Source organism: Drosophila sechellia, chromosome X (genome assembly GCF_004382195.2).
Source record: "Drosophila sechellia strain sech25 chromosome X, ASM438219v1, whole genome shotgun sequence".
NCBI classification, from domain to species: Eukaryota; Metazoa; Arthropoda; class Insecta; order Diptera; family Drosophilidae; genus Drosophila; species Drosophila sechellia.
Window position 1 is genome coordinate 6619390 of NC_045954.1, and position 286889 is coordinate 6906278.

The 286889-nt window shown below is 41.8% G+C and overlaps 22 protein-coding genes and 1 long non-coding RNA gene across 28 annotated transcripts; 11 read left to right on the top strand and 12 right to left on the bottom strand.

Annotated features, from left to right (window-relative positions):
* The first annotated feature begins 1713 nt into the window (after positions 1-1713).
* LOC6618941 (uncharacterized protein DDB_G0284459) lies at positions 1714-72954 on the top strand. The gene is made up of 4 exons (XM_032724884.1): positions 1714-2234; positions 10985-11493; positions 68094-70143; positions 70615-72954. Exons 2-4 carry the CDS (start codon positions 11179-11181, stop codon positions 71670-71672), a joined length of 3423 nt encoding a protein of 1140 aa, XP_032580775.1. The 5' UTR covers positions 1714-2234; positions 10985-11178; the 3' UTR covers positions 71673-72954.
* Positions 64285-74595, bottom strand: LOC6618946 (actin-histidine N-methyltransferase). Its single transcript, XM_002043153.2, has 3 exons — positions 73573-74595; positions 65197-65454; positions 64285-65130 (listed from the first exon to the last, which is right to left on the bottom strand). The coding sequence occupies exons 1-3, from the start codon at positions 74439-74441 to the stop codon at positions 64644-64646; spliced, it is 1614 nt and encodes a 537-aa protein (XP_002043189.1). The 5' UTR covers positions 74442-74595; the 3' UTR covers positions 64285-64643.
* A 691-nt stretch (positions 74596-75286) lies between these two features.
* LOC6618942 (probable peroxisomal acyl-coenzyme A oxidase 1) lies at positions 75287-78028 on the top strand. The gene is made up of 2 exons (XM_002043155.2): positions 75287-76660; positions 76803-78028. The coding sequence occupies exons 1-2, from the start codon at positions 75459-75461 to the stop codon at positions 77875-77877; spliced, it is 2277 nt and encodes a 758-aa protein (XP_002043191.2). The 5' UTR covers positions 75287-75458; the 3' UTR covers positions 77878-78028.
* A 17-nt stretch (positions 78029-78045) lies between these two features.
* LOC6618943 (leucine-rich repeat-containing protein 57) lies at positions 78046-79109 on the bottom strand. Its single transcript, XM_002043156.2, has one exon. The coding sequence runs from the start codon at positions 78884-78886 to the stop codon at positions 78170-78172; it is 717 nt and encodes a 238-aa protein (XP_002043192.1). The 5' UTR covers positions 78887-79109; the 3' UTR covers positions 78046-78169.
* Positions 79110-79297: 188 nt separating this feature from the next.
* On the bottom strand, positions 79298-87256 carry LOC6618948 (innexin inx1). The gene is made up of 6 exons (XM_002043157.2): positions 86760-87256; positions 82778-83207; positions 81758-81865; positions 80823-80978; positions 80404-80756; positions 79298-80324 (listed from the first exon to the last, which is right to left on the bottom strand). The coding sequence occupies exons 2-6, from the start codon at positions 83024-83026 to the stop codon at positions 80102-80104; spliced, it is 1089 nt and encodes a 362-aa protein (XP_002043193.1). The 5' UTR covers positions 83027-83207; positions 86760-87256; the 3' UTR covers positions 79298-80101.
* Positions 87257-92070: 4814 nt separating this feature from the next.
* Positions 92071-92780, top strand: LOC6618949 (U-scoloptoxin(05)-Er1a). The gene has a single exon (XM_002043158.2). The coding sequence runs from the start codon at positions 92156-92158 to the stop codon at positions 92603-92605; it is 450 nt and encodes a 149-aa protein (XP_002043194.1). The 5' UTR covers positions 92071-92155; the 3' UTR covers positions 92606-92780.
* Positions 92781-97053: 4273 nt separating this feature from the next.
* On the bottom strand, positions 97054-99005 carry LOC6618950 (innexin inx7). The gene is made up of 3 exons (XM_002043159.2): positions 98579-99005; positions 97609-98318; positions 97054-97542 (listed from the first exon to the last, which is right to left on the bottom strand). The coding sequence occupies exons 1-3, from the start codon at positions 98810-98812 to the stop codon at positions 97182-97184; spliced, it is 1305 nt and encodes a 434-aa protein (XP_002043195.1). The 5' UTR covers positions 98813-99005; the 3' UTR covers positions 97054-97181.
* A 4983-nt stretch (positions 99006-103988) lies between these two features.
* Positions 103989-109450, top strand: LOC6618951 (innexin inx2). The gene is made up of 2 exons (XM_002043160.2): positions 103989-105576; positions 108070-109450. The coding sequence occupies exon 1, from the start codon at positions 104442-104444 to the stop codon at positions 105543-105545; it is 1104 nt and encodes a 367-aa protein (XP_002043196.1). The 5' UTR covers positions 103989-104441; the 3' UTR covers positions 105546-105576; positions 108070-109450.
* Positions 109451-114619: 5169 nt separating this feature from the next.
* On the bottom strand, positions 114620-116479 carry LOC6618952 (AP-3 complex subunit mu-2). Its single transcript, XM_002043161.2, has 6 exons — positions 116350-116479; positions 116201-116288; positions 115820-116145; positions 115584-115743; positions 115078-115530; positions 114620-114967 (listed from the first exon to the last, which is right to left on the bottom strand). The coding sequence occupies exons 1-6, from the start codon at positions 116382-116384 to the stop codon at positions 114782-114784; spliced, it is 1248 nt and encodes a 415-aa protein (XP_002043197.1). The 5' UTR covers positions 116385-116479; the 3' UTR covers positions 114620-114781.
* Positions 116480-116819: 340 nt separating this feature from the next.
* On the top strand, positions 116820-117246 carry LOC6618953 (small integral membrane protein 4). The gene is made up of 2 exons (XM_002043162.2): positions 116820-117080; positions 117142-117246. The coding sequence occupies exons 1-2, from the start codon at positions 116927-116929 to the stop codon at positions 117225-117227; spliced, it is 240 nt and encodes a 79-aa protein (XP_002043198.1). The 5' UTR covers positions 116820-116926; the 3' UTR covers positions 117228-117246.
* Positions 117213-117465, top strand: LOC6618954 (uncharacterized protein C12orf73 homolog). The gene has a single exon (XM_002043163.2). The coding sequence runs from the start codon at positions 117233-117235 to the stop codon at positions 117416-117418; it is 186 nt and encodes a 61-aa protein (XP_002043199.1). The 5' UTR covers positions 117213-117232; the 3' UTR covers positions 117419-117465.
* A 94-nt stretch (positions 117466-117559) lies between these two features.
* On the bottom strand, positions 117560-119151 carry LOC6618955 (gastrula zinc finger protein XlCGF26.1). Its single transcript, XM_002043164.2, has one exon. It carries the CDS (start codon positions 118905-118907, stop codon positions 117612-117614), a length of 1296 nt encoding a protein of 431 aa, XP_002043200.1. The 5' UTR covers positions 118908-119151; the 3' UTR covers positions 117560-117611.
* Positions 119152-119204: 53 nt separating this feature from the next.
* LOC6618956 (coiled-coil domain-containing protein 25) lies at positions 119205-120134 on the top strand. The gene has a single exon (XM_002043165.2). It carries the CDS (start codon positions 119302-119304, stop codon positions 119929-119931), a length of 630 nt encoding a protein of 209 aa, XP_002043201.1. The 5' UTR covers positions 119205-119301; the 3' UTR covers positions 119932-120134.
* Positions 120135-127701: 7567 nt separating this feature from the next.
* Positions 127702-164328, bottom strand: LOC6618957. Of its 2 annotated transcripts, none has more exons than XM_032725721.1 (6): positions 163840-164328; positions 131863-131919; positions 131599-131796; positions 130626-130819; positions 130396-130492; positions 127702-129035 (listed from the first exon to the last, which is right to left on the bottom strand). In XM_032725721.1, the coding sequence occupies exons 1-6, from the start codon at positions 163925-163927 to the stop codon at positions 128878-128880; spliced, it is 792 nt and encodes a 263-aa protein (XP_032581612.1). In that variant the 5' UTR covers positions 163928-164328; the 3' UTR covers positions 127702-128877. The 2 variants fall into 2 exon arrangements, with proteins under 2 accessions (XP_032581612.1, XP_032581611.1); XM_032725720.1 differs by lacking the exon at positions 163840-164328 and adding an exon at positions 158069-158147.
* On the top strand, positions 139047-139876 carry LOC6618958. The gene has a single exon (XM_002043167.2). It carries the CDS (start codon positions 139112-139114, stop codon positions 139853-139855), a length of 744 nt encoding a protein of 247 aa, XP_002043203.1. The 5' UTR covers positions 139047-139111; the 3' UTR covers positions 139856-139876.
* LOC6618959 (protein nullo) lies at positions 148012-148653 on the top strand. Its single transcript, XM_002043168.1, has one exon. The coding sequence runs from the start codon at positions 148012-148014 to the stop codon at positions 148651-148653; it is 642 nt and encodes a 213-aa protein (XP_002043204.1).
* A 974-nt stretch (positions 164329-165302) lies between the features above and the next one.
* Positions 165303-168722, bottom strand: LOC116802139. Of its 2 annotated transcripts, none has more exons than XR_004362508.1 (3): positions 168636-168722; positions 165692-166711; positions 165303-165558 (listed from the first exon to the last, which is right to left on the bottom strand). It is a non-coding gene; the product is annotated as an uncharacterized LOC116802139 (long non-coding RNA). The 2 variants fall into 2 exon arrangements; XR_004362509.1 differs by lacking the exon at positions 168636-168722 and having other exon boundaries at positions 165692-165811; positions 165861-167004.
* LOC6618960 (facilitated trehalose transporter Tret1) lies at positions 167695-170861 on the top strand. Of its 2 annotated transcripts, none has more exons than XM_002043169.2 (3): positions 167695-168465; positions 168660-169163; positions 169655-170861. In XM_002043169.2, the coding sequence occupies exons 1-3, from the start codon at positions 168198-168200 to the stop codon at positions 170455-170457; spliced, it is 1575 nt and encodes a 524-aa protein (XP_002043205.2). In that variant the 5' UTR covers positions 167695-168197; the 3' UTR covers positions 170458-170861. The 2 variants fall into 2 exon arrangements, with proteins under 2 accessions (XP_002043205.2, XP_032581303.1); XM_032725412.1 differs by lacking the exon at positions 167695-168465 and having other exon boundaries at positions 168702-168784; positions 168853-169163.
* Positions 170862-172790: 1929 nt separating this feature from the next.
* Positions 172791-196185, bottom strand: LOC6618963. Its single transcript, XM_002043172.2, is given in 9 exon segments — positions 172791-177573; positions 179193-179258; positions 182791-183011; positions 183365-183546; positions 183617-183724; positions 183822-184157; positions 185823-185868; positions 189836-190347; positions 196109-196185. Coding segments are annotated over 8 exon segments (2166 nt in total). The 5' UTR covers positions 189913-190347; positions 196109-196185; the 3' UTR covers positions 172791-176443.
* Positions 196186-196658: 473 nt separating this feature from the next.
* On the bottom strand, positions 196659-200378 carry LOC6618964 (monocyte to macrophage differentiation factor). Of its 3 annotated transcripts, none has more exons than XM_032724372.1 (5): positions 200097-200378; positions 198348-198606; positions 198086-198276; positions 197793-198012; positions 196659-197723 (listed from the first exon to the last, which is right to left on the bottom strand). In XM_032724372.1, exons 1-5 carry the CDS (start codon positions 200216-200218, stop codon positions 197442-197444), a joined length of 1074 nt encoding a protein of 357 aa, XP_032580263.1. In that variant the 5' UTR covers positions 200219-200378; the 3' UTR covers positions 196659-197441. The 3 variants fall into 3 exon arrangements, with proteins under 3 accessions (XP_032580263.1, XP_032580265.1, XP_032580264.1); XM_032724374.1 differs by lacking the exon at positions 200097-200378 and adding an exon at positions 199324-199422; XM_032724373.1 differs by lacking the exon at positions 200097-200378 and adding an exon at positions 198691-198819.
* Positions 200379-200628: 250 nt separating this feature from the next.
* Positions 200629-202459, bottom strand: LOC6618965 (FACT complex subunit SSRP1). Its single transcript, XM_002043174.2, has 3 exons — positions 202340-202459; positions 201771-202283; positions 200629-201695 (listed from the first exon to the last, which is right to left on the bottom strand). Exons 1-3 carry the CDS (start codon positions 202371-202373, stop codon positions 200998-201000), a joined length of 1245 nt encoding a protein of 414 aa, XP_002043210.1. The 5' UTR covers positions 202374-202459; the 3' UTR covers positions 200629-200997.
* Positions 202460-202888: 429 nt separating this feature from the next.
* Positions 202889-204309, top strand: LOC6618966. The gene is made up of 2 exons (XM_002043175.2): positions 202889-203382; positions 203792-204309. The coding sequence occupies exons 1-2, from the start codon at positions 203146-203148 to the stop codon at positions 204083-204085; spliced, it is 531 nt and encodes a 176-aa protein (XP_002043211.2). The 5' UTR covers positions 202889-203145; the 3' UTR covers positions 204086-204309.
* LOC6618967 (frizzled-4) lies at positions 204235-208253 on the bottom strand. Its single transcript, XM_032724371.1, has 3 exons — positions 206550-208253; positions 206246-206484; positions 204235-206183 (listed from the first exon to the last, which is right to left on the bottom strand). The coding sequence occupies exons 1-3, from the start codon at positions 207557-207559 to the stop codon at positions 205318-205320; spliced, it is 2115 nt and encodes a 704-aa protein (XP_032580262.1). The 5' UTR covers positions 207560-208253; the 3' UTR covers positions 204235-205317.
* Positions 208254-286889: the final 78636 nt, after the last annotated feature.

The following is a 286889-nucleotide window of genomic DNA, read 5'->3' on the forward strand; positions in this document are numbered from 1 at the left end:
TTAACACCACCTGCCAGTTGACCCATCCTGCGAAATCCTTTGACGAACGAAAACATAGCACCTAATAGTCAAACTGACACGGTAAGCTGATTAACTCTAATCTAAAGTTGCAACCGGGGGAAAATAAAACACCGACCGAACACAATCAAGGAAAAGCGAGTGTGAGCCAAAGGGAAAATAGCAGGGAAAAGCACAGCACGCATAGCCTGCGAAAAAGCACTGATCGAAATTGGGTATGCAAATGAAAAAGTAGCTTGCTCGTAAAACTTTAAAACGGAACTAACAAAAATATTTTATAATTTTTCATTATTAAATATTTATCTAAAAGAAAACAAAATCATTTTCACAGTTCTTTAAGTGATATATTACTTGATAATCATTGCATCTGCCTATGTAGCCTGTTTTTTTTTCAGTGCACTGCCTGAAGCAGCGGCTACACGACGACGACTGTTTACATTTGTCAAAGATTTGGGGCTGGGCAAAAAGAGGTGAAAAGCAGGGGTTTCCCACCGAAGAGCTGGCTGCAATGAAGACGGGCGGAACAAGTGCACGAAATTGAGAGCGACATGGAAGCCGAGGAAAATAAAGAGGATCCAGCGGCAGGACGGATAAAAGTGCACCCAACATGGTACCAAAGTGACCCCTAAAAATCCGGCTACCGAATGCCGTCGGATACTCTTATCTGTCCCCGGATTTGTGACTCCTTTCCACCAGTCTCTGGATTCACGTTTTCCTTGTGTGTTTAGAGGGTGTCTGGCCTCATCTGGCTTGGTTGTATGGCTGTTTGGCTGTTTTGGCTTTTTGGCCGCTTGTCCTCTGTCCGCGTGTCCTTGAATTGGCTTAGAGTTCTCGGGGGTGTCGGGATTTGTGGCGTCTCGGGTCTCCCAGTCTCCGCAGTCTCGGTCTCAATCTCCACCTGACCCCAAAACAGACACAGCAAAGTGAAGAGCAAAACACCGAAATCCCGAAAAAGGTGCGCGTCCTAAGCTGACCGTGAATGGATGAGGATCAAGTTGTCGAAATTGCCAGCGGAACCCAGCTTACTTACCGATAATAACTTGCCCTCTTGTTGGCTAGCTGTCAGCACTTTGCGGGCAAGAGCAGGTTGGCAGCCCTGTCAGCGATTGGGGCGTCTATCGGACAGGTTGCCAGCTCCTCGCAGCAATCTTAAAAAAAGTTACCACACTTTGGGCGGCTTTCAGCAAAGTGTCGTCATGTCTACATTGTTTTTCATTTTACAATTACAAGCGAAATAACTTAAAGTGCTGCTTTCACTGATAAATGTATATAGTACATCATTTCAAGAGTTTATTCTCGGGCTTTGGCAATATTTCGCATATAGTTCATTTGCAATGCCCTCAAACTTTCCGACCAAAAGGATGCGGAACGGGCAATGGCGGCAATCATTTGAGCCGCTTCGAAAACATCACTTTGCCCCAAGGCTGTTTGACGGTGGGTGGGTGATTTGGTATGGAAAAGTAGGCAGTGGTGAGGAGTGGGATGGCGGTACCGGCTTGGTCATATTTTTGGCGCAAGTTTTCACCACACGCCCAAAAGTGGAAAATGCAGACGCTGCACTCGCCGCTGCCGAAGAAGACGAAAGGCGAGGAAAAGTGGCAAGACGACTGTGCCGCCTCGTGCGGCAGCTCGGCGCTTCGGCATCGGAGCTCGGCTTCGGGAAATGGCGCTCGGCAAGTCGGGAAACACAGGCGGCATTATCAGACAGCAACTTCAGTTGCAAGCGAGCGCTCAGCGTGTGTGTCTCGTGTCTCTCGGGCGGCAAACAGCAACAGCAATAGCAACTTGCAACTTGCAACAGCAGCAACGTGCCACAGCAGCAACTAGCAACATAAATTGCGTGTTTCTTGACTTTGACTTTGGGCCACACAACGGTTTCGAGTTTGAGTTTCCCGCGCGCGCTTTTCTCAAATCATTTGGTCGACGGGCGACTGTTGAGTGTTTTGTTTTGGTTTTCGATTGTGTTGCCTTGTCACGTGCCCATTTGTTTATTTGTTTTTTGTTGCTGTGTGTTGTGTGGTGTCGAGCATTAAATCAGCGTCCAAAAGAACAGCCAAGCCACCGTGCAGCATTTGCTGGACTTCTTTTGAAATTGAAAACCGAAATTCGTTTTCAAAGCGCCAGCATTAGATGGACTTCCCAAAAAGCGCTAGTTGCAACTGAATCCAGTTCCAACATTCATTGCAACCGAAGGAAAGTGCAACTGCATACGTTTGGTATGTTTCTAAATATTACTTATTTTTAAGCCCGCAAGTTTTTATGTTCTACTTTATCCTTTTTGTACTTCTGTAAAATATTTTCTTCAGCCTAAATTATTAACTGATCTACTGATTTGCCAGCAAGCAAGCTGCAATAGATTTGCTAATATTTCTTTTCCCGCACATCTTTCAATAACAACCTGCTTCATATGTTGCAACCGATGGGAAATCCGCCACTTTTGCAGAATTATAGTAAGCAGAGAGAATCGCAATATTTCTTCAGTATTAATTCTTCGAAAAATCATAAGCAACATACACGGAACATCTTGTGGCAAGCAAAGTGTTTCGTTATTGTTGGTCTTCCAATAACGAGCTGCGATATTTATTGCAACCGTTGGAAACTTGCAACATTTGTTCAACTGAACGGCGTGTGTGACTGGTGCGTGTTGCCTTACTATTTTTTTTTTCAACATTTCTTACCATTTTTTTTTTCGTTGTATTTATTTTTAGCGAAAGTTTCTGTTGGTGTTTTGTTTGATTTTCTTGTGATTTTCTTGTGCCGGCGTGACGAGTTTGCCAGTTTGCTGTTTGGTTATTGCTGTTGTTGTTAGGGGAAAAATGAAAACAATTTGCAGTGGATGCTCGGCCTCCGCTTTTCTTCATCTCCAGTTTGGGCGCCCCTAATTAAACCGGTTAAGCGTTTCGTTTTTGTTTAGTAATTTTTGCTGTTGCTTTTTTTTTTTTTTGTGCGGTTTTCGGTTTTCTGCTAATTGCCAGTGAAATTTGTGACAGCAGCAGCAGCACGACAACAATCAGCTGCCATTGTGTGTCCTTGTTAATGAAATCGTTAAGCTTTCCGAAGGACCCGTAGCCATGGCGCTCACAGGACGATTACGTTGACGAGGGAAGGGAGAAACATACAAAAAAAAAAAGGAAGAAGGAGGTGCTGCTGGCTAGGCCAATATCAAAAGGATTTCGTTTGAATGCGAACATGAAAATGTGGGCGAAATATGCGAAAAATGTTTGCCCGAGGAATCTGGCAATCGGAGCGATATGCCGATGGCGAACCTGATGGCTGCCTTTGGGGGGATCTCGTCAACAAGCTGTTGAAACGGCCAAAAATCTGGTAAAACTAAAAAAAAAACCTATCGAAATAATGGCCCACAGGCTGTTTACATGGAAAATCGCAAACGAAATGGGCAGCTTGCAGTTCAAAGGTTGTGGAAAGTGCGGTAGTTAAATTAACATTGAATATAATATATAAGTAGCGAACTTGCTCTTCTCTAAAGTAATTATCGGAAATCACTGATAGCCTTGTTTGTTTGCGCCTAATCGAATTAATATGCAAATTCTTAATTAAAACTCCATCTAAATGTAAAAACAAAAATCAAAACTAAGCGAGTGAAAATGCTGAAACAGACTGAAAAGATAAACAAAAAGAATTGGGCAACTGAATGAATATGAAGCCATCAGCAGAGCGCCATGTGCAACAACAACAACAACTTGCAGGGTGTGGGTGGAAAAGCGGCGGAAAATGGGTGGTGGTGGCTGGAGGGGGCAAATGTGAAAACGCGCCAAAGAGACGGACAACAGCGGAAAAATGCCGCCAAACGCAAATACTGCGGCACAATTTCATTTTTTGTTATCTCACTTTTTTTGCTTTATTTTTTATTAATTTGCATCGTTTTTTGCCTGCTTTTCCGGAGGACACCAACACGCACACACACACCCACACACTCAAAGCTTCGTCGCCTGCGGCCCAAACATTTTAGATTTTCACTTTTCCCAGCCGCGACTGCTGTTTTATTATTATTTTTTTTTTTGTGTGTTGACAAAATATCCCACAGCAGCAGCAAGGAAAAAATGAATAAAAAAGCGACTCTGACTCACATTATGAAATTTTTAATCAAATGAAATGACAATAAAATTTTGCCGTTGCCAAATTAAATGAAATGTCAATTTCAAATTCGAAAATCACTTAAAAGTCGCAAAAGAAGTGAAAAGTCGGTGGGATGGGCGAAGCAATTCAAATTACAATTTAATATCTTTTTTAGTTGTTTCCTGGTACTTGAAAGTTGATTGCCCAATATAAACACTTGATTTACTCAGTTGCAATTTCAATTATCATTCTTGCAACTTAATATATTTAATCATTCAATATTCAATCTACCAGATTTTCCATCATTCTGTCTAATTAGTCCGATTTTATTAACACTGTCGGCCAGTTTCAAATTCGCAATCCCAAGAAACTGGATTATAACGACTGCAAATGGTTTATCCAATTAATGACTTAATTTGCTGGCAAAAATCAAACAATTCCTTTCAAAGGGTGAAATGTGAAGCAAATGCACTACCAATTCAACTAGAACTTGGCCACATAGTTGGCCATTTATGCAAAATAGATTTACAGATTTGCATCGAAGCGCCAGGTGGCATAATTGATATTAATTTTGTAATTAAAATGTAAACGGATTGAAGGAAGAAGAGCTGGAGATTATGCATTATTTCGCAGTTGAAACATTTCAATTGAACAATAAACAAATACCAAATCGCAGAGAGAACAAGCAAAATTGTCAAACATTCCGACGTTTCTGACACTTGACATGGACTGGCAGATATGTACATCTGCATGTATAAACGCCATTCGTATGGCCTAATTTATGCATATTTGATGAAGCGCATTTTGTAATGAATATTACAATAATCGATGATCGCCAATATTAGGTTTTGTTTAATTAAATTACCTTCTTGTTGCAAAAGTCGACGGCCAAATTGTTGGAAAATTGCAATCCGAAAATCGAAAGTCTCACTCATTTTCCATCCAGCGAATGCAGCGGAGCATTAAAATTGGCTTTTAATTATCACGAACTAAAAATACACAAGCAGAAAATAGAAAAACAAAAACATACTCTGCATAAATCCATAAATTGCCTAAACATGAACAAGAGCACAAAAATGATATAGCTTTTATCCCCTTTCATGTCCGTAAATATGATTAAAAAGTTGCGATTTTAATAGATTACACGTTGATTAAAATTTCGTTGCGGACTTAAATTAAAGATCTCCATTTTGGGGGAAAAGTTGTATGAAAAGAAAACGAGGTAATTAAATCGTTGTGAAAATGGATCGTTTTCAAGCTGAAAATCAGAGTATATAGCAAGGCAACTCAATCTCTCATGCCCCTTGGGCTTTCACCAAAATTGGCGACATATGTATTTATTGGGATTACTTAGATCGAGCTCAGCTCTTTAAGTCCTCCAAATATGTATTGGCTGGCTCACTTGACAGCTGTCAGCTTCAACTTTTGGCCCCATAATCCCCCTTTTTTTTACCTGTCTCACCTGTGTTTTTTCCTTATTATTTTCTTCTTTTTTTTGCACTTCATCAAGTTGCGTTGAGCCAGCGGAGAAGGAAACTAAATGCGCAAACATATGTTCCCCATTTACTTGCGAGACACGACAACTCTGTGAGAGTTTGAGTGTGCACTGGAAAAAAAAACGAGTTACAACACTATGATTGCAAGAGTATGTAAAGACAAAGAATATAAGGAATGTAAAATGATAAGACATGTTGTAAAATTGTAAATGAGCTTGAGTGCTGGTAAGTTATCTTTGCTCTACCAGAATCTACACCGATTTCTCTCAGTGCACTTGTGTGCTTGTCGATGTCCTAATGTATGTATTTGCATCTATTAGTGTGCGTGCCATGATGGCCAGGCGACTACAACAGCAACAAATAGCCAAACAAAAAGTTTTGGCTTTAGTTTTTGCATTCGGCTTCGGATTTGGCCTATGGCCATAACGAGATGGCCGATTGGGCTGGGAGGGTTGAGGGGATGGGGATCGTGTGATTTGGGAATGTCGAGATAAAAGTTAAAGCCAGCACACAAGTGTGAAGTATAACTTGGGGCCACAAGAGAAGGCATTCACATAATTGCACTTAAAACACTGTGTTGCTTATTAATATGAGTATAAAAAAGCAGTTAACATTCTTGTTACTATACCATAGAAATTACGTGAAAGTTAGGCAAATATTTGACCAGCTGTTTTCGACTTTCCTTCTTCGGCTGCCTTTCATTACTCCTCACGTTTTGCCTCTATACACATTCTCTCCTCCTTTCCAAATTCCAAATTCCATTTTCCCTCCCTCTCCTGTTCGAGATTCCCATAATTCTGTGCTGCCTCCCAGGAGGTTAAGGGTATCCAGTGCTTCGTCAGGAACTTTCGTTCGCTTGACAACCGTACAGACAAAATGGCTTAGTGTAACACTTCCGTTTCCTGCCTCACACACACACACACAAAGAGAGGGTCTCATTTGATTAATGGTTTTTTGTGCACTTTCCGGCTCCATTCTGGCCCCCCTCGTTTATGGGACAAGTTTACAACAGCACGGATCCATTGGAAATGCGTGTTATTATTTGATGCCCCAAAGCTGACGAGCGACGAACCCAAGTCCACAGTCCTCTAACAATCTATGATTCCTTTCGAGCTGAAAAAATAATGTAACCCGCTTATTCCGAGGCAGAAGGCGAGCTGGCCACGTTTTTCCCGCTGATTAGTTTTGGGAATTCCCATCGCCTTGGCTGTCAAACATTTTGAATGGTTATGGGCCTGCTTTTGGCCTCGTTTTGGCCAGCATCTGCCATAACTCACATATTTCCCCAACCGAACCGACTGCAGTCGCATTCATGCATAAATTATGCCACGCTGCGTATACGCAGCGCCTGACACCATAAAAATAGCAGCCCGACTAGACGACAAAAGCGAAGATGACACAATTCGGGCACTTGGCCAAAAGGTTAAATTCACGCCGATTGGGGTGAGCTCCGACTACCTAGCAGCTCATCCATATCCGGGCCAGGCAAATCCTAAAGATGATAGTGAACAGCGAGCATTCCACTGAGAGGAAACTGTAAGACATTATAGAAGACACATTATTTTTTTAGTAAGCCAATTGAATTGTAAATGGAGTCATAATTTCCGTGAATTAAAATACAAGCTAGATATCTATAATCATGCGCCAAGTCTGCATAATTTCCATAGCCTATCTTTCAAATAGTTTTTCCCAGTGCAGCCACGTGCTCGGCAGGACATCATTTGAGCTTGGCGCTCTTTGCGCCAAATGGCCAATGCCCTGAAACGGTGTGAGATCGAAATTTGTTGGAATGCAAATCAAATTAGACACACATACATACACAGCAGGAGCGGGAGGAGGAGGAGGAGGTGCTGGGGAGTCCTGCGACTCCTTCTGCTGGCGGAGCTCAAAGGCCGGATGCTTTTAATCAAAACAGCAATGCAGCTAGCCGCCGGCCATCGGCTCTTCGCCCTCCGTTCACCTGAAATCGGCAAGTGGAAAATATGCTGCAGCTGGCCTAAGGCCCATGGAATCGACACACGGTTGCAACGGCAACAGCAACAGTAGTATCACCAGCAGCAGCAGCAGCATTTTCCGCAAGCCACCCACTTTTCATCCGCTTTTCCCTCTGCCTTTCTGCGGCATTCTCTTTTCAGCTCTCATCGAGCCTGATTGCATTGACCGAAGGATAAGACCAATTGGCGCCACCTGACGCTCACAAGTCGCGAATTCCTTGTCTTGACTGCGTCCTTCACTCTTCATCCTTGGTCCTTTATCTCTCTGCTAACGTCTCTTTCGCACTTTCGAGGCGCTTAATTGCCCGGAAGAACCGGAAACATTTGTGATCCGCCAAGGGATTTATTGCTCACTCCTTCTTGCAAGTAGAACAGCTTATAGTTATATTAATGAAATAAAAATAGTAAATACTGTAGGGTATTTAAATGGCTGTGTTAGAAGGCATCTCTTGTTGCCTTTCCTGTATCATAGGCGTAAATCCAAAAGGGGGGAGGGATGCTAACGGAAAGGGCAGACAAGGAATTTGCTAATATTTCACTAACGAGCAACAAGGTGCCACGCCCCCGTTTTCCTGGCTTTGAGAACCGTTCATTTGCCTACTTCCCCCATGCCCACTTCCGGCCCCATCCACCCATATCCGGTTTGATCCTGCAGCAACTTCCGCTTTTCCAGGACATTCTTATCAGCGTCGCACGTTTTTATCATAAATGTTACACTTCGCTTGCAATTTTTCGCTCGATTTTTGTGGGCAGCAGCGGCGAAATCTTTACTTGTTTTCTGTTTTTTTTTTTTTTTTGGCAGGAGCATAAAACGCCAGACGACCCCATCGGATTTTGAGTTCTCGAACGGATCTTGTTGAGTTCTGGGCCCCATTAAAATACTTTATGGGGGGCAGGTTATGGGGACATTACGTAATACTGGCGTGGCCAATGTGGAAACAAGTGTTGGTCCTCCCGCCATTTATTGTTTATCAATTTTACGAGGGTGGCTATAAACGCGGCACGGTTTGTTGTGATTTAAAGCGAAGCATCGGAACCAATTTTCTCCAACAATATTTAATGGCAATACTTTATTTTACCGCCCTTCTATTTTTAGTCTGCAAACATTTTAACTTTAAAGTTAGATAGTCAATAGAATCATAAATATTCATATGCTGTTGTGTTCTTTAGTTTTCTTTTCACACAAAACCGTTTTCGTTTTGTTTTCGAATTTGTAATCTTTTTTTTTCTGTAAATAATTGTTAATCCTTTCAGACTTTTGTATCCACAATTTAAGACTTTTAAAGGCCGACTGAATTGTAGACTGTTTTGTGAAAACACTCCATGTCTGAATGAACACACTGGGCTTTCGGCAGCCATTGGCAACATTGCTGTCGCCAATTTATGGATTTTATTCATTGTACGGCTTACTGGTGGTCCTTTTGTATTGGCAATATTTTTTATGATTGCCCACCTTGGTTCGACCTCAACCCACTCGCTGATTGGCGTAATGACGATGATTATTGGGCCACTTTACAGGGTGGGCGTGCCAAAGGGGCTGTGCGTGCGTTGCGTATAAGCCATGTCTGCCATTCAACTCGAATGATCATTGCTCTGCGGCCAACGGACACTTGTGCAAATGAAGTGTGTACACAAAGTATCATTCACGCTATCATTGACACCAAACAAGAGGGGAAATGCCATTGAAGGGGGGGCTTCACTGTAGCTTCACAGGAGCAGCAGTAAAAACAAGTTTGTTAACGCAGTCAAAAGTTGTTGGCCATCGAAATGTTCAGATTCCCTTTTATTTTTGCATCCTGGCCAGTAAAATAAATTTCATTTTACGCAGCCAGTGCATTTTTGTATGCCAATGCAGTTTGCATACATTCATATCATATCCAGCATTAAATTGTTTTTATTTTTTCAACAGCATTTTGTTTGCCTGCTTGTCTTTTGCGGATGTGCAAATATTGTGGCGAAAAAGTCAATACAATAATGACCAAAATATGGCATTCGATTCGAGCATGTAAAGCTCTTGTAATAAACAATGGAATTCTTGTGTAGTTTGCAGCATTTTGTTGCAATTAAGGTTCCACTATTTGATAATCTTATTTTTTTTTTTCAACAGAAAAATAAGGGAAATCTGAATTCTTAACTTACATGATTATTCATTTGCTGCGATGAAATATATCTGCACTTGGGCTTCGTTTTCTGTGTGTAAAATTTATGATTATGCAGCTGAAGAGGCGCCAGAGCGAGAAGGGGCGATAGGGAGCGAGCGAGAGGACGCACGATGGCATGTAATTGCTGGCGGCTCTTTTGCAGCCATTATTGCCACGCCCCCTTTGGCATCAGCCACAGCAAAGTGCAATTTTCGCAGCAACTTTTATTGCATAGATATTAAAAAATGCAATCCCCCCCTCCCCTCCCCTTCGACGGAGCAAAACGGCTCATCTTCATCATCTGCTTTTACCCCGCATTTAATTGAAAAGTGAAATTGATTTCTTCATCGCCTTTCTTCTGCGCGAAAGAAAATGGTTTTGTTTTTCGTTTCGACTTGTGCATTCATTATGGAAAAATCATATTTTTGATTTTTGCACGCAGACATTTTGCCAATTGCACTCATTATTTGCCGTTTTCTTTTGTTTTAATTGCCGCGTTTCCTTTCGTTTTTTCCTGTCCTTTTCTTTCTTTGCTTCTCATATTCGCTGTGCGTTTGCGTTTGCTGCGGCCATTTCCATTGGTGGCCACAATTATTGCCATGGAATATTAAAATGATACATGCCTCAACTACTCGAAATGTTCCCGTTTTCTCTTGTTTTATTTTGCCGACAATTTCAGTGCTTAAAAATTCCATTAACTTGCACTAGCAACAAATTCGTAGGCCAAAGTGGAGAAAAGTCTTGAAGACTGTGAAATAAGAAGCTGAAGCATTTCTTTAAGAGAGTATTGCGATTATGGATGAAAAGCAGGCTGCGATTAAGAGCGCGGCAGGAGAAGCAGTAAACACAGATCAGCAAGAGAAACGACAGCAGATTAAGAGCAGAGGGGAAAGAGAGAACAGAAAAGGCGACAGCCGCAAGCTGTAAAAGGAAAACCTAAATGACTTTCAATTGTTAACTATAATATCAATAATTTACTATTTGAGTATATCTCATTTATCTTATATTTTTTAAACCCCGTTTTATTTAGTTATTGTTAAATGTTTTCTCTTTGCCTATGCATAATACTACTCTATTTTGGGTACTCACCCGTTTAAAAGTTTGGCGGAATAGCAAACGATTTGGGGACAAGCAATAAAGCAGCTGTTTGCCAAATTCCCCTATATTCGAAACGCATACAGATATATGTCTGACACTTAAGAACAAGCTGTATTTATTTGCGCTCTACTCACTCGTTGAACAAATGTTTTTCTTCCAGTGGGGCTGGAGCAAAACACTTGCAACTGGTGGAGGCGAGAAACCGAAAGCAGAAACCAGAGACAGGAAAACACAGCGGCAACCAAAGTGTTGCATACTTGGCACAAATAGAATAGCGTGAGCGAGGATACGGATACGAATATACGTAGATACAGATACATATCCGCCACTCCATAGACGCAGAGGAGCGGCAACATGCCGTCGTCAGCAATAAATAAAGCAGCACGCAGTGTTGCCAATGCGATCCAATTGCTGGCAATCGTTCTCTATTGCTGCTGCATGGTGCATGGACAACAGCAGCAGCAGCAGCTACAACCACAACAGCAGCAACACTTGAAGTACCAGCAATTGCAATACCAAATGCAGCAGCAATATGAATACCAGCAGCAGCAGCACTACCAGCAGCAGTTTCAGCAGCAGCAGCAGCAACATCTGACACCCACGGCAGCACTTGCCCAGCAGCAGCAGCATGAGGAGCAAATCGACTTGCTGTCCACTCAGCCAACTCAGGTGAGTGATAATCTGGCCATCACATTTTATAACAATTATTGTGGGGTGAAATGTGCAGAGGGTTGGTGGGTAGTTGCTGGTTTGCACCGAAAAGTAAAGCCGACTCCAGCTCATTTTGCAATTAATTGAACTTCGAGAGCCAGGCAGAGTTGCCACAGCTGCCGCACATCTGACTGTCTCTCTCTCTCTCTATCGCTAGCTTCCATTGGTGGCAAATTGAATTTGATTTCAGTTCTTCTTCCAAAGCAGCAGCTGCAACTGCTTAAAAACCAAATCCCCAATTGCCAACTTTTCGTTTTGCCAGCCCGGCTTTTCCAGGAGATTGGCCCACAGCCAGGCAGTGAACCTCAAGTTCAATAAGCTGATTAACTGAATGAAATCAGCAATGAAAATGAAATAGAAAGTGCCTCCAGCTTTTTGGCTTGGCTTCTTTTGTTGCGTTGAACCACCAAGGCAACCGCCGCCATCCAACTGATGCCCTCTCAGTCCCAGGCGCCCATTTGCCAAAGTTGCCACCCAGAAGTAACCACTTCTGGCAGCCGCACTTCTGGCAATTTGCGGCTGTTAAATGATTAATTTGTTTTTGATAGACTTTAAGTTATATTTAATTAGCAGAGCAAGAAAGAAAGGAAATCGGAAAGGAAAGAAACTTTTACCCCGAGGAAGCTTGCATTTGAAATGAGTTGGCAGCTCAATTGGAAGGCTGTGGAACAGTCTGACCAGATTAAGTTTGGCAATGGATGTGGGATAATTGACAGGCACACAATGCATAAGCAAAATGAACAAGACTAGCTCTTTGACTATATTTGTTACTTAAAAGAATCTAAGATCAGGTTATAAGCCCATCATAAGCCAGTCTGGCAGCCCAGTTAGTGCGGAGGCATTCGGAGGGATTTCAATTGGTGTCTGTCGTAGTTTTTTTTCAAAGACCACTTCTTGTGGGGTTGACAGCCCTGGCTGCGGCAAGCCTGTTAATTTCACACACGATTTGCTGCTTAGTTTTTGCACTTTCTACACTCCTGTCAACTGACTTCTCACAGTCTTGACTCCTCTTTCTCCTCCTCCCAAACCACCAAACACCCCCTCTTTGGACAAAAGGCGCGCCAAGCTTTTGTCAGGGGCACGACCACCGACTTTCCATCCCAACGCAACCGCGAAACACCACCCCTCCCCACCAGACACTCTTTTTTTCGTCATTCCGCTGAAACTGAAACCCAGAGCTCTAAACCAACTTTGCAGGACAAAACGTGGCAGCGTTTTGTAGATTTTTAAGTCCCACAAATTTTAAGTGTCAATATATAAAACCGCATATGTGCGGGGCAAACAATGGATGCACCACATGGCGGGGTGGGGGCGTGGCAAAGGATGGGAAGTGGAGGGGCAACGAATGGCTACGAGTCGAAATTCATAAATTCAAGCGTGGACGAAACGAAATGGTAAAATAAAATGCAACCAGCAGAAGTAAAAGCAGGAGCAGTTTTGGCTTGGATTGCGAATGGACTAGAGATGGAACACTCGTTGGGATTATCAAAAATAACTATCGAAGTTTGGTTATCGATGCAGCGTTTTTAGAAGGGAGACCCTGTTGAAGCTAAATAAATGCCCGTACGACTTTGTAATACTTCCACTTTATTCGACAAACTCATCCAGAATGCCTCTTTCAGAGCAAACCGCTAACATTCTCTCAATCCTAATATTAGTTTACATAGGTTTAACATAGTCATAGTGTTAAGAGTATCGATATGTCTGAGTGACCCTCAACCAGCCTACTGATCCTGGTTTCTTATGTCAACATAGTTTGCCTGTCTTACACAGGAGGAAAACGTTGTGCAGATGTTCTTCGCCCTGCTCACACACAGCTGAGAGATTTCGAACTCCTCGCGCTGCGTCAGCGGCGGCCCAGTTGGTTGCTTACCAGATGCAGATTCTTTCCTTTTGGTGCAACTGTTGCAAAAGATATGTTGATGTGATGTTGAATCTCATCCTTAAGATCCATATTGTAACGCTGGTACAGTTTCGACGTTTTAATCCATCCATCTTCCCTTATTCGACCTTTCTGTTGGGCTCGCCACCGAAGGCCTCGTCTGGCGTATTCTCATTTTTTTATGCTCTGTATGCTCCACAAAATACTGTTTTTTAAGATTTCAGCGTTCTCTTTACCAACGCGCTGCAACTTCTGCTCCTTGGCTTTGTTGAAATGCGCCTCCAGCGAAAAAGGACGAGAGTAGTGACTCATCAAAACTGCAACTAGCAGACCAACAATGTGATCTACGGCTGTATTGGAATGAGCACAAATTTAGATTTTGCGGTCCAGCGTTTTGGCAACATTGCCGTACAAAGTCTGCAGTCATAGTTCCGGTATAACCTTTGTCTTTCCGGTCCCCTGAATCAGAGTGAGGCTCGGTTGTAAGTCGTCAATTAAACGTTGATATGTGCGCAATAGGATTTTTTTGCACACGATTTCGCACACAGTCGAATTTCCAACATTACAGATGTGTTTCACAGAGGACTGAAAACATCGGAACGCATAATATCATTTATAAATTTAGGCAGGCGCACGAAAGTCCCTCTTCCGCAAAAAGCCATTGAACTTTTTTTGTGCGAATTTGAACATGAATTAAGAAAAAAAAAAATTACAGGTTAAATTCCTTGCTACTTCTGCTAGCTGCACCGTCGCCGATCGCCGGCTAGACTGAAGTGCCTTTCCGTAGGCTGTGGTCCGCTTTATATAGCAGTGAATTGTAGTGTGCCCGCATATCCCGACACATTTCAGCCACATAAAAGTGTGCCCGACTCACTTTTGGTCTGTGTGACCATCCTTTGCCGTACGAGGCGCGTGCGCGGCTTGTTTAAATTCAGTTGTCTGATGATACTGAAAAGTTTATCTTGATCTGGAATATTCTCTGGCACGCCTTCCTGTGACGATTATGTTGATATTTCAGGATCGGTGCCGGGGTGAAGCCAGCATTCTGGCTTGCTCTTCTTCTGGTGCTTGGCCTCTTTGTTTTGGCGGTATTTGCCCTAAACGAGCCATTAATTCAGCTTTAAAAGCTGAAGCCAAAAAACCGCTATCATTCTCTCAATCCTAATGTTAGTTCACATAGGTTTAACTAGTCATAGTGTTAAGAAGTATCGATATGTCTGAATGACCCTGAACCAGCCTATTATAACAGGAAGCTTAGCCACATAAACACAGATAAAGATTATCTGTTTTAAGTATCATTGCCTGCCTTTTACTTCACACAATATAGCAGCTGCAGATTTTATTATATAGGGATAGGAACTAAAATTAATAATAATATGTTTGGGGCTGAACTCCAAAACTATCGGTCATGCTACACGTGGCACGTTGCCATCCCTGGGGAGCCACACATAAATTATATGAATGAGGTTTTTTGCTTTATAGTTGCGCGTTCCGTGTCTGTGGCCGAGGGCCATTCGGGCCAAGCTCTCTGCTCCTGCCTCTGACCGTACCCCCTTTCCGACCCACTAATCCCCCAGCTCCATGTGGCTTTTATTTTATTGCAAACTTCAAATAAAAACAGCAGCAAAAAGTTGTTAAAAGAAAACGGGCGAGCGAGCCAAAAAGAAAAAAAAAAAACAAAAAAATGGAAACCGACGCGGGAAGCAGCACGAGAGCAAAGTGGATATATTGTATGAAATAAAAAACAGCATCAACAATGCAAGTTCTCGGGGAGGCAGTATACTGATCCTGGACCCCCGAATCTCACCGAATCCCCCCGAATCCTCCCCAAACTAAGTGAACTGCGGTCGCCGCATTGGAAACCAAGACGTGGGGAGGCAATCAAATCAATTTCGTCCCGCACTCCAGTCCATCGAGCCATGACCGCATCAAAATCGCCAGCGAGGAGTTCAATGTGTGGCATTTAATAATCGATGGGTTCATCAATCAAGGTCCTCTGCCTAGGCTTCATTTTTCATTCGGTTCGAGTGAGTTGACACAAATAGCAAACAGCTTAAAATTCAATAAAATTGCCACATTCTTAAGCGATTGATTTATCGAAAGTGGCAATTGCATGTTGTGGGGGTAATTTCTTAAAATTCAATACAATTTCCGTGCTTTGTAACAACTGATTTATGGGGCATGCAGTATATGGGTTATTTCGAGCAGACTTCCGTGAACAAATAGTTTATGCATTCACATTTAAAATGAAATGTTACAAATACTTAAAAATAGTTTTGCTCTGTTGATACAGCTCGATTAAATCTCTTAAGCTCATGCACATATTTTGGAGAGGAAAACGAGTATCCAACCCATAAACTCCATTATGGTAGAATTATTAAGATTTTCGCAGCACTCGTGGCAAATTATCTTAAAATTGTAATTACAAATTTTGTAGCGTACTTATTAGGGCAAGCAGCTGAGACATCCACTAAAAGGAGGCGGCGGGTGGTGGGAAATGGGTGTGAAAAATGGAAAATGGGCAAGTGGCAGGAAAACCCCGTTGAGACGCCGTGTCAGTCAGTGGCAAAGCTGAAAATCGCTAAAGATTAATGATGCAAAAAATTGAGCATCATTAAAGAAAGTGAAAATGGAATTAAGTGCAGCTGAAAGAGGATGGGAAAATGGGTCGGCGGGGGGTGGTGCAGGCAACAGGGAAGTGGAAATGTTGATAAAAAAAAAAACACTCTCACACACACATGAAAGAGATGGGGCCGAAGTACGTGCAACACGCAAGGCGGAAGAAAATGGCGGCATAAAACTTAACTACAATAAGCGCCGGGCCAAAAACGAGCTGACAACAACAACGACAACAAATACTACACCATCTACAACAACAAGCGCACATCTGAGCTGTGTTGTTGCATCCACAAACAAAAAATGCATACATAAATGCTATCAATCATTTGCTTGCTTGTTTTCATTTCCAATTTATAGTAATTAAAGAATCACTTTATAAAAATCAGCTATTATCTTGTGCATAATTAATTCACATAAATAACTTTAGCAGTTTTTGTTTATTTGATTTATTACAAGCTTGTCCTACAGCAAGATATTTTTCCATGCAATAATTATTATTTAAGAGATGGTAAATATTTACGAATTTCCTACACGCACCCAATTTTTTTCGCTGTGTGTGTGGGCGTGACCTCGAAGGTCTATCTGTGTAGCAAGTAGTTAGGGCAAGTGCCACGTACGTGCAGCGGAAGCGGAAATGGCAAGTGCCGTCACAGAAACGCCCTCTGTTGGTGGGAAAGTAGCATTAGAGGAGGCGCTCGCCAGGGGAATCCCCGCTAATGTCTTGAGCACGTTGTCTCCGTTGAGCCCGTGAAACCGCCAAAAAGCCCCTAAAACCTCCTAATCCCCCCGCGCGGACCTAGACCAGCCAGCAGAACGGGGACAACAAGTTTGCCAGTTATGGCTCATGGCCCGAATAAAACACTTCATAAACTATGGACAAGCTCGGAATTTTCACACATCCCAGTGGGAATCTCCCCTATCGATTTGGCTTACACATATTTTAGCACCAAGTTGAACTTTCAAATTTATTAACTTGATGGAGTTAAATTTAAAGCTTATCATTTTAGCTGTTTAGCTGGCATGATTTTTCTTATATAATTAGACTTCTTACTACCCGCTTACCATTTTACCTGTCGAACTTACAGCCTTGAATTTGATATTTTCCCCACCATTTCAAACGTCGAGCAAAGGAGAGAAAATTGGGAAATTCTGAAGCCAAAATGAAAATGTCTGTCTGGAGGCATTAGACAACAACTTAGTGGGTTGCGGTGGGCGGATAAGTTTTCCCCTATACTTGCAACCGCAACGCGAATATTTTGTTACGCAACCCGCAGAAGGAGATGGCAATAAGCCGCAGAAAGAGATGGCAGCATAGAACGAGCATGCCGAAAAATAATTAGCGCGTTGTGTTTATAAGTTTCCGTTTAAAAGCGTTTTACGTGCTAACCGGAGGGGAAAAACTGGTGGAAATGGCTGGGGGAAAATGTGTGCGAAATGGGGTTCACTGCTGGATGAGATTACAGCTTTGATATATTAATGAACTGCCACAGGGGGCGGGGCGTGGCGGTGCGACGGGGCAAAAGGGCAGCATCCGGAACACGCCCATTTCCATTGATGTTTTCCACTTTGAGGAAGGTTAATCTATTTACAAACGCACCGGCTAAGCGATTCAATTATTAATGAATTTAAATTGATTTGTGACCACTTTGTGGCAAATTCGGTGCTACATTTGTGCATTCTCTGTTCTTTGGATTTAATCAATATCTAAAATAAGTACTGCTAGTCCAATAAACCACAAATTTTTATTCAATTAGGGCAACTTTGCACACAATGCCTTAAAAATAAAATTCGAAAAAAACCATACCAATTTGCGGTTTTCGCTATAAACTTGCCGCGAAATAGTTGCAAAAAAATATGTTGGAAACAAAAAAAAAAAAAAAAACGCCAAACCAAACAAAAATCCTTTGACTTTGTTTGGACAAAGTTGGTGGATTAAAAAGGGTGGGCGTGGCCGGGGGCCTGGTGTTTTTGGGCAAACAACAGCATCAAAAGCCAGCACGAATATGCAAAAATAAAAAGTTGATTTTGTTGTTTTATAGTTTCGCATATGAAAACATTGGGCCGGGCCAAAAAGCAGCGGCTGCCGGTGGCATGTGATAAGCGCCACTAAAGCCCTATAAGCTTACGGCATTACAGCAACATCAGCAGCCGGCAACTGGCAACCAGCAACTTGCAACATCGGCAATGGGGCAACCAGCAGCCAGCTGCCGACAGCCGGCAACTTGCTGCAAACGGCTGCTTCCAAAAAATAGGCAACAAACACAAGAAGCGGCAGCAGGATTAAGTGCAACTCGGCGGAGCGGAGAACGATGAAGGGGCTGCTGGGAAAAGCTGCGATGAAATGCCAAAATATGTTAGTCCTAGTGCGCCAAAGAGAAGAATCCAAAATGCGGCTGTCTGACGTACATTAAATAATGCTGTTTAAAACTAATTATCCTTCAGGATTGAAAAGCATCAAGAAACTAATCAATTAGTACGAAAATATATATAGAAAGGTACCTATTATGGTAATTAAGATAGCCGGCAGGTTCTTTACAGCAATAATATCTTCAGTTAAAAATGTCATAATTAGGTTTATATACTAAATATGTACTATTTTAGTTGTAGTACTCACTTAGTCAAATGGGAATTCGATTGCCCAACGACCTTTGCCCTCTGTCAATCGTCAATCGCCCCCAGTTTGCTGATTTTTTGCTGGTGTGTTTGCCTTTCGATGCGATCCCCGCATAATTAGCTCATTTCGAATGCATTTGAATGGATTCCCCCCGATTTGGTTACAAAATGTGATGGTGTGTATTTGCAAAGTGCCGGCAGGGGAAGGGAGGTAGATGCATTGTTGTTACTGACACAATCACGTACACGAGAATGTGTGTGTGTGTGTGTGGGCATCCTTGGAAAAATGGTCGCCAATTGAGCGGTTTGTTTGTCCACTCAATCCACTCGGAAAAATCACAGCCCCTGTGCATTCCGCTGACATTACCCTAAACTCTGGAAAAAAAAGTACTAAACAAATAAAGTTGCTTGCAAATGATTGCAAAAAATTTGCATAAAATGTAACAAATACCAGTTTCGAAATTCCACACACCCATCGTTGGGCAAAAGTGCTTCATTAGCACAAAATTAGAGGTGAATCCTTGTGAATTATTACTATCCTGGCTGTCGGAATTGGTTTGAATATTTGCGTGCTGGCGAGTCCAACATTATTGTAACTAATTAAAGTGAAATGCAAATATTTGATCAAATGAAAATTTGCTCGACTGAAATTGATTAAATTTTTGGTCGCGTCAAAAAAATAAATAAAAGAAAATGTCAAACGAGGCGAGCGCATTCGAATAAAATGAAATTACAAATTAATGGTTGGCGAACAATGGTAAGCCAAAAAGAGTTTGGTTACACAAAATGTGCAATGTTAGGGTCTATAGGCGGAATTTTTGGCCAGTTTATACCAATTTACATGGAACATTTTGCCACTCTCTTTTGTGTGCAGTCACTTGCAAATCGGTATAAAACCAAATGCAGCTTTGTTTAAACAGACACCATACAACATAAAATGGGCTATAGAACATGGAACTTTTCGAAAAAGTCTATGTTTTTTTAACAAAAGTGATCATAGCTTCAATATTAATTTAATTTAAATCGAAATATTCATATTATTATTTTATTTATGAAACAGCAGGCTGCACCCCAGCCGATTTTAATGGTATCTATGGGATGCGCCGCTCTTACGATTTCCCGGCATGTTTTCCCCTCGTAGACCCCATTTCCCCTTGAAACCACTCTCACCCCACCCCCTCCCCCTCCCCCTTCCCTGCCAACTACCAACGAGCTAAGCGTCCATTTAAATGTTGGTCAAACCCCCGCTGCTGCTTTCCTCTTGGCTGGAAAATGGGGTGGCAAAGCGGAAGGATATCTTGTTCGCACGCCATTACACACTCACAGACAAAGTCTGCTACAGATCTGTGTGGGTGTGTGTGTGTGTCTGTGTGAGAGGTTGAGTGAGTGTGTGTGCGAATGCAATTCGATTGCACACGCTCGAGTGGGCGACAAGCGTAAAAATGCAAATATTTACAAATATGAGAACGAGACCAGAAATTGCCATTGCAAAAAGCGTGGAGCTGCGGTGCGCGAGGGAAAGTGCCTCTCAACCAATTTCCCCCCATTCGGCTCCACTTTTGTTATCATTGCGGCTGCCAGTTTGAATTTCGGTTTTGTCAACTGGCAACACCATTGTAGCAATTTGCAATTTAAACACAATTTACCGACATACTATTTGGCATATGAAACATAGAATATTCCCGCTCTAAAGTGGCCAAGTGCAAGCGGAAAACCGAGCTCAAGTCGAGAGTCAGCTCATTCGATTTTCCACCCCCCACCCCTTTCCGGAAAATCCTTTACATGTTAATCGTAGTTTTCTGCCAATATCGGAAAATCCCCACTTGATAAAAGGCCAAATTTATTCCAGCCTCAGGTACTTAAATATAAATGCGTAACATTATAGTTTGATAGAATGATAATTCTAAATGTATCTTCGTGCCTGAAAGCCATCCTTTTTTCTGTCTGTGCATCTGTTCAATGTGCGTTTGAATCTCTCGTATTTATATTGTGACATCGTCGTCGTTTTGCCTTGTAATTAAATTTCCTGTCACTACGCCCATGAGAGAACGAAGTGGCCATCCCCCACCATGACCTACGACCTCGGCGTCAGTAGAAAGGAGGGGAAAAGCACACAAGCTGCGTCTGTAACGGGGTGAGAAATAACGCCTGAGCGTAAACTGTTTAAAACTGCATGACAGTTGATTTCACTTGATTTAAGGTGTTGAGGCACCGAAGAAAAATAAAATGGGGGAAAAAATGGAGCGCCGAAAGAAGGTCAACAAGCTGCGGCTAAAGTTCAAGCTTGTGGGTTAAGCCAAGATTTATAAAGCCAACAGAAACACGAGACGGCAACGGCAACTATTTGAGTTAGGGCCACGCACTGAATTATTGAATGGATTGGCCCATTGACAGGGAAAATGACTTTGTGTTCGCCGTGCATGTGTGTGTGTATGCGTGTATGAGTTGTGTATGTGTGGGCGATTTGAGGTGTAATGAAGCGATTGCCCGATGTAGTTACCGTCAGCATTTAGGGCCATCAATACGTAATTCCCATTCCCGATTCTCAACTTGGAATCACCCTGCCCCATCCCATCGCTTTTGTCTCCGCCCGCAATTTGTCAATAATTGCTCAAGTCATGGCTGCCGGTGGATTCGATTCGATTCCATTCGAATTGAATTGAACAGGGGTGCGGCCAATGTGTCTGCATGATTCATGAGTGCCACATGATCGCCCTGACCCGAATCGCTTATTACTTAATAATTGTTCGCTGTTTTAAACTGCAGTTTAACTTTTGTTATTGCACTTGCCCGCTTTTGATAACCTAACAGCCAATTGGCAGAATATCCGATTTCAAATTTCAGTCGACTAGAAACCAAAATAATCAAAAAATATTAACCCAGATTTTTAGTAAGAAAAATATTAGAATTTTACTTACAACTTTTGTAATTGAAGTTCAAATGTGGAATGCCATACCTTGTTGAATTCGTTGCTTAATTTCCTATCGCGTGGCATCCCCAGCTAAAAATGTTTAAATTTTACCGTTTTTCGAAAAAAAACGTGATGTAACCCCTTACAAAAAAGTGAAAATTTCGAAAAAAAATTGGTTTTACCAAATCCTCTAAAATGGGTAATGGGTCGTTAGGTTAGGTTGTCAGCTACAAAAATCAGTATTTTTCGTATCCGTGAGTCTTAATTCTGCGAAGTTACAACCAAAAACCCATTAAAAAAATCGATAATATTGGCACTAAATGTATCTTGATTTTTAGTAAGAAAAATATTAGAATTTTACTTACAACTTTTGTAATTGAAGTTCAAATGTGGAATGCCATACCTTGTTGAATTCGTTGCTTAATTTCCTATCGCGTGGCATCCCCAGCTAAAAATGTTTAAATTTTACCGTTTTTCGAAAAAAAACGTGATGTAACCCCTTACAAAAAAGTGAAAATTTTGAAAAAAATTCACTTTACCAAATCCTCTAAAATGGGTAATGGGTCGTTAGGTTAGGTTGTCAGCTACAAAAATCAGTATTTTTCGTATCCGTGAGTCTTAATTCTGCGAAGTTACAACTAAAAACCCCTTCAAAAAAATCGATAATATTGGCACTAAATGTATCTTGATTTTTAGTAAGAAAAATATTAGAATTTTACTTACAACTTTTGTAATTGAAGTTCAAATGTGGAATGCCATACCTTGTTGAATTCCTATCGCGTGGCATCCCCAGCTAAAAATGTTTAAATTTTACCGTTTTTCGAAAAAAAAACGTGATGTAACCCCTTACAAAAAAGTGAAAATTTTGAAAAAAATTCACTTTACCAAATCCTCTAAAATGGGTAATGGGTCGTTAGGTTAGGTTGTCAGCTACAAAAATCAGTATTTTTCGTATCCGTGAGTCTTAATTCTGCGAAGTTACAACCAAAAACCCATTAAAAAAATCGATAATATTGGCACTAAATGTATCTTGATTTTTAGTAAGAAAAATATTAGAATTTTACTTACAACTTTTGTAATTGAAGTTCAAATGTGGAATGCCATACCTTGTTGAATTCGTTGCTTAATTTCCTATCGCGTGGCATCCCCAGCTAAAAATGTTTAAATTTTACCGTTTTTCGAAAAAAAACGTGATGTAACCCCTTACAAAAAAGTGAAAATTTCGAAAAAAAATTGGTTTTACCAAATCCTCTAAAATGGGTAATGGGTCGTTAGGTTAGGTTGTCAGCTACAAAAATCAGTATTTTTCGTATCCGTGAGTCTTAATTCTGCGAAGTTACAACCAAAAACCCATTAAAAAAATCGATAATATTGGCACTAAGTGTATCTTGATTTTTAGTAAGAAAAATATTAGAATTTTACTTACAACTTTTGTAATTGAAGTTCAAATGTGGAATGCCATACCTTGTTGAATTCGTTGCTTAATTTCCTATCGCGTGGCATCCCCAGCTAAAAATGTTTAAATTTTACCGTTTTTCGAAAAAAAACGTGATGTAACACCCCTTACAAAAAAGTGAAAATTTTGAAAAAAATTCACTTTACCAAATCCTCTAAAATGGGTAATGGGTCGTTAGGTTAGGTTGTCAGCTACAAAAATCAGTATTTTTCGTATCCGTGAGTCTTAATTCTGCGAAGTTACAACTAAAAACCCCTTCAAAAAAATCGATAATATTGGCACTAAATGTATCTTGATTTTTAGTAAGAAAAATATTAGAATTTTACTTACAACTTTTGTAATTGAAGTTCAAATGTGGAATGCCATACCTTGTTGAATTCGTTGCTTAATTTCCTATCGCGTGGCATCCCCAGCTAAAAATGTTTAAATTTTACCGTTTTTCGAAAAAAAAACGTGATGTAACCCCTTACAAAAAAGTGAAAATTTCGAAAAAAAATTGGTTTTACCAAATCCTCTAAAATGGGTAATGGGTCGTTAGGTTAGGTTGTCAGCTACAAAAATCAGTATTTTTCGTATCCGTGAGTCTTAATTCTGCGAAGTTACAACCAAAAACCCATTAAAAAAATCGATAATATTGGCACTAAATGTATCTTGATTTTTAGTAAGAAAAATATTAGAATTTTACTTACAACTTTTGTAATTGAAGTTCAAATGTGGAATGCCATACCTTGTTGAATTCGTTGCTTAATTTCCTATCGCGTGGCATCCCCAGCTAAAAATGTTTAAATTTTACCGTTTTTCGAAAAAAAAACGTGATGTAACCCCTTACAAAAAAGTGAAAATTTCGAAAAAAAATTGGTTTTACCAAATCCTCTAAAATGGGTAATGGGTCGTTAGGTTAGGTTGTCAGCAACAAAAATCAGTATTTTTCGTATCCGTGAGTCTTAATTCTGCGAAGTTACAACCAAAAACCCATTAAAAAAATCGATAATATTGGCACTAAATGTATCTTGATTTTAGTAAGAAAAATATTAGAATTTTACTTACAACTTTTGTAATTGAAGTTCAAATGTGGAATGCCATACCTTGTTGAATTCGTTGCTTAATTTCCTATCGCGTGGCATCCCCAGCTAAAAATGTTTAAATTTTACCGTTTTTCGAAAAAAAACGTGATGTAACCCCTTACAAAAAAGTGAAAATTTCGAAAAAAAATTGGTTTTACCAAATCCTCTAAAATGGGTAATGGGTCGTTAGGTTAGGTTGTCAGCTACAAAAATCAGTATTTTTCGTATCCGTGAGTCTTAATTCTGCGAAGTTACAACCAAAAACCCATTAAAAAAATCGATAATATTGGCACTAAATGTATCTTGATTTTTAGTAAGAAAAATATTAGAATTTTACTTACAACTTTTGTAATTGAAGTTCAAATGTGGAATGCCATACCTTGTTGAATTCGTTGCTTAATTTCCTATCGCGTGGCATCCCCAGCTAAAAATGTTTAAATTTTACCGTTTTTCGAAAAAAAACGTGATGTAACCCCTTACAAAAAAGTGAAAATTTTGAAAAAAATTCACTTTACCAAATCCTCTAAAATGGGTAATGGGTCGTTAGGTTAGGTTGTCAGCTACAAAAATCAGTATTTTTCGTATCCGTGAGTCTTAATTCTGCGAAGTTACAACTAAAAACCCCTTCAAAAAAATCGATAATATTGGCACTAAATGTATCTTGATTTTTAGTAAGAAAAATATTAGAATTTTACTTACAACTTTTGTAATTGAAGTTCAAATGTGGAATGCCATACCTTGTTGAATTCCTATCGCGTGGCATCCCCAGCTAAAAATGTTTAAATTTTACCGTTTTTCGAAAAAAAAACGTGATGTAACCCCTTACAAAAAAGTGAAAATTTTGAAAAAAATTCACTTTACCAAATCCTCTAAAATGGGTAATGGGTCGTTAGGTTAGGTTGTCAGCTACAAAAATCAGTATTTTTCGTATCCGTGAGTCTTAATTCTGCGAAGTTACAACCAAAAACCCATTAAAAAAATCGATAATATTGGCACTAAATGTATCTTGATTTTTAGTAAGAAAAATATTAGAATTTTACTTACAACTTTTGTAATTGAAGTTCAAATGTGGAATGCCATACCTTGTTGAATTCGTTGCTTAATTTCCTATCGCGTGGCATCCCCAGCTAAAAATGTTTAAATTTTACCGTTTTTCGAAAAAAAACGTGATGTAACCCCTTACAAAAAAGTGAAAATTTCGAAAAAAAATTGGTTTTACCAAATCCTCTAAAATGGGTAATGGGTCGTTAGGTTAGGTTGTCAGCTACAAAAATCAGTATTTTTCGTATCCGTGAGTCTTAATTCTGCGAAGTTACAACCAAAAACCCATTAAAAAAATCGATAATATTGGCACTAAGTGTATCTTGATTTTTAGTAAGAAAAATATTAGAATTTTACTTACAACTTTTGTAATTGAAGTTCAAATGTGGAATGCCATACCTTGTTGAATTCGTTGCTTAATTTCCTATCGCGTGGCATCCCCAGCTAAAAATGTTTAAATTTTACCGTTTTTTCGAAAAAAAACGTGATGTAACACCCCTTACAAAAAAGTGAAAATTTTGAAAAAAATTCACTTTACCAAATCCTCTAAAATGGGTAATGGGTCGTTAGGTTAGGTTGTCAGCTACAAAAATCAGTATTTTTCGTATCCGTGAGTCTTAATTCTGCGAAGTTACAACTAAAAACCCCTTCAAAAAAATCGATAATATTGGCACTAAATGTATCTTGATTTTTAGTAAGAAAAATATTAGAATTTTACTTACAACTTTTGTAATTGAAGTTCAAATGTGGAATGCCATACCTTGTTGAATTCGTTGCTTAATTTCTTATCGCGTGGCATCCCCAGCTAAAAATGTTTAAATTTTACCGTTTTTCGAAAAAAAACGTGATGTAACCCCTTACAAAAAAGTGAAAATTTCGAAAAAAATTGGTTTTACCAAATCCTCTAAAATGGGTAATGGGTCGTTAGGTTAGGTTGTCAGCTACAAAAATCAGTATTTTTCGTATCCGTGAGTCTTAATTCTGCGAAGTTACAACCAAAAACCCATTAAAAAAATCGATAATATTGGCACTAAATGTATCTTGATTTTTAGTAAGAAAAATATTAGAATTTTACTTACAACTTTTGTAATTGAAGTTCAAATGTGGAATGCCATACCTTGTTGAATTCGTTGCTTAATTTCTTATCGCGTGGCATCCCCAGCTAAAAATGTTTAAATTTTACCGTTTTTCGAAAAAAAAACGTGATGTAACCCCTTACAAAAAAGTGAAAATTTCGAAAAAAATTGGTTTTACCAAATCCTCTAAAATGGGTAATGGGTCGTTAGGTTAGGTTGTCAGCTACAAAAATCAGTATTTTTCGTATCCGTGAGTCTTAATTCTGCGAAGTTACAACCAAAAACCCATTAAAAAAATCGATAATATTGGCACTAAATGTATCTTGATTTTTAGTAAGAAAAATATTAGAATTTTACTTACAACTTTTGTAATTGAAGTTCAAATGTGGAATGCCATACCTTGTTGAATTCGTTGCTTAATTTCCTATCGCGTGGCATCCCCAGCTAAAAATGTTTAAATTTTACCGTTTTTCGAAAAAAAACGTGATGTAACCCCTTACAAAAAAGTGAAAATTTCGAAAAAAAATTGGTTTTACCAAATCCTCTAAAATGGGTAATGGGTCGTTAGGTTAGGTTGTCAGCTACAAAAATCAGTATTTTTCGTATCCGTGAGTCTTAATTCTGCGAAGTTACAACCAAAAACCCATTAAAAAAATCGATAATATTGGCACTAAATGTATCTTGATTTTTAGTAAGAAAAATATTAGAATTTTACTTACAACTTTTGTAATTGAAGTTCAAATGTGGAATGCCATACCTTGTTGAATTCGTTGCTTAATTTCCTATCGCGTGGCATCCCCAGCTAAAAATGTTTAAATTTTACCGTTTTTCGAAAAAAAAACGTGATGTAACCCCTTACAAAAAAGTGAAAATTTCGAAAAAAAATTGGTTTTACCAAATCCTCTAAAATGGGTAATGGGTCGTTAGGTTAGGTTGTCAGCTACAAAAATCAGTATTTTTCGTATCCGTGAGTCTTAATTCTGCGAAGTTACAACCAAAAACCCATTAAAAAAATCGATAATATTGGCACTAAATGTATCTTGATTTTTAGTAAGAAAAATATTAGAATTTTACTTACAACTTTTGTAATTGAAGTTCAAATGTGGAATGCCATACCTTGTTGAATTCGTTGCTTAATTTCTTATCGCGTGGCATCCCCAGCTAAAAATGTTTAAATTTTACCGTTTTTCGAAAAAAAAACGTGATGTAACCCCTTACAAAAAAGTGAAAATTTCGAAAAAAATTGGTTTTACCAAATCCTCTAAAATGGGTAATGGGTCGTTAGGTTAGGTTGTCAGCTACAAAAATCAGTATTTTTCGTATCCGTGAGTCTTAATTCTGCGAAGTTACAACTAAAAACCCCTTTAAAAAAATCGATAATATTGGCACTAAATGTATCTTGATTTTTAGTAAGAAAAATATTAGAATTTTACTTACAACTTTTGTAATTGAAGTTCAAATGTGGAATGCCATACCTTGTTGAATTCGTTGCTTAATTTCCTATCGCGTGGCATCCCCAGCTAAAAATGTTTAAATTTTACCGTTTTTCGAAAAAAAAACGTGATGTAACCCCTTACAAAAAAGTGAAAATTTTGAAAAAAATTCACTTTACCAAATCCTCTAAAATGGGTAATGGGTCGTTAGGTTAGGTTGTCAGCTACAAAAATCAGTATTTTTCGTATCCGTGAGTCTTAATTCTGCGAAGTTACAACCAAAAACCCATTAAAAAAATCGATAATATTGGCACTAAATGTATCTTGATTTTTAGTAAGAAAAATATTAGAATTTTACTTACAACTTTTGTAATTGAAGTTCAAATGTGGAATGCCATACCTTGTTGAATTCGTTGCTTAATTTCCTATCGCGTGGCATCCCCAGCTAAAAATGTTTAAATTTTACCGTTTTTCGAAAAAAAAACGTGATGTAACCCCTTACAAAAAAGTGAAAATTTCGAAAAAAATTGGTTTTACCAAATCCTCTAAAATGGGTAATGGGTCGTTAGGTTAGGTTGTCAGCTACAAAAATCAGTATTTTTCGTATCCGTGAGTCTTAATTCTGCGAAGTTACAACCAAAAACCCATTAAAAAAATCGATAATATTGGCACTAAATGTATCTTGATTTTTAGTAAGAAAAATATTAGAATTTTACTTACAACTTTTGTAATTGAAGTTCAAATGTGGAATGCCATACCTTGTTGAATTCGTTGCTTAATTTCCTATCGCGTGGCATCCCCAGCTAAAAATGTTTAAATTTTACCGTTTTTCGAAAAAAAAACGTGATGTAACCCCTTACAAAAAAGTGAAAATTTTGAAAAAAATTCACTTTACCAAATCCTCTAAAATGGGTAATGGGTCGTTAGGTTAGGTTGTCAGCTACAAAAATCAGTATTTTTCGTATCCGTGAGTCTTAATTCTGCGAAGTTACAACCAAAAACCCATTAAAAAAATCGATAATATTGGCACTAAATGTATCTTGATTTTAGTAAGAAAAATATTAGAATTTTACTTACAACTTTTGTAATTGAAGTTCAAATGTGGAATGCCATACCTTGTTGAATTCGTTGCTTAATTTCCTATCGCGTGGCATCCCCAGCTAAAAATGTTTAAATTTTACCGTTTTTCGAAAAAAACGTGATGTAACCCCTTACAAAAAAGTGAAAATTTCGAAAAAAATTGGTTTTACCAAATCCTCTAAAATGGGTAATGGGTCGTTAGGTTAGGTTGTCAGCTACAAAAATCAGTATTTTTCGTATCCGTGAGTCTTAATTCTGCGAAGTTACAACCAAAAACCCATTAAAAAAATCGATAATATTGGCACTAAATGTATCTTGGTTTTTAGTAAGAAAAATATTAGAATTTTACTTACAACTTTTGTAATTGAAGTTCAAATGTGGAATGCCATACCTTGTTGAATTCGTTGCTTAATTTCCTATCGCGTGGCATCCCCAGCTAAAAATGTTTAAATTTTACCGTTTTTCGAAAAAAAACGTGATGTAACCCCTTACAAAAAAGTGAAAATTTCGAAAAAAATTGGTTTTACCAAATCCTCTAAAATGGGTAATGGGTCGTTAGGTTAGGTTGTCAGCTACAAAAATCAGTATTTTTCGTATCCGTGAGTCTTAATTCTGCGAAGTTACAACTAAAAACCCCTTCAAAAAAATCGATAATATTGGCACTAAATGTATCTTGATTTTTAGTAAGAAAAATATTAGAATTTTACTTACAACTTTTGTAATTGAAGTTCAAATGTGGAATGCCATACCTTGTTGAATTCGTTGCTTAATTTCCTATCGCGTGGCATCCCCAGCTAAAAATGTTTAAATTTTACCGTTTTTCGAAAATAAACGTGATGTAACCCCTTACAAAAAAGTGAAAATTTCGAAAAAAATTGGTTTTATCAAATCCTCTAAAATGGGTAATGGGTCGTTAGGTTAGGTTGTCAGCTACAAAAATCAGTATTTTTCGTATCCGTGAGTCTTAATTCTGCGAAGTTACAACCAAAAACCCATTAAAAAAATCGATAATATTGGCACTAAATGTATCTTGATTTTTAGTAAGAAAAATATTAGAATTTTACTTACAACTTTTGTAATTGAAGTTCAAATGTGGAATGCCATACCTTGTTGAATTCGTTGCTTAATTTCCTATCGCGTGGCATCCCCAGCTAAAAATGTTTAAATTTTACCGTTTTTCGAAAAAAACGTGATGTAACCCCTTACAAAAAAGTGAAAATTTCGAAAAAAATTTATTTTACCAAATCCTCTAAAATGGGTAATGGGTCGTTAGGTTAGGTTGTCAGCTACAAAAATCAGTATTTTTCGTATCCGTGAGTCTTAATTCTGCGAAGTTACAACTAAAAACCCTTCAAAAAAATCGATAATATTGGCACTAAATGTATCTTGATTTTTAGTAAGAAAAATATTAGAATTTTACTTACAACTTTTGTAATTGAAGTTCAAATGTGGAATGCCATACCTTGTTGAATTCGTTGCTTAATTTCCTATCGCGTGGCATCCCCAGCTAAAAATGTTTAAATTTTACCGTTTTTCGAAAAAAAACGTGATGTAACCCCTTACAAAAAAGTGAAAATTTTGAAAAAAATTCACTTTACCAAATCCTCTAAAATGGGTAATGGGTCGTTAGGTTAGGTTGTCAGCTACAAAAATCAGTATTTTTCGTATCCGTGAGTCTTAATTCTGCGAAGTTACAACCAAAAACCCATTAAAAAAATCGATAATATTGGCACTAAATGTATCTTGATTTTTAGTAAGAAAAATATTAGAATTTTACTTACAACTTTTGTAATTGAAGTTCAAATGTGGAATGCCATACCTTGTTGAATTCGTTGCTTAATTTCCTATCGCGTGGCATCCCCAGCTAAAAATGTTTAAATTTTACCGTTTTTCGAAAAAAACGTGATGTAACCCCTTACAAAAAAGTGAAAATTTCGAAAAAAATTGGTTTTACCAAATCCTCTAAAATGGGTAATGGGTCGTTAGGTTAGGTTGTCAGCTACAAAAATCCGTATTTTTCGTATCCGTGAGTCTTAATTCTGCGAAGTTACAACCAAAAACCCATTAAAAAAATCGATAATATTGGCACTAAATGTATCTTGGTTTTTAGTAAGAAAAATATTAGAATTTTACTTACAACTTTTGTAATTGAAGTTCAAATGTGGAATGCCATACCTTGTTGAATTCGTTGCTTAATTTCCTATCGCGTGGCATCCCCAGCTAAAAATGTTTAAATTTTACCGTTTTTCGAAAAAAACGTGATGTAACCCCTTACAAAAAAGTGAAAATTTCGAAAAAAATTGGTTTTACCAAATCCTCTAAAATGGGTAATGGGTCGTTAGGTTAGGTTGTCAGCTACAAAAATCAGTATTTTTCGTATCCGTGAGTCTTAATTCTGCGAAGTTACAACCAAAAACCCATTAAAAAAATCGATAATATTGGCACTAAATGTATCTTGATTTTTAGTAAGAAAAATATTAGAATTTTACTTACAACTTTTGTAATTGAAGTTCAAATGTGGAATGCCATACCTTGTTGAATTCGTTGCTTAATTTCCTATCGCGTGGCATCCCCAGCTAAAAATGTTTAAATTTTACCGTTTTTCGAAAAAAAACGTGATGTAACCCCTTACAAAAAAGTGAAAATTTTGAAAAAAATTTATTTTACCAAATCCTCTAAAATGGGTAATGGGTCGTTAGGTTAGGTTGTCAGCTACAAAAATCAGTATTTTTCGTATCCGTGAGTCTTAATTCTGCGAAGTTACAACCAAAAACCCATTAAAAAAATCGATAATATTGGCACTAAATGTATCTTGATTTTTAGTAAGAAAAATATTAGAATTTTACTTACAACTTTTGTAATTGAAGTTCAAATGTGGAATGCCATACCTTGTTGAATTCGTTGCTTAATTTCCTATCGCGTGGCATCCCCAGCTAAAAATGTTTAAATTTTACCGTTTTTCGAAAAAAACGTGATGTAACCCCTTACAAAAAAGTGAAAATTTCGAAAAAAATTTTTTACCAAATCCTCTAAAATGGGTAATGGGTCGTTAGGTTAGGTTGTCAGCTACAAAAATCGTATTTTTCGTATCCGTGAGTCTTAATTCTGCGAAGTTACAACTAAAAACCCTTAAAAAAATCGATAATATTGGCACTAAATGTATCTTGATTTTTAGTAAGAAAAATATTAGAATTTTACTTACAACTTTTGTAATTGAAGTTCAAATGTGGAATGCCATACCTTGTTGAATTCGTTGCTTAATTTCCTATCGCGTGGCATCCCCAGCTAAAAATGTTTAAATTTTACCGTTTTTCGAAAAAAAACGTGATGTAACCCCTTACAAAAAAGTGAAAATTTTGAAAAAAATTATTTACCAAATCCTCTAAAATGGGTAATGGGTCGTTAGGTTAGGTTGTCAGCTACAAAAATCAGTATTTTTCGTATCCGTGAGTCTTAATTCTGCGAAGTTACAACCAAAAACCCATTAAAAAAATCGATAATATTGGCACTAAATGTATCTTGATTTTTAGTAAGAAAAATATTAGAATTTTACTTACAACTTTTGTAATTGAAGTTCAAATGTGGAATGCCATACCTTGTTGAATTCGTTGCTTAATTTCCTATCGCGTGGCATCCCCAGCTAAAAATGTTTAAATTTTACCGTTTTTCGAAAAAAAACGTGATGTAACCCCTTACAAAAAAGTGAAAATTTTGAAAAAAATTTATTTTACCAAATCCTCTAAAATGGGTAATGGGTCGTTAGGTTAGGTTGTCAGCTACAAAAATCAGTATTTTTCGTATCCGTGAGTCTTAATTCTGCGAAGTTACAACTAAAAACCCCTTCAAAAAAATCGATAATATTGGCACTAAATGTATCTTGATTTTTAGTAAGAAAAATATTAGAATTTTACTTACAACTTTTGTAATTGAAGTTCAAATGTGGAATGCCATACCTTGTTGAATTCGTTGCTTAATTTCCTATCGCGTGGCATCCCCAGCTAAAAATGTTTAAATTTTACCGTTTTTCGAAAAAAAACGTGATGTAACCCCTTACAAAAAGTGAAAATTTGAAAAAAATTCACTTTACCAAATCCTCTAAAATGGGTAATGGGTCGTTAGGTTAGGTTGTCAGCTACAAAAATCAGTATTTTTCGTATCCGTGAGTCTTAATTCTGCGAAGTTACAACTAAAAACCCCTTCAAAAAAATCGATAATATTGGCACTAAATGTATCTTGATTTTTAGTAAGAAAAATATTAGAATTTTACTTACAACTTTTGTAATTGAAGTTCAAATGTGGAATGCCATACCTTGTTGAATTCGTTGCTTAATTTCCTATCGCGTGGCATCCCCAGCTAAAAATGTTTAAATTTTACCGTTTTTCGAAAAAAAAACGTGATGTAACCCCTTACAAAAAAGTGAAAATTTTGAAAAAAATTCACTTTACCAAATCCTCTAAAATGGGTAATGGGTCGTTAGGTTAGGTTGTCAGCTACAAAAATCAGTATTTTTCGTATCCGTGAGTCTTAATTCTGCGAAGTTACAACCAAAAACCCATTAAAAAAATCGATAATATTGGCACTAAATGTATCTTGATTTTTAGTAAGAAAAATATTAGAATTTTACTTACAACTTTTGTAATTGAAGTTCAAATGTGGAATGCCATACCTTGTTGAATTCGTTGCTTAATTTCCTATCGCGTGGCATCCCCAGCTAAAAATGTTTAAATTTTACCGTTTTTCGAAAAAAAACGTGATGTAACCCCTTACAAAAAAGTGAAAATTTGAAAAAAATTCACTTTACCAAATCCTCTAAAATGGGTAATGGGTCGTTAGGTTAGGTTGTCAGCTACAAAAATCAGTATTTTTCGTATCCGTGAGTCTTAATTCTGCGAAGTTACAACCAAAAACCCATTAAAAAAATCGATAATATTGGCACTAAATGTATCTTGATTTTTAGTAAGAAAAATATTAGAATTTTACTTACAACTTTTGTAATTGAAGTTCAAATGTGGAATGCCATACCTTGTTGAATTCGTTGCTTAATTTCCTATCGCGTGGCATCCCCAGCTAAAAATGTTTAAATTTTACCGTTTTTCGAAAAAAACGTGATGTAACCCCTTACAAAAAAGTGAAAACTTCGAAAAAAATTTATTTTACCAAATCCTCTAAAATGGGTAATGGGTCGTTAGGTTAGGTTGTCAGCTACAAAAATCAGTATTTTTCGTATCCGTGAGTCTTAATTCTGCGAAGTTACAACTAAAAACCCCTTCAAAAAAATCGATAATATTGGCACTAAATGTATCTTGATTTTTAGTAAGAAAAATATTAGAATTTTACTTACAACTTTTGTAATTGAAGTTCAAATGTGGAATGCCATACCTTGTTGAATTCGTTGCTTAATTTCCTATCGCGTGGCATCCCCAGCTAAAAATGTTTAAATTTTACCGTTTTTCGAAAAAAACGTGATGTAACCCCTTACAAAAAAGTGAAAACTTCGAAAAAAATTTATTTTACCAAATCCTCTAAAATGGGTAATGGGTCGTTAGGTTAGGTTGTCAGCTACAAAAATCAGTATTTTTCGTATCCGTGAGTCTTAATTCTGCGAAGTTACAACTAAAAACCCCTTCAAAAAAATCGATAATATTGGCACTAAATGTATCTTGATTTTTAGTAAGAAAAATATTAGAATTTTACTTACAACTTTTGTAATTGAAGTTCAAATGTGGAATGCCATACCTTGTTGAATTCGTTGCTTAATTTCCTATCGCGTGGCATCCCCAGCTAAAAATGTTTAAATTTTACCGTTTTTCGAAAAAAAAACGTGATGTAACCCCTTACAAAAAAGTGAAAATTTTGAAAAAAATTCACTTTACCAAATCCTCTAAAATGGGTAATGGGTCGTTAGGTTAGGTTGTCAGCTACAAAAATCAGTATTTTTCGTATCCGTGAGTCTTAATTCTGCGAAGTTACAACTAAAAACCCCTTTAAAAAAATCGATAATATTGGCACTAAATGTATCTTGATTTTTAGTAAGAAAAATATTAGAATTTTACTTACAACTTTTGTAATTGAAGTTCAAATGTGGAATGCCATACCTTGTTGAATTCGTTGCTTAATTTCCTATCGCGTGGCATCCCCAGCTAAAAATGTTTAAATTTTACCGTTTTTCGAAAAAAAACGTGATGTAACCCCTTACAAAAAAGTGAAAATTTCGAAAAAAATTGGTTTTACCAAATCCTCTAAAATGGGTAATGGGTCGTTAGGTTAGGTTGTCAGCTACAAAAATCAGTATTTTTCGTATCCGTGAGTCTTAATTCTGCGAAGTTACAACCAAAAACCCATTAAAAAAATCGATAATATTGGCACTAAATGTATCTTGATTTTTAGTAAGAAAAATATTAGAATTTTACTTACAACTTTTGTAATTGAAGTTCAAATGTGGAATGCCATACCTTGTTGAATTCGTTGCTTAATTTCCTATCGCGTGGCATCCCCAGCTAAAAATGTTTAAATTTTACCGTTTTTCGAAAAAAACGTGATGTAACTAACCCCTTACAAAAAAGTGAAAATTTCGAAAAAAATTTATTTTACCAAATCCTCTAAAATGGGTAATGGGTCGTTAGGTTAGGTTGTCAGCTACAAAAATCAGTATTTTTCGTATCCGTGAGTCTTAATTCTGCGAAGTTACAACTAAAAACCCCTTCAAAAAAATCGATAATATTGGCACTAAATGTATCTTGATTTTTAGTAAGAAAAATATTAGAATTTTACTTACAACTTTTGTAATTGAAGTTCAAATGTGGAATGCCATACCTTGTTGAATTCGTTGCTTAATTTCCTATCGCGTGGCATCCCCAGATAAAAATGTTTAAATTTTACCGTTTTTCGAAAAAAAAACGTGATGTAACCCCTTACAAAAAAGTGAAAATTTTGAAAAAAATTCACTTTACCAAATCCTCTAAAATGGGTAATGGGTCGTTAGGTTAGGTTGTCAGCTACAAAAATCAGTATTTTTCGTATCCGTGAGTCTTAATTCTGCGAAGTTACAACTAAAAACCCCTTTAAAAAAATCGATAATATTGGCACTAAATGTATCTTGATTTTTAGTAAGAAAAATATTAGAATTTTACTTACAACTTTTGTAATTGAAGTTCAAATGTGGAATGCCATACCTTGTTGAATTCGTTGCTTAATTTCCTATCGCGTGGCATCCCCAGCTAAAAATGTTTAAATTTTACCGTTTTTCGAAAATAAACGTGATGTAACCCCTTACAAAAAAGTGAAAATTTCGAAAAAAATTGGTTTTACCAAATCCTCTAAAATGGGTAATGGGTCGTTAGGTTAGGTTGTCAGCTACAAAAATCAGTATTTTTCGTATCCGTGAGTCTTAATTCTGCGAAGTTACAACCAAAAACCCATTAAAAAAATCGATAATATTGGCACTAAATGTATCTTGATTTTTAGTAAGAAAAATATTAGAATTTTACTTACAACTTTTGTAATTGAAGTTCAAATGTGGAATGCCATACCTTGTTGAATTCGTTGCTTAATTTCCTATCGCGTGGCATCCCCAGCTAAAAATGTTTAAATTTTACCGTTTTTCGAAAATAAACGTGATGTAACCCCTTACAAAAAAGTGAAAATTTCGAAAAAAATTGGTTTTACCAAATCCTCTAAAATGGGTAATGGGTCGTTAGGTTAGGTTGTCAGCTACAAAAATCAGTATTTTTCGTATCCGTGAGTCTTAATTCTGCGAAGTTACAACTAAAAACCCCTTTAAAAAAATCGATAATATTGGCACTAAATGTATCTTGATTTTTAGTAAGAAAAATATTAGAATTTTACTTACAACTTTTGTAATTGAAGTTCAAATGTGGAATGCCATACCTTGTTGAATTCGTTGCTTAATTTCCTATCGCGTGGCATCCCCAGCTAAAAATGTTTAAATTTTACCGTTTTTCGAAAAAAAACGTGATGTAACCCCTTACAAAAAAGTGAAAATTTCGAAAAAAATTGGTTTTACCAAATCCTCTAAAATGGGTAATGGGTCGTTAGGTTAGGTTGTCAGCTACAAAAATCAGTATTTTTCGTATCCGTGAGTCTTAATTCTGCGAAGTTACAACCAAAAACCCATTAAAAAAATCGATAATATTGGCACTAAATGTATCTTGGTTTTTAGTAAGAAAAATATTAGAATTTTACTTACAACTTTTGTAATTGAAGTTCAAATGTGGAATGCCATACCTTGTTGAATTCGTTGCTTAATTTCCTATTGCGTGGCATCCCCAGCTAAAAATGTTTAAATTTTACCGTTTTTCGAAAAAAAACGTGATTAACCCCTTACAAAAAAGTGAAAATTTCGAAAAAAATTGGTTTTACCAAATCCTCTAAAAAATCAGTATTTTTCGTATCCGTGAGTCTTAATTCTGCGAAGTTACAACCAAAAACCCATTAAAAAAATCGATAATATTGGCACTAAATGTATCTTGGTTTTTAGTAAGAAAAATATTAGAATTTTACTAACAACTTTTGTAATTGAAGTTCAAATGTGGAATGCCATACCTTGTTGAATTCGTTGCTTAATTTCCTATCGCGTGGCATCCCCAGCTAAAAATGTTTAAATTTTACCGTTTTTCGAAAAAAAACGTGATGTAACCCCTTACAAAAAAGTGAAAATTTCGAATAAAATTAATTTTACCAAATCCTCTAAAATGGGTAATGGGTCGTTAGGTTAGGTTGTCAGCTACAAAAATCAGTATTTTTCGTATCCGTGAGTCTTAATTCTGCGAAGTTACAACTAAAAACCCCTTTAAAAAAATCGATAATATTGGCACTAAATGTATCTTGATTTTTAGTAAGAAAAATATTAGAATTTTACTTACAACTTTTGTAATTGAAGTTCAAATGTGGAATGCCATACCTTGTTGAATTCGTTGCTTAATTTCCTATCGCGTGGCATCCCCAGCTAAAAATGTTTAAATTTTACCGTTTTTCGAAAATAAACGTGATGTAACCCCTTACAAAAAAGTGAAAATTTCGAAAAAAATTGGTTTTACCAAATCCTCTAAAATGGGTAATGGGTCGTTAGGTTAGGTTGTCAGCTACAAAAATCAGTATTTTTCGTATCCGTGAGTCTTAATTCTGCGAAGTTACAACCAAAAACCCATTAAAAAAATCGATAATATTGGCACTAAATGTATCTTGATTTTTAGTAAGAAAAATATTAGAATTTTACTTACAACTTTTGTAATTGAAGTTCAAATGTGGAATGCCATACCTTGTTGAATTCGTTGCTTAATTTCCTATCGCGTGGCATCCCCAGCTAAAAATGTTTAAATTTTACCGTTTTTCGAAAATAAACGTGATGTAACCCCTTACAAAAAAGTGAAAATTTCGAAAAAAATTGGTTTTACCAAATCCTCTAAAATGGGTAATGGGTCGTTAGGTTAGGTTGTCAGCTACAAAAATCAGTATTTTTCGTATCCGTGAGTCTTAATTCTGCGAAGTTACAACTAAAAACCCCTTTAAAAAAATCGATAATATTGGCACTAAATGTATCTTGATTTTTAGTAAGAAAAATATTAGAATTTTACTTACAACTTTTGTAATTGAAGTTCAAATGTGGAATGCCATACCTTGTTGAATTCGTTGCTTAATTTCCTATCGCGTGGCATCCCCAGCTAAAAATGTTTAAATTTTACCGTTTTTCGAAAAAAAACGTGATGTAACCCCTTACAAAAAAGTGAAAATTTCGAAAAAAATTGGTTTTACCAAATCCTCTAAAATGGGTAATGGGTCGTTAGGTTAGGTTGTCAGCTACAAAAATCAGTATTTTTCGTATCCGTGAGTCTTAATTCTGCGAAGTTACAACCAAAAACCCATTAAAAAAATCGATAATATTGGCACTAAATGTATCTTGGTTTTTAGTAAGAAAAATATTAGAATTTTACTTACAACTTTTGTAATTGAAGTTCAAATGTGGAATGCCATACCTTGTTGAATTCGTTGCTTAATTTCCTATTGCGTGGCATCCCCAGCTAAAAATGTTTAAATTTTACCGTTTTTCGAAAAAAAACGTGATTAACCCCTTACAAAAAAGTGAAAATTTCGAAAAAAATTGGTTTTACCAAATCCTCTAAAAAATCAGTATTTTTCGTATCCGTGAGTCTTAATTCTGCGAAGTTACAACCAAAAACCCATTAAAAAAATCGATAATATTGGCACTAAATGTATCTTGGTTTTTAGTAAGAAAAATATTAGAATTTTACTAACAACTTTTGTAATTGAAGTTCAAATGTGGAATGCCATACCTTGTTGAATTCGTTGCTTAATTTCCTATCGCGTGGCATCCCCAGCTAAAAATGTTTAAATTTTACCGTTTTTCGAAAAAAAACGTGATGTAACCCCTTACAAAAAAGTGAAAATTTCGAATAAAATTAATTTTACCAAATCCTCTAAAATGGGTAATGGGTCGTTAGGTTAGGTTGTCAGCTACAAAAATCAGTATTTTTCGTATCCGTGAGTCTTAATTCTGCGAAGTTACAACCAAAAACCCATTAAAAAAATCGATAATATTGGCACTAAATGTATCTTGATTTTTAGTAAGAAAAATATTAGAATTTTACTTACAACTTTTGTAATTGAAGTTCAAATGTGGAATGCCATACCTTGTTGAATTCGTTGCTTAATTTCCTATCGCGTGGCATCCCCAGCTAAAAATGTTTAAATTTTACCGTTTTTCGAAAAAAAACGTGATGTAACCCCTTACAAAAAAGTGAAAATTTCGAATAAAATTAATTTTACCAAATCCTCTAAAATGGGTAATGGGTCGTTAGGTTAGGTTGTCAGCTACAAAAAACAGTATTTTTCGTATCCGTGAGTCTCAATTCTGCGAAGTTACAACTAAAAACCCAGTAAAGAGATCGATAATATTGGCAAAAAATGTATCTTGATTTTTAGTAAGAAAAATATCAGAATTTTTCGTACAACTTTTGTAATTGAAAAATGTGGAATGCCATACCTTGTTGAATTTGTAGCTTGGTGCATTTTTTATTGGATCTATTATCCATTGTGGGCACTCGAAACATTTTTTCATGGCTCAATCGAGATAGAAGAACAACGTTGGCGGTTCCATTAATAAACGCGACAATTGCTCACACAGACAGAATTCGATGCACTAGAAACATAGAGGGAGACAGGTGGATGTCGGATGAGAGGGATGGAGACAGTGCATTGTTTTTATCTGCCGAAGGGAAAGAAGGATGCAAGAAACGCTTTAACCCACTGCCTGAATCAAAACCACAAAAACCAAAAACCACTCAAAAAGAGTGAGTGCGATGGCGATAGCCATCAGAGAGTGAGACAACTGATGAGGGGGCCGAAAGAGATAGCAAGGGCAAAGCTATGCAAAGTTCATAGCATAATTTTCATCGCCGAACGGAAGTTTAAGCCAAGCAACAACACATATGTACATATACCCAAAATACACAGCCTCACATACACACACACACACATTGACTGATCGATTTTCAATTGAAATTCAGTGGTTTCCTTTATACAGGGCACAGTTGTTGGTGTTTTCCTCGATGGTCGCACCGAAAACAAGATAAAAAGCCTTTAAACAGAACCAATTTCAAGAGTGGGGTGCCATTAATTAAAGCAATTAAATGGATTTTTCATTTAAATTCAATTGCAGCACCGGTGTTCGTTATCCTTCTTGTATCTCGGCCTTATGGCCATCATCGGCTTGTGAACTCTTGCTGTTTTGGCCTGGCCGTAAAAACTTCCTCTTCCCGGAGGACACGTGCTTTGAGGGGAAAACTTTTTTATTGCCCATGCAAACGATCTGGCCGAGGAGCACTAACGAAACCAGAGCCAAACAAACGGCAAGGACAATAACGGAAGTAGTAAACAGGACTCGCATTGACATTTAAATGCCGCATTAAATTGCAATGGCAAATGGTCGAAAAGTTTTCAAAATGCCCTAACGAACGGCAGGAAAATTTGTACTTGGATTCCTAAACCATTAATAGTAATTTGTTCTGCGTTTTCTTTTTTTTTACATTAACACATTCCATTGAGACTAAGTCTTTTAAAAGTGAAATGTATTTCACTTTTACTAGCACGGAATGGAGAACTTTTCGCTTAAAAATGTTTAAATTGTATTAATTAAAACAGTCTGAAGTTATTCCAACATTATTTTATGCTCATACTTATGTGAAATTATGTTCGTACAGTCCAATTTTATGGAAGGAAATCAAATCTGCAGGAGCAAGCATATGTCTTCAAAGCGAAGACGTAAAATACTAGTTTTCAGTCACGTTCAGATGATTCCATTCAATATAGTTGAAATTGCTAGCGCAGCTCCTTGGCTGCCCATCCAAAAATAAGCCCTGAGATCCTTCAATAAGGCAGTAGACACACACACACACGCTCTCATTTGGACGTTATCCTGGCATTATCCTGGCCATTTGGTTGGCAATAAAATTGCGAATGCTTTAAATGCATTATGGCGAGTGTCATTAAGTACAGTTGTCCCCAAAAGTTGGCCCGGCAAGAAATTGCGGGGCGTGTGCGATTGTAAAACATGCATTAATGTGGCCTACGTGTGCACTCACACAGACAACCGCACTGGCGCACACGAATGGCACACGCACACAACTGCACGTAGGAAAATTTTCAATTAATTTGCAGACCAAGATGCAGAGGCGAAACGAAACGAAAAATGGGGAAAATGTGGAGTGGAGTATCTTGCACTGACACCAGCAGACAATGCTAAAGATACGCTCATGTCGGATGTTGTCCTCTTGCCAACGCACACGCGCACACACACACACACACACGCACATGAGCTGTCAGAAATCTGCACTTCCGTCTTTTTGTCGATGGTCCGCCATTGCGGCGGAAGTTGTGTGGTAAATGCATTTGCATCGATGCATCGCCCACTTTTGCAACACCGCCCTGCATTAAGCCCCTCTCCATCCAAACCATCTACGAAAATCGCCCGCTCCCCGCCAGCCAACACACTATATGTGCACGCTTGGCCAGCCATAATGAATATTCATATGATTAAGGGATTTACCCCGCCCGTAATTGAATTACCCCGAAAGAATTTAAAAATAAAAAACCAAATTTAAAATGACGAACAAAGTATTGGCCGTTGTAATGGGTTAATGAGAAAATTGGCGGCCCATTGGTTGTTTATTACGCTGAAGGGATTCCCAAAAAACAAAGCGAGTTGAAAGGTGAGGTGTGAATAAAAATATAATGTTCGCCATTTCCATCACAAGCATTCGCTGGTCACGTTAAATTAATAATCTGAAATGCAAGCAAGTGAATACAAAATATTTGAAATTATTCACATTTAGTTAGCTGTGAAATCGTAATATCATAAACATAAACTTTGAGTACAAACTTTGCAATAATTTAATAGATTTGATTGCATGACCAAAGTTGCCAACTGAACACAACCGAAAATGGATGATCAGTGCAGTCGCATTTGGGGATTCGCAATGGATTTTTCCTGGAAATTGGACAACGTTTGTTGCCACCACACACAAGTCCGATTGCGATGCCTGCCATCTGTGTGCAATCAGCATTAGCCACGCCCCCGAAGGGCTTTTTCCGACCCCGCATTTCCCTTGACAGCAAGGGGGCTGATGGTGGAAAAGGGGGGCGGGGGCTGGTGTTTGGACAAAAGGATTCATAATTCGCATAGATACAGAAACAAAGGGGCAAGGACATTAGCCGATGACCTCCTCAACAGCCTCCGATTACTTAACGGCCTGGCCCATATTGTGTTGGCCCACATAGCTGGTGACAAATGTAAATTTGGATTTCGGATTTGGCCAACTCTATGCCAATGCCATCCCGTTCTCTCGCGCTCTATCGGCCACATTCCATTCCGGAAAGTTTGCCTCTGTTCGATTTGCGGGGCGGTAATTGAAAAGCGTCCGTTGCTAATTGACTGGTCGAGTGACTGGCTGACATGCACACATGGAAACACATTCACACGCCCCTTTCCACGCTCTATCCTCCCCCTCGCCATTCCGCGCTCCACTAAACTCTGGTATTCTGGTGACCGCCAGCTGAGTGGTGACCCCGTAAGAAATTGTCTTTTCATGCCACGTTTAAAATGAGCGATAAATACAGCGGAGGAGAAGTGCAGTTGCCAAGGGAAAGATCTGAAGCCGGCTATTGTATGCAGAACTTAAGCCAAACGCAAAACTACAAGAAATTAACCAATTATATTGGGTATATTGAATTTGCATAGGTTTCTAAAAAAGACTAGGGTTGTGTAATTCTTGAAAGAGATATAAAAAATCAGCTTAGAATTATTGAGCTACCCTGTAGTGCAAGAATCCACTCCATTCCTCAACTTCTGCCGCCGGGCAAAACATTTGTTCAACTCTCGGTTGCCTTCGAGGGCATATATTTCCCTCGAGTCCTGCCAAAGCGATGAAAACTCTTAACTTTTCACACACACAGCAGCGGTGGTTGATATAGTTCTAAAACAAAAACAGAACACTTAATTACATATTTGAAAATCAATAGAAAATTTGGCAGCTTTTCAGTTGTAGTTGCATGTTGAATAAGAATTAAATTATTATATAAATGATTGTATATATGCAGATGGACGTCGAGGTATGCAATACATTTCACCAAAAGATCGCTTTAAACGCTTGATATATATTTAAATTAAGTATATCATTATATTGCGCTTTATAGTGCTGCTGGAACATGTTAGCTTTTTGCTCTTGTTCTTGGCCTTTTCTGTTTTGGCTTTTGTGTCTGGACGGGTTTTTTCTTTTTATTTTTTACTTCAGGGCTTCAGCTGCAAGCAATATTGAGTGGATTTTTTCCCTATTGTTTTCTTTTTTTCGGTTCGGCATTTTTTCATTTCCTCTCGTTTTTTCGTCCGGTCTGTTTCGCTTTCAGCGGAATGTCAGAAGTGGACGGACGCTGGCCAGAGGGCCAGAGGGCCAGGGGTCAAGGGTTAAGGGGTATCTGTTGGCATCTGCCAGAAGGCGTTAAGTGTTTGAATTTAGTTAGTGCAAAGGGGATTCAGCAGCTGGCTTCCTCAGCTCCTTCTCGACTCCTCTCCATCAATTGAATCAACTGCGATTTATTGTTATGGCATTCGGCACTCATCCAGACAGTTATGCGGCTGTTTATGCCCTTTGCTCCGAATTCGAACTATACTTCTATCTCCTCGACGGGCAGACGTGGCGTATGCGTTATATTTGAACTCGGGCGTGCAATGAATTGCAGCTGCTCGATGGGCCAAGATTACTTTGATGACGGACTTTTCTTCTCTAACACGCTCGCCCCGAGGAGGGCTCCTTACACAGAAAGAAATAGTTATGAACTCAAACATTGAGTTAAAGTTTCTAAGTACGATGCATAAATATTCTCAAGCTAAATTTGTTATTTTCTCATTGCTTATTAGTTGTTGGATGGTGAAAGAAATCAATTTCGGTGACTTCTTCTCGCTGTGCATGGCTTCGTCGGATTTATTTTGGGAAATCAACTCATGCCAAGTCAGTGGGAATCATTGCGCAATTTAGCAGCTCGATGCACTTTGCCGAGGCAAAATGCCTGCATCCATCATAAATACACGCTTGATGCGAGTTGTGGCAAAACTTGGAATCACCGAAGCCAAGTGCCCAAACTGGATAAGCTAATGGCAGCCAAGGAAACTGTGCGGCGAACTGCCGAAACTGGGAAAGGTTATACCGAATCAGTGCGGTCGAGGGCATAACGCACGCAAATGGAGACACAAACCGGGCCTAAAGGAGAAAGGCGGCTAGAACGAGTGCAAAAACTATGCCGGAAATACGTGCTTAGCATGAAAACGCACAGCAACAACAACGGGAGACGGATGAACAGACACAGACATACACACACGCACACAGACGCAGTCATGGCAACAGACACACACACACACACGAACTAACACTAACACAGACGGAGGCTGGGCACCACTACCAATACCAGCACACTCACACAGACGCAGGCAGACGCACATGTGGCACATAAACCGCTTAACAATGCCACTTCCGCTTTTGGCATGCGGTTTACCCGCTCGTTGCTCCACTGTACAGTGGGTCAGAACGGCTGCCAGCATTGGCAAATTCATCGAGGTTTTGCATATTAAATACTCGCCCAGTCTTATAATTCTTTAAGTTTAAGTAGTGGCAAATCAAGAAACTGCAATCAGTTTTATGCGAGATCTCAAAACACTAGTGATATCTGTGCTATCAGAATAAGCACTGCATTCGTACTCATTAAGTTATTAACTTTTGAAATAATGCATTTTGCATCCACAGTATCGTATTTTCTGTTCGGTTAGAGACGTCAGTTGTTTATGCCGCTGTCTTTCTTGTTGCTGCTATTGTTGTTGTTTATGTTGCTCACGGTTTTTGTGCACACACACATGCACACACAGGGGAACCCCCAAAATGGAAGCGGGATTTTTGGGACAGAAAGAGCAGAGCAGAGCAGAGCATTTTCCACATTTTCACAAGTTGAGCCAGCCAGTTGAACCGCCTACAAAAGCAGAGCGATGTCAGTGGAAAATCGCCTCGGCTTATGCAATCGTTGTTGGCATTGTTTTCTGCAGTCTGAGTTTTGGCTCATAAATAAGCATATCTCGTTTTTCGGTTCGTCTCGATGTCAGAAATATTTCCATTACATTAGTAACCGGAACGACAACATCTGGTCAAGATTGTTAGCCCCAAAATAGCACTTGATTATATTTGGTGCTAGTATGTATGTACCTTTAAGCAAAGGTAATAAAATGCAAAAAGAAATATATCAAATTTTATAAAAAAAAACACCGCTGAAGGTGAAAGTGTAGTGCATTCTTGGCGGCATTAGTTGACCGATTTTAAAGCCATAAATCTTGAATGCAATTTCCTTATTGTTAGGCCGCTCCATTTGGGCCCCTTTCCCTGATTTCCCCGATTTCCCTGATTTTGCAGCTGTCAGGAGCAAAACTTTTGCCCGACAGGCCACTGAATGTTTAATGAGCAAATATTTGAGCCAAACATTGAACCGAAGAGGAAGCCGTGCGGCCCACCTCGTCCCTCGATCCCGTAAACAATAAGCAGATTGAAGCATTTGTGGCATAACTTATTCATAAGACACACCCCCCTCTGGCACAATTTCTTAAATTCCCGAACCCCACTTGAACTAATTCCCAAATATTAGCTAAACAAACTTCTTTGAAAAGTTTCAAACGGTGTGTGTGTGTGTTTGTGTGTGTTGGTTGGGGCTCTGTGCGGTTGCCCCAAAAGTGACCGGCAAAAATCAAAGTCAAGCGCCCTCTGTCGGCGGAAAGAGGAGCCAACAACGTGCCACACCAATGTCACCTCAACCGCAATGCCACATATGTGATTTTTAGCAATTAAGAAAACTGAAAATACGAATCTCATGCGGGGTGCTAGATGGCCTACTAAATTATTAATCATTTGCTGTGGGCGGGATTGAAAGTCACCCCCGGAGCAAATATTTGCATGCAACACTTGCTTACATTAAACAAAGTTGAACACAGGTTGCAGCCACGCCCCCATTTGACCCCCACGCTGCTGCGCCCCCTTCATGGTCAGTGATATAAATGGACGTGTTTGTGTGTGTGAGTGGGTGGAATATATATCTCTGCGATAATTAAGCACACATTATGAACGCTCATCTGGGCTCCTCGTTCACGTATATTCGCCAGTATAACCGCTTCCATGTGTGGTATATATATATTCACATATATATATATATATGTATACAGAATTGCCCAGTTGCTCGGATTTTCCCCACTGACCGTGACTCGTTATTCACTTTCCCCAATTAACGCTAGAGAGGCCCAGAAAATCACTTTTTATAATCTGAAATATGTATACACATAATGGTACAGTAGAGACTCCTTTAAAGCGGATCTATGAAATGGAGTAACATATCTGGATGCCATGCTGCTGTTTTTCGTCTCGTCTGCCATCCAAGATGTCAATAAACTTTGGGGGTTTCCTCGGAACGTTTGTTCTCCTTGTTTTTAGCTCTGATTTCAGTGACACCGAAAGCAGTTGCGGGAAAACTTCGCGGCCGAGGGTGGTGGAAAATTCAGAGGGGCTGTGCTGCATGCACACATGCACTTAAAAGTGTATTCGTGTAACACGTAAAAGGACTTAAAATGAAGGTGTGCATAACTAAATAAATTCTATCAACAGCAGCAGAAGCAGAGGCAGCAGCGACATCCTCGTGTCGCCTCCTTTTTCGTCCTTAGCCAACATGTGGAACAGGCCTCCCAAGTGGGACAAACACTATTTCTGGCGGTGACACCAAAAGGGGAAATAACAACCCAGAACACCAAAGAAAATGGAAAAATGGAAGGCTCGGAAAACTCAGAGACCCAGAGACTCAAAAGCGTGGGAATGGGTGGGCAAAAATTGTGTTAAGCGTTGATTCTTTTGTTCTTGACTCTGTGTCTTCGCCCCCGAAACCCTTTCATTCGGCTCCATTCTACTTGCAGCCTAGTGGCATGCATGTCTAAGATGCAGCCGCCACCCACTGGGCACCTCCCGCCCACCGAAAAGGACGATCCCCTGGCAGCACTAACCACCCAATCCCCTGGCTGGAAATTTGTGCTGCTTTGTCTTTTGTGTTAACAACAGCAGAACAAATAACAAGAAAGAAGGATATAGTAGGTGTGTCGATCTGAAAGTACCCATTTCAATGGACAATAAAGTGTTCTATAACTTAACAAATGGTTTATTCAACTCTACCCATCACTAATTTACTTGTGCATACCTATATCTTAAAATAGTTGATTGAAAGAGGCGTGTGAGCACGATATACCCCAAAAGTGCAACGATTACTGGGTACTAAAAACGAGAGGAGTGCAAGAAATTGCTGCCGCCTAAAATATTTCAACAAAACACAAAGTTTGCTTCTTGGCAACGTTGTCGTTGTTGCTTTTGTGGAGGAGCGGCAAAAGGGAAAAATAATAGAACTACTTAATAAAACAAAGACACGACGTGGGCGGCGTCATCATCATCCTTGTAGTTGTAGTTCCACTTCTTTTTTTTTCTTTTTTTTTTTTGTTACCAGCTCTTCCGGTTGCTGTTGCTGCACTTTTTGCATATGCATGGCCGCCCGCCCACTTTGCCTGCCGCGCCCCCTTATATCTTATGTATATTTTTTCGGTTCGTTTTTTGCCGACCAGTGTTGGGCAACGCGACAAAATTGTCGTGAGTTGCTTTGCTTTCGTTTCACTTTCCTCAGCCTCGATTTGCCCTGTGTTTTTTCGCTGCAGTTTCTGTTGCTGGCTGCAAAAATATGCAAATTGCATGAAAATCTGGCGTTTTATTTGCCCACCCCCCTGCTCACCTCTCCTTCACCCCCACGATTTCCCTTACGTTACGCTGGCCATGATCCCTTACGTGAGGGCATGCCGTTAACGAAATGGGTTCCGAAAATGAGCATGCGAAATTTTTAAGCTGTGCATTTGCCCAGCATTAAAATTGCAACACCTTTGTACATACATACACCTGTATGTTTCCCACCTTTTATTCATACAAACAAGTTTCCCTCTTCTGCAAGCTAAATTTATGAAAACACAATTGTCAAATCTACTATGCATATGCACACTATATTGAGAAAGTAGTAATATGTAGTAGCTGTGCTTTTCAAATCAAGTGGAAATAGTAATTGGCCTAACTCCATTTGCAACTTAATGCCACGCACTTTACGCGCTCATCTTCGCGTTGGCAATTGCAGACTATGGTACTTGGGTTCTTTATTAACTCCCCTGGAACTCCGGTGGCTCCACTCACTACTCACTGCTCGTAACTACTCATAACTTGCAGTCCCATTAAGAGACGGAGCAGCAGGAGTATCGCCTTACGTGACGTAAGCCAGCCTTAAGTTGTGCCTTATGACGATGGCTGCAACTTCGTTTACACTTTCAGCCCTCTGGCCCAAACCCACTTGACCTGCCATTACGAGCAGAGCCCTACACTGCAAGTTTGGGGGAGAACTTACACTTCGAAGTACAGAAGGTCATCAAAGTGGTTTTATCCATATACACATCAAATTTTAAAATGGTTTAAAAACTGATAATATTTTGTGGCGCTTGCAACACTTTAATTCAATATTTTAAGTCTTTACAGCTACATATGATAAATATTAGCATAGATACCATTTTAATTCGTATTTCCCCGATTTTTCCCTATTTTGTGGCTGTGCACACTCCTAACCTCAGTGAAGTTAACTCCGCCCACAGATAAGGCGAAAAGCAGGACAGAAATGGAGGAGGAAGTTCTTCAGCCATTAGCACAGTACTTTTGCACTTTTTTGCACTGTGTTGCTGTCGACAGTTGCCCCTTGTTCTGCATCTTCGTGAAGGGGGGGGATGGGTAGAGAGGAGAAGGGGAAAGGACCCGCGGGGATTCCTTGGAATGGCTCCTGCTCCTTGCCAAATTGTTATGCAAAATCTGCATAATACATTATGTAATTATGAACGTGACAAAAGTATATTTCCATTCTGCCTTTCGCATTGCCTTGCCTTCCAACGATCTCGCCTTCCCCTCGACTTGACTCGGTCCCACCGGGCGTATGCGCAATGTTCGTTTTCGCATTTAATTTTGCATAAACAACATTTAATTAGTTTTTGCTTATCATCAACTGCCGGATATCCAGCAGCTCCTTGCCATCGGGTTGCAGGAAATTATTTCGCACCATTTCACTTGTTTGACTTGGTTCGCTTCGACTCGGCTCACTGAAATGTACTCAATTAATTGTAATTTATATAAACGCATATTTGTGTGTGCTATGGGTTGTATATTGTGCGCACACACACACACACACAGACAGGTGATGTGTACATTAGCCGGTGTTTGCCTTAACCAACACCCATTCACACACACGCACACAGGTGAAGAAGACCACACATGGACACAGTCATCAGCATATGTCAACAATTGTTTCGGCTTAACCCAGTCAACAAATTGTTGGGCAAACTAAGAAGTACAAATTGAAGTTTGGCCAGCACACAATGTGTGCTCATAAGGTGTCGTAGAAAATTTCTTATAGAATGTTTAGATTTTGGGGAGTTCCTCGACTAAAAAAAGTATAATAAATTTATAAAAGTGGCTTTTCAGCTGGGACTTCATTGGTTAAATAAATGACTTTTTGTGACTAATAGTTCCAACACATTATTTATGCTCCTACAGTAAGTTTTTCCCTTTGATTAACTAAAACATGAAATCCTTTTCCTGCTCAACTAAGTTCTTTGGGTTACGCTTGTAGATCGCAGTAAAGTGAGCATTGAATAACAAGTTTAAAATATATTATTGCTGCATTTTTAATTAATGGCATTAGTAATTTATGCATTTTAATTGCTAATTAATGCAAAATTTACACAAGAAACGTATAAGCGCGAAAGCGAGAAGGATGAAACAAGGCTGGATTTGTAATTAGCGGTTACGTTGTCTGCCGTTTAAGTGTGTATGTATGTGTGAGAGAGAGTGTATGTGTGTGTGTGCTTAATGCACAACAATTTGCATAGACAAATAAGCGATTGGCCAGTGGGCGTGGCTGTCCGGGGGCGTGGCGGCGAAAAAGTTTCGCCGGCGGAAGTTCATTTTATGGCCATCTCTCTGGCGCTGTCACTTCCGGTTTGTTTAAGTCCGCCTATGTGTGTGTGTGTGTGTTTAATGAGCCCCTATTTATTACCTTGCCCTTTTAATTTATGTGCGAAACAAATTAGAGAGCCAAGAGTTCTGGCCTAATGCTGTTTAACTGTCCTCCCAACTGTTTGTGACTTGCAACCTGCAGAAACAATTGCCAAGATAATCGCAGAATGGGATTGAAAATGAAAACAAAAGTGAATGGAAAGAGAAAAGGATTTAAATAAGAAAAGTTTCCATTGTTCGAAATGGGATAAATATAAAAACTAAGCAGCTACTTCAGAAATCTCTATACTTCCTGTGCGAGTTCATTAACTAAGCATAAAAGGATAACAAGATAAACGACACATCCATTTAAAAGCGCTTGGAATCAATATTAGAAACTGGCTAAAAAACGTAGAAAAGTTATGAACTTACCAGTGAACTTCGCTGACTTTCTGGAGCAGCGAACTTTTTCAATAAGTCACTTATCAACTTTCCACTGCCAATGGCAACACAACATGGCCAACAAATTCTTATTAGAGTTGAGCGATTTGCCTTCTTTATTCCCACAAAAAAAAAAAACTGATGCAACTGGCATTTACTTCACATGCGGGAAAAAATTGTATAAACTTTAAGTGCCGAAGAAGAAATGCAAACCAAGAAAAAAGAATATATTTTAGCTAACAATAAATAGCAAGTTATTTCAATGGCTTCCCCGATTTATTAGTTCCACTTTTCGTTTGAAAATGAAAAGGAAAAATAATAGAGTCGGAAAGCATTATAAGACAAGAATGGCATAGGGAAATATGAGCCAGCTAAAAGCCAAAGCTGAAAACCCAAGGAAATCCCAAAAAGAAAAGCAGCAATACAAGCACTCAACCACACACATACACACACACACACACACAGAGACACGATTATATATGTATGTGTGTTCTCAGAGATGTATATGTTTATGCTCGTATGAATGACGGCGTTTATCTTCGCGTAATGAAGACATTCCCCAACTTTCGGCGCTAAAACTAATTTCGAGAACTGAACAGCAAGGCATCGTCCGCCCCTCTTTTGTGCGAATGGGGGCGTGGCAAGTAGAACATAAATTAAAATGTTAGCTAAAAGTTTTTGCCGCTAAAATGGCGCTGCAAAGGAGCAAAACTTCGGCTGGGAGGGGAAAGAAAAACGAGTGTAAATGACACTTAACACAATTAAATAAGCATTTAAAGTTGCATGCCCACACTCACACACACTCGCACACTCATGTGTGTATATGTGAGTATGTGTGGGTAGGCATGCATTACTGCGCTGCATATTAAATTAATGGTGTGCCAAGAAGTGTGCAATGGCAAAAAGTAAATAGGATGTGGACTGAAGCCAAGTAGTCGACTTGGAAATACTCAAAAGTATTTTTGAAATATATCAATTTATTCCGTTCTATTGGAATTTCTCCTTAAGATGATAATAAAAACATCCTGCTTAGGGACAGGTTGGGATTCTTCTTCGCTTGCTAGTAAAATTGTTTAAACAATAGTTTATATTTGTTGAGGAGGTAATATGATTTTAGTTAATGTACCTAAGATCCTTTGCTCCACCTTAGCCATCTAGTTTCTCCATTAAGTCCTAGTTTTGCTGGCATTAGAATACAAATAAAGCAAAGTTCTTGTTGAGCTCGCAGGAGCAAAATTCCAGTGGCACCACCCACTAAACACCACCCACCGCCCAACCGAAACACTGGCCCACCAACAACAGCAAACTGCACAAGACAAACAAACAAGCACATGCACTCGTGTGTGTGTGTGTGGGTTTGTGGGCGGATAATGGTGGGTGGGGCAGTTAAAGATTTATGCGCTCGTTAAGGGCAGTTCCATGCTGCTTTTTATGTGTCATGTGTGCTGCTCCAGCCACCCTTAACCCGCCGACGCGTCGTGGAACCCCCCCTTAACCCCACTGTGGCTGCAGTTTAGTGCTCTAATCATACAAGATTCAGTGGGTCCGGCTATCCGCACAAAATGCGTGGCAAGTGGAAGCTGCCGTTAGTGTCGCACTTGAAATTAAACAATAAACCGAACAAGCAAAAGCAACAGTTTGCCCCAAAGGGGCCCCCTCCTTTTCGTCATCCAATGAATTATCGCCATGTCGGTTTGAATTACACTTTAAGCTTTTTCTCAGCGTAGAAGCACTGAGTTATTTGACTTTAAATCAGCGCTAATAACTCGGGGGTTTTCGTATGTTCCACAATGCTGAGTGGCATAATATATGGTTTCCGATTGCTCAAGTTTTCGTGTTTCCTTTGCTGGCAAGTAAGGTACATATGTTTTAAAACATTTCTCGTGATGAAGTTAATTCAAATACGCGTTATTACCATTCAATTAGGATTTAATTTCGTTTTAAGCAGCGATTTGTGTGTGTATCGTTATGATTTAAATCCAATTTAAACAGTTAACATTTTGATGTTGTACGTAGGATTTTACCTGTTTTTTCCCCGCAATTTGTGGTTATTTATATTTTTAATGAATTTTGCTGTCATGTTTTTGGGATGTGCTCTCAATTTAATATTACCAATTTAATTTAAAGCTCCATTTTTAATGCGCATTGTAACGGGTTGGCTTTCAGCAGACTATTTTCCGAATCAACGCCACAAATCTTGTCAAAGTTATATGTTCATTTCGAACCCTATTGAGTTTTCTTTTTGTGGCTTTTCCCCAATATTTGTGGCACCCTTTAGACTCTTGAATTGCATTCTCTCTCTTGGCAAGGAAAACAAAGTCGGCAAAAAGTCAACAGGACGACGAAAAGATGAAGAAAAATTACGGTTTAGCTTGGTTTTTGGACGCGCCAAGAACCAAATAAAAGACGTGTATAAAAACGGTAAAAACGTAAATAAGCAGGGCGCAGGGCATATAGGAAAAGCGGAGAAGCTGGGGGGAAATCTGGAAGAGGAATGAAAAAACCAACTCCACTCCCGGAAAAGTCTGTGCAAACATTTTATGGCACTTTTGGCTTATTTTCAGCTGCCAGTGCTTGCTGCTGCACACACGAAGACATTGTTGTAGGACCCCGCTTTTCAGGGAGCTAACAGCACCCCTCCAACCCCCTCCCCCTGTATTAACCCCACTCCCAACCCCACCTACTTTTGTAGCCCCCAACTAGCAATAACTGTTGACAATCTTTGGCAACTTTCGTTAGCCTCAGATTCTTCTCTTGGAAACTTTAGGGGGGACCTTCGGTGCCCCCCCTTTTTCATGGGGTTTTCCTCCTTATAAAGCTCTGCTTCTTCGCCATCACGCACATCAACGGAAATCGATCTCATCACTTATGCAAAATGTGACGCAGTTAGTTCGGAAAATTTATACACGAACTGAGACGCACACGCACACAATCATACCACCACCAGCACACCACCAAAATAAGAAGAGTTGTTTACCCATGACGAGGGATTACCCCGAAATATTCTTTATTGAGATTTCAACCTTAAAAAATTGCATAAAATTTCAAATATTTATGTTTGCGCTGATGAGTGCAAGCGGAGAATATTCGGCGGACGGGGGGAAAAGTCACGACTGAAAATACCCAAGATACAGTTCAACATTTACGAGATGTTGCCAAGGTGAGCGATACGCAAACACACATGACCGGGGGCTTATATACACATGCACTGCGCGAAAATATTGTGCCTGTCTGTGCATTTGGGAAAATGCTTTTTAGATGATTTATTAAACATTGTCTATGGTATATTTGTTACATCGGGTTACAATTTAAAGTAGATTAGAATTAAGCGGAGTTTTTCGCTCAGTGTGCCAGCAAACAATCCCAATCCGAGCTGTGACAGTACGAGAATGCAACCGCGATGTCTTTGAGTCGCCTGCTATTTTTGGGCCACGGCACGGAGGACTGTCGGAAGGATCCCCATCCTCACGGTGTCGTGTCAACTTCAGCTGCCATGGCAGTTGCCAAAAAGAATGCCTGCAAAGCGGAAACGCACACACACCGGCACACACAGGCACACAGATACACGGGTACACGGATACAGATGCAGACACAAGGAGTCCCCCATGAAAAGTTCTACCTCGACTGTTGCTTTATTTCCTTTGGCTTTCGTTTTTATTTGGTGTTTTGTAAATTGTATGCAAGATTTATTAAGATTTAAAAGCTTTTATGTGTGTTGCTGTCAATTGTTGTTGCCCTCGCTCACTCACTCACACATGACAGTATGGGTATGTGTCGGGCACACGTGTTTGTCCTTTAATTTCCTTTGCCACAAAACTGTTGTTATTGCAACACTTTAATTGAAATTTGTCTCTGTCGTTTCTATTTTCCACCTGCTCTCAGTTTTGCAGCCCTTCCTTTAGCTTGGCCCATCGCATTGCTCATACTGTGCACTGTGGCCCGGCCCACGTACGTTGCTCATACGCACTGTGGTGTCCCGAACCGGAGAATTAATATTATTATCATGGCCCATAAGTGTCCATCCGTTTCTGTTTGCACTCGTCTCCTTGTCCTTGTCCTGCTCCTTGTTCTTGTCATTGCTCTTGTTTTTGCATTTGTTTACTTTGTTTTGTCTACTAATTGGATTCTGACTTGGGCATGGAACCTGGACAAAAAACTGGGTGAAATCCAACTGATTTTTCTTTGGGCTGTGAAAAATGCATGGCACATATATGGGCATATATACTCGTTCATATATACGGATAGGTAAATCTGTTGACTTCAGATTGTTTGGCCATCAGAAGTGGTTCAATCCCCTCCATGGTTTTCTCATTCTATGCATGTGTGTGCCAGTCAAACGAAATTAGTTTTTATTGTCCATTACAAATGTTTCAAATTGTAATCCTGTTAAATGGCAAATAGCTATCGATAAACGACAAACGATAATTGCCTGGGAGCTGTGGGAATCATAATCGAGTACCTGCCGGCCATGAAAACGTGAAAAGGGTTTGTAGTTCCCGTTGGACGTTGGAGATTGGCTGACAATTTCCTTGATTGCCTTGCCAACTTGATGCTCTTTTCAACTGGCGTTCTAAAAGCTTATGCTGTTCCAAATTAAATGAAATTTGTTTGCCAATGATTATCCCTTGTATTACGTAGCTTTTTCGTTTCTTGATAACAAGTATCTTATGGCTTTCCTAATGGATTCTATAACTGCTGCGCTTAAATACCAGGAAACATATTCCCTGCCACCAGAAATGAGAGCAGTTATCTCATTTCACTTGGGAGCATAGTAGTTACACATACAGACACATATCCTCAGCCAACAGACTTGGGGATGCATACTTAGCTTAACCAACTGAAATGCACACAACATTAACTGGCAAGAGATGCAGCGGCATTATCATATCTTATTACAGACATTCGCCAGCTATCCGGGTGATGAGTGCAGAGTCCTGAAAGTGGGGAATCCAGTTGAAAGGATGTGCAATGGCAGGGACTCCTGCCAACACTTAACTCCATAAAGCGAGTCAAGTATAAATTGAAATTTAAATGAATGTGCGCTGACTGGCGGCTGGCTGGCAAAGGGGAACAAAAAGAAGCGGGGACCATGGGCTTCCATATTTTTTTCGTGAGAACGCCATAACAGCAACAGCTGGCAATCATTTGATTATGTGTTTTGTGCGCGTGGCTTGGCTCCATGTCCTATGTCGTGTCGCCCCAAAGGATACGAGGGCCAGAGGAGACAATTAACACCCCCCTTTGGTCACCCCGCATACGCGTAAAGTGTGGCCCTGGGCAAATGATTTGCATTAAAAATGCTCATTAACTCGGCCCCAGTTGTTATGCAATTTATATTTGCGCACGGGCCATGCAGCAGCTCACAAAGCAAACTTGAATTTGTTTCAATATGTAAGTAACTATCTAATGATAGTTTTTCTAGTTATTTATTTAATTGCAAAGTATTCTCTTTATATTTAGATTGGTTATAAGCTTAAATAATTTTAATTTACAAACTTTCTAATTGCACTTGCGTACAAGATTATAAAATCATTCTTTAGTCATTGAATTTACATTATTTAATATTCTTTAACGATCAGGAAGTTGCATATACCCTTCGCATTGCAGGGCACTATAATAACATGGTTGTGGCAACAATTTGCTCTATGGCACGTTTTTTATGGCTTTTACTTTGCCTTTTGCTTTAACACGATTTTAAATTGTGCTCGCAATTAAATATTTAAATTGTATTTTATGTACCCCAGTAAACCAGTACGTAAATGTGTGTGTTCGTTTTGAGTGGCAGTAGTGTTAGTGCGCAGCCCGCTTTAAGTGCGGTCAATTTTCAGTTTTTATGTTGCCCCATTGAGTTTAAATTATTCAGGGCCAGCTGAAAACGTCAACAACTCAAGCAGCTTGAGACATATTCGTGTGACCCACATTGTACGCACTTCCAACGCCCTTAGTGTGGGTGCCTGTGCGTGTGTGTGAGCGGATGTTGGGGTCGCTGCAGCGGAAACGGAAACGGGGGTGGAATATATTTGAAATTTATCATTTGCGGCTGCATAATTAAAATATAAAATATTTATAATGTGACATTTACTTGGGGTCAGGCCAATGCGACTTTCAAAATTCAGACAGGCGATAAAGCAGTTCTAAATTACAATTTATGATTCAAGCATTTTTTCTGTAGCTTGCGCCGTTCTTGATGTGAATTTATTGGATTTATACTTTGGAAAAGTTCTATACAAGGAATCGCACTTGGCAGCTTTAGATTATATGTATTAAAAAGTACTCTTTTTTTTAAATGATTTTCCTTTCCTTTAAATTCCTTTAAATGATGTCACCACCGCAAGAAAAGTAGAGATCCTTGGACCTGCTTATGAATATGAATTATGTAGCTTGACCTCCCCGCCGGATTCATATGCAATTCAAATGCGAAGCGCCGAAAAGTAGGCCAACGTTTCATTTATTTTTATTTCCGAGGAAACTTTAAGCCCCGCAACTTTTGTGTGGTGGCAGAAAAAGGAGGGAAAAAAGGATTCCCTCGAGATGGAACACAGTAAGCCCACCGTATCAATTTCAATCCATCGGATGTGCGACACTCGCTCATTTTAATAGTGACCATAAATTGCCGCAGTGCGGATATATTTGGAAAATTGAAAGATATTTCAACGTTGGCGGAAAATGCAATTAATCAATTATGCATTTTGTTTAAGCACTTAATCGTATTTAATAGAATCTATCAAGTTATGCACATAAATTTATTGATTTAATGTGCGGCAAGCGAATTAAAATACCGCAAACACACAGACATCCATGGATGCAAGTGTAAGTGCATCTGTATGTGTGTGTGTAACACACACTGGCTACATGTGGTGGCTTTTTGCATTCGTTTCGTCTGGCAGCAGTTAATCAAAGGTCCTTTTTGCCTTCGGTTTTTCGACGCCAGCGAGTGAGAGTGCCGCCATATTGGTTTTTCTGCTTTGACAAGCGGAAATGACAGTTGACGCCATTTTGCTGCAGCTGCCCATTCAACAGTTATTCACGATTATTTACGATTATTTGCAATGGCCGTTCCGTCCGCCAATTGTCGGCCATCCATCTGAGATTCGCGCGACAGAGATGAAATCGTGAGCCGGAAATGAAATAATATATTTACCGAAACACATCCCCATGCACACAATTTGGCGAGTGAGTAACTAATCAATTAGTTACATAATTATGGGCTAATTAAATCCGCAAGCGGAACTTGGAAAATACGCTTTGAAATCAAGTGCTTAGTGTGCTCGTGCGTGATTCATGCGATAGCGAAAAGCTAACTCCATAATGGCATTCAATTAATTAAAATTTCATATTTATAGCCCTGTCGCATGGCGTAAAAAGCATGTGGCAATTTCGTTCATTTATCAGCGTGAGTGGCACTGCAGGGCGGGCAGATGAAGTTGAGTTGCCAGCGAAGTTCCCAAAAGGCTGGCCCATAGATCTGTCAATTTGCTGCCTCCTTGGAACCGTTGGATCCCAACGGATCCCAAAGGATGTAGCCGCTTTGCCGCTTGATTGCGTAATGTGCCCATTATAGATTTAACAGCAAATGAAACACAAGTCTCCTCAGGGGCCGGCGGCAAAAAGCCCAGAAACGTAATTGCGCTGAACAATTTATGGATGTGTTTATGCACACGGCCATCTGGCCTTTAAGACATTATTAATTGAGGCCCAAATGAGGGCAAATATTTGGCCGGGTCTAGGGCCGCCTATGCGTATACGCATTCTTTCGCCACCCATGGCAAAAGTTTATTATGCATGACGTTAAGTCCTGCACTTAAGTGCCTGTTATCGATATGTCGAACGGAGCATGAATGCGTAATGCCAAGCCGCAGGATATCCTTTGCTCCTTTAAAGTCCTGGCATGGTTAACAATGATGGCAGCCACCGCTTGCCAAACTAAATCGACTGAGTGACGGCGCAAAGTGTTGATAAATATGGAAGTTTTGACAGGCTGCTGGCAAGCATAATTGGCCTGCGGAGAGGATTGAAAACTTGGAGTTGATGGCAATAAATCAGTCTCGACTTTGACTTGAATTCCGATAATACTAGTTGCTGGGCAATTTTGCTGCAATTAATTCATTTGAAATTTAATTTTAAGCCGTCAAATGCGATAACCATTTGCCTGGCGATCTATAAGCCAAAAGTTTGATCTGTAAGCCAATGCTTACAATATTCTTGAGCAGTAAACTTAATTTTTCCTCGCGAAAATACAAAAATAATAAGCACCGCAATGAGTTTTCCCTTGCCTTTCTTGGCTGCACTTAAGCCGCGCGGCTTTGCCTCGCCTCGCAATTTTCGCAACTCAACTCGAGGGTCCTGGGAAAACAAACGTCGTCAGCTTTGCTGGCTTTTTGGGTTAATGCCACGCCCACGGCGACCTCTTGTTTTCAGCTTATGCAGCTGGATCCCCAATGATGCCGATGTGGATGCCACTGCAATGGCAGTGCACTGCAGCTAGTGAAAAGTGTAAAAAACGCTGAGAGGCACAAAGTAAGTGAGTAAGTGAGCAAGTGCGCTGGAAAGTGTGGAAAATTAACTACCCTTTACAGCAAAGATGGGATTGTTTTTAAGTTTTTTTATGAACTTGTTTCTCAGCAATCATAAATTGTATATTTTAGAGATTTTATATATTTCACTTAGATACCTTTTCTTAATCGGTTGCAGTGAATAACATTTCAACAGAGAGTCGAAAACGCTTCCCTATTCTTCTAAGATATTTCAACAGAATGTTTATTACAAAACATTCACGGCAAAATAATTTAAATATTTTTCTTGTATTCTCCCTCGATTATGACGATTAGCTCTGCTGCTCGGAAATTCAGGTGCATCAGAGGAATACGTCCCAGAATTACTGGGCAGCGGAGAAAATAAAACCAAGAAAGGACTTGAGTGCAGAAGAAGTGGGGAAAATGCGTCACTTTTAATTTGTTTGCCGTTCTGCTGGCAGCTCGGCCTTCTATTTTTCCCTATGTATATCTGTGTATATAAATAGTAACAGGTATATACATATATATTTGTGAATCGCAGCCGTTGTCTGTTCAACAAACTTAAACTTGTCAAGCACTTTTGTCTTGTCGTCCTGAGTGTTGCAATTAGCAAATAAAATAAGTAGCGCTCGCTGCGTGTGTATTGCAACAATGTTGACAACAATGGCCGAGTTAATTGCAAACAAACACGACGCTGCCAACTCTGGGGTACAGTCACGCGCCATGCAAATTAGTTTCCATTCAACTTAACCTTGTTAGGACAGACTGACAGGCTACCACTCCCTCGACTCCGGGAATATACATGAGGAAAGTGAAAAGCTGCAATACTACTGCTAATATTAGCCACTCTTAAGAAAGTTAAAGCGTTGCTTGCTGCAAAATATTTCACTCGGTTCTAAGAGAAAGATACTAAGAATAATTTTATAAATTAAAGATTTTCGAATGTGCAGTCCTAGGCGGAAAATTATTTAGCGTAAATGCAGAAACACTTACGCAACATTTTAAGATTTTCCATTTCCTCGTTTTGATTTCCGTGGCCAAGGTGCAGCACCTGCTTGCACTTCCACTTACGCAGATTACCATCTGTTTTTATGGCCCCTTCCACTGCTTGCCTTTGCCTCGCCCTCAAGGCAATAATATGCAACAACTGCAACTGCAAATGCAACAGCAACATATGCAACACATGCAACAACTCAGACGAAGCAGCAGCTGCGGAACAATTTTCGCTCCATTGCCGACAGTTAATCATATTGCTGGCCGCTCCAGCCCCGCCCCCTTTTTAAGCGAGAATGCGTAGGGTCGTTTAGAACAGTGTAGAGCATTCCCTTTTAAGAGAACGAATATATAACTTTAGCTATGCACAATACCTTTTCAATGCAAGGCCCTATACATATGTAATTGATGCAGATGTGAGTAACACACCTATGTCATTACATTTTTAGTAAGCAGCTTGTCCTTTTTATGAAAGTCACAAATTAAATCAACCTGGCGAACTTACTTGGTTCGCATTTCCGGTTGGCGTTTTGACTTGCGCAAATGTCAAATTGCTAACTAAGCCAATTGCGAAGCGTTTAAGTTGAGCAAATAAACGCAATCAATTGACAAGCGGCAACAAAGAGCATAACTTAATAATACCACCATGTATTTATGCATGTTTGAATGGGCAACAACAGGCTAAGCAGCACTATATACAATGATAAAATGATACAATGCCAATTGGTCGCTATGCAAATGGGCGTTGAAAATGAAATCGCCTTAAAATCTATGGAAATGTACTTAACTGCTTAAGCGTCATGCACACACACACAAAGGGGCATTTAAACACCCACACACACACGCACCAAGTGGGGGTAATGGAGGTTTGAAACAAAGCATGGATTAAAACAAACATGGCTCTAACCACGTGTCTGTGTGGCCGCGTATCCTTGTTTTTCCCTGTCTGTGTGACTGTCTGCACCGGTGTGCGTGTGTTTGCTTGTTTGTGTGTGCGTGTGTGTGACAACATGCGTAGATTTATTTCAGGACTATAGGCCAACAAAAAATGGCTACAAAATGCAAAAAAAAAACATTTTCCACAGTTGGCAACCGTTTCCGGGCAAATAAAGCGGACACATGGCAGACAAAGCCACACTCTGGAATTTATTTATTCAGCAACAGGGTGTTCTAGCTAAATGGAAATTTGAATTTGGATATAAATTCAGAAATCTTTTAGGTGCCATTAAATTAGAAAAACAAAATACTTTTGTTAAACTTTTTAATTTTTGATGAAACACTGCCATTTACCATTTAATATCAGACAATTTTAAGATACTCCTTTTCATGTTGTCCTGTATTTTATGTGTTCTTGCCACATGCAAGGTAAACAATTCGGTTCGCTTTTTTGGTCGGTGGGCGGTCATAATTTTTATGACCCATGTTGCATACATTTTAAGCAGCTTAAGTTTGAATTGCAGGCGACCGAAAGTGGGATTTTGGAGGCTGGGGCATTTGTCATTTGCTAATTGCTTGGCTGACAAAACAAAATTGTTGGAAAGCAATTAGCAAGAGCACCGAACGAAAAACAAAAAGAGGAGAATGGCTCAGAAAAGCGGCGCAAATCGATAACGATAAACGGCGTCGATGCGACCCAGTTTCCGGTGTCGTCTCATTCGAATATTTCATATATTTCAATCAACTGGCCAAACATCGTTTACTCCCCCGTCAGCCCCCTTCTGCAATCACATTTCCATTGAAAATTGAGTTCCAACTCTGTGGGAAATGTGGGTGGTAAAATAGGACGGGGTTGGGGGCGCGTCGCGAAATGTGAGTACGGAAAACAGCTATTCGAGTGTCAAATCAAATGTCAATGGTAAGTGGGCGTCGAAGTGGGCGCGATCCGGAAGAATATGGAGGCCTTTGTGGGTAGTCGAGCCATTTTAATGACATCTTTCAAAGTGTTTGCCATTGAAATTTGGCGACAAGGCCCCAGCCCAAAGCCCAACGTTCCCCCAATTTCCACTCCGAATATATGCCACAACATCACTGCCCCCCATAATCATCGCCATCGGCAGACGGATTGGGGCTTCATCCTCATTGGTGTCATAATTAACACCACTAGGAACTGCAATTTTGAGTGCATTGTTGTCGTTTCCCGGGTTTTCAGTGAACACGTCAATTCCCAAACCCCATAACACAGGTCAATCCGATTCTGTGATGACGGCGTGATCAGTCAGAAATTAATCTACGAATAAACGAAAACTGACATAATATTGCAGTTTTGGTTTGTGAGATCAACTAACAAGTTTATTCTTAAAATATTTTTTTACTGAAATTTTTTTAGTTGTAACTTCGCAGAATTAAGACTCACGGATACGAAAAATACTGATTTTTGTAGCTGACAACCTAACCTAACGACCCATTACCCATTTTAGAGGATTTGGTAAAACCAATTTTTTTCGAAATTTTCACTTTTTTGTAAGGGGTTACATCACGTTTTTTTTCGAAAAACGGTAAAATTTAAACATTTTTAGCTGGGGATGCCACGCGATAGGAAATTAAGCAACGAATTCAACAAGGTATGGCATTCCACATTTGAACTTCAATTACAAAAGTTGTAAGTAAAATTCTAATATTTTTCTTACTAAAAATCAAGATACATTTAGCGCCAATATTATCGATTTTTTTAATGGGTTTTTGGTTGTAACTTCGCAGAATTAAGACTCACGGATACGAAAAATACTGTTTTTTGTAGCTGACAACCTAACCTAACGACCCATTACCCATTTTAGAGGATTTGGTAAAATGAATTTTTTTCGAAATTTTCACTTTTTTGTAAGGGGTTACATCACGTTTTTTTCGAAAAACGGTAAAATTTAAAAATTTTTAGCTGGTGATGCCACGCGATAGGAAATTAAGCAACGAATTCAACAAGGTATGGCATTCCACATTTGAACTTCAATTACAAAAGTTGTACGTAAAATTCTAATATTTTTCTTACTAAAAATCAAGATACATTTTGTGCCAATATAATCGTTTTTTTTAAGGGGTTTTTAGTTGTAACTTCGCAGAATTAAGACTCACGGATACGAAAAATACTGATAGAGAAATAGAGGATTTGCTAATATTAATTTTATTCGAAATTTTCACTTTTTTGTAAGGGGTTACATCACGTTTTTTTCGAAAAACGGTAAAATTTAAAAATTTTTACATGGGGATGCCACGCGATAGGAAATTAAGCAACGAATTCAACAAGGTATGGCATTCCACATTTGAACTACTGTTATAAGTTGTGATAAAAATTCGAATATTTTTTTACTAAAAGTTAAGACTAGTTTTTTTTGGTGAATAATTGGCGAGACCAAGAAAAAAAACAATTTGCTCACCTTTTGGAACACGCCTGGTAATTTAAACTGAAAAATCTCTAAATTTTCCTTACCAACTGCGCGTTTTTGTGGTTTTTTTTTTTAGATTTTTGGTACCAGGCAATTATAATCAGTAGCAGGTGCTTCTCGAAACCAACTGATCGTTAGAATTCCAAAGAACAAAATTTTATGTGTAAAAAAAGAATTTCGTTTAATCATTTTCACGTTGTCACATTTAAATGTACAATTTCATTTCCGTTCCTCCGCGTTCTAAAAGTGACCTATGACCTCCGAAAAGACACATTGGGCGCAATCAAATACTTTGCTTCTATAGACAAGGCATCCGCATCCACATACATCAATATAGCCAGTGTGGGTGGGCGTGATGGTTTGGCGGCAAGCGGGGGATTGATTTTGCAAATTGATTGGTTTTTGAAGCTGTCACAGCTGGACGTCTGGCAGTCAATTAGTTATGGGCAATTAAATGAATCGAAGTGGAATTTTACTCAACCCTCGTGACCTGGAAGAGATGCAACCGCAACATAGTGTTTTTTTTTTATACTTAACTTATATTTAGGCATAAAAACTCCTTCACAAAATTATAAAATGCTACATTGTGCTGTTTGACTTCATTTTTAATTCCAAAATACTAAAACTGTCATGATTGTAATTAATAAAATAAACAAACATAAAACAATAAAACGCTATATTCTAGAATGCGCGTAGGACACTAGACGAACACGAGTTTAAAATCTAGCAGATTATTCCGTGACTCAATGTACAACAAATCCATCGTTGTAGAATTAAAAGTTATTTTGGTATCCAACTTCAAAAACTGTCGACTAAAACTTTCAGTTAAAATAAGTTAAGTAATGGTAAAAAAAAAAAAATAGATAGCTAATTGCTAATGCTAGACTGAGTTATTGATGTCGCTTTCGATGGCCACTCGAATATTGTTGGTTGTCTGCTTAAATCCCTAGACCTTGCGATGCTCCTGGGCGTATTGTAAAGCTCCGGCGAGAATGCTTCGCTCTAAACGGCGATACAGGAAGAGCATGAGTTCGATCTCCTGGCCATCCTTGAGTTCCAGCTCCTTCACTTCATTGGCCTCCTGCATTTCCTTATTAAAGACGGCCAGGAGCAGCTTCAACCTGTCCTCCAGGAACTGCCACGTTCGTGTCTCGTGATCCGTCTCCAGGGCGCAGTCAATGTGCAGCAGGTCCCCGGCCCGCTCCAAGTCGCTGCACCAGTGATCCAACTGCTCGGCGCTCATCTTGAAAACCCGGACGAATGCCAGCAATTCCTTGGAAATGAAATCCGGTGCGGGCAGCACACGCAGCTCCGCGGTGTGGCGGATGTTCAGCTTGTCCAGAATGCTAGCCCTCTTCGCAGCAAGAGCGTCCGTGAGACTCAGGCCTACTCGAATATTAACATAGTCCTTGAGGTTGTAATCGTCTACAAAACTAAAAATAAAATGATGATAATAAACATAAGATAATAGCAATATTCCCTTTTTGAAAGATGCTTACCCATTGTGCACTAAAAGATCGGTATTCGACCGATCGCCATAGTAGATGAAAAACTGCTCTCCAGCATCAACAGCTTCCTGAGCGGTGCATTCCAGTTGCCTGGGCACGGCGGCATAGAAGGAGGTAATCTTGCCCTGCCTATGGTTCGCCATATCCCAGTACGGAATCAAAGCCGAGATTAATTTTGGAGTGTCCTCTGATTCTTGTTTTTCGCTGGGCACTAAATTCTGCCGGGTCATCACTGTGGAAACGGCCCATCTGAAAGACACAATGTAAAAAACTGTTAGGTAATGGCCTTAAATATTATAATTTTGTTGTCCCCCAAACTAAAAAGAGTACCATATTGTCGACTTGGTTCCCAGCATTTCTTTACTCTCGTTTTTTGGCTATGTTTGGCTTTTTTTTGCTTTGCTGCGGTTTCTGCTGCTGCGGCCACAAAGAAAAGTTTTTCATTTAATTGTGCATAAATTTTTCAATTTAATTATGAAAAGCAGCAACTTGTTTGAAGTGGTTTGGGGTGGGAGTCGCCACTCACTTTGTTAGAAATCACCATGGACAAGAGCTAGAAAAGCCATTGCAGTAAGTTTTCACCCTTTTTCCCTCTCTTGGTCAGCAGTGGAAAGAAGCAGAGAAGTTGTAAACTTTTTCTCGAAGCCTTTGTATTGGCTGTTATGTCTTACCAGCCAGCCTTCACAGAAGCGGCAGGGTATTTTTATTAAAGTAATAAGTTATTAGGTGGCAGTGCTGCCAGTGAGTGCGGCCCATTGTGGCGACTGTACCTAGGAAAAAGTTAATCAGCATTCAAGGGTCTGCTGCTTTCCTACCTTTCTACTTTCCTACTTCCCTATTTAATCGGATAACTTAACTTGAATGCGCCATTAAGTTATTTAGTATATCAAGCTTTTCCTTTGTCGACTTATATGTATACATTTTCAGCGATGGGGCAATTGTACAGTTTTAATACATTGTACATTGTACAGTTTAATTTATATTGCGTGCTAGTTTTGATTGACTTTTGCGATAATTTCGTAACTATATATTCTTTGTCGGGAAAACGGTGTTTTATGTTAACGTATCCTGACATTTATCGATGAAAATCGACTGGCTTTAGGGTCTCACAAGGACGGCATCTTTTTTTCTCCCCCCTCATCGACAAAGTTGTCTGGAGGCAACAACCAAGGATGAAGGATGCCCGGCTCGAGGAGCCAGGTGCGCTTCTCACCTGTCATTTACAAAGGGAAGTGAGTCAGCCATCCAGTCAGGCATCCAGGCATCCTGCCATCCGGATTTAATAAACTCTCCGAGCTGACATTTTCAAGTGACTCGAATTGTCGACGTCTTTTGTGGCTTTCTGCGTCTCTGTTGCCCTTCGATCTTTGGCTTGCCATTACGCCTCAAAATAATATGTGTCAAAAACAAGCCTTTGAATGCTGCTCTCCAATTGTAAATGCAAAATGCTCAATGCAACTTGCTTGCCGCAGACAAGATGCAAATTCTTATGCTGTAATTAGGATTCGTGTGAAACTCATCTCTTAATTCACTGGAATCCAATACCTAATTTCCTATATGATCCACCTATCTGCTGGCAACAAAAAATGTTGATTTATGATTCTGGCAGACGGTTTCACCTGGCTTTGCCCTATTGGTTCGCCGGACAAGTTGAGACTCTTACGATACAAACCGATTGGCGACGTGAGGTCTCCTTACTTCCCCCAGCCTTTGTCTGTCTTCATTATGCATGCATATTCCGGTAGTTCCCCAACCCCTTTTACGGCTGTTCCTTTTTCATGGGGAAATGCCAGAAACTTAGACCAAATTGAAAATGGTGCAGGATGGAACAAAAAAAGGTAAAGAAAGCTGACTCGAAAGAGATGTCACAGCAAATGACGTGAGAGAAATGCGTGTAATGGTCGGAGGCTGCAGTCTGGGATTCCATTCCATACCATACCACACTATTCGGAACGACTCGATTCGGTTTTCCGGGGCTTACGCAACGATTGCCCCCTGTTCTCCATTATTTGTGCATTGTTTGCATGTTTTTGCCAGCAGGATTTCTTGTATTTCCTTTGGCATTGTAATGAGTTGTTTCCGTACAAGTTTTCCATAAATAGTTTGCCTCCTGGCTTTTGGGTCAATTATTTCGGCATCTGTCTGGCCAATCGATGGGGTTAAAAAGGTGAAACCGCAAAGGGGATGCCATAATGCATTAGTCTGATTAAATGACAAGGATGTCCATCGCCATCGCCTTTGCCGGCAGTTAATCAAAGGCAGACATACCAAGCTCACGAATACATATGTATATTATTCATGGCCTAATATATATGCATGCATTCCGGCTGTTCATAATCAATCCTGTATCTGGTTTTCCTTTCGCTTCTGTTGCCAGTCGAAAATTGAAAATTAATTACATAAGCACAAGGCACCTGCAGAGACACAACCCTTTACACATAAAAATTGGGACGTCAGAAGGTATTAAGAATCATTTAGTCTTCTAAACCAATAACATCCAACTATCCCCTTAATGTCGATGACTTTCGTTTCCAAAGTTTTTCTTTGTTTTCCAAAGGAAATGCCAACGGAGTGCAGCAGATCGCTTTTTCTCCATAAACAACAGACATTTGATTAAATGTCAATAATTCGAAATGAGCGGAGGTTTTCATAAGCATGTTCGGGAAAGTTATTATGGAGGAAAGTCAATGAAGAGCGATCCAAATATGTATTGATTCCATCAATCAAATAGCACGGGCTCATCCATCACACCTTTATTTATGTGGTTTAACTTGAGAAAGTGTTCTTGTACACTTAGAGAACTAATATGAGGACTTCTAATAGCAAAATACTTAATACATTCATTTACAAAAACAATCGTTTGATTAATAAATTGTCTTTTCTTACAGCTGCTGCAGACAGGTGTTTCCCTGATTGTGCAGGATTCAAAGGGTTCGGGCGATGGTAGCGGAATTGGAATTGGTGCCACATCCAACCGTCGTCGTACCGCCCAGTTGGCAACTCGTAAGCGGAAACGACGCCCCCAACTTCCGCTGGCCACAATTGGTACCACCGAGGAGGATTCTGGCCCAGACCCGACATCTGCTTACTGGCGCGGTCATGTGGAGGATGATGCAGACGCTCTGCGAAGAAGGAATCAACCCTTGGTGAGGGAACCTATGGCTGCCCTCGAAAGGGATCGCGAACGGGAGAAACAGCGCAAGCGAGTGGAGCCCACAGATTCCAGTCCGCAGGGAAGTAGTCCCAGCAAGGCCTATCGTCGCCCATATGGCCAGGCCAAAAAGGAGCCCATTGTCGATGCTGGCGCTGCGACACCTACCAAAACTTCTGTGGATTTGAAGAACATCCTGAAGAATTCCGGAGGCCTGAGTCTCAGTGAAATCCTACAGCAAAAGAATCTTTCGTTGGACGATCTGCTCAAGGGTAAACAGAATGCTCTGTTGGCACTGCAAACCACAGCCGTTGCCCCACCAGCCTCCACGTATTCCTCTACAGGCTCCCGAACGGATCCCCCGAAAAAGTCGTCTAACCAACAGAACAAACAGGGTGTGCGGCGATTGCCTGCTGCGTATACCACAACTAGCACCACTGGCAACAATGACGATGAATCCGTGATAGCCAAAAACAAGGCCAAATTCCCCAACGCCTTGCAGCGCCTGAAGCTCTTTGGCAGCTCTTCGCGGGAGAGCAGCACGACAAGACGCATTTTGGGTGGAGTCAATGGTCACAGTAGCACCACCATGGCCACCAGCACCAGTGCAAGTGCAAGCACCACCAGCACCACCACCCGGGTGCCACTGTACAAGAAGCGACAGCATCTCCGGTCCACCCTAAAGCCACCAGGACTCTTCAAGCCGATCACTAGCAGCACCACTAGCACCACCACAGCAACGGCAGTGACCACCACTCAGGAAGCGGAGACTAGCACCGCTTACTCCACTAGCAGCACGGTGATTAACAACGTGGAGGAAAGCCATGAAGGGGAGAGGAAAAACTCGGAGGAAAGGGAACGGGATGATGAGCAGGATCAGGAACAGAGTCAGGAGAATCAGGAGAACCAGGAGGTGGTGGAACCAGATTCCAGTGAGGCAGAGTCTGGAGAAGGCATTCCGCCCACCGAGACACCAGAACCACAAGCTGCTCCTTCCTTCGCGCCCGGAAGTCCGCGCTATCGTCTGCGAAACTCCAGTGTCAAAGAGAATCAAAAGCGATTAAAGGACAACTTTATAGGGGGCAATAACGGAGAGAGTAGTGAAGAGGTGGATCTGGTTGAGGCTGCACCTAGTTCTACCACATCAGCTACACCCTCCAACAAAAACAGCGAGGAGCTTAATTACGGAGAGGACGAGCTGGAGAACTTTTTCGACGAAGTGGAGAGTCACACGCATCACACTCGCGTGCCAGCACCACCAGCACTTGCGCCTGCACCACCAGCAAGGTCGCCTACTCCTGCAGCAGCAGCACCACCTCCCTCTCCCTCCTATGAACCACCACCGCCGTCCTATGCACCACCACCCTCTTTATCGGCGGCGAAGCCACCGCAATTGAATGTCATAGACGATGTGGACGACCGCACCGATCTGCTGGAACTCATTGAGGATCGGCGGTCGGGTAACCGACTATTTAAGGTTCTGGAGCAGCGCAACATGACCCTGGAGGAGCTGATCGAGCACCGCAAACGCGGCTCCAGCCAACTGCATCTGTCCACCATCGTGAATGGCGGCGATGAGCACTCGCGTCTTTATCCCGGCCAGAAGGTCCTGCTGCAGGACAACATGGACATTGTCACGGCCTTCGAGAACTTTCCGCACTTCAATCTAATGGATCTGAAGAGCGTCAAGCCCGATGAGATCAAGACCGACTCGCAGGGCTCCAGCTACTTCACCTCCATCATCGATATCGAGCCGAATGACGAGGGCAAACCGATGGGAAGTCGAGGTATTACGGCTTTAAGGTTGCGCCAGCAACGCCAGCGATTGGCGGAGGCCAGGGGCGTGGAAAGAAGAGGGGGAGGGGCCGGGAAGGGGGGCAGTGGCAGGAGGGGTGAAAGGTCGGGATGAGGTCTTTTGCTCCTTCGCGGGCTTCCACATATAGAAACACCAGCTAATAAGAACTAAATATTGAAAGTACGCGTAGTTGGCATAAGCCCCTCATAACAATAAAATCTAATCAAATAGTTTGCGTAAGTTCAACTAGAAAGTAGAATTGTATTGTATGGCATAATTGTTGGTTAAATGGATTTAAATAGCCTTTAAGATCCCTGCCTGCCAGCTGCCCTGTGATTCTTCCTAACTTCACCCTTTGCTTTTTGAAATGCCTTGAAAGACTGAATATCTTTCTCCGTTTCTCGCCCCGCTGCTCTGTCTTAATCTCGTTCAGCTTCCTGTCGCTCAAATACTTTCCTTTCAGGTCCCGCCTACGCACAGACATCTTCCTCATCGGCGACCATTGGAGCCGGAACTGGAACTATTTCGATCAATTCGCGCGGCGAGAAGTCGCTGGGATTCTTCCCGTCGTGGAAGACCCTGGCACTCGCCTCCTTGGCCACGGCCACCGAGGAGAGGAATCCTTATTTCCTGCCACCGCCTCGACTGCTGCTCGACGGAAGTTCCCAGGAGGCGGACTCCAACGCTGATTCGGAGCCCACCAGCATTGACATTGATCTAAGCGTGAGTCCTTATGGCGGCAACTCCTCCTCGATAGCGGACAACAGCCAGCTGCCGCCGAATAACGATGTCATCGATGAGATCGAGAACGAGGTGGCGCGGGCACACGATCTCCTGGATCTGGAGCTCTCCGGTCCCGGATTTCATCGCAGTCCTGCTGCAGCGGCGGCCACATCCGCCGTATCGCAGCAGCATTTGAGCAGCTTGTACGCCAGCATGCCATCCGGGATCAAGTCGGCGATTGTGGCCAGCACGGCGATAGTGGTCACCGCCTTGGCCACCTTCCTGGTCATCTTCGTCGTGTGCCGATGGAAACAGCAGCGCAGGAGGAAGAGCAGCTACCTGCGCACCTACAATGCGATGAAGAGCAAGCTGCCGCAGATGGCGCAGCCATCGCGTCGTTCCTCGATGCGCCAGCACATGGAAGAGCTGGTCATTGGATCCAGTTCGGGATCAGGGGCTGGATCAGGATCAGGATCGGGCTCAAAGACGGGCATAGCCAGCATCTCCACTTCGGTGGCCTGTTGCACGCCCGTCCATCAGCTGCAGCGGCAGAGTTCCCTGCTTTTTGCCCGCGATGGATCCGCCACCTTGAGCACCGCCACCTCGCTGACCACGAATAGTACCACGAATACCATTACAACGGGGGCGCAACCACCTGCTCCACCGGAGGCGCTGAGTGGTCGTGGCCTGGACATTTCGCTGAGAAGTGCCCAACAGAAGCTAAACACCATGGATCCCAGTTCGCCGGAGGTGCAGGAATATCTATTCGACACGCTGCGCAAATCCTTCGACAATTAGGCGATAGGCAGTAGGCTCCTCTAGTAACAATAGACCGTTGTTTAGGCCAAGTTTTATATAAATGTACACTTAACACAAACACACACACAAGGACATCCCCCCAACACACACACTCTAACGCGAAGGAGCAAAAGTTAGTCGATTAATTAGTTTAAGCAGGTAGGATGTGGAATTTTTTTGAACTCGATTAGAGTAACATTCTGTGAGAGAAAGTAAAACTAACAAAACCCAACCTAGAAAACACATTTAGACAGTGCGTGGCATGGCCATAAGGCGCTTTGTAAGGAAAGGTTTAAAAAGATTGTGCAGACATACAGTTTAAAAAAACAGTGTTCATTTTCAAATATTTCAATATTTTATAAATTTGTCTACGTGATTTTTATGACAGATTGGAATGTAAACTGTATAGTCCATTTTAAGCTATTTATTTTTACTTTATTTATTTTCTACTTCATTTGTATCGTTGTAGACCGCAAAGCCTAATTCAATTCGCCCTACGTTTATGGCGCGCACTGTTGCTAGTCTCTAAGCTCGGCAAACTATCGTTTCCAACTATCTAGACCTAGTATACGAGTATGATCCATCAACTAACGCGACTCTATCAACTAAATCATAGGACACTGCATTCAAATGGGTTTCTTAGCACGAGATAAAGACGAAAACTAACTTAAATACAGAACAGCAGAACCGGATCTTAGCCAAACAAAGTACAGTTGTGTTCAGACACTTTCCCGAAAAAAGCGCAAATCGAATAAATATTGAAATTCGAGAAAGCAAAATAAAACCATTTATGAGGACAATAAATATTAACGAGGAAATTACGAAAAAAAAAACCAAGGAAAATGACGAGGAATACTGTGTTCGATACGATTTAACCGAAGCAAACTTCTTTCTGGCACTGACTAAAATACCAAAATTAAATTGAAATTAGATCCAGGCAAGGCATAAATGGGCGCTATGTGGGCGTGATCATTAGCACAACAATACCAACAGCAACAGCAAGAACAACACTAATAGTTTAAATGCGCAAAATGTACTGCAAAAACCAAGAAGTGAAAATAGAAGAAACACCTGTATTTATTTTGTAGTGCAGGCACTTTATTTTTGATTTGATTTTCCCCCGCCCCTCTCACTAGGCAGTAGAACATCTGGCGACACTATATATATATATATTTATATATATAAATATAATTATACATTTAAGCACGCTCAAATATGTATGTAAATAAGTTTCAATTTGATTTTTTTGAGAAATAAAATGTAGAACAAATTGTGGCAAAGATTTCAAGCATTTCGAAAGCACTTGACTGCCTGACTCGCTGGGGTTTTCGACCACAACCGAAGATTTGTGTCGAAATCGCGGCACTATAAATACAGAAGCGAGTGGAGAACCAGAACCAGACCCATCCCAGTGCACCATGACCCAGCCGTCGCAAGTAGAAGAGGATCCGTAAATAGATCGTAGATCTTCGGCAAAACAATGCGATCACAATGCCAGACGGGAAGGTCAACAATGGTCGGGCAATCTGACCATATGCATCTACTACAAACAGAACCAGCTGTGTGTGTACATGTAATTTATGGCCAGTGGGACAACTGGCAGATTCAGAGGTCTCTCTGCAGCAGAAACAAGACCAATCTAAACCAAAAACACACTTAGGGAAAGATCAACACACGGGCAGGATTTAAAAATGGAATTCCGGAAAGGTATACAATCTATTTCTGAACAGAACTGAAGAGATCTTTAGAGCGGAAAACTTGGCCTTAAGCCATCTTTTCAGCACAGAATCATATTTCTTCTTTCTATTGTGGAAACGTAGTAGAACATACTTTAAAAAAAAGCGATATTTTTTTAAGGCACCTTTAGCTATTCCAATCCCAAATTTCAATCGAAACTCACCTGTAGAGCTCGTAGCATAGTCCGTGCTGCGTGAAGAAGAGGCCTCTTTCGCCCGGATGGCTCCTGTTCCCGGTGCTCGGCTCGGTCATGGTGTGGGCGTACCTGTAGAGGAAGGCGTACTGCTTGGCGATGACGCGACACTGACGCAGTGCCAGAGAGGCGGCAGCGGTGCCCCGGAGGAGCTCCATCTGCTTGGTGGTGAAGTATAGCACGGTGCTGTATTTGGCGGGCAAAACATCAATATAGGTCCGCCACTCGCTGAACTCGCCACGGATCTTCTCGATGACCAGATCATAGGCCAGGTTCAAGTGGGTGGCCTGCGTCATTTTGCCAAATAGGCGGCAATCGGAGTTGCTTTCCTCGGAGAAGATGAGCTTTCGGGGCACGCTGAGCACCAGCTCATCCTTGGCCAACGGTCGGGTGGACCGCAGACCCAATTGGTAGCCGGGAAAGATGGCTATCTCCAGTCCCTCACTGTGGACTCCGCCATCTTTGGCCCACGCACTGAAAGCCTCCACTTTCGCCAGACGGGTCTGATCGTCGGGGGAATCGCTGATCTGCGGACACACTGTTTGGCTGAGTGGCTCCTCCAGGATCATGATTTGTTGGAGCAGTCGCTGCAGCTGTTCGTACTGCTTCCATTCCTCGTTGGGATTCGCCGGTTGCTTTTCCACCAAGTTAAGCAGTTCCTCGACGAGCTTGTTCAGTTGGCTCCTTTTTTTGCCGTTTAAGCGGGGCAACAAACTGGCCGCCTGTTGGTCCTCAAAATCCTCGACTGCTGTGCCGGATGCGGATGCAGTTACTCCGTTTTGTTGTGGCGGCTGCTGTGGCTGTTTTGTCTTCTTGTTGCGCTTCGTGTTCTTGCCCATGGCGGTGCCGTTGGTGGGAGCGAGAGAGAAAGACAGAGAAAGAAGGAGACAGAAAGCTAAGCGGTACCGGCGGCCCAAAACAACAACAGCCAAATAAGGAAAATAAAGTCTAGAAATCTGCACGCGGGCGATCAGCTGGCCAGCAGTGTGACCATTCGTCGGGCGCCACAAAATTACTCCTCCTGCTGGTCACACAGTCGGCGAGCTTTTATGCTAAAAGCTTTTTAATAGGGGTACTAATAAGCTATTTTTTATTACAAAACTTATGTTTTCTTGTAAAATAAATTTAAGTTCACATTGCATTTTTTGCACATCAATAATATTATAATAATTATTTTTTATAATTATTAAAATGGCCAGTGTTTTTCTATTTTATGTTTCATTCTTGAAGAGCGGGAAATTTAAATTGAGAATTAGTCCTAAGATCCACGTTTCAGAAACTTTGTTTTTATATACTTGGATGTATAATAATATATATATTTATACATATAAATAAAATCGCTTTTTCCATGTCTTATAGTTTCTATTTATAAACAAATTTGACAATGGCCCATAGGGTTATCTTAGATTTTTTAAACGTCATCCAACTGAGAAACATTATGTTGATAACAAGAAATCCACAAAATAAAAATTTTATTGTACGAAAGAGGAATAATTGTTTGTTGAGCTTTGTGGTTTTTGAAAACGAAAACAACAAGAAATATTTACGATTTCCTTATCTACGGTAAAAAAAAAATCGAAGTAAAAAACTAGTAGTTTTTGAGCAACTTTCGACGAGTACGGAATATGGTCCACCTCAGGCACTTTGAGAGTGGCTCAGTTCTCAGTTCAGTGACTCCACTGCAGCAACAAAGGCGGTTGGTGCACCAGCGGGCAGAGCGCGAAAGAGAGGCAGTGGTGGGGCTCCACAGGCGTAGGCAGGATGGACCATCCAAAGGGGTTCCAGATCTCCTCTCCTGTAAAAGTATGTGTATATGCTGCATATGCACTGCATCCTTTATGAGTATAAGTTGGTAAATGCATAAAGAATCCCGGTATATTAATTGGCAACTGATCTTTAATTTCGGCTCACTGATAACCATATTCCTCTGCTATCTCCGCCCTTGGCGACCTGGCTGCCATGTTTCGAGCTGCAGAAGTGTTTCTTGCAGCCACCAACTGCTCAGTGCAATCGAGTCGTTCGACCGGAGAAGTTCCGAAATCCCGCAGAAAAGTAAAACTCTGAGGAAAGAGAGATCGGGAAGGAGAGATAGAGCGATCATGTCTGTGAATGCGGATCTGCAGAGGGAGCGGGCGGCGGCCACCTTGGACAGCGAGGACTTTGCCCGCTGGTGGGCGGGGGGCTCTTGGCAGCTGGAGGAGCGCCGCGCCCTGGAAAGGCGTTTCTATGAGGATCCCGACTTCGCGGAGCCAGTGCATCCGAGCTGTCTGTCGTACAAGGAGCGCTACCAGCAGACCGTAGCCCGATCCACCCGTTTTCTGGCCAAACTGCGTCAATGGCAGCAGGAGAAGCAGCCACAACTCCAGCTTAGTGTAAATATGCTGAGAGACTTTCGGCTGCTACTCTCCGGTTCCCTGGGCACAGGGCTCTTCCAGCAGAGCTTCCCCCTTCGGGTGCACTTCTCCATGTTCATGACCACCTTGCTGAGCCAGGGAACCGAGGAGCAGCAGGCCCAGTGGCTCAATCGATCTTGGCACATGGACGGCGTCCTGGGCACCTATGCCCAAACGGAGCTGGGCCACGGCACCTTTGTCCGTGGCCTGGAAACCCGAGCCGACTACGATCCCATCACGCAGGAATTCATCCTGAACACGCCAACGCAAAGTTCTTACAAGTGGTGGCCCGGCGGACTTGGTAATACCGCCAATGTGGCCATTGTGCTGGCCCAGCTATATGTGAAGGGCAAACATTATGGCTTGCAATCATTTGTGGTGAGGATCAGGGACGAGAGGACACACGAACCGCTGACTGGAGTCGATGTGGGCGATATAGGACCTCGCTTGGGGGGCAATGGCGTTAACAACGGCTTCCTGGGACTCCGCGACGTGCGGATACCGCGCAATCAAATGCTGATGAAGAACGCCCAAGTCCTGAACGACGGCACCTTCGTCCAGGGCAGACCCCCGCTGCTGCTCTACGGCACAATGGTCTATGTGCGGGTCATTACCCTGAAGGATGTGCTCTTTGGACTGCTCCAGGCTGCCACCATTGCCACCAGGTGATTTTATAGTTTCTGGGGATTATGTTTATCATAGATGTTTTTAAGCCCATAAAACACATTCAGTTCATCCAGGGTTCTTTAGATAACAATTATCATCATCTTTACGTTGACACACATATTGCTTTAACTGCCCCATTAGGTATTCCGTGGTGCGTCGCCAGAGCCGGATTAACAGCGACCAGCCGGAGGTCTCTGTTTTGGATCACATCACACAGCAAGCAAAGATTCTACCGCAAATTGCTCGAGGGGTTTCCTATCGCCTGGTGTCCGATTGGCTGTGGCGCTTTTACGAGGACGTACTCCGCCAACTGGAGGATGAAAGCACGGCAGGACGCAACTCCCTGCCGGAGCTGCACGCCCTGAGCTGCTGCCTCAAGGCGGTGGCCAGCGACGAGGCCAGCGAGGGCGTTGATCTGCTGCGCAAGAGTTGCGGTGGCCACGGATTTCTCTCCTCGGCGAATTTCGATAGCATCTATGGTCTGACCGCAGCCGCATACACCTACGAGGGGGAGTACACGGTACTCCTGCTGCAGACAGCTCGTTTCCTCGTCCGCCAATATGTGGATAGCTTGAAACGCAAGGTGCTGCCCTCCAGTGTCTCCTATTTAAGGGATACATCCCGTTTGGTTTGGGGCAAGAATCTGGCTGCTAATTGTGTGCGAGCTCTGGAAATTTCAGCCATGGAGCAGGTGCGTCAGGCCTGGCAAACCCAGAAGACGCATCAGTCCAGCAAGGTGAGTGCCGAGATGGCCAGCAATCTGGCTGGAAGGCAACTAACCTCGGCTGCCATAGCCCATGCTCACGCATTCTTCACACGCAATGCGCTAGAGCAAGTTGAAGCACTTCGAAAGAAGGGCGATCTTAGCCCGAATGTCTCCCTCGTCTTGAGCCAACTGGTGGAGCTTTTCGTCATCGATACATTCCTGCGACAGTCGGGATGCGTGCTGCGTTGGAACAACGGCATCACTGGCACCCAACTGCGCTTCGTGGAGCGTCGCTTTGAGGAGCTGCTGGCCAAGCTGCGACCAAATGCGGTGGCTCTGGTGGACGGATTCGATTTCCACGATCGTGTCCTTGGCTCCACGCTGGGCTGTCACGATGGCCGGGTGTACGAGCGACTCATGGAGGAGGCACGCCGGAATCCGGTCAACCAGGAGCCGGTCAACTCGTCTTTCCACAACCACTTGTTGCCCATGATGCGGGGAAAGCTGTGATGCGGGGCTGGTCTTTTGTTTTCTACATACGTATATGTAATTCACTAATGTTTATATTGAAGCTGAGTTATACCATTAATCGTAACATTTTTTTTTTTTTGAATAAAGGAAATAGGATTTCGCACTTTTCCACTTACCATTTTCAAACTGACTTGCTTGCCCTTGTTGTAGTTGTCTTTTTCCGATTTATTCGTAACGTTTTACACATTACACATATTGAATTAAGCTATTAAATTAGTTTACTCTGATAAATAAAGTACACACAAAAAAAAGGAATTGATCTGAATCGAGTCTAGAACATCTTCTTCCTGACCGCCGTATAGCGCTCCATGTAGACCTCGTAGCCATCGAGATCGGTGAACTGTTTCGAGTTGAAAAGGTTGCCGTCGACGGCCAGGTTGCAGATCTTCGAGTCCTTGAGGATCTTGGGTGTAAAGGCCGCTGCCTGAAGGCAGTTCTCCTCGAGCCGCAGTGTCTTCAGCTTGGGACAATCGGCAACGTCCTCCGCCAGCGAGGATATTTGGTTCTGGTTGAGGTTCAGTTCGGTCACAAACAGTCCGCCCACATCAGCCGGCACATCGGTGATCTTGTTCCTGGACAGGTCCAGGACATCCAGCTGCTTCAGACCGCACAGCATGGAGGGGAACTCCTTCAGCTGATTGTTGCTCAGGTTTACGGTCTTCAGGTGCGTGCAGTTGGCCAGGGTTTTGGGCAGCCTTGTCAGCATATTGTCCATCAGCAACAGCACCTCCAGCTTGGCCAGTTCGCCCACCACCTCGTTGAGTTCCACCAGTCGATTCCCGCTTAGATTGAGGTGCTTGATTAGCGTCAGCTTGCCCAGTTCGTCGGGTACACGTTCGAAGCGATTCTCGGAGAGATCCAGGGTTTTGAGGACATTCGGGTAGGCCCTAAGCTGCGGTGGGAATTCTTGCAGCCGCTGCAAGGATATCTTCAGGATGCCCGTCTTCTGGGCCGTCTCCAAATGTTGTTTTATCTGTTTATTGCCCATTGTTGCAGGTGTCTCCAGGGAATTCAAGGTTTTTCAGCTGATTGAAAGATGGGCGGGTCGACTGATGACAAATCCAGATCCCACACTATTCCTGCGCGGTAACTCGTTGGGCTTGCGTTTTACAGCAAGCAAAGCACTTTAACTAGCCAATTTAATTTTTATTTATTTATTTCTCTCCTGAGAAATATATCAGATCTGCAGAAAATGTGCCTAAAAATGCCACTGCTTCGATGACGAAATGGATTGGAACTCAGATAAATATTTAGTGTTGACGCAACCCTACAGGCTTAGCCGAGACAACTACTTTAAACACTGAAAACATTTCCGTACTCTTTGTTCAATTAGTCAAGATAAGTTTTTTTATGTGGAAGCAAAAAAAAATATTGGACAATCGAACATAAACATGTCATATTTTTGCCAGTTGTAAAAAGTTTTTTATTTCATATTATATTTTAGTTTCATATAAAACCTTAGCAATTCTCGCCTAAAACTACACAATAAACTTAACATAGCGCATTTAATTCTCAGTTGTATCCCCAAAAAAACTGTATGTGTAATGCAAGCAATATTATGTTATGAAAGACTCAAAGCAATATTTATTTGTTATTATATTTTCGGTTGGTTCCGAAGCGTTCAAACATTACTCCATATTATGCAAAAATAGTATCTCTTCATATTTTTCTGGGGTCTACTATCTTTTTAGCGATGTTTCCTATTTTTACATAAGAACTAAGTATTAAATTAGATTTTATAATTAGGAAAAAAAAGATTTTGTCTGTAGAAAAAAACGCAAGGAAAATCTCATCATTTTTTTTTTTTGTTTGTTTTGTTTGTCTTGTTATCATTGATGGAAAATTAAAAATAAAAAAAAATTAAAATAAAAGGATTGTCTTTTCTGCCAAGCGATTCGAGTTGTGATCATTGATTAATCCATGTTTATGATAGCTTTTGGCGTGGGCAGGGGATGGGAAGTGGGTTCGTTTGGGGAGGGGTTCAAAGGTCAGGGCTTAATCACAGAACTACCAACGGGGCGTTGGGGCGTGGCCCTGTCCTGGTCTCGAGTTTCAACTAAGTAGTATGATTTGTGCTAAATAAAAATAAAAATCCAAAACAGAATTCGGAATTTCGGGTTTCGGACAAAATGATGGGGACTAATAGGCAGGGTGATTGATATATCGAACGGCATATCGGGGGGCATCATCTCGTACATCTGGTCTACTTGGCACGGTCATGCTTGGAGGGCTCCACCTGCTTGGCAAACTCGCTCATCACATCCTTGTAGATGACCGGGTCAAGATTGCGACCCAGCATATAGATGAGCCACCAGTCACCGATGTCCAGTTGGCGGGACAGCGAGCGACAGATCTCCATCGGAATCATGCGATTACTGGCGTTCAGGAGGCGGGGCCGGAATTTCGGCATGAAGATAATGCAGCCACTGCAACAAATAAATAAAAGATTCGAGTATACAAAACTATTTCTTCGCTCTTAGAAATTTGGAAACTTTCGAAACTAACCGGAACACTATCAGTCCGATGAGCAGGACGAGCAGGATCCAGAACCAGAACCAGATGAAAACGTACGTCTTCTCGTTCACGATGTTTAGCGGCAGGATGCAGAGGGAGTCGTGCTTCTGCAGCGAACCGGAGGGGCCATACTTGTGGAAGGTGCACTTGGTCACCCGGGGGAACACATAGACCATGGGATCCACCCTTTGCTCCTGCGGCACATCCGAAAGCTTCATGATATTGGTGCCGTACGAGAGGAACTCGCCGTCGAAGAAGCGATTCATCAGATACATCTGCACGATAATGTTGATGCAGCAGAGAAATTCGCAGGCCCAGTACCGAATGGCGTACAGCTTGTGGCGCTATTAGAGAGTATAGAAGTTCGATCGGTCGGGGTATAAAAGTTGTTAGCTCCGGTTATCACCCACCTTCACGTGCTTGATCAGATAGTCCAGCAGGGCATCGCGTTTGGCCTCCTTCTCCTCGAGGGTGCAGATGGTGATGTTCAGACCCATCACAATCATGCGCATCAGGCCGCCCTCGAATTTATTCCACAGGAATTTGGGCGTATAGCAGGCCATGGCCTAAAAGCATTAGGAAATAGTATTAGAACAATTAGTAAAATACAATAAACACTTGTTTCATTTGATGTAGGGAGGAATAACATATGGCAATAGTTCAAGACAAACATTTTTTATTGAAATTTGTCGAAGCAATTGACACGTTCCAGCTGAATTTGTTGCCTTTCATGTTTTCCAAACTATTTAGCAAGTTATTAATCATATTTGGTATTTCGCAAGTTCGGAGCACATTTGTTGGGCCTTATGTTTATATCGCTTGAGCAATACATTGACCCATAGCCCATTCCGAACCCAAGCCCATCGCAAGTGCACGACAAGAAATGTGAAGCCATCAAAGGGTGCTTTAAAAGCAAAACATATGCTCAAGGAAATCTTTTATTGAAGCAATCCTATGGTAAGACCCCTGCATTTCAAGCAGCTACACACATTTTTATCAGTGCATATAGCACTCCCCTATATCTCCATATATATCCACACATGCCACGCACTCAATTGAACTTAATTCGAGCGATTGCGTCTGCGTCGAAGAATCGAGACCACGAGAATACAATAGTGCACAGAGAAAAAAAAGCAGAGGATTACTTAGAATCTTCCCATGCAACATCTTGATACCTCAATCTTGGAGAATAAACGAGATAGGTGTAAATTTGAGATTTACTCACACCACAGAGATATGATAATTGTATGTGCAATTGATATGTGTGATTACCAAGTTTCAGATCAACATCTTTCTGTCTTTATAACACAGAATCTAGAGTGAAAACTTATGCTACGAAACTCACCTGGAAGAAAAGCACGAAGCACACCCACTGGTAGTAGGTGTAGTACTTCTTGGCATCCTCGTCGCCGAAATCATTGGCCACACCGGGATGAGCCACCTCGCGGCCAACCTGAAAGGGTAAAAATGTTCTATAAATAAGTGATTTAAGAAAATATATGTATATAATGTACCAACATGAAGCTGGCAATCTACACCCAATCAATGTCACCTCCACCAGATAGCCACAATTGAGCACACCAAGCGGGCACTTGAGTTCTCCTCGTGGTTTCCCTGATTTAATTCGCCCACATACTGCAAAGCACGCTCTGTGTGCACTTAGTTAGTGCGACTTGGCTGGTAATTTGATCGGCTAAACTGCCAAAATCAAAAAATATTTCCACGAAATCGTGGCTTAGGGAGCTATCAAACTGTTTCCTGCCTTGCATGAAATATGAGCCCAATCCCCAGAGGAGCTGTGCTTCCAGTTCTCTATTGGATCATTCCAAGCGACCTGCTAGGGGGACACTGGAGTTCCAATCTTGAGGGAATTCAATTTCGGTTTTTTTTTGGTGTTCTCGATTTGGCTCTTTTACCCACTACAACCGATTGTAGAAATCGCGGCCCGCAGCAGAAAGGAGGCAGCAGCAGACAACGCCCAGTTTATAATTGCTTTATAGGCCGGGCATGAATTATGAGTGTTGTACTACACATATCGTATATGTGCATATGGATACCTTGGATGAAGTACAAAGGGTCGGGTCGGACGTGTCCCGCGTACAGAAAACTTGACAGGCGGGCAAAAAAAAATAAAATAAAATAAAACTAAGCAAGACAAGCGAATGGCATTGAAAGCGATCTGCAGGAGGATGGGAACACATTTTTAATTGTGCTGGATCTGGAATGAAGCGGAAGTGCCACAAAGGCTCTCAACGAACGGATGCAGTTCAAAGGGTTAAGATAGGCACTCCAAAAGAGCTGTCCGAAAGTATGCTACGATATAATTACATGAAACATTCGATTTCCATCCAAATCCCCAACTCACCTGTCTGCGAAAGGCGTCCGGCATGGTGAAGGTGCTGTGGATCCAGCAGAACGTGTTGACCACGTGCGGCGGTACGCCATTGACGATGCAGCTGATCGGCTGGCCCACGTACTGGGTGGCGGTGATGATCAGGCTGCAGGTGAGCAGGAGCACCGTGGTGAAGGAGTTGTGCAGCCGGAAGACGGCGTTGTCCGTCTGGATGTCCTGCCACTTGAGGTAGCTCTTCAGGCTACCCAGCAACTTATACATCTTGGCACAGCTCGGGTCTCAGTGGGCAAGGATCAGGATCTGTCGGGAGCTTCTCCTCCGGGCAGTGTGCTTGGTCTTCCCGAACGGAAACGGTGTTACGCTAGTCGCGATTTTAACTTTCTCTTGCCGGTTCTTGTCTTGTTTCGAATTCTCTTCGCCTTCAGCTTTCGATGCATATCAACTGTAAGGATATAATGGATACAAATCTATAAAATGTCTTGAAGAGGCGTCTACAAGTTACAATCAAATTGATCCAATTAGACTTAATTTAATTTCTGTGTAGGTGAACTCAGCAAATAGAATGCTGCTATCTAGCTATCTGTGAAGTACATATCGCTGATTGGAAGACCACGAGATACACCTAGCACTTGAAGTTCGCCGAAATGTGTACAATTTCGTGGTGAACTGTGAGCTTCTGATTGATAAATACGCAGAGCGTGAGTATTTTGGCATAAATCAACATCAACTAATAGAATCTTGAGACGGTTTCAATTTCAATTAAAGATACATCTCGCAGCCACGACGTCGAGCAGCCACAGAGATCCCTTGTCGGCTGGGAAAATTGATGCGCCATTTAAGTAACCAATTGCCATTTGCTCCACTTGCCTGTGTGGCCCGCTGCCAACTGAGACGGATTTCTGCTCCCGCTCTGGCTTTGGTTTCTCCTCTCTTCTTGTCCGCCCGAGAAGACACCCAACTGGGGGCAATGCACCTCCAGTGGCTCTGGTTCCTCTCGCGATCTTTGCGCAACGCATTTGACCCAAGCGCCACTGGAAGACCCGTCTCAATTATGTTAAATCGTTTCGGTTTCTTTGTCATCGTATTTTGTATTTTGCTCTTTGGGAGTCAGCTCGATCAGCCCTACATTACTTTTCTACATCATTGGTATATTACTGTACTGTACTTTCAATATATATCCCTATTTCTTGTACAGCTAAGATGCAGTCAGTAAATCCTTATCATTTGCAACCACAGAAGGAACTCCATGGCATGTAGGCTCCGAAAACCAACTGCACTCAGCCATTTCGCACATAAATTGCCTCCTTGCTGGCCCAAAAGCCTTATATCCGCAGCCCCCTCAACGCTTCGCTGACTTTGCCATTTAGCTTTTGAAGTTGCAGCCACATGAACAATGGCCAACATCCTCCCACCTTCCACCTCCCGTTTGCACACTCGCACACACATGCAACTGCCACTTGTTGTTGATTTTTCTTTGCTCTTCCAGGCATTTTCATTGCCAAGGCCGTGAGGCCCATGGACTGCAGCAAGTGTTGCCAGTTGATAGACGCGTATATGGTGGAATTTTCGCTGTGCAAATTGCAATTTGTTTCGGTTTCTAAATGGGGGGAAAATAAGGAAAAGTGGGCGCTAGTTTTAGGTGTCAGCGCTGCCAATTGTTTTGCGAAAAGGTCGTCGCAACTGCATTAATGTTATTTACGTGCTGTCGCTGCACAATCATCTGCTTTGAAATTCCCTAAAATACCCATTGAAATGGAGGGAATGCTGGCTAAGTCATTTGATCCCAAATTGGAGAACTACTCGCACATCTATACCAAGTAAATATTAATAAACAACTTTTTGTTAATTAAAAAAAGGTACAACATGTACATACTTCCCTTTTTCGTAAAACATCGTTTCACTTTTCTAATTTTTAGTGACTGATTTTACTGTGCAAATTTATTTAGTGATTGTCATTGTTCATTTTCCTAGCGTCCGTACACTTTGTTGTCGGGTCTTTTGAAAGCTTTAACATGCTTAACCTTAACATGAATACAAACACGAGAACTGCAATGGCAATTGCATTTGGAATCTGGGTTTTTTTCTAGTCTCTTTGTTTTGTTTCAATTTGTTGCGGGAGTCTGTCTCTTGAAGTTGTGACGTCAACTCAAATGCATTCGACTGTACAGCGAGTTGCTTTTGAGCCGAGCGGAGTTGAATCATTTTCATTAGGGTTTGGTTGCTGTTTTACTGGGTTTCGGTTGTTTGGTTTTGGTTAGCAGCTGCTCCCCAGAGCGGAAGTTGCCCTTCGGCTGTGCGTGTGTGAGAAATACTAGGGGTGGCATCGATAAACACATATGTACTACTCACGCACATATCTACATATAGGTTAACCTTATGATACTTCTAAAGTAAGATACCTAAATGCAACCCTGTAGCCAAAACCAAGTAAAGTATTGCAAACAGCTAATACATTTTGCGCTGCAAGACTTCAAAATGACAGCCAGTCAAATACGATATTCAATACTCTGTAGAAAGTGGCAAAAACTAAACTTATCCAGATATTAAACAACCTGTTTCACAAGACCCAATATTTGTTGCCCAATCAATTTGGTTTTAAGGGTAACCAGTTTTTCAGCTTACGTACATGGAATTCGATGATAAATGAATGGTTTTACAAATATATATAACAAATAGCTATCGGCTCACGCTGCCATCCTTTTTGGTCATCCACTTCTGCGGCTAGTAACTTGCATGCAGCTCTTGTGGGATCGTATCGGATCGGTTTAGATGGGATGCGATAGCATGGTATGGTATCGTTTCGGATCGTTAGAATGCAGAAACCGCAACGTAGCGTGCTCATAATAGGGATACAAAGAAAGGGAGTGAGCGAAGGTGGCTAGCTAGGTATAGTAGTGCCCACTACGTGCTCCTCCCCCTATTTGATTCCCTGATTGGAGACACATGCTCGGAAACAATGAGTCGCCACTGTTCTGCGTCACTTAAATTGACCATTTCCGTTTGGTGGGGGCAAGAATTTGTTGCTTAGGGGAAGGGGGCGATGTCGCTAGGGAGCATCTTCGGGATGACAGAGATGCCATAGATGTCGCCGAACCCGTCAGACGGCTAACTTCTAAAGCGGACATCTAATGTCGGGAAGATTCATGGGAAATTATAAGGAAACGAAAGAAGAGTGGAGACTCTGGTGAGGGGCAGATTGAAGCATGGGACGCTAATAGAAAGAGAAACCTCAAAAAAGGAAATGAGAAGAATGGTGGAAAAAAAGATTCATGAGACTTTGGAAAAACTTAGAGTCAAGACCAACGTTGAAGTGATAAAACACTGTAAACACAATCGTAAATCATGACAATAAAAAAACATATTTAAAATATCATAATAAAATCTGGTAAACTTCGAGTTGAGCTAAATTACATTTGCAAACAAATCTTTGTATCATAGCAAGATGAATTATTGCTAACTATAACTGAAGTAGTGACCCAAAACAACGCCTACGATTGTTGGCCCATCGTAAAGAGTAGTTTCAGTTTTTAGTAAAGCGGTCATATAACAATACTTGCTATTATTACGAAGAGTGGCATAATAGTTTAGGTTTTAGAGTTCTGGTAGAACTGACAATATCATCAAGAACCCTTCATGAATTTGCTCGGTAGAGCCTCAAAACGTCCTTGATATCACCTGACTTCCGACGACTGTCGATCAGATCCAATTGGCTCCAATAGGCTTTAATCAAAATCATGCCTCGAGGCTGACATCCCGCTTAATCTCGGGGGATCGTATTATAGTTATACAACTAATCCCAATGTCTCTATCTCTGTCCCTGTCGCCCAGCTGGGCTTTCTCGTTCTTCAGTCATCGGTGTTATTCGAAAGCTCGGCTCGAAAGCTTCTTCTCTCGATTAGGCAGCTTTCGTTGGCAAGATGAAGAATGCATTCCCCCGTTTTAACCCCACATTTGTTTTAGGATATTTTTGATTACGTTTTTGTGATAGACTTACGCAGAATTCCGTTGTCTTGTCAGGCTCTTCTTCTGGCTTTTTGTTTTGCTGCTCTTCTTTATATTTTCGATTTTTTGTCACAGCATGGCGCGTGTGTGTGTTTGTTTTGGGACTGCTTCCTCTTCTTTAAATATTTTTATTTTATTTCTTGAATCAGCTGCCAGGTGGCCGTAGAATTTGCATGAAACAGGTTCTCGAATGCAGCCCACAGGGCCTTAAACAATATATGTTCGAAATATGACTGTCAAAAGAAAAAACCGCGCACACACACTCACTGCAAAAAATACCAACGCAAAATGGAAATTTCCAAAAAAAAAATGTGTACTTTAGTTCCTGTAAGCAATCCGGTCGAATTCCGTGTGTCGTGTACAAGGGGTTTTCACGATTTTCGCTGTGTTTCGAATTTTTCTTGTAATTTTCCTGTGTTTCGAGCGCCGCGTAGACGCTCGCAATGGCTTTTGTAGCACGCTGTCGCCGTCGCCGTCGACTGCCGCTTGGTTTTCAAATTTCACAGCAAAACTCAAAACCCATTCCATTCTCATTCCATTTCCCATTCCGCGCCATTCCGCTCTCCGTTCCAAGCTGTGCTCTCTCGCTGCGCTTGCAGCGAAACAGCTGGCTATGAAACCTCAATTACTAGCATGCGTAAGCATTTTTGATTTTACGTTTTTAATGAAGCTGAGAGTTTCTGTTGAGAGCTGAGAGTTTCTGTTGTTTAATTCGCTCTTTTTTCAACTCTCTCTTGTGCTCTCGCTCTCACTCTCTCTCCCGCTCTCCACATTTGTTTATTTAAACGAATTAAGCCTTAAATTAAACTGATCGCTAGCAATGAACTAAAATTGGAGCAGCAATTGCCCAGGAGATATGTTTTTTCCAACCCCTCTTGATAAGTCTTTGAGCCACCGTACCTATTTTACAGATAGCTCGGCTTCTTTTCCAGCTTGGCTAACTCCAATTTCGTTTTTTGTTCACTTATTTTCGGGTATCTCTTGTTTTGGCTTACGAAAAGGTACGGAATAACTTGAAATTCTTAATATCTGCACTGCAAGAAATTTTACCTTGCATAAGAAAACGATTAAGCGATTCTGGTTTTGAAAATTATCAAATCAGTTGAGCTCACCAAAAATTATACATGCATTACTATATTCCCAATAAACCTGATTTTGGCTACAAATTATGGATATACAAAGCATTTTAGAATAAAAGAGAAATCTTCGTTAACAATGGGTGGTAAAAACATTCCAAAACGTCAAAGACTAGAGCCCATGAGTTATTATTAAACAATTATATCTGATTGATGGATAGGAATTCATATACAGTATTTCATACTTTCGGTAATGATTTCGAAAGCACAATATAAGCCCAGCTTCTATTTGGTTGTCAATAATGTTAGGGGCACTGTCTGTACATAACATGGCAAGATACTGCCTCAACATACCATGTACTTGTTTTACTTCATTGATATTCGCCGATCCTCCGCCTTTTTAATGTTTTGTTTATATAATCTTGGAATGGTCTATGCATTTTCCCTGCCGACGGATGGATCCCGATAAGAACATGTTTCGCTTCGAAAACCAAGTGATATCGGATCCGATTTTTTGCTAAATCTTTCGGCGTGTGCGCACACTTTCGGTCTGTCTGTCAGTCAGTCAGTTAGTCATTGAGTCAGTTAGTCAATTGGCCTGCCCCACCATTATGCCCCTCGATATATGGCCCGATCTCAAGTTACAGTTATGTCTATATGCGATTTATGCGGCTGTGTGTGGTTGGGGAGTGCTTTTGGCATTGCAACCGCATTTCAGCCGGGATTCTCCCGCCCTTTTAATGGTTTTGTCTTACGTTTCGGCCCTAAAGAAATCGGTCGTGTTCCCATCTCCCCGATTCCCATCTCCATGGTATCATGCGGCGAGTTCGTGTTGCTTTTAATTTTAAATTAAGGTTTTTTTTCGGGCTCGCTCGTTTTGAAATGGCCTTTTTATGGGGCCACAATAAACTGCGCACTTTCGGGCATACAAAAACGAAATCAAACCTTACCTTAAAGCCCCCTACCACAAAGGAAAAAAAAAAACTGTAGAGGTTGGAAAAAATGTTAAGTGCGCTGTCATTGCCACGGACATGAGAAGCGAGTAAATTGAACTCGAATTGAAGTTTGAAATTTTGGGTCTACGTATTTGTAACACAAACCGCAGAATAAATACTCGACAAAACCGTTGTCCGCTCAAGAGAGATGCCCGTGTAGAGACAGATGTCACATAACTTAACCATTTAATTAAATGTCTCGATTATTTCCATTTGATATTTACCTTTTAAATCGACTCGCACATGTGCAATCAACTGTCAGCAAACAGATACATTCTCTTAACACATACTGTACCCACACGAAATGCCGAAAACATGCGGACACAGGTATCAATGGTGGTACCTTTCACTTGGCCAAGTGTCACGTCTGTCGCAATCGGTCCATTAACCACACACTCCCCACCACTCCCTCCTCTTCTGACCATAAGCCGCAAAGGTACTGGAACCAGGTATCGGAGGTATCGATATCGGCGGACTCATGTACGTGAGCAGGAGCACGAACGTGGTATTGTATTTATTTTTATCTCAGTGTGTTTGCGCTTCTTGGTAAGAAGCGCTCCTCTCAGAGAAATTCGCTCACTCAAATGTGCAAATCTCATTTGTTGCAGCAGCTGCTCCTGTTTTTGCAACTTCCTTTTTGGTCTGCTTCCTTAAAAGGGATGGGAAAGAGAGAGAAAGAAAAGAGAGAAAAAGGGGGTTGATAAAGGGGGACTGCAGCTTCCTTTTATGTCTGGCTTTTACTACACAGAGAAAAATATGAATGAAGATACTGAAAGTGACATATATTTATGCCCACGTAGAAATTAAAAATGCGTACTTAAACATCATATTTATAAATATTGTTAATTTTTATATAAAAAAACAGATCCATAGTTAGAATTAAATATACTTATTTTTCAGTTGTGTATGTACTATGTTCGTGTGCAAGTAAAAAACAATTTGCAGAACATTCGACGATCAAAAGGAATCGTATGGAAAATACCAGATTCCGTGGACCATCGCAAGGGTTCTATAAATAGAGTGAGTCCGCGCATATGTTTTCAAGTAAGCGAAGATCGTCAATATCCGTGGTACTGGAAATTCATCAGGCAGGCTGGAGAACAATCATGTAGAGGTGCTCAAAATAGAGTTCCTTTCGGTGGAAAATTAGCACGAAGCACAAGGCCTTCAAAGAACTCCAGAAAGATCGTTAAATCTTTTTAAGGTCTTACAGTATAAGCAGACATTCTAAGAAGCACGCAGTCAAGGAAACTATACTCAAAACTAGAAGATTTTGCAATTATTGTTATTTCACAACCAGCGAATACAATTATAAAAAAATTTCTTTAAATTCCTTAATTGATATGTAGATTCATTAAATGATCAATTTGACAAACATAAAACGATCATTGACTTGCTTATAAGTGATCTTCCATCGCATTCTAGCCAAAACCTGAAGATAATGATATTAAAACGACAAAAAAAAAAACGATCTAAGAAACATTCAAGTGTCTAAGCGATCTTCCAGACTATTCATGTAGCACTTGAGTCTTCCCCTCCTCCGTTTCCCTACAGATCTCTACGAACGAACATTTTTCTGGTCGTTAATGCCCTATGAAGATAATGTTCGGAGACTTGAATAGAGAGTACTTATAATGAGGTGGAAACATGGGTACAAGTGCGGATCGGAAAGACTTAATGTCGAATGGTCGGCTATATTGTGAAATTGCTTCCCTTCTGGCAGCATTCCAATCTTGGCTTCTTCGACGAAGTTACGGGTGTAGCCGTATATCAGTCCAAAATGAGAAACCCGCTTGGCTTTCAATTACCAAGTCGTGGGCTTGGCTTGGCTTGTCTTGGACTTTTTTTGTGCTGGCCAATTGGTTGATGGTACTGGTATTCTTGATCGGTTGACAATGCTCCCCGCACTCTCTTTTTTCCCGAAGATTCTCGAGTCGAAGAATCAGTAGAAGAAACGCAGAAAAAAGTTGAATGCCCTCGTTTTGGTTTGAAGTTGCCCACTCCACAAAAAAGAAACAAGTATACAGAGGAAGTCAGGGAACTCGAAGCTTGAAACACCCTAGGGTGCCTGATAAAAAAAATTTGGCCCCAGTATAGAAATTCTTCTCTAGGGCTTATTATGATTCAGTCAAACTAATGTTTGAGTATCTTGAGTAAAAAACTTTTTAATAACTTTTTTAGAACTGTAGGCTCAATACAAAAAACTCAGTATCCGTCTAGGTGAGCGTATGGTAAAACCACCTAAGAAAGCATACCAAAAATGCCAACACAAGCCATCAACTTGGGAGACGGAGCAGAGGAACAAAGGCAAAGTAGCTTTGTATCTGTATCTGTGCACTGGGACTCTGTGTGAGCCCGTTTGTTTGTTTTTTATGCTCTACGCGTCACGTACTAAGTGCCTTTTACCTGTTGCTGGCTGCACAGCAAGTTTCAGGTGGGTTCAATGCCGATAACCGATGGGCCCGGCGATAGCGATTGCCGATTAGCGATTGCCAAGGCGCCAGAAAAGGATATATGGATATACCATATCTAGCCCTAGAGGCTCTAGCCCTGTTACCTGGCAACCCGTTTAGCCAACAACAAACAAACGATTTGAGAGAGCGGAGTCAGCGTCAGTGATGGCAAAAGTATTTGAATGAGGTTTAAAATAGACAAAACTGTAAGCCATGTGCTTATTATATTAAGTCGTATCTGAATTGGTTCTTTCTTTATCAACCGTGTTGTGAAAATCCCAATAATATACATAGACTTACTTGGCGCCCGACCTAGAGTCCAGAACTTTGGTGTTTATTAGCCGTACACTCTGTTAGAGGCTAACATATTTGGAATTCGGAAATTAAGTCTTAACAAAAATACTTTCAAAATAACTAACAAATAATTAACGATCATCTGACACGCCGTTTTTGAATTCAGTGACTTTAATTGACCTCTGGATATACCAAACTCTGGATGAAATGCAAATTGTGTTGATGATTTTAAGTTTTAATATACTGATAGTATTTCATAGTTAAGCTTTATTGTTTGGGTCAGCCCTACGTCTTAAAATAACCACAAATTGATTGGCTGACCTATGCTGACCTCTGAAACTGGCTAGATCTTGCTAAAGCTAAACTTGGCTTGAAAATAGCCGAAAATATTTCGCCGCTCAAGCCTCCTCTCTCGCTCTCCTCGCTCTTTTTTTTTTGGCCAGCGAAACGAACGGGAACGGAGTCGCAGCGGCGTTTCAGTTCCAGTATAAACTTGGCATTTGCTGACGACGCTGACTGTTTGATTTACCTAGAGTATATAAGCATAAAACGTACTGCTGTGACGTAATCATGTGGCCGCCCAAGCACGCCCACATTGGCTGGCTTTCAAGCCTTGCTCTCGTCGTTCTCCTGATGAGCCTGCAAATGGCAACGGTATCGGGGATCGAGTGCTACGTGTGCGACACGAGCGATACGGAGCATCCGTTCCAATGCGGCGAGTGGTTCGAGCGATACGACATACCGGACATCCAGCCCCAAAATTGTTCCAGTGTCCACGGCGCCCAGTTCTGTGTGAAGCACGTTGGTCGTTTTGAGGGTGGAATCGGGGCGAAGAGGTTCTGCAGTTCGAAGGACATGGGCAACTATTGTGACTATGTGCGAAACAAGGGCGATCGCATGGACTATCGCAGCTGCATCTATACTTGTGATACGGACGGTTGCAATGCCGCTGGAAGGCTGGAACTGGAATGGGGCGTGGCGGCGGCGCTCCTCACTCTCACATGGCTCTTACGGCACTGACAGCATCGGGCGCATAGAGATATGTGCCGAAAGAGCTGCATCACTACATTAATTTTTTTTGTCGTTAATTATAAGTTGTAACAAAGTAACTGACACACGAAACAGACACTCTAGTATAGGTAAAATCGAAAACCAAAAACAAAAATATATAAACAAATACCGAGAAAAAAAACAATATTTTGTTTTTCTATTTGCGGGATCCGAAACCAGGTGGAAACGGATCGACAACTGAGCGGGGAACGGTTGGCAGTGGAACAGCAGGTAAATCAAATGCCGATGAAATTTTCTCTCACGAATTTCCTCTCTTTGAGCCACGCTTGCGCAATTCAAGAGAGTAAACCTAAAAGGTTTTTATTTTATAGAAGAAAACCATGCATACCCTACAAAAGAGCTGATTTAATTTTATTTTTAGAAACATTTAATGTAAAGGTTTCATTTTGAATGTGTCTCAAATTTTCAATATATTGACGTTAATTTTCTGGGCGAAAGAGATGTGTCATCAAAGTATTTGAATGCCACGAATCTCCGTAAAATTTTTTAATTGGTCAGACCCATAAAGAACACCTTGAGTCGTGCGACGGTGACACAGTTTGGTTTTAGCAGAATTCCCAGGGCGATGCGAAGATCGCCTTTTTAAAAGCCGACGACGATCTGGTGACCTCCGATCGAACGGCGAACGCAATCAATCGGAATTGGATTTGACATTCCTCCATTTGGCAATTGAACGAGATCATTTAAGCCAGCTCAATTTGCGGCTGATTGATTAAGCTCAAAGAGAGCGCAACCTGAGGCAGAAAAAACATCTACTCCCGCTAAAAGACGGACGGACAGCTCAACGGACAGACAGACGGACGGACAGTTGCGTAATTGCTTAAATTGAAATCGCCTTGAGGCGCTATCATTGGGCATCCGACACTAATTCGAGCTGGACACCACGATCTCGGTGCCAAAATAGATAAGTTGTGCAAAAAAAAAAAGATTGAAAAATCGTGGTTAATTTTATTAAAACTTGTCGGAAGAAAGAACTGCCTACTTTAAATAATTTTTACTTTACAAAGCGAGACAGAGAGAGTCTAAGGCCTGAATCTATCGAATTTAATCGCATCGTGTCGATTCTTTATCAGCATTTCAACTGTCACATTTGGCCTGTCCCCCTATCACTTGTTCGTCCCTCTCATTACGTCGATGCCGTCTTTATTTAAAGATTGAAAAAAAAGAACATAGAAATTATAATTTTTTCAAACATAGATAGGAACGAAGGTTGACTGAGAGGTGTTATGGTGTTAAAGGGGATAGAATAGTAAGAGTGACATTGAAAGCCTATTCAAAGTGATGGGTGATTTAAGTCATCAACCTGGACTTTATGTTTTTCTTGTTTTGGTCTTCAAAAACTCTTATCTTTCGATTACGGTTGCGCAATGTAAAGTGTTTTATATATTTCCTATTAAAAATTGGTACTATTTAGTCTTGAACTGATGGAAAATTATTTTAAAACAATTTAAGGGGTTTTTTCAGATGTGATTTGAAAATATATATAGATTAAGATCTTAAATAGCTCTGCATACCAGATGCTCAAGGTCATTGCCAAGACCAAAACCCGAGTTGATTGTAAACAAAGCAGACGCATTTGGAAAATATTCTCGTAAATTCCCAACAATTTCGAAACGTGTGCCACATGCTGCACGCAAAACGCGGAAGGGAGGGAGGATGAAGAAATGGCAGAGGAACAGACAGAAAAGAAGGGACGAAGAATGAGAGAATAATGTGGATAATGTAGAACAACCCCCGAAACAAAAACAATCTGGTCAACCCTGAAATTTTAAAATGCTTCCTGGGAAATCCGCTCTCGCCAGGCTGCTGCGTCATTATCCTTTGGGGGTGGATCTCTCCCACCCAAAGAGAGAAAGCCGAGCGAGAGAGCGCTGAGTACGGAGAGTCTGAGGGAGAGAGCGAGGTCCTTTGTTCCTTCTTCCTGTTCCTGATTCCCAACAAAGGAACTTCGACTCAGATTCCGTTCTCAAAATCCCAACTCAACTAGAACTGACCTACGTTTGAAGTTTTTTGCGTCATTCGCGGAAGCCAAAGGATTCCAAAAGATGACGACACAAAGGACACAAAGGGCGGAAGTTTTCTTTTAGCGGAAAGCGAATTTTCCAACGACGAAGGTCGTTCACTTGTGAACTTCATTTTCGGGGGTGGATTCCATCAGCCAAACAGGATTTCGTATTGAGGTTTTGCGTGTTATTGAAAGGAGTTTGTCTTTTGTTTCGTATGGCGTAAGGATAAATAGTATAGATTAAAGCCTATTATGACTGCGGCACGGCTTAACTTCTGTAAATTGCCAATAAGTCGCTATAAATTGTGTCTTTTCTGATATAATTGGGGATGCTTAAACATCCCCCCAAAAATGGGACCCCTTTCCGTGACGGCTTACGGTGGTGTGTGCTAATCCGCACAAATTAAATGCAATTGAAATAAATTTGCATGCCAAGAGATTGGCAAATAAATGTATGCAACAAGTGTCCCAATTGCATATAATTTATTGGCAACAAATTCCAGGCTAGCCAATGGGCATACATTATAAAGCATCCAAAGGCAGCCGATTCGCAACCACTTTGGCAGGTCAGAAACTTGCAGGCAGCTGCAAAAGTTCAAACGTGTTAATTGTCGCATCAATTTGGGTAATTGAAGGTATTCGCAGCGCAGTCTAGACTGAAATTGTTTAGAATTAGGTGTGTAAATGCTTAATGCACTTATCACTTACAGAATCCCATCTCTCATTGGGGGCGTATGAGTCTAGGTTAACATAACTTATGAGTCTCAGTATGAAGATTCAGATTATTTATCGCCCCATACCAAATTTCACCTCATTTCGATGCAGACCTTTTGAATTGTGTCCAAAAGAATTGAACCCCGAATCTTTCGAGCATGGACAACTCAATAGAACAAGTAAGTCACAAGAAAAACGAATACTTGACAACCCCAACCGAGAAACGGGCATGACCAAAAGTCCGTTTCGATCTCATAAAACAACAATGGCAACACCAACAATCACTGGAAAACAAAAACAAAGCCCAAAATGGGGGAGATATGATATGGTCTTGGTGATCAAGTCGAATGCTTAAATATACTGACTCCGAGGGTAAGAAGAATGCTTGTAGATTTCATTGGTAACTCCAACAAGCGCAACCACAAAATATATTGGTGTATCAAACGACTCCAAAAAGTATAGAGCATTGACGGAGCTAGCTTAGCACATTTTTTATTATTTGGTATCTTCGAGTGTTGGCTTTTTCATCTTTGTTGGGGCTTTTACGCCAGCCAAACGAAAGAAATCGCTTGATATGCAGGCGGCGATCGATCGAATCGAAAAGAACACAGCCAAAGAAAATAAAACAGAACAATCCCAAATCGGGTTTGTCGCACAAAAAACTAGAATAAAAGTGGAGATCTCAGGCAAAAAAAAAAAAAAACCTGATCGCGACGAAGACCCCTTCTTCTGCCGGCAAATATACATATGTATCTCGCCGAAGTGCTTTGAAAGTTGAACTTTTGTCAGGCGCTGTTCGTGCGATCCAAGCCGGTTGGCATTGACCGCAAACTATCAAAGCGAAATCTTGTCAGCTAATCAATGGGGACTCGGATTTGCTTTTGGATTCCCATTCGAATGGCGGCTACCGCTTTTGGTGGCACACAGGTGTCATAACTAGCTTGCCATTACACCTCGCTGCGAAGTGGCGCAATATTGCGGCTCCGATTTGGCGACTGCTGCCAAAAGTAAGTGCAAAAACTTCTCGTACTAATTGATTGCTAAAGACAGTCGAAACCCCGAGCATCTGTGAAGGAAGGGGGCAAGTCAAATGGAAATCGGTCCAAATATGGACTTGGTTATGACAGAGCGGCATGTGTAAATGTCTTAATGCGGTGCGAAGGCTGGAAGCGTCAGAAGTTCAGAAGTTATGTTGCTCTTATCTCAGGATCTTTTCTATGAAAACCACTAAAACTTCCCAAAACTATAGGAAATATAATAAACTTTCGGTAGCAATAGCTCACCTAGTGGGGTTCGGCATACGCTGCTGGAAAACCGCCCGTAACTCGGGATCCCGACATGCACACCTATTGAAACTTCACAGTCAGAGAGGTCGCAAACTGTGACCCATCCGCGCAGCCAAATGGATTTGCTGGGTTCGGGCTGGCAGCTCAGAAACAAACACTTTCGAAACCACAACGGATCACTCGAACTGGGTCACCCAACCGCAGTCGCCACTCGACACAAACTGTCGGCCACGCCCACGCCCCACGCCCCTCCGAAAGGTATCTGGTCGGTTTTGGTTTTGTAGTGCTTTTTAACCACTTTTTTTTCAAAATACCACACACAAAATAACTGCTTTTCTGTCGGCCATTTTGAGAGGTTTTGCTTTATGTGTGCCCCGAAAAAACCTGTTGGATTCAGCTGAAAGCCGCGTCTCTTAATAATAAATATATTTAAAATGAAATGATCATATATAAAAAAAACAGGTGTAAACAAGACAAAGCTGCAATAATTAATTGCCTAGCGTTAATTGAAATGCATAAATTATACAGGTAGCTTTGCCATATCCGAAGTCGATGGCCCTTGGGCGGGCGGGCCATTGTGTTGAAGGTGCAAGAGCGGCGAGTCAATCGTATCCAGGCTACTAATGTCCGGATAACGGTTCTTAGCGGGCGTGGGCGGTGCCTCTCGATAGGCGTTGATATCGTTATCGTGATCGGGATTGGGGAACTCACTGGCCAAATGATAGATGACCTTCTTGAACAGGAACTCCGAAAGGTTGGAGCGCAGGAAGAACAGGAACATCCAGTTGGAGAAATTGCACTTATCAATTACCGCCGATAATTCCTTTTCGTCCAGTTGGCCAGGCTTGGCCCAGTAGAGAGACCAGCGGGTAAAGGTGACACTGATTAAAGTGGGTTAGAAGGATTATCACATCATCGAAATATGTTTCGCAAGTATATCCACTCACTTTCTGTAGAAGCACAGGGTGAAAATTCTCCAAAGCAGTCCCAGAACAGTAACAACCAAAAGGAAGGCGTACCAGAACCACAGAATGGTGTAGATCTTCTCGTTCATGATGTTCAGCGCCATCACGCAGAGGGCATCGTGCACCTGAATGGAGCCAGAGTCACCAAATTTGTGGAACTTGCACTTGGTAATCTTCGGGAATACTAGATCCAGAACGCTCAGATCGTCGGACCACCGATTTTTCAGGGCATGTGGTCCCAGGGTGAGGAATTGACCGCCCAAAAATCGGTTGGTCCATGTGATCTGCACCAGAAGATTCACCAGATTGAGCACCTCCGCGAAGACCAAGTGGGCACCCCACGATTGATTCAGCCGCATCCGGTCGATCATCGTGCGACGAATGTCCTTGACGCGCTCCTCCGCCTCCGCCATCGAGGGAATGTTCAGCTTGCCGATGCGCAGACTGTCGTTCTTCAGGTACCTCGTTAAACCCACCATTCGAAGGCCAAAGACCAGGGCCTTGATCCGGCCGCCCTCCCAACTCTTCCACAGGAAGTGGGGAATGTAGAAGCAGAGCGCCTGGAAGAACAGGACGAAGGGCACCCACTGGTAGTATGCATGCCGCTTGATCTTGTCCTTTTCGGGATCGAACGCCCCTATTCCAGGTGGCTCACTCCCCGGCTTGTAGGATGTTTGGTTCTGGTCACGTACCTATTTGGAGTGCAAGTTATGTTAATAAATAATCTAGTATCTACTTTAAATCTGTTCTGTCAGTTGATCATGTCAGGAATGGGTATGTGGCAACGAATAGCAATAAAACGACTCTAAATCGATTAACCTAATTTAAGTTAGAAAAAATAGAGTATTAATAACAGTTGCCCTCAATAGATACTTATATGTACCCAGTGCATAGCTATTATTATTCCCTGGTGACCTCTTCTAATTTCCCCTTGGTGACCCCGCTGACTTACCACTGTGAAGGTGGGCGTGAAGAAGCAGAAGGTGTTGATGACCGGAGACACAACGCCGTCGGACAGGCATTGGATGTGCTCCCCGATGTACTGGCGCGACGTAATCAGGAGGGTGGCCACTAGGAGTATTACGAAGGTCCATCTATAGTGCAGCTTGAACACTATGTTGTCGATGACCACGCGCGTGAGATCGAACTTGAGGTACTGCCTCACCGAACTGAAGGTGTTCAGCATTGTAACGCCTCCGTTATCTCCGAAGAGCAGATTTTGGGTTAGGTTCTGGCCCCGATCCGATCCGAATCCACTTCTACTTCGTTGGCTTTCTTACGATGATTACGACAACTGTGGCTGGGTGGCGATTACAAACGGGCTGGCTTCTGGAGTCGGATGGATTTGTGCGCTCCGCTTGCCGCGGCTAGCTCCTCGTAACTGCAAGGCTCGAGACTCTGCTCATGGTCTCCGGGTCTCGGAACCTTCGGTCTCCGGTCTCCGGTCTCCGGTCCCCGTTCGCCGATCTTCATCACCATTCCACGTTCGTCGGAGAGGGCTTTCTGGCGCCTTATCGACCGCTCATTTTTGGCCAGGAGAGCCGTCCGGACCCGATAAGATAACTTCGTCGGGCATAAATACACGGAAATGCCGAATCAGCAATGGAATTGTGTTTAGTTCAGAGTTGTCCAAGAAAAGAGTAAGGGAAATATGAGAACCTACTGAAGTGCGCTACACTGAGCAGGACTTACTTAGACTATTGCACTATGTGAAAAATAAACCATATGCCAGCTTACATATTTCTCAGCTTGTGATTAGCAGTGTATACATATGTTTAAGCTGGAAGGGCCCAATCTCTGCCAGTTTGGTTTCAGTTTAAGAAGTTAGCAATTTAATTCTTCCAGTGTACAAGCTCTCTTGGTACCCAAGAAAACTCCCAAGTTTTTCGGTCATATTTCAATTTTCGCCCAAACATGAGAGCTTCGGCATGTATTCGGCTCGTGGCTTCATAAGAACCCGAATAGATCGAACCCCTAAGGTTCTCTAAGGGTTCTCACAGAGACGAAAGTCGCAGAGAGTACCCATTTTCTCAGGGTTTACCTCATCGATAAGCTAGCTGGCCAATCTCGCATCGAAATTAAAGATCCAAGAGCAAAGAGACCCAAGATAACCAAGCAAACAATCATAGGAAATATGAATCAGTGCGGGAAAATATATATATGACTCAAGAGATTCAGGATATCAGCAAATTAGTATCACTTCTAGAAACATAGCAAATAGCCCTCAGTTGTGCAAGAAATGGCTTCACTTGGTTCTAGGAATAACCATAGACTTGCATTGAAATCATTCAAGTGTGTAATTGCTAATTCCGCCGTAATCTGTAACTCCCCGGCTCTTAAAGCGTGCCGCTATCGCATCCCATGTAGATTCAATACTGCCTATTCTGATGGATGTGACAGACTTTGGACAAGCGGACATATTCATATTTACGGCTTGGTATCTTATTGACCCAGATCAGTGCTAGACAGAGAGCTTATACATATATACATAGACTCTTCTTCTAGAGATGGATTACCATATTGTGCGGCTGTTTGCTTTTCGGCGATATCGTTGCAAGGTTCCACGCAAGGCAATCAGGTGGATATTCACCCTGCCACATTATATTTCATTCTTTGGCCCCGACAGTCTTATCTTCCAGTCAATCCCAAAGTAAGTCTCCACTTATTTCTGGAATGGAACGGAATTCCAGCAGAGATCCGCACTATCAGCTCATAAGTATCTATATCTGTTGCTTATCTAAATAGCTCACCTAGGCATTGTATTCGGTGCTTATTACTTAAGCGTCCAAGTGGCCGCTCCAAAACTTTGCCGGATAAGATAGTCAAAGGCCCCCTTACATATATGGTATGTTTTGTAGAAGTCGTGCGTAACTAGAGACTATATTAGTAATTGCAACATTTTTAGCCGGTTGACTGCTCGTATTTAGCTCTGCTTGGGTTTCCCTGGAAATTGCTCTGATTACGGCTATTACTATTTCTTTTGCTTTTGCCTCCCAGTTGACGAAAGTTCATTGATTCATGTTCGAATATCAGTCGCATTGCTTTATTGGCGTAGCCCAGATTTTGATAAAACTGATAGGCCGGCCATGCACGTTCTTTTGTCTTTGGCCATTTTGCATTGAAATTTAAATAAAGCAAACCACAATGAAAACGAAATTCGAACCATTCAAGCAAGGCGCTCCACACGTATTACCCTCGGCCACAGATTCAATTACCAGGCATAAGCAATACCAGTCGGTATATCTGCTCATATTCACATACATATGTGCAATGCAGACATCGATATATATTGATATATTCGCATTCGTTGCAACAAAATTCTGCTGAAAAGTGAAAGTGTTTTCGGTACAAATTTTGTTTGCGCAATGCAAATGAAATCGTTGTTGCAAAAATCTGAAATCTGAAAAAGTGATATTCCGTACGGCGAATGATGCAATCTTAGGTATCGCCCGCTCTTAAATTTCTATATTTATTTGCAAAGTATACGCACTTTGAATATATTGGCAAAACCAGTTAGTATCACATAAGCCGACCCCACTGATCTCCTAATCATTAAAAGTCCGAGCTTAATGTTCAATTGGTAAAAAGTTGTTCTCCTCCAAAAATGGAAATATATATTTTTGGGTCAAGTCTTTCCAAATTCAAATCTTAATTACTGTCTGACAAGTGTTTTCAAATCTACAGAAGTTTCTCAGTTTCTTTAATTAACCCGATTGCAATACGATATTTATGTATGTAAATGCTGTCTGTCTGTTGACAGTGAAAAGTTGCTGTCTACAATAATTATAATTCCAAACACATCGGGCTCAACGCACGTGATTTAGAAGACTTCATCGTTGAACATTAGAGATCCAGCAGTTGACATCTCTGGTCACAGGATACTGGACAAAGCCAGATGGTTTGATCACGAGTAAGACGAGTAATCAATCGAGAGATGTATAAATGTATCTGCTTTTCACCAGATCGTTTTTTAGGTGACGCAGACGACTTTCGGGGAATTTCCAGATATGTTGATGTTCGATTTCGCATGAAGACGATGACTAAGACGAATGCACAGAAAACAATCAATGGTGTAGTTACTTAAGAAATATAGACTCCTTGCAATATTGTTTCCAGTGTGGCTGAAATATGACTGAAAAATAGCTGCAAACTATCAACAAACGTCTTCCAAATGTTTATTAACTAAGGAGTCTTACCGTGTCCCAAGATTTAATTTCGTTTCACACTGGCCACGCTTGTGAAATTTAATATATATGACGGGGGAATGGCAATCGATCCGAACTGATCCTATCCGATTTATTGGACTCGGCGTTTCTTGGCGGTTTTCTATAGGTATTTATAGCCCAGACAGTAGTCGTCTCATTTAGGGATATATATGTACATACAGTATACATACATATGTGCGTACATTCGTGTAGATCGGTTTATTGACATATGGGCTTAATGGGGTTTTATAACTGATTTTTATAGCCATTCACCCGCTTCCCAGTCATTGCCGATTGAGAGGTTCCATTGGTGCAATTTTTACGAGTTTTTGCGAAAATAATTTATTGACATCCCACCTGGGGCTGTACTTTGAGTGTCTCACATAATCGATCAACTTGGCAGGTGGCGATTGATTGGTCGTTCTAAATATCTACATTTCTGCAAAATTTATGTCTTCACAGTAATTTAATATGTTATGGGAGCCACATTTGGCCTCGAAATGTGATGTCTGCCAAGTGGGACCTTCAGACATCCCCAATGACCGATCATATCAGGGCCAAGATCTACGATCTGGTGTTATAACACCAACGGCAAGCATTTCGGTTCCATGACAAATGCTCTAGCTCTTATCGGGCTACTGGAACTAGCCGCGTATTGCCACATCTAGCCCGCTTTAATTATTTTGTACAATCGAGTACACGCACTTCAGAACTATAGCAGTATAAGGTGGTATGTTACATAGGCTAGCTGTTATGTATTGCTTTATATGTCTATATAGCCCAGATGAGCCAGCGTGTGTCCGGATTGAAACGAATAATTTACAATTGAGATAGTTTTGAGGGAATTGACGGAAGGAGAACAGGTAGAAGAAGAATGTCGAACCTGAAGAAGGGCCAAAAAAACGAAGAGTGCCGGAGAGGGAGAGCGCTTCAAAGAAGAAGAGCGGTGTAACAGGTAGTCGCGTTTTGTTTCCATTTCCAGGGATCTCTGTTCTCTCCACGATGGAGGGCATGAAAAATCCCGATGTACATTATTTTGCTATACCTGGAACGCAGGTATATGTGTGTACGCCGGCGATTGTTGGAAGTAGGCAGGTATGCATGGAGGTCTGCAGGTATAAAAATGCAGTGAAAGCAGAGAGTTCCAGTGTGTTTTCACACATCTCCAACTCCTTCGTGTTCTCTCTTTCACTCAACGCTTTGTGCCTGGCTTTGCTTGTTTTTGTTCGGCTGGTGGTGAGGCAGCTCCCATCTCGAAAATGAAATCCACTCCAGCAGCCAAATGTACACAAGCGAGAACACAACGGGTTCCAAGAACTTGTCACCTCCACACACACAAATACCAACGCAAATGCAGCTCCAATATGGCAGAGTCCGAGTTGAAAGTTGGCGGAGAGTGCGTGGTAGGAGGGGAATGGTGTCCCAACGGGGGGTTAAATGCAGCGGCAGACTCGTGAGCGTCGGCGTTGCCAGATGAAATTAAATCATAAATCTTGGTTGTGTCGCCGAAAAAAACAGGCTTAACCCCAGAAGGTATGCAACACTGCGTGCTAGGTTTAAAAATTCGAAAATAATTTGAAATTGCCTTAAATACAATTAAAGTAAAATAGGTCCCGGATTTAAAATGAAGTCAAGTTAGTTCTTGGTTTGTAATATTAATTAATAATACAATTTTATAGACTTTAAATAACTTTACAAACCATGCAGGCCGTAATGAAACTAATCTAGGGTTAATGACGGATAAGGCTGCCGATGAAACCGCACTTTTTTCACTTTAGGAGTAAAATGCAACGGGACACGAAGCATGTTTTAAGCATATTCAAAATTAAGGTTAATAATTAAAGCGGTCTTTGTGTTTTAATTCAGTTACGAGCAGCATCACTGAGTCACTCTCGCCCCTCTGCATCACTCCGGGATTGAGAAATGTTACCCTTTTGGTCCATGCCATTCCAGTCCAGTCCAGATTCAGCCATTCCAAGTCGAAAGAGCACGGGAGAGGATTGAAAAACGAAACAAAAATAAAAGTAAAGTAAGCGCACTCCATTGTTTAACAAGATCCACCCCAAAAAAAATGCGCTCTCCCGCTCTCTGAATCTCTCCGCTTCGGCGACGGCGTTTAGCGCAGCCAAGCGACTTCGCCCAGCGGAAAGCCAAACAGTTTGAATTTTCTATCCGAAGAGTGCGCTTAGTGCCGCTGCTGCGACGGCGTTTAGACTTCCACCTGGGTAACCGTCGCCCCCGCCGCCCTCTTGAAACTCAAGTTGTTTTGTTTTTGTTGTCGCGTTGGTGTTGAGAGCGCGAAACGAACTCGAACCGAACAGAAACGAAGCTCTCTGGGGGATCCAAGCCGAAGATCCAGTGCCAAGCCAAATCCCACGTATCGCTGCTCTCCCCGATAGTTACTACTATCTTTTTTTTTCGTGTGCATTCTTTGAACAGAAACTGAAGAGTAATGGTGGCCAACGTGTGAGGAACCCGAAAGTCCCGTAGCAAAGTCACCAGGCAGCCGATACGATCCGCAACAGTCAGCGTTAGTGTCAAGGAGTAGAAATATCCTCCGTAACAAAGAATCCTCGCATATCGCATAATATAGAGTAGCAGACCGACAAGATGTTTGATGTCTTTGGGTCCGTCAAGGGCCTGCTGAAGATCGACCAGGTGTGCATCGACAACAATGTCTTTCGCATGCACTACAAGGCCACGGTGATCATACTGATCGCCTTCTCCCTGCTGGTGACCTCGCGCCAATACATCGGTGACCCGATCGATTGTATTGTGGACGAGATCCCACTGGGCGTGATGGATACCTACTGCTGGATCTACTCGACGTTCACCGTGCCGGAAAGGCTAACGGGCATCACCGGACGCGATGTGGTGCAGCCCGGCGTGGGCTCCCATGTGGAGGGCGAGGACGAAGTGAAGTACCACAAGTACTACCAGTGGGTGTGCTTCGTCCTCTTCTTCCAGGCCATCCTGTTCTACGTGCCGCGCTATCTGTGGAAGTCCTGGGAGGGCGGACGCCTCAAGATGCTGGTCATGGACCTCAACAGCCCCATTGTGAACGATGAGTGCAAGAACGATCGCAAGAAGATCCTGGTCGACTACTTCATCGGCAACCTGAACCGCCACAACTTCTACGCTTTCCGATTCTTCGTGTGCGAAGCCCTGAACTTTGTGAATGTGATTGGACAAATCTACTTTGTGGACTTCTTCCTCGACGGCGAGTTCAGCACCTACGGCAGTGATGTCTTGAAGTTCACGGAGCTGGAGCCCGATGAGCGCATTGATCCCATGGCGCGGGTCTTTCCGAAGGTCACCAAATGCACGTTCCACAAATACGGTCCATCCGGCAGTGTGCAGACCCACGACGGTCTGTGCGTGCTTCCCCTGAACATTGTCAACGAAAAGATCTACGTGTTCCTGTGGTTCTGGTTCATCATCCTGAGCATCATGTCGGGAATATCGCTTATCTACAGAATCGCCGTGGTGTCGGGTCCCAAGCTGCGCCATCTCCTGCTCCGAGCCCGTTCCCGTCTGGCCGAAAGCGAGGAGGTCGAACTGGTGGCCAACAAATGCAACATCGGCGATTGGTTCCTGCTCTACCAGCTGGGCAAGAACATCGATCCGCTCATCTACAAGGAGGTGATCTCGGACTTGTCGCGCGAAATGGGCGGCGATGAGCAGAGCGCCCACAAGCGACCCTTCGACGCCTAATCAGTGGGCGTGGCCGTGTGCCAGAGTGCCAGTAAGTCTCGTATATACCATCCCACACTGTCCCAAACACTTCCCCATCATCATCCAGACACTAGTTTTAGTTAGCTTCTAGCCCAAGCCACACTTCCACTCGATGTAAACCTCGATTAGATCTTAAGATTATACATACGATATACCATTTTTGTTTTGGTAGTTTACTTACTTTTTTTCGACGCTACTTTATTAGAGAAGACCTAACTAATGACAATAAAAATTATGTTTTTCCAACACAACAAAGAAACACTTTTCACAGAGTGAGAGAGAAGAGAGTTCTTCTGGTCTTACGCTCATTTAAGCGGCTTCGGTGCAAGCAAGACAGCAGCTGCGCATGCGCAACAGCCAGCCATAGCTCGCTCACACACACAGTCAACTAGGGAGGGAAGAGAACGAGAGAGGACGAGAGTAGTAGGGGGCAAACCAGTTTGACCACCAGTTAGTTAAAGATTGCCAGCAGGGCAAAAGATTCTTTCTGTCTTCTTATGGCTTGGCATTTCTCTGCTCGATGCCCTCTAAATTCCAAAAGAAAGGGTAGTTTTACCTCCATAACCACTTTGCGTAGACCAGTTTTTATGAAGTGATTATTGTCTTTTGGAGCACACTGATTTCGTCTCTTTGCAACACTGGTTTCGTTTTGAATTAGGTCTACACATTTAAAAACACAATTCAATTCGATAAAATATAAATCTTAAGAGCATAAGTTAGTCATATTACCAGGAAGTCCCAGTAAATACCTGAAATTATCTATAAAAATATTGGTTTTTTTTTTTTAAATTTTGAAATATATGTCTTCATACAGGGTATCGCATAGTTTAAGCTCTATCACTAGTGATGGTCGAACCGTCGAGCCAACAAGCTCATTATTTATTAGTCGTTTCCATGGCCTCAGATTTTCTTTGATTGCCTGGGCCCCAAGATTTTGACTCTCTGGCGACCCAAGTTGCCATCTCCACACCGAGACAAACTAAAACTAATGATGTCTTGGGATTCTTTCACTTTTTTATATTACCGATCCGGCATGATCCTAATGATTCCTTTCAGAATTTCTTATAGATTAATAGTTTTGGTGTTTCATCCTATAATTTTTTGGCAGTGTGGAAATTTTTTGGGGACAGAGACCTCGGGTGGCGGAGATAAGAGAAGAGCTCTCGACATTCGGGTCTCTGCTCGTCGGACTCGACTCGTAATCAGCGCGAAGTTGAGTTTTACTCGGGTCGACTTGGACTGCGTTGCCCAATGTGCAGACATTTCTCGTTTGGGGACTCGACTTGACTTGGGACATGCTATGCCAATTAGAAGTTGGGAAACCACATATGTACGTGACAGTTAGAGTTTCGGGCATAGGCACTTATCTAATCGAAGGCGGGAAACTCGGCGAACAAAAAGAACCATTTGATAAGGTGCGGTGCGAGATACAGATACTATACAGTTACAGATACAGATACAGATGCTGTTGCCGCTGATTGGTGACAAAGTGTTGCAATTAACACACGTTTTCATTTCCATTTTTCTGCCCCACCTCAAGATCAGAGATCACAAGATCCAGGCCCCCGTAGATCCGTAGCTTCAATTAATGGCTGGCACACAATTTAAGCGGCCTCCACAGCTTTTGATGATGATCATAATCAACAAATAAGCGCTGGAAATGCTCCTGCTGCTCGCAGTTCGCAGTTCTCTATACTCGGCTCTATATCCATGTGTATTTGGGCTTGTATGTGGTTTTCGTCTGACCGCCAATTTGAGGTATCAATGAATTAATGAATGGACCGCTCTGTCACACCCAAAACCACCCACCCATCAGCCCACCAACCCACTTGGCCGCCAAGTTGAATGAAACGAGAAACAGACACGCGAAAACTTTTGCTCTCTATTGAATGTGCCTTTCTGTATGGTTTTGTGTTTTGTTTGTTTGTCTTTTTTTTACTATACACGCACTTAATTTGTTAAGTCAGCAACTCATTTCCCAGGCTTTTAATTGCATTAATCGCTTTCAATTAGCGCAGAGCGAGCGAGAGTGTCAAACTCGAATCGGGCGAAAACTAAAACTCGGAATCAGAGAGCACACTTATTTCCGATTGAAATTGAAATGGAAATGCATCGTTTGAAGTTAGACAATGGAGATGATGGGATGATTTATTGTTTCCTCGGCGATTGGAAATTCTAAGGTGATTAGTCTTGAATGTCTGACAGGTGCGGGAATGGGTTTTCGTGGTCAAAAACTAGTGTAGCGACGGGAAATTAATTTAGTTACACGTTACACGTTACACGTGTACAGGTTACACGTGTAAAATTCAAAGTTATTAAATGATAAATTCGGCACATTGAATGGTGTGATTCATAAGCTGTAATATGTTATTTAAAGTCACCAATTTCCCCGAAATCTTATCGCGTCTAAAGCGCACCTTAATCTTAAGCAATATAAACTCATTCCTGTAGTATAAAACACAAAAGTATTATTAGATAAAATGATTTCATTATTTCTTTGCAGTTTCACGCAGCCGAAATTGGGTTAAGACGATGATAAGACGTAGTCGGAAAATGGGGAAATCAATAATTGGAAAGCGGAGGGAGGATAAAGGATTAAAGGATAAAGGATTAAGGAAGCCGACAATGTAGATGAGGCCTTTCGAGCTAATGACGAGCTAATGAACACATATCAACGAATTCCATGGTAAAGGACAAGATCGCAAGCAATAGCCGATTTTACAGTTTACTGTTTTGCATCAACAACAAGACACGTACAATTGCAATTACAATTACAATAAAGTAACAAACAACAATAATATAACAAATAACAGATACTAGCCGCAGCCAGAAACGTAAGCTAAAAGAGTGGATTGGTTTTTGGATTGGATTGGTTCAACGGTCCCAAGACAATCAAATTTTCCATTTGCCAAAATCAAGAATTTCCCAACTGGACCGAAAATCCCATGGCCAATCCATTTTAAGACATTCCTGGTAATCTTGAAAGACAGAAGAAAAGACATTTACAAACTATATATTTTTTTGTGCAGCAGCTAACAAATTGAGATATGATAGATCTATATACATCCATATATATTTTTAATAAGCAATTACATATATATTTATACATAAATATACAGACGGACCGAAACAAATCTATATATTTATGAATGCCACATGCGAGTAACATTTATGCTAAGAGTTGTGATCATTGATTAAGACATCTAAAAAAATGCGAAAATACAAAAAAAAAGAAGACAAAATAAACAAAACAATAATTTACACTTAGTAAAGAAAAAACGCCAGCATAATAATACACATTTTATTTCAATTTTTACTCTTTTAATTTAGCAATTTTCGCCAGCAAATAATAATTAGAATTATATAATTCCTTTTTTTTTTTTGCATATCTTTGGTAGCATTTATTTAGTTTAGCGCAATTTTTTTTAACACACACCCGAACTCATCATAAAAGAAGAGCAATTAAATTTATACATATATATATTTATATATACATATATATATAAATATATATTTATAGACGTATATATTTTTGTAAATGAAACTGCAAGAAGTATACATTTAGCTTTTAAGCGTAAAAATGGAAAAGACCAACAAAAATGAAAGACTCAAAAGCAATATTTAATATTTAAAAGCAATCGAAAATCAGATAAATGTGTTTGCAAACTGTGTGTTTATCATCGACGCGATAAACGAGCCAAGCCTAAAATAAGTTTCAATTTCAATTCCATATACTTATAAATACTTACATTAAACGAGAATAAAAACACCCAAAACATTATGATCTTTAATATGATTTATTGTTTGTACTCGAGCCGAACAACTTCATTTCATGCGAAAATAAACAATAAACAAGAAAATAAAACAAGGAAAATCGAAGCAAACATGGAAAATCTATCTTATCGTTGGGTTGTGGTGGAGTTTCAGTTGGATCGTACTCTATATGTGTGTACGTGTGTGTTTGTTTGCCCAGAACAATTACAAACCAAATTCTGTGGACACTTTAAAGGTTCTGCCTGTGTTTACCCGCCTTGTAAAATAGGCTTTTTTTATGACTAGTTTTCCCAAAACGTGTTTGCGCGACGCAAACTTTGGAGCGAACCAGCCGGCTTGAGTTCGGATGGTCTTTGACCCCAAACCTTGCCCCCCCCCCCCACAACTTTTCGGAATGTTTTTTCTCGAGAAAACCAGCTTAACACTGTTATATGCTAGAATTTTCCCTTTCACAAATACATGCGTGTGTACAAATCTCATTTTGGGCACTAAAATCAACATTTGGATCCAGTGGGGGGGTTTTTGATGACAACTGCTTGCATAATATTTACTCAATCTGCCTACTCGTAAATTTAAATTATTTTAGGAGAGATAAATAGTCGATTTGATAACGATATCAGACAGGGCTCTATAAGTGTTTTTGTTTTTCCAACAAACTTATAAATACAGCTGACTCAAAGCTTTCCCAGACTGTCAAAAGGTGTCTCACCATATCCTGCTCATATGAAATTTCACCTATCGCATTTCCGCACGTGCCCAAGCGACTTTACCCACGTCATATGTTTGGAATCATGGCAAATTCATTGGTTCTCTACGCTTTTGAACACACGTACTTCTCCTCTTACTCAAACATCCTATTGCTATTAGTGACTTCAAGTGTAGTTCCTGTCAAATGAGCTGTTTGCTCTACTTTGCACACATCATAACATACAATATACCCTGTAAATAATTGTAATAAGTCATGGTTATAACTGCTCAACTTGCTTTCTACAACGGATTACACTTAGTGGGTGACCAACTCTATAGTGCTGCAATCGTGGGGAATCTGGTAATCGGGAACTCGAGTAGCAACTCACTAAGTTTACATGTCTCTTGAGCAATTTACGTGGCAAGTGTGGCAATAGAAGGCTGGGGAGATGTTGAGCAAATTAGCATATCAAATTGAGTTAAACGCTGCAATTGGCCTCAATAAATACATACGTAAATAAATATTACGACATGGAGCCGAGGAAAGCGAAATCGTTATGGGAATGCGAATGCTAATGAAAATGGAATCTGGGTTCAAGGAACTCCAACTTTCGCAAATGTCAAAGATTCGCTACTAGGAATACATTTCATAGCTGAAATATCTAAATGCATATTTAGTTGGACAAATGAGAAAACATTACATTTAGCACTAGAATCTATTGTGATAATCCAGCATTTCCTGGTCAAAGCTCGTGCTGCATTTCCCCCAGGTATCTGGTTGCATTTCCCTGGCGGGCCACAGATGGTGTGGCCTACACACACACTCACACCTTCATCATGACCTTGCACTTGCAATTGTCAAATTAATTTCGCACTGTTTGGCATACAAGATTTACAACACCAAATGCACCCATGTACACCCCATGCTATCAATTTTAGTGGCGGCCTCTGGCGGCGGTTGCGACAACTGCTTACGTAAGCTCCATTTCGCACAAACCCCTAAATTTCGCTTCAGACACAATTTATTTATTTAAAAAAAAGACCGCTTTTCGCTGCGAGTCCGTGAATCGTTGACGGTTTTGTCGTCTCTGATTTATTGTAATGCCTGTTTTTTTTTTTTGTTGTTGTGCTGTTTATTTGCCTTTATTTTGTCGCAATTGTGTCTGGTTTTTGTTTAAATTCTTTGTGCTCCCTACTTAATGCGATAAATTAACTTCAACAGGCCGAAAACAGACTTCCAGTTTGGCCTGTTTTAAAATTTTCTCCATTGTGTAGATGATATACTTAATATCTGGATTTATCCAAATACCATAAGCCAAGATGCCTGTGAGCTAGGAATAGTTTCCCCTTCGCCAAAGTAATATCTTCCATTATCTAAGCGACCTCTAACCTCTTATAAATCGATTAATTAAAAACAATTTGTGACACTGGGTAATTAGTCGCCGCACATGAGACAAAATACAAAAATGAATGAAATGTTAGGGCCAAGACTTTTGGCATTAGCATATCACAGATATCGGTGGAATAAGAAAATACCCCTGTTTCGGTATGCGTAAGCAGTTTATAAATTCGTTTATTTTGTTTATCGCAAGTTGGGGTCTTTGCATGGACAGGGGATCGAAATGTTGTTAGTCATTTGTGATTTTGTTTATCTGCAAATGCTGAGAGAGAAGTGAGCAAAACTGGGCATATATGATTGGGATTCATTTTTTGATTGTGAAATGGATAGTGGTGTTGTGGCGCTGTTTCTGGATTTTAGTTTTACTTGGCCATCGAATGGCGGAAGTTTCAATCGTTTTTAATGAACCCCATCGCACTGACACAGAAAGTCCAGTTTGTGGAGGCGTCTTTATGTCGCAATGCCCTCTGATCCAACGGCTATGCTGGCTTTTTAGATGAAATCCATATCCTATGTCCAATTTCAACGATAAGCATTTTAAATAAAAGTAAAGGAAAGAACATGCACTTGTTGCCATGAGTAAATCTGTTTCATATCTACTGATGGGTAGCTCATATTCCAATACCCATTGGTGTGTGGATCGCCCGGTGGATCTGTTTATCATTCACCCCCTATTTTCCACCCACTTGCCCCGCATTTTCTTGCGGAGACAATCAGCGCTTCTAATTAGCCGACCAGACGGGCGAGTGCCTATTAGACAATCTGTCGGGGGTTCGTGCTCTGGTTTCAAAACATATACTATGTATATAAACCATAGTTTTGAAACCATGTGGGACGATCCAATTGGCACGGCCCGGCATTCGACACCTTTCGCAAAGTTGGGCAAACAGCAATCAAAGCAGACAAACAAACAAACAAAGGCGAAAAGCACAGAGCAAGGCAAACACTGCGAACAAGCAGAGTTTAAACATTTGCTTAGTGCACCGGCGACAAGTTGCATAAATTATTATCGAATGGCGAATGCAATTGCACGACCTGCTACAGTAACCCCCTTCCCCACCCGCCACTGACTCTTTTCGAGGGGCGGAGGGGGTTCGTTGGGGTGCAACCTTGTTGCGCTAATGACAAATGCTTGTTGCTTGGCTCCATTAGCTCTACTGAACTTTTCGAGGCTTCGTAGTGCGCATAGATAATATAACTTACATACATTGATGATCTGCTGCTCAAGATATTTTACTGAATAACATTTATGAAATAAATAATCTTAAAATTCAAGTGCTTTTCCATTTTTCCTTGGAAATCTCATTAAATAGTTGGCCAAAAGAGAAATCGGTCTGTGATTTATCTAAATGCCATTGCAAGTATACATAATTTTATAGCAAACTCACGATGTACAAACACACTACCGAAAAAGTAAAGAGCATTTTCAAAATTACTTAAAAATTAAACCTCAAGCTGTTCAAACACCTCCATTCGAAAGTAGATCAAATGCAGTTCTGCATTTACATCCAGTTTTTGAAATCACTTAGCAAGATGCTAATGGTTGAGCATAACTGGAGCAAAGACGTTTGCCAAACAGAAGCTGAAAAACATCTAATGCTTTTTGGTTGCACAGGACTTCGAATCAAATGCACGATATCACGAGCATTCTCGATTAAATGGGAAACTTATGAGGCTTCATCGACACCTCAAACGACTCATTAGAAATCACAATCAGATGCCATAAATCCGTTCATGAACTGCAACAATTCCAAGCGCAATTAACATTTTGAACACGAAATCTTAAGTGCTACCTATGATACCCTGGCTGATTTGTTCTGCTTAAGATCTAATTACTTATTTATATGAAATGCATTTATAATATACGAGTCTCAAACGGATTAATTTTATTCTAGTGAAAATCACACAGTTCGCAACTTATGAGATATACTTTTTTTTAGCAGGCATCCCATTAAGTTTTTTATATCCCTGGGTATTTATGTATTCGACTCCCTGACGATGCCCTTAAATTCTTGATTTTAAATTGTTCTCCCCCGTGCGGTGGAAAATGCAAATGAGATGGGAAACATTTACAATCGAACCGTATGAAATGCACTATCAATTACGGCGGCTAAATGCCAGCGGATTTTCATTCTGAAGCGAGGAAGACAGAGATGGCGATAGGGAAGCCCTAGGTGGGCAGAACGAAAGACTGAGGCAACGAACTCGTGTCGCCCGCTGCAAATAAGGTATAGAGCTGTTGGTCCCTGAATTTTGGGGCATGCCGCCATGCTGTGTGGCGAATTGTGCTTCCCCCCTCTACCGTTTCATTCTGTGTTTAAGGAACTTGCTTGGCTCTTAACGATTGTTTCCCACGCTTGAAAAATGACTCGCGAACTGGAATCGAAATCTGAGTTATTTTCTCAACCCGTTTGGCGTCCGATCCCCAAACATTTTGTGCCCGTTCAAGAGCTGGCTCTCTCTGTGTGTGTGTATAACATGTCTAGCCATGGTCGACGTCGCCTTTCGGTGGCGCTTGTTGGCTACCGTTGGACGCCGCGCCCAAAAGCCTAGAAGCTGTTGCTGCTCGCGGCTGCCATGGGTCAAGGGGGGCGGTCCAAGGCATCGGGGGTGTGGCAGGGAAAACCGGTTACCGGTCTCGACCAGAGGCAAAAATGCAGCTAAGCTTGTGTAAGGAGATAACGAGGCAACACAGTGAAGCCTCGTGTGCTTGTTAACTGCATTAAAAAATGCTTCTAATAGGGATTTAAAGAAAAACTGATTGAAGAGTAAAATTGAAATTAAATTTGGTTTTTTTTAACAAAATGCTTGGGGTATGTTACAGCTCGACAATTTGACCAATCTTTCACTTTTTAGCACTCTTGCCTAGAAATGTTCGTTAGCGAGTGTCTACTTCTTAGCATTGTTCACACACATTGATAAACATGATGTATACACACTATTCGTATGCTAAATGCGTTGGCCTGGCTGCACAATCAAGTTTTGCATTTTCATTTGAATTTATTGGTTTCCTCGCTGGCTGTTGCCAGGCGCACTGCGATCGAGTGGAGTGACTTGACTTGGAGTGCAGTGGAGTCGACAGAGCCATTGCTATGCCACGCCACTCGAAGACTTGCAACTCCATTCCCAATCAATTCTCGCATTCTTACTCTTCGAATATGGCGACGGCGTCCAAGAACAACGACAAGGCGACTACACTTGAAGTTAATATTTTATGGGTAGATATAGATACATAATTGAGATACACAGGGAGAGAGACGAGGGCTAGAACATCGAATGACAAAAATAAAAGCGGAGTAGACTTAACGTTAGCAATTGATTAAAGCTGGAATTGGAATCCGGATGATGAATTCGACTACATCCGCACCTGGAACTTGCCCGCCTTGGTCAGGTATTTGACGCCCTTGAAAGGCTTGTACTTCTCGCCGTACATGTCCAGGCGATTCACCTTTAGCCCAGAGACGGCCAGCTGCGAGATCTGGAACTGGACATTCACGGATGGATTGGCATCGATGTTGGTCGTTCCGGGCGTAATGGAAACCTAGGAGTGCAAGGACAGCATATAGTTATTGGGATAGAAATATAAATAATTTAAGATGTTTGATACATGACTCGTGTAAAAGTGTAAAGGGACTCAATGGTTATTCTTACCGATCCCCTAATATTTGGCAGCTTGGATACATCGATCCGTCCCACATCCCAGGACAGCGTCTTGGTCACCGAATCGAAGGTGTACTTTCCCTGATTCGGCGTCAATAGGCAATTGAGCACACACCGCGGCATGGTCAGCTCCAGCTTCACTTTGTCGACGGTGCGGCCCAGGGTGTTTCTCGGGCCAATCGTCAGGTCCAGACGCCCCTGCTCGCCCGTTTTGATCGAGAAGTTGTGCCTAATGTAGATGGGTATGGCCACCACGGACTGGGAGCTAATGTGATACGACATCAGGCGGAAGTTGCCGTCGGGCGGGATGAAGGAGAGCAGGCGCTCCGCCTCCCAGCGCTTGTAGCGCACGCAAGGATGGAAGGAAACGTCGTCGAAGAGGCGAGGATTCATGAAAGATAACGTCAGATCTGGCATGCCGGATAACTTGATGCAGCAGTCGATCTGATCGAAAATAATAGATAGAAAATATTTTTATAGAGTCAAGTTAAACTTACGTGTCCCTGGATCTCAGCAAAGACGGTGGATCCTGATTTATCAATGATAGCGTCCACCTCCTCGATGACATCGAAGTACGCCTCGTTGTTGGTGTACCTCACGCCGCTTCTGCGCCAGCGAACTGCTGACAGCTGACCCGAGGGCAAAGTAGTGCTTACACTTTGGAAATTGGATTATTAATAGGATTATCAACATAATTGAAAGGCAAATTCGGAGGGAGCATCATTCAACTTACTTGCTCTTGCCCGTCACCGTGTTGGCAATGGTGCGCAGGATATTGGGCGGCTTGATCAGCTCCTTGAGAATGTTGCTCTCGGTGGCCAGCGGGAAGCCATTATCGAGCATCTCGTCCAGCAGCTCGTAAACGACCACATAGTTGTCCTTGATCACGGACTCGGAGCAGTCGCCGAAATAGTCCTGGAAGGTGTCCACCACGCGATGCAGGAACTCGATAACAAAGAGCGGCGGCACCTCCTGCTTACAGGCGGCGACCAAGGACACCGCGTCCCTTTGCACCGTGATCAGGTAGTAGTGGGGCGTTGCTATCACCGGCGGCACATCCTGCAACAGAGAGATATGGTCAGCATACAGCCCATACGTGGCATGGGCGACTCACATATGGAGCGGCGCGCTGGGCGTCAAGGAAGTATTCGCACACAGATCTCGACACAACCGAGCGCCAATGCTTTTCCAGGAAGACCTCGCTGAAATGCCGATATGTGGGTATTACAGCGTCTTCACATTTCATTTAAACGTATGGCTTACCCGCCGCTGTTTACAATAAACAGACTGTGTATCATAATTCGACCTAAATTGCTTCCTATTTAAAGCTCTGTTTTCTTTTTCAGGGATGAATCATTAGCGATGACAGCGTAAAGGTGTTCTACTACCATGCTCACGAAGCGCCTCAGTAACTGTTAAATAATTTCATGAATAGACTGAAGTAAACGAACAGTGATTTAAGGGGCCATATACATAGTTAATCTTTTAGCTACAAAATCGCATGACACAGCCAATTATGAATTTATTTACTTACTTTGTTTTGTTTTAGTAATTGTCATCACGTAAACTCATCACTAGCTGACTTCCACATCTCTAATCGAACAGCTGATTGCTGCGAACCGGAACGAATGGAAATTGTATCGTGAGGCAAGTGGAGTTTCCCTTTATTTTTGACAAATAATAAATAAACAAAGGAACAAGCTTAAACATTTTCAATTAAACCATACACAGAACTAACGCACACATGTGAAGGAGGCAATACACACACACGGCACCTTTGAATCTCGCCTTAAAATTGGCGAAAACAACACGAAATTATATAATCGCCGGCTGAAAACACATGAGTCCGTACAGCGGATCAGTGCGTCGTCTGCTGGACAGTTGGCCAGGAAAGAAGCGCTTCGGTGTCTACCGCTTCTTGCCGCTCTTCTTTTTGCTGGGCGCCGGCCTGGAATTCTCCATGATCAATTGGACAGTGGGCGAGACCAATTTCTGTGAGACTGCTCCGCTTAAAGCCTTACTTTTATTTACTAATACGGAATCTTTCCCTTGCAGACCGCACTTTTAAGCGCCGCCAGGCGAAGAACTACGTGGAAGAGCAGCAGCATCTGCAGGCGCGAGCCGCGAAAAACACTGTCTAAGCAAAATGCCCGCCGGAGTTTCCTGGGGCCAGTACATGAAGTTCCTCGGCTGTGCCCTGGCATCCATGATGGCCGGATCGCAGGCTGTCCACCTTTACTATAAGCCTCTGGAGGACTTGCGCACCTACATCGAACAGGAGCAGCACAGCACACAGGTGGATCCCACCGCTAAGCCAACGGAATCTGCCTAACACTGTGTACTAGACAAGTTATTGGTGACTAAAGCTATTTAAGTGAATGTCTGCTGTTTGTTGAGAAGAGGGTTGTTGGCATAGCACCATCATGTCCCATGAAGAGCGTTATCTGTCCCAGAAACTTCAAAAGACACCACGTTTCCACTTAATCAGTCTATTTAAAAATCTATTCAACTAAGGCTAGCTAAAACTATTTCTCGTGCACCTTCCGGTGGTTTTTAAGACACGTCTGCTGCCGGAAGGCCTGTCCGCAGGTGTCGCAAATGTAGGGCTTCTCACCCGTGTGTATGTACTCATGGTGCCGCAGGGTTTTCCTCGAAGCAAAGCTCTCCGGACAGTGGTGACAGGGAAAGGGTTTCAGCTTTAAGTGGACCGCTCTCACGTGGGCTTCGAGCTCGAATCGCCTGGCAAATCTTCTGCCGCAGTGCTCGCAGGGCAACTTGTCGCTCGAGTGCATCAGCATGTGCTGCAGCAGCATGAACTTCTTGGCCATTCGGCGGCCACAGACCTGGCATTCGTGGGGCAACTCTTCCTGCACCTCGTGCTGCTGCAAAGTGTGGTACTTGAGGGTGTATCGGGAATGGAACTCCTTTTGACAAATGTCACAGAAATGGCGTTCTCCGGCGCCGCCCTCCCTGGCAGCCACCTCGTCCTCCGTGGGATGCTTTGTCTTAAGATGGTACTTAAGATTCGCCGACTGGTTAAAGCTGGCTCCGCACTGCTCGCAAATGAATTTCTTCAAGGCATCGCGGTCGCGCGGACTGTGCTTCAGCCTTTTGTGCTTCTGCATGGCTATGCGGCTGGTGTAGATCCTCTCGCAGCCTGGCTGGTCGCAGGGATGGCGTCGCTCCTTGGGGGCATGCACCTCTCGAATGTGGGTATACAGACCGCCCATGAAACTGTAGGCCTTCTCGCACTGATCGCATTGGAAGGGCCTTTTGCTGCCCTCGTGCACCTTGCGGATGTGTGCTGCTAGGGTGATCTGGTGGGCAAAGCTGTGCCGGCACACTGAACACTTCAGAGTGTTCCTTGATCCCCTGAAGGACTTTCGGGGGGACTTATTCCTCTTTATAGCCGGCTCATTGATGGGATCTGGGTCGGGAGCAGGTTCAGGTGGTTCCAGACTATGCAGAGATTCTTGGTCCTCCTCCCTGCCGTCGTAGACCACTTCGAAAGTGGGTTCCCGTGCGTCTTTCTTCAGCATTTCCAGCAGCTGCTTTCTGCACTCCTCGGCTTTCCTGCGGAACTTTTCGAAATTTTGCACTGCTCTGCGGCATTCCAAGCACAGTTCGTTGGGCAGCCACTGCTGGTCGGCGTCCTGGTTCTCCACATCCTGCGATAGATTTATGTTGAGCAGCTGCTGCAGCTCCTGGCTGATTGGAATCTCGTCTGATTGGAGTTCTGTCTTCAAGGGTTCCTTTTCCAATTGGAGCAGGCATGTGCAACAGAGTTCTCGTGCGGATTCACGGGTGAGATTTAAAGGCATTTTGTGGCTCTTTGAAAAAATTCAATTCAAAACGCTTTTTGTTAGGCGTTCCAACAGATTGTGGCTTTGTGAAAGAAGAAGAACATCAACTACAGTGCTCTTTCCAAAAATCAAACAATTACTGATTGAAAACTATGATTTCATATGAATATGAATTTGTAAAATCGGTGCCCTAACGAAATTAGAGTTTTTAAAGGCAAATTAAACGCGGAAGATATATATATGTATATACTAAGTAATACAGAAATCAGCACTATGCAAATTTCACTGTATTTCATTTGTATTTCAGACAAGGCGTCGTCTGGTCACACTGAACCAGAGGTGGACCTGAACCAAGCCTCCTAAGAAATCATATTTTATTCCATTTGCAGTTCATCCTCTGGAATCTGTCGCAATGGTGTTCTACTTCAAGAGCAATGTGGTCCAGCCGCCGGCGATGCTTTACATGGGTCGCGACAAGCACGAAAACGAGGAGCTCATCAGATGGGGCTGGCCGGAGGACGTGTGGTTCCATGTCCACGACCTGTCCTCGGCTCACGTGTATTTGCGGCTACGAAAGGGCCAGACAATCGACGACATACCCACCGATGTGCTGGTGGACGCCGCTCAGTTGTGCAAGGCGAACAGCATTCAGGGTAACAAGGTGAACAACCTGGAGGTGGTGTACACCATGTGGGAGAACCTGAAGAAGACCCCGGACATGGAGCCCGGCCAGGTGTCCTACCACAACGAGAAGGCGGTGCGTCGCATCCGACTGGAAAAGCGCATCAATGAGATTATCAATCGCCTGAACAGGACCAAGACGGAGGAGGAGCACCCCGATTTCCGGGCACTGCGCGAGGCGCGGGATGCGGCCGAGCGGCAGGATCAAAAGAAGCTGCAGCGAGAGCGGCGCGAGCAGGAGAAGGAGGCTGCCAAGCAACGGGAGCTGGAGGCGGAGCTGCGAAGCTATGCGTCCCTCCAGAAGTCGGAGAACATGCGCACCAACTACGATGCGGGCAACGAGTCGGATGACTTCATGTAGTCGCCGGGGCGGCAGGACCAAGTCCTGGTGCACCCTCGCATTTACCCAAAACATCCTTCGCCTTCCTCTACTTTTCCTACTCTATCAATCGCACATCGTTTAGTAAATGCCACATTTTTGGTTCTTTAGAACCTGTCCGGCAGGCATTGCCAAAGAATTGAATTGTGAGAAAAAATAAATATAGATTGTAAATATCAACAAGAGAGAATGCTATAGTCGAGTTCCCCGGTTATAAGATACCCGTTTCTCAGCTAGTGTGAAAGCGAACGCGAAATTTTGGCAAATCTATAGATATTCAAGCGACTAATAAAATTATGAAAAACCATCCAAACATTTTTTACTCATTACAAAATTTTACAAATTTAAATGTGAGCAACTGCACTGCTTGCCAGTGTGTAGTTAGTTTACATTATCACAGGTGGCGCGTTAAGCACAATCCAAAATTTGAGTTATCGATATATATATATTCGTGTTATTTACATGTCTGTAAACTTAGCAGCAGAGGCTGGTTAACATTAGGAGAAACGCACAGTCTGGCAGCTCTACAAGTATATTTCAAAAATGCCCGCATTAAAATTTAAAAACTCATTCCGAATCGGATGATTTCCATATCCATTTGATTGTGCCGAAGACAATTCGCGCTATCATCTGGCATATTTCCCACAATTTGATGGGCTCTGACAGCATCTGCAGCTTAAGCCTTTGTTTTCTTGGGATTTCAGTTCATATTTTTTTTGTCCATCTTTATGATTGTTTATAGTTGAGCGCCGTTTGGGGTTCTGCCGTTTGCTGACCGTTTTATGGCTTCAACGGCTTGTTGCCTTTTTGAGTTTCTGGACAATTTGCTGTCAGCAGCATGGAATGGTTGCACGGCTGGCAAATCTTGGGTCAGCAAGAGCCACACTCTTTTCGGCTCGGTAACGCACTCATTATCGGACATTTTATTTTTACGCATTGTTCGCAACAACAATGGCGGCCAAACAACAATGGGGAAGCCCCCGAAAATGCGCCATGCGAAGAACTTGATGAGGCTGGGTGTCCTTTTGATTATGCCATGCCAATCTCCTCCTTTTCGCTGTGTTCCGTCATTATGGCCAGTCGTAAACATTGATGACAGTGGGGCTGCACTCGGGTTACGCCCCCTTATCCGCCTCCCCTGATTGATTCCCGGCGCCTGTGGCATTGTTTTCTCTGATTTAAAATGACTCTGCGAAGATGGTTTATGGCCGCCTGGGCAGACAGCTATGTATGTAAGTTTGCCTGGCAATAATAAAGTGGCATGGCCATGAAAGTGGCCAAACGGGGGGTCACTGTCAAAGGAATCCCTTGGATATATCCCCCTCTCGGCCATCAGTAAGCGGCAATCGTCGTCATTAATCAAACTGGCAACAGTAAGCCCCCGCATTCCCCAATCCTCGTCAGCGAAAGCTTCTTGCTTTCGCTCTTTATTGCATTTGTCACCACAGCATGAACAGTGCACTGTTCGAAAAATTGTACGTTTTCACTTCTTTCACGCAGTTTAATGTGTGAATACCCATAACATAGGTCTACCATTTTCTCGCTGTGCAAGCAAACCTCTCGGACTGGTGAGAAAGCACACACATTGTGCTGGCGATGTGGGGGATGTCCATTTCCAGACACAACATAATTAGAAGCCGCAGCCTGGTGCTTTCTTGTATCTAAGAAAAGGCACGAAACTGATTAACTAGTGGCTTTCGTACCTAATGCAGCTGCATATGCAGCTACGATTAATCAAATTGTCCTACAGAATGAATGGCAGCAGGAAATTGGCTGGCTAAAAGCTAACGTTCGTGTTTTGGTAATCAAGTTTCGTATTTACTTGCACTCGATGTACGCCGGCCACTTGGTGGGCAGCTAGTTGGTGTCCTAGTCCCGAACATTCTGGACCATCATCACTCATCCTGGCATCCTACTAACTAATGGCACTCTACAATTAATGGTCCAAAAAAGAAGTGCTGCGCCTAATAAGAATTATTTATATATAGTATGGTGCATAGAATTTGTTTTTCTAAAGTTTTCGTAAAATCTAGTCTGCGTGGACGTGAGAAAATATTCGATTAATCATTTAGCACAATACGCATTTCTACATTTGTTGTTTTTGTTTTGACCGGTTCATAGTTCGAAATAAGCTCACGCACATGGGATATTCGCTCGCAGCCTCGTTAATGCCAAAAAACGCATTGTCCACTTGCCACGTTTCTTTTGAGCGAGTCGACTTGAATTCGGAAAACAATGCTATTTTGATAGAATTCCACGAATTTAGACCTCCCTCGCTTAACACAAACTACTTTGCAATTCCTTTTAGCGCCTTTTTTGCAAACAGAAACTTCTGGAAGTGTTACCTCATGTAATAGTGTTGGTGCCATCATAACTGCGCATGCCCACGAAAACTGATCGACATAATGGCGTTTTCTGTAAATACGTTGCGCCTCGAATTCATCTCGTCTGCTCCTTGTTTATTTCCGTCTCCTTCACACTCGAACACAAACTTATACAGAGCAGCATTGTTCTCTTTCTTGCTTGACCGTGTAAGCTAGCACTTATGAAATTATTTAAACACGCCATGCCATTATAGTAAACAATTTTCGACTGCATTTTATTGCATGTTTTACACGAAAAACTTTTGTTTAATGTCATCGATTTTGTTCTCATTTGCTAAATCCCGTTCGCATTTGTCCAATTCAGTTCACATTTGTCCAATCCCGTTCACATTTGCACAATCTCGGACCAACCCTCAAAATGTAGGGGTTTTATTATAATATTATTAAGTTTATTCGTTTTCGTATACATCGTAGTTGTCTCGCGGATAGGTCTTCTTATTGTTGTCGCTCTCGTAGCCACACAGGCAGAACGCACAACTTACTTCTTCCACGCGCCGGCAAAAACTCCTTAGCCGACATCGTTCAGCACTTCGCTCTCGTAGCTCTGCGCTCCTCGTTGATCGTCGTGTTTGCGAAATCGCCACCTCGTTAATTCGTCACTTTCCTCTTTTGCTCTTCTTTCTTCGTTGCTCTTCTTGCTATCGTCGTTGTAGTTGTCTAGCTGTTTCACACTAGTGGGATATCGGTAAACAGCCAAAAACCAATCCCACTACATATATACTACATGTATATGTACAGGGTATTATTGATTTTTAGTGAGCAAAATATCAGAATTTTACGTGCAACTTTTGTAATTGAAGTTCAAATGTGGAATGCCATACCTTGTTGAATTCGTTGCTTAATTTCCTATCGAGTGGCATTCCCAGCTAAAATTTCGAAAAAAATTAATTTTACCAAATCCTCTAAAATGGGTAATAGGTCGTTAGGTTAGGTTGTCAGCTACAAAAAACAGTATTTTTCGTATCCGTGAGTCTTAATTCTGCGAAGTTACAACTAAAAAACCATTAAAAAAATCGATAATATTGGCACTAAATGTATCTTGATTTTTAGTAAGAAAAATATTAGAATTTTACTTACAACTTTTGTAATTGAAGTTCAAATGTGGAATGCCATACCTTGTTGAATTCGTTGCTTAATTTCCCATCTATCTATCTATCTATCTATCTATCTATCTATCTATCTATCTATCTATCTATCTATCTATCTATCTATCTATCTATCTATCTATCTATCTATCTATCTATCTATCTATCTATCTATCTATCTATCTATCTATCTATCTATCTATCTATCTATCTATCTATCTATCTATCTATCTATCTATCTATCTATCTATCTATCTATCTATCTATCTATCTATCTATCTATCTATCTATCTATCTATCTATCTATCTATCTATCTATCTATCTATCTATCTATCTTATTTTCTATCGCGTGGCATTCCCAGCTAAAAATTTTTTAATTTTACCATTTTTCGAAAAAAAAACGTGATGTAACTATTTTGGCAAAAAATGTATCTTGATTTTTTGTAAGAAAAATATCACAATTTTACGTACAACTTTTGTAATTGAAGTTCAAATGTGGAATGCCATACCTTGTTGAATTCGTAGCTTAATTTCCTATCGAGTGGCATTCCCAGATAAAAATTTTTTAATTTTACCATTTTTCGAAAAAAAACGTGATGTAACCCCTTACAAAAAAGTGAAAATTTCGAAAATAATTAATTTTACCAAATCCTCTAAAATGGGTAATGGGTCGTTAGGTTAGGTTGTCAGCTACAAAAAACAGTATTTTTCGTATCCGTGAGTCTCAATTCTGCGAAGTTACAACTAAAAAACCATTAAAAAAATCGATAATATTGGCAAAAAATGTATCTTGATTTTTAGTAAGAAAAATATCACAATTTTACGTACAACTTTTGTAATTGAACTTCAAATGTGGAATGCCATACCTTGTTGAATTCGTTGCTTAATTTTCCATCTATCTATATATCTATCTATCTATCTATCTATCTATCTATCTATCTATCTATCTATCTATCTATCTATCTATCTATCTATCTATCTATCTATCTATCTATCTATCTATCTATCTATCTATCTATCTATCTATCTATCTATCTATCTATCTATCTATCTATCTATCTATCTATCTATCTATCTATCTATCTATCTATCTATCTATCTATCTATCTATCTATCTATCTATCTATCTATCTATCTATCTATCTATCTATCTATCTATCTAGCTATCTATCTATCTATCTATCTATCTATCTATCTATCTATCTATCTATCTATCTATCTTATTTTCTATCGCGTGGCATTCCCAGCTAAAAATTTTTTAATTTTACCATTTTTCGAAAAAAAAACGTGATGTAACTATTTTGGCAAAAAATGTATCTTGATTTTTTGTAAGAAAAATATCACAATTTTACGTACAACTTTTGTAATTGAAGTTCAAATGTGGAATGCCATACCTTGTTGAATTCGTAGCTTAATTTCCTATCGAGTGGCATTCCCAGATAAAAATTTTTAAATTTTACCATTTTTCGAAAAAAAACGTGATGTAACCCCTTACTAAAAAGTGAAAATTTCGAAAATAATTAATTTTACCAAATCCTCTAAAATGGGTAATGGGTCGTTAGGTTAGGTTGTCAGCTACAAAAAACAGTATTTTTCGTATTCGTGAGTCCTAATTCTGCGAAGTTACAACTAAAAACCCATTAAAAAGATCTATATTATTGGCAAAAAATGTATCTTGATTTTTAGTAAGAAAAATATCACAATTTTACGTACAACTTTTGTAATTGAAGTTCAAATGTGGAATGCCATACCTTGTTGAATTCGGTGCTTAAGCTTTGCGACCTAATCTAACCAAATGTTTGGTAAGGAAAGATGCAACATGAACGCCAAAACATTATAATTTCCTATGCTATACGTTCAAGAAATATTCAGCTCGACATCCATCACTTTTTCGGGGCATCTAAAATTCCTATTTACGTTTATGACCGCCGGCAGGCAGCACAATAATGCTGCAGCAATTAAAGTGATCGCTCATGTGGGAGTCGCAGGGAAAGCTGGGAATGTCGGAAAAGCGAGTGCTGCATTGAAAATTTTATGCGTCTGCCGGGGGAAAAAGAGGAAAAATGAGGAAATGGCAGTGGCAGTGGCACTGGAAACGGAGAAAGGAATTGCAAGTGCGCAATAGCTGTTTGGTATGTGTGTGCGTTTGTATGTGTCCTTGCAACAAAAACGAAGACATTGCCAAGAGTTGGGGGCGTTGATGGCTTCCGGCGTCTGTGCCCACAACAATAACAACAACAATTGCTGACGTGTGGATGCTGGGGATGAAATTCCATTTAAATGTCCCTCAGTGGACAAATCAAAGATAACGAAGAAAAAGCGCCAACGAGCAAATTGAAAAGCGCAAAGAAAATCGTACTGTTTTCCACGGAATATTAATAACTTTCAGCTGAATCGGCTGGATTAATCGCTAGCCATGGTTTTAAAATATTATCTTCAAATTGTAAGTTATGTCCATTATTTTCGTGGCTAGAAGGGCACACAATCTTCGCTCTTTCAAACCTAATTTTCCCCCAATGCCGAAGGCAATTTCGTGCTGTGCTGACCCACAAGTCCATAAATCTAAAAGGACACCCCTCGCAAAAATTACCATTATGCTGAGCGTTTTTGATTAGCCACTTGTGCTAAAATGTTACGCAGCCTCCATTGCCATGTCAATCAATCTTAGACACACAATTGGCCGAGATTTGCATGTCCTGACCGCCAAAATGGGATCTCCCAAATGGATATGGTCGTGTGCCTGAAATTAATTCACATTGTTATGCAGATGTCCTGCGCCTGTGTTTAAACGTTTTGTAGATTACGACCTAGCTGAGTGTATGTACTTTTGGCCAAATTTTGAGTGTAGTTACAATGTTCATGACATTTTTATGGGTTCTTATTTTCTTCGTTTAGTAATTTTACGAGCTGACTTTGCGGAAATTCGCGTTCAGTAAGTAATATCTACATCTTGGCAGGTTGACGCGTTTTATGATACTATCATTTTATATTATAATAACTTTGAAGTGGTTTGTTTTTGTAAAAGATGGAGGATAATCTAGTAAATATTAAGTTGCCAAGCTTGCAGCTCGGAGTTCGTCCTCGAAAGCAATAACTCGTCCAATTTCCTTTTGTTGCAGCTCAATGAAGCCGTTGCTCTTGATTTTTCTTTTTTTTTCTGTTCTAGGCAGCTGGTGTGAGAAGCCCATGTTCTAGTAGCACAGCCACAATCTTGGAAAACCCCTTCCAAAGTGTGTCACTTGGTTTCTGGCAGGCTGCGAACTTTGGGCTGAGGAAAAGCGGGGTGGTTATTTGATTTGTGGCCCGCGGCGGCGACAAGGTCGTTCTTCTCCCCCCATTCCACCCTTCTATTCGTTGCACTTAGCCAGTGTTCCAGCCAGTGTTGCCCAAATTGTCCACATGAAACTCGGCCAAGTTAATAAAACTAACTATAAGCCAAACAATCACTGTTTCACTCAAATAACTTGAAACGAAGTGGTCATTTCAGCTCCATGCAGATTTAAGTGATTCAGTTCTGTTTTTTTTGTAAGTGCACTTTCCTTTTAAATAACGTTTTCAATTTGGCCAAGAGTGGTTGTGAAATGGCTAACAGCACAGCTCTGGGCCATCATAAATAGCCGTACTTGAACCCGATGGCCAGACATGAAATGGCTTCCGTTTATTGGCCCCCATCGCCACGCCCCCCATGCCGCCCCCTCTTGACCATTTACGCGCCTGTTCTGGCCGTCTTGTCAAATGTGTTTATGGCCAAGAGCGCCCGTTTGGAACCGCACCGAAAAGCAAGCCAAACCAATCGAACCGCCAAGTCGGACGACATCTGTGAAATGTTGCCCGTTTATGGGGACGCTGATTGGGGTTAACCCCCAGCCACTCGACAGCAGACAAAAAATTCGGATTATTGAGAGTCAAAAGCAAATAGCTTTATACTTTATTGCACGCCCATATACCATTAACACTTTGGCCAACGCATTAACAAGGACATCTGCCCGCCGAGTTGGTCCTAACTCAATTCGGCTCCTTTCAGATCGGAATTAGTCAAATTGAATGGCTAAAACTGGAAGTTTATTTAAGCCATTATATTTGCCGCGACCAAAAGACCTTCTTCGCTTCAAATATAATTTTTAATCGAATTCATCAAAATGTATATAATTGTTCATTTGTTTTATACATACTTGTATATATATATATATGTTTTATGTATACATAGTTTAGTTTTTGATATATTACAGTGTATATATAATTGGTTTTGCTCAGGCCCTTGTAAATATTGTAAACAAGTTAATTAAACATTAATATTCAACAATTTATTCGTTTAGCTTCAGATTTGTGAGGAAAAACTGTCTGAGTGTGTGAGTTATCGTTAAGTTGGGGTTATATTCCTTTAGTTTTGGTAAAGTGTACATTGATCCGCATATTTTCCACAAGACTTTTTTTTTTGTTTTTGGTAGAGACTTACACACATCTGTAGTTATCTTAGGTCTTAAATATATAATTCGCAGCTTTGGTTTAGTTTACTTCGATCTGGATGGGTTTTTGGTTTTGTAGGTCCCCAGGAGACCCAAGGAATTTAAAGCTTTCGTTAGTTAGTTGTTCCTTTTCCATCTCTAATTATGCCCATACCTCATTCTCCTCCCCAACTGCGTACTTTTCCGGCTTTTGTTGGTCGAAATTACTTAAGTTACGATACATTTTAAAGTGCAATACAGAGGTGCTGGGAAAAGATATTAACACGGGTACTTTGGTCGAGTTTGGAGTTGTATGCTGATACATTTTTGAGCTTTGGGCTTACGAACTAAACAGTTTCGCAGATACATTTACCTATGTACTTAACGTGTATACATATGTTTAATTTAACAATTTTCTCTGGTATCCAATAATGTGAAGTAGGAGAAACACGCTAGGAAAATCGGGCTAGGTTATAGACTACGTTGAGTAACACTGGATAGGGCTAATAGAATACGCTAGGATATATACTTCTACATATTTTCGGTATGTTTACTTCATAATTTATTGTTTGTCCAAAAAAAATTGACTCAAATTGACTCTGTGCCAGCACAGAAATGAATGTGTGTGCGACAGAGATAGTTGGGAAATGGCATAGAGTTAGTTGTGAGTGGCAAATTTATATATATATGTGGTTGCAAGTATTGGACAGTGCTATTCCAGCAATCATTCCGAACTCTCTCACTTTTAGGCACCCCATTATAAAAGAAAACCTCATTCTTACTACCACCACTAATCCATTCTCTTCTGGCATTTTGAATACTATTTGTTGAACTAGTACTATATGTCAAATGTACTTAAGAGTTGCCAAAAGAATGTGGCATACTTTTCGACTTGAAACACTCGAAGAAAATGGACCGCACACGCGCACTCACACCACCTCATCTCAACGACTTACAGACTGACTTAGCACACGCTCCCAAGGATCCTTGGCCACAGGACTACCCCCGGAATCCTACACCTGTTCGGCACTCTCGTCCAGCACCATCGAGTGCAGGTCCATCGCCGATCGGGTCTTCCTCGGTGGCCTTGGCATCAAATAGTGACTGGTACTGGCCCCCACAAACACCGAATTCTGGCGGGGACGCGACGCCGAAACATGCGAGGCGTAACCTGGAATCACACAGAATAGTAGATAATGGTTAAGTTTCGGGATTAATTAGTAGCTGAAGGTCACACACTTGCTCGGGATTAAATTCTTGGATTATTAAAAAACTACTCTGTGAAATTTGTATTTATGTGTAGGCATAATAAATACAGGAATGCACCGAAACATTTGTTTTATTCTTTATGTCTTGTCCCCATTGCCCTTTACGTTTTGCTCTCTGCGATTGGGGATTCCCCCACAGCGGCCTTGTCCTGACTCAACTTAATAGACTTTCCGCTACGGAATCGAGGTCTCAACTCAGCGTTTTCACCGCCCCGCCCCCCAGCAGATTTACCCACATTATCAACCAGACCATATCCATTTTCATGCACCGAAAACAATTTATATACGCAGCTAAGTAAAATTCATTTAAATTTCTTTCCATCGCTAAGCTGCCAGGAAAAACCCGATCTTTAAGATTCGGAAATATTTCGAAAAACTTGTTCGTTAATAAGCTTTCTTGGTGTGCGTATTTTCCTCTCTGGCATGTTTTATGTGCGTATCCTTATCATGGGCCGCTTGTGTTCCTGTCCGTGTGTTTCCTGCATTTCCACGAGATTTAATTGCTCAGCCCCTGAAGGGAATGTGGATGTGGAGGAATTGCGGTCGGGGATCTCAATGTGGAGCACCAAAAAGTCCCAACCAGCAGAGGCATTAAAATTGTATTGTTATTTGCTTTCACTTGCGCTCCGCTGCCTTCGCGCGGCGGGCGACTTAATTGTCTGGCAACTCATTAAAAAAAAAAAAAAACAAGAAGTCCCAGGATCGAGATAAAGGGGCGGGAAAGTGACTACAACTAAATGCTGTATTTACCAGCTAGTGGGGGCGTGGCGCTCGAGGGGCAATGCCATTAATGAACGCTTCGAATGGCGCACATTACGCATAAGTATTTCGATTCAACCCGACTTGGGTGAAGGGATTACTACATGCGAAGCTGGAAAAGATTGGCAGTGCGAACAGATGTCTGCATATGTTAACCACTTCATTTAACTGAAGTGCGACTAAGCTGTGCATTGCGCTGCTCCAGCACTAAGTGAATTAATTTGGATATTGACTTAAGTCGAGATGAAGGAGAAATAACTTTAAAATGTAGATTTATTCTCTCTAATTTCCACTTGATTCTCTTCCGGCGGAAATCTCTTCAAATTGCATACATTTCGAACTGTGCGGCTCCTGGCGACGCACAAAACTATGCAGCACAAGTTGCGGACACTTTGAGCTCGATGGATGTTCGATTTTAATTGCATTCGGGTTGGCCCGAGGGGGGGTTGGTCTGTGGGTGGTTGGTGACGTGCCAAATGAAAGGCAAGCAAATGACGTACATACCCTTGGCATAAATGTTGGGATTATAGGCCGCAAATTGACACGTCGGCATATTGAGATTGTGCACCATGCCCATCGACATGCGCGACACGGAGGAGCGCTGAAAAAGATGTGCATAAATGAAATGCATTCAATATGTAAGAGTTAAGGCTTTAAAGATATATTAAAGTAAACTTAAGGCCTTAATTCATATCAATAAATTAAAGAATACTATGAAAATCATTCTCGCTCACCTGGTGCGTGGTTACAGCATCCAAATCGACCAGCGGACAGGAGCTGCGATGCTGCTGCTGGAACTTGGGCTGATAGGGCTCCAGCATCCGGATCTTGCCCCATCGGTTGAAGAAGAGCATGATGGCGCCCACCCAGAGGACCAAGACCAGGCCCACAATCAGTACCTCCTCGGTGCGCACGATGATCTTGGGTCCTGCAAAATAACGAGCACATGCGGATTGTTTATTTGTACATTTTCAATGTAAGCAGACAGCTTCTCGCGTTCGCCATAAACATTATGAATTTGTTCGGATTGCAAACTCAAGAGTCAGCGGCTCGAATTCAATTATCGTCGACGTGAAATCTGCGCGATAAACAAATGGATTGCGACTGCGATTGGTGCTAGAAATGGGATTTGGCATTGGGATTTATTAAGCAACCGAATCGGCGACTTTAGTCAGGCTAAATCCACCGAAGGGGATTTATTTCCAGGTGTTTGAAGTTGCGCGAGTGCCATGAAAATTCAATATTTGCGAGGGGAAAATATATAAATCCTCGGCATACACGCTTGCATGTGTCGCATATCCTTTGAAAATTATTATTCCGCGGATGGAAACACCTCTAAGTCGGGCCTAATCTATGCTCATTTGGAATTGGTTATTACCAAAATTAGGATTTTCCTAATGTAATCAGGGGAACAACAGAGTATTCAATAGCACATGGACAGTAAGGATACATATTTCCAAATTTATTGATAGCCAAAAATCGTGGCAGTAAGACCGAACTAGTTTTTCAACTCAGCCAATTAAAGTTCGGCATTGGTTTTTAATGCTGAAACTTTTATGATGCCGTTCAAATACTACAACTTTTTATTGCGTTGCATATATGATGGTATGGTATGTTGAGTACGCTTTAAACTTTAATGTGTTAAAATGATTTTCGTCCAATCAAGTTATTTAATGAGGAAGAAAGTGAGGAATGAGTGAGACCCACCTGTTTCCACTGTGGTGGCATTGGAGGCTCCTGTTGTGGCACCTGTTGTGAATCCATCGTCCACCTCCTGACTCCCCAGCTCCCCCAAATAATCCTCGCTGCCATTCGAGGACGCCGAGGACGAGGAGGGCGGCGAAATGGGAGCGGTTTGCTCGACCTCCACCAGGAAATTGGTGCCCCGCCAGCCGGAGCCCCATTCTGCGGCGATTCAATGGCAATTTATTGAATCGGATTCGAAACTGGTCGTTGCAGGGGGGAACTCACCTTCTGAAAGGCTGGCTGCTGTGGTTACCTCTTCGGCGAAGACCTCCAGACGCACAACTGCAATTAGAAAGCAAATGATGCCGTTAATGACTAACTTTTTATATTTAATTCAATTATCCTTAACAGCCACCTAAAGTATTCGCATTTGCACAGATTTCGCCATTCGCAAACTTTAAAGAAAATCAACGAAGAAACTTGAGACCAGCGAGAAGCATACCAAAGTCAACTTGAGTTTGTGGCAAGTGGCAACTTTGAAAATATTATCCCACGCTCGGAAAAGCGGACACCACCCACCACCGCCCGCCGTCTTCAAGAAAATGCAATAAACACTCTGCAAACTGATTTGATGGCCAAGGAATTATGCCAAGTCGTGCACTTCAAAATTCCCTCCATAATGCAATTGTGGAGCACTTAAAGGATCGTATATGGCCATGCTTATCCCCAGATGATTGCGCCCAAAGGACTGAAGCGGGAGTTACGTTCGTGTGGGTGGTGTCAAGGATGGAAAGTTTTCCAGACGCTGACGTCGGTGAAAGTTCGACCAAAGTGCTGCGACTGCATTTCTCACTCAACAGCTCATGCAAATGTGGGTGGTCAGGAGCTGGGATGACTGCACTGGTCTGGGCATCCACATTCCACTCGCACCCAAGACGCACCCAACTTTCTGTAGTTATTTGGTGCATTACAAGTTGGGCGTACAACACATTGGAACATTGGGTTGGAGCGAATGGCCTTGACGTTGATGCGTGTGTTCTCGGGTCTTCCAATGATAAATGTGCCCAGAAGGGCCCGGGCTCAAAATGGAAGCCAGAAGCAGCCCAAAGCCATACGACCAAGGACCGCAACAACCACAGAGACCATCACTTGGCCGGCGAACAGGTGGGACTCGCAAACACCACTCGAAATCCTCGTCAAAGTGCTAATGACACTGAAGAAAATGTAGCCCATAGTTTGGCTATGAAATATAATTGATAAGTAACAATTAGGTATCCTAAAAGTTAGTTTATAAGAAGATAAACTTTCCTTTAGCAAGCTGCATAAAATGCATTAAATATGAATTAACTTCTTAAGACTATAAGCAGTTTCCCGATTATTTGCCAGTGTCAATGGTTATTGCAAATGACCTTGAAAGCGCTAAGCGCCCAGCTGCCAGCCCCCTTGGAACATCCACCCCTCCTGGATGCCATGTGCTGGTCCACCCATGAACTATTTATTTAGTTGCTTCATTTGCCTAATTTGCTTAATAACATGTGTTCGACGATGGTCCCAAATCTATGCCCGAAATGAGCTAATTAACATGCGCAAATTATACGCAATTTCACAGGGAGGGGATTTTCCGGCGAAGATAGCGAGGGAAAGCAACCTTACTATCTGCTGAATCTCCCCGTAATTTATGAATGAAAAGCGACAGAAAAAGGAGGAAAAAAAATAAGCAACGGACATTGAAATGAACTGGGAAAAGTGTAATAAAAATCAAATTAGGGAAAAAGGTGAAGTGCAAAACCGGAAGGGAAAATCGCTGCAGGTAAGCCCAATCTGAATTTCTCCTCTCACTTTTTCCGATGCTCTCTCTCGATTTTCTTTCGCTTTTCCCCTGTGTGTTTGTGTGTGTGGCACCTTACCAGTTTGGAATTGGCCATTAAATGCTCATTAGAGTAAACAAACAACCCACAACAACAACGGAGCAATGCAATTTTAATAATCAGTAGCCAAGGGACAAGGATCAAGGATGAGAAAAAGGACAAAGAAGTACTCAGCCGGCAATTAACAAAAGCATTTTGCGCAATTTGTGACTCACCACTCAGTGGGGTTTTTACTTTCAGCCAGGGAGATGAGCAATGTGTCTGGAGCCAATTAAATATGGAATAGTCCGAGACAAAGGAAAACACTATTTGCATATACTTAAGCCGGCCAGAAAAATGAGTTTAATTATTTCAACATGGCTTTCTAAAGACGCAATTTATAATAAATATTTCAAAGAAAATCAAATTTAACTCGTCTGTACCCAGTAATACATAATCTTCACATGGGTCGCAGCAGCAGCTCGTAGACTTTTCTAGATGCAAAAACGCAACCCGGACAGCCAAAGTTTTTCCCACAAACTTTGAGAAAAGGGGCGCAACCAAAAACGGAAGAAAACCGGATTACAAATGTAAATAAACATCAAGCGGAGAAAAAACTCCGTAAGCCATTCAATAATTCATAAGAAAACGCAGACAGACACAATGGCAGGGATACACGGAGAAAAACGAGGGGTATGATGGCGCAGGACGACAGTCATAATACAAACACAATTACCAATGGGGGAATGCTATTGATTTTCTACGATTACGGGCGGCACAAGATGTCTGCCCTACGTAGCAAGTTACCCTGATTCCGATTTTCCGTTTTACCGATTTTTCGATTTTCCGAGTTCCCGAGAATTCGAAATTGATGGGGCGTTACGGTGAGGCGGGGGGAGTGGCAGGTGTAGCGACCAAAGCCGCTTACCAATATCCCAGAAACTCACCTGAATTCGCCTCAATTCACTGTGACGCATGGGACTTTTTTCCAAGCTCAATGGGGAACAAGCCACCAGGAATGGGGCAACTAGCAGGACGCGTTTTCTGCAGATGCGATGACATCGTCCTTTTCCTAACTATTAGTACTTCATTAGGCTTCATCACTTTGTAAAACACATTTTTGCCAACTATAATACTTTTTTTAGTGGCCTTTACAATTGACTAAAATATGTTGCATGCCACATGGGGCACTCCACTAAAACACAATGAGGAAATATTGCAGAACTAAATTTGAGAGAGGGACTGGCCATTATTTCAGAGTAAAATGGAGTACTTAGCGTGTTCTCTTCCGGTTGCCAACAAAATCACTTTAAAGCTGGCCAAAACCCAAAACAAAAAAAAACTGCCATGGGCACGTAAAGTGGCCCTCGTAAAACGAGAGTCTAAAAGAAGGGGGCGTGGCAGATAAATGGGGAATGCCTAATTGTTGGGGGCACTCTTAGTCACAGAAGCATTTGGGCATTCGAGCACAACTGTACTTAAGTGATGCTTTAGTGGAGGATCTTTCGGCTATCATTTACGAGCCCATAAAGCGCACTATATCTTTTTGCTGAGTGTGGTTTAATACAGCTGAAGAGTTTCTAAAAGGGGTTTTAATTCATGATTAACTATACCATTCCTATTAAAATCGTAAAGATTCCAATTTGTAACCACGTAAATTGTAGTTTTTGCTGAACTGTACTTCTTGCCGGCTTGTTTGCCGAATTCACCTGCATGGAAGACTTGAACTTGTCGACTTCTCGTGGTCAAGGACTCGCGAGCACCTGGTCCTTTTTGGCTAAATTATCCTGGGCAAATCCAGGATCCAGCTGGGATGGCATCAGGTGATCGGTGATTGTCGAATTTAGAGCCTAAGTAGCCTCGCCCATTTGCGGAACACATGTGGATCGATCGATGGATGTCCAGTGAGCGAATGTCTTCACTGTATTTCCCCCGGCTCAGTGCGTCGAGAAATTCCCAAACAGGATGCGGAAATACCATCCAGGACACGTTGGCACATCGGTGGGCCTTTCCGAGCGCCCAGCGATTTTTTGGTACGCGACTTAACTTGACCCTGTCGCGGCATCAACAAGTGCGCTGCTCGAATCATCATCATCATCGAGGTACGAGTGTCCGTCCTCAGGTGGACGGACCCGTGTTTATATATCTGTATCTATGGTATATCTATTACTTTGTGCTATCTACCTGCCCGATCTGGACCTCAGCACGCGGTACGGTTTATGGCCATGGCCAAGGAGTTGCCGGCGATACACGGAAAATGCGTTTCGTAAACAAAATGCGGCCTCCATTCGCATTTCCACTTTCACATTCTCACATCCCTCCCAATTTTCCTGCCTCCCTCCCACCGTTCATTATTTGTTGTGTTTTTTCTTTGCCGTTTGCTTGTTTGTTGTCACCAGAAGATAAAAAGAAGGAAAATACAGAATATGATAGACAGAAATTGCATTGATGCTCCTGATCACAGATGTCCTGCGACCGCGAGAGTCCTGGAAACGGTCATGTCCTTGCCATTGTCTTGGCCCACATCCTTGTCTGTTTTTTCTCCCTGTCCAGCTGGCTCAATAAAAAATATCCGAGTCGGATTCCAAGACTTGGCTTGCACTTGTGCCAAAACTTGCATTCAACTTCGTTGAGTACGCCGGAAAAAATCGGGACCACGTTGGATTTTATAGCACGTCTACTTTTTAGCCGTAGCAACAGGTATGTAGTTAAACTGAAAACAATGAAGTGATCCTCGAAGCACTTTCCCAGCAAATTAAATAGGCAATAAAGTTGAAAAACAATAAATAGATGAGTATTTGAATGGAAAAGGCCAACAATTGGAAAAGTAAGAAATTGAAAAGTACTTGATTAAGCTTCAACTTGTATCCGTTTTCGTCCTGTGCCATCTTATTTTATTTTTGCTACAGTTTCACCCATTTTCACCCTAGTTCGGTTTATCCCCTATGAAATCTTTGTGCCAGTGGCATTTCAATTTCGTGGACATTTCCTTGGGGCTTCGTGCGGAATCCTGTGCATCCAGTCAGTTCGCATTTAATGGCAAGTCAACTGTATTCAGTCGAACTAGATTTCAATGGAGCAGGGGACTGTGGACGACGGGACATGGATTGCCATGGCCCTTTTGCTTTGATTTCAGCAACAAACTTACGATTTTGTCCAAATGCTTGGAATCTCATCCTCGATACGATTGCTCCTTTGAAGCAAATAAACTGTCCACTCTGCATGCACGATTGATGCACTTTATTGGATGGGTTAAGTCCTCGGGAATCGATTGTGATTCAAGAGACTTTCACTTTTAACAACTCTACAATTTGGAAATATGCAACTTTCTGTAAGACTTTCACATATAATTGCCGCAAGGAGGTTGCAAAAGAAAGCATTTGGAACTTATTTTATAATTTAATTTAAAGGCAAATACTTTGGCCATAGAAAATTCATCACGAAAAATGGGAGTTGTCACTTGAGTAAACGACTCATGCAAAAGCAATGAGGAAGTCGTAAGTTATTTTTGTATCTTACTTAGCTAAATTGTCAAGGGTCATTTCTCCATACGTGCCTTTTCCCCATTTCGAGTTTCTCTGTATCAATCGAGGGATATGTATCCTTCACCAACTCCTTGCTCTTCAAGCTGTTTCCTGGCCCCACAGCAACTCCACAGATGCCATTTGCACAAGCTCAACTGAGTCGAAGCTAAGGGCAAATCACATGCCACACACAGAGACAAAAGTGTAGCTATATTTGGTGAATAAAAGTTACACAATGCAGAGAGAGTGTCTTTTTATGTACATTTTTCCAAATTATATAGTCGATTTCTTTGGTGCACCAGATTCTCTCCTTTGTTCTCGTGCACATTTTTTCTAACACTGTATTCTTGGGGTCACTGGGAGCTCTTCGACTTCCGTTTCCGCTCTCGCATCGAACATGGAGACCTCCCAAAATGGAGACCCGTCACGTGCAGTGAACAAATGCCCGAATTACGTGACTGCCAAGTGCGGATGCTAGTGCGGATACTAGTGCGGATACTAGTGCGGATGCGAATGTGGATATGGTTGTGGATGGAAATGCATATTTCGATGCAGGATACGGATCAAATTCGCTGAACAAGCGGTGCGATTGCAAGCCAAACAGACGGAGTACGGGAAACTCCGTCAAGGAAAATTGAGAAAAGGCAAGGAAATTCCGCCGAGCGTTTTCCCAGCCGAAAAATGCGGGAATTTCAGCGATTGCGTGTGAAAATGCAACAAGAAACCAAAACAGCAAACACCAAATGTGCGATAGTCAAATGAGGCCTGAGGTTGGCCAGTTGTTCGGTTGCTCAGTTGGTCAGAAACAAAAGCCAAGTTTGTTTCCCGTTAACTAAAAAAGGAGAACCCGGAGGTTGTGAAAAGTACCATGGGTATACGGACCCCAAAGGAGGCAGCGATTATCACGTGCCACTGCAGTTGCATTCCGTTGTAAGGACATAAGGATGTAACATAGGGGCACGAGCTCTCAGATAGGGTATCTTAGTTTGAGATCCCACGTGTTCGGGGTCTTAAGGGCAAACGGGTATGAGGATGGGTTGAGCAGCGCCCAGCTGAAATTTGCATAATGATCACGAAACATAAGAAAACTAGAAATGTGCCTTTAATTTTAAATTAGATTATTATAACATAGAACCTTGGAAAGTTATCTGTACTAATCATGTTAACTGAATTCCTTGTTATTCATGTAAAAAGCAGTACAGGATACGCAATAATAAAGAAAACTTGAAAACTTTGTATAGATAAAAATGTTTTAACGAATTGCTATGGTCATTCATCGCCAACGTTTTTCATTGAAGTGCGATATACATTTTCACTTTTCATTCTCCATTTTGACCATGTCGATTTTCACTTGCATCCAGATGCCAAATTCGATTTCTTTTGGCCTTGAGTTATGCGTTGAGTCCAAGAATGGGAGAGCCGTTCCATTGAGGAGTTTTCTTTCGAAATAGATCGAAGTCGGTGCAGCTGCGTGGTATTCGAGATTACGACTTTTCTGGTTTTCAATTCGGTTGGCAAAGATCCTTCCCGCTGATTCGAGACTTGTGGCCGGCGTCAACGGCGTTCCGAGGACTGCGCCACGGCGTTTACACAACAATTGGCCATGGCAAGGACCAAGGATCTGGCCAACACAATGGCCCAAGGACGCCGACCAAAATGACTGACCGACCATGATCGGTACATCGGCCATATATCCGCAGCCATAACTCATAGTTTCACAAATAAAAAGGCTGATAAAACCGAAAAGAGTTATGGCCGGGAAAGTATTTTAAATAAGAAGGTAAAGGATAGTATGAGAAAGAATTACGACAGCCCAACCTTAACTCGTTGGCCAGATCGAAAGTACTCGAATCAAGGTCATTTAGAGCAGGATCGCAGGTACTCTCCACGTTCGCCGTGTTTTTGACCAAATTGCCGGGCCATAAAGCATCGCGTATTTTCATGAAATCCCGTTCGCGGATTAGGCCAGAAAATATCTGAAAAACTAATCAGGTAGCCACATGCGGTGCGGGTGATTCCAGGAACTCCGGGGTCCGCAACTCTACCTGCTGGACTTATATAAGCCCGCCGGTTTATGGCCATGCAGAACAGTCGACAAGGAATTGTCAAGCGAGTAACATCTTACCAGAGTTTACTACACCATCTATCAAACGTACCGAAATCATGGGTTGTTGTGCAAGCAATCTGAAGCTCAAGGAACTGAGCAGCCTGAACAGCAGCATCTATGTGGCATCCGACGGATCGGCACGTCGCTCCCAGAAGCGTTTGTACAGCAGTCGAAACAGCAGCGGAGTGGGCAGCAGCAGCGGTAGCAGCAGCTCCTCATCCTCCAGCCGCAGCATCTGGAGCCGCTCCAGCCAGCCAATTTGCGATGATTTTGCAGAGCAGCCTCAACTGGACAAATCCTGCGGCTACTACACTTGCAGCAGCGCCAATTCATCGCCGAGGAAGGGCCAGGAGAATGACGAGGAGATGGAGGGAGCGCTTATGCGCACGCAGGACATGAGTGCGTCCTCCCGTGACTCCACACAATCCGATCAAATGGTGGGCAATCTGGAGTGGGAGATGCACATGATGCAGCAGGCGCAGCGCATTATGCCCAAGACCTCGTCGCCGATTTGCCAAAGAAGGGATAACGGTCAGATGCCCCCCTCATCGTACCAGAAGTGGCGAAACTATCTGCAATCCACGCCAGCGCACATGCTGCACAATGTCACCCACATTCCGGAGGCCATTGCCGGTCACTTTTGCCCCACCAGCTTTCCGGGCTTCAGCGACCTGGAGGAGATGGAGAGTGCGGCCAAGAGGTTCAAGGTGGATTTCGAGAAGGAACCACTGGAGGAGCCCCTGTACACCACCTACCAACTGCTAGCCGGGCACACGCACACCATATCCACAGATCTGTGATGAAGGCGTGAGGCATGAAGACCCATCCAATCGCACCATCTCCCTCTGGTTCGGAGTGGTTCGGCGATCGGTGGACCCCATAGATGTAATCCCCGGCGAGGACTGGCAACAGGTGTGCCAGCTGTCAAACAGTTGGACAATTAATAATTACAAATCCGCTACGATTGCATTGCCCAGCAATGGCAATTGAGCCTATACGATTTTACAAAATTACCTATTTTTTTTACTGTATATCATACAACCTAGACTTAAGGCCAAGGACAATCAACGATGTGTACATTGTATGATAATCAAATTGTACTCGCAAATATATTTTACAATCTCAAAGCTATTGACTTTTCAATCATACTAATTAGACGCGGGTCAAAGGTCAGGGGCCAATTAAACTGCTGGCTGGCTACATGGCGCACGGCATTTCTGAGTTTTACAGCAATTTCCCAAATAGGAAACTTTAACGAAAAATGGTAAATTTTTAAGATTTTTAGCTGAGTACGCCACTCGATAGGAAAGTAAGCTACTAATTTAGCAAGGTATCACATTCTACATTCTGACTTATATTAACAAAGTAGTGAGTATAATACTGATATACTATAACCAAAAATCAGAACGCATTAATGTGCGAAATTTATGCGATTTTTTATTGGTTTTTTAGCTGTAACTTCGCAAAATTAAGACGCACAGACAAGAAATATACCGTTTGTTGCAGCTAACAACCAAACCTAACGATCCATATCACTTTTTAACCCATTTGGTAAAAATATTTTTTCACGATTTTTTGAATATTTTTTAAGGCGTGATTTTTAGTCGAAAAATTGTAAAATTTTTATATTTTTAGCTGTGAATGCCACTTGATAGGAAATTAAGCAACGAACTCAACGAGGTATGACTTTCCAAATTCAAACTTATATAACCAAAGTAATGGATAAAACAATCATATTTTTTAATACAAAAAATCAGGATAAATTTCTTGATACTGGTATAATTACTGATACTTTGATCATGAAAAAGAAATATTTCCCTTGCCCAAGTCTTGTGTTTGCACAACTTTTCCATCCCAGCCCATTAACTGATTCCTGGCCACAAAATGTTTTAATTGGGCTTTGATGATTAGAAATTTAATAGCCACCACAAACCGCAGAGGAGGCTGTCCCCAGAATGGCAAAAAGCCGGAGTTTTGGGGCTCATTTCATATTCAAATCGATGGAAAGAATTAGGAGCATGCTGCGCGTAATTACGCGGATAAATGTGCATTAATTAGTGCAGCCCAGCCAAAGCCAATCTAAATTGAAATGGAAAATTATAAAACGAAGCCAGAGATAGGCAAATATGGATTACGAAATGCGGCTTTGGGAATATTTGACTGTTTGCATATTTTATTGTAGCAGTTATGCAATCATTTATAAATGCAAACTATAGCGAAATGTATTTTAATTGAATTTTCTCGTAATTACAGAGCTAAATTGGCAGCTCTGGCCTCTTTTTTACCCAATCACATGTTGGAAATCCAACTACCCTGCCCTGTTTACAGGGTATCGGTTGGCAGTATCGATTTTAGTGGCTTGTCAAGTGTCTGGGTGCCCACTTAAGTTTCTTCCCCTGCTCCCTGCTCCCTGCTCCCGCCGCACCTGAGGTCCTCGCATTTTCCTGAAATTTTCCCGGCTCCTTTGGATCCTTGACAATGGAAAGAGATGGCAGCAATGTGTAAAGTGGCGGGCGAGAGAGACAGACTGCTGCGTTACCCAAGTAGTTGGGTTCGCATCGGTGAGTTGCCATAATTGGTGCGGACTCTCAATTGTTGCAGCAATCAGTCAATCATTCAATCAATCAATGACTTCGAGCACCAGGCACTAAATAATTTTACGCGGCGACAGAGAGGGGTATACGGCAGGGGAATGAGAGGAGTATACTGATTGGTGTTGCACCTAATTGCAAGGTGAAAAGGGTGGGCCAATAAGTGCCACGTTGATTATTGCAACACTTTTTCACTGACTCCAAAACTTTTCACCACGAACAGCACACATATGTGGGAAAATGGGGAAAGCTCTGCAGGGTCGAAATTAAAGCCCTGTTCAAGTGTCAGAATTTTCTTTATTTAATGCAGCAACTTATGCGCCGCCTGACTTTCATGAGTTGCACATAAAAATGATGTAGAATTATTAAGTTTTTCCCCTTGGCCTGCTGGCTGCCATAAAGAACAAGTGAAGTCAAAAAACAGGACCTTGCCCCAGGGCCTCTTCCTTTGCCCATCTCTTTCGCTCCGCCCATCTGGCGGAATAATAAATAGTAAATGGCGCTATTTTATAGGGAATTTATGCGCGAGGAAACTGCAAAGAAATCAAATAAAGATGAGAGCTGCGTTCTATAGTGTGGAAAATTGAAATAATTTATTATATTCTTGCCAAGCTATGAATTCTCAGCAGAGAGAGACCATCATAAATATGAAAATATGTATAAATAAGAATCCCTCAACAAATGATAATGATTATGTTAAACTGAAATATGAAATGGCTAAATCCTATTCTGCGCCACCATTTGGCAGTCACTTCCGCACACCTTTTTCCACCCATTAAATCGGACCCATTGTGACTTAACCTTTGTCTTGCCCAAGTCCATGAAATATTCAATCTGACATTGACCCTGGAAACTGGCACAATTCCTGACGATTCCCCATGAACTTTCTCCAACTCCTGGGGCAAAAACTTTAAAGTGTCAAACTGTTAGCATGCCTGCACGTGGGGCAGGACGAGCAAAATATCCGGGTTAATTCAAACTATTCAGGGCCGGACCAGGCGTATACATAATTTAAGAGCCACTAGACGGGCACAGAAAGAAAACACGTCAATATTGGTACACAAAGTTTTCCCAGCAAAACTTTGTGCTAGGACTTCAATGGGTCATATGGGAGTTTTATATTAAGTCTATTGTTGAAAACTATTTTGTTAACTAAAAGGCTACATTTTTATACCCAGATCTTTAATTGAATCTCTATAGTCGAATATAAAGGAAGTTCGTCACACATTTTGAAGCTTATCAGTGGAAATCTAGGGATTTCAACCATTTTGCTTACCGTGTGTCCTGGGACAAGGAAGCGGCTATGGATGTGGTCGAGGTGCGGAGGAAGCCAAGGGACTTTGCTGCCGTTTGACAGCCGCAAGTGTTTGGCTGACTCCAACGCGGCACTTGAGCCTCGAGTGGCGGACAAAGCAAAGTGGTCCGGAAAAACAAAAGGCGCGAGGCTGAACAGGAGCAAACTGAAGTGGTTGGTCCTGTGGAAGGACACATACAGTATACAATGCTGCCCGATCCGATGGCCCAGATTTGTGATCTTAAGGCCCTTTTAGGTAAGCCGCCGAGAATTGGCAATCCGCTCTAATTACAATCTGGCCACAATAGAGGATTGCTCGCGTTGCGTGTTACTAGTCTGCTTGGTCCATTGAATCTATTGAATCCATGGAATTGAAATCCTCTGAAGATTTGCCTAATCGGCGGCCCTCTAACCCCACCCTCCGTGCAAGTCGCGTGCTCTGCGGTGTGAAATCTGGCCGAAGATTACCGCGGATCTGCGCGGATATGATGCTGCCCAGCCATACCTAAAAATCTTTGGTCTTCGGTGTTCGTCTTATGTACGAATGTGTGTGTGTGTGTGCGTAGGGATCAAGTGGCCAGATTAAAGATTCCGTGGAGGAGGGGGAGTTGGAGAGTGGGCGGTGGGCGTGGTTAAGTCCTTGTAAATCCATCGGCGGGATTAGGACATCTTGCGGTTTTAATGCCAGCCAGCCAGCTAGCTAGCTAGCCACCAAACAGCTGTGGCCATCTAAGCCACATTTAAGCCATTTAGAGACGCTGATGAATTTATGGACCGTTCAACTCGGTGAGAATGTCACATTCAGATACCCGGTTTTTAGGCTCACCCTATACACTTTATCACAGGGTATATAAATTTTGATACAAGAGGGATTTAATAGTGCGCAAAATGGGCAGAACCTTTGATATTCTGATTTTTTGATAACTTTGGTGGGTTTCCACAAAAATTGTAATATACGCACATGTATCTTATTTAAAAACCATTCGTCTACAGTATCTCAAGGATTCAAGGATATTGTTTGGACACCCAAAAGTATGCAACATAAAAATTAAAGTGTCATGTTGAGGTAAGGGACATGCACAATTTCATTGCCTACTTTTAAGCGGCAACAAAAATGCAGGACATTAATTATAAGCGCATCAAAAGAGTAAGTCAAAATTCGACCAATGAAATCAAGATTTTCCTTTTTTTATTGATTTTCCCCCATGTGTGTGTGTATGTTGTGGAAAAGAGAATCGGTGGAGGTCTGGGAAAAAGGAGCAGGGAATTTGATGCGTGCCAATGCCAGCCAGCATCAAAACTCCGAGTGGAGAATTGGGGGATTGGGGAATTGGGGGAATGGACATGGCCATCGTTCACTGATGGATAGTTCCCTTGATTGGAGCTGGCAGCGGGGTTGCCACCATCGAAATTGAAAGCCAAGTAAAACAAACAAAAAACACATTTCTCGTTTGGTGCTTAAACAAACTCAATTATGTTTACAATTTGGCCAACCACCAAGCTACCCATTAAGATTGATAGCATCTCGCTTATCAGTATGGCAAAAATGATTCAATAGTGCAACCAAAAACACAATTCCACGGTGTCAATTTGGAAAACCATAACCTCATCATACATTAAACGAATTTGTTTAAGTACTAAAACTTCTCGCTTAACTACAGGGTATCATGTGCTGTAATAACTGATGATCTTGGGTGGAAAATTGGGGGCCAACGCAGAAATTGTAAACAAAAGAATGTCAAAACAGTGTCCTCAGCCATTTTCATGTGGGGAGTGTGTCAAAATCACATTAGATGCTGTTAACTTTTGTCAGTGACTGTGTTTGTTTGGCTCGGAATCTTTTTTTCGGTTTTTGGTCAATTTGTTTGTTGGCCCGCAAATTGATTGATTGCTATTGATGCCTGATTTGTCCTTAACCCTCACGCATCATGTCCTTGCCCTTATCCTTTTGACTCCATACACTTTTGTTTTGCTCTTCCGCGTTTCGCTCGGCTGAGATTTGTGGTCATTCCAAATGTATTTTCTGTGGCCCACCAAATTACAGGCGACCAAGATAACTGGTTGTGTGTGTGGTGTGTTATTGAGTATATAAGTGTTATTAACTTTGGCTTACACTTGCCATGTGTAAACTTTGTAATCTACCCAAGGTCGGGGATGATCGAATAAGATTGATTTTGTGGCCAAATGGGGAGCTTAGATTTGAATAAGAAAATTGACCACTAAAGGGTTAAAGACAACTAATTTGAATGAATTCTTATGCAGTATAGGCCAATTTATATTACTAGGTTTAATTTTTAATATTTATCAATATAGAAATAGATAAAGAAGCAAAAAGTTGTACACCTCCGCCTGGAGAAAGTTGAACTTTGGTTCGCGCTCTTTTATCTCAATTTCGAATACAAAACTTTGGCCAAATTCGCTTTGTCAGCTTGGGGGCCAGCCTTTATTGCCATTTTCCATTTGGCCCAACCCTCTGTAAACGTAATTCTTTCCTATCCTCGGGGAATTCGATGACACCTCAGCGCGTGACACACAGGAAAATGTTTTGCAGGACACACCGCTTTTGTCCTTAGGAATGTGCAGTGGAAAAAGGGAAAACGCTTGATTTGCATACGGGGAATACACACTGGAAAATAAAAAAAGGGTTAGGGAGATATTCCCAGATGCATTTTTATGCCCTTGAAGGGGTTAAATAGAAAAAGCGATTTTTATGCCATTTTTTCCATTTACTCATATTGTTCGCTGCCATTTTTTTATGGTTTGCAAAACGTGTTGGTCAGATCGTAAAAGCCATTTCCAAATGCAGCCAGGTAGGAATTGAAATGAATTGAATTGCGTGAGCCATGGAAAATCCAAATCCATAACTCTGATAGCGCGTTTTATTGCAATATGCAAATTCAATTTGTCACTACTGGCCTTTGACATTGACACCGAAAATGGCGAATCAATAATATATTTAAAAATGTGTAATTTGCGGGGGGACATTAATTAATTGCCAGCCGCAAAATGTTCAATTAAACGGGATGTGATGGCAGTTACTCAAAAATATACGTATCCTTGCTGGCAAATAAAGAAATTTACATATGTGCTGCAGTTGTAATTTGTTTCCTATTTTTATTTGACACCTAACAAATGACTGCAACTAAATGGAATTCTCTGTAACCCCAGAGGAATCGAATGCTCCTCTGGAATTGCGTTTAAAGGTGAATCCAGTCGGGGGCACTTGGAACACCAGAAGCCGCAAATTTCAGTCCACCTGACCACCATAGATTTCCATTTCAACTGCAGTTGACAATGAAATGCTCTCTGCGTCCTTTTGGCGCACAGGGAATTGAGTTTATCAGCTTGCATATGCTCTGCTTTACTTCACAATCCTAAATATTATTTAACTAAAACCAATTTGGGCAAGGACCACTTTGAACGCTTTTAAAATATATTGAAGTTGTAAATATGAAGGAAGAGTATACCCAACTTCGTTTATTTTTCCCTCTTTTTACACTATTGCCGGGTGTTTTCAAATGAATTTTCAGTTTTTCGTTTGCATCGCTCTTTGTTCCTCCGAAAAGCGGAAAATAGACACTACTGGCCACAAGCCGCATTTTCCATTCCCCCAACAATGACCTTCGTCCTTTGGCCTCGTATTTTCCAGAGGAAAACAGCGAACAAGAAAGGTATTTTGTGTTTCAATTTTAATACAATTAGAGGTTGCATCGATGCTGCAAAATAAGTGGAAGCTGAGTGGGAATTCAGGGCCAACAGGGGGTTTCCCCAATAAACCTAATTAATGGGAAATACGAGTGGACGACGGGGTAACAAAGGCGATTTTATGCACAGCAAGAAAATATTAGGAGGTACCCTTGTTCTATATATATATATATGTCCTTGTTATATATATTTTTTCTTACAGTGTAGCTGTGCATTATAATTGGGCTTAATTATTTTCTTCGACTGGCTTACTGCACAGCCCGCGGTACATATGTCCACTTATAATGAAGGCAAAGCCGCTTATGTCCTCGCCCACGCAATTACTTATACGCACACATATATATCACCCACACCAGCAAACCCAGGCACACACACACACACTCATTCACACACACATGGACAGAGGGAGAATTGATGAAGGCATTGCTGACATGCAAAGGCTGATTGACACACAAAGCGAGCATTCTGCTGGGATGCTTAACCATGGACCTCGAACCTCGACCCCTTGCCATCACCTATGCTTCCGCCCCTCTGCCACGCCCCACATCCAAGTGCACAGCGAGAAATCATAGGGTAGCTCTCAATGTTGTAACCACATTTATAGGAACTATTGTTCCTTTACAATTTTAAATTGCTCACACTTTGTGGCTAGTTGTATTATAAACTGCCCCCGTTATTTTTCTCTGTGCACTTTGCTCCCTTTATGGCTTTGCTGCAATTCATTAAGAATTTCCTCCTGCGATGACAGCCAAGTCTTAAGTGGCTGTACCACTACACCGCCTCCATCTTCACCTCCATTGCCACTCCATGGCCACCTCGCCCCAACCAGAACTGCAGCCGCCCACTAACCAGCTCCTAACGGCGGGCAATTATGTCTCGAGGATGTTGGATATCCTGGCCAGCGAGCAGCAGGCGACAGCAAATGACAGGCCATTAAATGCCCGTTGCCTGCTCGACCAGCCTCATCCGCATGGCGACCCTCAAGTTAACCCATCGCAACCCAAGCTCCCTTGCACGTGCAAGGATTGCAGGGGCAATAAAATGGAATCGCGACTCTTGCAAAACCCCGAAATCGTGGCCAAATGTTGCCTCATAAAACTATGCAAAACAAGGTGATTATGGTCAGGGCTAGGGGTTAGGATTTTATGAAGGTCGCGCGGGTAGCGAATAAGACCTGATCCCTATTAGGGTGGCGACCAGGTACCTGATCCTTTCAGATTTTCGGTATATATTCCCGCCGCTCGGTGGCAATCAGCATCAGTTGTCCAACAACAGTTACACCGCTAACATCGTTCTCGAGAACAATATAATATATATATTAATATATTACGAACTTGTGACCATACCATTCTCAAGAAAACTCAAGATGGGCAGCACACATTCCGCTGAGAAGGTAAAGAGCGTCGAGGACTCGACCAGTCCAGCAAATCCTGGCATCTTCTGCACTCCCCTGCCTGGCTTTATAAGCAAAATCCAGAGACTCGTCGTCCGCAAGCTGAGCATCTCGGCCAGGAAACAAAAGCGACTGAGCAAGCGCTCCAAGCAACTCCTGCGCCCCATGCCCCGCTGCTCGTCCTTCGGATCCTGCGGCACCCTGCTGACGCCCACCAAGAAGTCCTCATCCAACACAGCCGATCGCCGCTACGCCCAATGGAAGTGCAGTTTCGAGCACCTGGCCCAAAAGCAGCCGCGTCTCCATGACATCAGCGAGGCCATGGCCGGACAGACCACACCACGCGGCTTTCCCTCCCACACGGATCCCAAGAGGTGTCTGATGGTGGTGGACTCCAGTTCGCCGGAGTCTCCGCTCTACGACATGGTCGGTGGGCAGAAAGTCCGCCGTCGCCTGAGTCTGCGCAGCCACGCCCCTGTGCGACGCCCATCCGCCCGCCAAAAGGCCGAACAGGCCAAGCTGGACGCCCAGTTCCAGCGGGATCTGCGCGATCTGGAGGATTACTATGGCGGATTCCACTTTGCCCAGCGCCGCGAGCGATTGGTGAAGGTTTGAGACAAGGCGAAAAATTATAAGATAAAGTCATTTGTATAGCCAATATTGTGATAGCTCGTAAGCCCTAAAAAGTCCAGAATAAAATTCGTATTGAAAATCAAACTGAAAAATGCAGCCCACTTTATTATTTATTCGTTTATTCATATTTATTAGTTAAGTGTTTATTGTGTTACCGTACAAACAGTGATAAATCGAAATACTTTAGGCGAGACCAAAGAAAATCCTCCATTTAGTGCGGCAAGTGGCATGAATTATTCATTTGGCCAACGAAAGACCAACAGGTTAAATCTGAAAAAGTGAAATTTTAATGGCAAACGTGCTTCGATTGCCACCGCAAACATTTTGCCGCTTAGCATATTTTCCGATTTTCGGTTTTTCACTTTTCCCCATGCCAATTAGAGGCGGCATAGTTTTCAACGCCGCGCGTTTTTCCCAGTTTTCTTTTAGCGAATTAAATTGTTGCAAGAAAAGTGAACGTAACGCGAACTCATAACGCACACTCGATCCGAATCGAAATCGGGGACAGGGTCAGAAGGGGCGTGGCACAGCGATGGGGGGGGGGGGGGGTTAATTAATCAGTTGCCAACTAACACATAACAAAAGCCCCCCTACCAAAATAAGCAAAAAAAAAAGAGGTGCAGCAAAAACAGACAAAAGGCAGACAGAAATGAAAAATGTGCAAGTACTTGAGGCGAAGGGGGCGGGAAAATTGTGAGGGGCGGGGGCGGGAAAAGCGCTGGTGCCAAGGGAAGCTCTTCGAGGCCTTGTCCGATTTTCTTGCTTATTTGCTTCTCGGTTCCACTGAGAACAACAAATGGAAGCACATTTAAACAAATTAGAATTTTTCCTTAGATTTTTTTAGTAAAAAAAGTTTCTTTCGGTGTACGTAATATTTGTGTACTTTTGCCAGCCGTGATATATAATTATTTTTTCTACTTTTTGGCAGCACACTTTCATCTTTAGCCAGCCAATTTGACACGCTGCAGATTGGCGGCGGATGAATAATGATTCCTCTCTTGATTTCGATTTCCCAGCTATGTATGCACTTTCCCCAATCGCACTTAGAGTGGTCGCCTTTCCGGGAAATTAATGTGGCTGGGAGTTGGAAGGAAGGGACTTAAGAATGAACCCTTAACAATGCCCCCAAAAAAATGCAAATGCCCCAATGAAATATTTGTGGCGCTGTCGTCGCCAAGTTGAACGAACTGGCAAGCCAAAAAAAAAAGATAATTCAGAATGGCCGAGACATGAAGAAATTGAAATGGATGGGTGCGAAATGGGAGAAATACGACATAAAACAAAATTCCGTACAATCCAAATGTTAATGCTTCAATTTGGCCAACGCTCCCTGACTTGCTGACCAAAAGCATCCAAAGAGTTGGCATTAAAATATGAGAGTGCAAAGTATTTTCAGTCGTACAAATCAGAAACCCTCGAAATATTTGAGAAATATACAAAAGAATGTTAAATATATGTCCCATTTTATTCAAAGAAATGCATATTTAAGTAATATTAATTTGTTTAATGAATATAGTGTGTGGCTCAAGTTCTGCGAACCTTTTTCCGAATGAACTCTGACCCCCACTTGGTAGCCAGACTATTAACCCTCATTGATCGGATGACAAGGCTTTGACCATTAGCTTATGGACTATATATGTACATATATAGAACCAAATCAATACCATAAACCGAGAACCAAACCAATATCAATATCTAAACCGAAACCGAAAATCAGTAGTAAAACCTAGTTTCACGTGCAGCCAAAACCAAATCAACAAATGAAAACTAATATGCAATTATAGGCAAATGTTGGACAGAAGTGGTGGGAGGTGGGTGGTTGTGGTGGGTGGTGGTAGACCGACAGTCAAGGTCGCGGTTACGGACCGCGCTAAAATGTGTGGTAAAACGTGTGTCACAGGAGCAAACAGAACTGGAAATTGCCTTTGTTAGCATTTCGAGTGCAAGAACAATATTTAAATTCAAAACATTGTTGGCTAAATTAGTATTGGTTAAATAACCTTTTAGCTAACAGTTTTTATAGAAAACACACTTTATGCGTAAATTTTAAACACACTCGTTTTCCATTCAGCTCACTCTCTTACTAATGATTATATTGCCAGTCAATTCCTTTTGGCCACCATTTCCATTTGCCTTCTTCTGAAGCACATGGAAATTTTAGCGCCACTTGAGGATACCCTCGTGCATTTTGTTCTAGGAAATTTGATTTTACGCTATTTATTTAAATTTATTTATACTTTATCTGCAATTTGGTCGGCGGCAACGTAGGCGAACGACGAGCAATCTCCGCCTCATCCTCGACTCATCCTGTCGAATGGTTTCACTTCCTTCACTTCGAGGCGGATTTCTAGCAGGTTGATGGGTGGTTGGGTGGTTGTTAGTAGGTTCTTTGAGCCTTTTGCATACATTACCCACCCACCCGGCAGCTGCCCTTTGACCTCAGACCCTCAGTCCCGCTTTTTCCTTTCCTTTCGCTTCCCTGTCTTTTTTTCACTCATTTCGCATCCCGTTGACGTTGACGCTGATTGTGTGCATATGATAGCAATATGGCAACAATCTTTATATCACACCACCCACCCAGCACCACCCACAGGGGCCAACACAGCATTCAGTGGCCTCCCAAGAAACCCCACTTTTCGGGCCAGAGTTGCCGCTGCGCTTGTTTGTTATTGTTATCATTATCATGCTTCGCTGATGACGATGACAATCATGATGATGACGATGTGACGGCTTTTTTCCTCTACTGGGCGCCGGGCAATTTATCTAGGGTATACTATAAGTATAAACATGACTTGGTTAGTTGCCTAATTGAAAGCAAGACGTTCAAGTCAGATTCAGATTGAGATTGAGATGTTGCAAAATGGGAAAAGTGTCTGAGAAATAAAACCAGGCGAGTGTAGTTTAATTTCAGTTCAGAAACTGTGTGCCACAACATCATTTTTTTCTGCTGTAAAGCAGGCATTAGTAGAATTTTCCGAAACTCATTTAAAAATACCACATTGGGGATGCACTTTGTTCGCTATACTAAACATAATTTTGCATTTTTCAGACCCAAAAATTTGTAATAAATTCCGAGCTTGCAGAAATTATAAACATACAAAGGACTACAAATTTCCCGCAGCCTATCTCGGTACGTCATGTACGGATAGTACTATACATATATAAGGTAGCACACAGTTCATTTGCATATATGCGTGACTGTCTGCGGGTGTTTGCTGCTGTGTGTGTGTGAGTGTGTGTGTGTGCAGGACACAACCGTGGAGAGGACGACAAGTTCATCGTGTTATAAATTATTACAAGCTCGGCGACAAAACAAATTTCATTTGATGTCGCTGCGCTCAGGCGGATATGTTGGCATTGATGATAATGATAGTAATAATGCGGCTGCCGAGGAATGGTAATAATGATAAGGACGCGGCTATGCTGGCTATGTGGCGTCATCGAAGTCCTGTTCCTGTTCCTCTATTCCCATTTCGATGTCAGCATTGCTCCACTCGTGTGCGTTTTCGGGGCATTTAATTAAATTTTAATGACACTGCACACTACTAAATCATGGCCGCAAATCCCCCAAAGGATACGCGAAAATTTCGGAATAATAAAAAGCAAGTGTTGCTGCAGGATTAACATGGACTACTAAGCCCCGAAAGCGATGTCCTTGCCGCTGTCCTTGGTAAAGCCCACTTAAGGCACACGCGGCGTATACGCAATTAGTTGAGTTTAATTTATGTCGCCTGCCGCTTTTACTTCGCCCAACCCAAATGACAAAAGGATAAAAAGCGTTTGGCAAAGGGCACAAAAAAAATATATATATAAATTAGGCGGAGAAACAGGACGCAGGACTCAGGACCCAGCATCAAGGGCTTTTGTCGGGGCTTTTGGTCTAAGCCAGAACGCGTAAGTGGCAATTAAAAAGCCAGCAAAAGACACCGCTACCGCCGCCGCCAAACGAGAAAATTAAGCAACAAAAAGAAAAAAATGGGAAACTCGGAGAAACGTCAATGAAAAAATGAAGTTTCAAGAGGGTTTTCCCGTTCACCCGCCCTTCACTTTGCGGCTTGATTTATGCCCGCCTCACTTTCACTTAATTTCCCCCTAATTTCCGCTTCAGTATCACTTGATATTCCATCTACACTGATTTGCACAGCTTTTGAAGTTCGCTTTAGATGTATTATGCAGTATATTTATGCCAATTTGCACTTTATCATTTTATTTCTTATTTAATTATGTGGAATTTCATTTTTCATATTTGCATGCTTTTTTAATTGCTTTACATTGTGTTTTGATTATTTCAATAAGAACACACATTTGTTGTATATGAATAATTGGGCATTCATTCGCTTGTTTGTTCAATTAATTTTGTAATAAGCTGTAATATAATTTGAATTTATTGAAATATTTGTAGTTCTATGCAATTGATATTATGGTGATTTTCCTCTCAGTACAGCTTTAATTGAATTTGCAATGTTTATTATTTACTAAATAAATTGATTGCATTGCATATTTTCATCTCATCCAATTATATTTTATGCGAAACTATATGAATTTAAAACTGATTACAAATTCCCATTTGATTTTTAGTTTTTAATCTCATTTACTTCTTGGGAATGCATTTAATTCAATTTCCGCCTGCTTCTCAATTTGTTAGAGAATTTCCTCTGGCGAAATTTGATTCCTTCACATCATTCATTTATTTTTTCGACATCTTCACTTCGATTTGGCTTCATTTTGATTTTAATTGACCGCCCATCTTGGCTCGAAAGCAGCTCAATTTCTTTACATCTTGTGCCTCAAGTTGTAAAGTTCTCAAGTTTCGGCATTGAGCCTTTGAAAGAATACATACATACATATTTACCTTGATTTCCCCTGCACGTATATTTATTTTTTGGCTTCTGTTTGTCTTTCATATTTACTTTCACTTTGCACTTGTTTCGGTTCAAGTTAGCGGCTTGTTTACCTTCGCAAAACTTCGCCAAGTCTGGAATCCCGAAAAAAAAGTGTGCAAACCGGTCGTTTTTAGCCGAAAATATTGGTAAGAAATGGCTGGGTAGAGTAACCCTTCGTGGTAACTTTTGTTTTAGTAACCCCTCCACTATTTCCGAGTAAATTCACAACAATAAAGGTCGGCACAATGCTGGCACAATGCTGGCACTCCCATTCTTTTCATCATTTGGCATCATCCATCTCTATATAGACCCTCCATATTTATGGTACCACATCCTCTAAAAAGGCAAAGAAGTTAAGAGCGGGAAAACAAATGGCAAAGTCCCAGGAAAGCTGAAGAAAATTCTGTAGCATACTTAGCGTGGTGGCATTGAAACAATAGTTCGAAAAGTCCGTACATGCAGAAAAAGCAGAACACCAATAATGATTATATATTAGATAGGTATAGCCATTTTCGCAATTTTCTTATATTTTTCAAAAAGAAGACACTGTTTATTCTCAGTGCACCCAAAATGACTTGAGGATATTTGTGGATGGAGATTTGGTCCAAAACGGGGGCTAGGTGTCATGGATTGGCCATTTGGAAGGCAGGAATGTAAATGACGCCATAATTGCACACATCAAATCAAGCAGCAAGACGAATGGAGAGCAGGGAGCCCAAGGAGCAAGGACGAGGGACAAAGGACGAACATAAAATCGTAAGAAAAAACAATTGTGGAAAAGAAGCGGAAACAATTTCAATGGATGCGTGCAACAAAGCGTTGCAAATCGACCATTCTGCGACTGGGTGCGATTTTCCGCGTTTTCCTTTTGCGGATTTACCGCCTCTTTTTTCCACATTTTCCGCCCTCTCAGCAACCATTTTCAGTCCAACATCATTTCTTGCCTTGTTTTGATTGTTTGCCCAAAGGATATTAAGTCAATTGCAGAGCTTCCCTCGTCAGAAAAAAAAGAAAATAAAAGCGGAATTCCTTCAACTCCGCCTAATATGCATATTTAATTTTATGATTTCAGGCTCAGAAAAGAAGAGGGATAAAGGGCTGCGAAAGGGAGAAATCCCGAAAGAAGGTTTTTTCAGAGGAAACCAACTATTAAACAGCGATTGCGCCGTGTCCTTCGAAAGTTGCCAATTATCCTGATTGCCCAACTGACAGATTCAGACCCTATATGATTGATACAACCATGCCACAAGCCGCACATTCCCGAGCTTCCTTTGATTGAATCCAGTTTTGGCCACAGAAACTTTGTCAAACGATTTGCGGGCCAGCAACTCAGCCACATCAAACTTACGATGACAAGAATTAAGGCAAAAGGATATTGCCAAGGACATAAGCTCTCTTATATTTTTTTAAATATTCCAAGCATGTGTAAGTAAACGAATTTCAGGTACCCTACAGTTGGGTTCTTGGTATAGATAATAGTGGAAATAGTTAGATTTACTTTGCTGCCATTTTCCTGATTGAACCAATTCGGTATTAATGTGGTAAACACAACCGATTGCCAGATATTCGGCCCAATTCAAATCGTAGTAAATTAAATCGCAGACAAAGGCATTCGAAATCGGTTCGAGGGGCCTCAAAACTTGAATAGATCCGAGTCCGTGGTGGTGGGCGAAATTCGAAAGTGTGGATTTTAGGCCGAAAGACATGGTTGGGTGGGATCGGGTTGGATTGGGTTGGCTTGGATATTGTTCTGTGCGCCGCCGCCTTACTTGGTTTTTGACCTTTGTTGGCCATCCTTTGTCCCTTATCCATCGGCTGTGGTTGCCCGGCTTCTTTTGTCTGGCTTGTTGGCTGCCTGGTCCTGTTTGTTTTGGTTTCGACTGTCTATCTGTCCCTCTCTCATTGTCTTTTCTCTTCCCTCCGGTGACCCCTTGACCCGGTCCCCCAAACCCCAACCCTTTTAGCCCGGGCGCCTGTGTACGATTGTTTATTGTTTGGCCGCTTATCTGCGCCGCCAAATTGATTTCGAAGCATGTAAATAAAACACAGCCCCTCATAATTATGGCCCCAAAACTTGTGCGTTTCGCCTTGTAATTTGCTCGAATATGCAAATTAGAGGCCAAGTTTAGCAGATGTTGGGGGGCTGGGGGTCGGCATATTTCGCATGTTTACCTTTCAACTTGATATGCATAACTCAAATAAACAACCACCCACTCTATCTGCCTTTGGTTTACTACCTTCGGATTTGTCTAAAAGCAAATTGATGGTGCCGATACTACAGTGCGGGTCAGAAGTTAACTGCCAGCTGATTGATGGTGATGGCAAAATGTTTGTTTACCTTTGGCAAAACGCTGGCGAGCGTGTTTAACGACTCGTCTTACCAGGCAATGGAATTTAATGCGGTCATAACTAAAAGGAGCCATTGAGATATTCCCAAACAAATTCATATATTAATAAACTGTTAATATTGACTTAATTACTGGCTTAATATAGAACACATAGGGTGTAAAGAACTTTATATAAAACACAATTCAGCAGAATAAACATATAAATTTAGATTTATGTTATAGAACAATATTTCAGCACTTTCCACGGCAGATGATTTCAAGTTAATTAATCAAATACGAAATTAAAATACATACAGGTAAACAAATCGGGTTAAATAAATAAAAATTCAAATAGAAATTTATCATGTGAAAAGTGATAATTAACTTGGACACATTTAGTTCGCGCCCACTGTTTTGCGGCGGATAGAAAGAAATTTTCCAAACATTTCAATTCGTCGAGAACTGGAGCAAATAAACATTTTGGCAGAAAATCGAATTCGAAATGAAAATATTCTAGGGGCGATTTTAATTATAAATCAAATCCGAAACAGCAACAGCAAATGGTTTAGGTCAATTCGGGGGAAGTCAGCGAACCAAATGTTGTAGGCCAGAAAAACGGAAAATGCTAATTCGTCCGGAATTTATCTCTTTAAACAGAGTCGACAGGAGCTGATGGCCAAAATGTATCTGTGCATCTGGATCTACAACATTGCATCGGTATCTGTATGCTGCATCTGCATCTCTTGTTGGTTCAGTTGCTACACTGCCCCCATTTCCCCCCTCCCCTGTATACATATGTATGTATGTAGATCTGCTCTTGCATTGTGCGTTTTTCATTTGGGAAAATCTACGAACAAGTTTGCTGTGTGTCTTTCCCTCACCCCCTCTTGTTGTTTTTTGCTGTTGCAACCACAACTATGGAAAATGTGAAACCCTTTTTTGCAAATCACAGAGCATAGGCGAGGTGAAAGGATTGGATTGGCCAGTTACAGGTGGGGGCTTGCAATATGGTGTTTGTTGAAATCAATGTCATTCCAGGAGCTCTCTTACTGGCATTGCTTTTGCCAACATAAAGAAATCCCATTTGGGATAAGAACTTGGGACTATGGAATTATTATAAAAGGAATAGGTTGATGATTTGAACTAAGCATTTTCATTTCAATGGATAAAGTAATGCACACTACAAATGCTGGCAACTCTGGCAGATGTCGGCGATGACCTATAGGCATAACATATATGTATGTATGTACGTTGTTTTTGGCTCTGCTGACAGCAGCCACTCGTCATAAAGCTGGAATGCAAATACATATATCCATTACACTGCAGCCTGCCGCCAGCTGACAGGAAACGAATCTCCAGGAGAACAATGGCCACCGACGGAGGCCAGAACTTGGGGCCACAATTTGGACGTCATTGGGGCTTGTAGAGGGGGTAGCGGGTGGCAATCGCTGGAGTACGGTCATTTGGCTAATTATTATAATTGAGCCGCTTACAACTTAAGTCTCCAAGACGACAAGCGAAATTCCCCCGACGAGAAAACTTTCAATTAGACTGGAACTCCGTTACCTGGACACATGTACACCGGTGATTAGCTACGGTGGCCAGTTGGCTACCTGGTTGGCAATCTGCTACCGAACAGAAGAACTTGTGACCTGTACAACCTGTGTGACATGACCGCATTTTGGTCATTAGCGAAATGCAATGCAAAACCTTCGCATTTTCCTTGCCACTTTTCTTCAACTCGGTGGGCGTTCGGCAAAGAGGGAAAATTAGAGCAAAAAGGCGTTGCGAAAGGAAAAGGGAAAGTGAGTGATGTGTTTGGGCTGGGGGCGTTCCGGGGGGCGTGGCAAATCCCTACTTTATAGTTCACACTTTCCCAACATTCGCATCTTCAGTCAATGGGTTTTTAATTAACTTTCAAAGCAAAAACTCAACTGCCAGAAGTGCTTCCTTCTACGGTTTTTCATGAACTACACGGAGAGATAAAATGTACCTCATTTTGCATATAAGCATTAGAAAATGGGCTAAAGAAAAATGTTAAATATGTGAAGAGATAGAAACGTTGTAATGCTTGTAATAGATTTCAAAAGATGGGATTATCTGAACAAATAATATTACTTAAAAAAATTTTCGTGCACCAGTAAGAAAGATAATTAATTATTTTTTTTTACATTATACAATAAGTACCTAAACTTTGCGTGCAGTGCATATGATTGCCCGCCGTCTCTTCTTCGTCACGTTTTGAACCCATCACATATGCCGGGCTCCATGGGGATTTTCGGGGGCGTTGGGTTGTGGGGGCGTGGCTGTCATTTTGCATTCTATTCAATTCCCATCAAGGTGGAGAGTGCTCAAGTTGACTTTCAATTTTTCGCCAGGATAAAGGATAATAGAAACAGCAGAGCCAGCAACAACGAAATTGTTGTCAACACTAATGAAATTAAAAAAGGACACGACAGGAGATTGGTACGAGGGAAAAAAGGAGGCGAGCACTAAAACACAGAGACACAGACACTTTAAATAATTAAGCACTCAAAGGGGATTCCTAAATTATCACAGATCTCCAAGTAGATCTGTCTGTGCTTAATTAAATTTGAAGGAGCTAAACAGATTCGAGATGCGAAACTGAGTAGCCTAATTACTTAAATTCGCTTGGGAAGTTGCTACATTTTTTTGTATATTCACAAAACTTGGGTACAAAAAGATGAAAATTCCACTCTGCGAATTGGATACCACCAACTCGTGCTGACACGTATAAATTACTGCCTATATGCACACGTTCCGTGAAATATGTATATGCTCCATTTTAATCAAAGGGTGTTAATGTTTGCCTATGTAGAGAACACGAAGCACAAAAACGTACAGTGGATATTGGCAGGCAAACGATAGTTTCATGAACTCAAGTGATGATATAAGTGCAACTGGAACCACTGTAAAATTAACTACAATCGAAGCACAAGTTTCACTTAGTTGATTCGGCCTGTAATTGCATGTTGCACGTTGAGTGGCGAGACCTTTTGGGGCATCATCACCATCACCATCATCATCATCATCATCGTTATTACGACGCGGGAACAGCAATTCCCAACTCGATTGCGTGCTTCTATTCATGTGTGGCCTTTAACCCGATTGATGGCCACGGGCTGGCTGCCTTTCTGTGGGTTAAGGTTGCCCCCGCCTGAGGTGCGGATGCAAAGGGTTAAGGAGAAAAAGTACCACCCCCTCCACCGCCCGCTGGGTGCACACGCAAATGGCAAAGGAGCAAAAGGATCGCATCGGAAATTGTTTTAATACGCGTTTTATTTCATTTGCTGCTTGTAAACTGTCACAAATGGCAAAAAAAAAGAAAAAAACAGAGGAAACAAAGTCATTCGCAGTTCGTGGGCGTGGCGCACATAAATTGTTATTTCTTGGCCCGCGGCACAACAAAAAAATCTAATAAACAAACAAAAGATATAAAAGATATGATGGTGCACGTTGTAAGTACAGTATATAATAATTGTGTACTGGTGGGAAAAGCAATATTCGTGTTAACTTTTTAACTTATCTGTGTATCTAATCGGTAAGATTGTTGTGGGCAAATTGAAACAGCAGTTGGCGAAATCTCAACAAAGTTGAAAGGACACTGAGCAACCGAGCAAACATGAGTAAGCGCTATCTACAGGGTATCAGCGAGTCGCACAAGTCTGTCACTCAAGGGGATAATCTGGCATTACATTTGAAATGCCCTAAACGACAAACAAAGTGGGATCTCTTTGTGAAAAGTTAAGCCGTCTTGGAAATGTCGGCAGATTTGTTAGGTAAATTCAAATAAATACAGAATGTCATGTCAACACATATAATAGGTATAAAACAGGCGAAAAGATCAATTCAAATACATACATACATCATTACGTTGAAAGGTCCTAAGAACACACCACAAACAATAAATACAAATATAATGCATAGAAGTTTTTGAGCTTGTATATATATATATATATTTTGTTAGCTTGAAAACTGCGGTATCAGTTAGTCGATACACAATATCCCTTTTTGTACTCAAACACAATAAAGACGACACATTTCATATGCGCGTCCTTGGTTAGTTAAAAGGAAAAAATGGGAGCGGTTCGGTGGGTGGTTGGGACATGTCGACCACAGCAGTTGACAAATTTGGAAAAATTGCAACAGCGACAGCAGCCAGATGCTGCTGCCTTAAGGCAAAACAAAAAAATATATACCCCCTCCCAAAAAAAAAAAAAACAACGACGTTGGAGGACAATTGAATATATATGAGTGTATGTATATATATGCAAGTAATAATGTGGCAAATTGTTGACGCTGGTGATGAAGATGCCACCGCTCACGATTCTCTTTTGTATGTTACCATGGCCAAAATAAATTGTAAATTAAGTGCTATAAAAACGGTCAGCAAACTTAAAAGGAGAAAAAAACGAGTCATTTTTTATTAACCATTTTTGATGTGACGAGATATAAAAAAATTAAAGAGGAAAACTACATACTAGCGCACAATGTTTTTCAATGGATATTTTTCCAACACACGGGTGTCTGGATAAACAGGGTATTCAAAGGGTATTCAATATTCACTTCACATTCGCGTTATTTTCGTATTGTTTATTTTCACAACAAAGTTTTTGTGCGCCGTCCAATGTTTGTAAACATTTTCCGCCTTTTCTCCTATCAATCGCACTTTTCCCCCTTTCGCCGATTATTTTCATTTCTAATTTTTCCCCGCCAGCTGAAAATTCATTTGAGTTGAGGCTAGGGAATTTTCGCCCAATGCTAACCGAATACTTAATCAATAGGAGTACTTTTACTTACTAGCTGAAAAGTTTTATGTGCATGCAAGCGAACGCATAAACGGAATCATAATTTAGTTTTCGACTTGAAGTTGTGGAAAACTAATTGCTCTTTTATTATCTTTAGTTAATGTTCGAAACTAAAAAAAAAAGTTTTTTAAACTAAACCCTAAACGGTATGGCGTTTGAATGAGTTCTGTGAAGTTTATGCACTTTTCGATGCCCCAGGATGTCTGGTTTATGAAGACTTCTAATTTGAGTACAGTACAGCGTTCGCCGTACACTTTTTCATCACATCTCATTACACTTTAATGATTCCGTTTCACTTCAGGTTAAGCTTCCCTGCCACGCCTCCTTTTGGTTTATTTTTCGGCATTAAGTCCTGACAGCCGTTATCTCAGTTCCACCTGCGTTAAAACGTTTTTATGTAATTTTTCTTCTGTCGGCCAAGAAAACCGCAGAAAATTTCACCTTTGCCCCAGGGATTATGATTCGATATTTCCTTTGGCAGCCAAGAAACACTGAAAATCCTTATGAATGTATTCGAATTATTCACTTTGCTGTTGACACTCTTCATTAGGCCACGCCCACGCGGAAAACTTTCTCTCGCCCACTTTTCCTCATCCTTAAGTGGAGCTAAAAATATTCCTTTGTATATTACCCATAACACAGCTTATATAATTGTAGAAAAAAAAGAGAAGAACGGATGGATGGACGCGGTCTGAATAATTGCTGCAAGGTTGAGAGCTTTCGCTGACGCAAGAAGAACGCAGGACCTTTTTTAGCCGCCCACCGCCACCCGATGCAACCGTTACTACACAGAGAATAATGACTTAGAAAATGAAAGTATGATTAAATTATACTTTTTTTATACTTCTTGAATATAGTCTAGTATTTCTTTGACTTGGAAAGAATGGAAGAGTTCCCCTTTCGAGTGCTAGCCAGATTATGGAATCATTGTTTTCCGTGTTGCAGCTAGCTACTGCTGCTTACTGGCGTTCGTGTTGCCCTTTTTGTTGCAGGTTCAGGCACTGTCACTGACAGTTAAATGGAGTGTCACCGCCGTCTAATCAGCTGCAAACGCAAACACGAGGTGGCCGCGGGGGGGTAACAAGTGGGCGGAGCAGGGGGCGCTGACAATCTCAGATTAGTGTCGCCATATTGCGTCGGAGTGGATCCGCCGTGTGTCTGTATCCTACGTCTGGGGTCCAGGACTGGGTTAGCCCGCCCTTTTGTGACAGTCGCACGTCCGTAAGCCAGTTAAGACAGGTCCCGAGCCCATGGGGCAGCTCATAGCCGAGGTGAGCGCGCCATGTGAGCTGTAACCAATCCGTCAATGCACTCAGAGAAAAGTAGAGAGATCAAAGGGGCTAAGCACTCATCTAATCTTAAAGGAAACGAAGTGAAGCGCATAAGTTGGGCATAGAAATCCATTTAAAGTGATTAAGATAGCACCGTAAATTTTCTCACAGTGCTGCCCCAAATCGCCGAAAGGGAAGTCTGCGTGTTGTTTAGTATCGGTTTTGGGTTCAGATGCTTTCATTTTCATTGTGGCACGCTTAGGCAGAGTGATGAGATTTCTTAACTGCGATTTTAGCCTATTTTTGGAATGCCAGCACAAGGGATGCTGATGATGGGGTTGGGGTGAACCTGTATCCCATCCAGATAGACCCGAATAAGTTGTGACTGGGGAATACCAGTCAAGTTAGCTGCCTGGCAGTGAACTGGAAAACCTTTCGGACAGAAGGTTCCATCGAAACGCCTCGAGTCTTACGGGAATTATATTGCAAAAATGATTCGATTTTGTGGATAATCAACGCGAGAATTTGCCTCACAATAGAGCGGGCCTTTATGATGTGCAATTTCATTTATTAATAAGCACCAATTATTAAGTGCTTCCCTAATTGAAATTTCCGGAGGCTTATAATGTTGTTTAGATTGTTTTGCAACCGTTGTGGGCGCCAAATGTTGTAATCGGCCTAAACAGTTCCATGGTTTTAGTTGGGAAACAATTAGTGGAGGGGTCTTCAATTTTCAACTTCTCAGCCACTGCAGTCTTTAATAATATTTCTGTTTCTTTATATTCCCTTTTAACCAACGGAATCTTCGACTTTTTGTCAACTTATAATTTAGACGTGGGATAATTGAAATTGCCTTCGAGGCTAGACAAAGTTGCGTTCTGGATTTACTTTTCTTTTCAATTTGCTGGGATTAGTTTAGTTGGCCACATTCTCTTCGTGTTGCACTTTTTTCTTGGCTGCATCTGGGGTAAGATGGGGAAAATGCTGAGGCAACAGTTTTCCAAGTATTCTATGATAATAATAAAGTTTTCCTTTCGCTGCTTCTGCTGCTGATGTTCATTTTGCACATTAACGCAATCGCTGCACCGTGATTAAAGTCTATATAATTATGAGTCGAAAAGTGAATTCTGTTATTGGCTTAAATTAAAACTAATAGAAATAAAACAATACTCTATAAAAATATTAAAAATTAGTATAAGTTCCATTATCATTTTCCCCTCATATTTATATTCACATAAAATTCTAATGGTTTTTAGTGATATTTATGCGATGGGTGGAACAAAAAACAGGGGGCGGGGCAAGCACGCCCCTGAGATGGGGAGCAGTTCGCGTTTTAATTTCATTAAGTACCGTTATGGCCTGTGCCGCAAGTGGAATGCAATGGGAGCAGGTCCATAAATTACGCATACGCCGCGTTGGCCAGTGGGCTTGGGCATTTTTCGACCCCCTCAGGGGAATTGCAATTGCACGAAAAAAAAGGGGGAGCAAATGGGTAATGGGCTACTTTATCGGTGTTAATTACTAAGCATTTAACCAATAACATTTCAATTTTGAGGCTGCAAATATTGATCATTTGTAGCATTTCAGCATTTTGTAGCCGATTTCCGAGAACTTGTGCTCCTGTGGTTTAATAGACTTACATCATGTAGGCAAATACAGATGTGGAAAGATCTTGCATGGTAAGATCCAATGCAGAAACGCAGATGGATTTTTCAAAAATAATTGTCTGAACTCTGTGTGAAATATGTATTTTTGAGGAATGAAATAATATTTGTTTTTCGCCCGCTAATTTCGGTTGGAAGACATGCCTCTTTGGCACTCAACTGGGGCATTAGGACATGGGGGACTTGGGACTCACCTCTGCTGAACAGGATTAGGTGCAGGAGGCACTCCAGGGCGGCGCCGTGGGATTTGTACCTGTACTGGGGCTTGTTGCTCGCTGCCATTTGAGCTTCGATTTACATGTTCGTCGGATCGCCGGCTTTTTCTTTGCACCTCCTTTGGTTTTTTTGTTTTTGTGCCGGCCTAGTCGCAAAATAAGAACTGCTACTTCTGGTGAATTATTCAGTCCGGTGTCGCTGCACTTGTCCCATGAATATTGCAAGTGCGCCCTGCAATTAGCCACACACTCGCAGACAAAGTTACATCCACGGCTATAATTATTTCGATAAGCGCGCACACACAAACATGCACCCTTGCAAAGAAGCCTCCTGACAAACACTTAAAAAAAAAGCCAAATAATTGATGCAATTAAACGTTGACAAAAATGCGCGCCAAAAATTCACTCGCGCTTTTGGGAGGCAACTAAGTGGGGGTGGGGCCGTCGCACGTGCGCTTTCGCCAAGCGTCAGAAACCAACTGAAATCATTTTGCTGGCAAAGTTTGGATTGGCGAACAGAAGATAACAGTGGCTGTTAGTGTGCTGTTAGAAACAGAGAAAGAACGAGTAAATGGAAGCGGGAAAAAAGGTGAATTTTTATGAAATTTCGTATTATGGTTTTAACACTTAAATCGAACTCTTTATGACGCATCACAAAGAATAAATGTTTAATGCTGCCATTAATAATAATGTACCTAATTAAAACAAATATCTTCGTATACTGAGGGATTTATTACATTGTACATTTAGTTTCATAAGCCACTACAATTTATATTTATAAATTTATTATTTCCCATATATAAAAGGGTCGGAACAGCAACACTCGACTGTTAACCTTATGTAACAGAGGAATGTGCAGCCAACGGACAATGTAAAGCTTTTAATGCCTCTGTTTCCTGCAAGGATTAATTCAAAAATCCACAAGTCGATTCAAATGCGTAGTTAAAAAGAATGACACAGTAAGAAAACATAAACTTTTACGTTCAACATAAATAATTGAAAACTTCAGTTAATTCAGTTTTGATGAAGGCCTAAAAAGATTTTAGATTTGAATACCTTAATTGCAAATTAATTGCAAATTTTTTACTGATAATTGTACTTATAAGGCCCACATATATATTATGTTCAAACTAGAAACGCCTTTCCATGATATTTATGTTATTTCAAACTGGTTTAAACGTAACGCATTTCAATTACTTTTTTAAACTATTTTTGACTGTGTGGCAACACGGTTTCACTCACTGTTACCAGCTCTGTTAAGTGTATGTTGACAGCACCAACAGTGCCAATCGAAAATGGTAATCGATATCTTCATAGCTTGGCGCGCTCTTTAACGTTAACAAAATTCAAAAATACTTTTATAACAATTTCGTTAAAATGTTCTTTTTGCTGAATTAATAAGACACATTAGAGTATTTAGACATTTTTTATTAATTTGGGACATCATTTATTACACTATAAAAAATAGAAATAATTTTTGTTGCGTGTCCTCAAAAACAAAGCATAAATATGCTTTTTAAATTAAGTTTTTAAGCGGAGAAAAAAAAAGTTTGCTAAAGTACTTTTTAGTTTAGTAGTTGGTGGGCATGGAGGCTTTTGAGTTATGCTGACGTAGGAACAGTCCTCAGATAACCAGTTTTGATCCGTTTACAGTGGTATTTCGTTTATTGATTTTTGAACCTTTCAGCGGAAATATGACTGAAATCGAATCAAAGCAGTGACAATTGTAATTAATAATCGCATAACAAAATATAGTTTAATGAGAAATAATAAATATTTTTAAAGCTAAATTACCAAAAAAAATATGGGAATACAAAGTACACAGAGTTACCTTGAGAACTTTGTTGCTGGAGGCTATCGGTCAAATGGGTATTTCCCTTCTACGTAGCGCCATTATCCGATTTTAAAATATATATATGTTCGCCGGTCTGGGATTCTTATCTGATGAACACTGTATATATTTCTTGAAAGGTGTTTTTTTTTTTGGCAGACAAACTCACGTTTTCGTTCTTACTGTTTTATCAGCCGTCTGGCAAGGCATTTACATATAATCGAACGATTCAGTGTGTTTGTGCTTTTTTTTATATGGTTTTTGATTATTTTTTCGTTTTGGCATTTGCCGAGACACCGGAGAGTAATTAATACAGAATTACAAGCTGAAACTGATTGATTGAGTTGGGAAGGGAGCAGAAAGCACAATGGGGAAAGCCCTGGTGAAAGGTGGTACTTAGCAGGAAACCAGAAATTTGCCTACAGCCACCATAAATCAGATTCAATTTAAATTATCTGGACACTGGTTGCCGGCCATAAATAACTTATCGTTTCACTTGGCCAGACAACGTTTTTTGTGTTTTGTAGTCCCAGGGCCTTTGCCTAAATTGCTTGATTTACCTAAATATTAAGCCATAAATATTTGAACTTGTCAAATTGGCCCGCAATCAGTATTTAAATATTTGCCGTCATTATCTTGATTACACTGCTTGTTGTGGTCATAAAAACAGTTGCCACATTTCGTGGCTCGGATTTCGTTAATTAAAGTAGCCGCTCGGGCATTATTCATTTCGAAACGATCTGGCCGCGTGGCAGCGGCGTGCATCGCCCTATTGATAAGTCCGGGGGTCCAAAAAGCAACAGAAAATGTAGAATGAGCGCCGGGCATTAACATTCCGCTCGATATCGCATAATTTATGCACCTCTTCCGCAGCAAAGGTGGCCAAAGGGAGAGACAGGTGAGCGGAGAGGGCTGATAAGCTTCTGGTCTCTCTTTTGCTTTTTGGCCATTGGCTTCTGGCTTTTGGCCAACTGCAGCCGCAGTATTCGCACCGATTCCGATGACTACGAGTACGATGTGCTTCGTAAACAGAAGAAAACAAAAAAAAAAGCTGCAATTAACGAAACATTTGTGTTTACCTTATAAAGATACCCTAACGCAGCAAAGGGTCCACTTCACTTGTAATGCAACTTCTTCTTTTTTTATCATAATTTATTGGCTTTGACTTTCTACAATAATGACAATGTATGACTTGTAATATGATACATCAACATAAATAGACATGATATATCCATTTATATTGATTTCTACACGATTATATATTTAAGAAATATATTTTTAAACATTGTTATCATTTTAGAATCTACGAAAATGTAAAGTACATGCAATAACCGAACGTCTGCGAAATTAATTGGTAACAAAATACTGAGTATTAGGTGCAGAAATAAAGAGCTTCTTTTAAAAGTCCCCCGATTTCGCTTAGGTCCGAAACGTGATTGGCGATTTTGGCCAGATTAGTGGAGTCATAAATAAGCAAATTAAATTGTTTACGCTTTTGTTCTCTGCTCAACATGCCTTGCATGCTGGGGGATTCCGAATCAGGGTATTTCGGTGGCCAACCAATGACAGATTTTACTCTTCATTTCGGTTTTTATATAGCATTCAGCAGACGTTCACCCGCCCCCCTTTAACCTTTCCTTCCGTTGTGACAATGTCAAGTTCGTTGCCAATGTCGTTCGATTCGGAGAGCAAAACGCGAGAGCGATACAGATAATGGGGATTTTTCGGGGGGCTTAGGCGCCTCGGGGGCTTTGGAGGGCATCGGGGGGCGCGGTGGTGTGAGGAGGGGGGTCAGCGAGGGTGTCGCCGGATCGATTAGACAGCTAATTGCGTTCAAAACGCCGCTCACAGCGTGCCTGCGGTGGCGTATACGTAATCACCGAATTCGCCTAATCGCGTATACGCCGCGTATTCGTATTAAATGCAAACAATAATTTTTTTTTTAATTTGCAAATTATGGGGCGCAGAAAGCGCAGCAGCATAGCATCCATTTCAGTCGCCCAGCGAACGCCGAACGCAACGGACGTGTTTTATTCTCCGTCCGCAGTCTGTCCCATCGAAACGGAAAGCGGTAGCAAACAAAATATTAAGGAATGGATTTTTGCGAATTTGGTAAACGTAGCTCGAGTACGGATAACACAAAACTCTCGGCCGTTCGAAACTGATAAGTGCAACTTGTGAAATTGATACTGGAGCGTGAGCCCTTGATTGAAATGCGCGGAAGTTTCCACTTGTCGAACAGTCGGAGCTATCAGAGCCACAGGCCCAGCCAAACCCACAGGTGCCCCACTAGTCGACGACGTCGCCACTGTAGCTAATTGTGAGCCATTAATTGATTGGCAGCGAACAGGGCACCATCAGCTCCACCGACCAGACACGCCCCCTTTTGTTTTCGAAAAGGCATCACAACCACCTCTCCAACCGCCCCCGCAAAGCCAATAGAATAGAAGGCCAATAAAATATATAAAGAAAAAGAGCAACACCCGCTTGCACACTCTCACGCAAAATGAAGGGACAGCAGGAGGAGCAGCTGGTGCCGCCGCCGGCCTACAAGCCCACAGTCGCCAAGGACACGGCGAAGGACTCCCGCGCGAAGGAGAAGCCCCTCGGCGAGGGTCGCCTGGCCGTGCTGCGGCAGGAACTGATGGTCTTCCTGGGCAACAGCGGCGTCGTCGGCTGCGGAATGGTTGTCAGCATGCCGGCCGTTACTCTCAACCAGCTGCACGACGAAACGCAGCCCTTTTGGCTCAACAAGGATGAGTCGAGTTGGTTTGGTAAGCATAGATACTATCACACAGCCCAGCGAACAAATGGGAGTTTTTTAAAGTTAAAAGTTAACTAAAAGATATAGCTATTTGTTCATCGCTCTTTGAGATTAAGAATTGATTGAGATCAATAGTTGTTCATAAATATATTCATATAGTAATAAAACAAACGCACTAACCTTTCATTTTATCCTTGTGTCTAGCCTCCATTCAGAACATGGCGTGTCCTTTGGGTGGACTTCTGGTCAGCTACTTCCTGGACAGGATTGGCCGCAAACACACCATCCTGCTGACCAATCTGATAGGACTGATTGGCTGGATCCTGTTGGTAACCAGTTTCATGCACTCCGATCGCGACATGATCTACTATCAAATGCTGTTGGGTCGTTGTTTTAGCGGTATCATGATCGGCATGTTCGTATCGCCAGTGGGTGTCTACTCCGCCGAGATTAGTTTACCCAAGATACGCGGTCGCCTGATCCTGGGCACCTCGCTGGGATTGGCCAGCGGCATTCTGCTGATGTACTGCCTCGGCTACTTCCTTCGTCACAACATCCAACTGATCTTCGGCATCAGTTGCTGCTACCAACTGGCGGCCACACTGCTCGTCTTCCCCATGCCGGAATCGCCCATCTGGCTGCTCACTCGAGGGAAGGAGGAGCGGGCCAGGAAATCCCTCAGATACTTCCGTGGACTGCCCAAAAAAGGTGAGTCCTTAACCGAAAGGCTAAGAGGAACCAGGGAATACTTAACCTTTGGATCCTATGGGAAATTTGATTAAATACACTTAATCACTGACTAACACAATACAAAATAATCACACAATCTGGTCAGCAATTTAAGACTATTAGTGAATTAAATTGAGTGAGTGGGTGGCTGAAAAGTCAGATTCTATGGAGCTAATGTAAACATTGACCTTTATGGCATGTCAAGTAAAAAAAATAAGTTGGTAGTATTTCATGCGAAATTATTTATTGAGACCTTTAGGTTCAGTCAACAAAATGGCAAGGCAATGAAAGTAATTATATTAAAAAATTAAATTGGCTTCATCGTAATTATCTGAGTAGCATTGAAAGCCTTAATTTCGACTGCTGATTTATTAATATTAGATTTGATCAATTAAGTTTCTATAAGTCTGGTCTAAGCATTTTTATTTCCTTTTTTCTCACACTTATGTTTTATTTAAATCCCTTTTCAGAGGTGGACTACGTACCAGAATTCGAGGCGGAGCTGGCGCACATGAAGGAGTTGGCGAATGCGAGCAACACCACCGCCGCCGGCGAGTCCCTCAGCCAGATGATCCATCGTCCAGAGGTCTACAAGCCCGTCCTGATGATGACCACGTTCTTTGGATTCCAACAGGCGTGCGGCGTGGTGGTGATCATCGTCTACGCCGTCCAGATTGCCCAGCAGGCGGGAGTTACCATCGATCCCGTGCTGGTGGCCGTAATGCTGGGCGTGGCCAGGATAATCACCACGCTATTCATGAGCGGCATCTTCGAGAAGTGGGGCCGCAAGCCGTCTGGGATCTTCTCGGCCACCGGAATGGGCGCCTGCATGCTGCTCCTGGCTGGTGGGAACTGGTTTCCGGACACACTGGGCACCTTGCACTGGCTACCGGTGGCCTGTATTGTCGCCCACATCGTATTCTCCACGATGGGCATGCTGACGCTGCCCTTCTTCATGATCTCCGAGGTTTTCCCGCAGCGGGCGAGAGGCAGTGCCTCCGGGATAGCCATCTTCTTCGGCATGATTCTGTCCTTCATAATGCTGAAGATATACCCGAATATGGAGTCCGCTTTGGGCACAGCCAATCTATTTGCCTTCTATGCGGGAATATCCTTCCTGGCGGCCGTCTTTATCGGCGCCTTTGTCCCGGAGACGAGGGGCAGGACTCTCGAGGAGCTGGAGGAGCGCTGGCAGACCGGCAAGTTCTCACGCCGCCTCACAATCGTCAATCTGAAGGATGTGGAGCTGCACGAAGTGTTCCTAAAGAAATAGAAACATCAGGATGATTAGATAAGATGAAACATACAAGAAGTGGACAAATTCTGGGGACCATAGTAAAGTAACGAGTTCCATTGACATTTTCAAAAGAAATGTTACAAATAATACAAATGTGCTTGTGGAACACGCATTTCCATATAGAAATAGGGTCGGGTTTTTCAATCTGTGATGTGTTAAGTACTTAGCCTTGGCAGCCATGGAATGCGGCAATTTGATAATCAATAAAAACCATTTACCAAATGATGCAGTGCATATTGGTGAGGCGACAAAGAAGCTTCTGACATCTATATATACACATTTTTTTTTGTTTTTTTTTTTTATATTTCTTACATTTACGCCTTGTATTATTAATAAAAAAGAAAAAAAAACTTGCTAAATGCAGCATACATGCCAACACATATGAAATACTTTTTAATCAATTCCGGTTCGCAGCAGTATATTGTTTTTCATTCGGGAAAGACTCGAATGATCGGAAATTGTTGTCACTACAACTGAGATGTTTGATTACTGGCAAATAAATCAGCAAAATTGATTTGCAATCGAAGCGTCTGAAATAGATAACGCTTTTCAAATGTTATGACTGCAAGCGAATCGCGCATGCAAATCTAAAACGTCTGGTTTGAATGAAAGCTGTTTGTAATAATTATAATAATACTTCATTCAAAAAAGGAACCCAAAACTCAACTCAAGTAATGAGATCAGGGCTAAAACTGTACAAATAACCTTGAAAAAGTTATAATTCCAAGGTGACTTGGTTGCCCTTTGTCCAACCACCTACTGCGCGGATTCTCCAGAGCGTTTGACACGTGCCCACTTTCCAGGTGCGAATCATGCAATTGCCAATGTAATCCAGAGCCCAACCCTCAAGAGATTCAGCCTTCGGCTTGTCCATGCGGGAATCCAAACAATGACTGGCCCGCAAGTCGGTTAATGCTAATGCTTATCGGCACTCGATTGAAGCACCTCATATGCACACGACAATATAGATCGATCACCGACCGACCGCCCATCTGCGGTGCCTGTGCGTTCGTGACACGATCGTGACGGATCACGAGGCGAAGGATCGAGAGTGGAGTGAATATAGTGGCTCTTATCGGGCCCGATTGCGTGCTCTGACGTAATTCCGGAACACTAATTGGACGCGCTGCTCAAACGTGTTGTGGCTATCAGCGCCTAACGATCCGGGAAAAGGAAAAAATCACATCGAGCGGTTTGTTTACCGCTCGGAATGATATCAAAGTATACCTAGTATTCGTTGGCATGCTCGATACACTTCGTAATTCCCAGCAAATTGGAATTATTGGACTGGCACTTAGCGGGACTTTTAATATGTTTTCCTTTTATTTAAATTTCGCGTTCTTACCACTTGAGATATACAGATTGGCGATGATATGACTCCTTGGGTAGTGCAGTCTCGAGCAAAGTACATGGGAAAACGGTTGACTGGTTACAGAGTAAGTCACTCAATTGATCTGGGATCGAACACTAATGATAAGTGTGTTACATTCAATTACGTGTGACCGATAAGGAGTTCGGTGCTACGAGTATTATTTTAAATTCCAATTTCAATGTTATACTAACGGTCAAACCACTAATCAAATATCTTCGTTGTAGTTCTCACTTGCGCCTTTCGACTTTTCAAGTGCCAACCTTGGTTTTGTCAAAATAGTAGATAGTGCCGAGTAGAACTAAGCTAGAACTAAGCTGATTGTGGCTTCTTTCAACTGGGAAACGATTAAAAAAAAACGAAGAACAAAGCAAAAACTGGTGTGTTTGGCCATACCTGCCTATAAAATAATCCAAAAATGGAATGTAACACCTCGATGAGTTTGTTATTTTAATACAAATCGATTGGCATTCAAAATTTTTGTTTTTAATTTTTGGCCAGTTTTTGAAGATTTTACAAAATTGCAAAAAATGAGAAAAATTACCAAAAAATTCCTTTTCCTAAGTACGTCAATAAATGTTGGGGCTGGTTAGCATTGGTAATAAGCTATTCAAAACAGTAATTCTATTAGCTGTATGAGCAATTTAAGCAAAGTTATGGGGAAAAACCCATTCAAAAATATGAAAATTTGTCAAAAGTCGTACCTCGCTGATCTCGATCAAAATGACGGATCGATTGGCGTTAAAAATTGGTGATTTTTTTTATCTTTTAATGATCTTCCGTAAAATTTAATAATGTACAAGATTTATAAAAACTTTACCGATCGCTGTTAACGAGTGCAGCGTGCTGTTATACAATCCACATTGCTGTTAATTTCCCACATTCTGTTAAGCGCACTGCTCCATTGAAAAGATCCCATCTCTATGAAAACGACCGTTACTTTTGCGTTCTGTTTGAATTTTAAATGTTCTTTCGTTTATTTGCTCTTCTTGTAATGTGACATTCTTAAGTACAACAATTAGCTGCTAGTTTAATATATGTATATATGTGTTTTTGTATAAACGAGTTAAAATTCAAGTTTTTCTTATTGGTTTTCCCATTTTCTTGTGTAGTTTTACGGACTACGAACATTTTACGAGTCTGTCTGCTGTCTGTGTGTGTGTCGTTTAATCGGTATTTTTTGTTACATTACTTTATTACTTTTAAATATTTAGTTATTTCAAAAAAATTTCCGCTCGGGGCTTAATATTTATAATATATATATATATATATGTATGTACGTTTTGTATACGGTATAGTTAATATAATTGTTTTGTCGAATATATTCCCTTTGTTTGTTGCTTGCTATTTAAACTGTTGTTTGTTCCACTAAACTTGTTCTATGTATGAATGTATGTATGTATATTGCTTTTAGGTATGCATTTATTTGTAGGCATTTTATAGTATTCTTTCTTTTCGATTTTCTTCTTCTTTACCTAATCTGTATTTTATTCTGTTTTGTGTTTTCTGTCGTCTAAGTTGGTGTTCGGTTTTTAAAAAATCTTTCATAGGGCAGTTCACGTTTCAAATACAATCATCGCCATCCGATCTAGTGCTAATCTCACTATGCAAAAAAAAAACTGACTTCACCTCAACGGGCGGTCGTATCTCCTCCTCCTGGTAGTTGCCATTTGTTTAAATCTATGTATGTCTCATTTTTGTATTCTTTGAATTGTATATATTTTGTCGGTAATTTTTTTTTTGTTAAATTTTATTTTTCATTTTTTAGATGAAAGATGAGCGCTACGAGGGGCACTACATTTGGGTAATTTGGAAATAGAGCAGATAGATAGATGGTCAAAATTGAAACCACGAAATAATACCAAAAAGTTTCATAGGATAAAGCGCCTATATCTGCCTAACTTCGATCACTCCTTCAACGGAAGCAGAAACAGAATAAATCTATCTGAATCTGAACCTATATCTTTTCTTTCTTTTCTTTTCAAGTCGTTTGACTTGGTTGGGGTTCTTTTCAAGTCGTTTGTTAGTTTGTTTTTTTTTTTGGTTTTCTTGTATAATATGTTTATATAAAAAACGCTTTGTCTTATGCTAGAAAAAAAATTGTATGCATATTTTATGGTATTTTGGTTTTTCTTTATAAAAAAGATTATTACCTTCTAGACACATTTACTTCGATATAAAAAAATTTATAATATATATTCCGTTACTTAACACGTTTCATGCTTTAAGTTATTATTGAACAACATTTTAAATGTATTTGCGATTAGGTTTTCTGTGAGGTTACCTTGTTCTACAATGTTAGTTATTAAAATTACCAAAAAAAATTCTATTCAGTTGCTGCGCCTACATTTCGGTCTCGGTATTACAACAAAATTAGCTTGGCTTCTTATGAGTAAAGAAAAAAAATGTTTTAAAGAATTACGAGAAAAAAACTGTCTCATTCAAAAAAAAAACAAGTTCGTTTATGATTTGCCTTTCGTCACATGCTCAAAAAATAGTCACAAAAAATATTCTCTCATTTCGCTTTCCAAGAAAAAAATTAATTAATATTTACTTTTGGTTTGCCTTGGCTTAATCTAGTTACACGAGACAATCGACAGCATGCTAAGGTGCCAATATGCATTGTATGAGTTCTCCTTCCGATTAATCCGATATTCGTTATGTATATATCCGCTTACTCACTAAGGCTACTTTGGTTGAGACTATTTGCATTCGATTTAAGTGAGTTCGACGCCGCCTTCCCGCCTGGAGGGCTTTAGAATGAATGTCGCTTGCATAGTGATTCAATATTCGCTTTCGCTTTTGTATATAATTGTTTGCATTCACTAGTGCGCACTGTCGGATCTAATTTGTTAATGTTTTTGAATCGTTATATTTAGTATTCAGCACAACCAAGCTGTATATGTTTACTGTGTGTCTGCATCCTAACTTTTCCTTCTGCATGTTTCGCTTAAGTCTAATTGTTGTTTGTTACTCTTAATTCGTTGACATATGTGTAACACAAACTGGGGAAAAACGAAATCTTTTTGAACAGAGTTTTTTTTTAGTCTTAATCATAGGTTTAAATAAAAAGAAAACTCAGAGTAGTGTGGTTTGTGTCGAATATGTTTATTAAGTTTCCTTAAATATTGGTTTTTCTTATTTTCTTGTACGATTTGTTTTAAGCCAGAGACATGGTAATAAAATAATAAAATAAATTTGAAATTCTGATTTTTTTCTGTTTTTTAACAAATTAAAATTTTTTTCACAATTTTTTTGCTTGATTATAAGAAATTCAGAAAAGTATTGATAGAATTTTGCAAAAAGGATCATCGCATATATTGTAGTAACAAAATTAAGGTTCTTTCATTTACTTATTTACCTACACCGAAAAAATATTTCTTGCCTGCTGGAGGAGTGACTGGCCAATTTAGAATTCCGAAAAGTGTGTTAAGCAAATTAAAAGATAAAACGTTATCCATGCGTTTTTGATGCTATCAAACCAAGTCACTCCTGTGATTTTACGTGTTTTTCTTTCGTTAGTTTCGATTGTGTCTCTATTTTTTCTTTTATCTTTCCCATTCGGTTTCCTCTGATTTTCATTTTGACGGGCTATTTATCACGTTTCTTTGTTAGTCGCTTTTTGAATGTTACTTTTGTTTTTCTTGCTGTTACATGCTCAAGTTGTTTCGTTTAATAAAGTAATAAAAAAAAATGGATTTCAAGAAAAGTGTTTATACTTATTAAAAAAAAACATCTTCATTATAGCTATGAAAAAAATTGGATTTGTATTGTAATTTTGTCTGATTCTCTTTCTCCTTCGCCTAACTGAAAGCATATTTCTAGCTAAGTTGTATGTTTTCGTTTTATATGTTATGAATAAACAGCCTGAAAACTTGAGCATGTCCAGTCATTTTAGCCGTTTCGTTACGTATAATATAGACAAAAAAATTGGATTTATAAATTATGAAAAAAAAATATATATATTCATATATCTGGATTAACTTCAGCTATAAACATACACGATGGCCGTGTACATTGTTGCGGCATAGTTCGCGCCAAAAAAATCAGTTTCAGACAGAAAAAAAAACAATCGGAGCTTATGTCATCACGCCTATAAGTATGTTGTATAGTATAGATATATGTGTGTTTATATAATATATTTTGTCGTTTTCGTTATGATTATACGTTATAAATATGTGACAAAAAAATGTATTTCTCATAGGTTTTTTCTCTAAGTTTAAGCAAAAAAAGATCTTCGTCGATTTTTCATTCTATGTATATATATATATATATGTATATATATAATTATTAATGATTTGTATACATATACGTGTCTTGCCTTAGAGCTAGTTACAACAAAATTCCTCCCAAAAAAAAAGCACAAAAAACCAACTACAACATATGGGTTAAAGTGAGGAACATACAAAAAAAAATAGTAAATTAATTCTTGTGGTTTGAGAACATAAAAGTTTCAGTTGTTGTATATGGTTTCGATGAATGCTGATACTACGATGATCAATATAAGGTATTCATAGTTTTCTATATATAAATTTTTTATATATAATTTTTAATTTGAAGATTGCCTTCATCATACGCTTCTCAACTCTCTGGTTATGTACGCCATAAAAATCCGACATTTGCGGAGTTTGTGGATGATGCCGCTGCCGTTGTTGAAGTGGAAGTTGGTGCAGTCGCTGATGTTGTCGATGCTGCTGTGGTGGTGTTGAAGCTGTTGTTAAGTTGCAGCTGTTGCAACTTGAGTGTCTGCTGATGCAGTTCTTGTTCAGTCGTTGACATATTAAAACTGAAGTCGTGCTGCGGCGAAGTGTGGTGATTATTAGTGTTTGTGGTGTGTTTGCTACAGCTGTCGGGATCGCTGTTTCCAACGATGTCGCCGCTGCAGTTCTTGTTGTAATTGCTGCTGCTAGCTGCATTGTTGGAGAAGTTGCTGCTGCTAGCTGCATTACTGGTGAAATTTCCGTTGCTGTTGGTGTAATTACTGCTGCCAGAAAGATGGTTGGTGAAGTTGCTGCTGCCAGCCAAATTAATGGCAAAGTGGCCACTATTTGTGGGGTTGCTGGTTGTTGGGTTGTTGGTGAAGTTCCCACTGCTTGTGGGATTGTTGGTAAAGTTGCTACTGCTAATGGCACCGTTACTGGTGAAAGCACTACCGTTGCTATAATTGCCAGTAAAACTATTGGAGTGATTGGAATTATTATTGAAGCTATTGTTGTTGCTTATGGCAAGCAACTGATTGCCCAGACTGCTACTGCTGCCATTGTGGTGTGATTGGCGTGATTGTTGTTGAAACGGCGGCGACGATGGCATAGTCAATGGCTGCTGTTGCTGTGATTGTTGATCCTGCGGTTGTTGCAATTGCAATTGTTCCTGAAGATAGTGAAGAGCAGCAACTCCATTCTGACGTATTGTATTGAAGTTAATGTTATTGGTGTTCGTCGTGTTAATGTTATTGTTGCTTCCATTTGGACTTATATTGTGAGCAGCAACATTGCCCAGGCGTTGTTGTTGTGTTTGTTGTTGATGGTATTGCTGGTGGTAAAGTAGCATGTTGTTCTCGTTGCCATTACCATTGCCAATACTATTATTGGAGCTACCGGTGAAGCCCAACGCCTGCTGCTGATGTTGTAGTAGTTGCTGCTGCTGTTGCGGTGTCAATTATAAGTAAGGATAATGGTACTTCCTACGGTACAATCCGTCAAGCAAATCGGCAAAGTTTTCGCCTAGATTGATAAAAGGTGCGAAGGTAAAGAAAAGGTTTAAAAAAAAAAACAAAATTTATTAGTATAATGTTTCAATAGTATTTTAAGGTATCATGCGTCTCTAAGAACAATTAGAAAAAAAAACTTAAACTTAATATAACTTAATATATAACTATCCCTTCGTTTTGGTAGAGCCCTGATTTAACTAGCCTAGGTGAGAGAGATTAATTAGGTTTAGTATTTTTTTAGAGAGTTTTGTTTGCCTTCTTGATTTAGATGGTGTTGGGTTAGTGTTTATTGTTGTTTGTTTTCTTGTATTTTTGTTACTTTTGGTTTACTTTAGGGATTTGTAGTTTTAATTTAAGCTGAAGTTTTGTAATTGCGTTATATTTATTTGTTTTTTGATTACAAAGGATTTCCCACTCGATAAGACACACGATTTAAGGGTTTTCGTAATTTTCATTAAACGTGCCATGTTTTCTGTTTCCATTTCAGTTTTGTGGAACTATTGGGATGGGACGGGGACTTGGATTGGTGTTATCAAAATAAATTGATGACTGTTATGGTGATGGTCTATTTATGTGTGTTTATGTTGTGACTGAACTGTGGGCGTAAGTCAAACACTCACATACAAATATTCAAGTGCGTTCAAAGAACATTATCAAGCAAAACATGTCTTATATAGTTGTTAAAAAATATCTAGTTGGAGTCTTAAACAGGTTTTTGGTTTAGTTTAATTTTTTTTAGCGAGGAACATTTACGAACTGGATATCTTTGATGAAGTAACAGGAGTTCGCAGAGCAGACAAAGCAGACCGTTAGGGGATTTTGGATTAAACGATAATCTAATGAAAAACACTAAACAAAATTTTCAAAACGAGGGGCTCTAAGAGATCTCGGTTTTAGTTTTTATAAGGGGTGAATATTAAGCACAAGCAAACACAGGTTTTGTTAGCAGTTTAACTCTTGGGAAGGCCAGCAAAGGAATTTTAAATTTAATTTTAGTTTTTTTTTGTTTCCATTCAATTTGAGTTCGAATCGAGGGTGATCTAGAAGTACAATTTTTTTTTGGCAGTTTTTCAATTGGAACTTTTCCAAATAGCGCTCTAAGTCCCGAGAAGATGCTCGAAAAGAAAAAAGCGTTAGAGCAAATGCCAAGGAGCCAAAAGTTTAGCCTTTTAACTAAATCCATTTTTTAGAGAGAGAGATGGTTTAGTAGCTGGATGATGACATGAGAGAAAGTAATAACGAAAAACATGGCACGCTTTAAAAAGAAAATTCGGCTTATTTTTCAAGTATTTTTCCATTATAAATATATATATATTTTATATAGATTGATGAGAAATTTAAAAACTGAAATTGAACATTTCTTTTCCATCTTCTCAATTATGTGGGAGCGCATGAGTGTGCGTGTGTTGTGTGTGTGGCAGTGTAGGTGTGCTCTCTTCTTGATAGACTCTACTTATATAAATTACGGACTCTGTTATTTGATCTCTCGGCTAGATCTGTCTTAAGGGCTCTCAACAAATAAAAAGTTCTATAATTATTTGCTTTTCTGCGGCAGAAAAACAAGAAACTATGCTAGTTTACGACTAGGAGTAGTTAATTAGAAATATAATTATATAAAAAAGGAATAATTACTATCGAGACCAAAGATAGCATCGCATATAGCATCGAATAATGAGCGTAATTTTTCCATAGCTCCGTCTATAATGAAAAATAGGAACAAAACGAAAAAAAAATTGTACAACTTGGATTAGTTGCGGCGCATATTGAGTTTTTTGTAGGGTTGCTTGGTTTTGGATGAAATGGGGGAATAAAGATTGTTTTTTTTTTTTTTTGTTTATGGAGATTATTTAATTATCAAGATCTTGTCTTTTCTTTGTTTTTTAACATTATTTTGTCAACAACAATCAATAAAAATGAGATGAGTCGATCGTTTTTCCTGCGGCTGAGGAAGGAAAAGCGATCAGTTCTGGGTTAGTGCTGTGAGTAGATAAAAGTACAATAGAGTATCTACGGCTTGGAAACAACAAATGCGAAATACAATAAGAAACACAAACTACGGGTTGAACTTGAAATCGGGACACAAATAACTAAAGTCAAGCTAAAAAAAATTAAACCAAACTAAAATGAGTAATTTAAATCCAAACTGTCTTCGGCGAACAATTCCGAAGTTCAAAGATACTCTTGCCATTGATCAGGGGAATCGTTAACACATTTTCACTATGACCATTGTATTGCAAAGATATCGTATTATACTTTTCAAGCTTAACACAAAATTTTGCGTTCTGTCTGATAATAATAAATGCAATAATTTACGCATATGATAGGTTATTAATCTTTTACAAATATTTCCCATTTTTGTTTTGAATAAAATGTGTTTTTTGCCCAACATAGCATTTTTATATAAAGGTCAAGATAATATTCAATAATTTTTTTTAACTATTTCCTAAATCACTCAAAGTAAAACAATGCAAATGATATTTTGATAAAATGGAAAACAACAACAACAAAAAGCCATCAAAAATGTAAGTAAATGTAAGGTTCAAAAAAAAAATGTATGGAGGGTTAGCAATATCTACAAATAAGTTCGAATAATTTTGCACATTTGTTGCTTGGTTTTAGTAGAAATGATTGTAAGTTTAATTATAGAAATATATAAAATTGATTCCTTAAATATCCACACTGAATCACTGACACGGAAAAAAATATACAAAATAAATTTGATTATGCGATTTTTTTGATTTTTTTTTGTTTGAGAGCACTAGGCAGAGATGAGTAACAAAAAAAATAACAGCTTAGCACACAATTTTCACTTGAAGAAAATGTTATTATGAAATACACTGGCAAAAAAAGTTTAAAAAAAATATGTTTCCTTTTTGCACTGGAATCGATAAAGGGGTGTATGGGTTCAAAGAGAGAGACATCAATATGGTTATAGTTTCGTGTCTATTTTATCGTTGATATTTCAATCCATTCATAAAAAAATCACATTAAAAAAATAGAAAAAAAAAAGATGGTGGTATATGAGAGGGGTTCTGAGAGGTTCGTTTTTAGAGGGGTGGTTGTGTGACTTTTGGCAGCACCCCGTTATCGTTTCGGTTGAGTGCGCGCATACTTACCATGCGCCTTTCACTTCTTTCTAATCACTTTCACAGTGTCTCTGTCTGTCACACAGGCGTCCGCCTCTCTCTGTCTCTTGTGCCTGGGTACTGTAACTGTAACGGGAAATCTGCACTCGCGCTCTCGTTCGCACCCTCTTGCACGCACGCGTGGTAGATGGGGAATGGTGATATCCTGCCAACTCCTAGTTGCCGTCCCACAGCACACGCACAATCGTTCACACACACACACTCACACACACACACTCACACACACACACTCACACAAGGCAGATAAGCAAGATCAAAAATAAAAAAGAAAAACAAAAAAATAGTGAAAGGAGTATGGGAGAAAAACTTCCCGTTGTAAAGTATATGAAATCCAGATGCATCTGTCATTTTCCAACACTGCATTTTTTCAAATTGGCTTGAACTTGAAAAAAAATAAAAAAAAATTTGCGATTTTGGTTTTTGGTTTTATGTTTGTTTTGCTTTTCGCCATTTATTATATTCAGTTTCTCTGGTCACACGTTTGGGATTTTGTTTTATATACTTGATTTTTGTTTTGAAATGCTTTTAACGCACTACAAACTAAATAATTATTAAAATTTAACGCTATTTTATAGAATAGGTTTCATATAGTGAAATATATATGTATATTATAAGTATATCTAAATAGGGGATTTTTTTTAATTATTTGTGTTTTTCGTTTTTGTCGATATATGGGAAAAACTTTATGATAGGAGATATCAGTTGAAAAACAGAAATATTTAAGTTTTCTTGTTTTTTTCATGTTGTTTATCTTGCAGTAGATTGTAGTTGTTGTCGCTGGTAGAGATGGGCAAATTAAAACCAAAAAAAAGGTGTGATTCGATTTCAATATTATTGATGCGATCTGAAGATGCTGAAGAGGTAAGTGGATCTAAAAGGGTTACAGGTTAATGCTCGGCAACGCTTTCGTAATTTTTACTCCTTTAGATTTGTATTTTATATCGTGAGTTGTTTTAATTTTATAATTCAGTTCTGATTGCTTGATTGCAATGTTTGTTTAATCTTCTGTTGTCTCGCACCAGTCTTTTGTGTAAACGGGAAAAAATTAACAAAAAAAAAATACTAGGATCAAAAAAAAATTGCACTCTTTAGCTTCGTTCAAGAAGGATATATCATCTTTTTTAGTGGGTTATGCTTTTCTTGCTTTTTTAGTTAGGTATTCGATTCAGTCCTTGGTTGGTTTATCTCTTTGTTGTTAATGTATATTACTCATTATGTGCATTTCGGTGTATTTTTTTTTTATAAAAAAATTGCAGCTTTACGTTTTGTTATTGTGCTGTATCCGGGAAAAAAAATTTTCCGCTTTGGAAAACACACACATAAAAAAAATGTTTAAAAAAATGGTTTTCGACTAACACTCTTACGCGAACCTTGAAGTGCTAGTTTACCGATTCGCCTGGTTTTGTGTGTGTGTGTGTGTGTAGTTTTGTGTTCTGTTGTCAAAGTTGTGAAAGAAAAGCTTAAGATTTAAGCCTAAACAAAAAAACGTGATATTTTCCTTTCTCTTTTTAGTTGTAGGTTAGTATCTAAAAATTACTTTTTTTTACGTTTTCCAAATGATTATTTTTAATTTTTTTTTTTTAGTTTTGTTATATTTTTCAATTACACTAAAAACTTTTAATACAATTCAATTCTTGTTTTTTTCTATAATCAAAATATACGACATATATATTAGTATAATATATATGCACTGCGAAATTGCAACAATAAATTGAATTATTTACGAATTACCGAAATAAGAGCAAAAAATAGAACTAAGTATGCATTCATATTGTTGTTTGTTGTTAGTGTTATGTTTGTTGTTGGTTGGATTGTTTTTCGTAGCCTGCTGTTTTGTTGTTGTTGTTTGTGAAATACCAAGAGAAACAAAATGAATCAAGGGGTTCAGATGTAAACACTCTCAAGATTAATTGGTATATATGTATTCACTATATACCCAGCAGATCGCTCTTGATTGTATTTTGTGTGTAGCTTGTGTGTTTCATCTTGTATTCGTTTCTGGATATTTGTATTTCAGATAAACTTTTTAGCATCGAAATAGGGATGCGAGTTTTGGAAGCGTTGCTGTGATTTAATTGATCTACCTCTGTGCATCATGTTGAATGCGGCGGCCATATGTGCTGGCGGCTGTGGTGGCGGCGGTGGGACATTAGCTGGAACCACGCCCATCTGCGACATAAAGTGGGCCGCCTTCGCCTTGCCGTGCTCCTCAGCCAACCGGACGGACAGCGGCTGCGATCCGCCCTCGGGTATTACGTTGTTCAGCGCCGAAATGGCCTCCTGGGCCTCCTCACGCTTGTTGTACCTGCATAGTTTGATTTATCGATCGAAATAACACACCATAGTAGATGATGGCAAATGAGCGATGGTTTATAAAAATGAGAGAAAAAAAAGAAAACATAATGAGCCGGGTGTCGAAATAATAAGGGGAAAACATAATACAATTGGCCAAAGGAATACATTCAAAGGTTCTGCGAGTCGACAAATTCTATACTTCCAACGTTTAACTCGATACAGAAGCACTTATGTTACTCCAAATGAAGTTTAAGTGACCAAACAGAATGTTCGACTCAGAGAACCTCGATTGTGGGCATGAACAGACCACCTTAGTCTTCTGATTGCACATCTTAACCATAGTAAACTATATTGGGCACTCACCGAACAAAGGCCACACCACGAGGACGACCTGTGAGCTTGTCACGCAAGATGTTCTTCTGCACAATGGAACCGTACTTGCCGAAGATCGTGTCCAGCTGATCGTCGGTTATGGTACGCGGCAGATTGGTCACATACAGATTGGTGTCCTTGATCGATTCTCCGCCGGGACGAGCATAGGAAACCTGTTCGAAAATAATGAAATGGATTAGTTATTTAACTCTTTGCCTGACTTAAATGCTTTCAAGATCTCACCTTAAGCCGCTTGTTGCGCACTGTGATGCCATTCAGCACTTTAATCGCACGCTGCGAGTCCATTTCCGATGTGAAGTCCACGAAAGCATAACCAAAACTGTAGCCAGTCTGTGGGGTGATAAAAATTGAGATTTAGTTTGGTTTGTATTTGCTTGAGAAGATGGAGATATAAGCTATCTGACATATTTGGAGAACAGACGCTTACCTTATAGTCTCGCATGATTCTGCACGTGTTGATGGGTCCAATGGCTCTGAATAGGGCGTACAGCTCGCGATCGGTCATGTCCTGGGGCAAGTAGTTGACAATCAAGTTGGTGTTGCTTGCCCGAGGATCGTTCATGAGATCATCGCTACCACCGCTGCCCAGCGACAATCCGCAGAGATTATTCAGCGAGTTGTTGCTGGCCATCGGCGGCAGGTGGCACATGTTGCCGCCCCCTAGATTGTTGGCACTCCCACCATTTCCGCCGCTGCCGCCGCAGCCGGGGAAATCGTTGTAACCACGACGCGACGAGGAACTTGGAAATGAAAATTCTGTATCCTGTGGCGAGAACGCATAACGTGACTGTAATCAGATTAACCATACAAAGATATTCTAGTGTTGTGAGAAGGCCTCATTTCGCTTGTCTTGGGGTTAATTATTAGTAGATTGATTAGATTGGATGGTTTGGTTCGGTTCGGTACGGTTTGACTGGCTGCTGCTGCTTGGTTGTTATAATTCTCGAGTTCTGGAGATCGATATAGACACATACATATATCGACCGTTGCTTTTTGCCGGCAGCAACAACAACACACAACTTGCTTAGTGGATGAGGTGGTTGGCGAAGGTTCGGAGTGGCTTAAAACGTAGAAATCTACGACAAAAACGCTAACGGTAACAATATTCCAAATGCAAATCTCGCGAAAAATCGTTAGTTCTTTGAATTTCACATTGGTAAGATTTAAGGGCGTGCTTGAAACTCGAGTGCAGCGATTTTGAATAGTATTTGATTTTTGATTTTGATTTTTGAAGCATTAAATCGAAACATTCTCTTGCTTCACTGTACTTCCGTGTGTGTATTTGTATGTGTGAGCTAAACGGCATTCACAGGGTTGCAAAAACCAAAGAAAAAAATACGGAATTGAAATTCTTGAAAGAAATGCATAATTTCTCATTTTTCTTGAGTTTTTCTTTAGTGTGTTGTGTTAAGTCTCTTTAAGTATTTCTTTGAAGGTGTGTTTTCTGAGGGTCTGTGTCATTAACGTAGGAGAAATACAGTGCGAGGCAAAAATATATGAGCCAGAAACCGATCAATATAGATTATGTTTAATATGTGTTGTTATTCTTTTTTAATGCGCTTGAGATGATCATGAAGTGATTTAGCTATGCATTAAATGGTATGGATTATGTTGTTATATTAAATGCCCACTTTTTGGTGTCATCTAATGCAATGGCGTCAAGTGTGTCCAATATTTTTGCTAGTCTGCTTTCTGTGTGGTAAAGAGGGTAAAGAGTGCGCAAAACGCTGAACGGAAGCCAAAGCTGAGGCGGAAACGGAAATGGAAACGGATACGAAAACGGACAATGTGACAGGGCGATACCTAAAGGTATTTCATTTAAAAACTGTCTCTGCTTTTCATGGCTCATGCAGGTGAGTTGAATATTTTTGCTTGGCGTTTGTATTTCTGTGTGTTCTTTATTTTATTTAAGGGTTGTGTATATTTATAAGTTGTTTGTGTTGTCGTTGCTATTTGAGTTTTCTTTGGTTTATGTTTATTATGTATCTGTTTGTTTAGGTTTTGTTGTTTAAATTGCAAACTTTAAGTTATTAATTTGATTTTTATCATTATCAATAAACCAAAATGAAATTGTTCAGCATCCATAAAATAATTCAGTTATGTTTTTAGTATTTATTTGTTTTTCAAAAGCGTGTGTCCCCAGAGCGTTCATGAGACAAACTCAATAACATACAACTATTAATAGTAAAAGGCATAAAATTTATATTATTATTATTGTTATGATTATCAAAAACGAAACCAAACAAAACAAAATACAAAAGTCAGTCAATATCAAATGCATTGCCTTGAATTTGGTTTCAAAAGAATAGCTTTTTCCGCATTTGTCTTAAATTGATTGCTTTCATGCAATTGAAAATGGAAATTTATCGCTAACAATAATTATAAATTTCAGGCGTAAGAATGAGTAATAAATGTGATGAATACTAACCATTCCGGATGGCAGAGAATGGGACATCCCAAATCCACGCCCACCACTGTACGATGAATCGATTCCATTTCGTTGGGGAAAAGAAAATATCAATTAGATCTCATAGAAATGATTGTGTTGTCGGTTATTGGTTAAGGTAAAATACAATTTAAAATTATCAAAATTAAATGTATAAAGCGCAATTTACTTATATTATTTAGCTATTTTGAAAATATTTTAAAAATGATTAAGAAATGTTTTGGCGCTGGATGATTTAACAATACTTTTCTTACTACTAACTTAATCTTATGACTAATGAGTTTTGAAAACTTGCTGCAGAGTACAGTAAACTGTCTCGTGTGCAAATTAGCTAAGGACTTAGGTTTAATTTGAATGAGAAAACCATTGGTGGGTCTTAAAATAAATTGAGAAATATTGATGTGACGATTTTGCAGTTTCTTGGAGAATATAACTTAGACTGACCCTTCAAACGATCCCCCAGTTATATTCAACCGTAAAATTCTACAAAACCCCCTTTGCCTTAAGGTGAAAAGAATTGTTTTCACTTTAAATATTGGCACTTAAGAAAAGCATGATGTATTTTTTTTTTGTACTTTCGAATCACCGAAAAAAAAGGAAAAAAAATAATCATGGGACTATAGTAGTAAGCCATATCGGACACTTTGTGGTTGGAGCACATTTTCACTTTAAAAAAAATCAAAAAAATAATCACTTTTGGCACTTTTTCATCACATTAACAAAAAGGAATGGGGGGTTTTTTTTATAGTTTCGGACATCGTCGTTTCTTCCCTCGTCGAATTTTGGCTGCATATCATATGTGGTTCATACATTTATGTCTAAGTTAGGGCTTATATTGATTTTTATAGTATTGTACAACAAGCTGTTTCCCCAAATTATTTTTTTTATTATATTATATATTTGGTTTTTGCCTTTGGCTTTAGTAGTCTTAGAGTCTTGTTACTTACAGGGCTTTGGAGGTGTCCTCGATTCAAAAACATTGCGTTTCGTTGGCGAGGAGACCATGGGGGGCGGAGCTGGCGCCTTTGCCCCCCCGTGCAAATAAAAACTACATACTATCTTAAGAGTCAGTGAGTGTCTTTCGCTTTTCGGTGATAATGGTGGCTCTGCTTCTTTCTGGGCTGTGAAAAAAAATGTCTACACACGATTAAATTCAGCTGCGGCACAACGTCGATGATGGGCGTTACATAATTTTTGCTGAAAGGGAGTTTTGGTTCTTGTTTATGAGTTGTGTGTTTTTCGGGGGTATGTGTGTGTTTGTGTGGGCTTGGAGTTTTCAATTTCACAATGTGTACGAAAAGAAAAGTGAGATTAGGAAACCTCAAATACTCGCTGGCAAGGTCACACCAAATTCGTGAGCTTGATTTCATATTGCACAGTAAAAAAATATGCAAAAAAAAAAGGTAGGGCACAAAGTTCTCAATTACACGTTGAAAAAGTCACGTTGTTTTCTTTGGAAATTTTGCTTTTATTTTCATATTGCACAGTAAAAAAATGCAAAAAAAAAGAGTGCCACTTTAAAATCTCAGATATGCGTTGGCAAGGTCACTCTGCGCTGGTGTTGATTGTTGATATTGTTGATTGATGCGATGCTGCTGCTGCTCTGCTTGCTGTTTGATGTTTTAGTATTTGTAGTTTTGCTCGGCATTTTATGACCTTGAGCAAATGTTGCATTTGTATTTGCCTTTTGGCTTTTATTCATTTTTGCTGATACTCTCGCAAGGGGAAGAGAGATGGTCAGCACAGGAATATAGAGAATGAGAGAACTTTGGGGGCAAAGGTAATTTGTCGGCTATGTGCATTGGAATATGTTGGGTACTTAGGGGTTGGGATGGGGCAAGAGTGAGATGGCGACGCAATAACCACAACAACAACCGGTGCTTAAGGCTAGTTATAAACTGTAAAATCTCCCAACACGTGCGTGGAAAAAGGACAACCATACGTACATAACTTAAGGTTACTGCATGTCAAGGTCCTGACACAATTTTCGCACAGCACGTGATGCACTAAATTTGGAGAGGGTGCCCTCTGTGGCTGCTCTGTTTACATTTCATCGACTGCTGAATAATGTGCCATAAATTATACGACCCCAAAAAAAGAGGAAAGAAGAAGCTGCATATAAAAATGTCACGAATGACGCTGCTTCTGCTTTTTCTCTATTTGTTTTGTGCCCTAGGAGTATCATTATAGAAATCAGACCACTTCTTGACCCCGCTTTTCTTTTTTTTTTTTTGGCAGCAAAAAACAGTCAATTTGTCATTTCTTATGCAAAACTTAAGGCTTACGTTCTAATGACGATGTGGCGATGGAAGATATATGGATAGCGAGGCGAGAAAAGATAAACTGACCGAAAATAACGAAATAAAAGGCATTTAAGGCAAAAAAAAAAAAAGTACTTATTTTTTTGGTACAGTAACGCCAAGCAGTAAGTGTTTAAGAACAGAGACAAAAAAATAATATAAAAGAGAGAGGTAGAGTTTTAAGAACATTTACCGGTACATTGTGAGACTGTTTAGGTTGCACAATCCGCACGATGAGAACGTTTTTAGGCCGTTTCTATAATCCTCTTGCCACAAACGAATTGCCCAGATACGGATACATGTATCTGCCTTGTTCTACGCGTGTATATGTAAGAGATATATCAAGTTTCAATTCCCAGCGGAATCAAAACGCATCTGATGGCCCAAACGTTCGGTCTTTGTAAATGCAGTTCGATCTTATAAATGGTTCATGTATATATATATTTATATATAAATATGGAAGATTGCGTTACATTACGTTGTTTCACGTTGATCGGTTAACATTTTTGCATATTGCTTATCTTTTATCACATACAACTGTAAATATAGGACAAAAATAAGGCATGTCGCGATTACGAAAACACGCAGACGACGATCAGCTGATTCAAAGTGAAAGTGTGTGCGAGTGTGGGATAAATGCGAGCGCATGAATGTATGCTATGAAAAATGGCACAACGCAAACGTAACAACTAGATCGAACGATTTATATGGTAAATACAACTAATGAGGGGATTCCTATGTAATGCAAAAAAAAGAACACCTTTTTATAGGGGATTGCTTGAAACGAAATTAACATTTTCTAAGAAAAAACAAACAATGAATTTGCAATTGGGAGCGGAGCTTTTCAGGGGCGGGCTGTTCCCCTTAAAACGATTGACTGTTTTTTGCTGCTTTTGGTTCGCTATCAATGTGTTTGTGTATTCGTTTGTGTTAATTGCCCTTTGTATTTAATCGATTATTGGTTTTCTGTTATCATTGATTGCACCATCTAGCACATGTAACATTTAATTATACTTATATAAATCCTCCTTGTTGTTGCTGCGGTTATTGTTATCCATTCCTGTGGCTGTTCTCGTTGTTTTTCTTTCTTTCTCTGATAATATCAGAGCGCAAAAATAAAAAGAAGAATCAAGTGAACTAAAACTAAAACAATGTGTAGGTGTGTGAATGAAGAATGAATAGGGGGGAAGAACACCACTCAATATGATTTCCTTCTTTTTTTTTTGCCGGCGACATCGACAGCAAATCGATAACAATCTCAAGATTTTATCAACTGTCAATCGACATCCTTCCCTGCACAAATACCAATGCACATATACCGACAAGTTTTGCTAGTAAAAGAGATTTCGAACAAGCAAATAACTTGAACTTTCATAACCAATAAGTCTAAATCTAAACGAAATAATAACGTTGACTGCAAACTACTTTCCAGCAACAAGGAATTTTCTTCTTCGTACAAACTATTCAAAAAAAGGTTGGGTTGGTCTTTTGTTCGTTCGCCAAAGAGGTATGGGTAGCAAAAAAAAATTAGGTAAACACTGTATCATCTTAACGTTTTGTGTGTTATATGTGTGGGAAAGAATGGGTGGAAAGGAAGAGGGGGTTGGGGATTGTAATTCGAATGAGTATCAAGATCAAACATAAGTGATGTGGATGTGGCTGACGAAACGTGAGAACTCAAGTTTAAAAATTTACCTCGACTTGTTGTTGTAGCCATATGGGGGATAACCACCATTATTATTGTTACTACCCGGATTATTGTTGCCGTACATATCCTGAGAGTTGGGAGTGTGTTTTTCGAATCAACAAAAATTACACCCTCAATCGAAGGTGAGTTTCGGTTTTAGAGGAAAAGGATGATGAGGTGAGTTGCAGTTGAGTTGAGGTTAAGAACGATGATCGAGATTAGATCGATCTCTTCTTCGACTTTCAATTGTTTTGGCGCTCAGCGCTCTCAGCTGGCCTGCTGCTGTCGTTGTTGTTGTTTTCCTGTTGCTTCTCTTCTGCCTCTGATCAACTTTCTTGTGTTGTACTAAAATTGCTGTTGCTCTGTTTCTCTTTTTACATGTGTGCACGCTCACTGTGCTTTCCTCTCTTAAGTCCTATGGGGTTTTCTCTTAATGTGTGCTTATTATAGCTGTTCTTGTAGGCGCGCTGTTGTAGTTGTTGTAGAAGTTGAAGAGTTAATAGAGTTGTTGTTGTTGGTACTAGGAGTTGATTGATCGATTTAGTTTAGAATCAATTGAATTTCCCTTAGCTTGGTGAGGGGAGGGGGTGGAATGGTGGTTCTACATTTATACGATGGTAAAAAAAAATATGACAAAGACGTGAATTGTGTGCTGCGCGATTTAATGAACGAACTACAATGAAAAACCAATACCTAAATAGAGAGACGCTCCGTTAACTGTATCACGCATTGAGCTGAGTTTATGTGTGTGTGTGAGTGCTTAAAACTAGAGTTGTAAGGCATTAAAAGAGAAAAGGTTGTAGATATTGTTTTTAAGCACATCCCGAAGGAATAAACACTAACACAGGTTATAGCTTAAAAATACACTAAAGAAGTACTTAAATTCGTAACACTTTGGATACAGTCGCTTATCCAGGATTGCCATACCATAAGTTAAAGCAAACGATTTCTTAAACCAAGTCACTAGTAAATAAGCTGCGCATTTATACAATATTTTGACTAGCAAACAAGCGATTGGATAGAACAGAACATACCTCGCCATCTTAAAGTTATAGTAGGACGACATGGTCGAACAGGGAGTCACAGTATCGAAATTGAAATCCATATTGGGATAATCACAAAGTTACGTTTTTCAACAAATTGAATGTAAGACACACAAGAAATCACAAGATCTCAGGACACAAGTTGGACTTGTCACGAGTGGAACTCGACTGAAGATGTCCTGCGGGCCATCGATCTATTTAAGGATCGATGGAGGGGTTCCGGGCGAATGGGCGGTGGCTGGGTGCCAGGTAGAAGATCGAAGGAGGCAAGGTGCGCGTGCCAGTCGCGTGGGCTACCTAAGATCCCGCGAATTGATCCCGCTAGGAAGTGTGCCAGGCGTACTTTCTTGGGTGGCCGGCTGCATCTCGCGGATCCCCGATTCCCGGGTCGCGGATCTTCGCAGGCAGGCAGATGTTCCGCATTCTCGGAAGCTGGATGCCGGCAAGGTGATAGTTTTATTTTTTGGGCCGGGTGGGTGGAAAACGCCGAAAGGTGGAACGTGGCAAGCTGCAAGTTAATTACTTGGAAGCAAGCTGCATTTTGTATTGCTACCCGACTTAAATTCTGTGAACATGTTTTGATCTGTAGGTAATAAGATTCTTAGAACGTATCAAACTACGATTCCAATAACTCCATGAAGGCATATCAAATGAAATTGGTCATTAAGATTCAAACTGAACGAACTTGGGCAATTAAAACGTTATCCGTTCTGAAGCAATGCCAGCACAATACTATTTCCATATCTATATCTATTACCGTTAAATGCCTATTGCATTTGTATTACACTAATTTAACACTAATTAAAAGTCTGATCAAGCTAAAGCAATTGATATTATCAAATATAAATCCTGCGAAGAGTCATATCGCTATTAACTCTAAATCCCCATTAACATAATCCCGCCATAAATAACCCATTATAGATCCTATTTTCCTGCAGGCCAATTGCAGCTGCCTTTTTGCTAGGATTTCGGACAGGGGCAGGTGAAAATGCAGATTTACCTCCCCGCTTATAAAAACGCCGGGTGGAAAAAATCGAACTGCCCGAAATACAAAATACCAAGAACGGAGATTGCAGGAAAATTCGTGGACAATTTTTCAACAGAAACTTTAAGACAGTCAAGGTGTTTGGTTCACTCAAATCGCACGTTTGGTTCACTCTAATCGAACGCCAAGAAACGTAGTTCAATTCTCAAAAAAAGAAAGCACAGTGATAATTTAGTATTGGTTTTAGTGTTATTTTGGTTTTCAATTTTTTAGTGTGTAATTACAAATGAATTTGACCAATGTACGAGATATGTATATTATTCATCTAGGCAGAATGTCTATGAATTAACTTCCAATCTTAAGAAGTACCATTTCCAGTGAGTCCTAAGCCCTAGCCATTGTTTTTCCACAAGCAGGAAGCAAATCCTATACATAAGTATTCGTCCTACACTTTGGGATCCCCCAGCCAAAAAGAAGAGCAAGAGCTGGCTTTCTATTTAAGGGAAGCGAATGAGGAACCAAAACTTTTGGCAAACAGAGAACAAGGAAAATGGAAAATACGAAGCTGCGGAAAGAGATGCGAGCAGCGAAGAAGGGGGGAGAAGAGGAGGCAGAGAAAACGAGGGCAGCCAAACGAAGGCACAAAAGGGGCGGCGGCCAAGTGGGTGGGGCGGCCTAAATCGCATTGGGTCGCTCAGAAACACAAAAACCAGAATAAAAGCCGGCTGGAATGGGGTGGTACGGTCACCAAATTCGAGGGCTGCTCTTTTCCCATGTACAATATACAGCAAATGCCGAAAAAAAAGAAAGAAAGGAAAACAGAAGCCCAGGGAAGGAAAATGAAAATATGTACAGAAATATATAAAACAGAGTGTGTACCTCGCTTTCCAGCGTGAAAACGGAAAATGCGGAAATAGAGAAACGAAAAGCGTCACAAGCTGTGAATACGGGAAAAGCAAAAAGGTGGGGGGAAAATACAAAAGGGTAACCAGAAGGTCGGTCTCTCCAAAAATGGGAGAGCCCAGAAATGAAAGAAAATCCAAACAGAAGTAATAGAGTACCAAAGACCCATAGACTTTCCATATGCAGATGGGTGAAAGCTAAATCACTATGAAATCAAAAACCAAAATAAAAGAAAGTCCATCACGCACAAAACTTTTGGGGAAAATGGATATCACAATGCGTGGTAATAATATATCCAAAGTATCATATTAAAACATTGAAAATAATCAGTTACAAATTATTTTAAAATATTACGACAAGATTTTGAAATATGTGACTTTTTTAACTGTTTAATATTTCAAAACAGCAAATAATAATGCAATGATACACAACAACGGTAAATAATTACAAAACAATAATAAGCAAAACAATACAGCCTTCCATTGATTTCATTGACACCATTTAGCCATAAATTTTTCGCCAGTGTACGAAGGAAAGAGATGGAGAAAGCACCAACGAATTGTAAAGCAATAACAAAATGCCAGAAAAACTTTACAGTTTGATAACAGTAGTCGGCTAATTTGGAGCACAGTTGTGTAAATAGAGCAGCACTATTATGCAGTGCTTGAGTGAATGTGTGTGCTAAACAGCTGATAAAAGCCCATTTAAGTACATGAGCTAATATATACATACATACATATATCTAAAGACGCATGTACACATCTCTGCATCTAACAATCGCTCAGCTGGGAAAATGAGTCATGCACCCGCATGCATGTGTATGAATGGATCTCGGTCTGAAACAAAATCACAACGGCATTGCCAGCCACAATCAACGATCCATCGAACATTCCAGCTGATCGCCCGCTTGGATTGTTATTATACTTTTGTTATTGCTATTTCAAGTGTATCCAAATGCGTATGTATGTATGCTTTTCGAAACATTGTGCGAGCTTAATAAGTACAGTGGACACTTGACATTGCGGAACCGAAACAAACATATTTTCAAAGACGTATTCAATTTCATTCAACTCAATATTATCTGACATGAAAACATTGAAATAAGTACATACATAGCTACAAAATATACTCTTAAATAACGATGCTAAGTAGTTGCATTATCTAGAGACCACTGTGGGGAAGCTTTTATTAACTGAAGACCAAATAAGGTTTAAAACGGGGTGCAACGCTCATGGGAATTGTGTAACGTGCAATTTGCGCAAGGGAATGACCTCAATGGAATGCAGAAAGGTGAATTAAGAGCGTTGGTGGAGGTGGGGGTAGTACTAGCTACCGCCATTTCCAATATCCCAATACGCTTTAACCGAACGGAACGATCGTTGCGATGCAACGTCATTGCCAACAGCAACAAGGGGATTGACCCACGGTGAGGCGCAGATGAAGAGAAGTGAAGATAAATGCGGCTGCCCTCTCCTCACCACTCCACTTCTCACCCAGCGGCCAGCTGCAACTTGGAAAACAGAAAATACGGCAGCTGAGCGTGCGATAGAGACAACAACAGAGAGCAAAGCGAACATCTTCCCTTGCGCTCTCTACCTGCCTGGAAATATCCAGGATCCCTGATCTTCAATGGAAAAGGGAGAGCCATAAACTAAAAGGCGCGTGTCGCTAATGAGGATATTTAAAATAATGTGTCGCCAACTAAAGCTATATAAACACTCAACGAAGAATTGACAATTATTTTAATTGCAGATGCTGTGGGCAACTTTAAAATATGCCATATCTTATCCAGGGGCACACGTGTAAGTGTAAGCCAAAACACGCTGGCTTCGACGATAACAGCTGGCAATGCCGTCGACGTAGGGCGATCGCCACAGTCGACCACCAAAAATTAGGTATCTACATATTGAAAGCAATCACAAAAAACTACAATTTATGTGCAGCAAGAAACACATGGTGGAATAGTTGGTGAAACAGGAAGTAATATGTATACAGGATATGCGTAAATGTAGGTAGTCGATTTGCAGCGGAACTAAAGGAAGTGGAAAAGGGACACGCAATAAACACTCAGGTAAAGCGAAACCTATTCCAGAATTTTCGGCACTTAACAACTGGACGCGACTGTATGCATGTGTGTTGTTGTCTTTTTCGCCTACCTTTCGTTATATCTTCATACTGCCCTTGGGTTTCTCTTGTTGTTTCTTTGCCCCAAAAAACTGTTTGTATACGAACAAAACAATTTACCCAGCGGGCTTAGTTATTATTATTTAGTTAGACTAGAATGGAAAAAAAAATTAAGCACTCACACACACGCTGTTGTTTTTATGTACAACTTACTGTTTATACAATGTATAATGTATATATGATTTTTGGGCGATGCTTGCATGTTTCTATGTACTACACAACTGTAACGGAAACGAAAAAAAAAGAAAAAACAAAGTGTAAGCCAGGCGCATGAATCGCCTTGCAAGTGTGTGCGTGTATGTTTATGCGTTTGCGGGCATATACACACACGCACGCTCTCTCACGTAGGCGCAACACACATATATGCATGCGAATGACGAAGCCGCAAACACAGAAAAAAAAATTAGTATATGAAGTAACAACGAGTGGACGGGAGAGAGAGAAGGAGTGGGAGAGCGAGCGAAAACGGCTTTGCTTTAGCTTTGCTGTTGTTGCTAGTGGTGGGAAATGCTGAATGGAATTTTACAACATGTTTTCGGCTCGTTAATCTCTTTTGCACTCTACGTTCAGCTCAATAACTTCACAAAAAAACCGTATACAGCAAAAAAAAAAAAAAAATAAGAAACAAAAACAGCGAGTACTGCTCTTTACTCGCTCTGTTTAGATGTACATATGTATGTATTTGAGGCCAACAGCAAAAAAATATAACATGTATAACTTGAAAAAAGAAAAGAAAAACTCCAAAAATGCTTGATATCTTGGTAATTGTACTACTACAATTGCGATATGATCTATGCGCATTTTCACAATGTCTGCGTGTTTTCCACTATCGTTTCCTCTCCACTTTTCTCTTTTTGCGTGTTCTTTTAATTCCGCTTCGTTATATACACTTCACGTCACGCTAGAAACCCTGTGCATGTATGTATATATATATATATATATATATATATATATGAATATATATGTACATACTGCAGTGTCTCTGTGTGTGTATTGTTTTTTCGCTGGGGATTTATTTCTTTTCACACACTTATTCTGCAGCTGCACGGATTGCACGGCACACAAAACAGCTTCTTTGTCATGTTTTTTAAAACGCTTTAACTTATTCACTTGGATCGTGTGGATGATTTACGTGGCGAGTGTCAGGAGGAGAAAAGAAAAATTACCAGAAAAAATTCACTGCGCGACTTTCCTTCTTCGGCAACAACAAAGCAGTGTGCACGTTTCGCGGTCGTCGGTCAATTTATGCTATTTGCTTGGCTTTACGGTGTGCTTACGCGTTATGGTTATTTTTCTGGGCACTCGTCTGGTCACACTGTTCATTTTCTACAAAGTGTTAGCCGGGACACAACCCATTTAGCGAATACACAAATCCATATAAACAAGTTTCACACCTTCGATTGATTCGTAACGGTCACATAAAATTCAAATATGGGAATTCAAATCAAGCTTGAAATTTTCCTTAAGCAGAAGGAAAGAAAATAACAAATTAAAATAAAAACCAGTTTTATGTCTTTTGGGCACCGTTAGACTTCGTTAATTTAAATTATTAGAATTCTATCCAATCAAAATAAAATGTCAATAAAATAATATATGTATTTGCAATCAAATAAAGAATATATGTATATATATATTTACAGCTAAACAAGATACATGCATAACATTGTAAAACGAACAATTATTTTTGAGCACCCATCAAACATCTGAGCCCTTTGCTTTCATTTGGAAATATACAATTTATTAGCGGCATTAAAACTAATCGATCTGCACCATAAATACGAGTAGTACACGAAAGCTATATCCGTCGATCGCGAGCCAGGCCCCAAAATATCAAGATATCAAGCGTATTTGTAAATAGTCACCTTCTTCAGTATCTGCGAACACATCGATTTGTCCCTGAGCTCGGCGATGAAACTGGCCAAAGGGGCTGGACTCGCGGATCGGACGATTTCTTAATTCTATCTAGATGTGTATATGGGTATATCGTATATAGTATAACTGTATAATCTGTATAAACATGTATAATGCAATGCGGGATAGGCGGGCTTCTAGTGTTCAAAAGGTTCAGGTCGTTTGTACAAGTTTAATATTCGTGTCCTTCGCCTTTTGAGTACAGTTCAAAGTCTTTTCAGAAACACATGGCCAAAACGGGTCGTTATGGATACTAACTATATGAATATCGCTAATAATATCAAGTTAAATTGAGGGGGAGAAAGAGAGAGACATGAGCACTCGCACAATTTGAATCTTTGGCAAGACCGCAGATACTGATCACAAGAATCGTTTCGATTTAGTTAATTCGTAATGCTACAACTAGGCTACAACTAGGCGTCCTTGCTCGATTAAAATTTGGCTAATTGTGGAGCAGAGACTCGGGTACATCGAGTATATCATAGGAATACGTTACACATGGCTGACAACATCGAATCCCTGTCGTTAAGTACTCTAAGTTTTAAATTCGCTGCGTGTTACCACAACTGCTTTGTCGCATTCGTTTGCTCACGGTGCTGTGGCCACCTCGCTGGGATATAGATTCACCAGGATGGCGTAATAGTGGCATCCGGCGGCCAGCACCACAAACAGATGCCAAATGGCATGGGCCATGGGTATCGTGCCGTCCGCCTTGAAGAACACAATGCCCAGGATGTAGAAGCCGCCGCCGAACTTGAGCTGCATCATCCCGTGGAAGTGGTGTCCAGTGAACACCACAACTAGAGCGGGTCCAAGGCCCATCACCAGATAGAAGAACGTCTCCAGACACTTGTAGCGTTCGTGGAAGACCTGATTTCGCCAAACAAAAGGAAATATAGCCTTAAAGGGGATCCACACGGGTACTGTGAATAAACTCACCTGCTGGTAGGCAATTCCTATGCCCGCCATCAGCCAGATGACCCATTCCATGCAGAAGAGTATAGCCGAGTGGTCGGTGTTCTCCAGCGTGAGCCAGGGGAAGTACGAACCGGCGATGAACACATAGATCATCGCCCTGTCGCAGCGATGGAGCACGTTCTTCAGACCCTGGTACGTCTGCCAGCCGAGACAAGGCCAGGCTTTGACATTCTTCGGTGGTCTAGCGGGGTACAAAAGGTACAAATCACATAGGTAAATAAGCCTGTGTGCAGAGGGCATTTCAGCGCACTCACTTGTGCTCGGCACAGTAGCAGGAGCAGTGGAAGAAGGTGGACACCGTGAAGAGCATGCACAGGGCTCCGCCGTAGACCCAGGCAACCAGATATTGGCTGGCGCTAGAGGAGCGTTCGAACAGCTTGATGGCCGCAAACACGGCTGGCAGTATCCAAATGCCATGAGTAATCACATTGGCCACCTGCTCGATCTGTTTTTTGGATAGAGCAAATGTGGTTTAGGGGACAGGTGTACTGTGCATATCTACTGTATAGAACTCACCTCCGTTGGCTGGTAGGCACAACCGGGCTTCGCCTTGGCATTCTTCCACTTGACATTGCGCAGCTGCAGCTTGAGATTGGAATTCGACTTTATGATGGACTTCCAGAACTTGCTGAAGAGATTCTCGAGGAAGGCGTACTTGTGCTGCAGATCCTGCATCAGACTGAGGTCTCCATTGCCGTTTACATTGCCATTGCGATTCAGAGTACGAATTCCACTTCCGTGGCCGCTTCCTTCGCTGGTGCTCATCGTGGATAGACTGTGGATTAGATTGTGAATTGGTTGTCCGATTCGCAAAATTGATTGATTGCCACTCGTGCAGACACAGACTACGACGACTAACCCGGCTAACCCAACCACCACCCACACTTCTCCCGTTTTATGGCCAATTGATTATCACTCGTCTCTATCTTCGCCTTTTTGGGCCGCGCCTCGAGTGATAAGCCCTGGCTAGCGGCAATAGCTGGACAATGGAACTGGATGAGCGGGCGGCCACTTGAGGCATTCCTGCATTTAGGCTAATTTATGCTCATTGAGTTTCGCACAGACAACGGGCATACAATGGCCCAAGGTTGGGCGATTTTGACCCGATCCGCAATTGAAACCAGTTCTCTAATTGCCGGCCGCTTATCTCGCGTGTCGAGAACATGGCTCAAAGTCCGATTCGGATGAGATGTGTAATTATGAATATGACCATCCGCGGGCGCACTATTATGATTATGGAACTCTCGGAATCCGATTGCACTTGCAATCCAAAAAGGTTTCCATTCTCATTACCCGAAGAAGTTGTAATATGATTTGTGGCGTAAGTGGAAAGCTGCACTGTGTATCAGTTATTTGGTAAATAAATGCGAATTTTAAGCTCATCTCAAAGACCAATTGAACTGAACATGAGCTGCTAGAAAATGCACGCGTTCGATTTACATAAAAACCTCGAGTTTTCTTTTAAATTAGTGCATATATCTGCGATAGTTACCACCGGGGAAATCACGATTTTCGATTCAATGACGCGGGAATTTAATGAACCATTGTGATTTTAAGATCTGCCTGTATTTTCCCGCAATTGAGAGGACTCGAAACTTTGCTGGCTTGTCTGCTCTGAGTTATGACAACTTTTCAATAAACCAACGATGGTGGAAAGGTGGGAAGTGCTCCCAAAAGTATGCCCCATTGGTCGCAGTGGGAGGTCACGGGGTGGAAAAGCATAACGAACAAACCAGCCCCCTCTCCCCATCGGAATTTATCACCATAACGACTATGCTAAGCGTTATAAAAATAGATGCCTCGGGCATTCCTTATATTGCCAATTACAAAACAGCGGGCGGGGAGCTGGTGCACTGCGAGAAAATGTCTGGCCTGCATTCTACCTCATTTTCAATTTTAAAAATTAACAGTTCCTGATTCGAATTTATTTTCTAAACAAATTGTGCTTAAGAAACCTTTAAACTAATTCATTTCACATTCATGTATTTTGCCTAACTATATCTTAGTTTTAAGTCTATTTTTCTTTTTCAACCTATTTTTGTATCATTTTTTGTGCCTTGTTTTTCAATGTTATTTTTCCCAGTGCACAGGAAGATTGTTTACATCTGCCATTCAGAATCAATCGCCGCACTAATCCAATTTGTAGCGCTGCCGTCACGCAATTCGCCCTTACAACCTGTCCGTCCACCTACACAAGTATTTCCCATCCCAATCACAGCTGCTGCCCCGCCGGAAAATCCAAATAAATTCAGGTGGAAAACTCACCGTTTCTTTGGTGCCGCGGATGTGGATGCGGATGCTGTGCGTGGGCGGAAGCGGTGGCGGATGCGGATGCCACGGTGAGGTACGGATCCGGGGCGGAAGCAGATTCGGAATCCCAGGCCCATGCAGGATTTTCAGGGACCGAGAGCTTGCTGCACTGCATCCGGGGAAGAGGGAAGATTCGATTTGGCGTCCGTTTTCTTATTTACTTTCCGCGGACTTGCTAGTGATGGCAGGGCGGCGATGTAACATCGATAGCTCGCCGTTGTAACGGCGAACCAAGTCATCGATGGCGCACTAGCGAAGTGTCATCTCTAGAAAGTAAGGAAATAATTAACGTATTTATAAATATTTAAAGTTTGTATGAAACTTATATTTCCACTATTCGAACATAATTTGATGGCTTGTTCAAAAGAAATTTTAAAAATATTTTACTTCAATAAAGATTTTTGAGCAGAAGCAGAAATCCTCTAATGTTTTCATCTTTTATATTTCTCTTTATTTATTTCGTTTATTATAAAAAGTGCCTGCTTAATTTGAAGCTGAAATAAGAATCGTGTGCTTCACATTTATTTCACTTCCTAATTCTACCAGTTTCGATGATTTATTATGATTAAATGTTGCACAGGAAATAAATAAGTGAACTACTAAACTTTCCATTTTAGCGTACAGATTTACAATTCGAGAAGCAAAAATAAAAACTCAATTAGAGGGAGACTTACGATCTAGATGCTTCTGTTTATCAACTAGGCATATCTAATGTGATTATCTGTTTCCAGGTTGGCCAACTCCTTACTAACATACAGATCCGATGGTGACTCTAGTTGCCCCTGGAAGCGCAGCTGCCTGGTATGGTTTAATATACATATGTGTATGCATTTGCATTTGGAACCCGGAATTTACTTCATAGTCCGGGCATTACGTAGGCGATGTTGTCGAGCGTGTCGGCCAGATTTTTGCTCAGCTGCACGTTGTTCTCCATGCCGGGTATCTGCGTGGTCATGCAGAGCAGCGGTCCCATGGCGCAGAGCAGGCTGTCGAGGAGCACGGACAAGCTGCCCGATAGCGCCACGTATCCATTGTGCTTCTTTAGTCGCTCGCCAATCACAGTCAGGCTCTCGCCGAGCAGCTTTAGATGTGCGGCCGCATCGATCACTTCGATGCTGGTCTTTTGCAGCTCCTCCTGCTTTAGCTGACCCCCAGTTCGTCCGCTGACATCCGCATCCGTGTGCGCTGGAGCTGGTTTCGAGGCCTGCGTCCTGGCACTGCGTGTGCTGATGCTGCGCCGCTGTGTGGTGGTGCCCGTCGACGCTGCTGCCGCCGCTGCGGCAGCCGCTTCTATTGAGGATTGTTGTCGATCGGCGGCCAGTTTTCGAGTGCGACTTGTTGTCGCACGGTTCTGGAAGATCGTCTCGTGCTGCGTGGCATCTGCCAGAGCTGTGCCGCCGTTGCTCGCCGGCTGGGTTGCACCGTTCGCAGCGGTTCTGTCGCGAGTTTTGGCCCTGGACGCCTCGATTTTTGCCTTGCGCCGCCAGGTGTTCTTGTCCCGATTGGAAACGTTCGCCCACAGCTCGCTGAGGCGTCTGGTCGCGCTGGTGAAGTCTGCAAGCGTGCGGAATGGTCAATAAGCGATAGATAGCTGATTATATTGATTGTATGACATGCGTAGCAACCCACCTAAATCCTGGAGTTCCTTTTGGCGCGCCTCCTTGGCCCACAGGCTGTAGGCGGTGTAGCGCTGCTTGCCCTTGTCCTTGCGCTGCACCTTGGCACTCACCACCTTGCCGTCCTTGAGCACCTGCCGCTTGTTGGACTTCTCGCGCATGTAGAGACTCTGACGGACGGATGACTCTTGGCTGCTGGCCTCCGCCTGGACGCCATCGACGATATCCTGCACCAGATTGTCCAGTTCATCGTCGGAATTCAGAATGGCCACGACCGTTGCCGGTGTTTCCGGATGGAATTCCTCGCTATCCGAGATAATACCATCATCCACGACCATCTCCTGGTCGAAATCCAGATCTCGCAGCGCATTCGATGGCCTGCCGCGGCCCGAATATCTGGCTGTCGGTCTGGCGCCACTTTGGCGCCTTGTGCGCTTCTCGATCTCATCCGGCGATTCAAAATCCAACAGTTTCGACGACTTTTTGCGTACGCGTCCGCTGCGCGAAACGCCCGTCACCTGGAAATCTAATTGGGAATTTGTGACCCCGATTTCATCGATTGCTGCCGCCTTTTCCACTCACCCTTGGCCACCAGGTGCGAGGTTGGCGACTCCATGTTTGGAAACCTGCTTTGGAAGATTCGGATGCAATTTGTTGCAAAAACAACCAATTAAACAAGGCAAAAGAAACAGCTGTTTGGTGTGACCAGAGCTTTAAAACGCGATGTATTGCAAGCGATGGTTAAATATGGAACACTAAATAATCATTTTAGTTTTTAATATATTGCTAAGTTAATAACCATTGTACCAGCCAATTGTACAGGATAGAAAACCATGAAACTTCATTATTTAATTATATAATATTTTTGAATATAATATATTATTTAATTTATAAGCACAGGATGTGTATGCACATCTTAAATTTTTTATTATATTAATAATTACTTTTATAAACGATAACATTTAAGATATATACGACTGCAATTTATTTTTTATTACAATACATCTGAATTAATTTCTAACGATTATATCGCCCAGCTAGCTTGCAAACAACAGCAGCAGCTGGTCACACTGCCGCACCTTTGTTTTGTTTGTATTTTTTTTGCTGTTTGAAAGCGGCTTTTAGTTTATCGATTTTCTGTGCACCTGACTGCGCCAAGCGCCCCATGGCACGCGATTCTCGCCGATTGTGAGTCGTTTCGCCGGTGGCCCCCAACCCAAGGACATTTTGGCCCCCAGCCGGCCGTATACGCATTTGGCGTTGACCCGCGTCCGCTTTTTTCATGACCAAAACGGCGGCTGCGATTCAAACGAAGCTCAAGCGCAAAAACATTCGAGCAGCGTCAATCAATCGAGGCGGTACTTAATCGGCTTTAGCTATCCATAGCCATGTCGGCGGAGAGGAACAAGAGTGGCGGAGTACGTGGTGCAGCTGGAGAATCAGAACTGGCATCTGCGAGTGGAGCAAGTGCATCCGAGACGGACAATGTGAGCGCCCTTGAACTGCAGTCCAACAAGCGCATGCTGTACTTCAGCGACGGCGTCATGGAGGAGTTGTCCTCGAGCAGCGAGGACGAGGCGGATGCGGAAACGGGCGATAAGTGCTACGACGTCCATTTGAACGAGGTACATACACATACATACATTCAGCAAGGATTGTGGGTGGAGTGATGCACTTCCGGCCATATATTTAGTACATGGTCATTTAGCTTCATTGCTTGTTTGCCTTTTTAAAGCAGGATTGTCCGGATTAACACAGTTAGTAAATCATAAAACACACATTTGCTCAGGATTAGCCCAGTTCTCCTGATCCAGATAATAACTTTTTACTTTGAGCCTCGAAACGTGACGTGTTCGAAGCGAATTATGATAATAATGTGAGGAATTTATATCTTTCAATGAAAATGTATGGTTTTGAGCTTTTTAAGTAAACAAACTGGGCCCAGGGCCACGGAGAAGATAAGCAGCTGCCACCCCTCCTCACTGACCATTTAGCGTGACTCATTTAGCCCCATTTTTTATTGCCACCTTTTAGAGCGAAATGCCGCTGGGACCACGCCTGCGTTACAAGGCCAGCAGGATGGGCAACCGATTCCTGGCCGGTATTGACTATGTGGGCGGTGGGCTGGCCCACCTGCTTGGAATCACCAGCAGCAAGTATGCCAGCGAAATGGAGAACTACCAGAGGGCCAAGGAGCACGGCGACGAGGACCTTGACAATTGGCACCCGCCCAACAACAACAGTAGCGGTAACAACAATCGCAACGAAACCATCGTTCTATGCGAACCAACACGCAGCGAGGCGACCTTGCCACCCACACGGCAGTAGGAGGCGCCCACTGGGCCACCCACTTAACTGCGAGGTGGCGATTTTCTTGGCAGGAAGACGAAACGAAATGCTCATGGAGTACTGGCGACACTTGGAGACTCTTTTACTTGGTAAAACCCATGCGAAACGAAACGAATCAAAGCAGATCATAACTTTTCGACACTTTATTCGCTAGCAAATAAGTTATACACATATGATAATAAAAAAAATACACATACAAAATACAATACAATACAATACATATACTGTTAGTTGGGCTCCATACGATTCGTATGAGCCCCCAGATGTATAAAGGTTAGTAAGTTTCTTAGCTAGTTAGTTGGGCATTTAGAAGTAGGCCCTTTTCTGTGCGAAAATCAGCAGGAGTTGAAGAAAAACCCTCAGTAATTCCGCCAAAGTTCTTCGCTAGCAAAAGGACTCTTAAGGTAATTTCATGATGTTGACTCGTTTCAGTTAAGTCCCTAAAGCTAATGGCACACTGAATACAATTAGGCATTAAGGCTACGATTGCAATTGCGTTTGTTTTTCGTTTGTTAAGTACACTTGTTTCGGCATCGGGAGAAGACAGCAAAAAGTTGGGACCCTAGTTTCTGGTTCCCTTTTTTTTTGTTTGAAGACATGAACATGCGTATCACAGTATTTGGTTGCTGCGCGTTTCTCTCTCTCTAACTAAAAAAAAGTTTATATAAAAATGCTATATATATATGTAAATATATGTTAAATATGTACGCAAAGGCGACATTAGGTCCTAATGTCTAAAAGGCAAGAGCGATTATTGAATTTGGTTACACCAAAACGGCAAAAAGGCAACGCACGGGGCAACTAATTAGGAGCAACATTAAGTACACACGAAAATAGGGTATGAAGACAAGGTCTAGGGCAATCTAGGGCAATTACAAATACGTTGTAGATGACCTATGACCTCGCGATAAAGGCCAAACTAAATAAGAGCACATTTCCTGGGTTATATACACAGTACATAGACAGGTTACCATCGTGTTCTATGGGCAGGCAAAGCAACTAAAATCGAAATTACGATATCGTTATCTCACGATCGTTTTATGACAAACAAATTGGATCGTTTCCCCATTCAAGTTGCTTTGCCTTTTACGATACCCAAAAACGCATTAAGTTATAGTACAGGATTGACTTTGGCACAGCAGCTGCCGCAGGAACATTGACTGGAAGCAGGAAGCAATCCTGCCCTGAAATGATACCTAATCCAATTTCGCCTAGAGCAGCGTCTCATTGCCGTAGTGCTGCAAATGGGGATAGTAGCTGCCATGCTGGCTGTACTTTTGCGAGGCATAGCTACCTGGCGGATAATACAGGCGATGCGAGGATGTGGAGTGATGCTGCTGATTGTGGTGGGGATGGTGCTGATGCTGCTGCTGGTGGTAATGATGATGATGCGGCGAATGGCGCTGCTGGTGATGCACGCTTCTGCCAAGCGAATAGTTGGACATCTGATTCAGCGATATAGAGCCGGCACCAGGCGAAGTCTTCAGTTTGTACGGACTCGGCGGCAATGGAACACTGGCCATGGAAGTCCGTACCGAGTGATAGGAGACCACTGTGCTATTGCAAGCCGCATGCGATCCACGCAAGCTACTGTGCCCGTCCAGGTGTCCAGCTGCGGCTCCTGCAGATGTATGCTTCACCATCTTGCCATTGCTGACTTGCCTCTTGTAGAGAGTGGAAATGCTCGGTCCAAGGACCCAGGCAAAACAGCAAATGCCCAGCATCAGTTCCATGAAGGCGCGCAGCAAAAATGGCCATAGTGGCGTATTGGTATCACCCGATCCCAGCCAGACATCGATGTTGGCAAACTCGTAAATGACAGCCAACAGAAGCAGGGCACATGCGAGTCCATAGATGAAAAGGAATATGCCAATGCCGGAACTACTGTGTGCGCTTAACTGTTGCAGTTGCTGTTGCAAGCTGAGGGCATTGCTATTCCTCAGGATCTCCTTGGTGCGACAGTGCACCAGATAGCCGGAGATCAGATTCATCGAGCCAAAGATCCAGTAGCAAAAGACGGGCGTGGCCACCAATATCTGTAGAGCCTTATCCGACTGATTGCCTACAAAACAGGCGCCTAGAAGGGCATATGATTGGGTTACTCGTCAAGTTCTGCGTCGGAACTATAGCATATCTCACCTAGCAACTCATCAGCATCCACGAAACGGGCAACGATCACAGCTGCCGTTTGGAAGGCCGGCAATCCCCAGGCCACGAAGCACACAAAGTTGTTCTGCGTAAGATCCTGCTGAGCCGTCTTGACACTGCTCCTCTTCGCCGGACTGCCTCCAAAGTTCGAGGGAATGACCACATGGCCCTTGGAGTCCGGACTGTGCCGACGAATGTCGCGGTGCCAGCCCAAACAGAGCACAGCCCACCTACAAATAGGATATAGGAATTGCATTAGTTTCTATAATATTATGTATAAATTATATTCCAATACCAAGCGCAGGCGGCCATTCCAAAGTAGTAGCGCATAAGGAAGACACTGGCGCAGGAGGCATTGGACAGTCCGTCCACGGTGAGTAGGGATTCATTGGGCGCCTGGGGATCCGTGCCGCACGCAGTGCCCGTTCTTCCCACCATAAAGCGCACTGCCCAACCCAAGGTGACCATGTTGTGGCACCAAATCAGCGGCGACAACAACCTGGACCACTTGGCGCTGGCCAAACGACTGCCATCGCTGGCCAAAAGACACACGGTGGCCACCAGTGCCAATCCCAAAGCGGCATAGGCCCATGTGGAGACCCAGATCTCGGCCAGATGCTTCTCCGCCGGCGTAAACAGTATATCTGCCTCGCAAAGTGGTGCACAGCGTCCAGATCTGGGTAGCCTTACATATAGATGCGATTTGGCCAGTCCCGAGCAATCCATGGGCAATTTACCGCCCAAACCACCGGGTATTCCCTGCCCCGGTAGCCCATACAGATCCTGCTCCTGCTGCGGCTGGTGCAATTCACCCGGACCCTCCATGCACATGGTCTCGTGGTTGTTCTCTCGCGGAAACTTATCGCAGTCGAGAGCCGGTGGCCATGGAAATCCGAATCCCTGCAAAACCGGATGACAACGTATCCGCACGGACTCACAGAGACTCCGGCAGGGACCGATGGCATGGACGGGTGCTTTGGGTGTGCACATGGGCACGTAGGCGGCGCAGAGGAACAGCTTCAACTGGGAACTGCAGTCGTACTCGATCAGTGGAGCAAAGGTCTGCAGTGTGTACTCCACGTCCGATTGCATTTCATTACCCACCAGGTTCGGCATGGAGGTCTCATTGTAGCCGATCTTGCGGCACATTTCAATGCGAATGGTTTCGCATTGCCGGAAGGCGGGGATTTCTGGCGGAGAACTGGAACTGGAACTGGCACTGGGATTGCCGCTCGTCGAGGATTTGGAGATGCGCGGATGAATGAGGAACACCACCAGGAGACACAATATGCTAGTTGGCTTCATTGCGTCGAGGTCTTCAGCTGTCTTCTGCCTGTGATTTCGCGTTCTTTCGTTCCGAAGAATCCGAATTCGATACGTTTCTACGCTTGGCGTTTCGGTTCCCGTTTCTCCAAGGAATCCAAATGTGGAAAAGATCAGATTTCGGGGTTTTCTTCGCGATGGGTTCCCTCTATTCTTTCCAAAGAATCCGAACTTTATGCAGATTCTTCGTTCTTCGGTGGAACGAACGCTGGAAGGGGTAACCTGTTCCAGGTGCGTTCGCCCTCTCGCTCGCACCCTCTCACTCGTTCCAACAACTTCCAGCTCTCCTTCTTTCCAGCTTGTTATTGTTGCTTTTGGCTTGTCAACTCGTTAACTACCTTTTTTTCGGCGTCGTTCTTGTTATCGCTTCTCCTCCTTCCCCCACTCGTTCTTCTGACCCAACCACTCCCCTTTCTCCACCGTACACCGCACCAACCCACGATCGACGTCGATAAACGGGTTTTTCCTCAGGGATTAACCCGAAAACGATCTAGCAAACCATCGAATCATTCACATATCTCACTGCACGAATAGTCCATTTGCTTCGATGTGTTTAACCGAATAGCGCACTCAGTTTGTAGCCTTAGCGAATGTATTCTAATCTAATTGGTATTAAGATCGAACGTTTATATATTTATTTTGTTTTCGTGGTAAAATTCAACGCAGACTGGTCACTCTGACCTAGAGATGGCTCTCCGTCACGTCACCTCGTATCGATTGCAATTCCTCAACCGATCTGCTATCGATATCAACAGGTTAGTTGGTCACTAAATGCTTTCAGATCAAAAGGCGCCCCCTGGCGGAATTATGCGTAACCAAAGAACCGTGAGAAAGGCGCGCTTTTCAACAACAAATTTCACCAAATAATAAAAACATTTAAGCATAATAACAACATAAATGTTAAGTATATGCTATAAGTGCAGTAAAAGTGCATGTTTGCTAGGACATCTGTTTTAAGCTGAGAATTTACAACATCTTAGTACATTCTGCTTAAAGTAAAACACTTTATTGAAAAAGTTCTAAGAGTGCTTTTGAAGAACAGAGCTTTATGCGCGCGCTTTCCCAGTATGTGAGCTTTTTTCAAATGGCACAATTTCTGCGGAATATAAAAATATAACATAATAAAATGGCGCAAGACCACTTAAGATAAAATATTAAAAATGATATATTAAAAAAAATAGTACGCTAAAACTAAATTGATTATCTTATGTTCACCAAAAGTGGCGGTAGCTTAATACATATCGCAAAACCAAATTAATAGCAATTCTGAGCCGCACCGCGGATTGCCATTTCTGCATGTTGGTCTTCCGTCCGTTTCGCCATCTCCCTTTAGCTACCGCTCGGCCTCTCTTTCGCACACACATGGCTAACACAGGCCACGCCCATGTATTTCAACCCCCTTGACAAAAATACGTAACATGCCACTTTTATGTATGAAACGTGACAAATACGCACATGTGTGCGAAAGAGAGCCACCGAGCTGGCGAGAAAGAGAGAGAGAGACGCTGGACGTTTATGTGTTTTGCAGGACTCGTATGCTGTGTGTGTTGCGTGTGTGTGTGAGTGTTTGTTGTTGGTTAACGCACACGCGCAGACGTTGAAACACATACACATATGTGGAAAGGATATGCACATACACATACATACATATGCTCGTCGACTTTTTCGCCACTGCCAACTAATTACGAAAGCCAAATGAAAGTTTTCAACTTTACATCAATTTAGCAGCTAGCCCAAAGGATGATCAAAGGATATATGGCGGTATGCCATTCAAGTATCATCTGCCAGTCCTCCAACAAAATACTCGCAATCAGATTCGCTGAAGTATTCCCACTTACCTTTCAGCAATCCCTGCGTTTCTTTTTGTTTCGCCTCCTTTTTAACGGGGCGGCACTTTCACTTTTCCTTCGCGGATTTAGAACAATTCTTGCATTTTTATTTCACGCTTCTTTTCACTTCAGCTCGTTCTTAAATAAAGTGAATTTTCTTACTCCACCACCCAGCCACATACATACATACATATATTTGTACATGCATATAAATATGTATATAGCCTGCAGCTGGAGGTGTAATAAAAGCCCCAGAGAAGTCGCTGTCGAAAAAAAAAGAATTAAAGCGCATCCAGCACAGTGATGGCCAGCACACTAGCAACTAGGTAATCCTAATAAAAAACACTAGAAAGAGGTCTAAAAAATGGGAAATAATTAGGCAAAAAACATCAGCTTTCTTTAAAAAGGCTTGGCCAAAAAATCAAGTTACCTTATAAACTGTAGAACCATTTCTCACTTTTAAGAATGTTTAAATATTTCGGCCTTAGTTATTTGCTAAAACGATAAAATTATGCCTATTATAACATTATATGATTAAAATCTACAGAAAAGTAAAAGTAATTTAAGCCTTAAATGAACTTCATAATTGACTTTTGGTGTGGCAAAAGTGTGGCATTCCTTATGCAGTCGCAACTGGTGCCAGCAGGATGGTGAAAATGGGGAAAATGGGGTGGTGGGAGGGTGGTTAGCAGTGTGAAAGGTGTGCGAAAACCCTGGCCAAGGACCTCAGCCCGAGGAAAAGTCAGTGGAAAAGCCATGGCAGGCGGGCGGGAAAGCTAGGAGCGCGTTGATGCACAAAAGCATTTGCTGCGTGTAAACTTGACTTTGAAATTTGCCTCATTTGCACTTGCCGCTGCATTTTGCACCTGCCAAGGATACATAAAAGCCGGATTTTTACATAAAGCCATCTCTAACTGTTGCATGCCCAGCGCAATGTTTGCCCCCAAAATGGGTAATCTTCTCAAGGATTATGCGAAAACGGGTTGGTATTACCAGTATGCTTGGCAATGGAAATTTCAATCAACTCGTTAATGAAATTGCCCCCGAAAAACCGGTCACAACAATTGGTATACATATACATACATATGTATACATTACAATCTAACCATTTAACAATGGAACAAATCTACATATGTATGTATGTGTGCATATCCTTGCAAAGGACACGAAAAAAAGTCATGTGTGTTTTTGTGCAAAGGTCGTTGCTACCACACTTATGTACATATGTACGAAAAGCAAACGCACACCCATCATATACATATGTATATTTATGTATAGCATATATATCCGAGCACATGCTTACACTTTTGCCTTGCACTTGTCACATCTGTTTTCCCTTTTTTCGCGCTTTTCATCTGGCATTCAAGGTGTGGGAAAAACAACGGCGAGAAATCCCAACTGCATTACTGGATTTCACGGACTTCTGTCTTTTAATCGCTTTAAGATTATGCTCCAGACTTAACGCTTTTATTTTGAGATATTTGTTATATATAGCTTATAAATTTATTTATATTTTATTTTATTTTATTATATTTTATAAAGAGCATTTCATGTTAAATGCCGTCGGTAATTAATAGCTACATTGGTTAGGCATTCATAAGAATATTCCATTACTTAGGCTAACTTACATCGCATTTATTGGATTTTCCCCATCTTAATTGCAGCTTGTATATTTTGATTGGATTTTCCCCATCTTAATTGCACCTTGAATACTGCAAATGTGTTTATTTTGTGGCCTAGCCCTCGTAAACAAAGACAGCGGTTAATCATTTCCAGCTGACCACTGGGCATTAGTCCATAAATCATGGGCAAATTGTGCAATTTTTTGGGCGCGCCGACAGCTTTGAGCCACGGCGAGTGGTTTGCACCACTCCCGAAACCTGTGGTTTCAATAAGCACGTCCATGTGTCCGGGATCTGGATTCTGATGCGGATGGGCACGAACGAAGCGCACGCGTAACCTTTGCACCCCGCCCAAAAGGTCTTCGGCTGGCCACTGGTCACTGGGCAAACAGACGACATGCGAAGTACGAAGCACAGTATGTAAATTCGTTTGTCGACATCCGGAAACGTTGTCAACCCGATTTTCCGGCTTATTTCGGTGCAGTGGCGGAGGTGGAAAGTATTTTCACGGGGTTCTATAGCTAGCATGCAAAGGTTGTTTCATAACTTCTAGATAACTATGCCTATAATTTAAGTTTATGATCTATAAAATATGGAAAATTCATATTAAAGTTTAACTCAAATTTCAGATTTGAGTGAGTTGTATAAATATGTTAATTATATATCCAAAAACACTTCAAATCGCCGCCCATGTGCTTTTCGTATTCCTCCCCGAGAAAAAAAAGAAAACCAGAGAATTGGACTTTGATGAAATGGCGGACAGGGGTCACTTGCGGTATTAAATATTTTGAAGAGGGTCGCCCCGCTCGCGCTGCGCAATTTCCAGCTTGATTTATATACAAATCTACGTGGATATAAAGTTAGAGGGGTTCGAAATCGTTTCGAAATCGGGTTATGGGACAGCGTTTGCTGTCACGCCCAGTACTTTTCAACCGGAAGACGGGTTGCAGAAGGGTTGGCGGCATTTCGGCAGAAGTCGGCAGACACAGGTCAATTCTTTGGTTAATTAATTTGGCAAACGCGATTTGCATTGCCTGCGAGGCATCACTCCTTCTGGCGGATTGATTCTTGATTATGATTTGCATTTATTACCTGTCTGTTGTTATTTGTTGCTGTTGTTCCAGCTGGAACAATCGCAATCCAATCAAATGGTATAGGGACTTTGCCATGGGGTCAGCCAAGCATGAAAGTGTACTTCATACTTTTACCGACGATTCGAGGATACGCAAACCCAATTTTTTGGGTATCCAATCTGCGAATCCCTTCGATGGCACATCAATCTGGGCATAATGGCCCCAGATAATAGTGTTTGTTTGTGTGCCAAGGTATGCGTAAGCAAAAAGTATATATATTATATATATATTATATATACACAAGCGTCTAGCGATGGAAAGTTATGTGTGTGAGTTATGGCACCGTGACTGCCTAAAAATTGCATTCTCATGGCCAGGATTAAATTCATAGGGTTGCCAAGTCATCTTTGAATGGAATCCAGAATGAAAGTGTTTACACTTTAAAACCGAAATGTGGCACATTTGCATTTTGGGCTATAGAAAATCTAGTGTGGAGAAATTCAGAACGTGTCACGAACTCATCGCTCAAAAATAAAAAAAAGAAAGAAATATCCAGTCAAGCTATCTTTCTGTGCGTTGGTAAGCAGGTGCGTGCCACAGTCTAGCACCGAGCACTTTTCAATTTCCAGGCAACGCAGCGTATGCGCGATGGCAATCTGTTCGCCACTCTGGGTCCTTTTAGCCAAACCCCTGCCCCCGCCCCCCGTTATATGATGTCCTTGCCTTTGGCCTGGCTCTCCATTCTTGCTTTTTTTCCGTTTGCATATTTTATATTTTATGCATGATTGTTATTGTTTGCAGTTTGCGTGGAATAACGTTTCTCGAGTTGCGAGTTGATCCGAAAGCGGCTCATGTGCCTCCATTGCTGTATCCTTGCCATATCCTGCAGCTCCTTAAGCTCAAGTCGCTGCTCTACATACAATTTTTGGCCGCAATTACGAGGGCTACATATATATACTCGTTCATACATATATATATGTACATATATATGTACGCACTGCGTATGTACGGCAACGGAACACAACTGATTGTACGCATCATATTTTACTTTTCATAAATATAAGCGCGCCCATCTCATTTGCATATAGTCAGCGACGAGCGCACCGATTTTCCCACTCTATAAAACGCTTCTCCTTTTCTTTTTTTTTTTTTTTTTTTGTAGCGGGCAGGCAAGCGAGACCAAAAGCGAAACAGAAACAGACGGAAAAACCGGGGCAGATGTTTTCGCTCACGCCGCGAGCGGCGTGAACGCGGCAAGCCTGGTGAACCCGGCGAACCCATAACCCCCAGACCGAAGGACCTCGCGCTTAGGAGTCCCCAGGACATCGAAGGCCGAGGTCCTTTCGCCAAATCGGACAGCCTGAAAGTGTGTGGATGCGTAGCATAATTGACAACGGGGCAAGGGTTAGGAATCAAGGGCAGATATAATACACAACCATACATAGCATATCCTCAACCACATTTCAAGGAATATATTTTTGATCTTGGGCTTCAAAAAGAGCAAAATATATATGCCCCGCTGCTCCATAGAAACTAAGAGATTTTTAAATATAAACTATCATATAGCTATCATCGTTCAGTTCGTAGTTGAATGAAATGATTAAGAAATCGATTCAAAACGCAATAGTATGGAATTTTTTTTAAGTTTGTGTTATTAGCACTAATGAAAAATGCAAAAATATATGTACAAATTTGTCAATATTACCTAAATGATAATGTAAGCTGCTTAAAAAAGTAACAATTTTAGCTGTGTCAAATTAAGGATAAAGTTACAACTAAAAAACTGCCAAAACTAAATTTCTAGATTTTTTTAAAGATAAATATAAGTATTTTATCAACAGCTTTGGTTAAAAATGTCTGAATTTGGAGTGTCATACATCGTTGAATTCGTCGCTTAATTTTCTATCGACTGGCATTCCCAGCTACAAATTTTTAAAATTGACCATTTTTCGAAAAAAAAAACGTGATGTAACCCCTTAAAAAAAAGTGAAAATTTCGAAAAAAATTAATTTTACCAAATCCTCTAAAATGGGTAATGGGTCGTTAGGTTAGGTTGTCAGGTACAAAAATCAGTATTTTTCGTATCCGTGGGTCTTTTTTTGCGAAGTTACAACCAAAAAAACCAATAAAAAACTCGATAATTTTGGCAAAAAATTAGTCTTGATTTTTAGTAAGAAAAATATCCGAATTTTACGTACAACTTTTGTAATTGAAGTTCAAATGTAAAATGCCATACCTTGTTGAATTCGTAGCTTAATTTTCTGTCAACTGGCATTCCCAGGTAAAAATTTTAAATTTTACCATTTTTCGAAAAAAAAAACGTGATGTGATTACAAAAAAGTGCAAATTTCGAAAAAAAATTATTTTTGCAAAATTATCTAGTAAGGGTTATGGGTCGTTAGGCTGGGTTATCAGCAGCAAAAAACAGTATGTTTCGTATCCGTGAGTCCTAATGTTTCGAAGTTATAACTAAAAAACCAATAAAAAAAACAAATTTTTTGCAACAAAAACAAAACTGGGTTTCAGTAATAAAATTATCAGTATTTTAACAACTACTTGTTTAATAGTAGTTCAAATGTGGAATGCCATACCTTGTTGAATTCGTAGCTTAATTTCCTATCGAGTAGCATTCACAGCTAAAAATAAAAAAAATTGACAATTTTTCGCAAAAAATATTCCCTATAAAAAAGTGAAAAATTGAAAAAAAAAAAAGTTTTTTCAAATCATTAAAAAAGTGATAGGGATTGGTAGCTAAGGTAGTAGGTAGCACAAAACATGGTTTCCTTTAGCATTCTACCCCTTTTTAGCCACGTTTTGATTATAAAAAATCGTTTTAAAGGAATCTAGCACTTAATCAATTTCACTAAGACTCAAATAAACTTGGCTACTGCGGATGTCTTGCGAGAGAATAACTCCATTGGTCACGTGTCTTCAAAGGCGGTGAACATGCGCAGGCATTCACCCCACACACACATGTTCGTGGATTCGAAGGATTCGTTTCGCAAGTGTGTGTGTGTGCGTGTGTGTGGGTGGATTCTTAAGTGGGCCAACTCTCAAAAATCAGCGCCGAACGGGGCTCAGATTGTTTAGCACGGCGGTTTTGGCCACTGAGCGGGCAACGAAGCCTAAGGACAACCGATGGCAATGGCAATGGCTGCCAGGATACACACGCACACACCCGCAAAACACCCTCACCCTCACCCTCACACACACACACACACATATACATGCAGGGGAGGAGACAATACATACGTGAGTACATATGCCGTGCGCTCGCTCTTGCCATCTCGCTCGCCCGCACTGTTTGCATGTGTGGGTGTGGATAATTGAGTATCAGTTTAGTGTCTGCCATACACTGGCCAAAATTGGATGCAAGTTGATTATTATACTAGATTTATATTTAGTCTTTATAGGTTTGAACAATATTTTAGGTTGACAAGCAATGGGAAATTCCAGCTTATATATACACAGTCATTGAATTACCAAGTGAGCTGACTTTTCTCGCAGTGTAGCGGGTAGCCAAGGGTTTTTTGGGGAAGGTGTGGCACGGCAGTAGCACAACTTGGACGCTGGCAGCCAAAGTTTTATTAATGCTTTGGCTCTGCTGGCTGGGGTTGCTATCGTATCGTATGTTGATTTAGCTAACTCGTAGTTGGGGCCGACATATCCTTGGTCCTTTCATAGCCACCGCCCCCCTCCACATTGTCATTTATCATGTGTTGTACACACATACAAACAAACGCGACTGTGGCGGTGTGCGTGGGTGGGAATTGTTATCAGTGGCATTGCAAAACCAAGTGGAACACACGCGCAACTCGAACCGATTGCCAATACACACATACATGCATGCATACATATATATGCTTATGTATGTGTGCATGCATACATATATACGTACATTTGAGGGAAGTGAGTGGGGTGGCAGGTGAGCTCCCCTTTTTTGGGTTCTGTCAGTTGTTTTTGGGCTGCAAAAGTTTATCTTTTCAATTTCGTGCTTTTGGGGTTGGAGAGTGCCACATGTGTGTGCCCCCTATATACGTGTGTGTGAGTGTGTGTGTGTGCGTGTGTATGTGGGCTAATGTATGTGTGCACTTGGATTAGGGTTGGTCCTGCTGCTCCTGCACTTTATTTATCTACTGGCTTCTGTTTCGCTCCTCCGCGAATCGGACAGTGGCCATATCAATCACGCTGTACGTACAACACACACACACACACATGCTTATCGAATATTCATTTTTGAATTTGAAATGCTGCCTTTGACAGCCAAAATCACTGGGGATTTTGAAAACGTATAGCCCATAGGATTTACACTGCGTGCTTTTCAATTTAATTGATGGCATTTATTTTTAGAAATAACATCTAATTCTCATTAAATTTTTGTATTATGTAACCATTAAATCAAAGCAGCCCATTAAATCGAGCTTCTTATGTTTCTCTTTCTAAATATGCTTAAGTTATGTGTACATTCTGCCATAACTTGTGCATATTGTCCATATAGCCTATATCCTTAACCCTTTTTCTCAAAAAATCCCCACAAATTTTGGGGGCGTGCTCACAACTCGCCTTCGATTGGACGCATTGTTATCGCTGCGATATAAGTTCAAATACTACTCGTAGTTTAGGCAGACCACCACCTGGTTGATGGAGCTCCCGTTCCTGGGCCAAAATCATGGGGGGATTCATTAGCGCATGTCGCATCTTGTGGATGTGCCGGATGTGGATTGCTCCTTCCATATCCTCATATTGCTTCTGCCCCCTCTCCTCTCTGTGGCTTTTCGGAACTTTTGTGTTGTTCAAGTTTTCGGTTCGGCAATTTATGGTTAGAAGATTTCGCATATGCACCATACACGTACTTCTACGAGTGCCCCCCCCCCCTCACTTTCCCTGGCCCACCCACTTTTTGGATGTGAATTTTCGGCAGATCTTCTTGGGCATTTTCCTGCTACGGCTGGCGCTGCTCTAATGCCGCTTTTAATTGGCGGCCGCACACACATAGATACTAGCACGTACACATATATATTTACGTATATTGGTGGGCGGCTGTGTCTGTGTGGTGGGCGTGGCATGTGTGGTAATTTAACTGCAAGCAACCAAAGTTTATGGCTAAGTACGAGTATATAGCGCCAGCGATGGCCATGTTCCCAGTTTTCAGATTCCCCAAACTCCGAGGCTCAGAGTGCCGTTCCCCCTCATACACTGCAAAAAAATTGGTAGAAGCATGAGCATATTTCGAAATAACAAGCAATACACAAGGTAATCTCAAGGATTTGTTGTTCTTCGTGTATTTGGGTCGCTTGTCATGATACTAGCATTTTCCACATGTTTTATGTGGCATTTTCTGCCAGTGCATATTCCCCCCAACTTCTGGATTCTGTTCTCTTTTCTCTGTTTAGACGACGACCGATGACGAGGACGATGGCTCGACGAGGACCTCGTGGCTCCTCCTAATTGCAAAGCCTCAGCCCGTTTCGCCAGTTTCGCAATTGTGGCTACCAAGTGGGCCAAGGAAGGGGTGCGGATCGGTGGGTTTTTTGGGGGCGGTGGGTGGGCAATTGTTGGCTTCGCCTTGTCTCGCGTGTGTTCAATAATGTGAGCTCCATGTGTGGCCCGCGTATATGTATGTGTGTGCCGGTGCATTGGTATTGGCCAAAGGGTGTGGCCCGTTTTCAACTGGCTTCTCTCGTCAATTTTCAGCCTTTCGCCATGATTAATTACTCGACGATTTGGCCGATTATCAATGGCCAGGGTAGCTGAAAAGTTGAGAATGAATATTAATTTAAATATAAGAGAAAATAAGCCAATAACATATTGAGACAATTAACTATTAAGTTCTCTAAAGGCTAAGATAGCCGATTGACTAATACTAACCAAGAAGTTATCGTTAAGTGGTAGTACTATCTTCTTTATTCCAAGCGATTTCCAACTGCCAACTGCTCCTTTTGGCCTAATAAAGATGTCAAGCCGCCGATAGAAGCCAAGCGATAACGATAACAGTGACAATTGGCAATGTCGAGGTTGTTTCGGTGTGAAATTGAAATTTCACAATGCTGACATTTATTGACGAGGCCCCTGATTAATGATAAGAATCTCTCCACGCAAGACGAAGAAGCATCCCATCGAAAACGAACAAAAAAAAAATGAAAATAAAAGTCGTAGAAGGGTGGAGTTCGTTGGGTCGTTTGAATTTTGACATAAATCAAATAGCTGCATGCTCATCCATTCGTTCAGATTTGAATTTGAACTTTGAAAGAGTCGTGTGCAACATAATGGAAACAACCGCGAAATATCTATTGACAGTTGGTGTCATGTTTATCCGAGGTTGTTATCCCATTTTGGCAACACTGCGATTTACGCGATTTATGCTCTCTCGCCCCGAAATTCCGCAGAACGTCGAACGGGCGGATCGCTCTGAAATCAGACAGATAGAGGGATTCGCATAGATGCATAGATACATAGATACAGCGGCGCACAATAGATACAAATGCGCATTTTGCATCTTTTTTGTTTTATATGAGATTTGTGTGTCAAATTTCCATTAGCCACCCCATTCCTCCCCTTTCCTTCCCCTTTCCATTCCACGCGCAGCATGCAAATGCTGATTGCTCCTGCTACCGGGTGAAGTAAAAAAAATATATATATATAGATGGGTTAAGGTTTAGGTTTGTCGTTTTTTTCCCCTTTCTGTCGGCTGGGGTGCCTGCACCACCCATGGGTTATAACCCTATAGGGTTAGGGGGTAATACAATATCCTTTTTCGCCACTGCAATTTCGCTGCCCTTATGCTGCGAATTTTTTTTTTTTTTTTTTGTTTGATAATTTATTATTTTGTAAGCATTCAAATGTGATTCTGTCGCGGCTGGCTGTCGAACAATGAAAGTTGATTTACATACCGAAACGATGGCAGTTGATGTTGTTCGTACCCCTTTTTTTGCCGTGTGACACGGAGAGATAGTAAGCGCTGCACTGCGAGAAAAGTATTGAACGAAACAGGAAGATTAATAAATAGTTTCGTAAAAAGTAAAATTTTGAAGTCATTTCCAAATGTAAAAGAGCTGTTGAATTTTAAGTTTATAATATAACAAAGTTCAAAAACTATTTTTTCAATTGTATTACAACTTTTGTTTTGAGTGCATCAAACGAGCTGCTATCGCGTGTTTACGGTCATGTCGCCTGAGTTAAAAATTGCCGAGAGTTTGGTGATAGATATTTATGGGCACCTAAAAAATCGAGTAGATACAAAAGTCAGCGGCAACAAAGGAAGCTGGCAACCGATTTTTATGCAGCAGCCAGCCGCCGCCTCTATTGCCAATCGCACTTGATTAGAATTATTGATTGCGTATCGAAATTGGCTCTGCACACTTTGTTATCCGCACATGTATCTGAATATCTGAATATCGCAAAATCGGAATCCCTTTCTGTTTCTGCACATCCAAATATGTCACTGTCTCTGCGCGCAATTTACATTCGAAAATCTGAATGAAGCGTACAGAATTGTTTTGCTCACATATGTAATAGTTTTCGCCTGAGATGAGTATCCATAAGGTTTATTAAGTATCTAACTACTTTTTGCCAGAATATTGTTAGATTTCTTGCACAATCTCTATAGAACAAGACATTAATTTATTGAAGGGCCAGCAAAAACGAGTAAACCCTTGCCAACTAACGCTTTAAAGGACCGCCGAGTAATCCGATAAGGATTCGGTCTCAATGCAAATTCCGTTTGCATTTGCGGCTGCATCTCCCGCTGCGATGCGGCAAAGTAAACCGCCGCCCATACATGCATCTATATAGTTCGGCACAGTATCCTGCATGTCGCCGGATATATCTGCCTATAGGCAGCGACACGTGCACCGGTAGCCGTTCCACCGTGCCATCCGTGGCATCCAATTAATTATACGTGCGCAAATACCTTAATCCGCAGATTCGCAATCAAAATTCGAGAGCTGCCGGTTGCCGTGGAACAGATACAAAAGCCAACATTAATATGCAAACAACAAACACGGCGCGCTGAGGGTCTCATCACTCGGTTGTGGTTCATCTGGATAGATGGTTGGATGGAGGGAGGGAGGATTTCGGGCATAGGGGTTCCGCTGGGTTCTCGAGGGTCGAGGGTCACAGGCTGCACTTTCCGGTGCATCCTAACGAGCGAGATCCTCTTCATTTGCGGTGGATTGGCCAACCCCTTTTCGTTTTTCGCTTGGTGGAAGGAGGCTGCCTGCTAATGATTGATTCGCCTGTCTGGCAAAACAGATTTCAGATATCATATGGCATGGATATTAATGCGGAGAGCCGGGTAAAAGTGTCTCTGCTTAATTTGTTTATCAGGTAAACTTGGGATTACAGTTTGCGCAGTAAGTGCCAGTAGCTAATGTATTTTTTTTCACATTCTAATATTTGCATTGATCTAAGTATCAGTATAACGATCTGAACTGTGAAGAAGTGACTGTGTTTAGCTAGTTTAAATTGATTTTTCTTAACCCAATGAACGCACAACTTTCTCCCCTGAAAACAATCCCATAGTTTCAACATCAGGGGGCTGGAAAATTCTTGAATTTATGCACGGATAAGTTTGCAGGGTCCGTGGAATGTGTTTGATCCAACACAAAGCGTGCGAATAGTTTGGTTTTCTTAAGGATACAAGGTTGCAACGTGAAAAGGATGATGATATCCTTTGGGGAGGCATTCGGAAAATGTTTGCTCCGTTGAGGCCCGGCGGTAATAAATAAAATGAACTTGGCCACGCATCATCGTCATCATCATCATCGCCGTCACCATTATCTTTGGATTCCCCAGATGTGAAGCTGAAGGCCCACGAGCAGTAGCTACAAAGAAATGCAATCAATTTAAAGTTAAATTTTTGGCATATCGAGGCTTACACGCACACACACACACACACACACACCAATTTACCCACGGGAGAGTTAGTAAAATGGCAACGATGGGGAGGCCAACACATACAAACACTGAGAGAAAATGCGAGGTAGATAATTTATATTAAATAAATTAAAAAATAACTAAATTAAATTATTTATTAATTTTTGATAGTTCTAAGTTTATACTAAGTTTATAACTAAATTTATGAAGTTAATTGAATCACAGGTATTTTTCACCGTGCTTTTCAGATTCAGCCACCTATTGACGTGGGGAGCATCATTGGTAGCAGCTTCCCCAAAGGAGCAGGGCCAGGACGAAGTGGGCGGGGAAAGTGTGTGGGTGTGGGTTTGGGTGATGTGGAGCTCTCTCACACAAACCAACACACTCACACACACCCGCATGAAACATCCCCGTTGAGGATGTCGCTGCCGGATGGCCACAAAAGACATCATGGCTGCCGAGTCCTAACGCTTCACTGGATACTTACTGTGAAAGTAGACCCATTCAAGCTCACCCACACACCGTCATACGTGGGGATTATGTGCGTTTGTGTGTGTGTGTGACAGCAAATGCCAAAAACCCACCCGCCAGCCAGCAACTGTCAAACCCCCGCCTCCTGAAAATGTCCTGTCCACCCCCACAAATACACATATAGTATAAGCCAAATCCAGGCGCACACATGTGTGCGCTGCTTTCTCCATCCCTTTCTCCCTGGCTCATGTGTGTGTGTGTGTTTGTGTGGCCAGCGAAGCATCATGGCGGCAGTCATGTTGAAATTTTAATTCCTCGCCCACTCAATTTGCTCACCATCCCCATCCCCTTTCATTCCGCACCAGGACCTCCTCCATTTATTGTTGCTCTGCCGGTCGCTGTCTGGCACTCAAAAGTTGTCCCCACATGCAGGCGACTCCATGTACATATATACCCATATATGTATGTATATATAACCCCCTAAAAGAGGAGGGGGTGCAGGGGTAGGAGTACGCTCGTAGGACAGTTGGAGGACAGAGCTCGTGTTCGATGGCCAGGGCACGAAACTCGCCACACTCAAAAAAAAGAAAGCTGCTTCCACGCACAAGAATCACAGCTAATAAAAATCATTGCCTACTTTTCTGGGTCTTTTATGTTAAATTTATTATGCTCTGAACTAGAAGGTTACGCAAGTTTCATCTTTGGGAGGAATCAATTGAGTTAATCAATTTAAATGCATGATCGATATTTGTATGATCGATTTTTGTGTGATTGATTTTTTGTATGATCGATATTTGTATGATCGATTTTTGTATGATTGATTTTTGTATGATCGATTTTTGTATGATCGATTTTCGTATGATCGATTTTCGTATGATCGATTTTTATTGCAGTGCAAAAGCGCTGGCACATCGAAGTGGAAGGAGCTGGGCTCCTTCGGATATTTGCAAGAAATGGCAGTTAGTCCGTCCAGGTGGTGCCTGGCATCTGTGTCTGGTCCTTGCCAGCGGTCTCCTTTTGCCTTTTTCCCTTTCTTTCACTGTTTTTTTCTCTTTTACTTTCTTCTTCGTTTTGTTTTTCCTCCTTTTTGCTTTTTGTTGTTTTTAGCTCCTTCACTTATTTTGCTTACATGAGTGGAAGCGACACGAATGCTCAGCGCTGTCCTCAGTTCGAGTCCTGGCTAGAAAGGAGCATGGCCGAGGAGGACATGGCTGGGCGGTGGTCTGTTGCTCTGCTGGTCGGGTGGGTGGTGGTTGCGGTTAGCAAGGACCCAACTAGGACAAAAGAGCAATACTATTCACACATACACACACACACACACACACACACACATGGGGGGCATACATAGCAGGCGCGGCACATAAGGATTGCCATCACATATACATACTACTCCTTTCCTCGCTCCCTCTCTCTCTCGCGTTAAGGCTCGCTCTCCCTCTTCACTCGGTCGCTGTCTCTATCTCATATGTATTCGACTGTCCCCACGACAGTATCCCCTGAAGTCGCCCCAGCTCCCCTTTCAGCCCCCTTTCAGTCCGCCCGTCGAGGTCCTCGCACAAAAATGAAACACCGCAAAGCGTGTTGCCTGACATGTGATTGAGGACGACGTTTATAGTGGATACACACACACACACTCGAGCAAATCTACGCTAGGGTGGACCTTCAATCAAATGTTGGACGTCACAGCCTTTGAAAATCCTTCAAACGGTAGTCTTTCAAGCTCTTCCGAGTTAATTTCAAATGAGATTTAATTTCACATTTAATACCAGCATTAATGGCAATATTTTTACATCTCTTGATATGTTCCATTATTAATTATTAATTATCATTAGACATAATCAATGTATATATGAATTAATATTAAAATACTTCATAAGCTTAGTTACGTGTATTTCGGTAGGTTCCTCACGTAACTGGGTCCAGCCTTGAGGAGCGGCACACACATGAATCCTCCAGATACATGGATAGTCAGTCATGGAGAGTCGTCGTCGTGGGTTAGTTAGTTCGTTAGCATTTATGCACTCGCTTTGTATGCACACAACCCCCAGCCCCCAGCCACCATCCCCTTCTTTAACCCCTCATCGCCGGGATAAACTTGTTAGCGGCGAGAAATGTTAAAGGTAATAAATCTAAACGTGACTCGCAAGTGGCCCCAAAAACAAGAAAAAACAAAAAAGGATGCAAAAAAAAAAAAAAACAAGACGAAGTGAGTTGTTGGCTTTGGAAAATGTATCATAAATCAATTGAGTTTTCATTTACTTTAGCCAGTGAGTTCGTGGGACATGTGGAGTGCCACTTGGAGCCTATGGACGAATTGGAACTGCGTTATTCCCCGCGACCTTTGACCCCTTCATCCATGGCTTATCGAGCGATTCCTTTCTGCACTTTATTTCCCGTTCTTATCGAAGTTAAGCAATCCGCAATGTGATTCGGAGTGGTAATTGTAATTGCGAGGGGAGGTTTTTCAGTTAGTCGGGAATTTATTTATTTATTAAGCTAAAAGAATTTGGTAAATAGCTAAGGTTCCATGTGCATAAAGTAAAACTTTATAATTTAATTTTTCAGAAAAGAAAATAAATATACCTATAGTTAATTAACTAAATATCCTAATAGTTTGTAGATTCTCTTAAGAACTAATCCTTTTTACTGCTTCCTAAATCGACGAAATTATTTTGACATCTTGTGAGGAGGAAAGTATTTTTAAAATATTTGCTTGTACCTCAGGGAATTTGTTATTCCATAAATACATTGGGCAATAGCTTAAGCTCCCGAATCTCTTCTTCTTCCTCCGCTTGGCAGTTGCCAAGGGTGAACATTTAGGGGGTGTGGAAGAATTTTGGGGGGGATGAGGGTGTGGAAGACGGTGAAAGTAAAAACACATCAATTGGCATGTGCATGGAAATGACACCAGAGAATTGTGCAAAAATGTTATCTTTGGCTTCCGCACCAAGTCTTCTTCAGGTTTTTTTTGGGATTTACAGCCCCTCCCCTTTGTCGTTTCATTTTTTTTTTTTTTTGCAAAGCGTAAGCGTAACAATAACAGCCCAAACAACAACAACAACGAAACCCATTTTAAATAACAGGCGATATTGACGTCAAAAGCTGAGACCTTGGGGGGGTTAAAAGTTGATGGGTGGTGGGTGGGTGTTTTATTTTGTGTGTGTGTGTTTCTTGTTGTGTTCTCTGTGTGCAAAATGGGCCGTGAGCCCTCTTTGCGAAATTGCCATAAGATAACTGCGACAGGCGGCTCACTCTCACATTCTATATAGAAAATTGGCAGTTGGATAAGCGAAAAAACCAATTCACGAATACTTTGCATATATAATATATTCAAAAATTCACCCAGAAGCTGTCCAGGACCAACAAGGACCCCCATCCAACCACCCAATCCACCCACAAGCGACCATATCGCGCATACCACGCGTTAAAGGTAAACACCCTTTCAGATAAAATTTTACAGGGGGTTGCAGAGGTGAGTGGTTTCTTTTTTGATTCGTGGGCGGTTGGTGGGGGATGTAGTGGGGAGATGGTGCAAAAACGCAGGTCAAATGGCAACTGACAAACGCTTACGGGGTTTCTTTTGTGGGGGGGGAGGCGGGAGAGCGGGTGTCTGGCTGGCTAAATGGATGCCAAAGTACTGGTTGGTAAGTACTTATCAGGTAATCAAGCTTATGTATGTATATGTACATACAAACATATACATACATACATAAAACAAAAATGAATTAAATCATATACTAACAAATAGTGCGCATAATTGTTAAATATTAAATCTCAATCCATTTTAATAAACTACGCATTAACTTTATTTTTGCTCTTGTAACTGCGCAAAATTTCGCTCTCTCAATGCGAAAAATAGAATAAGAAGAAGGAATCACAGAAAAATGATCTCATCCAGAGCAGATTTACCGTTTTCAACTTGTTCGCTCTCCTATTTGTTCACCTTATTCGTTGGGCGTCTCATTGCACTCGCTCTCTTATTACAATTTCAGCTTGCTGCGGTTCTCAATAATTGGCAGCAATTAGTTCGTCGTGAATATCGCAAGTGATCGTTTCGGCGCTAAACAGGTATACACAAAAATTTCGCCGAAATGTGTAACGGTAAACGGTAAAAGTTACGGTAAAATTCGGTTTTCTTTTTCTATTTTGCTGTGATTAGTGTGATTAAATACAGAAACATGGTTGCGCACGTGTCGCGTTTTATTAGTGCTTATAAATAAAGAACGGTTTGTGCGCGTGGATTAAAAATAACAAACGGTGTGCTTTTCAGGTAAGTTCTAGAAAATGAAACTTATTTGTTGCTTTCCTTTTATCCATCCATTCGATTACTTGTATTTTGTGGGCTGCCATTGTGGTTGGGAAACTTTTCCGCCACGAGATAGACTGATCGTTGTTGGTATTGATTTTCGATATATTCTATTGTTATCGGTTGGCAGGCCATCCGAAAAGGGCGGAAGTCGTGGGGGTTGGGCATGGCGCCCCATTCCCCCGTTTCCAAAACAGATGCCGTGCATTATATTATCCTGAAGCGTATATATATGTGTGTGTATATCCTTGACAGCCAGGCAGGCATCACTAAACTTGACAGTTGACGGCGGGCTGGTGCTGCGCGGGGCGGGCGGACAAGCCAAAGGACGAAAGTACGGCCGTAAAAAACGGACGGAGGCGGTGGAGTTTCGGTCGGAGGTGACATATGAATGTGTAACAGGGGGGAAATCGGGTGAGGAAGTCGGCTGTGGGTGGGTGCACCGCGAGAAATGGGTATTGAAACATGCTCAAGTTAATTTCATTTGCTTTATTATTGTATTATGAGTTATTCGATAGAATGTATGGTTTTCTAGTATTAGGGCTCTATTGAAATGATTAAATTAGAATTGCCACATTTTCTCAGTGTATTTTATTTCCTCTTTGCGAGTGTGAGTGTGGCTAAATGGCTGATAGCGAATATAAAAGTGGCACATACACGTATACACTTTTTAAGGATATTCGGCGGTGAGGGCCAGCCATCATTGGCATTTGGTCGAGTTGGGTACTTTTCCACATTCGCCTGCCGGGGCTCAGGCGGAAAATAAAAAATGATGATCCAGATGAGTCCCCATCCCCCGTTCCCTCGTCCCCTGGCAATGCCCCCCGCTCTGCCCAGGAAAGTGGAAAGTAACGCATCGTTGGCTAAGAGAGATGGGGGTTTTCTTTTTGGCCTGGCCCGCGAATTCATTGGAATAACCGTAGGTCTTTCTCGTTTTCTGACATGCGGCGGAAGTAGCGGCACCCATCCTAAGAATGGTATTATATGGCCGGGGGAACAACACCCAGGATCCCTGGAACCCAGGAACTCGGGAACCCAAACGACTCTTGGTGAGCAAGTGAAGTGTAAAGAGCTTTTTCCTTTATTGGTTTTGTATTTTATTATCACATCTCGCTTGTACCCCAAGCCTCTCTATATGTCCGTTCGCCACTCAATACATATACAACCATGCATACATACATAGATATATCTGTGTATGTATTTGGGCCGCTGCTTGTATGCGATTCGCCTCTAGGCTTTGATGACACTTTGCTCCGCCGTTTACGGGCCATATGGGACTTTGATATGACAACGCAAATATCCGTTATGGGACAACAGGCACGCACCATCTTTATAGCGGGGGGTTGGGTCCTCGAAAGGGGCTTAAATGTTGCCGGGGTAACGTCCACATAGCCATACATAATGCGTCCTTATCCTTGACGGAAAAGCAAACATCCCCACGCCTGACGGCGGAATTAATGAGTGGATTTATATGTACACATGATATCCACTGCGGCGTATCCTTAAATTAATTGGTCATTGGTCTTTGCTTCGTAGAAAAAAAGCAAATTATATTATAATCAAAAATCGTGAAGAGCATTTTCCGCAGCAGCCAAAGATTTTCATATTATTATCTACCTAAAGAGTTTACCTAATTTTGAACATTTTGTCCAGATTACGTACTACGTTTGCTATGTGTTTAATTCTCGATTAATTCTGTGGCTCCAGTTAGATTAAAACAAGCCACGCCTAATGTACCAGAATTCCGCAACTGCATTTAGGGACCATTACCAATCCAAGATGTGAATGCAATTCAACATTTTTGCCATTTAATTACTCAATCTAAGGCGCAGCGACTCCACCTACTTACATATGTAAGCTCCACACATAGATCTATGTATATGTATGTATGGATGTGTATATTGTTGTGAGTTTCGTAATTTTCACATGTGTGCGAGGGGTTGTGGGGAGCACAGCGCCCCCTCAACTATTGTTGAACAACCCCGCGCACACATACATACATATATCGCAACTTTGCTACGGGCAACAAAATTAAAACAAATCCTTTCGTTCCATATTAATGGTCGCCATCTTTGCAGCAAATGACATTCAAAAACATTTATTGCGCGAGCGTATGTGCCGGGGCAAGAACCACCCAAAAGCACCCAACCACCCAACCGCCCAGTCGAACAGCCGCCCACCCACCATATGATCAACCAACCACCACCCCCTTGGCACACACATGCAATGTATGTATGTGCATATGTGCTCGTATGTGTTCATTTGGCTATGTAGTGAACCCTACAGGACACATTCCTCACCCAAAACGGCGAAAGGGGTGAGCTTCCTCCTACTCGCATCCTTTTCCACATTCTCGAGAACAAAAGGCATGCGTGTGTGTGGGGGGGGGGGGGGTGTGTGTGTGTGAATAACTACTGCTCGCATGTACAGTCATTTCGGTTTACATTATTTACCCATTTTACCCGAAAAACTTTGTTTGGCGCCCCCGCCCCCCCACACACTTCCCCCCCTCCACGCCACACACATTTCACACTCCCCCGCACTCTCCTCGCTCATTGCGTAAAACTTTCATTTAGTTTTCTAATTACTTTTTTAATCAAGAAACCAAAGATTGCCGCTGTGTGCTGGCAACCCTTTTAAAATTTTCGCAGGAGTGAAATATCGTGGGGGTTCGTGGGTTCGGGGGATGTCTGGACTAACCCCGGAACAAGGATTTCGTATTACTGTATCCACTTTGTTAGCCCACTGGGGAATTGCGACTAACTTAAGAGAAGCTAAGAATGGGCTCAACTATAAATAAGATATATTAATTACTTTGCATGTGCAACATTAATATTTGGATGGATTAGATTCCTGAGAGGAAATCCATTTTGATTTTGTTAGCCGCTCTAAATATAAACAGCCCATTGCTAATCATTGTTGTTCTATAAATTTCTAAGCCATAATTACAGAGTGCATTGACTTAAAAGCGTGAGAATATTTGTAGTTATAGCTCCCCTTTTGGTGGCTTATATTTCCTAAAGGTTTGATTTAATTTGGTTTTGGGGATACCTTGGGGGCGCAACCTTTTTCCTGAGTTTTTATTATAACCAATTTGCTTCTATATTTCTGGTTGAATTCTTGCGAATTTTCCGGCATTTTTCCGGCTTTGGTCGGTGGAAAGTTTTCGCTTGCAATTTGATTTTACTGCTGGACAAAGGTCTAGTCGGGACGGCCATTTTGGATTTCCCACCCGCTATTTATATGTACATGTACATATACATATACATACATATATATAATATATATGTATAATGGTGGTCGAAAGTCTGGACTGAAGTTGCATGGCAGTGCTGTCTGTGTTTGGTTTTGTTTGCTGTTTGCCGCTGTCTGGGCTCTCCTGCCCTCCTGATTTTCCACCTCCACATTCCGATTTTCCCCTGACCAATTTCTAGATCCCAGATCCCTGAACTGTTACCAGGGGGGCTGTCAGTCAACGCGTGGCTGCCCCGTGGCCAGGGCGCAGAGTCATCGCCTTCGATTCGCTTCCTATTTGCCACCCAGTTGCCCGTCCCCCTTCACTTTCCATCCTTCCGACGCCGATAGTTATTGAGTTTTTCAACCCACCCCGCTATGAAATTCCTTCGACAGGGGGCCCTGTGCCACCCACGGCAATGTAATGTCAATTTACTTCAAATTGAAATGATTCAAGGGCGAGTTTGCGTCGCGAGATGTGGGGTTCGTCATCTTGGCTGCCCAGCACTGAGAGCAATTACTTAAGAAAGCTGGCTATACGTAATGATTATTTGATTATATGATTACCAACCGGTCTCATTGTAAAAGATTGGCATTGCAAGTAATGGTTGAATGAAAGCAGCAAACAAAATATTTTAATACCTTTGGTGCTTAGGTTTTTGCGCAGTGTATTCAGTAATCTGCATGAAGCTCCCTTGCTATTTTTGGAGGCAAGTCCAAGGGCTAACTCGCGGCAAATGTCTGGTGTCCATGCGCAGGACATTGCCTCTGAAAAGGACCAAGGACCAAGGACCATGGACTGAAGGACACAACAGGAAGAGTTTCGATAGATGGGGTGGGGGCATGCGAAAAAGGATGACAGGGCTTGTATTTATTGTTACCGCTTTTCGCGGTCGCGTCACACGAAAACTTGGACACGCCGAACTTTGTTTATCGCGAGCAGGAGATGGTGGGAGGACACCAGGACTTTGGGTCCTTGGGGGCACAAGTCCTGCTCTTCAGACCGGGCTGACGTGAAATATATTTATTACTTATCTCCCGCTCGCCACTTTCCCGTCGACAGTCCATCGATGTCCCTGCTCCCCAATTGCCCATCCCCGACAGAAACCGGTAAGGGTGAAATATGGACGGCAAGTATCCTTCCACTGTTTCGAAAACCCCAAAAATAGTCCACTGATTTCCTGCTCGTCTGGAGTTGTTTATGCGTCTGGGTCCGTTCGCTTCCTTTCTGGGCTTCAGCTCGGTTCCTTCCCCCAAGAAACCTTCTGTCGATGGGGGTTAATGTACAGTTATGGGCAAAATGACCATCGCTGGGCTTTTGTTGGCCGGGAGTCAGGTGCGTCTGGATTATTGATTTCATCAAAAGGGCGATGGCGTTTGGCGTTCTTAGATGCTAACGGCTGGGGTCCCAAAAATAATTCTGTCGATTTTAAGGTTGCTTCAAATGCTTTCTTTAAATAAGAGGAACAACAATGCAGTTGTTTAATATTATTTTTCTAGTTATTTCAAAATCTCTTCCTTAATGTTATCAAAGTTGGGAGTGCAGTTGATCTAAATCTAATATTTTGACCACAGCTGTGAGTGTATAGAAATATATATTTTCAAAGGTAGGTGGATATATTTTAAGAAATCCACAAATTTAGAAACCGTGGAAAACATTGAAATGATGGTGAACGACTTGTATTTAAGGATTTGGGGTTGGACCATGGGTTAACTCGCTCGGTTTGCAGTACAGTGAAGCATGTGCCCAAATAAGTAAAATGAATGTTCAAATGTCGCTGGCAGACCACAAGAGCTGTCACAAGGCTCTTTTCCAGAATATCTTCGAGTTTTACTTGCAAGCCCAAATACATACTCGTACATACATATGTGTGCGTAAGACAACAAAGCTTTGAAGCAAAACTTCCCAAAAAAGGGTTGAACGCGGAGTGGTGGGGGAGGGAGGGGGCGAATGGGGAGTGGCACAAAGGACATAGGACATAAGTGGAAAATGTTACCCCCCCGCCATTCGAAAAACACACGACCACATATATAAAGGAGCCAGCAGAAAAGTTCCATTGCGCCGTCCATCCAAGTCTATGTCCTTTGCCACCGCCAGCCACCCACTTCCTCATCATCTGCCCCTTTCCACCATTTTTGGGACCTTTTGTTGTCTGCAGGAAAATTCTCCATACGTGTGTGTACACACAGGATGTGTTTCTTCGCGTGCACGCGTGTGTGTGAGTTGCAAAGTTTAATTCAAATCACAAAGACACACACATGCGCACACAAATGAAAATTTCTGTGAGTGTGTGTTTTGCGTGTGTCTGGGAAAAGTTTCGAAATTCGTGCGGTGGCAAACCGACTGACTTCCTTACACTCCATGGGAAAATAGGATCTAAAATCCTTTTCAAATCCACCTCATCACTCCCACTTTTTCGCCATATAGTATGTACTAACTGCTTTGCATACATCCAAATGTGCGATTGTATGTGGGCCGAGTGAAGAAACGGAATTCGGAGGAGATTTCTAACTAACTTGTAAATTTCCACAATTTCCAAAATGTCTTATTATGCCTTTGAGTTTCTCTGTTTTTGTGTTTCTTTGATGACTTTCCCATTGCATCGTATGGCTCAAAGCGTTTTGTTTCCTTTGTTTTCACCGCCGTTTCCATTTGGTTTCAGTAGATAGGTTATCATTCATCAACTGATGCTTAAATGAAAGCCCAAGTCCCAATTTATTGGGAATTATTTCATGCGGCGTATGCGTTGCTATTCCGCTTTCTAGTTAATTACTTAATACTTTTACTACACTTTTGCGAATATATTTGGAATATATGTCATTTTGTTACTTTGATTATATTAAATATTACCCTTTTAAATATGTCAAATTGATGAATTTGAATGCTTTTTGACTATAAATAATGTGCTGTTCAAGAAATCGCTAGTAAAACACTAACATGTAATTGCGAATCTCGTCGCGTGTGCTCGAGTATCCTTTAGATGCGGTGCAGGTAACTCGACCATAGAAGTAGATGTGGAATCAGCGGAGGAAACCGGAGGGCAGAGGGAAACGAGAACACATTGTTATTGGTAGCAGAGAAATCGGTGACTGTTAAAGGACCTGCGAGATGGAGGTAGATGCTTGGCTATGGCATGGGACTGGGAATGAGTACCCCTTGAATATTTTGCGGGGGAAAGGACGAGGGACCCACAGCGGAAGCAGACGAAACAGTCTTTTGCTAAAAGTTCGAGTCTCTGACATGTGCAGCTGTGGAGCAGGAAAGCAAATTCGCAGCGAGTTGCGGGGGGAAAGTGGAGGAAAGCAGGACCCAAGTCCACCCATCCATATATATATATATATATATCTATGTATGTACATACACATATATACGACTACATGTGAGTGGGTGTGTGTACATGTGTATACATATTTATCGACTTTGTGAGCTCGGGAAAACATCAAGTGAACGGAAAATAGAGATGGAGGCGCAGGCGGAGGGAGGCTGAGCGGTTTGAGTGGCAGTGGCAGCGAAAACTGTCGGACACACATAGTCGTGTGTCGGACGGATGCCAGAGCATCGGGAATGTTCCATTAGTCCTGATATGGAAATGCGACAACGGTACACCCGATGGCTGGCGGAGCGCGGATGGGGATCTTTCGGCGGGCACTTGTTCACCACCGTCCCCATTCCAGGCACCGTTTTCCACAGTTTGATGGAAGGAATGATTGTGATGCCAATACAAACGTTTCTGAATTATTACTGATACACAGAGGTCTTTATCAACATTCTTGTAACATTTCAATGCGAATGTCTGTATCTGCTAGAGATTTACAGCTGTAACTTGGTCAAAATGAGGCGGACAGCAAAAAGAAAGAACGTTTTGTGCAGTTTACGATCCCAAATAACCATCCGTATCACTTTAAAGTTGGTTTTAAAAAATTAATTTTTTTTCAACTTTTTCGCATTATTTTTCGACATTATTAAATTTTCAAAAAATGGCCAAAAATGTAAATTGTCCGATTTTAAAATTTTAAAAGCAATTCGATAGAAAATCAAGACACAAAATCAATAAGGTATGACATTCTAAGTTCGAATTACTATTTTTGAAGATATGAACAAAATAGTCATGATTTTTTAGCTAAAAATAAGCATAAATTGATTTGTTAGTTTTGATGGTTTTTAGCTGTATTTTCGTCAAAATAAGTCGAACATCTAAAAATCATACAGTTTCGTGCAGCTTACCACCTCGGCTAACAATCCCTATCACTTCTTTTGAATGTTAAAAATTTTAATTTTTTTCTCAATTTTTATGAAAAATATTTGTGAAAAATTGTCAATTTTAAAATTTTGTAGCTGCGAATGCGACTTGATAGAAAATGAAGCCACGATAAAAAAGAAGCATGGCATTCCAAATTCGATTACATATTAACAAAGTTATGGGTAAAACAATGATATATTTTTGAATAATAAGAAGTATAGATTTTTTTACAAAAGTATATATAAAAAACTGAATGTTTTGTGCAACTGTTAACCAAAACTAGTGGCATATTACATTACATTAATGTAAACGTTACACATTTACATTGTTTTGCGTATACCGTGTATTGAAGTTTGAGAATACATAGCTTATACTTTTTAGTATTTGACTGGATTGCAGTTTATTGCCCTGGAAAATGTAAACCTAGAGATTGCTTGGAAACCACTTACAAATGTTGTTGTTGTCGCTCTCTTCGCTTAGAAGTAATTCCCATCTAATTCAGTCGTTCCTTGTCATTGTCTTGCTCATATCCGTGATGAGGACTTAGTTTTAGGTATTTCCCATTCCCTGCGACCACAGAATATTTTCCAGTGGCTTTGGATGAGCAACGAAGACCGAGACTTGTCAAAATCATACCCTATAAATTACCCTATGCACAAAAAACAGTACGTTTTAGGTAGTGTGATAAAATACGAAAGTGTAAAAGTCTTATTGTTTTACAAAATACACAATTCATTTTCTGTACTTGATATACAAAGTGGTATGCTCATTCTGTAGGGTATTACATACACACGCTCGCTTACTCACACACGTACATCAACAAGTCTGCTCTGAAATACAATTTACTTTTCGTTGGGATTACATTTTGTGTGTGTTCTTACTCGTTTCCCCTCAGCTATTCCTTGTTTGCCATTCGCTTTTGTAAATAAAAAGAGCTCAAGCTTCTCCCCTCGTAGGTGATGTGGGCGCTAGGCGGTAGGTGTGGCAGGGGGGGCGTGGCCGCCGGCGCAAGCAGTTCAAGCAGCTGAGGCGGAAAGGACGTATAAGCTCTGTCAGTGGCATAGTTTCCTTGTTTTGCCATTTTTTGTGTGTGTACTTTTTTTCAAGCATCTGGCTAGGGATTATTATTTGCCATATTAAAAGAAAACGGTTTTAGTTCAAATGTCAACAGCATTTGCCAGGGAAAACGGTGCAAATGGCTGGCTGATAAGACCATTTTCCCACAGGATGTGAAAGTCTTGCGGACTTACAGCTAATGATAGCATCTAATTGGTATATGCAAATTATGTATATTGGTCACGCTAAGAACTTAATAGGAAACTCAGTACAATTTCTCCCCCATAATAATCACTTGACCCCAGAGATGTGCTTCGCCAGTTTCGAGTTTAATCCGATGATATACGATGACCACGGGGGCACAATATTTAGAGGACAACAAGCCACCCCACTGATGATGATGACCAATTCGATAATAATTCATGCCGCACAAGGATGTAAGCAGTAAGTCAAATATTTTCAGTATATTATGGCAACCATGTTGTGATCGTGTGCCCAGCCCACTTCTTCCTAGTGTCCAGTTTGTATTTTGGCCCCTGTTTGCACACAATTTGTATGTAGCCAGGGATGATGTTCCACACCGAGCGCCCCATTAATTCCGTGATTTATGTTCTGTTTAATGTGAAAAATGCAATGTTTTTACCAAAGAGATCACTCCCCGTGCCGCTGCTAGCACGCTTCATTATCCCGGGGTTGCGATTTGCCTCGACGACCTCGGGGCCCGGTCACTAATCAAGTTGACCACTGGCCAGTCGCACTCGTACCCCTATGACCCATGTTGACCAACCCCCTGCATTTTCTGGGAACACGAATGCCAAATGCCGAATGCCCAATGTCGAATACCGAATCCTGAACCTGAACCTCAACCTCTACGTCTACTTCTACTTCTAAACCGGTACAAATTCATTAAACGCACAACGATCGGGGAAGAAGTTTACTTCAATTTGCATACCAATTGCTCGGCCTGATTTGCTCAGTCAGGGTGGGAAAAAATACACACCCATCTATATGTATGCATGTTATATATGTACATACTTTTGGGTAGTTGGGGGAACCCGGCTTATAAGCGTGATAATGATGATGGCTGACCTCTGGGCTCTTTCCCAGCTTGTTGTCAGCTGGTCAAAATGGCCGACATTGCCTTGGCGGCGACTTAACTTTTGACCATTGGTCAGGAGCAAGAGGGAGCAGCACGTGTCCTCAAGACGATTGAGTGCCTGTTTGCCGGAGCGGCAAAGTGCAATCGGGATTAGACAGCCCATTGACACTGCAGGCAGGGGGTCTACGGATCCGGTCCTTTTTCTATCCCCCTAACGGTGGTGCTGCTGGTGGTGGTGTTGGTCAGCGCCTGTCAACATTATTTCTCAATTAATTTTTCATTTTTCACGAAATTAACCCAGAAATTGGCTGGGCAGTGACCTTCGCCACTTGGCACTTGGGCACACACGCAGGACCTCCTGGGACTGGACCTTTGGCGAGGGGCACGTGTTTGGTCATCAAGAGGGATTTCCATGGCAGAAGAGGTCCTGCCTTCTGACTTCCTTCGATTGGATTATTGGCGCTGCTCGGAGGGCGTTTACGACACTTGTTGAGCAGTGGTGCATTTGTATTTATCTTTTATTACATTTATTTTATGCCCTGCCATTGATGGTGGCGCACTGAGAAAAAATGTTAACTCAAATCAGGATTGGTCAACTTACATATATGAGGTTAAATCAAATAATTGACATATTTAGATAGATAACCCATCTACAAGAATAGAGTATCCATTTTGCTCGTAGCAATAATTGCTATGTATTTATTTTGAATAGATTTCTTTCTGTGTGTTAAACCAAGACCGGGAGAGTCCTTAAATGAAATTAAGTCCGTGTCGGCATGCGCTGCTGTCGCTTCGTTTTCTACTGCAGCCAGGAAGTGATAGAATGAATGGCTGCCACTGCATTTGCTCGCCGTTTTCCTTGTCCACGCCCCCACTTCCCCTCCGCCCCCGAACAGAAAGCAAAAATGCACAGACAGACTTCCTGTGGATTTTCCGGAATTTAATTTATTAAAACAACGACGGACAAGAGGGCGCGACGACTTTAGCCGCCAAGTAAAAAGTAGGCATTTGTTAAATCCGTTTTACAATCGTTTTACAATTATATCATTAATTGATTTTTCTATTTTCTATTTAATAGCATAAAAAGAAAAAGGCATATATCTTACATCTTTTGTTGTTTAATATTTGATTGTGAACTCTTTTAGAATAGTTCACGAAATCAAACAAAGTTCATGCAGACTTTGCCAAGTTTGACAAACAAACGTGCGCTGATCAAATCGCCGCAGGACATTCATTTGCGTTTTCTCCCAATTTAAATAGAATATTAAAACAATTCCACAACGGGTGGTTCGGACCAAAGGAAGTTGGAAAACAATCTCAGTTCGGGATCGCTAACGCAACGGGATCCGGATTCGGATTGGTCTCTCGTAACCGGCTGTGCTTTTTCCCGTTCCGCCACGAAAGTCCTGCGTCCTGTGTCCTGCGTCTGTCAACGTGTCAATCAAGCGCTGCCTTCGCTTCCGTTCGGCGTCACACATTTCATTAATTCAGATTGTGTCGTCCTTGATTTCTCTTGATTCTCTCCCCCTGTCCGGCACCCTTTAACCCCTTTTGTTCCCTTATTCCCGAAATTGTGGAGCCTGATCGTGGTTCTCTCGACTGCCCCATGAGGTCTTCAAAAAACCTGACAACCATTGTAAGGGAACTTAAGTCAGTCAAAAGTCAGAAAAGTTTCTCGAATGCAAACCAAGACTGGAAGTTCGTGAAAGAATTTGATTATGATATTACTCCAAAAGAGTAGGAATGCTTATATTGGCATACGATGCACTTTTCTTGTTTATCATCTTGAAATATTATATTATATGCCTTATTGCGTACCTTGTTTGTTTATTTAGCCAAGAGGAGCCGTCGCCTAACGATGTGTTATCCTTTGGTTTCCACTGACGACTGATTTTGCCCTTTGGATTCCCTCCGAATTATTTCGATTCGGTTCCATTTGCCAGTTAGGCACGCACATCCTTCACACAGGACATCTGTTATGCGAATTTACGTTTTTTAATATCAATAGCGCACTGTGAATGAAACACAAAAAAAAAAATAACCTTATGGAAATTTGCATATTTGGCTTGTGTTTTCACTACGCTTTTCTGTTGGGATTAAACAGTACCCCTTTTCTACGAACTATACTGTCCCACCCCGGAAAAAAGAGTAAGAATAAAAGATTATAATGATGAGGCAGAGCTGCGCGATGAGAAGGAGATCGGGCATTATAATTTGCATTTCTCTGCAGGACCAATGCAGAATAAAAAAAAAAAAACAGAAAACCAAAAACCCGGGAAGTTGTCACACTCGTAGCGGCAAAATGCCTTGTCATTAAATCCCCTTTCCCGCTCCCCTCTACCTTCTCCCCGTTCGAAGTAAATGGAATAACTCAAATCAATAAATATGCAAATTCGCATTCGCTGTTATCCTTTTGCAACATTGCACACAATACAATATATGCGATTTTGGGATCGCTGAAAGCCCACCCTTTCCCTTCACCCATTTCTATTGCGTGTGCAGATGCATTGCTTGCATTCTAATTTCCATCATTTTCGCAAATAATTGATTTGTGTTCGACATACTTATTTTCCTACGTTCGCTCTGAAATTTGAATATTCAAATTACAGTCATTGAAATTGCACATCCGGTCGCGGCTACCTACTTTGCATAACCCCTAACCCAATCGCATCCCTTTTTCGGAATCCAATTTTCCATTTGGTTTCGTATCTCGGTCCTACGTGCCCCTTTCTGATCCAAAAAGGTCTGAGGTGCGGAGGCTTTTTGGCAATTTAAGTCATTCGAGATGAGATGCCGGGTCATGCGAGGTGTGAAGTCCTCCTAATTTGGCTGCGATGGCGATAAGACACGACTCCTTCGGCTAATTTATCGCGACCTGAGATATGTATCGACACAATATAGTCGGGATATCCATTGGCAGACAATGGAACTCAAGCTCTAAGGCTTCCTAATATTATCAGTTTTCTGAGTTATATTCCATTCTCTTCTTCTAGCATTCCAAAGCTGTGAAGACTATTATTTCTATTATATACAAAAAATATAAATATCTGCAATATAATTATATCTAAAGTTAACATTTAGTTAAATAATTTAATTTAATTGCTGAGAATCCCATCACAAAAAAACAGCTACTCTCGGTACCTCGGTACAATAATTCAAATCTCCATTTTTAATTAATGGTAAATGTTTTATTCAACCACTTGCTTTACTATCCTCAGCAATCGAATGTGAAAAGTGATTCCCACGAGGGTCCATATATGTATGTGCTACTGTATATGTGTTTTAGTATATGCAGCAAATGAATCGCCCACACATGCACATCCGCAAATCACATGTACAAGCGAAGTGCTCACATAAATATTGCGCATTGTGTATGTATTGGCTTACATAAGCTTCAGTTTCTGCCCAGCTTGGTCCACCCCCTGGCCAACCCCATCCCCGGTCGTTAGCCCACCCCCTTTTCCACCTCTTGAACCACCCAAAAGACCGACTCACACACACACACACACATACACCCTTTGCCTTCATTTGTGTCTCTCTTTCGATAGCACGAAATGTGCATATGCTTCAAAGTGCTCTCCACATCCATTTCCAACTCTCGCACACATGTGCGCAAAAACACAGACACACAAGCACACACATACACATACAGAGAGGGACAAGACAATGAAGGGGGAGTGGGTGGTTGTGGGGCTGGCTCAAAGGGCTACTTGCTGCTTGGAGCTACACACATGCTGGCACCAGTATACCTCTCATCTTTCAACTTGCCACCTTTTAGCGTCCACCACCCACCCTCGAAACGCCCTTGCCCCTTGCCCCTCTCCACTCCCCACATTCCACACCCCCGCATTCAAGCCATCCCCACTTTTTTGGCGTTGTCGCCCGGGCGACCATTATAAGCATGAGATATTCATTTGCTTCATTCTTCACATAGCCACTGGCATGGACCACTCCGTTGGCCAGAAGGAGTCGGCAAATGAAAGACAGAGAAAGAGAGGCAAAAAGGATGGAGCCGCATGTGTGGAGAGTGCGAATGTGTGTGTCCATGTGTGTGTGTGTGAGCTGCGCAAAAGTCCTTCAATTAAAGATACGATGGCGAGCGAGATGGCGATGTGGAGATGGGTTGGAGATGGTGAAGTGGAGATGGAGATGAAGCTGCGAAAGCAAGCGAAAGTTCAAAATGTGCAAAAAGCGAGCACAGAAAGCTGAAAGCACAACTCCACACACACACCCACACATGTGAAAGCACACAGACAACCGTGCGCCCAAATGCGTGCGATATATGCATATGCATGTACAGTCCAACTTCTATAAGCCTCACTTTTTCGAAATCCCTTTGTATTCTTTTGGATATTAGACAATCCATTTTAATAAATTAAAAAAAAATAGAATAATATTTTGGTATATAATAAGACAAGTTGTACAAAAATATCAGATATGGTTCAATATTTGTTGATGTAATAAAAATTTGTATCGAAGTCTTTGGCTAATTAATTTTTCTTAAAAAAATTATATCCCACGTTCCTATATTTCGTTAAGTGTAAAATCCTCTGCATTCAGTGGCCAAATGGTTCGGGTTATGGAAGCTGGACTGTATATACCCATACACTCATATGTGGGTGATGGTTTCGTTTCGGCTGGCGCTACCAATATTCAATGCTCATGTGTGGGCGTGTGTGCATTTGGAGCAGCCGCCATCTTCGTGTACGCAGGTCGCGAGTAATAAAACACGAAGCGACTGGCCGAGACGGACTGACAGGCGATGGAAGAGGGGGTGATTGGATGGTTGGGTGGCACACAGGGGTAGCCACAATGGACTAGTGGGTGGATGTGGGGTTCCAACGGATAGACAGCAACAACGATGCGCATGTGGGTGGCTCACATGTGTGTGTGTAGGCACACGGATGGACAGGACATACACACCCACACATGCGACGCAACATGTTCGTCCAGCTCCATTGTTCTGCGCCGGCAGCGTAGTCGGCAGAGGCACCGACGCCGCTGGATGCAGAGCATAGCGAGCGAAAACGACGACCACATTCGATAGCCTTCGATGAGCAATACATTTTGCTTCCCTTAAAAACGAAGCCGACGCTGTAGCTCTCTCCCTCTAACCGCCTCAGCCCCAAAAGCAGCCCTCTCTATCGCACACATGGGCGCCACATGTGTGTGTATATAGCAGAAACATCTCTCCCCCTTCCCCGCATATACACAGTAGTGTGCGTCTGCCATTGCTGTCACTCCGGCGATAGACGACTTCGGGCCAGAATCTCGGCCCACACACAAGCGTGGGGTCCACAACCACTCAATGACCTCCCGCCACCCACTGCACCGCCCAGCGTGACCCCCCCCTCCCCTCTCTTTGCAAACTCCAAAAACGCTGCGCAGGTTTTTCGGTTAAAAGGGTGCGCCGACGTCGCTGCCGCGGACGTGCTGCTCCGGCCGACGTCGCTGTTGGCCACTTGGTCGCCCATAAATGCCCCACTGTCACCCGGCACCACCCATCGTCACCCATTAGCCACCCACTGCCACCCATTAAGGTCCCCCTTTTCGTTTAGGGAAAATTGATGCGTTGCCTTGATGGCGACCAGTTCATATACATACTCATATGTGGTCGCAAGAAAGCACTGTAAAAAAAACTATTTAAATTGAATCATGGTACATATTTAGTTTATAAAGTTTTCTTTTTATTGTGTTACCAAGAACACTGGCCATTATCAATATTATTTTAGTTAATTACTATATTACGCAATGATTATATTATATATATGCGTTCAGATCTTATTACACATATGTACATATATAAGCCTCAAAATCTTTAAGACTAAGCTTGCAAGTAGGGAAATATTTTTCTTTCTCTGAGTGCGTATCTGTGTATCCCACGGGCGGAGACTAAGCAACTAGGTGATTAAGCCCACAGCTTTATGGATCCAACCCCCTCCCCCCTTTCGGTGGCACTACTCCCCCCTTGGGCCCTCGAGAACCTGCCCGACATTCGCATAAATTAGTTTTGATGCTGGCAAATGAAGAGAAGGTTCCTCGTGCTTTTCCCTCCGTTCCTTGCCTTTCATTCAGTTCGTGGGATTTTAGCGAGCTGAACGGCCATCTTGCCAATATGCGAGCATATGTGTGCTTAAACACACACACACACACATGTAAGCACATGTATGTATTGACAGGCAGTATATGCATGTACACGTACACCCACACAAACACACTGCTGTTGGGCGAGTGAAGATTTCGTAGCATACAGAAAAGGGCGTCCTGACCAGAGGGCTTATGTACACACATGCATATGGGAGAGTTGGCGGCTCCTAATTAAGTCCATATTCTCCCACTCTTTCTCTCTCGGCATGCCCTCTCTGTCGCACTCCCTCAGTTAGCCACATGCAAATCGATTTCAATATGTTAATGGCGCAAACTTTGAGCAAATGAAGTGAAATTCGCTGGCTCGACAAATGATGTATGCCACTGAGTGTATGTGTGTGTGTATATACACATTCTCACGGACACACACACTCGCTTCTAATAACAAGAACAAAAAAGCTTTGGGAATTGGGATGGAGGGGGTGTTTTCTGGGTGGTTCTGGGTGTTCGAGTTAAAAGTCAATACTTTTCGTTGGCGTGCGTATCCCAATATATACCTTTCTCACGCTTGCTTGTATAAGTGTGTGTGTGTGTTAGTGTGAGTGTGAGTTAGAAGGTACAGTTTTCAATTACGACTGTTGAGTTCAGGATCCTTTGACAACCATCGACATTCCTTGGTTGTTTTTTTTTTCGTTTTTCAAACGGCAGGGCAAAGAGTTTTCAACTTTACTTTGCGTTTGGCAATTTGCAGATTGATTATAATCAATATGATTACCATGAATCAATTTGGCATTTTCATTTAGACAAAATGTGGGACAAATGCGAAATCCAGACGAAATCGATAGCAGTTCATGGAGTGTTTGCTGATCGCTAGCATGTGTATTTATTTAATCTTTGTCAAGATACTTAAGGAAAAGTTTAGCTAAGTTTATTTCGTGTGTGTTTGGATTGTGTAAAAATTAATTCTTTAATGCAGTTGAAGGAACTTATATTTCTTGCACTATTAAGTTTATGAAATTTTTGAAGCAACGGCTAACCCCCTAATTTTAGTAGATGAAAAACCCTCCCATGGTTCAATTTTCTAATTTATCAATCGATTTACATACCTTCAAGGCGCACAAAGCCTGTCAATCACATTCAGTAATCCGCAATCCTTTTTTTTTGGCTGGCATGCAAAAATCCTTAAGGGATCGCCGATCGTGCGAAAGGAATAAATCTGCAAAATTTGCCTGCGTGTCTTCACCCTTGGCGTCAAATGAAATTTTTGCATGTCTCACAGGCCTACGGTTCCTGGGAAATTCGAAGGACCTCACCTGCATTGCCTTCCTGTGTTACGTAATCAAATTACATGCCCGAAAATGCTGAAGGAAAACCACACGAAGGGGTGTCTTGGAAGGAAAAATAAAGGGGGAAAAGGGGTAGGGGTAAGGGGTTGCCTGTCAATCGGGAAGTGCATGTAAATTTCTCACCGTCAATTATCTCGGATGCATCGCCCAGAGGATTACGGCCAAGATGTGAGTACATATGTGTGTGTGTGTGTGTAACCCTTCTCGTGTGTGCCGCAATTAGAAGGAAGGCACATTTACATTTACTCCCCTCGCCGGAAAAATCGCAATATGCAAACGGAGAAGCAAGAAGCGCGATGTGTCGACCATTTAATTAAAATTCGAAAAAGAGGTATAAATTTCCCTTTGCGAGCGATTGACAGGCGACCGACAAAATGTAACGGTAACCGTTTGCGACAGTTCCCGACTTCCACCGAAAATTATTACCCATGCAAATTGGCGGCAATGTACTCCGCTTTTTTCCCCCGCCATCACAAGCCAAGATATAAATGCCAGATGGATGGAAAAGGGTATGTGTGTGTGTAACTCGACACACACGCCGCATAAACGCCGCTGAAACTATTACTCCTGGCTCCTTGGCGAAGGATATTATTCGCGTGCGTATCCCATATCAGGACCACGTCGCATCTTTATCCTTATCTAATTTCCGCGATTTGATCATCCCAACTGGAGCGCAACGAATGCGAGTGGAACATGTGTGTGTGTGTGTGTGTGTGTGTGTGTGAGCAAGGGTTTTGCATTCGAAAGGGAAGCACAGAATTCAAAAAGTACATTTTCCTCTCAAATGAGAAACGGTTGCTAAAAGGATAAGGCTACTAAAACAAAGGTTTTAAGATCGTAGTTCGGGTCAAACATGAGTTTCACTTGGTTCCATAAAGGATTTCTATAAAGTTGCACCACTTTTTTTTGTGACTCCCTTTGATGACCAATTGTGGGCTAATGTATTCAGTGGCTGCTTATCTCGATTTCGGCGATGATGAATCCACATTTTAGATTCCGGATCGCAGCGTGTCAAGCATCCACTCGAGTCCGAGTTGCAACTTCTTCACACACTGTCGCCTGCCAGGATCATCGATAGCGTATCCTGTAGCTTCAATCCTGCCTCCTGAATCCGGACAGCTGGCACCGCTGCCCGCTGAGATAGGCAACCACTATTTCTGCACCACCACCACCACCAATCAGCGTCCAAAGAAAATGTAAATTATTCAAGTGGTCTTCACGCCATTTCAACGATTTTCCTTTTTTTTTATTTTGGATTTTTTCGTCCTGGTAAACTATTTAAAATTTTTTGGCGACCCCGTCGCGTTTTTAAGAGCACTGAAAGTGCACGGTGCTTGGCATAAATTATGCAATCGCGCTTTTTTTTTTGCAGCTCCTAGTTTTGAGCCTTTTGGGACTGCTCTGTCTGCCTGTCAGCGCCGTTTGAAGGTCACTTAAAGTTGGCCCAACTGTTGCTGCCGCAACAAGTTGCCTCATTTTAATGTTCCCCCTCGTTGCCACCTCGGCACAAAAAAAAAAAAACACAAATAAAATAAAAATGCGACACAAAAACGCGCTGAAAAAAAATTGTGTAAAAGAAAAGCGAAATGCAAATAGAAAATGGCTGGAAAGGCGAGAGTCTGGGGGGCTGGCAGGAGCAGGAGGGGGCGTGGCGGGGTGTCTGGCACGTCCTTGCCAAGTCAAGTCTCAATTTGAATTTTAATTTTAAATGCCACAATTTTCCATCTATTTACAGTCTGAGGCGGCAGCGTCGGCGGTGCACAGTGGAAGTAAATGCGGCTTTTCGTAGCAAATAGATAGTGGAATTCGGTCGCTATAACGTAACTGAATAATAACGTGATTAGTTCACTAATTTCAAAACTAAAGCTTAATTAAAAATATAGTCTCATGGACAATTTCACTTAATGACCATTTGTTAATGCTTGTTTCTAAAATGGTTAGTAGTTTATATGTAGATGGATATAAAAAGGCGTTCATCCCACGGTTGTTCGCCCTAAGTCCCTACAATTTAGACGCTTACGTAACTATACAAAACAGCGACAAGAAAATAAAAACACTCTTGGGGAAACACCAAAAGTTGTTCAAGTTCCCGAAGCTTTCTTTTCATGAATGAAACACATTTTTTTCCCTTTGCTCTTTCACTTTTTCTAAAAATAAAAGAAAAGCGCGACAGTAGAGGCGCTAAAAAGGAAACAATAAAAGAATGCAGGACGAGAGAAAATACGGGGAAAAAATTAAGTCTGCCCGCCGTCTGCAATGTAAGCGTAATGAGTCTCTAATTGACGACATTGAGCCACCAGCCCACCCACCAGTTACCATATTTTCTTTTTTTTTTTTCCTTTTTCCGCCCATCCAACGTCTGCGGAAGTTTTTTTTCCCTCGGCTGGTTGTTGTTGTTGATAGAAATTACGCTTAGTGGGGGGGTAGAAAGTGGGTGGGTGGGCGAAAGCCGACTGGCAGACTGATTTATTTTGCTGGCTCTTTTCAACCATTTTTATTATTATTACGATTATTATTTCTGTTTTGTTTTGCATTTTTCAAGGTCGTCGCGTTTGAGAGTTTAATTTTTTTTACCGCCCGCCCGGAAGTTGGAAATGTAATGAAAAACTTTTTTATTTGGCTGGTGGAAAGAGGAAAGTGAAAGGTGGTCGTTGTCGGGTGGCTTTTATACGTATTTTTGTATCATCCTCTGACTCTTGTTCTCCATGCTATTTAAGCAAATAATTCCAAATGAGATAAGAACGAAGGAAAACAAGCGGCAGAAAATCAAGAAAAAAAAGGGGAAGAATAGGGTAAAAAAAATAGGGAGAAGTTGGATGAAAGTGGATGGGAGCTGGAAAACGGTGTGGATGGAGGAAAAAATGTCTCAGCAACAAGTTGGCAACTTCTCTTCGGCAAGACAAAGTGAAAGTGATGAAGTGGCTGGCGGGGGGCAAATGAACTTGCAAAATTGCACAGCCACCCACGGCACTCCCATTTTCCGAGCCCCTCCCACCTCCGGTCACTGCATAATTTATCAGCTGACTCCGCTTTTCCGGCGAAAAATTCCTCAGAATTGTTGTCTGCCTCTCAAGTGGTTCTCTCCTCTTTCTCGCCGGCTGCCAGCTGAGCTTTTCAGGGTCAAAGGTTAAACGTTTGATGGACTTAATTGGTCGAAAATCGCCAGGCAGTGGCAACTAGCAGATGAAAGCTAGAATAAAGCGTAGCCCAAATTAAAAGTCGCACGGCTCAGTAGGTTAACATATTTGGATACAATCAATTAAGTACATTTCGTTTGATTTTAAGCGGGGAGATTTTAATTTAGTAACCTTAACTAATAGTTAAAGAAATCCTTATTGCTTCGTAATATCTTTTGATTAAGTTTGGTTGGTTTACAATCCTTACATGATAACTGAAGCAAATAGGTGAAAATCAATGCATACATAAAGGAGGAGTCTCTTGTTTAAGTGAGGAACGATTTAAATAAAATATCCTGGCATAATCTGATTTCCCAGGCACGGAGCAGCGCCGAGTTTCCTTTGGCAGATGCGCCGATGCGACGCCATCGTTGAGACAGGCCGCAGGATGTTGCCTCCAGACTGCATCCTGCATCCTGGATCCTTTCTTGCACTCGCTGTGCCGCCTGCTGTCCAAGTCCTCAAATCGCATCTCTCACATCGCAAAATGCAGCCAGCACATTGGTCAAACGCCCGGCTGGCAAACTACCCACATTGGTGAAAATATATGTATGTACATATACCCGCATACATACTGTTTTTATGTGTGGGATTAGGCTCGTGTCCGCTGTCAGAGATTCGGGGAGGGTGTGGTCATCTCGTTTTCGGGGTGGAAAATCATGCTATTTTATTTCACTTTTTAGCCTAAAATCCCCTAACAAAATGGTAGTCATCTGTGGATTGGTTTTGTTTGGTTTGCCCTACAAATTCTCTGCATTTTATCCCCTAAATAAGTTCGATTTGTTGACCTCTTCAGCTCGGAATTTTCTTTCTTCATTTTGCCTAACCGGTTTTCCCTTCGTATGTATCGATGTGTGGGTGGTTGATTTCACATATGTGTGTGTGTGCGCATGTACAATACACAATGGCGACGCTTATACCAACACACACAGACACACACATGGCAGCGAGGAAAATTCCATTTTCCATACTCAACTGTACTGCTTCGGAATTCGAATTGCTAACCGAAACATTCGCGGCAAAAAGTGTTTCGGTGGGTGGGTGGGTGAGTGAGTTTGGTGGGTGGGTGGTGCTTGGGCGCTATTTTGGGTGGCTCTGGGCCGCCGCCTCTCTATCTGTCTTTCCAAACGCTCTTTCTGTGGCCTGGCAAAAATAATCTGGGTAAATTTTTAGCATTCGCAAAAAGTTTGCAGTTCACGGTAAATTCCCATTCGATGGCCGCCCCTCCCGCAAAAAAAGTGATTTTCCCTGGGAGTCAAGTGGCTGCTGGGCAAACAAGTGGATGCTACACAGAGAAAAAAATGCGCTAATCGGCAGATTTAGTATAAAAAAAATGGTGGATGTAATAATCAAAAATAACGAAGATGTCGTTAAAAGTTAAAACCAAAATGTAAAACGTATTTATCTGCAACAAATTCTTTTGCAACATTATATGGGCACTACATTTTAAGTAAAATGTTTGCTTTAAAATATATTTTCTTGTGTGAATTGAAAATGGAATGGCAGATCAGCTGAATGGAGCTTGGGCAGGATTCGGTTTTCCTGGACGGCGGGTTTCCCGTTGGCTTTGGCTTTGGTCTGATGCCAAGTGATTTATATTTCTGATATGCAAAACACTCGCAAACACATCGCCAGCCCACCACGTCGAACATTCCCTATATATGTATATAGATACCCGTATATATATATATATAAATGTATGTATTTGCGCACGACGACCGTTAGCGAAAATCGGAAAATTTGCAAGAGGCGAATGACAAATATGCGAAGGACATAAGCATAAACAATGGCATAGGGACACTCGCACAGTCCCAGGATAAGCAGTCGAATAAGGAGTAGTCTTCCACCGCCCACATTTTCCCATTTTCCCCATCGTCCTTGTCGTCCTTACTCCCCACCCACCGCTGAAAGCAAACCCCCCACGGAAATTCCCCTCTTTCATCCGCTTTTGTGTGTGCCCGGATGTGGTCGTTAGATTAATGCGCTTTGGCAACTTGCCAGTACATAAAATCTATGTATGAGCACCGAAATACGAGTACGTGTATGTGTATGCGCGAGTGTCCTTACATACACACGTATGTATCCCTATCGCCATACATCGCACACACACAGGCACACACACTGGAGACTTCGGATCCCATTCGCTTGGTGGAAAACTGGGAGCACACGTTCCTCGGCTTTCCCCTTTTCTCCATTCGCCCCGCGAAACTCTGGTCCAAATAGAGACGGAGATATCTGGAGAAGGACAGAAGAGGCTGGGCGAAATGGGGGAAACTCAAAGGAAAGGGGAGCAACTCTGGCCGGCATTAGCGACCATCGAGGGTAATCACAAAGTTGAAGTCGAAATATGAATGCTCTACAATAAGTAAGAGGTGGTTGCCAACCTATTAACTTATCTTATTATTTTTGAAAATGAAACTCTTAAGTTTCGCTAAAATATCAACATTCCGCAGTTATAAGATGCGGATAATGCCACTCTAAACATTTCAAGGATGCTTTTTGTTAGTGCTTCCTGACGGCCATTCCATTTGATATACATACTTGGTATCGACAGTCCCGGATTGCAGTAACCCTTATATGCATGTCGTGCAGCCACTCTCGTTAGTCCAGATCCAGATCCGCTTGCCTAGCATTATTGGATTTGAATTTGCGCTGCCAGACGCGCAGGATATTGATGGCTTTTGCCTCACAGCCTCAGCAGCCTCACAGGCTCATTTGCATATGCCGCCCAGGATGCGGAGGGTGGACAAACACACAGAGTTGGTCGCCAGGGGGATTCAGGGGGTTATGCCGGGCGTATTCAGGACATAACGAGCGATAATGCTAATGCCTTTATGGTGCACACATAAAATGTCCTTTTTTCGCGAACATTGTTGTTTGGACGGCTGGGGGGAGTTATAAAACATGGATAGAAAGAAAGTAAGGTATCCAGGGTTATCCTGGCGATTTCAGCAGGGGGCGGAAAGGGTGGTTTGCGAAATGAATAACAAACCCACCACTGGCCCGTGTGACCAGTCGACCGCCACCACCCGAAAGGGACACCCACCCGCCAACCGCCACCACCAACACTTGCGAAAATTTGAAATCCACCGGGCATTGGCATTGCCAAAAAACCAACCCAGGACATATGTAAATGGCGAGCGAGGGTGGCTCCTTTTGGTCCTTTCGCTTATGTCTGTGTAGGTGTCTGTTTGTGTGTGTGCGTTTGTTTCGATTGTAACCGTTTCGTCCTTTTGGTTGTTGGTGTGTGTGTGTCTTATGTAGATGCCATGCCATGGCCCATCATATATGTGGGCTTATGTACATGTGATTTGGACGCCCATTTAGGGGATGGTCGGCAAGTCTGACGGCAACAACAATACCCGATGGCCCCACCACCTGCCCGCTCATTTGAGCACCCAACCACCCACTCACTTTTGCTGATGGACCAGAAATCGATCGGTTTTTGATTGGGTTTGCGACTGTACTACGTTATTGCGAACAAGCAATCGGATGTCTTTATAGCAACGATCTTTTGTTGCCTACTTTTAGGTGCTCGATCGTTTATGCTCGATCTATTATGGTAAAATTATAGCAATTTTCTCATGGTTTAAGTTAATTCGTTATGTGTTGCACAAAGTACTTTTTCAACGAAAATCTGATCTGCATAACTACTAGTCACATAATCTGCACTTCTGTTTTAATTTTTGATATTTTATGCATATATTTTGTACATATATATAAAATATGAACGTTGGATTGTATATTAAGTTAATATATTGTATATGCATAATTTTCTACCTCTAAAACATTTATATATTCCGAGTTTTAAGAAGTTAGAACACTTCCTTATCAAATGACCACCAAACGCCACCTGTTGGCCGGGGCAGTTTCAGCCGTTGGCCCACAGATGGCGACAGTATGCTTATTGGACACGCGCAAACGTAAATGCCAATTGGAAGCCTCGAATTGGTTGCCATTGGGGTGGTTTTATGGACAAACGCACACCAGTGCACACATGTGAGTGGCACACTCACACACATACGGGGCTTACACATATGCAAATTTGGATATACATACACCATACTGGAGGGAAAATGCAAGGAAAAGGGTCGAGAATTGGTCAAGGAACCCGATTTCCTTGGAAGTCGTTCGGAAAAGTGGACATTTGATAGGATCCAAGGGGTCAATTGTCACAGGGGTCAGAGATGAGAACTCTTGTTAAACAATTCCTAATTGCCTATTATATGATGACCCAAGATTGCGCAGAAAGCGGAAAAATTACTTAAAGGGCGAAGTGAGTCAGTCCTATTTTCCTGACTCATTCTTAAACTTATAAAAAAGGTTTATTTGCAAACGGGAAAAACGAGTTGCATTTTTATTCAAATTATGTACTTGAAAGGTGTATCACGAAATAAGAAACTTTGTTCACTCCGACATTATTATAAACACATATACATTTTCTTTCGTAATTCTTTCTTTGCTATTACCGTATTTCGAGTGGACCTGCATAACTGTACGTTTTCTTCTTGACTTCTTTACATTTCTTCAATATGGACTGCAAGGAATTCGAGATCCCTTTTTGTCGCGCCTGAAAATGACATAAATAAACCGCTCGAGCTCTGCTGTTTTTTTTCCGTTGTTTAAGTTGGGTTAGACGATGGAGCGTGTTTATTGAACGGGCACCCAGTTGCACATGTGCCCCTGGATGTAATCGGGGACCCGCAATGGACGCCACGCAGAACTCGAGATCCAATTGACAATGATAAACATAACATCCTGCAGTTGCAGCATGTCGTCGCGCATCTCAGATCTTTGGGATCTCCAGCCCACATACATGTAACTTCTCAAGTGTCTTTCAGCGCGACGAACATTGCGAGTCGTATAGGTTTATGGCAACTCTGGTGCACGTGTGGACGGAAAAAAGGGTTGCCGATGAGCCACGGATTGTAATTTATGCGTTGAAGATGTACATAGTTTAATGTTCATATCATTACAAGTGTGCAACGCTTTTCTTCGTTCGTCAGTTTAAAACAAAATCATAGAAATAACAAAGATTCTTCAGAGGAAAAGTAATAAAGTTGAAAGTAATCGGGATGTATATAACTATTCACTATTCATTCATGTTCATCCACTTTGGTGGAATTTTAGCTCTAGATCTTTGAAATTCTGCTCACTTGCTAATTCTGATCAATGGGTTAAGTGCCTTTTTTTTAGCACCGAAGTCCGCTGGCTGTCACAGCTGCCTTTTTCGCACACCATCGACCCCAAAGTGTTGTGCCAACCGATTGCCCTGCTGGAAAAGGTCCTTTGTTGCCGGGTGGCCAGAATCGGAATCAGCATCCGAATCGAAATAAGAAAACGAGGATGAGGACGAATACGAAGACCAGATCCTTGGACCAAGTCCATTGTGCGCTTTCGGAGGCTGTCAGGAAATCGGCGAGCGGTACGTGCAAAAAGCCGAAAAAAGAAATCCCCATATATACCTATATGGCGATTTAATATTTAACATGCTGGCTCTTCGTCGTCGTCGTCGTCTCCATTTTTTACGAGTATTTGCGTCAGGACAAAGCCGAGCGAAAGGTCAGCGTTGTGTGTTGTTTTTTTCTTCCTCTTATTCCTCTACTCTCTGGTCGCCCATTGTTTTGGAGATTTTTTGCGGTTTTTATGTAATCTCACGTTTGACGTATTGGTTTCAATGGCCCATGATCCGGGTGGTCCTGCTGCCTCAGGATCCTTGCTCCTCCTGCTCCTCGCTTTCCATGCTTTTCGACAGCGGCAACACGTTCCCCCGGCTGTGGCCCTCATCTGTCCATCAAATCGGAATCAATCAGCTTGAATCTTTTGTCCCGAATCGACTGAATTCGTTTTGGTCGCACCAGGCTGCTAATTAACGCAATATCTCTCCACCACCAAAACCTCCCACATCAGCGGGATATGAACCGCATTTACATCCATTGGCAATATGAAGTGACATGAAGGTTTGTTGATATCGACACGCCAGTCACACACAATCAGGCCTATTGTCTCCCAGCCGTATGCAAATTGCTCGGCATCATAAAAACAATTGCCACAGCACTTGTCACGCGTTTCGGTACGGATGATGACGCCCCTGTCAATAGTGTCCTGCCCGCACTTCCTCCCTTTTTTCGACGGTGGGAAAATTCCATCCAGATTAAGCTGGCGAGCTAGAAAAATTACGGAAAAAACCCCCATTGCGTAAGAAAGCTTTGGAAACTAAATTTCTCCAAACTTTTCCTAAGCTTAGGCACGTTAAAATTTGCTAGTAGTTTACTATCTATAAACAGCACATTTAAATCATGCAATGGTGTTCTAGGCGCTATTTTTCAATATCTTTAAGCCTCCATCCATTACACAGCGCAATGACATCAAAGATGTTCATACCGCATTCGAGAATTTCGTTTGCAATTCATATAATGTTTTTTGCTGGTCACTACTTGGCTGTCTTACCACTGGCTTCGGGTCATTGTTTTTACCCACAGGAAAATGACTGGAAGAGGGGGAGGGGGAGAGAAATCGGCGAACAATGGTCGAGGAACGAACCGTCAAATTGTTTTATTGGCATCTGACGCATTTGGCACGGCGATAAAATCAATTTGCCGCCCGCTAAATTCCCTTTTTTCCTCCACCGATTGTCCAAGGGTCCGAGTCGAAATTATTTGCCAGAATTTCGAGTTCCTGCCACCGAAATGCAAATCCAGGGGCGTGAGGTATATGGTTTTCGTTGAATGCTGCAATGCTGCACGCACGATTTGCCTAATCCATATTCAAATTCTTCGGACAATCCTATGGACAGCCGGCCGCTGTCCATTCAATCGAACACTGTGTTTGCGGTTGAGATTTGCTTTTATTGAAATGCGCACAGGCGAAAAAAAATACAAAAATGCGGCAACAAAGTAACAGAAATTAGCCAACAACCTCGAGGGCTGCAAATGGCATTTGGGCCCTTGTTTGAAGAGTGTTTTCCCGAGGGAGGCAATGGCTCATCAATGTGTTTTGTAATCTCTTGCATTGGTTTTGGAGAAGGAACATTGCAATATCGCTAGAAGAGTGGATAGCAGATATTTTTAAGATTCATTTCCAAATATATTCTAACTTCAGCTAACTCATTTATAAGTTATTCAAAGATATCATGTCCAAGAAACGATTTCTCTGCGTTTATTGCGCAAGGATGTGGTGATGCGTTTTCATTTTCAGAAAATTCTATAACGGGAAACTGTCAGAGCAGCGCGATCGCCGTTGAACTTGACTTTGGCATTGTGGGAAATGCGGGGAGGGGGAGAAATGTGGAGTGGTGGGGGCGGGGGTTGCGACGGGACCCTCGAAACATTTTGGTACCGAAATAGATAAATTCTTATGACTGGTGGGACGCAGTGCAGCGCACATGGAGCGACTAAAATAAACATGCGCATCCGTCGAGCTGGAGTACTCCGTTCGCCCTTTCTCTTTTCCCCATGGACGCGGATGGGTGGACGTGGCCGTGTCTTCTTCTTATGCATCTGCGCTGATGACCGTGAGGATGCCACTGAGGCGACAACTCCTGCATCTGAGCTGAAGAGCCACAGTAGCGCCTAGCTAGAACTTACCAATTGTTTCTAGGGAAGATATTGATAGTGTTTCGTTGATATATTTTATTTTATTTTAAGTAAAACATGGAATTAATATAATTAGGCAATATGGTTTTATTAAGAATGCTAAATGTATTGAAATTATACAAGAATGCACTCAAAAGTCCGTTCGCTGGACGTGTCTACTGTGGCGCACAAAGAACGGAGGTGGGGCTGCGTGGGACGGGGATGGGGGTCCTGCCAGCGGTGTCCACACGGCCTCTTTTCCCGTTACATGGCCACGCACATGTGCCCGACGTTGACTGCGGCGCCGGCAGAGGCGGGGGCAGTGGCAGTGGCATTCGCAGCGTCGGCAGCAGCGGCGGTAACAGCGACGTCGACGTCGGCGAGTGCGTTTGACATTGACATGGTTGCTAGTCTGTTTACTTAATGTCGCTTCGAATGTGTTTCATTTAGCCAACCGTCCGGCAGCCAAGGGAATAGCCTCCCCCTCCCCCCCTCCACTCCGACGGATAATCGAGCAGTGCTCTGTACTTCGTACTCCGTACTTCTGGTACCAGTAGCAGCGTCCATATCCATGGCACATACACATCCTCGGCGGCATCCGTGCGCTCCTTTCTCCGATTCAAACCAAAACGATGGATGGATATTGATGCGCCACAGCCGGCGTCTTCTTCTTCGTCTTCGTCGTCGCGGAGGGTGGCTATTTATAGTGTCCGCTTCGATTTGTGTTACTGTACACAGCAGGCTTTCCCGCTTTTCCGATTTTCAGCCACAGACGCAGAGACACAGACGCGAGATATGTCTGAATCTGGCTTGATGTAACCCCATGAATCGCCAACCTTCATATGCAATCATATTTATTGGTACAGCTAAAAAGATAAGAAAAACTACCTTAAGTGGGTAAAAAATATCTTTAACTTTTACACGTTGGCCACCGCGCATAAAGACATATTTAAATAAAGAAACACATTAAAATAAAGTAAATATATCTATAAAATTGGAAGACGAAACTCGAAACCAAAACTCGCAGCTTCAACTGTACTTTTTAATTTTCACAAATGACTCCATTTTTTACCACTCCAATTCCCCAAAATCCAGAACACATTGACCTAGGCTGTAATAACTAATAATAGTGGCGGGGAAAGTGAAAAGGAGCGTTGATTCTGGCGCAGGATATGCAGCAGATGGGGATGACATTGCTTACTACTGCATTAAATATAATGTAGTAAGTGTTCGGGGGTGGTCTGCGATGTGACAATCTCTTGGAGTCGGACCATGTGACACATGTGTGTCCATTTGGTTTCCCCCATCGGCATTTCTGGATTGCGGGCGCCTTGGATCTCGACTTGGTTTGGCTTACATTCGGAGATTCGAGTGGAGCAACGATGCCTGCATCCGCTCGCTAATGATGCACTCGTATCTTGGGAGTATCTGTATCTGCATCCGTTTATGTATCTGTATCTGTATCTGTGTCTGTAGCCACTGCACTTTGATTTATTCGGGCGCTTTTCAATTCCCACGACACAATGCTGCAGATGCAGTGAAATCCATGTGCCGCTTCCTGTACCCGCGAATATTGAATATCCCAAAGTCTGCGCCTCATTTTACAATTTGAATTTTTTTTAATATATATCCTCGTCCCAAGTGGTGCAATGTCCTGCCAAAAAAAAAAATAAATAAATGATCAAGGGCTGCGAAAAGAGTTTACCCCTTCGGAAAAACCGGAACTAATAGAAAAAAAACTACGCAGACAGTTTTTTATGGGACCGGGGAAGAGGGCGAGAGGCGCATTAGTTGACTATAATTTATTAATTTACATGCGTCCTTTGCATACAGATATATAAGGGTGTGGGTAAGGGTGACCCCGAGAGGGGTAGCTGTAGGGTCACCGCATCTTCGGGGTAACTCCATCGGCAGACCTCGGTTGACCCGCCACTTTATTTGATACGATACGATACGATGCGATGCCATCCCATCAGAATCTGCATCCTCTTCCGCATTTGCATTGTCAATACCAAACCAATTTCGCACCCCATTCTCATTTTTTTCCTGGTTCCGGTTAGGGTTCACAGGTCACAGTCACACACACTTCATAAAAAACGACAAAGGAGATAAGGTCCGGGCTATGATTTCCATATCACATTTTTGGCCATTTTATGCTGGCTGGCTGTTGACCAGAATATGTTTATTCATTAATGGGATGACTGAGCATAGGAAAGTTAAACCTTTCGCAATAAAATGTACATTTATTATCAATTTGGGCTAACTTTTGCTTTTTATGTGATTTTGAAAATTATTTAATTACATTCTATTATCCTATGATCCTAAGATTGTATAATTTCATCTTAGCCTTTTTGTGAAGCAATTTATAATTTACTCAGTTCTAAATACTTCCTTTACTTCCTCGATTTCTCACTCCTCTGGATAATTTTTCAATTTCCTTCCGCCAACTCTTTGCCGTTCAATGAATTTTCGCCGACTTTTCCCTTTTGTCCGGTCAATTGATTTGGAATGACCAAAGCATTTGACTCACCATCTATTTCATTAGTTAATGCTGGATTCCCTTCTTTTTTTATTGTTGGGATCCGTCTGTAAATTGCTTTTCCCTCGCTTTTTGTTTCCCAATTCAGTTGGCTAAGGCAATTAAGGTGTAGATCCGCAAAAGGATCAATTGTTGGACACTTGGTCGCTGTGGTTTCCCTTGTTTTTTCCGCTTCTATTTTCCTGCTTTTTTTTTGATTTTGCCGTCTAATAATTAAGGAGGGAAACTCGGTGAGCTAAGCAATTTTCGCTCATCAACAGCAGTCGCTGTGAAACAGAGATTAGGGCCAATGTCCTGGCAGGAAGTCCTGCCACTGACCGCAGTCGACACGAAAATGAATCGCCAGCGAAGTGCACTGTTGTGTATGTGGGACCTGCGATGACCTGCTGGGTCCAGTTCTTGGTCGGCTCGCTTAACGGTACCAGATGTTCCCAGAAAACATAAAAATCAGGCAAAACTCAGGTAGAATAGCATCCTGGCGCTGTCCTTACGGTTTTGAGGTCTGTGTGTAGCTGTGATGTGTTTGTAAACACGCTGAAAATAGGATAATAGATCACTGCCAGATACAGCAACACTGAAAGAATATCTAGAATTATTTCCTTTGTACATAATTGATAAAGAAGAAATTTACATCTTAATAAAAGGATTAATCAATATTTGCTTTTATGCTCTTAATAAATACTCAACATAATTGTTAACATCTGGGAATGACGAATGTCTTACATTTTTCATAATTGTATAAATAATTCACATTTTTCTCAGTGCTAGTATACAAACGCGATCAGCATACAGAAAGAGAGAAAGGAACAGCTAGGAACCCGGTATCCTGTGGATCCTGGCACTTGTGATGCGGGTGTACATGTGCACGGCAATCATCAACTGGCGATCGACTGTGTGGGAACCACCGGAAATCATCATCGTTGTCCGTGCAGGGTCCATAATTCCCCATGCCATGCCCATAGTACAGCGTAGCAATTTCTGAATTTGTAACACACATGTTCTATTCATTCATTCGCCTGGTGTTTCCTCTCGCCCCAATAGGAGCATCAGGTGTTTCTGGAGTTTTAGTTTTTCCACTGTTTTTCCGAGCGGTGAAAGTGCTCGATTAGAATAATTCCCACGCGAGGGTCAAGATCAGGCTTATTAGAAGAGATTTCCAGATGGGCTAAGTCGGTTTCGAGATTGATCGATTGGCACCTTTAGAGAAGAGAAAGGTAAAGGATGTGGGGGAAACCAATTATGCATGGATGCAAATCATTTGATTCTAGGGGAAAGTAAAGTGTGCACTGTCGTGTCAGTAGAGAAAGTGTGATATATATCATCTCTCTCATTTTATTTTCTACAAAATGAATACATCCCTCTATTGCAAACACATTCAAGAGACCTTATAGATATTTCTTTCTTTGCCAGCTATTTGCTTTTGGTTTCAGAAACTTGAGGGCCTCTCAATTTTCCCATGTTTCGCAATCTATTCAGTTTTCTCCCATGACCAGCGAGGTGAATTGAAGCGACCTCTGACCCCGCTAAACCCTCGACATTCCCAGCCAAATACAGTTAGTTCTTAGATTATTAAAAAAACTGATCACAATGCCTCCTTGGAGGGATCCACCTACGACGACCTTTCATTGGCCGCTAAAAAAAATTCAATAGCGAAACGCACAAAAAAAAAAAAATGAAGCAAAACAAAAACGAAACTTAAGACGCTCGGATCGTTTTTATAGCGGTACCAACATCCTGATACAACATCGAAGGATCGCCGGACGCAGGACGCGTACTTGAGACACAAATGCCTAGCGGTTTCTCCATTCTTCTATTCTTCCCCATACTTTTTCTTTCTTTCTTCGTTTTTTTTTTAACAAATATTATACAATGATCTAGGGTTTCCGAAAGTCCTGGCCCCATACATTTTTTCGCACGCCAAAAGGGACTTCTTTGTGAGGACCCCGATAAAAAAAATAATAGCAAATACCGACGATATGGGATTGGGCCGGCGCAGAGAAAGGAAACTCGCCACGATCCCGATGATGAGGATGGCTTATCTGTTTATGAGGCCGCTCGGTCCGTTGCCCGGAGAAAATGTGATTGATTTTAATTGGGGTTTCTTTCCTGTGCATGTTGTTTGCGTCTTTCGTCTGTAGGCGGTGTACGTAATACCATTTGCCGAAAATACACATGCTGGATAAGATCTGGGGACATCTTTGCTGTTCCGCTCCCTTTCGGCATCTGTTGCCAAAATCCGTTTCGAATGTGTGCAAAATCCATTGGATATGTGAGATCGTTAGATCGTTTCGATGGGATTATGATCATCATCGGCAGATGGATGAGGATGAGGTGGAGGAGGAGGCGAGGTGGTGCCATCTCCTTCATCTTCGGCCCGCTAATGGACATTCCCCTAAGGGCCCAACCGGTCCAGACTAATTGAGATTCTAGTCCTTCGGTTCCGAGATCCGAGGTCCGATCATGTTTTGTCATTTACATGCTAACTTGGCTCGGACACGATCGCTTACATGTGTAAACGACGTGGTCTTCTTAAATCGGCTTAGTTTCGAAATTTCCATTTCTAATTATATTGTCAAATGAACTGTGGAACCATTCATGTTGTTGTCAAATAGAAGAATACGAAACATAATTCAGCTTGTATGTTAAAAGTGAAAATAAATTGTTTTGGTTTAGTAAGTAATTTTGCGAATACATTAAAAATACCCAGAACATTTTTAAGTGTCTCGGTGAGAAATGGCATGGCCATTGTGCACTGTTTGTTTGAGTGGGCCCAACACTTTCAGCTCTCAACGTTCTTGGCCAACAGAATCCTCCCCGGATTCCCCCCCGGTCTCGGTTCTTTTTGGCCCGGAACACATAATGTGACTGCTGTGAATTTCACGACTCGCCAGTTAGCTGCCTGTTACTGTTACTGTTGAGACTTGGGAACGCCAGAGAGCGGGAAGAGTTCAAATTGCTTGAACTTTATGGTGTTCCAAATAGACCAGAGGACTGGACCTGGCCAATTCGGTATTGGTTGGTATTGGTATTAGTATCGGTATCGGTATCGGGACGGGGCAACCTGCCGGGTTGTCCCTTTTTTGGCCAGCAACCCCGAGATTCCAAGGGGTTTCCTCTGGAGGAGGACGAGGCGCAGTGGCTGTGGAGCATGCAAGCATGACCAGCGGTCATGAATCGCAATTGAAATTGGAATCGTTCTATGGCCAGTTCGGTTTCGGTTTTGCTATTTTGCTTTTCTGTTAAGCGATTTTTTTTGCTGCGCTTTACTATTTTCCACTGCAGAGAAAAAAAACGGTGCCACTAAAAAATACGTATTATTATGGTTAGTTTAGAAGCCGATAAGCGCATATAGCATAAGCGCACCTTTACAACTATGAGTAATGTACATAGGACTTTTAACTTAATTGCAAACAGGGAGATTACCCCGGCTTTTCAGTGTATTTCCTTGCTAGTTTCGTTGCAGCTTCGTTTCGGTCAGACTTTTTGGGGTTGACTGAAATTTGCCTGGCTGCTTCTGCCGGCAATCAAAAGTCAAAATCTTTTTGGTGGCTGGCCAACGAAAACGTGATGCAGTAGGAACCTAACCGCTGACGATGACTCTTTGGGTCTCTGGTGGCGCAGCCCATGATGGCATTTGCTAGCCACCAAGTTGGTAAAGTGCTTAAAGTGGCTAACCCACCAAGTGACTGACTGACTTTCTGACTAACTGCCTAACTGACTGACTGACTGAGGAGCGTCTGCGACATGGACCTCAGACATTAGCCGCCAAATGGCACAATTGCTTTTATTGGCTGGCGATGGCGATGGCGAGGGCCGTGTATCCGTATCTCCGACCGATGAGTGCAGAAGCCGCTCCCGTTGACAACTGGAGAATTATGAACAGTTTGCGGGCTTGGCTCCAGCTGCGCCCTCCCAAGAAAAAAAAATAGCCGTCTGAAGAGTCTGAATAAGACCCCCTTGTGGCCCCCAGCTGGTGCGAAATCTCTCGCCGGGAACTGCCCACAAAAAAGAAAAAGACAAAAATACAACCTCAAGTTCACACATTCTCACAAGCGGACAAATTGCAAGTGCGGCTCAAAAACTACAAGATGCAAGATACAGATACATTCGCTAGCCGGCCAAATGCAAATGTGTCAATTGCTTCAGCCGGACATTTATTTGGTATTTATGCGGCTCCTCGACTTCCAACCGAAAGTTGGGAAAATCAGACAGATAGTCAGCCCGACTGTTCGGCCAACTCGTGAGCCGTATTTGGCATACAATATTTTGACAATCCAAAGGATTCTTCACCTTTTGCCGCCAAGCGGGGGAGATCGCTCGTGCAATGCTGCAATGCACTGGAAAATATACACTTTCCCTTGCAACAACACCTATGACTATATTAGGTTTCATTACGTTTATATTACTTATATTTTCTCTCTGTGCGACGTACCCTATGGTCTTAGATCAGTGGATCCGCAGCGAAGTTGTGAAACCGATTTCGGCGAGAGGTTCGTCTTTGGGACGTTTTTGTTGTAATTTTTGGCAGTGACTGGCATAAAAAAATCCTTGCCATCGGTACCTTCTATTTTAAGAATTTTTGCCGAAAACAATTTGGTAACGATCTCTTACCTTGGCACAATAACGTCGCCATCATCACCATCATCATCACCACCACCACCAACACCACCACCACCACCACCACCATCATCATCTCATGGTGGATGAACATCATTATCATTATAGTCATCAGCGTCATCGGCGATCATCATGGAACATTCGACAGTTGCAACTTCAGATTCGGATTCAGATGCAATCCCAGCTCGCAGTCCGCATCGCCGCTCATTTACATGCACTCGCTGGCTAAAAGCCGAGCCCAAAGCCACTTGGCCGAAAGTTCGGCAACATCTTGGGCAGTCATGAACATGTGGCACTGGGAAAAAAGTGGAGAAACCCCTAAAAATATATAAAGTAAATCATATAAGTACGCATGATTTGAAAGTATACAAACGAATTATAGAAAGTTTTTATTCGCAATAAACTAAGAGAGAGAAAATTGGGATAAGCTGATATATTCGCTCAGTGCAGCTGATCGACTCCAGCCGCCTAAAACACTCATCATCATGTCGGACAAACAACCTTGTTGCCTCTTGGCTGGAGTGTATGGAGGGTAAGTTTGGGATATGGTCTATGGAGTACGGAGTACGTGTTTCGCATGTTGGATCCCTGCTCCCCGGAGCCCCTGCTCCTCTTAAGCTGGGCTCAACTGGCTCAACCCGCTCCCCCTCCCTGTCATTGGGTTCTCGTGGCGCTAATGTGGTCGTACTTGCAAATCGTACTTGCATAGCTTGTGCTGCTCCATTAAAACCGAAAAGCAAAGCCAAAGCCGAAAATCGACGTGGAGGTTGGATTCTGAAGATCAAGCAGCGGCCCAAGCCAAAAAGCCTGTCGCTTATGACAGCCGATGGCGCTGCCTGCATGCCCCACCGACATGCAACCGAACCAACTCGCAACAAGTGAGAATTGTGCCAAAACTCAGGGGCTACCTCAGCAATAATACCCTGTACTTTTCGATGAAATGATCTAATCACAACCAACCTAATAAAAGTTTAATATGAATTCAGATGATTTTGTTATGATGCAATTGCTGATTTCACGATTTGTATTATGTTTGGTTAATATCTTGAATATATTTTTCTGGATTTTGTGCATGCGAAGCAGGAATACCAGGAATACCCGTTAACTTGGTTTAAAATAATGGATACTTCAGCGGTGCGCGAAATATCTCGACATGAATACAATCTTTTAATGATCGTGTGTAATTTCCAAACATGTGGGGATGGGATGGCGATGCTCGGTGCCACCGTCTAAATCGGATTTTCAGCTGGTCTCTGTGGCTTTGCATTAGTTGTTGTGGTTGCATATGTGATTGTATTTGTGTTTCGGAGTCGTAGCCGTCGTCCATCACCTGACCTCCGCTCGACTCCAATACAATCACTCATTCGGCAGGGCCAAGTTGCAGTTGCTGTTGCTGTTGCAGTTGCAACAGTTGCGACTTTCGGTTGCAGTGCACCTTGATTCTGGGCATCAGTCACCCACTAAACGCGACTTGGATCCATCTCCATGCGCAGTTCCACATCCAAAAATCCTGGTCGCATTTCGCAAGACGCTCGTTCACATGCCACTCAAGAAGTCGTGGCTCTGGATAAGCCCCCTTATGGCCCCGGATCCCCTTCGAAATCCCCCAGATTCTCCACCCCGGAGAAAGAGAGAAAAACAGCGAGAAACAGAGAGACCGAAGATGGATTTGAACGTTTTGGGCAATTACAATAACTCAATTTGTACGGCCAGGCAATCGTTTGTCAATTGTTGTCCCGCTCTTTTGCTCTTCGAGTCGATTTCCCGGGGGATCCCCAAGCTGAACTGAGGGGGGAGCTGGAAAAATCTATGCTCTGCTCTACTCTGGGGAGTTTTTCCAATATTTTTTGTCGGTCTCTGTTTTCGTTTTCAATTAGCTGCAGAGCAGAGCTGTGCCGAGGCAAAGAGAAAGGCAAAGAGAATGGTTTGACTTAATGGGGTCCAACTGTAGGCCAAGCGATTGATCAATCAGCAAAGATGGATGTGAATTCTACACAACAAATGTTTTGGAATTGAATAATTTGGTTATTGTTATTGAGCTAATAGAATTTATTAATCAATATGGTATTAAATGGGGTTTTATTTATATATTTTACCCAAGTAGCAAGCTTGTTTTATTTTTATTTTTATGATCATCAGGTGCCTTGCTCACCTTTTTCTTACCTTTTCAACTGACCACTGTCTGTCCCCTTCGATTTGACCCCATCCCCAAACCCCGCAGCTGAACTAATTTCATCGATATTCGCACGGTCTTTTATGTTTTGGATGCCCCATGCGATCCTCGGACCTGATCCTCTGTTTGTTTCCCTGTCCGATATTGTTATTGCATCTGTATCTAAATCCAAATCGAAAAGCCAAAATACAAATACAAATCCCAATCCGAATCCGAAGCCGTATCTTTGACTGTATCTGTATCTGTATCGACATCGCGTATCTGTATCTATGACTGTGCAGCGTTTAGGTCGAGTGTCTGGCGTTTAGCATTTTCAATTTACATATTACACGGTGAGTCAAACAAGCGAAAGATTTGTGGTCGACCGATCGGTCCATCGGGTGCACTAAAAGAAATTGACTACTAATTAATTTGCTATACTAGTTTGCCGATTTAGTACAATTTTTGTATAAAGATACAGGCAGGAAGTTAAAGATGTAGGTAGGGTATATTAACTAAACTTGGAAGATTTCTCCCTAACTATTATTGTTGACATATTTATTTACTGCATAAATATTGATATTTCTTTTTGTGTGAATTGGTGGGTTGATGGGTCCGATTGGGCATCCGAAAAAAGGCCAAAACGAAACAATTTATTGGGACATAAGGTAATTGCCTTGGGCAGATATTGCTAATGCTGCGACTGCTGTTGCTGCCCCTAGCTGTTAGCAACTTGCAACTTGCAACTCGATAAGGGCATTGTACCGAGTCCGAGCAATTCGAGCATCACTGTCCCATGGAACAGTGGGATGGCCAAAAGGGGGGCAACGAGTGGGCCAGAAACGGTCATCAGGGCCGAAGATAGATCATGGGGCCAGTTCAGAACCAGCACGATGGCACTAAGTCTGTCTTAGGCAAAGAAGAAGCAGCATCCGCAGCAGCAAAGAAGACATAGAAGAACTTATTTGGTGTAACAATTATTTCGTGATTTAATTTCGACCTTTAGCGACCAATTTAATCGATCCACACAGCCACATAGCCGCATAGCTGCCATAGCACCATTGTTGGCTGCCCAGCAGCGTTACCCGAGTTACCTGACTTGCCTCAGTTTCTTTTGGCCATGCGGCTATGCGGCTGTGCGGCTGGTACGGCTATGTGGCTCTGTTTTCTGGCCAAGACTGGGAGTGGGCATTCGGCACTAGGCACTCGGCACTCGGCACTTGGCTTTTTGGCGCTGGAGGAGCTGCAAATAGTAGGAGCTGCAGAAAAGTGGGAGCACAAGTTGGACGGCCCGCGTGGTTCGCCTTCATTGTGTTTCATTGCCCCGCAATTCGTGCGCGATATTCTGCGGCAAGCCTAGCAGCCCACGGCCAGCGATGCACTGGCAAAAACTACGGGGGCTTGGTCTAGGAATTCAAAAAGAATTCAAACGCTTTAAGACATTTCATTATGAAATTACTTTGTGTGCCATTGGCAACCAGTAATGTTCTGGGTCGGTCACCTTTTGGGCTATATCTCCTTTCAATTTTCTAATGACAAGAATTTATCTCAGTGCAGCCTGCTCCCAGCAGCGTGTAGCAGCGGCAGCAGTTGCCGTTGCCCAGCGGGCGAAATGGGCGGCCGGCAGGGGGAAGCTTGGCTCGGACTGGCCTGGACTACAAGTAAGTAAGTTCCCACGTCTCCGCTCCATGGCAAGTGGAGCTTCTCCTCCTCCGCCTCCGTCTCCCCCTTCTGTCTCTTCTTCTCCACCTCGTCAGCTTGGACCATTTCACTCGCTCCTGCCTTCGCTGGGCGACAATGTCCCCAGAAGCGTTTCGAGCGAAAAATTTAAATTTCGCACCGAGCGGCTCTTTGTTTTGGTTTGGTTTCTGCTTTTGATTTTGGCTTTGTTTTTTGTGGCTCTTGGCCATGACTTGGTTGGTGGGTCAGGTTTTTTTTTTCATTCTTTTTTTCGAATGGATCTCTGGTCAGCCGATCTGGCCGCTAATAATTGCCATTGATTTGGTTTCGGATCTGGATGTGGATCATGGGAGCAATGGGCAATGCGCAATGGCAATCCAGAAGCCGCGGCAATTTGTGAAATTACATAAATCAGCTTTTATTTATTTAGAGACGGAATGGGGATGGGTGTCGTGTTTTTGGCTTCCTGCCATTGCCATTTCTATTACCATTCCCCACGGCCAGCGATGCAGTTTCCCCTTAGCTTCCAGTTTCCAGTTCCCAATATCGAATACCCGATTCCCATTGCCGTTCCCGCCATTGATTACTTATTTTCCCAAATAAATATGCATAGTAAATTGGCCTCCTCGTCGTTTTGTGCACAAAACTCATTTGAGGCTCTCCACTGTTTTGTTGTGTCTATTTTCCAATAGTTTTCCTTTTGTTGGCAGCGGTTATCGAGCGGCCATCTCGGAGACAAGATAGAAAAAAAAAAAATCGGTGGCTAAAGTCCCCTTCGGAGTTTCGGTTTCTTCAGTCTGGATTCATGATGATGCTGCTGCCCGGCTGAGTTATCGTTAATCGATCGCCGGCCTACACTAAAACCAAATCGCATATAAATAATTGAAAAGCAATGGGCGTGAGTTCAGAGACCCAGAACATTGCTGATTTTCCGTATACGAGTCAGTGATAAGATAGGGTAATTAAGTATAGTTCAAGTGCTGCTCACGGGATACGTGTTTTAGACAGGCTAACTAGAAATTTACTAGAGTGCCTAGAAACATGCCAATTTATCTTAAATTGATATAAGAATCTAATATCCTAACAGTATGTACCTTCTGATCTTCAAGTCCCTAATCACTGGTCACTTGCAACGATTTATGGTCGCTGTTCGGTTATTCTCCCACATTTGTCGTTTTAAATCGCCTACATTTAGCGATTAATCAATCGAATCCAAATGCTTTCAATTACCTATCCCACCGATGACCAGTCGAATGCGGAGTTTACCTGGGAAAATGAATTTTCAGGTGAATGCAGGTGGAGAAAACGGCGACGAGGATTTATGAACTCGTAGTCGGAAGTGATTAGAGTTCCCCGCTCCACCGAAAAAAAGAAATATGTATAGCTAGAGTGTGTGTCCGAGTTCGACTTGCGGTTTGTCCGTCCTGTTTGTTTCGTGTTCGATTGACACGTTCCAAGACCGATTTACCTCCTCTTTCCACCGACTTTTCCCCGATTTGCCAACCAAAAGCTAACACACCACGCAGAATGGAACTGCGAATGCGAATGTTGGCAATGCGCAGACGGCGAATTCATTCATTGAAGTGGATCTCTGATCCTCGTGGATATGCAGTGGTGCAGGGTGCAGGCCAGTGGTGGTGCAACGGAGTGGGGGGCAGAGCGATCCGCTGGAGTCGTGTCTGCGCTGAAATTGAATGAGTTGTGCGCGTGAGCCACGATCGGTCCACGGATGCAGATGGGTCAAGAGTGGGGCGGTGGGAGTAGGCACACTCCAAAAAACAAACACACATGGGTTTCTCTTCAAGAAATAATCACAACATGAATTTCTAACCACGTACATTGAACATTTCTTTACTATTATATTAGTTAATCTTGTTCCTTTGGTATTTAGTCATATCTAGTCTTACATCTTTGGCCCCATTTTCTCTCAGTGCTCTTGTACAACTGTAACCTGCATATAAATTGCGTGGCGGGGTCGCCAAAAAGCGAGCACAGTAGTAATTCAAGTTCATCGATTGGCGCCAGCTACAGACACAGGCTGCGGCGACGATGGACGCTAAAGCGGGTGCTCACTGTCCACTGACAGAGCGTGTGGCGCATCGTTGTTGCAAGCCGCTCGCCTTTTGGTAATGAAGAATTATTGTGGCTCATTGTAAATGTCTCTAATTATGGTTCATTAATCAATAAAATTGTTTGAGCCGTTCGCTAGGATCTGAATCTGGTTTTTGGGCATGTCCATGGATCCTATACAGATGGATAGCTTGGATGTATGGATGTGGAACTGCCTCGAGGTTCGCTGTATGGTATGTTCGCCGGGCGAAAATTATGTTTTGGCGCTGAGCACTCGACGTGAGTGAGCTTTATGTTTGTATAGCCATGGACAAGCCAACAAATATATATAGATATATATACCTACATAGTACATATATTCCAGCATGTATCGACACATGTCTGCATGTTGGGCCAAATCGTGATGCTTTTCGTAGTGGACACACGTTGGTTAGAGTTAGACCCCAAGTTCCCATTCCACCGCACTCCCCCCACCATATGTGCCATATGGCAGACTAAACTAAGCCTGAAATTGCTCGCTTCAGTTCCGCTGAACTTTCTTATCGCCCTGCATTTAATGGCCTAATATGAGTTCCACACACATTGACAATTGTGGAGCCGCCGTGGCCAGCGCCAGTTGATAATGGCCAGGCCCTAACCCTAGGTTCTCGGTACCCAGTCCATGGTTTACCATACGAAAGTTTACCAGCCCCGGTCCAAAGTCGCACTCCTTCGCGCTCCACTGACTGACAGAAAAAATAAGACCCGGAGATCGGGGAACCCAGAAACTCGAAGAGCTCGCTTTTGTCGCAGTCCAACTGTCATTTCTAGAGTCTATTCTATGCACTGAGAGAAATATATGTTGGCATGTTTGAAATAATACCGTAACTATTGATATATCAATACTATTTGACAAGGCATTACAAGTGAAGCATGAAGAAGATTGTAATGTGTACCAAATACTACTATTTTTAAACAACTATTTGTAGATGTTCAGTGTAGTGGTGGTTTCAGTTACATAACGCCAGAGATCACGGCGCGTTGGCGACATTCGCCATTCGGCGAGTCCAAAAAGTGTACGTCATGCACATTTAGACATTTCCTAGGCAAAGGGCCACAACCTTGCCCAGCCCAGCTCAGCTCCATCTAAACTGGGCTCTTATTCTGGATTCTCCTGGATGGCAGAAGGCATGCGGCACAAGGTAGATGACACCATCTGGATCTGGGGTTGCAACGCTCTTGGCGCTTTACCGGCGTGAAATTGGTTTAACCCACTGGTCACAATTGCACGCACAGCCACAAAACAGATAGCCGAGAATACTTTGGAGCACATTAACATTAACTGAGCCGCGAAAGCGACAAGGGGCAGTCAGCCCAAACGGACCAGGCCAAGACCGAAGCTCCAACCCCCCTCCCCCCACTCTACCTTCTCCTCAATTTAGTGTTATCTCTGTCTCGGTATCTAAACATGTGTGTGTGTTTGCTCTCGGCCCGGCCAAAACAACTTGGCGGCAACTGTCCAGGTACCACTGTACGTACATACGTACATACAAGTACATACGTATATGTACACCTAGATGACAAAACTCAAGTGCGAGTGACTAGTCGCATTTAAGTGGAGTCGCGGAAGTCATTGCACTTGCAATTAGCCCTACCTTGCCCACACCCCCACATCTAAAAGTTTGTTCAAGACCCCATCCCCCAATAAAAATTAGATGGTGCAGTCATCATACTCGTATGACTGAAACCTCGTACAATCGCGCTCTGAAATCTGGAAAGTCCGATGAGTGGGCCAAATAATACTTGACTGACTTTGAAGATTTTTCGAAAGGGGTGGGTCTGATTTTCCCTAATTACATCTAAAACGCTCCACATATGCTGGTGGTCTGTATAATTTGAACACAATTATATTTGTTGTTCTAACTGACCCAGGAATAAGAACAAGAGTTTGACAGAAGGAGCAATTCATTTAAGAAGGGTTTTCAATAAAATGAAATTCAACAAATCTGCAACCTATGTGTGTGATGCACGAATGTAAAAGTCAATTGTTATTTTACTAAACCATGGCAGTAATGGCAGTGAAATCAGCATAATTAAGCCAACACTTGGCAAGTGTGTGGTTGGGCTTAAGATCACCTAGATATTAGCCTGACATTTTGTTTGGGCTTTCGCCGCGTAAGCTTCTCGCTTTTCGCTCGATGGCCCTCGTGTATTTCTCCGTATTCCCCATTAATATGGGTAGAAAACTCGAGCCCACTTTATCGGGCCATGGGCATCTGGGCATTTCCAGTCAGCGCTTAGATGCGCTTAGCCTGGCTAGGAGTGATTTTTAATAATCGTCGTAGTCTTTTGGCATAGTCGTCGTCGCATCATCATCATCATCATCAAGGCTTTGGAACCGATTAAACGAGGCAGCGTCACCTGCAACTCACGCAGCACAAACAGCCCAGAGCCACAATATAAATACATATTTCTAAACAGTTAGTTACATTAAGAGCCGCAATGAAAACAGTAACTCACTTGTAAAAAAATAATTTGACTCGCACTTGGACTTTAATTTGCCGCAGAAGCCAAAGTCACACATGAAGAAAATCATTGTAAGAAAGTTGCAACCTTTTGAAATTGTAAAACGAGGGCATTTTATATATAAATTGTTGCGTATAGAAAAGCATTCAAATTGTTTTCACTGCACTAGAGCTTCACATTTTCTTGTTGTTGTGAGGAGTGTGGGTACAGGGCATAACGCTCTGCTTTCCAGGGGCGTGGGCAAGGGGGAGGGAAAGGTGGCTTCCAGTCCGGCGGCGGGGGAGGTGGTGGTGATAGTGGCGTCTTGGGGCTTGGAGAGGCGACAGTCAGCGAAGCGATGGAGCAACAACAAAGCTCGCCTAGGCAGCCACTCACACGAGAAGCGTCTTCGCTTTTGTCTCTCCGCTCAGTTCCGATCTTTTGATGATAATCAGCGGCTGTCCTCAGGTCCCCCAACTGCCAGCCACCATGGAGTAACCAACAGTAACCATCAGCAGCCACCAGTTGAGCGCCCCTCTGCACCACCACCAGCACCACCGACACCACTGAACAAACATTTGCTTTTGGCTTTTCGGTGGGCAGCGAGCGTGGAAACAGTTTTGGGAAATCACATGCGACATTTGCTCAGGAAGAGGAGCAGGCAGCAGGCAGCAGCCGGCAATCTTCCGCAGATACAGATACAGATGCTCCGCTGGGCGAGCACGATTCCCCGGGGGCCCCAAAAAGAGAAGCTCCCCTCTTCCTCCGCCGGGCATAACATCAACCACCCGCCCTGTGGGCCCCGTTACATGGCAGCCATTCGGCGACAGCTCCACTGAGTTAGCTACTGAACTGCTGGATCGTTGGATTGTTGGATTACTGGCGACAATTTGCTTAAAAAATAAATCACGAAGAACGCCAGAACAGACCACGACGATCTGGACAATAAAATGCCCAGTCATATTAATAATGGCCAGGCCAATTGACGCCGATCCTGGCCAGATTGGGTTCAGTTTTCAGTTTATCGCGAAGTTAGAGTGCAATTGAATTGGAAAAATATATCTTTCGTTGAACAATGACTGCCGGGCAGTCAAGCTAGCATGTTTTTCAATTAAAAGTAAATGCAAATTATAAATAAGCTTGTTTCATATTTATATTCCCTGCCATCTATAATCCAATCCAATTTTGTTTCCCATAAAGCTTTTGTGATAATTAATTAATTGCTAACCCGTGGTCTCGTTAGCCATCCATTGTCCGCCGCCCACTGATTTTAACTCTGGGAAATGTGGTTTTCACCTATGCCAATGCGGAGGTGTTAACCCCTTCTGCCCCCGCCGCTCCTGGAAACAGTAGCACCTGGAGGAAAAGTAAAAAAAAAATGGGGGTCTGGGAGACGTGGCACATAACGTCTGCGGAATTGTCAAATGATTTACATCCGACATATGTATGCTAAACTCACGAATCTATCTGCGGCACGATTAGGACACAAGCTCACAGGCTCGGGCTCTCCGATTTTAGATGGTGGTGCAGCATGCTCGTGTCGCACCACCGACTTTTCGATAGTTTCTTCTGGTGGCCATATATGTATAGTATGTAGCTCTATAAAAAAGTATGTAGCCACAAGAAGAAATAAAACGAAAAAATTGTAATCGTGGTTATGACTAATTTCGATGCACCACTCGTGGAGTCAGTCAGTCTGGCAGTCAGTCAGTCTGTCAGTCGGACGCCGACGATATGGGTGCTTCACTGTACCGCCGCCACGGCTATCCTCACCCTCACATCCTCCATCCCCTGCCGACCCCCCTCTAAGTAATTGGGACCTTTCTCACTTTCACGCGCACAAATTATACGGTCGCGCAATTTTTGGTGTCTGCCCGAAATAATGTACGAACTTTCTTATTTCAGTTGCTTAACGTCTCAGACCCCCCGCCCCAGATAACAGGAAAAAAAAGAAATAAGAAATAATTCCCTGGCCCCCGATTAGGCCCTAGCTCATCCAAAATACCCCATCCCCATCCCCATCTCATCGCTTCGTGTTTGGCTAGTCATGACTTCCGCTCTGCACTTTGGCACACATCCAGACAGCCGGCGATGATGCCCCATTATGTGGCATGTAGAGCGATGCAGTCACATGCACAGCAAAACAATTATAAATCAGCAGTCAGGGATTTTTTTGAAAATCCTTATAAGATCTACCCAAAAAAATACCTTAAGTAGTTTTTGGAAAAAAAAGGGATATTAAACGCTTGATTATTTACAAAATAATTAATGATAATATTCGCCTAAACTTAAATTCTGAAACTTGGTAAATATCAATGTAATAAACATTTTATTTATCATATTTATTTCCTAAATGTGCAGAATTTCTCTCGGTGTAACGATTGTTGCTGCCACAGTGGCAGTTGCAATGTTCTGCTGCCCACACAACAATCGCAGCTAGACAAACGCGATGCCATCGAATCCCGCCTCGATTGAAGTCCGTTCGAGTGATTAAAAATTCCCCCCACAGCCGCCCAAAAATGAGTGAGGAAACCACCCACTCCCTCACACTCATCACCCACAGCTCACAAACGTATTTCATCTGCGAAGGAGAGTCCGGCATTAATATTTCATACGGGGCCAGGTCGTCTTGGCCACCAGGTCATCGTTATCTGGCCCCCAGCTCGCTGCTTTCTTTTCACCTTCTTTTCAAACTGGCCAAATTAAAAGTTTTGTTTGCGTTCGCATAACTTTTCAAAGACTCTTTGAATGTGGGCTAAAATGTGGAGCTGGGTTGGGTGGTTGTGTTCTGGTCATGTGTGTGTGTGAGTGTGTGTGGTGCGTGTCCTCCCTTTAAATTTCCTTTCGGTTCAGGGCGAAACTTTTCAATTCTTTTCCTGTGTGTGTGTGCTCTGTTTTTTTCGTATTTATTTATTCCTGTTGTGCTTTTGCCTTGACAAAGGAAAAGAATGCAGGAAGGCTTATCAGTTGGACAGGCTGTATTTTAATTGTGGGCACTCGAGTGGAAACCACATGAAAACCCGGCGTCAGGTACAGCGACCCGCACAAATGGCCAGCAGAAAAATCCTCCCTCTAAGCCCCCAAAAGTTGTATTTTTTAATGGCCAACAGAGAGAGGAAATTTGGGAACTCGAAAACCAATGGTTTATGCTGACCATGTGCATTCAAAGTTAAGCTTTTTAGAATTTATTTTTGTGTAGCCGTGCGTTTTGCAAAAAAATATGTGTAGCTCATGTTTGTCTATAAAATTAGCAAATTGCATACAATTTGCTCGCAGTGCATACCTATTGTGGGTTATCTGTGGCATTTGGTGTTTAATCGTCATGCGACTCCCTATCCGTAAAACCCAAAATTGAGTTTGCACAACAAGTGGACATCGAGTCCATTAGCTAATGGAGTACAACTTGAGAAATGTGAGTCCGCACAGAAGCTGTGCCAGATGGCCAATCTCTTACAGCGAAATCTCGGCGACAATCTGTGTGTGTGGCTCTTCCTTTAAGGTTTTTGGTTTTTTTTGTTTTTTTTTTTTAGTTTCGAGTTTTTTATTTTTGAGTTTCTTTAGCTGTGACTGCTCCCATCCGCCTGTGGCCTGCATTTTGTGGGTGCGGTTCACATTGGCTTTGGATTTGGAGAACTCAGTGCCACCCACTCGCATTTGCATGTGCGGCAATTGCCAAGCCCAGACCGGTGGTCAGCTAGCCTTTATTGATGACTTTTAGCAGCCAAAGCAGCGTCGTTTAAATAATGAGCCCATGGGTCGAGGCCACCAACCGGCAACATCATCATCTCTCTATTTCTAGCCACATGCCCACACCTCCGCATCCAACTGTCAGGGCAAGTCATCAATGGTTCGTTTTGGATCGGATTGGGTCGGCTTGGCCGGGGTTGACTCGGCTGGCTTTGCTGGCTTGGCTTGGCTTGCCTTGCATCGATCCATCTCCACGGGTCCTCCTCCTCCGAGATCAGCTGTCACATTGGGCAATTGCTGTTGTCCGTTCCGTTGCCCAATCTGTGCCTCTGCCATGACTAATCTAGAATTCTCAGCTAGTTACAATGCAAAGTGCCGCGTCATCCGAAGTTCGGCAGTTCGTAGGTTCAATCTCAATGTCCAGCTGATTTTGGCCCGGATTCACTATCGATTTTGCCCTGGCCGCTGGCATTTCGTTTGTCAACGCCGCTCAAGCGCGAAATTGCCACAAAAATATAACAGTAAGGCAGCTGAAATCGCAGAGGTGCTCAAAATCATAAGTTTGAGGTCCGACTTTTGTGGGAAATTTGGTGAACACGCGAAAAAAAAACCTATTTACAATTGCAAGCAATTGGAAACATGGAAATTTACGATTACTGGGACATAGATTACAATAAACCGTTTTAAACTAATTTTTCAAGGCAGTGAATACAAAAAAATAAGATCATTTATAACAAATGTACATATTTCTCCAAGTGAAGCTCCACTTGGATCGCCGGCGATGAGTCCACGCATATTGGTGCCATATGATTAGTGGAGCGTCGCCGATGCATGACAATCCATCAGATGGCGATGGCGATGGCTATGTGTACCCACACCAGCTCCGATTCCTCGATTCCGACTAAATCTTGGCCCAGGCCTGCCACCAAGCGAAATAACATCATCATCGTCGTCGTAGTCGTCTTTTTTTCTTGGGCTTGTGCCATTGATGACCAGGAAAGCTGGGCGTGCCGGCATGCCCCGTCAATTGCCCAACTTGGGCAGGGTTTTTTCTTCTTCTTTTCCTTTTGCTGAGGTGCAGAGGGGCAGGCGCACCCAAAAAAAGAAAGAAAAAAAAAAAATAATAATAATAAACCAAAACCAAAAAGTGCGATCGCTTACAAGTACAAAATTGTCCCAGCCTACGCTTTTGGGCACCCCAATAGCCCCATCTCTGTTTGCTATATCTTTATCTTCCTATGGATATCTCGCTCTAGTGCGTGTAGATGCAGCAGCTGCGATATCTGGCCAAATGGGAGCAAGACATAAGACCTGGTATCCCGATTCCGATTCCGATCCCGAGCCCAAGCCCGAGACCGATTCGAGTAGGCCCACAAACTCATTTCATATTCATCGATGTGGGGCACGGCCAAGAGATCTGTGTAGGATCAAATCCAGCAGGAAGTGTGCCCAAAAGCTGGGGGAACCAACCACCACCACCAGCATCACCACCCCTGGATATATATTTAATCATCTCCGGCTAAATAGTTGGACTTGGCTCAGTAGTTGTGCGGCGGTGTCATGCGCCACCTTAACAGCATTTGCCAGCCAGTCAGCCAGCCATTTGTCATTGGAGTCGGGCTAGGCCGCAAGTAGAAAAAATAGTAATAAAATAGCAGGCCCAAAGATTAAACACCGAAAAAAAAAGTATTTAATTTTGGGTGTTTTTCTGCTATAAAAACATAAAAAATAGCTCAAATTTGGAATATTGTACCTCGTTGAGCTTGTAATTGTATTCCTAATCAATTTGCATTCGAGTTTGGCCATTTTAATTTTTTGTAATTTTTTGCAAATTTTTATGATGTTACCCCTTATAAAAAATGCGAAAAATTTAGAAAAATTTTCCTTCTTCAGATCATCTCAAAAGTGATATGGTTTTTTTGTTGAGGTTTTTAGCATCATAAAACCGTATCTCTCTAAGTGATGATGCTAATTTTAACGAAGATATACCTAAAATACCAACTGAAAGTTACGTCAAAATTGTATATCTTGTTAATGCTAATTTTAAGTTAAAAAACCCGAGTATTTCTTTCATATCTTCAAAAATAGTGACCCAAACATGAAATGTCATACATCATTTAATTTGTGGTTTCATTTTCTTTCAATTTGTTTTTAAAATTTTCAAATCGGACAATTAAAAATTTTTGTCATTTTTTTCTGTTAATTTTAATGAAAAAAAACGAGAAAATTTGTTCAAAAATTTAATTTTTCAAGGTCGTCTAAAAAGTGATGGGGATTGTTAATTGAGATTGTCAATCTCAATTGTTAATTGAGATTGTCCAAAACAGTCAGCAATTTAGTTCTACGACCTTTTTCAGCTGAATTACGGCCGATATCCTTAAAAAAAGTGTTTTTTTGTTATATTGAGTAATTTATGCCGTTGCTCCTTTTTTTCTGTGTGTAGACCAGGGACCGATTCATTCATTATGTAGAAGATCTGGTCGGGGCAAGTCATTCGAATTCATAGCGCAGACTGCGTGGGTTGTCGTCGCTTAAAAGCTAAAGAGCAAGGCGAAACAAAAGATTTTTGAGTTAATAAGCTTCAGGTGAACTGTGCATACCCTAACCTGCTCTGTTGGGGAGATCGCAGCTCATTTGTCATATCTGTCCATCATTTAGGAGGCGGCTACACACCCACAACTGAGATCGCAGTGACCCGACGACAGATCCAGAGATACCAAATATGTATATACTATAGCCCGCTCTATGCCCCGCCGATAAATTCGCATTGTGTGCACGCAGATTGCCATCGGGAGATATCCCAGCGATATTGCAATTAAGATAAGCCGACTTTTGGCTAGAGAAACCCAAAAAGCTAAAGCAAACCAATGCAGACCAGGCCAAAAGAGCCGCTCCCCCTTCATTCGTGACTGTGTCTGCGGTTGTCTACGGTCTACAGCCTGCCGTCTCCAGTCTACAGTCTTCAGTCCCCCAGTCTACAGTCTGCTGTCCCCCAGCTCAATCCTCGTTCCCAACTCACGCAACAAAAAGCCAGGGAATGAGCCAGCTTCCGGAATTGACCAGCAAGACTTAAACACACTCCTGAGATTTATGTCTGATTAGGTCTAATAGTGACATTAAACAAAGCTCAAGTAGAAAGAAACACTATTTCGCATTTTCAGAATGATAAATCTTTTTAAGATTAGTATTTTGAATAAACCCAGGCAACTACCTAACGTCCTTCTAAAAAGTCATTAAGGTCCAGATTATGAAGAAGTTCCTATTCTCTGACTTCCACAACAAGCCGTAGCATCCCTGGGCCTATAAATAATAAATGTGAAAATGTATATAAATATCTCTTGCGCATAACGGCGAGATTTTCAAGTTCACCCCCTGCTATGAATATGTTCTGATGTTCCCGATGCGTCTATCTGTCCGATTTCTCCCCGCCTGGATTCTTGAGTTCTGGAGGGGCTGGTCAAATGTGGAGCGCTGAGTCGCGAGAGTCTCTAAAACTGAAACTGAACCGAACCGAGCCGAAACCAAAAACCATTTCGTTTTCCATTGCCATTCCAATGTCGGTGTCAAGCCAGCCAACTGACAGTGTTCCATCCAGCATATCCAGTGTATTGCATGTGTATAAGTAGCAGCATCCCAACCCCAAGTCCCCCGTATATCCCACATCCCCGAGATCTGTGATCTACACGGCGGCGTGGCTTAAAATAACAATACGCGGGGTCTTCAGATCGGAGATCGGAGACCCGGGTCCGTTGTTTGGCCTGAGTTGCTCACATGTGTCTGCCATATGTTTGTCCGTGGGACAAACGGCCAGACTGGCCGTGGGGCTGTACTATATGTTATATGGCTATATGGCTATATGACTATATGCTGTATGCTGTATGTGAGCATCTCCCCGAATCTCCACCGATCTCCCAATATCTCCCCCACTCTGCTGCACAAGATGGCTGCCTTTGTCAATGTTCCATTTGTGGACACACTTGAGATTCCATTAATTCCCAAATATTTTCATTTTGTCGAAAATTTCAAGAAGGCAGCCAAATCAAACTACATCACATATCAAGTGCTGTTGTTGTCACTGGGTTTTATTTATGGCCAAGCGCTACTGTTTCGAATCCCTAAAAAAAATTGTCACTTGGACAGTGATCGCATCATCGCAGCGGGAAAAACGAGACGGAGACAATGACACTTGAATGCGAAAGAGTAAACCCCTGATTCACATACACTTGTGGTCAAAATAGTAGTAATCATAGAAAATTTTAAGTATTTGTCAAGTTAAATAATATCAAGTTAGCTCTGTAAAACAATAATAGATTATCTAACTTATATACGTGGTTAAATTACTTAAATTCCTTGACATAACATTTCTAATTCTAAGTTCCTGCATTATATATTTTTATTCTCATGCAAAAAAAAATTTGTATGCAATAGATATATTTTCCAAAATCTTTGGTACCAAATTTTGAAGTGGGTGATTGATTGCGACTTCGCCGACGTTTTGGTTAACCGCATTGAAAATGGAAACTGAATGTAGACCGAGCAACCGTTTTTCAAAAAGATCAGATTGTAAAGGTATCGGGTCTCGAGTGGAATCTCCGATTACTGACAGGACTCTAGGACATCGCGGCCAGTCAGGATATTTTCTCAAGTAGGCTCAAGTGCTCATTGCACTTGTCCTGGAATTTCAATTAACCGATTTACCCAAAAGAAGTGCCGACGCTTCGAAGGGGGTAAAGTCAAGAAAGGCTCCCAGGCCTGAAAAATCCAGATGCGAACTGCTTGTAAAATTATCTTTTAAAATAAGGTATAAATCATCCCAATATAATACATTTAAAGTACTTGGAGATGTAAAGTACTTGGCCGCTGTTGATCTTTACGATATAGATTTTAATAAATCTAAATTTGACATAATTTAGGGAGCTAATGTTTAAAACGGATAGTTGTCTTCTTAGTTAGCACACTATGGGGACATCCTATGAGACTTCTCTGTTTCAATCAAAAGACAACCTCATTTCCACTGGTGTTCCTTCACCTAGTTGGCCCTACTCATGCTCCCTGCTCCCACATTTCCATTGGGCCGAAAACAAGGTCCGCCGGGGCAACCACCGCAGGCAATGAGGACAGTCGGTGGTTTTGCGGCCCAAAAGGACGAAAGGACGTGAGGACGAGGGCGGGCCTGTTGTTAGCCTTCATGGCCATCGAATGTATAATCGATCACTTGGGTGGCCAGGACACAGGCCGAGCCGAGTTTGTTGGGTCATCTAAACAAAGCCGACTGAGGCCTTTGGGGCAGAGGAACTCTGAGACGCGGACGGAAGACTCGAAATGTGGCATTCGCTCTCTTTCTCTGGCCGATGTTGTTAAATTTGTTAAATCGATAAACTTTGTTTAGTGCGCGGAAACAACAAGAAGTAGTCACCCAGCCAGGCGGTCGAAAGTGCGGCCAAGCGGGCGATTGTGATTGCGACCCCGTCCCAAAACCACAATCCACCAAAGGAGACCGACTTCCGAAGCACTGGCAGAAAATCCCCCATCACTTGAAAAATCAGCATATAAACTAATTTTGTATAATCCAATGTTAAGTTGCTTTAACTGATATGGAAAACTATATATTCTTAATTCCTGATACAGTTTTTGCCTGTGCATAAAGTAAACCCTTGAAACTCTCACCCGAAAATGCCATCAGTTCCTTGGATACGCGGCCTTCCTTGGGTTATTTTACTTTTATTTTTTTCTTGCCTAGATTGCGTCAATCAACAATTTGTCAACTTGGCGAGCGGACCGCTAATTCTTCTTCTTCTGCCTCTTGGTGTGACATTAACTCACTGCAGACCGCCCACTCCTCCAATCACCACCCACCTCGCTCACCTTTCAGCAGGTCGTTTAATCGATCAACGGATGGCCGTTGGCATTGAGAATCGAATGGGAAATCGGTGCCACCGAATCGGGTGGCTCAGTGTGGTGTGGGTGAGCGCCTTGAGTGGGTGGTTCCAGTGGTTGACACAGCGCTAGCCAACTGGTGTGCCTGACCCCCAAATCGATCTAACAAAGCTGTTCACGCGACAATTAATAGTCGAAAAAGAATTTGGGAAAGAGATATCTTGGAATAATAATGGAGAGAGTGGCACCCCCCCAAACAAAAAAAAAAAACAGGAAAGACTGATAGTAAAAGAGGGAGCATAGGGATACAGGCGCTTTTGTAGCAGATAGCGGCGAATCCAGAACCGGTAGCTGTGATAATGGTCAGCCGTTGGCCAAAACAATTTATGGCCATCAAACGATGGCTAATGCACTGAGAAAACTCAGGAGCTGCACAAGCCACCAATCATACATATTATCCATGATCTTAAGTAGTTTGGTAGTCTTAGCACATCAAACATTCATGTTCACCCACCTTTTCTTTTGTATGTTTTCATATTAACTATGAACTGTTATTAACTGATTTTCCTTCAGTGTAGCTAGCCACTTGGCTAGATGGCCACTTAGCCGAGCGGCAATCACGCAGCTAATGGAGCTGGCCAAGAACTAAGAAGTGGCCATTGGCCGTTGGCCAAGTGTGTGCTGGCCACGTTGATGATGGATCGCCGATAGAGCGGAGCTCTGTGGGCCAATTTGTCGACACTTCTGGTGTTTTGGTACCCTGATGTTTTGATGTTCCGTTGCTGTGATGCTCATCGGGTCCTCGGATGTTCTGGTCTTCTTTTTGGTGGTGGGGATGGCAGCCGCAGGACCTCCAGCTGACATAATGATGCAGCAGTTGTTGCTGGCGGGCTTCTGCTGCAACTTCCAGTTGCAACTGCACTTTTTCGGAGTGCACTCTAAATCTCAAGCCTCGCTTCCTCTGCGTTTACGTTTCTTTTTTTTTTTTGCTTGCCTTACTTTCCCTCCTCGCATATGTCACATGCAATTTAAGAGAGAAAAAACCCCCCCTTGTCAGCCGAAATCGCCACCCCCTTGTAATTGTCGGCAATTCTGCAATTTTCGTTATTGTTAATGGCGGTTTTTGTGTTTTTTTTCTCAGTTTTCGTTTTTGTTTTCATTTTCAGATTTTGGTTTTGCTTTTTTGCCAAGAAATAACAAAAATGGAAGCGAAAATCTCACATCTCGCCGACAATGGATCGGATCGGATCGGTTAGAGCAGGCGTCCATCGATAGCTGACGGAGCCGGGCCTCCATCTGCATATATTAAAGGTAAGAATATGCACTGACAGAATCGTTTATTGGACATATTTATCTAGTGTATATACGTACGCATATACACACCATTGTTGTTATACAACCTATTAAGACTGGAGTATCTCTACCTCGAAGTAACTTACTTCCGAAAGTAGATATGCAATCATTTTTCTCAGTGCATGCATATGTTATGTATGTGTAACCCCGATGATTGCGTACGATGCAATTGCGAAGGTTCCTCTCAAGCCGCGAGTCGCAAGTCTGACAAATTCGCACTCGCCTTTCGGATTCGCGGGTAATTGCGCTACTCTCCAACCCCCTCTCCACACTTTGCCAACAACTCGATCCCTTTGATCTCGCCGAATCGGAATTGGAATCGGAATCTCATCCGCATAACTGCCTTTCAAGGGGCAGAGGTAGCCACCCCCCCAGGGTTTTGCCTTCGGCGGCTATAGATGGAGAATGAGGTCAGTCGAGATATCGAGTTGAAAATTAAACTACAATCTGGGAAAATAGTGTAAGCGTAAAGCTTTATTTAAAAGTTAAAAAACTGAAAAAACTAGTGAGATAAATTTGGAATGTCTTTAAAATAAGATTCCGTTCCCAATTGGAAACCAAACATAAACAACTCCAAAAGTGTAATTTTAACAAACAAACATCTCATTTCATTCCGCCGACCGATTATTCCATGTGAGTGGTTACCGTTCGACTGATAAGAGTTATGGCGATGCCCGGCGACCCCTATTCCGCCTACCCCCTCCCCTTGGCCCACCCACTAGCCCTCACCTTGGAACTTCGTGGCACACATTGTTAGCTCCCCACCCACTATTTCTCAGCCACCTTGGGGTGGCTCTCTCTTACCCAGCGAAATCTCTCTGTTTGAGTTGCTGCTCTCACCCTTACCTTCTATCCCTCTCTCACTTGCTCTCAGCTACCTGTGTGCAACCGGAGAGAGCGCGGCAGGTGGGTGGTGGGGGAATGTGGGGAAGGATGGGTTAAGACCAGGGGGGTGGCGGGGGAGTGTCAAACAAATGTGCGAGAGCCAATCGATGACGAACGCGCGTGTGCGACGCCACATATGTGTGCGAAAATGCGTGCGAGTGTGTATGTTTGAATGCATGTTGATGTGTGTTTATGTGTATGTGAGGTCAAAGCGGCAATATGTATGCAACATACATATATGGCAGATAGAAAAACTAGGAGATCTTCGGAGACCTAATGAGGGATCAACTTTATGGGATTTAACAGAAAAGTTATCTTTAAATTTCATTAGTGTTAAAAAACAACTAAAAACAAATGATCTTTCATCAGGTAAATTAGCTTAATAATATAATATTTTTCATAAAAATAAAAGAAAAACCATACTATGTATGTTAAGATAGGGCAAGTAAAGTGGGGAATACAGTTTGAAGTAAGACTCGGACCTAGCATACCCATCCCCTATTGTTAGCCCCCACACATCCCTTTCTCCCGCATCCCACAAGCAAAAACAACAAAAACAATTCGCACACATATACGCTTGCAAGAACTACACATACGCACACAGACTCGCACGCATACTGGCGCACAATTGGAGCTCTCATATGTGAGAGTGCGCTGATTCTCATATCAAAGAGCCTGACATTAATGGCAACAGCGACGTCGACTGCGCCAGCGACGCCGGCAGAGAGCGTCCAGTTTTTTGTTTTCTTTGATTCTTTCTTGCGCATATGGGTGAGGGGGGTCGGCGGTCCAGTGGGCAACACGTTCGATGTTGCGGTTGAAGGGGTGTGAGGATGGGGCCACTAAAAAGGGGAGAAGATCGTTCATTCAGGGATGCAGTTCGGCCCATGGTTGTCACTAAGAAATACCCCCACCACCCCCGCCCATCGTGACCTTTGAGGATCTCCGAGTGCTTACAACATGTTGCAAGTTGCAAGCTCGTCGGCTCATCAGTTGGCTCAAGCGATAAGTGCGAAGCTGCTAACGGCCTCCATCAGACGCTTTTCGGCAGCCGAGCGAGGAGGTTGTGCTCCCAGAAGCGAAATGAATTTGTGGTTCTAAGCTAACTGAGTTATAACTGAGGACTAAAACAATTTAAATATATGTATATTTTACCTAAAACAGCAGTTATACATAACTTTAGTACTTACTTTATGGATAGAATTGATAAGACCACCATTCTTAACTTAAGCTTATACTCCAGTTTAATCTTCAAATTCTAATTTATATTACAAGCTAGAGGTTCTCTTTATTTAACAATACAATTATCTAACTTCTTTTGCAAATGGGTGTAAATAAGTTTTTCTTCACTGTTGAACTTTTCATATGCTTTTGCCTATGAGGTATCGTCACCTACGTGATCCTCTGCCGAATTCGTTTCACTGTTTTGATTTTAAGCGGGAAAGGTGCGCGCGCGCCTTAAACGCCTGCGGACTTGTGGTTATATGTCGTTGTCCTTGTTTATGTCCTGCCGGCGAGAGGGTTGCAAATGCTGGCTTCCGTAGCAAAAGCTAAATATCTGTATGTAAATCCGGGTCCTTGTCCGTCGATTGACCAGAGTGACCAGTTTGAACGGCAAAACGGCACCACCCCTTTGCGATTCTCGCACGTGTTGTCTCGCTCTCGCGCGCTAACGGGTGTCGGATGTCCACCCCCACATACGCACACACACACACACAAACGAACAGGACCGTAAACTCGCACACATGACCGGCGGCAAATAAACAAACGCCCGGTTGCCACCCAACAACAACCCACCACCACCGCACCACCCAAAAACACCGTTAGGAAAGGGCTGCGTTGGCGTCGGCGTTGCGTCGGCGTTGACGTCGACCGAAAATCAAATTGCCAGATTGGCATTAAAGTGCAAAAGCCTGAAATAAAATTGAATTATCTGCAGTCGCTCGCAGGACATCGTCGCGTTCGGACATGTTCGCCTAAGAAGCTCGCGTCTGGAGTTGGCACTCTCTTCTCAACACACACACACTCACATACCACACACTCTCTCTCCCTCTCTCGCTGAGCTGTGGCGCTCTCTTCTTCCGCCGCTCGCAAGCTTTCGTCTCGCTTGCAACGCGTTCGCTCGTGTTCGTTCGCGCTCGCCAGTGTGGGCTGTGCGGCGTGCTTCAGCGTGTGCCTGCCTGTGTGTGTGCTTTGTCGCACTCTGGTTGTTGTTGCCCGCTGGACAAAAGCTGCCGCGCTGCTGCAGCGAAGTCGCCGAGAGCAGAGGCAGCGAAGACGCGCTCGCCGCTAAAACCTCGCAAGTAGTCGCGTACTTCCGCCGTTACCGTTAGCACCACACACAAAACGGAGCTGCTAACCGCTAGACTACATTACGCCGCCAAAACATACAAAACAAAAAACAAAAATAAAACATCGCTTTTTGCCGATTTACCGTTAGCCGTCGCGGTCATCGATAATACAACTAACTTGGCAACAAAAACAAATCATAATACAAATAAAAAAACCAAAACATATTTTGGTATATACTTAACAAAATCAAAAGTATACCTATACACACTTTGTGCAATTTTTTTCAAGTGTCTCCGGCGTGTGTTATCAACAAAAAAAATACAAAATCCAATTGGTTAAACATACAGCCTGCGAAAACCCAATTGGTTTTCCCTTCTTTTCTATATAAATGAAACCGCGTGCGTTTGTGACAACAACAACAAAACTGCCAAACAAACAAAAAAGCCTTTAAGGAAGAAATTAAAAGAGTCCCCGTGCTTAAGGTTCCTATGCTACAATTCAAATCAAAGATCACAAGAGTCTTAAAAGAAATATAAACCAAGTGTCAAGTGTACGAAGAATACGTTTTTTTTTTTTGGAAAATGGCAGCCCTAGAAAAGCCCCGAAAAACCAAGCTGAAGCTGTCTGATTAGGATACTAAAAGCTAGAGATTCCAATTGGTGAATGTGTGATTTTTTTTTTTAAACCAAAAAAACGAGGTTTGTGCAATATAAATAACTAAAGAGGAGTAGGCCTAGGAAGAAAAGAAACAATAATTAGAAAAACTTTAGAAACGTATGCCAATTGGAAGTTGGCATCCCAGTTGGAATTGGGAGATCGGCAGGACATTGCCCTTCGCTGGGTTTGTGTGCCTGTGTCGGCGAAGTTTTGAAACACCTTCGGAAACTGGAAACAAAAATGAGAATTAAAATGCCCGCGGTTCGAATTGCACAAGGTAAGTGGGATTGGGATTGCTTTCAGTTTGGGGCAAAACTTTTCCAGCTGGGATTTCCCAATTGGGCTTTTTTTTCTATTTTCCGGCGTTGACCAAACAGATGACGGAAGTTTTTGTCAAGTGTTGATGCAATTTTTATGGGCTAAAGAACTTTGAAAATGGATTATTTTTAGGACGGCCTTAGAATTTATATATATGTATTTCAATTATTCATAAAAACTCGCGCTTTTCGATTTGTACTTAAGAACCATAGCATAGATTACAGTCTTTGTAGTTAAAATTAAGACGAGAAAGACGTGTTTTATGTTCTATGATCTTCAGTTGGTTAATATTTATTTACCGTTCGTTTTGAAAGCTAATACAGGAGTAAACATTCCACATAGATATCGGTTAAATGGGCGGACATTTCTATAGAAATTGGGGCAAAACACATCCATGCCTTGCCATGACTTGCCGAGAATTAGGACTTGTTAGCCATGTGCCGTGTGGTCAGGCCATATCAGTAGAGCATGTCACGCCTCCGCCGTACACCCGCACCCATCTTATTTGCCATATGGAAGGTCTCCTTTAGCTCGCTTTTTTTTTTTGCTTTTTCTTTTTGTATCTAGTCGAGTTATCGCTGCGATATCGCCATACCTAAATCAGAACTCGCCTAGGTGTGTTTTGCAATGATTTCTCAGATTTGAGGTGTTTTTTTTTTGTTGCTGCTCGCTGTAGTTTCCAGCAATTGCTGATTTTAAAGATTTATATTCCGCCTGGTCATTCCGTAAAATTTCCTTACGGCTTTTTGCGATTTCTCGGACGTTGGTCGAGTGTGGAGAGTCGGAAAACGGCTTAGTTCAAAGGGAAATCAGGGCCGTAAAGTCATAAAGCTTGTATAGCGGGCCGCATTCATATGGCTTGGCCATATCATTGTCATAATATGGATTGTCCCGGGCCATAAAGTCATAACTTTTTTCGGTCGTTTTTTTTGGGGCCCGGTTGGCCCGTTTTTGCACAGATTTTCCATTTGCCGAGTGAGCAAGCAGTGTTATCAATCTTATCTAGATAGCGACACAGAGCGAGTGGACAGTGACGCACTTGACTCGGCGGCCAGTTGCCCACTCCCCACTTATATGGGTATCCACTTTTTTTTTTTTTTTGTTCTTCAAGAGCCCCTCTCGCTCCCATCCCCATGTCGTCAAACAATTTTAATTGCTCGCAAAGTTGTTTGCTGTACTGGGGGTTTTTTTTTCTTCTATTCGTTTTCGGTCTATTTGTCTTACAAATCAAAATCAACAAAGCGGGGTGGCTCTGCCGCCCTTTTTTTCCAGGTAATATATGGTGATAAGAGGAGGTGGTCTAATTGCTGACGATCGGAGCTTGGACTTGTTTCCAGATGGAGAGCATCGGACTTGGAGTGGTACTACCCATCCTTATCGATATCTGCTGTCCCCAAAATTGCTGTTGTTAGGCCTCTTTTGCGCCCCCGCCCCTTCAATATCCATTCTATCATAATTAATTGCTACAATTTCAATTTCGATTCGGTCTTTTTTCTACGCCCCAAACCATTACGATACTTCTTTTTCGCTTGTTGACATTTTTCGTGGCAGTGGGAATCTTTTTGATCTCCGCAAGCAACAAAAACAACAATATGAGTTTTACAGCATTTCGTCATGCCGCCCATGGGCGGTGCTCTTCTTATCGGAAACATGGGTTAAAGGGGGTGTAGGGTGGGACAATTCTGGCCTGATGAGTAATTTCCGAGAACAAGTCGCAATGTTCATGTACAACAAGTTATTGAGAGTGCCTAAAGTGGGTGGGGAGCTGAACAAAAAAAATACCAGAGGGGCGAAAAGTAGGGAGATCTTCTAAACTTGACAGTCTAATTGGACTTGGTTTCTGGGCCATGCCATAAGTGTATTCCCAATTCAAGCATGTTTATTTAAACGTAAACTACAAGCATTGAACCCAAAAGAAAAAACCGAACTAATCAATGAATTGATGGCAATTACAATATTCGATTAAACAATAAGTTCAGCTGTCGGCCAGTTAATACCTGCATATCCTGCAGACCGTTGAGCTTGGGTGAACAAACATCCTGACGAGGCACGGGGTTCGATATTGCATTCATATATGTATGGTCAGCGGTAATCGAGCGGCACGCTTTTGGGTCTACCGATTGCACCTGCCCACGTGCCCACACTTAACCCGCTGTTAACCCTTAACCCCTCGTTGACTGACCGACCGGGGGCTTGATAATTTACTTTTCATCGATGGGTGGACATCTCATGGTCGTCCTGGCGCCTGCTCTTGTTTTCCTTGGCTCTTTTTTCCCGTGCCATTTTTAGCTTTTGCCTTTTTTGTACCTGGGTTTTCTTTTAATTTGATTATCGACCAAACAGTGTCCATTAAATGAGCGACCGACCGACCAGGCGACCGCTGCCGCCTTTTTTGTTATCCTGCTCCTGTTTGCCATGGAAACGTCCTCCTCGCGTTTTCAGCCGTTTGCAATTGTTATAACAAATAACAGAGGTGCCCCTGCCACTGATACCCCCACCCCGGAAACCGCCCACTCCCCGAGGGTCCTGCACCCGCAGTGTCAACGTGTCGTCATGTGGACGTCAAACTTTTGTCCAGCTGCGGCCAAACAGTTTTGGATGTTGGCTCCCAAGGGGGGCGGTAGGGGGTAGGGGAAAAGGACCTCGGGCTGAATGCCAACTCTCGTATTTATGTATAATTAAACTGTTCACAGATATAGGAATGAGATATGCT

Coding starts and splice junctions, on each gene's coding strand:
- LOC6618941 (XM_032724884.1), top strand. CDS start 11,179: ATGCCGTCGTCAGCAATAAATAAAGCAGCACGCAGTGTTGCCAATGCG. Junction 11,494..68,093: donor TGTCCACTCAGCCAACTCAG/GTGAGTGATAAT, acceptor CTTTTCTTACAG/CTGCTGCAGACAGGTGTTTC. Junction 70,144..70,614: donor CAAACCGATGGGAAGTCGAG/GTATTACGGCTT, acceptor CTTTCCTTTCAG/GTCCCGCCTACGCACAGACA.
- LOC6618951 (XM_002043160.2), top strand. CDS start 104,442: ATGTTTGATGTCTTTGGGTCCGTCAAGGGCCTGCTGAAGATCGACCAG.
- LOC6618950 (XM_002043159.2), bottom strand. CDS start 98,812: ATGCTGAACACCTTCAGTTCGGTGAGGCAGTACCTCAAGTTCGATCTC. Junction 98,319..98,578: donor TCACGCCCACCTTCACAGTG/GTAAGTCAGCGG, acceptor CACTCCAAATAG/GTACGTGACCAGAACCAAAC. Junction 97,543..97,608: donor ACCCTGTGCTTCTACAGAAA/GTGAGTGGATAT, acceptor CACTTTAATCAG/TGTCACCTTTACCCGCTGGT.
- LOC6618946 (XM_002043153.2), bottom strand. CDS start 74,441: ATGGGCAAGAACACGAAGCGCAACAAGAAGACAAAACAGCCACAGCAG. Junction 65,455..73,572: donor CTATGCTACGAGCTCTACAG/GTGAGTTTCGAT, acceptor TGTGTCTTTCAG/ATGGGCCGTTTCCACAGTGA. Junction 65,131..65,196: donor GATCTTTTAGTGCACAATGG/GTAAGCATCTTT, acceptor TTTTATTTTTAG/TTTTGTAGACGATTACAACC.
- LOC6618965 (XM_002043174.2), bottom strand. CDS start 202,373: ATGGAGTCGCCAACCTCGCACCTGGTGGCCAAGG. Junction 202,284..202,339: donor CTCGCACCTGGTGGCCAAGG/GTGAGTGGAAAA, acceptor ATTCCCAATTAG/ATTTCCAGGTGACGGGCGTT. Junction 201,696..201,770: donor AAAGGAACTCCAGGATTTAG/GTGGGTTGCTAC, acceptor GCACGCTTGCAG/ACTTCACCAGCGCGACCAGA.
- LOC6618954 (XM_002043163.2), top strand. CDS start 117,233: ATGCCCGCCGGAGTTTCCTGGGGCCAGTACATGAAGTTCCTCGGCTGT.
- LOC6618948 (XM_002043157.2), bottom strand. CDS start 83,026: ATGTATAAGTTGCTGGGTAGCCTGAAGAGCTACCTCAAGTGGCAGGAC. Junction 80,979..81,757: donor GCTTCGTGCTTTTCTTCCAG/GTGAGTTTCGTA, acceptor TAATGCTTTTAG/GCCATGGCCTGCTATACGCC. Junction 80,325..80,403: donor ATCGGACTGATAGTGTTCCG/GTTAGTTTCGAA, acceptor TATTTGTTGCAG/TGGCTGCATTATCTTCATGC.
- LOC6618956 (XM_002043165.2), top strand. CDS start 119,302: ATGGTGTTCTACTTCAAGAGCAATGTGGTCCAGCCGCCGGCGATGCTT.
- LOC6618959 (XM_002043168.1), top strand. CDS start 148,012: ATGGGCAGCACACATTCCGCTGAGAAGGTAAAGAGCGTCGAGGACTCG.
- LOC6618958 (XM_002043167.2), top strand. CDS start 139,112: ATGGGTTGTTGTGCAAGCAATCTGAAGCTCAAGGAACTGAGCAGCCTG.
- LOC6618964 (XM_032724372.1), bottom strand. CDS start 200,218: ATGGGCCTGGGATTCCGAATCTGCTTCCGCCCCGGATCCGTACCTCAC. Junction 198,607..200,096: donor TCCGCGGCACCAAAGAAACG/GTGAGTTTTCCA, acceptor TCTAATCCACAG/TCTATCCACGATGAGCACCA. Junction 197,724..197,792: donor TAGGAATTGCCTACCAGCAG/GTGAGTTTATTC, acceptor TGGCGAAATCAG/GTCTTCCACGAACGCTACAA.
- LOC6618957 (XM_032725721.1), bottom strand. CDS start 163,927: ATGGCAGCGAGCAACAAGCCCCAGTACAGGTACAAATCCCACGGCGCC. Junction 130,820..131,598: donor TGCCACCACAGTGGAAACAG/GTGGGTCTCACT, acceptor GTTATTTTGCAG/GACCCAAGATCATCGTGCGC. Junction 130,493..130,625: donor ATGCTGTAACCACGCACCAG/GTGAGCGAGAAT, acceptor CATCTTTTTCAG/CGCTCCTCCGTGTCGCGCAT.
- LOC6618952 (XM_002043161.2), bottom strand. CDS start 116,384: ATGATACACAGTCTGTTTATTGTAAACAGCGGCGG. Junction 116,289..116,349: donor TTTATTGTAAACAGCGGCGG/GTAAGCCATACG, acceptor TCGGCATTTCAG/CGAGGTCTTCCTGGAAAAGC. Junction 114,968..115,077: donor TGCCAAATATTAGGGGATCG/GTAAGAATAACC, acceptor TTGCACTCCTAG/GTTTCCATTACGCCCGGAAC.
- LOC6618953 (XM_002043162.2), top strand. CDS start 116,927: ATGAGTCCGTACAGCGGATCAGTGCGTCGTCTGCTGGACAGTTGGCCA. Junction 117,081..117,141: donor AGTGGGCGAGACCAATTTCT/GTGAGACTGCTC, acceptor TTTCCCTTGCAG/ACCGCACTTTTAAGCGCCGC.
- LOC6618966 (XM_002043175.2), top strand. CDS start 203,146: ATGTCGGCGGAGAGGAACAAGAGTGGCGGAGTACGTGGTGCAGCTGGA. Junction 203,383..203,791: donor ACGACGTCCATTTGAACGAG/GTACATACACAT, acceptor GCCACCTTTTAG/AGCGAAATGCCGCTGGGACC.
- LOC6618942 (XM_002043155.2), top strand. CDS start 75,459: ATGCATAAAGAATCCCGGTATATTAATTGGCAACTGATCTTTAATTTC. Junction 76,661..76,802: donor GCTGCCACCATTGCCACCAG/GTGATTTTATAG, acceptor CTGCCCCATTAG/GTATTCCGTGGTGCGTCGCC.
- LOC6618955 (XM_002043164.2), bottom strand. CDS start 118,907: ATGCCTTTAAATCTCACCCGTGAATCCGCACGAGAACTCTGTTGCACA.
- LOC6618960 (XM_002043169.2), top strand. CDS start 168,198: ATGAAGGGACAGCAGGAGGAGCAGCTGGTGCCGCCGCCGGCCTACAAG. Junction 168,466..168,659: donor GGATGAGTCGAGTTGGTTTG/GTAAGCATAGAT, acceptor CCTTGTGTCTAG/CCTCCATTCAGAACATGGCG. Junction 169,164..169,654: donor CCGTGGACTGCCCAAAAAAG/GTGAGTCCTTAA, acceptor ATCCCTTTTCAG/AGGTGGACTACGTACCAGAA.
- LOC6618949 (XM_002043158.2), top strand. CDS start 92,156: ATGTGGCCGCCCAAGCACGCCCACATTGGCTGGCTTTCAAGCCTTGCT.
- LOC6618943 (XM_002043156.2), bottom strand. CDS start 78,886: ATGGGCAATAAACAGATAAAACAACATTTGGAGACGGCCCAGAAGACG.
- LOC6618967 (XM_032724371.1), bottom strand. CDS start 207,559: ATGAAGCCAACTAGCATATTGTGTCTCCTGGTGGTGTTCCTCATTCAT. Junction 206,485..206,549: donor GGAATGGCCGCCTGCGCTTG/GTATTGGAATAT, acceptor TCCTATTTGTAG/GTGGGCTGTGCTCTGTTTGG. Junction 206,184..206,245: donor GGATGCTGATGAGTTGCTAG/GTGAGATATGCT, acceptor ATGCCCTTCTAG/GCGCCTGTTTTGTAGGCAAT.